Source organism: Glandiceps talaboti, chromosome 5 (genome assembly GCF_964340395.1).
Source record: "Glandiceps talaboti chromosome 5, keGlaTala1.1, whole genome shotgun sequence".
Lineage (NCBI taxonomy): Eukaryota > Metazoa > Hemichordata > Enteropneusta > Spengelidae > Glandiceps > Glandiceps talaboti.
In genome coordinates, this window is record NC_135553.1 from 11,377,623 (window position 1) to 11,645,415 (window position 267,793).

The 267,793-nt window shown below is 35.3% G+C and overlaps 2 protein-coding genes across 2 annotated transcripts; both read left to right on the forward strand.

Moving 5' to 3' along the window:
* The first annotated feature begins 33,785 nt into the window (after positions 1 to 33,785).
* Positions 33,786 to 213,864, forward strand: LOC144435349 (uncharacterized). The gene is made up of 36 exons (XM_078123945.1): positions 33,786 to 33,789; positions 35,173 to 35,451; positions 39,736 to 40,019; positions 40,824 to 40,985; positions 42,273 to 42,308; positions 43,420 to 43,557; positions 44,206 to 44,299; positions 44,868 to 44,947; positions 45,640 to 45,876; positions 47,375 to 47,807; positions 194,325 to 194,420; positions 195,120 to 195,320; positions 195,905 to 195,938; positions 196,969 to 197,113; positions 197,643 to 197,792; positions 198,531 to 198,703; positions 199,097 to 199,277; positions 199,912 to 200,030; positions 200,360 to 200,471; positions 200,692 to 200,931; positions 201,366 to 201,530; positions 202,125 to 202,322; positions 202,893 to 202,972; positions 203,825 to 203,942; positions 204,611 to 204,729; positions 205,402 to 205,531; positions 206,128 to 206,324; positions 206,937 to 207,024; positions 207,255 to 207,456; positions 208,257 to 208,435; positions 209,057 to 209,212; positions 209,767 to 209,909; positions 210,678 to 210,817; positions 211,463 to 211,560; positions 212,665 to 212,848; positions 213,776 to 213,864. Exons 1-36 carry the CDS (start codon positions 33,786 to 33,788, stop codon positions 213,862 to 213,864), a joined length of 5,484 nt encoding a protein of 1,827 aa, XP_077980071.1.
* Positions 213,865 to 249,790: 35,926 nt separating this feature from the next.
* Positions 249,791 to 263,909, forward strand: LOC144435701 (lysosomal alpha-glucosidase-like). Its single transcript, XM_078124308.1, has 17 exons — positions 249,791 to 250,281; positions 251,042 to 251,199; positions 251,866 to 252,034; positions 252,800 to 252,896; positions 253,459 to 253,697; positions 254,096 to 254,227; positions 254,677 to 254,787; positions 255,478 to 255,591; positions 256,002 to 256,086; positions 256,535 to 256,652; positions 256,929 to 257,062; positions 257,792 to 257,943; positions 258,503 to 258,651; positions 259,470 to 259,611; positions 260,165 to 260,387; positions 260,837 to 261,039; positions 261,336 to 263,909. The coding sequence occupies exons 1-17, from the start codon at positions 249,859 to 249,861 to the stop codon at positions 261,399 to 261,401; spliced, it is 2,715 nt and encodes a 904-aa protein (XP_077980434.1). The 5' UTR covers positions 249,791 to 249,858; the 3' UTR covers positions 261,402 to 263,909.
* Positions 263,910 to 267,793: the final 3,884 nt, after the last annotated feature.

Here is a 267,793-nt window from a genome sequence, read left to right on the forward strand (position 1 = left end):
AACATAAACGTATAGCATTGTCAGCCACTAGCAAACTTATTCATTTGTTGCTAAAGCTCAGCAACTGTTTTGAAACCATTTTGTCAGATATAATGACTTACTCATAATATCGTAAACCCTGAACATACTTTGAATCACCTGTTGTTACATGTAGTTTTGTAGCTTTACACATAGTACGGTGCAATAAGTCAAAATAAATTGATTTTGGGGTCCGGACCAAAAAAGATTCGGCACCCAGAAGCAATCGCGATTTAAAACCTTTCACTGTAACACTTATGCATACATCCTACTTCTAATTAACATGTACAGTGTTTTCAGTGCCTAATTGTCAATTGTCCAACCGACACAAAATCTTGACGGCACAGGTAGTGCAGGATGGTGGCCAAAAGGGAAAATTGTACATGTGTGCACATGAATTCATGATTGAATAGAACCAACTTGACGGAGTACCAGCTGGTCCTGTTATTCCAAAAACATGACACATGAGCGTGGAAACTAGTTGATATACAATATAAGTATAACATTTATTGTGGCTCAATATATATTCTGGTTATTGCTATAGACCTGGTGTATCCTTTACAGCATGTAAAAATATATCTTTTTGAGTGGCTGCTCATGCATTACTTCAATCTCTATTTGAAGCAAATATATACGGTGTATTTTCGCTGACTGAGTCTTGTCTGACTACATTTTCCGATTACATAGCTACTGCAGGTGGATTTAGAGGGGATTAATTATTGGTACTATAGAAGTGTAAGACAGATGCTATGTCATAACTCAATATTCGACTATGCAATCTGCATAATAAGTAGTCATGTTAACGGTTTACCATGCAATAATGTCAATAAGGAGCATGCCTTTGTATAATATATAAATCTACGTATATCGACACCCTGGGAATTATCAATAACAATAACTACTTTAAAAACTAAGTTTGCAAATATAATACCCTGGTAGCAATTGACACCATACATTTATTTGAGAGCAGTTTAAAAAAAAACATATTGTAAACATAGAATGGGTGGTTTTCTTAATCTGTTTGGACGTTTACCATAGTTTTTGTACAAAGTTTACATCATTACTCCTTATGCACGGTCTCGTACTTCTTTGGTGACATAAATTGCTTACGTCACGAATATTTGAACAAGGACTTAATAAATATGCAATATGACTTAATAAATTAGCGGTCGTTGAAACTTTGAAAACAATTCCCAAGGACACGCAAATCAATAATGTAGAATTTAATAGTCTCTGAACGTCGGAAGCTTGTCTAAATAGCCCCAGCAGCTGGTCTGAATTGATGACATAGAACTGTGTAAAAGTACTTCATGGATCAATAAGAATGTTTGTATTCAGATTCATAAACGCGTGTGAAGGTATATTGTGAAAGTAATTAATATTGACTGCGATCAATTATTTAAACTTATATAGCTGGTTGAGCCATGTCATAAAAGTTTCAAATATATTGACAGCTCCCTCATACATCAACATCGAACACGCCTTTTATAGACATTAATGTTTGATTGTACAGCCGTTATAAGGACGTGTGGTTTGAACTTTTTGCCTGTTACAAATTACCAGCCGTTGCATCTTAACATCGTAAAGAGAGATACAGCTTGAATGAAATATCTCTGTACATCCTCAAAATTCAACATCACAAGTTAGTAGAGATATGTTATTTTTTGACATATCTGACATTACGAGATTTTATTTTTAAAAAGTTTTTGTTGATTTTCACTCTTGTTATATCACAATATTGCGAATGTGCAGATATGAGTAATAGGATGTAATCGGCATATTCTTCTTTCCCTTCAGGTGAACGTATTCCAATGGCGTACGTAAAATTGACTTGATTATTACACGTAGACTAATTCTGCTCTTGGGAAGAATAACAATATCGATGACCAAACTAGACTGGAATCTCAACAATTGTAGATCATATGACAACCACAAAGACAGCTATGAGTGGACACCATGCTGCTGATATCGGAATCAGGTATTCAGCAATGACAGACAACAGGAAATCCCAGGCTGGTGTGTCTTTCTCAGTTATGTGCCTTATTGTGACGTCTCTAATCCTTGTATTAGGTGTAGTACTCATGGGACTAGCTGCAATCGTACGGAAAGGTCTGGTGGGCAGCACGAGTATTCTATTTCTACTTGGAGTAGTGTTCTTTTTAATTGGGTCTGTTATGTGTTCAGTGAGTATGGTACTGTGCTGTAAAGAAAGGATCCGTGCACGGCCGACTACTGTAGTGATGACAACCCTCTGAAGAATGATATTCAGTTCTTTTATATTCGAATATAAGGTGTATGCGAACAGACATCTACGGAATGTAATCGGCCTGCTGGGAAACCTTTCGAGAAAAGCACATTACATCATCGAGTGCATCATACTCGCCATCGATGTTCACGGTATCATGAAGAGGGAGATATTAAACGTTTCTGAACTGCAAGCGGAATGTTCTGATATCCCTGACTGAAGCATGATGACCAAACTGACAACTCGTGTCCAAAAAAAGGGTAGAATATTTACGCCACATGTTACAAAATTGCGAATATATTTTGGAACTACTATTTACATCGAACTAATTGACTCTGACAAATTCCTTAGTCTAGAAAATTAATATTAATTCCCCTCCAGTGTACTGGATTATTGATGAGTGTCATTATGCATTAATTGCTGTCACATGTCATGATCAATTACCAGGAACCTGTCGGTACGGCTGAACAGGAATGATTACCATAATTCTAGTGTGTAGATAACGTGTATGATTTTTTTTTAAAAGTACATTGAGACATTTACAACAATTGTTATTGAGAGTATCAAAATTACTGGAATGAGAGTGTGTAAACTAATACAAGACATGGATGCCATATCACTGTGACTTTATAATGACACGCTGATATGTGTACTCACGTGGTAAACAAATCATGGAAAGGCAAAATCGATGCTTGAGTTTGACACTACATTCTACATTATAATTTCACTTAAGGGGTAAAATGTGAAACGAGGTATTGAAACTTTATTTTTCGCACGCGATACAACTATAGTCTTCTTCGCATTAAACGCGGGTTGCGTGAATAGCTCTCCGCTTCATTTGTCACTGTCAATGTAGTTGTAACGCTCATACCGGATAGAAGTAAATGAACCTCAGAAAAAAATGTCCCCGCTAGTCAAAGTTTATGAAATATCCCCACACACTGCCATATAAAAGCTGGTCCTTTTGGAAATAATAATACAAATTTAGATGTTTATCATCTTATTTTTAAAGAAATTTACAATGTTCTGTTATTTTCCCTACAGAGTTCACGCAGTCTTAGGTGGTCATAATTGGACACTAAAATATTATATTTTGATATGAAAAACGTGTTGTACAACGACCCTGAATTTGTTACCTGGTTTTAACTGACAATATTTTTGATCTTATTCGAACTATCTAACAAATGAATGTGTAATAATTTTATTTAGATGCAGACTACGCTGAGAAAGTATCAATTAAAAAACGTTCGCCCAACTCAAGTGTTGCTTGCCTATATCTTGGTAACAAATTCTAATTGATAAAGTTGACATATCTTCAAAATACTGTAAATCGTACAAATTGGCTAAAAGTAAGCAGTTGCAGAACAATAAATAAACATCGAATTCCAAGTCAACAATAAATTCCAAAAAAAAAGTATTATTGAAGGCAATATTCCTACTACTGGTAAACATTATGAACTACCTTTGCACGCCAAACTATTTGTAAGTATATAATAAGGGAGAATGCAGAAGACAGTGAATTATATTTACCATGACGTTTGATTATTTGAAATAAAATTACTTTTTATACAAAAATATTTAGCCGTGCTACATGTGTTGATTTCATCAAATAGTACCTCACAAATTAAGCTTGACACCTGTACACATAATTAAAACCATGGTGCACGTTTACGAAGCGGCTTCTACAAGGAATGTCGTGATCTTAGCGCTGTACAGTTATTATCCCTGTCACTGACTGGCATGCATATATTGACACATCGTCCCGATATAATTTCCTCAATTCCCTGGGGAGAATACAATCCATTGTAGCCTCTGTAAGCGTATATATTTACGACATTTACATGGTATACAAACTCTGTCCTGCTGTAGAGTCCTTGATTATACACTTGAATTGTCATGAGCATAACCGCTGTTCAAGCCTACTGCTCAAGCACGGTTGTTTTCAGTAAAACAAAACCCAGCAGCCTTGAGGCTCGACCAAGAAATTGTAGATTCGCCGGCGACTCTAGCCTCAGACCATCATGAAACACATCATGTTGCTTTATTGCACTTTTAGAACAACAGTTACTTTGATATAGGTAATGTGTCATAGCTTGGACGTCATCAACTGTTTGAGGTGCTCAGCTAGGTGGTTATCTGCACTGTCATCCAAGCGTCCGTCAAATTTGTTATTTCTAAACTCTCATTAGTTTTTCGGTGTTTCTTTTTAATTCTCGCTACCTGCAATAGCATTTTCCCTCATGGTATAGAAATAGAACATAAAGATCGGCTTATTCTCCCGCGCGCCTATAGTAATGCAGGTGAAGCACATGGAGCGGAAGCTATGGTGTCGACCAAGAAATTGGCAGTTCGTTCTTTTTTATGATACGCCTGGGCAGTAAACTTCTTTTTCAGGTACCGAGCATTGTTGACCCCGTGGCAAGAACGCTTGTCGTTTTGCTTCGATATTTCATACACACCCTGCTAGTGTTTAGTTTATTCAGAGTTTAATTTATTTTATTTGAAGATGATATCTAACTTCCATTTTCTAAATTTGCTTAGTATTTTCTTCGTGAATTCTATTTCCGAATTATTTCTTCAAAGCCTTTGTCGGGTTGTAATATATATGGATGTTGTGTATGTATGCATAATTGTTTAAAATGACACTGAATTCCGTGACATTTCACGTATTTCATACTTTACACAGTAAATTGTTATAACATTTTCTCTGAAGAAGGTACTGGTTATGTGGTTACCTGTCAACTCTACAGTTAATTAGAACTTTCTTGATATCTGAAAACCAATTGTTGACATTTAAATAATCGTTTTTTGAGACGATTCTGTCTATAATTTACATCTCATCATATAGGCTTTACTGGTCAGATGATTTTCATACGCAAATAGATTTGTTGCTTTCAGTACACAAAGTTTTACAGAAATGGAGACAACACCAAAGTGTACATACATCTGCATGTACAGTCTTTACAACATATTGATGGCATTCTTTTCTTTTAGCGACTTGATCAGGAATGCATCGCGCGTCACCGATTACTCTTTTATTTGACGTTATTTTATAGTACAGTTTTAGAAAATGGCGGACAGAGCAAGCGACGAGTAAATTGTGTGATTGTATATGCTAGATACATTGAACAAGTAAGTAAAATGATAATAATACACATATACAAATGAAGTAATTCTTTTTCATATATTCAGATATGCGTTTACAAATTTTATGTTAACAATTCCACTGAATGCTGTCAAACTTAAAGCGTCCCAGTGGATATATTTGTGTAATTAATTAATTCGCCGACTTACTATTGTAAATTGATATCACGGTTGCAATGGAACGTGTCCTTGAAGATATGTTATCTTGACGCCCCAGTTTCATTGCCAAGAAAATGACAGATCCCACTGACGTTGAAAAATGAAATTAATTGGATAAAGTTCCAAACACACGTAGTTTCAAGGGATTCGGGGTATTAGTAGTCAGTGAACTCCTTAATACGTGACACAAGATGTGTTCTGTGAATTCGATTTCAAGCTATTTCAATTGGTTTCATATTACTGTGCATATCAAATTTACCTTGGGGGACCTTTTAAATCTTTTACTTCAACCCAGCCACACCTTTGTCTATCTTCACAAATGGTATGATAAGCTTATTTCCTGTTGGAAAAAATAATCTGTTCTGGTAAAAAGACATCCTTTACAACTAAGAATCATGTAGTTACTTGTATCCCTTGGCAATTCTGTTTTTAAATGTTGAGAATTGAAAAGACGAATCCTTAAATTATGTATAGGTAAACGTAGTGGCAAACTTTAGGTGCTGTGATTACTAGTAAATCAATCACGCGTGCCATTAATGATATAAGGTAATTGAATGTATTTCTTGTCAAAAGAAATCTCTGAAAAATGATGAAGTTTTGATTATTACTCCAAACCTGCCTCCTTCTTGCTGTCAAAGCTGTGTGTAATGCAAAGACCATAACTCTTACAATTAATACAATATTACCTGTAACACAGCGTTGTTCGACTCATTATGCATCTTATCAACAATTCTATATTATATCGTCTGGCCGGACATCGCTAATTTTCGTCTCCGAGCTCGATAGAAACAATTTTGTTTTTGCATGTGATATCATTATCATTATTTGGAAATCTTACTCTATAAATTGTTGCCGACACCCTACTGCGATAAGTGCATCTCAGACAACGAAAATATAGAATGTAAAAAAAATTTAAGCCATAGATTAGTACGTTTTATGTTGAGCAGGACGACGCTGTGTTTTAGAAGGCATGGTTGTCATAGCAACATATTAATAACAGAGTTTGCTAATATAATTCAATTCAATTCAATAATAAAGAAATTTATTTTAATAATCTTATTCAAAGCTAAAGAGCATTAACCTTGAATGTAGATGAGTCACATGATCACATGGTCACAATGTTAAATAAGCATGAATATTATGAATAAAATTACACTATAACATTATATCGAATTAAGTATTTTGAAAGCAAGTACCCTCATATTTGTTCCAAGGTTCTTTCTAAGGATACTTAAAAGTTACCCGATTTTTCGGTACGTATGTGCTGCTCCTCTCATTAGTTGTGCATAATGAACTCTCTGAAAAAGACGGCATAATAATATGCTGGTTGTATGGCCTTTACACGCAATGTCTTCGAATCACAAACAGAGCTATAGACGACATACATGCTTTGTCTTCACAGAGACATAAAAAACTCACACAGATGTGATCAACTTTGTTTGTTTGTTTGTTTGTTTGTTTATTTGTTCAACACAATTGACAATAAAGAATAGAATACAAAGGTTACCAACGACACCAAGACCCTGTGCTTGGAAAACAGAGTAAAGCCGGAAGACTGCATCACTTACAGTACTATTAAAACAGGAATATTTATCAACGCTATACGTGAAGACAAACAGATACGCTGTTCATTTAAACTGCTGACTCCCATGCCAGAATGCGATTTCCACTAAACAATGAGACAAATTTCAACTCAGCGTTACACGGCAATTGCGTAATGTTTATGATGTCAAATCAAGAATTGTTGTCAAGAGTACAGAGTCGACACAAATACCAGTATTTCCTATATCGACCTTCCCTACGAAAGAAATGTAAATTCTAATTAATATTGTGTTACAGGGATTTGATTTTGGACCGTTGCAGACAATCTATGTCCGTTTATCTTATTCTCTTTTGCTTACTGCTATTACCCTACAAATTGAAATGCTGTAGGTGTAAACGCTAGATATACTCATGAAGGGATTAGAGCTGAGAGGGCCCAAATTCATGTTTTGTGATTGTCACAGTCTTTTAACAATAATTGTATTCTTTATATGCTGAAAGCGAAATAGGTAAAAATGGAATTACAGTTGACTCAGAGTCAAATGGTCTTGAACTTCTTTTCCTTCTAAAAATGGCATATTTCTCAAAACCTCTGATGACATTTTCCAATAGTTTTGCTGTTTGTTCTCATTATCTCACCAAACATTGTCCATAGAGAAGACAGATATTGCCGACAAAAACGTAATTGCAATTTGACTTAGGGTCATGGGGTCCCAGTGCCAAAAATGTGTCTTTGGCCTTTTTATTACAATGGCATTTTCGTAGTTAAACCCTTTTGCCTCTAATCACTCACTTCACATGTAAGTTGTTATTATTGAAAGCTGACGAAGGAATATTATGTTATTTGGCCGGAACAAATTGCATACTATCATCCGGAAATAATATTAATCTGCAGCCGATTAACAGAGATTTAGGTTCACACGTTAATCAAGGATACAGTGTATTTCAATGTATTGTTGACTAAGAATACAAATGAGGAACACCATGCCAGACAACCAAGTGAAGTGTGTATGTGTGTGTGTGTGTGTGTGTGTGTGTGTGTGTGAGACCTAGAGAGAGAATGTATGTATGTATGTATGTATGTATGTATGCATGCATGCATGCATGCATGCATGCATGCATGTATGTATGTATGTATGTATGTATGTATGTATGTATGTATGTATGTATGTATGTATGTATGTATGTATGTATGTAACACTGTATGATACAAAAAACGGGCATAGGTCGGTATTTTGACCTGTGCACGACATAGCATATTAACGTTTATATTTCCCTTTTTCCAATTTATACTGATGTTGGATCAAATCTTTTCCAATTAACTCAACATATTTAGCTCTAAAAATAATCATTATTCCATTTTGCCATTTGTCAAAAACCTTGAATTCATTTGATTGACACTCACGGTTATGTGATTATGTAAATAATAATATGAAAGCAAACATTACTGTTTAATATGAAGTGTTTTGTCCTTGCAGACGATGTCATCAGTTCAGATACATTGTTAGCAATTTATATTTGCCATTAATATCAAACAATTTTACTATATCCACAGTAGGTGTAAACTATATAAGGTTTACGGTGACTCTAACCCAGATTCTACACACAAAAGTTTCAAAGTTTGATGATACGTACCCAAACGTAACACATTTTGAATAACTCGTAATGTGTGTTCGGAATGAAGATAAATTTATAATATTTTACCTCATTTTATATTTTATAATTTGAAATATTAACACCGCATTCTAGTGGAAAAAAACAATGATCATGAATCCACAAGCAAACTATCTTACGGTGTATGTGATAAATATTTGTGTAAAATGGGTTGCATACTCCCTCTATTTTATTACATTTATTGGGAATTTGTAACTATATGCACTAACGTTCTTTTATTTCTGCAGTTCGTGTTAGCTCGTGAAGTCAAGTACACAGGCAGTGTATGAATTGTTAAAGATGGTTACAGATGCTATGTAGTTGCGTTCTGTTATATATATATGCAGTATTGATCAGAACAAGAGGTGCCTAATTAGAAGACCATATGCCAATCACCATTGTTATTCAAAGAGAAAGGCCATCTTTATCTGACTGACCATATACATATCAATACTTGTCAAGGAATTCGACAACCATAACTTGTCGGGCAAATGATCCGTTAGGGATGACATGTGGCCCTGGCACGAGACGTGTGTATAAAACATCAGAGCAAATGACTGTCTGAAAGATGGCGACATTTTATAAGCGATCGACTATGCGTCATGCATACAGTATTACGTTAACATTTACAACATGATATGCAAGCTGGCTGGATCGTTACAATGTAATGAATATCTATTTACCCACGTCTATTATGTAGATTAAGTAAATGAGTGTGTCCATGAAGAATCCTTAATAATGTTATCACGCAAGGCTTTCCAAATTTCAACATGCAAACTTTTCAAAATCATACTGACTTGAAAAGTTTATTTCCAGTAGAAATATGTATTGAAGGAATGTTGAAATGACAATTAATAGATAAATGATAACTTCTCTGGAACTTCACAGTACTGCTTTTGATTTGTAAGTACAAATAAAACTCCGATATTTACTAACATTTTTATTTATCTCATGTTACTTTTCTCCAATGCTATATGATTACCACTAATGGTATCATGCAATGTTTGTTTTGTACAACAAGACTAGAGAGAGTGTGGAGTTTATATTAGGGCTACACAATGTTTCTACGTCACGTACAAGTTTTTTTTTTACGAATTACATATACATTGATAGCGCGAATGGATAACATGATACATTGTGAACACAAACCAAACATTACTGTCTGACAAGATAGGGAAGATTGAAGCTTTAAACTGTTTATTTGTGTTTAGTGTGCGATAAAATATAACCTTTTAAATATGTTACGTTCTTGCTAGCAGTGACTGTCTGTCGTATGTGGAATCCCTAACAAAAAAGAAAGTTTTAAAAAAAATATCGTGTCGCATGTGAAACTCTATACTCTCTCTAGTTGGTTAACATTTGTTCAAAAAATGTATCGCTTTAATGACAATACTAATAAATGTAATCTGTATGGCATAACTGTTAATTAAGTCATAATGTTGATGAAATCGTTATCTGCACAAAACGTGGAACACGTGATCGTGCGTTCCACTGAACAGGATGTTCTAATGATTTTAAATTCCATAATGCAATACGTTCCTGAAGTTGTAATCGTTGCTCTGGTATTCGATCACGTAATTTATTTTAGACTCTGAAATTGTGAAACTGTGACCCATGACTGTAACCTATAGATATATGTTTAGATTACAATTTTGATAACATAACAAATAATGGTGATGCCCGATGAAATGTACACTTATCAGATGTAGACAACTGAGGCCCTAATCAAGGTATTGTTAACACAGCTGTGTGTTACGGTAGACATAGGATATATCCTATGTATATTTAATATGTCTCATTACTTTTGAAATGACTGTCGCAAAAATATGTTTCATTTCCCCTTGTTATTAATGTACTGCATGACAACGTGACTTTCATTCATCCATTTTGGAATCCTACAATGCATCCAGTAGAGATAATAACGTAAACAACAACAACATGATTGTCACATGATCCATTTTTATTGCAATGCTTTAGTGATTATTATTATCAAATCTAATTCCGTTTCATAGAGATGGCTTGTCCTATGATTCCTGTCAGTACGTTTCATAATGCATAAATTGACCCAAAAGAAACATACTATTAAAAGTAATTTCCCTTTTTTTACTTTTAAGATGCTGTGAAAGTAGCCCTTGAGCAGAAAACGCTGGTAGTTAGATAACATCCATTGACATCATTGGTAAACATATTACAATTCATGTATTTTTAAAGTCGCGGTCAACGTAGTCCTTACATGAAATGTCGAAAATATTCAACTTGATGCTTTCTAAATAAAAAGAACATGTAATGGAGATATACATGACAGTGTAGAATAAAGTGCATGCATGAATGCGCAATAAGCAGACAGACAGGATGTAGGAGATATTTACATCATTAGTTCCATCATCTAGGGATGGCGAGACGGAAGTGTATTGATTTGTGCTCAGTTGATAAATAAATAAAGGGATATAGAAATAACCATGTAATTTTACGTCTTCCTGTGACTAGGTAAACATCACATTAAAGCTCAACCAAAATTTGCACATGGCGTTATTGTGATCTTTCTCGTATGGACAAAGAATCCTTGACAGAAGTTACTTCATACATTTTTTCTTTAAAACAATGTCTATAACGCCTAATAACAATAATAATAACATATTGCGCGTACAGTTTATTACTCAGGTGCAATTAATCCACCAAATGGAGTATCAAACTCACATTTATTCGAAAATTGAAATGGTCACACACATATTGAAGTCAGACAGACTGACATAAGGTGGCATGGCATGTTCGTCTAAAGACCTTGTTCATCGAATTGATGACCATAATTGAAAATCAAAAGAATACTTTTTTTTGTTTTTCGCATTACTGGATAGCTGTATTACATTTACCATAGTCGTGAGAGCATTTGGATTCTTTTTGTGGATGTCACCGAAATATTGGTAATATGATATCAGGAGGGAATTTTACGCATTTGGGCATATCAAACTAAGGATTAATATTATTCCAAGTGACTATACACTATCCCAGTAAACCTGTTGAAATGAATGCCATATTATTATTGCACCAGTCTGTAAGTTAACCAAAACTTCTTTTGAGATAAACTGTCCAAAAACGCGGAAGTAGCTAATAATCTAAATCGACAACTCGAACACGTTGGCACCATTACGTTTCCTTAATTGGTTCAAAAAGCTATATATCATACAGAATCGATATTCGATACCGTCTGCCAGACGGTACTCCTTTATACGACGAACAGGTACGTTCGAAGAATGACTAATGTGGTGTATGATCATGGAGATAAATTTGACAGGTATTCACACTATCCGTATCCGTTACCATCAGATACATATCACAAAACAACAATAACATTTCATGCCGCGATTAAAATTGGAATGTCATAAAAATTCCCGGATTTAGAATGAAACGTTTAATAAAAATTCTCAGCTGTCGGATTACGTATACATTTTGGTAACTGTTCTCTTAACAAAGTATTCACACAGCAAAGTACTATTTACTCAAAGCGTACTCGTTGAAGAAAACCCATTATCATTTGCATAGTCATGCTGTTGTTGGTGCTAGTGTGTGGAATTAAGGGAAAGGAAAGGGACTGTTGGTCATAAGGATCGACAGGTAGCAAACGCTGTTCCTCTTTATGGCTAACGGCTGTCCCTTACTGGACGCAGTTTATGGCATATATCTATAGCTACCCCCCCCCCCACACACACACACACATCACATTAACCGATTATGAACTTTACCATTATACAACATTTGATCTTTTGCGGTAATAAAATAAGAGAGTGCAATGAACAGTTTAATGTTCACAATAATTCAATGTATGAAATATGCTCATTTGTATTCAAACAACGAATCGTGTGAATAATACATAACCGATAGCAATTGAATCATTCGCCCTATGAACTTGTGATGTTAACGTTAACACGCAGAGAATGATGCACATATCATGCAAAGGCATTGAACGCGATAGATGACTTCCGGAACGGCATAATTACATACACTATCCTTTAATGAGCAAAACGACAACGTTGTTTCATTCGAAATGGTCAAATTATAATCGTTACATTTAAGGATAGCAGAACAAATGTTTATTTCTGAAAGCATGCATATGACTTACGAAAATAGGTTAGATAGGTCGGATTTAATTTATTTTATTTATATATATTTTTGTTGAGAAATTGCTTAGACCCAAAATAAGATATTCATTCGTCACAATAGTTCTGTAATAGTTTGATGAGGTGTCAAAGAAGTAAATGAAAACAATTATATGTGAAGTAGACGAACATACTATGTAGACTGTGCTGTATAAATTCAACTATATTTTGAAAGACTATTTCTCTAGAATGGGGTTTTAAAACCAATACACCATAGATTCTTTGATAAGAAAATTTACACGGAAATAGAACTTCTAACCATTCTTTATAATAAAAAAATTAGGGTTGGGTTACCGGAAGAACACATTTTTTTTATTTGGCCTAAAGGGTTTATTGTACATGGTTTATTAATGATATAGGATGGTTCATTTATGATATAGGGTCATATGAACTTGTCACAATTGTATGCTGTTATCTTATGATCAGTAACGATCCCATTTCTATAGTATCTATAGTGATAATCAGGGTTAGTTTGTTAACCTAATTATGAATCAATTGTTAGTACTTACTCTACATATTACCGTATGGATATAAACGGAATTAAAGTTTCTATTTGAAGATGGTAAATATACACGAATGTAACATTCTGTGTTGTGTTCGTATGGACCTGTATATATTCTTCAGATTAAAGTGATTGAAATAACACGAAATTATTGTCATTACTGATTTTCTCATTATTTATTTTTGACAGATAGATGTTCAAATTCGATCTTGTTATCTAATAACAGACTAGTGTAGTATAATGTTTTGTGCAGATTCTCCTGTGATGTTGTATCAATCAGAGCCAATGGACAGTAATAATACAACGCCCTGGAACAGACCGAGTCATCGTCGAGTTTTATTATTACATGTAATAAGTAAACGTATGTATCATTCATGATTCACTGTATGTAAAGGTCGCTGGGTAAAACTACTAGTAAAATAATGTCCTTTCCGCCTACACAGTAGTCATTTTTCAGCGGCAATGTAACATGATATGTTTACTTTAAATCACAAACTGTTTGCCCGAAGTCATTCACTTTGAAGACCACGAAATGTATCGATTACGTGCATTCATTGAACATTTCTTTCGCACATTGTACACCTGAAACACTGTTGACAAATTTGTATCTTGGCGATAAATGTAAGTGTTCACTAGTTTTACAACGATCTTCACGCATTGTGTAGTTAAATACAGTGTTAACATACAATATAAATGTGAGACAAAATACCATGTGAATACATATTTTACTTTATTTATTATAGTAAACTACGTCAATAGTTGGTATTGTATGAATAAATGGTTGTCGTTTTAAGATGTACAACGAGTTATGTTTAATTTTCCAACAAAGCTGGGTTTTTGCTTTCGTTTCAAATGAATTTGTAGAAGCAGCATGCAAAAACCTGCAATCGACGAATACTCGTGGTTTGGAGGTTGGAATGATTAGTTAAATGACATATCGGGTATACACAAATGAATGCTTAGTGTAAGAAGTGAGGAAACCCATTTCAAAATTGAAAATATGAAATTGGAATTAAATTTAGGCTGGCAGCTGAATTCATTAAGCATTAGAGAATTGCGAATACCTATATCAATATACAAATATAACACATGAAATGCACCATCTTTAGACTTGAGTTCGCATGCCCACGCCGTGATATATGTCGCATTTTTAAAAGACATGCCACAGTTCATATCTCGTGATATATAGTAGTTTATGTACGTCGTAAACCTTGAGATAACTATATATTGAGATAAACGACTATCCCCCTGTCTAGGTTTACAGTCGGGCGAACATTTCCCAATTAAGTATTCACATTTATGGTTACAAATGACTATATACATCCATCAGTTTGAATTAGCATAATATTTTATCATTGCAGTAATATACTGAGAATGAAATGTCATTTAGCTATAACTAAATTTGTCTCACTCACTTGTTGCTCGCGAAGGGTTGCCAGAATCAATTTTCTATGTTTTTATTCTTATAATACCCTCACCTTTATTACTCTAATTACATTTCTTATAGAGGGCATTTAATGAGAGATTTGCAATTTTCTAAAATGATTTCCTCGTTGAAACGTGAGCATTCTCTCGCTATTGAATTACTAATGTTATGCAGATGAAAGTAGGATAGAAATGGTTTTCTTCTTCATCAATATCGGTGATTCTGTTGCCATGTAACGTAATCAAATACTGCTACAAAATGTTATTAGCCTTATTGTCATATCGAATGAATAGCATAAAATCAGAAACACTAAACTACACAAACACTGATAACTTCACTATTCAATCATAAAACACATTAACGTACCTGAGGAGAGAATTACTTACTCTCAGACGTAGCAGTTGCCACGACGACAATAAATGACTCTTTGTGTTTGTTTGACCGGTTTGACGGTGTTGGTATTCTACGTTTCATGTTTTAACAGCCTTTTTTATATATCACAACTCTCACTAGAACTAGAGAAAGGTATACAGAGCCACACTTCTACAAGCACTGCGTTATCACACTGAGTGCTTTTTTGGATTCATCTATATTATGTCAGGTGGGAGAGTAATTGCTGTGACATTTCAGCGGGAATCGTAAAAAGCCTGCAATCACTGCATTGTGTTTGTTTCGGTTGTAATAAACTGGTTTATGTTATTGACAAGCCGTGGAATTATGGTGTGTGCAGCCGTCGTCAGGGTAACAAGTATCCTGTTGTTATTCCATTAACACTGCCGTGAGAAGTGGGGGAGAGAAAAGACGTGTAGAGTTGGAAGTTGTGCGTATTTAACGTCTGCAGTTCTACGGGATGCTAGATCTCGTAACAAAGTGAGCATCTGTTGATGAGTATGAATACACCTTATGCGGATAACAGCATAGGATTAACTCGAGTAAAGGTCTGACTACCTAACGGAACCCTATGTCTTCAAAAGTCGATACAGACAGACAACTAATTCAGGGTGGGAAAACGCTGAGGAAAATCAGTTCCTTCGAGAGATCGGTAGATAAGAAAAAATCGCTCATTATTTGCACTCTCTTTATCGGTGGAGCATGGATTGTGATCGGAATAACTATTTTCATGGTTGGATATTCGATGAATAACAAGAAACTCCGTCCTTGGAATAGTCCGTGTATAGCAGGTGTTCTGTTGATTGTCATAGGGTGTTTACTTGTGATTATACCGTGTTTTCTTATGGGACTCAAAGAATATTGTGCTAGAAAAATGGAACGAAGGAAAAACATTCGCATTACTTCTCTTCGGAACACGCAAATTACCCCGGCGTTAAAAGTTAACGGCAATGATAACGAATCACCTAAGGAGAGACAAACTATTAAAGCCATGAAGCATAATGGCAAAAGTAATGGCAATGGTCCCACTCAAGTGAAGCGAATTGTGGTGATGCCGAGAAAAAAGAGACAACCTATGATTGAGGTCCAATTTCATCAAGACGGAGCTCCGGCTGAATGCTCAGATCAGACGTAATTATTCGCGGTGTGCTCAAATTACTCGGAGTATATATATCACAAGTTTGCGATGTAATAACGGTCGAAAAATATCCTTGCTGATGGAATGCATCATTAACGTTTGATATGCTCATTAATGAACATACAGTTGAAGACTACACAATTATCGATAATGATTGCACATAGAATATCTAACGTCGTTTATGTTATAAAAGATATATGTGGATCGATGCGTTTGGCAAAGCCTGTGGGGTTGTTTTCTGCCAGCAAACTTCCGGAACAAAAGCTTAATTTTATTATGATATGCTACATGCTATCACCTCACTGCCATTATCACTCAATGGTGATGATGAGCTAAAACCGATGATTGCACGTCTGTGACTAGAAGAGCAAACGTCATTTACGTTATACAAGTTTTATGTGGATCAATGAATTTAGCAAAGCCTGTGGGGTGTTTCTGTCCGCAAACTTAACAGACAACAGCTTAACTTTCTTATGATACGCTGCATGTTACCAGCTCACTGACATTATCACTTCAGTGATGACGATGAGCTGTAAAACTAATGTGACTGTAGTTCTCAATAGACTCAAGTAACGTTCTTGTGTATAATGTACACTGGAGCTAGGGCTAGGAAATACTTTCGATGCCAGAGCAATGTATAGAAAATGTGTACATCTAATGATACCCGAAGAAAGGTAGTCCCATTTCTATACTTTACGTTCAAAATTGGGGAAACTGTTCCATACCAGTGGGGTGGACTTAATAGATAAATAATACAGATGTGCAAATGTTGACTTTGAGCGCAAATAAAGCCATATATTCGACATAAAAGCATTATTTTATACAGAAACGTTGTTTTTTCCTAATTTTTCGAAGGCAAAATGAAATGCAATTGATTGTTTGATTCTCTCTTTTACATAGTGATTATTGTGACGTTGTGATTAGGATTCATAAATATGAATTTATGGTTTTGATTATTTATATATATATATATATATATATATATATATATATATATATATATATATGTATATATATATATATATATATATATGTATATATATATATATATATAGAGAGAGAGAGAGAGAGAGAGAGTTTCATTCTTCTTTCGCGAAGTAGAGCACTCAATCACCTCGTCATCTTTCATTTTTATGTGTGTATATATATATGCATGTACAGTTTTGAAACAGTATTTTTTTAATAAGAGTGCATAAGGCTGTATTTATGATCAAGATGGACGTACACACTCTATGGGATCATTCAGATATTCCATCTAGTTTGCTAGTTTGCTTACAGAATTACACATACGGCGAGGGCACAGTTAATTTCATTTAATAGTTTAAGTTCCTTTTTATAAAAAAAAAACTTTTGTTACGTTGAATCAAAACGCATAATATAGTAATGATGTTATGTTTAAACTGTTAGTAGATCTAATTACGTTTAGTTGTAATATATTTTTCGTCCTTTCATTTTAAGCAATGCAATATGTCACTAATGCATGGATTACAGTGACCTTCAATGTCATCGTTCTAAATGAAAGTACGTACAGTTGTCAACGAGAAATAATGGAAATCATCGGCTTGCCTAAAGCTCAAAAAGATTAATGGATGTATTCTATGTCCTGACACTCATTAATCCCATCAGGTAGTCATTGCAAAGCGTTGTGTGTTTTGTGTCAGGATGCTTCATGTCAGATAAAACATTCTAGCCCTAAAACGTTTGTAACCTTTTAGAGCTCTACATGGTGCCAGGGTATCTAATAATGTCATTAATTTCAAAGTTAATTAAACGGTTGCTTCATTTGATATGTGACATGCCAGTCATGGAAAATTGACACATGTTAAATACACTATTATCATTATCCTGAAGCTTACAAGGTTAACCCTGTTATTTATACAATGAGAAATTGCCACGTTCGAAATTAAGGATGTCAATTTTAGCTTCAATAAGAAAGTCGGTGAATAGCAAATCAAATAAGAACTCGAATTAGCATGCTAACGTATTTGGGTAATGTACAAACTGGAATGTGTACAACATAATGTCCCCATTTTTAATATTTGAAATGATTTGATGCGCTATACAGGTAACTAATACACAGTGGAATTTCGAAAACAAACGAACGTGCATTTAGTACCATTACAGGAGAATTAAAGATGCCTTGGTGTTTAACTCATGATACAGCAGGGTGTTTTTAAGCACGTAGAGACAACTTCAAATGCAACAGAAACAATTATAGAGTTGGTAGAATTAGAAGCAGAAGGCAGTTGATTATCAATTGGAAAGTGAGCAATTGATCAATTGAAGCCATCAAAATCATGCTTCAGCAGAAGCCTGTTTCTACTGCACCGTAAACAAATGGTAATGCTTATCACCTTTCAATGTGATCCTGCTGTGTATGGTGTCTCTATCATTGTTAGTCTGGGGTTGAATTATGTCTATCTTTAGTAGAAAACACCCATTCTCGCAAACCAGTGAACTTATTTTGCTGAAGCAACGAAATATGCGTCTTGGACGGTGCCGTAAAAGAGGTTGTGGTCTGCAACGATGAAAACCGCCATGAGTGAAACACCAAGGCAGCCGTCAGTTTTCCTGTAAGTTTGAAGCTGTCGAATTAACAACCTCTTTCATGAATAAAACTGTCGTCAAGTTTTTTTAGAGTAAGCAGGATATCTATGCAATCAATTCTCGTTAAAAACATTAACACAATTGAAATTAATGTCATATAGCGGAGTTTTGAAACAGATTTCACTCTTTCATCGCTTTGTTTTAAAAATCTATTACCATAAATCACCTTACTTAGGAATTTCCTTTTCGGCACACTGTCATTAGCATTTGCACTTATCACGTTACAAGCGCAACAAACTTTGTCCGGAAATCCTCGTCTGATCTTTTCAGTTGTGATTACTTTCCCTTGATATGATGGACAGTGCCACTTACTGGGAAAAGGTCACCTGATCATTATACAATGCGTTCACAGAATGTCATTTTTAATAGATAAGACATCACGTACTATATTGTTCAAAGGAAATTAAATATTTATAGATGAAAAACTAACATGAGCAAATTAAATTAAATTTGCGGAATTGTGAATAGAAAAAATATTGAAGCTTCTGTATGGTTTGATTAAATAACGCTATGATTAATATCAAAACCTCACACTTGGGGAAAACGGTAACTCCTAACGCGTACCTAAGGGTTAAGGTTGAATTAAGACCCTATGAAGGTTAAACTTATAAATTGATTTCAGAATTACATAATACTTAAAATGTTGTATACATTGATCACGTTCGAGAGAATCGCTTTTCTTTTCGGTTTGCAATCAGATAAATGCATGAAATAGCTACGTTATGAGTGTGAATTGCTGGAAATCGATTGGTAATTATAGTGTTACTATAGAAACGTCTACAATTGTATGCTTTTAATAAGGCTTAATTGATTTATTCGCGTGTAATATATATTTATTAAACATAACTATATAAACACGCAACGAATGAAGGTAAAAATAGAGGCATGCATTGGTGTCTTTATAACCGCATTTAATGGTGTGTTTTTGCACGAACTGGAATTGTTTAAAAATATAATCCCGTTAATGATGTGTTTTTGCACGAACTGGAATTGTTTTAAAAATGAATCCATACCCCAGGTCATTGTAGTCAAATGAGCCTAAATAGAAAACTTGGCTGCCTTTTACATATTTTGTTTTCATTCCCTAAAGAATATCCATCGTTCATTTTGCTTCATAATTAATACCATTAGTTTAATATACTTCATGTATTCTTTTAAGCACATCTTTAGAATCGAGAGAAAGTTTTGTCAAGGTATGCAATACATAAATGCCATATGCCTTACAAAAATCTATATTTTTAGTTCCATCTATCAATTAATTGTACATTTGTCGATTTCAATGCATTAATGATTTGTCAGGACATTACACAAATACTATATCAGCAAAGAGATTCGTTGTTTATAATTTAAACCATACAAATACAGAACCTAGGGGGCAGAATTAAAACCATGTTAATATTTGAAAGGATACATATATCTCAAGCTGTCATAACCTTTTCAGAAAAGCTATATAATTAATGCAGTAGGTAATATTTATGACAGATTTATGGACTTTGCAATCCCATGATAAATCTCTTATGAAGCAAACAAAAGCTATAATACTTCGTAATACATTTTCGGTTGAAAAGCAGTCATCAGCTGTGTTCGCAACGTTTACATTTTTATGATTGCTTTAAAATCTGTTCAATGAATCATATGGTGTGCATGCTAATTACTTAATTACTACGGCAACAAGAAGATTGCTCTATAAATCGTTATTTTTCTCGGCTTTTAAAACATATTATGAGGTTTGTATTAAGCTACATTCATTATATGTCATGCTTTGGTACAGGTTGTTTGTGGAGATCAGCTTTCAATAATTGATGATATTTTAGAAGCAATTGTCGATATATTTCACATTCTCCTTGTTATGGTGTCATGATGGTTGAATGGTTTGACTTGCTGACTTCGAATCTGCAAATTGTCGGTTGCCTGGATGCTGCTTTCTTCTTCAAGTGTGTAAAGCCTTTTAACGAGATTTGATCCACGATTGTGTCTTGATCAATCCAGCTGTATAATCCAGCTGAAAACCTGGTATGATACAAGATGGCTTGTATGCCCCCAAGGGGGTAGTTGAGGAAGCAATGAAGGGTAGTTGTGTCATTAAACACCGTACCCGTGGCAGGGGTAATAATCCTATATCGCACCGTGGGAAGGAGTTGCATAAATGCTATCATATTATTATTGTGTGATGGATATGTAAATTGATACGATGATAAACCATTTCCATCAAATGCAACAAATACACTTATTTATTCATCCATTGTAATTACGAAGGCGGGCCTTATTAAAGTTAAAATTCACTTTGTCTGGAAATTTGTGAGCAGACTAACTGAGGATCTCTTAATGTTCCATTAAGTAAACAGTGTTTTAATGAAAGCAGGCATAATGTGATTTTTATGGTCGTGTCCTTTGTTCTAAAACAGTCTAGTAAAACTTCTTAATTTCAATGTTTTATTACTTCAACCAAAAGAACTAAATAAATGAGAAAGTCTTCATGACTTTACAAAAAGGTCGGTCTTCATGACAATAAGATTAATCACTGTACATGGCAGACTACGTGCAACACCAGCTAATCACTTGGCGAGACTTTGCCATAACAAGATAATGAGCTATTTCTATTCGAATAGGTATCAATACGTGAGCACACACCATCGCATATACATAATGTATCAATGATCTTGCTCTAATTCTCACTTTAAGTCGGTCGCAGTCATATAAAGTGATTTTTAAGTTGTTAAAGGTTCACGTAAAAGTTTGAGTCAGCATCTGACAATGTGTGTTCTCACACGACATAACATACAAGCACACTTCAATTGGCGGAATTACTAGCAATGAGTAATTAATCCTCTTTTTCCGCTCCTATTTTGAGCGGGAAGTTGCCTCTGATTCTGATTGGTTCATTGTCCAACGTGTAGCTTGGATCCGACTTTTTGCAGTAAGCTCCGACTTTGTATCTCGGTCAAAGTCCGTGGTCAAAGTTTGAGCATGGTTATAGCAACGTTTAGGGAATCCCAATGGTAACGTGATATGGTATGGTATGAAGTGATGAAAGCTTTTGATAAATAACGACTGATCTGATGAAGTCGCGTTGTAGGGTGATTCTCATTCCCTGAGAGAAAATATGAGGGTTTTCACAATAAAAAGAACATTCACTTGTTTTAAATATGACTGACTTTTGCATTCTTCTCATAACATTAATTAGTTAACGATTATCGCGATAGAGCAATTATGAGGAAGAATGTTATGATAATAACGTAAACTTTATTCAAATTCGGAAAATTCATTTAAATACGATCACCACTAGCGCAGTACACAGGTGTCCTAGATTTAAAGCTGGATGATATCCGAGTATCTGGGGGAAGCCTTAATGTTCGGTAGGGTCAAACTAAGCGTCACCTTCCTAACGTATATATCCAGTTGATTTTTAACCAAACCCAACAGACGCTGCTTCGAATTCAGGGTGCAATGGTAAGAGAGGCGCACGAGCAAATCATTAAGCCACAGGCAATCCATGCATAATGTCATAATCTTCACAAAACGTCGGAGTAAGCCATAAGTTCAAAGAGAAAGCAACGTAGAAACACCCTTTAGTACCTCAACGCCATAAGTAGCTGCCGGGAATATATATTGTTGGAAAGACATTAAACATTAAATGCCATTTTAATGTTATTACTTTCTGTCAGATACATTACAATATCTATGGTTTGTCTGTAGATTGATTACATAGAATAAACGCCATATTGATGGCATGATAATACGCAAACTACGTGATTCAATTCGTATGTCTGTTTTCCACACTAGACATGTGTTGTTATAAGTGTATCCTGGATGATACCCGTATTAACTATACTGTTGTTCTTTTAAAGGAAGCCACACAGTTTCGAAATAGGTATTTATAAATAACTTTAATTCGTAATTACTATAAAAACAACTAACAAGTTTTCTATGTGTTGCTACCTTAAAACACAATGTGTACCATTATAAGTCATTGCTTTATCTTAATGTTAGTAAAAAAAAAAGGTAGAAATATATGTGTAAATATGTTAATTTTGTGTACATGAAGTTATTTATATAAAAATGGGAATATATTTTAATGACCAGATAACGTCCAGCCTGCACATATGTATATCGCTTCCCCATATATTGAACCATCACCAGGCTTGAATAGGTTGATTATGTGTGTTTACTTGTGATTAATTTTAAAAAGTGATAATTTGTGTTTTACTCATCTTTTGGTGTTTTTTAAAAATATTTCTTTAGTTACAAATAGACTTGGCCTATGTTGTTCCACATCTTTTTCTAAGCAACGAAATTATTGTAAAAATGTTTTATTGATTCAAAATTCAAAATAAATACCACTTTCCTATCTATATAGCCATTTAATATTGGCATGATGGTATATTCATACAAGTGATGGTTGTGAGTTACTCACGGTCATTTGCTGTGTGAAAGGTCACACTGGATGCGTATTACGATATACTAGTATTTTGGACATACATACAGGTATGTTATTCAATGCATTGGTGACCCTAACTCGACTTCGCCGTATAAATAGTATAGTAGAACCCTTGTTTTTCTTTCTTTATTAATTCGCTTGTCATCAGATAAATGGAAAATTAGACAACTTGCTTTCGCAAAATTACGTAGGATACGTGCATCATGACTTGCTCAGGTTTGATTTCTCTTAATCATGTGACAAACATACACAAGTTCACATTTTGAATTATTCCAAACGTATTATACGATAAATTAAATATGCTAACTTTTACCTTTGATAAACAATGTCACCGAAATGAAATTGTTATGGTATCATAGCCGCTTGCACCACATTGTGTATTCTCAGCTGTCCAAAGCAGGCTAGGCTATTCCTTTGCGTCTGCGTACATACCTTAATGATGGCTTTCATTAAACAAACTCAAATTTCATTGTGATGCTCAACATTTACCAAATCCTTCAACAAAATCACGAGAACAAAACAATGTTAAAGATACTATGCCCATATAGGGATAGGGAGATAATAATGCCTTGTTGTGGTGCGAATTACTGCAAGTATCCCTGGTGCATGCAACAGGTGGTTCGTGTTAATAAAGACCCCCTGATTGATGTCTTTTTAAAAAGCAGCATGTTGATCACCGCGATGTCATAAAAAGGTTGTTGGTTTATACGATTGAAATGCAATCGGTTTTAGCGCCCTCGTGCGATGCACGAAATAACTACTTGTTGAGCACATTTGTTGTATCGACAATTCTCTGGAAAGAGTAATCTTTCACCAAACTTATGCAATCGTCTGCATCAGTGAAACAATTTTTTAGTACACACATAATTTACTTTCAAATGTATACATGTGTTTTGAATAAGGGTTGCTACAGTGATCAAGAAGGAACCAAGGCCCATTTTCGGATTTCATTGACATATACTCTGAGTAAAAATCAGGGAGATATGTAAATAAGTAGATAGAATAAGTAAATAGGGCACAGTTTCCAAATGGAATGAGTACACACTTATCTAAGGTCTGCAGTAGGGGATGTGAATTTCGCAATTCATGAATATAATGCAAATGATGATACGCTGACTCTGAATTGGTATCAACGTATTTCAATTTACACTGCGTGGGATAATCTGTAACTAAGACCGATTTTCATCTTGTGTCGTGTCGATTGCGTATGAAATATTATAAAAAATACACATACATACATACATACATACATACATACATACATGCATACATACATACATACATACATACATACATACATACATACATACATACATACATACATACATACATACATACATACATACATACATACATACATACATACATACATACATACATACATACATACATACATACATACATACATACATACATACATACATACATACATACATACATACATACATACATACATAGAAATGCATAAGGAACTAATAAACCAGTCCGTATATATAGCTGTTAAATCCGACGTTTCGAATAAATATTCTTTTTCAAAGGAAAAATTGGCGAGACAGAGAAATGCCAGGTGAAAACCCGAACATTTCTAAATAATACATACATACATACATACATACATACATACATACATACATACATACATACATACATACATACATACATATTATTAAAGGAATATTTCGATGTTGAAAAGTGCGATATCATCAGCGGAATTTTAAAGGGAGGTTTTGGATCAAAAACACGAAGGCCAAATATCATTCCCTAGCAGTCTGTACAAACCATCTGCAGCAGAAGTTCCAAGTAACTGAATAGTTTAAACAATAACGCGAACTAATGAGGGCGCAAGTCAAATACAAACTGAACCAATACAAATCAGTAAATAGGTGACAGGGAGGAAGAACATGATAAAACCTTCCATCTTTCACCACACAAAAAGTCCAATTTACCCACCTTTACCCAACCTGTCCAGGGGTAGTATGAGATGCAGTACAACTTTTGACTGTCTGCAGCCCACAGAGGAGAGATCACTGAGAATAAATCAGGCCATAGGAAGAACTTTGTTTCATACTCACCACAATAACACATCCTCTGCTCAAGATTTACCCGGTGGAAAGACATGGCCAAAGGACATGAAAACTCATTCTGTCGGTTCTATGCTTTGCAGTAATTACTAGTATTTAGCATTCACGTTCATTATGTAAATTTGGACTTTAATGACAATAAATGGCAGAACACTCGTAAGGGATCATGGTGGCCTGGCATGTGTATAAACTTTTCCATGGGTATACTCTCGTTGGTCCAGTTGTGTTTTTCAACGTATCTACTTCGACAACAAGAGGACATAGTTTGAAATTATTGAAGGACAGATCCAGATTGGATATACGTAAATATTTTTTTCGATCAACGTGTCGTAGACATTTGGAACAGTTCACCACAAAGGGTTATTGCTAATTCATCAATTAATCATTTTAAAGCGTGTATTGATAACCACCTCAGAAAAGTAAGGGGTCTTTAATTAAAAGCCTCAATTGCTTCCTACCCCACGTAAATTAATGGTAAATGGTAAAAATGTCCAGGATCGGAGAGACGAATGGACGTAGCACATATGCTGAGTGCTCCAGCTGTCCTGATTGTGTTTGTCTCGGCTTTGGATATAAACCTGCCTGATGTCTACTGAGTACAAGTTATCCCGTGTACAAGTAGAGATATTATAGCAGTTCCTTGTATTAGTTACATTTATCTGCCTGCTGGGTGCAGAGGTTGAAGTAACACTGGTGGAGAAACTTTAAAGCAACACTATGATAAGATGCCATACTGTGTAAATATCACTTACTTACTGTAATCTGTTATTAGGGATATTATATAGAGTTATTTTGGTTTTCTTGCTTTTTTATTATAATTAATAATGCTTGACAATACTTGTACGTGTCAAATGCATTTTCTCTAGAGTTCTATGGAAACTCCAATGTTGATATCAAAGTCACACTTTTGATTCTGGACGTTGATGGCGTGTCTCCTGTCAATGATAGAAATCTTTATTATGATATATTTAAGCATTTTTTCTCAAAAATTTGCAAGGGATGTCTTCATTGAATTCGTCAAGCCAGCCATTATCAGGAAAATGTCTTGTTAATTTAAAATTTATCGGATTTCAGAACTTATACATGAAGGTATTAATGCCAAAAGGGTCTAGTGACGAAAATGACATTTTCGAGAATTCAATGAAAACTATAGTTTCTCATACAAATTGTCCTTTTAGATATTTTTAGCCCTGATCAGCAATAAACATTAGGATTTCAAACAAGCGGACATCTACAACTGAACTGTTAATAAATGTATTATTCAGACAATTACATAAACGAACGCCGCACACCTTTAATACGGATTACTTGTGAAGTGTACACAAGTAATTGCAATTTTCATTATAGTTCCACCTAGTGTTAGAAAAGGGGCGGTTCTTTTGACAATGTGTCTTTTCAAGGACTTTGCTGGCCTTTATCAGACTTAAACACAATTGCATTTAATATATGAAATCATACTTAATAATGACATTGAAATTGAAATATATAAATAATAGTTCCATTATATACTACCTTGAATACGGAAAATGCACTGAACATGTTTACATGTTGAGATGTAAAACTTTATATACATGAGAAAACCTGGGAGACCAAGGTCTTAATGTTAGTTAGGCAAAATAAATTGAAAAAAAAAGGTTGCGTGTTTCCGATAACTCGACCGACCCTAGTGTAAACCTCCTAAACAATCTTTGAACATTTAAAAATGAGAATTCTTTGTTCTCTTGACCTTCATTCACATCGCTGTTTTCTTTCCCCAGTGATGCTTGTACATATTTGATCAAACTATCACGGAGTGGTTATTCTGACCGAAATTTCGTCTGGTTTTGGGTTGAAGCAATATTTTCCAAATAATTAAACAGATGAATCAATATTAAAAAAAATAATAACCCGACCTATTCACCTTATATTCTGAGGCCATGTTATGGGAAACACACAATCATTTTTTTCGCCTAAGCATCTATTATCTCTGGTTTCCTATTTGAGTTTTCGCAACTTCAGACTGCAGTATATGAATATTTGACTTTTGATATGCAACGTGTTATCATTTGTATCAGGCCTACACGTTTTTCACGGAGTGGGTCCAGAAGGAAAGTTTTCGTTAAACTTTTATGAAGCTGTCGAGTTTTGTAAAGTGTACGGTACCAAAATAGCCGCATACGATGAACTGTTTACCGCCTGGGAAGCTGGATTTCATATGTGTAGTGCAGGATTGCTGAAGGATACAAGTGTGAGATTTCCTATGCAGCTTGTTCATCCACAGTGTGGTAACATGATTGGTATCGTTAACTGGGGATATAGACTTAAATCTCAACGTTTTGATGTGTTCTGCTATTCAGGTATGGTGAAGCTACATCAACATCTATGTAATTTATAAACGAATAACTGATGAGTTATGTATTATTTAACGTTCTTATTGCACGACCAAAACATTCTAATTACCTGCGAGTAACGTTTCGCCAGACCTGGTCGACAAGATAGAATAATGAAGAAAAGTTAGTACATATTAGGTAAATTTTGCATATGTACAATTCTGAGTCATTTTGCCAGACATTGCATAAAATCTATTTTGTTCAGTTCCAGAGGTTGTATTAGGAGAATATGAGGATTAGAGTAACACACCACACTCAGGATATCATTAAACAAACATTTTCAAAAGCAGAGTTTCACCATGGTTACGTTTTGTCAAACTGTCTGTTTGTTATGTCATACCGCTTGGTCGCGTGGTGGCGATGAAGTGATTGTAAATATGATGAAGTTGATACTCCCCCTCGTCTCTGTTCATGGTAGATGCCCCTTGTCTTCTGATCTGGATGGATTCTCTGATTTGTCTTGGCAGCTGACTTGTTGTAATCCTTCGAATCTCGTCTCATTGTAGCACGGGTGAAAGTCCTGGCACTGATCTCATCCACCTCTTTATTTCTTGTGTTCTTTCGTGCGAACTCCAAGACTTCTCCCTGCTTCCACACGACTGGCATGGAATCTTGTATATACAATCACCGACCTTACAACTTGTATCACGTTCGGGTTTGTCTTTAGGATGGACTAGGATGTTCCGCAAGGTGGTATATGGTCTCATCGCTGTGTTAATACCATACTGGTTAAATACCCTGGCCAACGTCTCTGCTGATTTCTCCACATATGGAATCACCACCAGACATTTTGTCTTTTCTGTTGAATCTTGACTTCCAAATCTTCTAGGGCTCTCTGTATTGACCATTCTGGATAACTACATCTTTTCAGAACCCTTTTGATGTGTTCATCCTCTTTGATTCCTCGTCACAAGTAATGATGTTCTCTTACTTCTATCTAATAAAGTTCTTATCACTCCCAATTTTTGATGAAGAGGATGGTCGGAAGCAAAGTTCAAGTACTGGTCTGTGAGGGTTTTCTTCATCATATTCATAATCACGTCATCATTGCCACCACGCCACCAAGCGGTATGACATAACAAACAGACAGTCGACCACGTCAGGCGAAACGTTACTTGCAGGTAATTAGAATGTTTTGGTCGACGTACAATGAGAACCGTTATAATACTATGCTTTACCGACCTGATGAATTTTTTCAAGGATAATAAATGCTATGTTTGTCTAGCAATCCCACCCCGTCTCTCTGTGTCTGTCTGTCTGTCTCTCTGTCTCTCTGTCTCTCTCTCTCTCTCCTGTTCTTTTAAAGGGGCAACCTAGATTCGAAATAGGTATTTAATTTGCATTTTAAATTAATAAAGCAAATTTAGTACGTTGTCCTACCTTAAAATCAATTCAAATAATAAGTCCGTGTTTGTAACTAGACTCAATAAAAGCAGAAAACATGTGTAAAACTTGTGTAAACATTTGTTAATTGCATGTGCAGGAAGTGATTTGTAAAGAAACGGAAACAATTTAATTCTGTACTTGTATCTCTCGATTTCAAATATATTGATTCGTCATGTCTATGTTGTTCCAGTTTTCAGAAACCGATGGAACGTCACAACTTTATCGTTGAGTCTAGCATTTGCTTTACAATCAGGAAGGTAGCGATAGCTTAGAGTTAAAATGAATCGAGAGTAATGCCATCGTTCAGGCAACATATATATAGCAGATAATGTGAAGCAATTTATCAGGTTCATTCTGATTGATTAGGAAACAAAGCAAACAAGCACATCTGTTGTCTGCATTGTTAATGGGTGATAAAGTCTTTGTATGTTTTCCAATCAGTGGTTACCTTGTAATAGTTTCACATCGCTCCGAACATAGTGCAAGTGGTAACTAGGTATATACACGTATGGACATAGTATGCAATTGACCACTCTCATAGTCCTGATATGGAGGATCGACACTCAGTTATGTATTTACGTTTAAAACACAATAACATTCGCTAATAAACACTAATTATCACCAAGCAGTGATTCAGCAACCATATTTACATCACTTACATTTTTTAAACTTCTGAAATAATGGACCACAAAACTTGGAGTTTCTGATTGGCACAATGAGCTAGAGTCAATCCTACAAATATCATCATTTCTATCAATACTAATATATTTATTACAACCATTTCTAATACTCAAAATATCAGTCATTGCTTATCTCCTATAGTGACTTTGCCGTCTGTTACGTCAGTTAGTTGTTTAGAATATCTATTTCGGAATTATTTATCTGACCATGGACACTCCTGTTTTGGGGTATTTAGCCATCAAACTTTTAACTTCAAACCTAATACGCAAACATCCTGAAAATAGCACTAATCTTCGATGTCGCATTTCCCCTTTTGATACGTGAGTGATCGATTTCCGCTTATGCTTGTTCCACCTTGCTTGTGAACATAGCTGGACTTGTTTCTTTTAACGTCCAACACTCTAGGCAACAGATATATATTATGCACATAAAAATTCCCCAAAACTGTCATCCAATCTCCGTATACATACCAGCTTCAACAACCATTAAATATGCGACTTGCAATTTAAGGATGGCGTCCCACGGGAAATTAGTTGGCAACATCAGTAATCAATTATTTTAGCTTAGTAAACCCTAATTATTCTAAGGTAGCGGACATCTATTTGAAGGTCACGGCATTGAGAGTTTTCTTCGTTGATTGACATGTTTATCGACTAATGGTAACTTGAGATATACGCAGTCCGTTTCCATTTCACATAAACTTACATTACCCATATTCTTACATTTAGGTATTTTTCATCCTGAAACAACCTAGCGAGAGATCAAAAATTGCCTACCTAGGGGGCCTTATTCCCCAAGACTCCAGTTAAAATCCTCGTTTGCACGGCTATATGTACGTGTGTTCCCAGCTTGTAGCAGATTTCGTTTTGAAATACGATTTGTATCCTTTGAAAGGTTGCTTTTGGTGAGATCATTCCCTTTATTTATTCCTTGCATTTTTGGTTACGCTTTCTTGCAGACACTTTTCATCGGCAAGCCGTTAGTAGCCAATTTTCTGTTCAGTTTTGTGGCGGTAATGTTTTCCCGCCTGTTTCTGGACATTACTTCGTCCAATTCGTTGTTCTGTATTTTTCGATTGAGAACTTTTTAGGTGTTAGGTTGCTTGTTTTTTTTCGGTCAGGGGATACTTATTCGAGTTTTGAAATATAGCTTTTCCCCGTTTGTGACATTTTCAGTGTTCGTATTAGAGATTGCTCGCGCGGACATTGTTTTGTTCGGAACGCTATTTCGAGTGATCGTTTTGAGCAGTGAGCTCGATTTCTCTGCATTTTATTTTCATACTGCCACTTGTTGTGTTTGTTGGTGGTTGTTGTGATCGTGTTTCACTGGCAGAAAATCGATACCACAATTAATTCTACAACTACACTTTTGTATCCCGTAACTAGTGTTGTTTGTCATTTGCTCTGCGTTTATGGAATATTTGTAATTCAATATCGGGCAGTGTTTTAGTATATTGCGAGTTCGTTGTCTAGACTGATTTACGATCTGACTGATTTTCGAATTCTCCTCTGCCTTGATTTGTGTTTATGCTAGCTGTGGTCATGTTTTGCTGACGAGACCTTTGCTCCTTAAACAGTTTATTTTGATAAAGTGCATGGTGTACAGTCTTTGCCGACAAACGGAAGACGGGAACTCAACGTGACGCATAGTTTTTGGGCAATCGCTTCTACGTTTTCATATCTTTCCCTTTCATTGAGTCGATCTTGTTTCAATTAAGATGGCCGATTCCGAAAATTTGTAAGTCTTCGACCAGGGAGAATTTAAGGGGGAAAGGAGGTTCGGCCGCCGTCAGCCCGTTTCTGAAGTTGTGGAGAAAACAGATTCGGTTGTTGAAAAAATGGCGGCACCCACAGAGCACGCTAAACGAACTGTACCTCCGAAGACCATTAAACAGTCAGTTCAAATGGCCAGTAAATAGAAGACATATGTTAAACGTCTATCAAAAGGTCACACTGGTCCGTAGGGATATTTTGCTAGAAAACAGTGTGCTTCCTACATCGAGCAAAGTAACCAGGGAAAGAAAAAAAGATAGTTTTAAAACTCAATGAGTGAATTGATCAATATCACACACAAAATAAGTTATATTGCACCACAAAAATTGATCATTCAATCGATCAATCATTCAACCAAATAATAAATCAATCAATCAATAAATCAACCGATCGATCGATCGATCAATCAATCAGTTACATGCTCGCTGCCCCCTGTGCACAAACTAAACGTACTCAGGCTAATTATAATACCATTAAGCAGCCTTATCAGGGCCGAAAGTCACAGATGTTCCAAATCCAAAACAATTTAAGGAACCCTAAACAATTCATTGCTCTAAACAATCGCGTTACTTTCGTCCTAGTAACCAGTCTAAAGACATTTTTTAGCGAAGGACAGTCTACCCAAAACGGGAAGACTTTTTGACTGCCTAGCTTTTACCCCCAATCCAACTACCCATTCATTCTGCCCCCCCCCCCCCAGTTCTCTACCTGTGGGAGGACGTTTGAAATGTTTTATCAGCCAGTGACAGGACATTACACAGGACAGCTGAGTTTTGTCAGTAGTGGGAGTGGATACAGACTCCCTTTCAAGAATATAGAGTTGGTCCCCCTCTCTCTTCCCCTGCCTTCCAATTTGCGTCTAGATCCAGCAAAGAGGATATTCAGGACTTGTTGGCAAAGAAAGTCATCAGAGTAGTGGAGCCCATACAGGTCAGAGGTTATGTCATTCATCTCTTTGTGGTATCAAAAAGTCAGGGGGTGGAGTCCGATTCTAGACTTAAGTCGGCTAAACAAACATTTAGTGGTTCCAAGCTTAAAACACTGTTTTTCGTATTGCCTTAGCAACAGTACTTAGGCATGGTGAATTATATGCTTTCAGTATACAGAAGGAATTAATATGTGATATTAACTCATCAAGAGCCGTGCTGATGGCGACTGTTGGTTTTTTAGCCTAGAACCAGGTAGCCTCCCAACCACCAAAACCAGTTCATATTAAGACATTAAAACCTTTTGTCGGAGAAGACTCGTCAGATAAATGTTTATGTCCTGTTAGAGCGCTTTGTTGGTATTTAGCCAGAACAACGTTGATCAAAGGATATTGGAAGAGATTATTCATTCCATGCAAAACTAATTCTCCTCTAGATATAAGTAGTCAGTCTCTATCCAGGTGGATAGTACAGACAATTCATTTATGTCATCAGTTAGCTGGTGAAGGTGATGATAAACTAGCTGGTGTCAAGGCTCATGATGTAGGAGCAGTAGCTGTATCATGGCTCTTTTCTCTGGAATAGCTCCCAGGAAATCATGGAATCAGTCCGTTATTGATCTAATAACACTTCCACATCCTTCTACTTGAGAGATAGGGCATCAGAAGTAGATGGTATGTTTCAGCTTGGACCTATTGTTGCAGCACAGAATGTGCTTGGGGGAACTAAGTAATGGATCTTCATGTTCTTCTACAAGCTGGGCACATTCCTAAATTAAGGAGTTTCATTTTAGTTGTGCTTGCCCTGTCTCCTCCTTGTGGTTGTGTTCACGTTTTGCTTTGATATTCTATACCTCAATGTAAGAATGTGGGTACGTTTTTGTGAAATGGAACTGTGGTTTCTTTGAAAACTAAAATTTCATGAACATATACTTAATTTCCATATTCTACTACCCACCACCTCCCCTTTTTACAGGGCAAGGCTTGTAATATGTTTATGGTAGCACACTAGTTAGTGGATTGCTTCGGTTATTTTCAACTGGAGCATTGGGGGAATAGGGCCCGCCCTCCCCCCCGCCCCCACCCCTAAGTAAGCATTTTTTGATCTCTCGCTAGGTTATTTGGGGATAAGGATAAATACCTAAATGTAAGAATATGGGTAAGTATATGTTCATGGAAATTAGTTCCAAAGGAAACTACAGTCACAATTACATATGAAAGGGTTCATTAGTATCGAAAAAAACAACTGAAATATATATAACCAATATACCACTGGCCACTTATTGGACGATATAATGTACCTTTTTTATACTAGTTACTAGTTTACGGATCTCAGTCCCTATACAAGCGATCTTTAATGTACTTTTACTTAGTATTAGCATATAAGTGTTCATTCGATGTTCAAAATCAACCGATAAGGTGACGTGGGGAAAAAACCATCTCTTTTGTTAGTAAAACGACTAATTTTTCTCCGAAGTACTGTTTAAAACTGCTGCATAAATTATTGACGTGTGACTTAATGCAATCTGACTTATTAGCTTTAAGGAGTGTTCACTTTCAACTTTCGGGGTGGGTATTATGTAATTTTCAAATATTGATATTTTATGGGTGGTGGATGGCATAGCAACTGTATCATGATCCATATTTTAATATTAATTATTTTAATTAACTGTTTTATTATTTTAATGAATTGACTAAAATTTCATATTTCAATTACCAATTTAACATTGCTATCACAACTCACCATGCGGTTACATGATTATTATCATTACGGGGGTTGTCACCAGAAGAATACAACTCACTGAAGGATTGAAGTAACGAGTTTCCATCAAAAATTATGTTATGCTATATTAAATTCCATAACGTCATCTCAAGTAGATTATACGTGTAACTTGATACTGTTAAGTTGTTATATTGCTTGTGGTTTGCAATGGTCAATGTTCCACCGAAATATTCTACCATTTGAAAGTTGATGTGATGTTGGCACTAAGAATAGCATACCGATCAATTCTATTTTCCATCCTTTGTTTTTCGAGCTATGTGAATCGAAGTCAAGGTATGTATACATACTAATGCCATGATAATATACGTTCCCTTTATATATATATATAGTACGTCTTCCTATACGCTATAGCTATTCAGTGGTCCATTTTGTATAACAATTTGAACAATGGAATGGAACAAGCAAGGGGATAGAGTTGTTCAATTTAGAAATATAGTCATGAACGGTAAACCCTTTCCATTTTTTAGTCAGAACGGGAATATATTTATGCTTGCATGTTCTTCTCCTATCGACTTAACCTTCACATAATACCTTTATGCAAGAAAAAGAGCTATATGATTTTCGAAATTGGTGTTTAGTCACAATATTGCAACGTAAAACCTGCCTCAACTTTCTTTACATCTAGTGTTTTCAAGCGAAGTTGAACGTGTTCGAACAGCAAATATGCACTGGATACGCTGGTTTTTCTACACCAAACAGCAATGTATCTACCATGCTCAGAATATGAGTCACGCTCACAATCACCATTATTATAATCAGGTCTACAGGTTTTCTATGGAAGGGGTCCAGGAAGATATTTGTTAAACTTTTACGAAGCTGTTGAGTTTTGTAAAGTGTATGGTACCAGAATAGCTACATACGATGAACTGTTTACCGCATGGGAAGCTGGGTTTCAAATGTGTGAACCAGGATGGCTGCAGGATGTAAGTGTGAGATATCCTATGCAAGAGTTTGATCCAATGTGCGGTCGCCGAATTGGTATCGTTAACTGGGGATATAGACTTAAATCTGAAACGTTTGCTGTCTACTGCTATTCAGGTATGGTGAATCATAGACCCTCCACGTGTGTGGAGGGTGTATGGGTGAATCTATAAGAACACTTTCTTTACCAATATGGGATAACTGTACTAAGAATACCTGGCCGAATGTATGCCTTTGTCTGTTGTGCTATCTATGTATCTATATGTATGTATGTATGTATGTATGTATGTATGTATGTATGTATGTATGTATGTATGCATGCATGTATGCATGTATGCATGTATGCATGTACGCATATATGTATGTATGTAGGTATGTATGTATGTATGTATGTATGTATGTAGAAAAAATGCATAATGAATGAGTTATACACTCCGAATAAATAAATACAACCCGACGTTTCGAAATTCTTTATCAATGATATCGAGGCACTATATATAGAGCAGGTAACCACCCGACTATATATCTAAATGTTATGGAATAGAACGACTATCGCTCGCTCGTATTTATCAATTGTAGGTATGCTCAAAATGATTTTGAAAGTACGCGCACCAAAAAGAACGTTAACCCTATAGAACACGCCTGAAAGATAGAATAAACGTCTGGTTAGATATTAAAAACGAATCAAAGTTCTTTATCAAGGATATGAATGCACGATATACAGCAGGTAACCACACGACTATGTATGTATGTATGTATGTATGTATGTATGTATGTATGTAAGGATGAATGGATGGATGGATGCATGCATGCATGCATGTATGGCATTAGGTAGACGTGCGTGTGGAGTCACTAGTCGGGTATTATGAATACGTATAAAGCCACTAGTTAGGCATTGATAAGACATAAATAGTCCTTAGTCAGGCACAGTATGGAGACGTATAGAGTATTGTGGAATTCAGATGTGGATTGTCGTAATCATCAGTTGTGAACTTGTACGGTGTGTAAATGATGCACTTTATACTATATTATTATAAGTCAATGTTCTAGTAGTTCATCTGTGTTTTTGTTGTTACTTTTTTTTCAAGTATTAAAGTTTGAATTTTGAATTTTGTAATAGTCCTTCATTCTCTGTGCAGTTACCTTCAGGACAAGTCTTTTTCTCATGTGGAAGTTTGATGAAACATTGTTACATAATGCATGACTGAGCAGGATGTGATGTGTATTGATAATGTGTGTTTGTTTTGATTCTGACTTCCTGGCATGTCCAATACTCGGACGTCTCGAATCCCTTGGTGACAATTCCTGAAATAAGAGTTATCAAGACCTCAATTATTACCATGTATCTAGTGTCCTGGATCGGGAAGGGTCAACGCAATCGATTGTAAAGTCTCTACTTAGGAATTACTCATGTAATTACATAATAGAGGCGTTAGTTAGGCATTAAGAATACGTATACAGTCACCACGAGTCAAACACTTTCTCTTCTGTGATTCTTTCATGTGTGTTTGTCTCATAACGTCGCAAATAGAGAGTAAAAATTTATTTCCAAAATTAGACTTTCATAAGTATTGAACATGGACTTAGCAAAGCTAATAATGTACATATTCAAAATATTTATGAGATAGTTTGCGCGGAGCCTGCGTGTTATATATGAGATAGTGTGCGCAGAGCCTGCGTGTTATACTATAATATTAGTATTATTGCAGGTAGGGCTAGTGTGAGCTCTGTCGGTAGAGTAATTATTTGGAATAGTTTATACCTGAATACCCGATCAGAAGCAAGACAGTTGCTAGACTATAGTGCATATTATTAATGGGTATTTCAAATATAGTATACTAATAGTTCACATGTTCATTTATGCGTTTCATAACAGTATCGTAATGTAAAGTAAGTGATGAAAAGCAATATAGAAGTAGACAATGGGAATTTGAAAGATGTACAAGACGACACAAGGCAAAAACACAAAATGAAATAGACTAGAAGAGACACATTTTTACCTCCCGTACACGTACACATCATAGTTCTCCTCAGCAACACAAATTTGTTTGTTTTTTAGTTTAATTTTAATAATTGGTGGTTCCCTTCCGGGAGGCGCTCAGTTTACATCTGGTATTGTGCTTAAATAATAAGTCAAAAAAGATGCCTCCATCAAAAAAAAGTATAATGATATGACAATGTAACATGAACATAAAAAGATTGGTATATGCTTGTATCGCAATTGCTGGTCTTGAAATTAATTAATAACACTAGATAAATAAATAAATATTTTGTATAGACAAAAATTCTAGACAACAACCCAAGTCCGTGTTGACATTCCAAAACCCCGTTGCAGAGATATAGCACTCGGCTTCGCAGAGAAGCTGCATTTGGTATGAAGCGGTGAAGTTTTTCCTCGGTTATAGAATAGAAGCATTTTTGTGGTAGGACTGTGACAAGCTCTATCGGTTGTGTTATTCGTGGGATTATTTTATATCACAGCAACACTTTATTAGGACTACGGCAGTTGCTAGACTACGGTGGGCGGTTTGTTTCAATAATTTAATTGGTATGTCTAATAAAATATTAATGGTTTACAAATAAAGTATATGCATGCCTTCATGCGTTTCATGAAAAGGTGATAACAAATCTAAGTAGAACATGTGAGTTTCAAAACACAACACAAAGTAGACACCCTTAAATGAAATACATTAGGCCTATAAAATGTTTTTGGTTCCAGTTACCTGATCCAACCTATTTTTTCAGCTAACCCTAAAAAAAACTGTGCATATTCAAGAATCAAGTAACAAAATCGCGAATATTGTGTAAAGTTTCGCAAGAAATAGTGGATACGGAAACTGACTTCACCTTGAAAAGACAGTATAAAACTGTTTTTCCAATCATATGGCTGTACATCTGATGAGAAGAAACCAATAACACAGAGACCATATGGAAAACAACATAAAATAACACAGAAACCATATGGAAAACAACTCTCTCTCTCTCTCTCTCTCTCTCTCTCTCTCTCTCTCTCTCTCTCTCTCTCTCTCTCTCTCTCTCTCTCTCTCTCTCTCTCTCTCTCTCTCTCTCTCTCTTGATGTAGCTTATAATCTTAATGTTTCATTTGCATATTAAGGATTGTTTCGATAATTTGGCAATATCTTACGTATACAAGCTTCAAATTTCATATGGTTTCATATACTTGTTTTTCCATTTAAATGATACATCGTGTGTTATAGCCATAGCTCAGAATTTTGCATTCAAACGACATGTGTAGAAACAAAAATCTATGATTTTGCCTTTACGGGAGCCATTCAGTTTACATCATTCTGCACTTTATTACATCCGAAGATATAAATAAACTAAACAATTTAATTTTATTTCCTTTTCAACAGATGTTCCAGATGTGTAAGTTCAATAATTTTACTACATAAAGTTAACACTTGTCATCAGTGTTAGTTTTGAAAAAAATGTTCATCATTAATCACAAAAAATGAAATAGTAACTCAACAGTCAATACTAAATTCTGCAAAACAGTTGTTGTTGTCGCTGTTGTTGTTGTTATTATTATTGTTGTTGTTGTTGTTGTTGTTGTGGTGGTGGTGGTGGTGGTGGTGGTGGTGGTGGCAGATGATGAAACATTCAATGTTGTTGTTGATGATGATGATGATGATGATGATGATGATGGTAGTGGTGTTGCTGGTGGTGACAACGACGACGACGGTGATGACGACGACGATCTCATCAGAAATGCGTTACCTCTTTAAAGATGTACTAACAATATTTACATCTCCTTGATCAGGATGGGTCCAACTAACGTCGGACAAATTTTTTTCTCAAATGTACCTCCGACTGGCGGCAATTGTATATTACGACCAGACACAGGTAGTCTATCATGGTTTTACAATGATTCTAATAATACATCACTCTAAATAGCTTATATGATCATGGAACTGTTAGATAAATATGAATTAAAATGGCAAATTCAATAATTCGGTGTAAGATTTGTGATACAATATTAGCTGCAATTCTACAAACCCAATCACTGCTGTGACGAAGTTTACCATGCCACACTGCATAAGCTGTTATGTGTTTATTATACACAGAGTGAATATTAATTATATGTTATATGTTTCTTAACTGGAAAAAAAATAGTAAAACATCTAGTTAAGATTGTAAATTTAAACGAAATACTGCTGCTTTTGCCAGCGACCTGCATTTTCTCTGGCCTGTTAATATAAGCACTTTACCAAATGGGCTAGCGGGGATTAATACCGATCGAGAAGAAAATGATAAATATCAACTACACAGAATATTGAAATTTAAGAATGATAGAAATAATTGCTCAAACACAATTCCAACAAATTTGCATCATGATGTTGTCTGACTATATACAATATCTTTGCTATATTGTCTATACAGGTACTTCGGTATTTCCAAATTATGTGATGACTTGCTCTAATTGGTTTGATGAAAACAACGGTTTGGTAACGCCTCAAGTAGATAGCAACAATAACACTGTGGAACTGACATTTGAAATGGGAACAAACAGCGTGAATGTAGAGATGGAGACTGTATGGAAATTCCTATATTCTTATAACAATTCAACGTCACCACCATTTTATCTGGCTCCTGGTTTAGAAGAGGTTTCTATCAGGATCATCGATGTGTTTGGAATGTTCTCAACATTCGAAGTGAATGTACAGGTATTAAATAATCATTACGCATGCGTAGGAAGTATTCATAAATATCACGAGGGCTGTCAAAAAAGCTATGTAGTCTTCTTTGAGTACGTTGTAAATATGGCCACGTCAGTCCCATTACCAAATTCGTTACATACAACCCACGAAAAAATGCTAGTGCGTTCGTTTCAATGAAGTCAACCAAAGGCTGACTTCATGAAAAGAAAAAGGTACGTGAAAACAACAATACAATTGCTACATCGGCTGGTGCCTTTCATTATGTTCCACAATGTTCACATCAGTCATAAAGTTAATACTCGTACACAATGTTTACAAAATGTAGTGTTCTATCAGTATTATGGGATCAGGGTTCTTGCGATGTTTATGTTTTGATAAACTACCAGAACTATAGTTATATTGTATGTCTTTGCATGAACCTTGTCTCTTTCTTGCTTACCACAAGCTTGAAACACACTGGTGTTTTTTTCGCGGGTTGTACCATAAGTATTAAACTCGTTATTCTTTTATTTACATAGAAGATTAGTACCGAGAGATGAGGAAAGAACATACAAACCAAACACACGGACACTTTGACAGTGAATATATTATGGTTGTTTTGATAGTCATAAACATCTAAATGTGGATGTATTTGACTACATGCAAGTCTATATTCCCTACCTATTTGTCGAACATCAAATTTCATTAATTGCTTTCCAATATATTACACAAACCATGATAATTGATACACATTCAAATAGTTCTTTGTGACATATTATAGGCATTATTTCACAAAACAATCATAATATTACATCGTTTACTGTCTTCTAGGTGAAAGGTCTAGACTTAAGCAGTGTGCAATCAACTCAAGAAGTACTAAGTCATCTACTTCCTGATGGTAATGTTCCTGAGGAAGTTCTAGATATGGAAAATAAACGACTCACTTTTCATAACCTTAACGTTCTATCGGAGATCATCAATTCATTGATGGAGGTAAGCATGCACACGAGCAGCATAGTGGTGTTGGCATATTGGCAAGACAGTCCAGTGGGTATATGCAGATATTGGTTTGAATTGCTGCAATATTATAAAATGTTATCCTAGTTAACTCTGCTACTAAACCACTTTTGCTAGGCGGCCATCTTGAAAGCCGTTGCCATTTTTAATTTCTGCAAATGAAAAGATAGCTGATACCTCCTTTCTTACACAATACTGTGACTTTATGCAATATACTCTTATGTTATCTTTTTTTTAATACACAAAGCTGCCATCTTGAAAATTGCAGCAATATTTGATTTATGCAAATCAGTAGGTCTACCTTCAAACCAAATTTAGTGTAATAGTCGCAAATATTAAAATTACAACAGTTCTTTTATGAAACTACTGTTAAGTAAGCATCATGAATAGCGGACATCTTAAAAATGGTGGCAATTTTGAATGTATTTCAGTTAGTGGCTCCTTATCTATTTTCAAAATTTAGGTCGACCTCTACCTTCACACCGAATTTGGTGCTTTGATCAAAAAGTTATCATTTTTCACATATCCGCTAAACTAGAGGTATTAGGGCTAGGATAAGTAGTTCGGTCTTGGATATACTTTGATAAAAATTTGGATTTTGAACATTTTATTTCTCATCCGAAAAAAACGACTTTACTTTTAATGGCATTTGTTTTATACTCTCTATACAAACATTTCTATAAACAATATCAAGTTGAGAAATGAAAAAATCGTGATGCAGTAACGCATGGCACTAAATTAGATTAGATTTTCAATAAAAGAGCATTTTTCTCACTACATATACTGGCTTTGTATTTCTACGTGGAGACTAACCAAAACAATTTATTTCTGTGACACACTTGCCTTTTTTTTGGCGATAACTTAATGCGGGACTCGTTTGCAGCACGAAGAAAAGAACAGGAAAAGCAAATTAGGAGATTTTGAGATGCCACGTGACATGATATAAGCCAATCAGAAGGATGTAAAAATGTAAATGAGGTGACAATGAGAAGCTAGTCCATACGACATGAAGACCTGTAAGCCAATCACAGAACAGTGTAAATGCCCTCTCCATACTATATGATCTAATACGTTGATCACAGAAGGATATTAGAAATCGATCTTGGAAAATTACAATATTGTTACTGCCACGGTGGTCCTGATATGTGTCTAATTATTGGGGTTAATTTAAATTTCTACGCTGACATTGTCATTCTAAATTTGATTACAACTACACACAGTGTCATCATATGATGAATATCTATGTATTTTTTTCATTCACAGGAAGTGAATAAAGAAAGCAAGGAAGACATTCAACAGGTAATGAAATATATAATAATATTCTTATAATTATTAGCAAGGAGGAGATGCACGTTATTGGGAGATTAAAAAAACTATTTAAGTTTTTCTATAACCGTACGAATAATTCCCGTAAATAATGATGATAACTATCAAAAACTACATGTATTTTCAGAAAGATAATTATGTGAATTTTATCACCGTGTTTTTTTTCACATTGACCTAAGAGTGGTGTGTTTTATGGGTGAAACGCGATTTTTAAATAATCATTTTATTAAATATTCTATATCTTAAGAAGTGTACCTTGACAACATAGTGTCGGATCATGTATTTTCCCACCATCTCTTCGCAGTGCGGAGCGACAATGAAAGGGAGGTAATAGATAACAGATTTAAAATTCATAGCGTTTTCAACCCCAAACCCACCCATTTGACCCGGTGTCACGAACGTAGCAACATTACAATAACAGTCACATATTTTAATCTTCCTGGAACTATACAATTTTAAATAGTTATCACCAATATATATATATATATATATATATATATATATATATATATATATATATATATATATATATATATATATATATATATATATATATATATATATATATATATATATATATATATATATATATAGCATCATTCATTGTACAGGTGATTTAGTCTTGAGCCTGCAAATGCTATTAACCGATGTTTCAGGATTAGTTAGAGTGATCACCAGGTTTCATGTTGAGAGAGACACAAAAAGATAACACATCCCTTGGGCAATGTCTATTCTGTATTTTGTTATATGTTTTATCATTTAACAAAATGGAGAGCACGCACTGTCTAATGGATGTTTGTAATACCTTTATTGTGGTTATCTTAAGATGAAACATTGTAGCAATAAAGTACCCGCGAATAAGATGGCTACACTAGCGGAAGGTTGATAGTACCTCTTCAGGAGCACAACCCAAGGCCTCGATAGCGACGTCAGTTCTATGGAACCTGTAAGATTACTGTTGATCTATCGGCTAGACTGTGGCCATACTTCCTCTGGTAGTGTCTTCAGTTTTCGATTACTGCACATATATACCTCAAGTGAAAATGTCATGGATTATTTTTATGTTGAATTTATTTTTCTTTAGAGCAAGCTTGCTATGGTAGAAACCGTAACGATGTTTTCAACCGGTTTATCTGATCTCGGAGAAACAGAAGTGGTAGCACAGGTTATAGAGAGTCTAACAGAGTTTAAACCTCCCTGTGAAATGACAGCGCAGTTTCGGGTAAGTATTAAGAGCCGTCTGTTAGGACAACTACATACAATCAGAGAGAAACTACCAAAGCAATATCTTAGCAATACCATCGTGTGTAAAGCTGGAGTTGTGATTTGAGTGACCGGCTCAGAATCCGCATCGTCGTATTAAATTCCTCTCATGTCATGTTTTGTGCAAGGTTAAAATCTTGGTTATTCACCCAGTCCCAACCAAACTGTATAATTGGGAACTGCCAAGATAATTATTGTGCTGTGCCGAGGATTAAATCCTACTCGAAGCTGCGTAAGTTAGATACTATTAAGGAGCGTAGGAAGTATGTAAAGGACAATTGTACCGTTACAGATTCTTGCAATGGGTTATAGTTGTGCTGTGCTTTGATGAACAAAATGGTGGAAAGTTTTCCTCTTTTCACATTATTATCATCTGTACGACTTCATTTTGTAGTAATTAACGATTTAAAATAGCTATACGTACATTTTAAGTTCACCAGTCTATATGCTGATATACACGCTTATTAACTCTCGGGTATCAATATAGGTCTTACAATGTATCGCTGTTTATAGCAAAATGTTCATTAAATTGAGTTAAATGAGACTGAAGTGTAATAAAGTTTAACTATTAACATAATTGAATACACGTACCCACCACTGTCTACAGCAACGCGTCACTAGTACCATTACACTCTTAACTTCAACTATGATCAACCAGGCTGAAACAATGACATCAAGTAATGCAGAACGCATAGTAAAAGGTAAGAGGGCAGTATACTTGATGCACTTACAATATCTTTATATTCCCTTCACCAGGGCCAGCGCATGGACAATGAACTGACAAGCATATAGACAGACAATGTATCCAAGTGCAATTTGACTATGTAAACGCAGTGTTATTGAAGATATATATATAATTATTATGACAGACATACTGACAGACAGAAAGACAGACAGACAGACAGACAGACAGACAGACAGACTATACCTCTGGAATAGAACTGATTCTATCCTTATATTATAGGGACCAACTTATAGCTGTTCTCTTTCTAGTCAAAACACAAAATTTAAGTTTTATACTAATGGGACGGTTGAGCGTACGACGAAAAGTGTAAAAAAAATTACCCTACTTCGAAGTGATTATATATATTTCATTATAAGTTCATCTAATTTTGATGTGTGTAATTAGAAAATAGTTTCTAAATCCAGACAAAAAATGTGCTTTTACTTGGAAGACCTGTATTCAAATTATTTGGGAAAGGCTGAAAAAAATGTTATTCTTAGTAAAGCCGTGTCATTAAAGCTCCATCTTTCATGTTTCCGTTGCAGACATGGTAACAGCATCTGCGAATGTTCTTCAATCATCATCATCATCTGTAGACGAAAATGACGAACACTATTCGCAAGAGGTAATTTTACTTTGTGATAAACTTCCATTCACGACATTCACGATCTATAATATTGGTCTGAACTCTATATTTCGAGTAAACTGTCAAATGATGTCTGAAATATACATGAACGATTATATTTTAGTGATTATTATCGCTAACCTCCACCCCCTCTCCCATACCCAACTAAATGTTTCCTGGCACCACTTAATCACAGTCCAATGCTCAGACTACACACCAGGTCAATGTTCAAACTACAGGTGTTAGGGTGATTGAATGGTTTAATTATGATTGAATCAAATGTACACATTGTAATCTAATAAGCACAAAAGTATGAATTCTTGGCAGCTGCTATAAATGACTTTGCAGACTACAAAGTGTTAAAATACAAATAGTTCGAATTCAAAGTCACACGATATGCCTACGACCACCTTTACCTACCGTTTACCCTATATGTGACGTACATGGCCATCATCTTTACCCAGGGGTAGTATGAGACGAAGTACTACTTTGGACAGACTGCAGAACCAGGGGATATCACCATGGATAAATTAAGTCAGAGGTGGAACTTTGTATCCTGCTCACAACATTTACACAGCCAGTGCATAAGTTTAACTGCGATGGAAATATGAGATTAGACGAGTCTTTTCGTACAGTACAGTGAATTATGTACATCCCTACTTTGCTACATTATATTGTATATTCTTTTCCAGGGGAGAATAGATTCTTCTTACAACCTTACAAATGTGATCGACACTATCCTTGATTTAGCTCTATCCTTGCTATCACCTGAAGGTGAATCTATGATCATCCAGACAGACTTCCTTGGTGTTATATTGTTGAAAGGAAACCAGACAGGCATTTTTGGACAAAGTTTTGCTACAAACCATGCAGGCATTACACTCCCACATACTAACGATTCTGATAGTACACATGGAATGTCACTTAAGGTAATTGTTATAAAAGTTGACAAAGATGTGTGACGAATTATTTTTCTTCGTCCATGACAAAGACCACATGAATGGAATTGGCCTTATGAATTGGAAATTATTTTTGTTTTGTCTTTTGATCAAGACTTAATTTCATCAATCACAAGTGCAATAAAATACATATTTTTTTACATATTTTTTTTATTTTGGATTTTAGTAATGAAAACATAGTTACTGTATAATTCCAATTTTATAAAAAAAAAAAAAAAAAAAAAAAAAAGACATTGCAAAAAATAGCCAAAGTCCACTTTTGTAACTTAAGACAATGCAAACAATATTTCAAAAATCGTGTAACAGAGGTTGTTTTTGAAATTCGTGTTAAAGGGGACCTCCACTTTATGGTATAACGGTATATTTATATACGATATGTCTGGAAAGTCATTTCATTATTCACATCACATAATATGTGCTCCGATGCCAAGAATCACCAAATCGAAGCAGTTTTTTCACCTCAGATAGTTCTTTTATAGTCTAGTTCCTATACAGTATCATTACCATTTACACCTCCACTCACAGACTAATCAAAGTCGTTACTATAGAAGTCCTCAGATACATGAGATGCAATTTAACATTCATCCACAGCCACTCATTAACATCATATCTTCGTTAATCAATCACAGAATTTTAACCAATAACATAGTCCTTCATAAGGTTAGTTTTTATTGGAGGAGTTATGTCCAAATATGGTGTATTTGTCAGCTCTTGATGCTACTTATACACTGTTTACGTCACTATTATAGGGCTCACTGATTGGATGAACAACTTTTTGTGCTGATTGAAAGAATTTGACCAGGCATGGTTTAATTATAAACCATGTTGTTATCCAGACTAGTTCTTGTAGTGATATACCATTGCATTATGGGTCTCACCAAACATAAATAGTCACTACATGCACACAATATTCACTACACCTAAAATCTTATTTCCAATTTGACTGACTACATTTGTTGTTGTAGTATGTATCTGAACGAACTAACACCCCCCCCCTCCGAGTCATGAATCTTGTGTATCGAATAAATATGTATGTCTGCTAATATAAGACCCATGATACAATGGTGTTCATTGAAAGAAAAACAGAAGTGAAAAGAGTTTTAATTTCGTTCTTGTAATGGCCTTCTCCTTTTAATTTGTGTTTACCAAGTTTGTTCACAAATCATTTCCTGTACGTACAATTACAATGCTTTTTACAGATTTATCAATTGTTTGCCTTATTTAGCTAGAAACACGTACTTTGGTTTTGTCTTTTGACGTCATTCTTTCACATTGAAAACAAAGACATAGTAAAGTTGTTTTATTAGTAAGAAATCCAGTATGTAAATATCCATAGCTCATCCATATAACCACTATGAAGAGACATTTCGATGACAAGAAATTCTTCATAACTTCTTATGTTGACAAGAGTTGGAGTAGCTTTATTCAAAGATACGTCACTAATTCAATCCCGTATTTTCCTATTTAGGTCTTATCATATCAGAGTAACCCATTTCCAAGGAATGACAACGTTCCGTTCCGAACGTCCCCAGTACTTGTAGCGGAGTTGTTCGATGGTGAACACTCTTCTGTCAAGTTAGACGAGGGTGTTCGATTCACTATAAAGAAGCCTGCCAAAGTGTTTGGGTCAAATGGGAACAAGTTCAATATTTCATCAAAGCTGCCAGCAGTATTTGATGTGAACTATACCAATGTCACAGTCCAAGCTACTACGATGGCGATCACTGTTGACGTCACAAATGTAAATGCTACCTACAGCATGTATATTCAGCCTAATTCGACGACGATGAATGAAACACTACTTGATCAAGAATTCAACTTAAAGGGCGAATTTCCTCAAGTTGCTGTATATGATGGAATTATCACAGGAGATACTCGATTCTTTTTCATTATAAGTGTTGGTAAGCTTTCGCTTGTTTATTAAGGGCAAGGTCAACAAAGTCATATAAACAATAGTTCAATAAATGTAAATCTGTAGGTTTTTTTCATCTGACAACAACAATTTTACGAATCACGTTTTTTTCTGAGTTCAAGGTTTGTACCTCTAAATATAAATATATTTACTAAAGTGTCGTCAAGTTGAAAATCGGAGAACTTTAAATTGAAATGGCGTTCATACATGGCATTGATTAATCCATGTTGGGAACGGGGTCAAAATAATAGATCCTGGAGTAAAACTTTACCACAACCACTTGTGAAAACTTTTCTTATTTTTTGTTTTACTGACTTGCACACAATACTCTTTTTATGCTGTCCTCAAATGTACGTATAATGATGGTCATAGCCACATGTTTTCCAAATACTTGTTACTGTTGATAATACTTTAATTGTTTTGTCAACCATCTATTATGATGATCTAGCAACCATGAAAATGTTAAGTTTCAATAGAAGGATAAAAGAGTATTCACTGTCAAATGGCTTTGTATTTATAATACTGCACACAGATTTGTGATCGTAGCTTGAAGTAATTCGCCTAATAAAGTGAGAAAAGGGTTGGGCGATTGATATCTAACTTCAACAATTACGGGTTTTATAAAAAAAAAGAAAAAAAGAAGATCATTATAATTTTAGTTGATCTGATATGATGATTATATCTGTTCTGCGGACAACTCATTTCGGAATCCTTAACTTGATGGGTGATGTTGTTTTGCTTGGATCACGAGTCGTCAGCTTTATATTTTAGTGCATAACCTTAACCCAGTTCATGTGTGTTCCTTACCTATACCCCTACCTTACCTACAAATGTACATGTCTTAATTTTGTCAAACCTTAATACCTGATTTAGAATACGACAAAAATATAATGGACTTTTTTTCAACAGTTTAAGGTGACACAAGCAAAGTCGATAAGCCTTATTAATTAAGTGATACATTACCCTAGCACACTTTTGGTGTCAATACATTACTATTCTCTTCTGCTATACTTAAAACAGTTAGTTATTTTGTGTGGATTTCTCCAACAACTTTATACATACAATAAATTACGTCATCAGATCGTTTATAAGTTATATCTTAACACCAAGTTTGAGTTCAGTCACAGCTTATGATTACGTATGTTTCAGTGAGTAGAATACTTAGAGTACCATTTACATGTGCAGCAAGACGTACGCTCTCAAAAAGTATCAACTCGGCGTGTGTCCCTTGGAACATATGTAGCCATGGTCCATACATATACGGCCCGATCAGTATCATGTCGAAAATTATTAAAAACTTAGTCAATTCAAGTGACATTCTTCTCGAGGAGTGCTATTTACAGTGTGAGAAACAGTGCACGTGGCTTATCAGCGTTTTAACTAAGACAGCAAATAATCAACAAATGATTTGATTTGATTTGATTTATTTCAGCACAAACAAAACAATTCAGTATACAGAAAACAATTACAGCAGACACTATATACATTATTGCGCTAGGATAACACAGAAAAGTTTAAAAATTATTTCCAATGTTGGTCCCACAATCACATTAACTAATCCGTGTTTTTATGTATTTCTATGGTTGTTAGATGACGATAAAGACATCGATACACATATCATCACCGTAGAAGTGGCTTTCCAAACATGTGGACTTCTGCGTACAGGCCAACAGGACTGGTCTCACTCCGAATGCTTGGTACGAATGTTTCATGGCATTTATTTAATCACATGTACATGATATTACCACCAGAGCCAACACCTATTCCAGTGTCTATATATATATATTAAGCCGCCATTATAATTGTAGTTCCTATTTCTAGCATTATCTTCGTTTTATTGTTCCTTCCAAAGTCACTTCATATGAATATATAAGTAGTATATAGCATGTGGATATGGTGTCTGTGACAAGTGCGCATACACCAATCATCGTTATTTCGTGTAATACTCAGCTACTAGCCCAAATTGCGCGTGCGCACTTGTGTTCATCTCAAACCCTAATATTGCTCTATTAATATTCATCAACAATTTAACCACACCCAGATTGTTACAGTGTGAAGCATTTGTGTCGGTTTTGTCGTTTATATAAACGACTACAAGAAAATGTGGCTACGTGTTTTAATATTTTCGCTTATGAAGAATTTTCTATGAAACATAATTTTGTAACATTACATTGCATTTTGATAACCTCTTGTGTCATTCTCCATTACCTATTTTAAAGGAAAGCGTTTATGTGTGTCTTTAGTAAACTTGTACTGATTATTAATATCAACTTGCGTATGATTTTGGGGAAGATAAAATAGCACCTCCGTAACTTTGATTTATAATAAATAAGCACTTACATACACAGGGAAGCTTGTGCATCCTAGCACTTGGATATGCACGTGTTAGGAAATGGCCGCATCCTAGTGCAACGAAGAAGAGCACAACCATGTACCAGCTGTATGCCTCACAGCCTCATTACAGAGTATATTTTTCCATAGCCCTGGTACAAATTATGAAAAATGTGCCTTTTGCAGGGATGTGCCACGACTGTTCTATTACACACCTCGCACACACTTGTGTATCCTGTAACAGTTATGGTGGATTAGCACTAAGTAGCCAACCTTTTTTTCATATCCGACTAGCATTGCTCACACAGTATGACTGTGGAAAATACCGTTGTTACAGCAATGCTGACATAGCTGGTGCATGGATATGGGAAATGCCTATGATACAGCTATTTATTCTCACATAGCTGGTACATGGCTTTGGGAAAAATCTTGTGTACGTGGATATTGTAAAAACCTACGCTGCTATTTTTACCGTCCATGTTACATTGATATCGATGCTGGCATACCAGTTACACATCTGTCAAGTCTAGGTATGTTATAGTGTGTTGGCCAGAGCTGTTACAGGGAAATTGTACACATATAGCTGGTACAACCCCCGTGGCTCCACTGAGGTGATACAGCTATGTGCACAACTCTGCCCTAGGTATGTGAATGTTACAGGGGTGTGCAAGGTTCCCTATGTAGGGTGATGAATTATTTTGTTTGTGAAGTCTATTGCTAATGAATCCAGTATCATGGGACACCCTGCATCATGTCACTAAATCAGATTTTGTACATCTCACTAAAAAGGAAATACTGTACAATCATGTACAGTGTCGTTTCTTTTCATTTGTACAATGGGTGAGGTTGACGGAGAGATGTGATGATCAAACATCACGTAGTTCAGCTTCATATATCCCCGGGTTGAAAGGGTTGAAGGCAGTACTCGAAATTTAACTAGTGCCCATGTATACAAACCCATGCCACGGACCAATGTACATGATATGCGAGTCATCTGCTGTGGTGATCACATAATACATTTGTGTGGCAGTAAATCTATATTGTACATTACACAATATCCATTTGCGACTGGGCAGTAATTGACGAAGAGTCGTTATCACTCCCTTAATTGGACAGGTCAAGCAATATGGTCATCACTATAGTGACCACCATATACGTTCATAGAGAAAGTTCTTCACGCAATAGAAATTACACGCCAGACCAATCTGATTAAATCATATGTAGTGTACTCCGTGCGATTTATTTTTAGCTCTTACGTTTACTGTTGTTTGTTCATATGTGAGCACACGTTACCTAGGTAATCAAATTGATCACAGATATACACTGAGTAACATTTACCTGTACACAGGGAACCTTGCACACCCCTGTAACATTCACATACGTAGGACAGGGTTGGGCACATAGCTGCATCAGCTCAGTGGAGCCACGGGGGCTGTACCAGCTATGTGTACAATATCCATGTAACAGCTCTGGCCAACACACTAGGTGTAGCACTCCTAGATTTGACAGATGTGTAACTGGTATATCAGTAACAATGTAACATGGATGGTAAAATAGCAATGCAGCATAGGTTTTTATAACACCCGCGTACACAAGCGTTTTCCCACGGCCATGTACCAGCTATGTGCGAATAGCTGTAATGTAGGTATTTCCTATAGCCATGCACCAGCTATGTCAACATTATTGTAACAGTTGTATTTCCCACAGCCATGTACCAGCTGTATGAGCAATGCTAGTGGGATATGAACAAAAGGGTGGCTACATAGTATTAATCCACCATAACTATTACATGGATGTGCACAACTGTGTGCTAGGTTGCTAGGTATGTAGTACACAGCTATGGTATTCGGATGTGCAATGTGCACAGAGGTGGTATTCCACATCCATGCAACAGGCATATTTTTTCACAGCTATGTACCAGGGTTGTGGAAAAACATACTCTGTTACAAGGCTGTGAGGCACACAGCTGGTACATGATTGTGCTCTTCTTCCTAGCAGTAGAATGTGGACACATCCTATCACTAGGATGTGCATAACCTATAGTGTCAGGATGCACATAGTCCCCTCTGTATTCATGACTATTCATCTAAATGAATTGAGGATTACCGAAAACATATGTATGCACGTACGAACAAAAGATTGTGAAAGACAAGTTTCGAAATGGTGTGTTTAGGCAATAGCACGAAATGTATGTGAATTTAATCATGGAATGATTCTGCAGAACATAACATTTATCAATATGCCTTTATTTCCAGGAGTAATGTTCACCTTTAAGCAATGCCTTATCTTTCATCTTGTAGCCTATACCAATGGAAGACCAGGACAAACTTGAATGCAAGTGTGGCAAGTAGAGGAATTTGACGAACTTGACGAAATAGTATCTCCGATTTAACACCACTAACCATGTAAACATTATTCACATTGATGAATATTCGTAACTGATACATGAACGTTACCAATGCGAAGCCTAAAGGTCAGCAATGGCATTTGACTACACTTTAATAACAGCTGTTTTGTTTGACACGTTGTATTTAATCATTCATTTTAATGAAATGTAACTTATACGAGCTATTTACACAATGGAGCTACAATATAGTAACATACGCATTTCCATACACCTTTCTTATGTGATACTTAATATTTCGTTTTAATAATCATAAATGTTGATGATGTGCAACAGAAACAATAGGTTGTACATTATTTAACTATCGACAATATAATCCCATGGCACTCAGACCAGTTTTTATTATTATGTTACCCTGTCATTTAACCATTGTACAAGAAGTTTTATGCAAAGTAAGTTTAACTATTATCAACAGAATGTCATCACTTTCACATAAGTTTTTTTCTTATATGACACTTAATCATCATTTAATATCCGTAGCATAAATGATACGAGATGTTTACAAAATTTAGTGATCAATAGATTTTCACTGCACTTTTGTGACACCTTTCACAATTCAGATGATAGCTTTTATGACAAATGTTACAAGTACAAGGAGTTTGCACTATTTTTACACAGTTACCAACACCATGTTTATCTCTCTCACATATTAAGTTTTCCTTGTGCGACACAACATTTAGCTATTGATGTTGATGAAGTTTTATTCGCACAACAGATATTGCGCGCTAATTTGTGTGGTGTGTTGATGAGAAACATTTTAATAATTGTCTGAATTGAAAGACAATTTTCATAATTTGAAAGAATGAACGTTTTACTAATAATACAATAGACAATTTTCCGGTTCCAAGATGCACTGCGTTAGACGACGTCGCCTCTTTGTTACTCATTACATTTGGTGAAATGGTCGAAAGACATGACCTCTTTAATTGTCAGTGATTTTATAGAACAAAGACCAAATGTCATCAACAACAGAAAAGGACTTTACTGATAAACCCAGGGTACAGCCCCAAGTAGCACCCCTCCTGCACGTACAGAGTACATGTCGTCGCATGGGGAGACGCTCGATGCATCTAGGAACAGGCAACATGTCTTTTCTCCGTAATTATTGAATCAATCACACAGTAGACTACATTATCATTAAAATCAATTGCCTTTAACTTGTTCTTTGCAAATTGTCATTTCAACGACATTGCTTAATTTTAGAAAGTCTGAGAATAAGTGAATGAATGAAAGAATGAATGAATGAACGAACGAACGAATTAATGAATGGTTGAATGAATGAATGAATGAATGAATGAATGAATGAATGAATGAATGAATGAACGAACGAACGAATGACTGGTTAGTTTATTGATTTACTGATTGGTTGATTAATTGATTGGTGAACGAACGAGTTATCAAGTGAACAAGCTAATGAATCAATCAATCAATCAATCAATCAATCAATCAATCAATATTAAGAGTTCCTAGCATTGTTTGCTTCCCAGAACGCCATTTGTAAAGCAGACCTATTTTCGAAGACAAACTTCCCAAATCATTAACAATATTTCCAATGATGTTGTAGGGTATTTGAACGCGACTTTTCAGTATCCACGAAGCATTGAATTTACGATAAATGCAGCCTCATCTTTGTGACACTCTAGTACCATATTTCAACCTGCTTTATACAGCATAAAATATTAACCGCTAGAGCCTAAATTAAAATTTCATACTATATGTTTCATTGTCTGATAGTGTAAAGGGTTTAATCTAGATTGTAGATTAATGTGTTTTCTTTGTATGGTTTTAGTTAAATATCAGTAACAAAGCTTACTACTAAGTGATTCAACAAAAAACTTCAATTTGATTGAATGGAGCTAAAGTGATAGACAGATAGACATATGACGCTATATGATTGCCACATGATTATCATGATTTATTAATAATATCTTAGCGAAAGTTTTAAAAAGTGTATAGCCTGTTATGTTCTCGATCTCTTGTCTAGACAAGTGAGCAATTCATCATTTTAATGAAATCTAAGTTAAATTGGTGACATGATGAAGGAGTGGATTGAAGTGCCAAATACATGTACAGATGAGAAATAATTTAATTTACATGGTCAAAAGCGTGAGTAAATAATTGGTAGACAGACAATATATGTATATAAATAATAATAACAAATTAATAATATTTGTTTTTATATAGCGCTTTTTGTGTGCTCAAAGCGCTTTACAATTATTACCTATGGCACGGATCAATGGTGGCACAACGGTCCTTTATTCTTCCTCGACTCCCCGGGGATCCGCAGCATACAATCTATTGCAACGATTTAAGCGCATAGGATTAAAGTATTCACATTGCAACCTCTATCCTACCTGGTCCCCAATTATACAGCTGGGTGAACTGAGCCACAGCCATGGTTCAAATCTTGCCCAAGGACTTTAGCCACTCAGAAACAAACGGCAGCGATGGGGCTGGAACCAGCAACCTGTAGATTTTAAGCCGGCGTCGCTAACCATTTGCCCGGCCATCCTGACTCCACAATAGATGTATTCGTAGATTTCAAATTACTGTACATCAGCTATTCAAGCATGTGTTTTTGTGGATCTTCATCATCCAAATTGAATTACATTACGTATTCACTTGTAATTGGAATACGAGTTTACTGTTCCATGCATGGTTGACTGTGCTAACTCCAGCCGAGACGATTGTATTGATCTACCAAATACAATATAGCAGTTTAATATCGGTCATTAATGATGCATGTCCTCTTCCATACAACGAGGGCACTTAATCACGAAACATTTTCAAATATTGCAGCAGATGAGTCCAACAATGACAGTTTACCGAGACTACATGGTTCAATTCACTGCATGATCTAGTTCATACACAATTCTACAAATTTCAATGTGTGGTCTTAAGTTTTATCTACGTATTACCCCCCACAAGTGGGGTGGTCGGTCTGACTGACTGACTGACTGACTGACTGACTATTAACTAACTATTTCTGTCTGTCTGTCTGTCTGTCTGTCTGTCTGTGTCCGTCTGTCTATCCATCCGTCCATCTTTCTGCCTGTCCGTGTCACCATTTTCAAGAAAACGGTTGGCTCAATTAATATTTGTTACACACTTTCTCCTTTTTAGGGTTAGGGCTAGAACTTAAAATTTTGGCGAGATCTCTGGAAGGAAATTAATACAAGTGTAAAAAAAATGTTCCAGTAAGTTGACCTCATGATAGATGTTCCTGCAATACCATATGAACACAATTGACCATTGGCGGCGCTGTTCACTGGATACCATTCCAAACAAATTTATTGCATTAGAATTGCAATATACTAAATTTTTGATCAATATTTTCTTATAGAAAAGCATTGTCATGTTTTAATTTTACGTGTGTGGTAACTGTTCACATAAAAATAGTTCAAAGATATCACAAGACTCTGTACCTTAAAGGAGACCATCAGGTAAAATTTGATTTTGTTACGTTGTAATATAGTGTAGTATTGAACGGTGTGTTGAACTTCGAGGCCAAATGAAAAAAAGTTGTTTGGTTCCAGTTACCCGACCCCAACTAGTTTTTTCACGCCGACTCAAAAGCTCCTGATGGCCAAACTATAATAACGTTGCCCATATTTCGAGTTTATACGTTTGTTAAGAAATAATAGATCATTAAAAAATCTGATAGCAGAAGAGATAATATTATCAGCTACAATTGAATAATAATTGGGAAATCGGCTTACAAGATCTAGAGCCAGTATAAGCCTCTCCAAATGTAACATGTACAGTAAATTCTCTTCTCTGTTACCTTAGAACGCAATTAGCATATACTCTTGCGGCCGTGCCTGCTACTTAAAACCTTCAGAATTGATAGTTAATTAGATATCAAAATGTATAATATCCAAATCCTGTTCCATTTGTCTAGATGGCGTTGCCATAGTTTATTTAAAAGGAAATGACACGTTCCACTTTTATATGACAGTTGTATCGAATGAAATGAATTTTGAATTGATTATTTTCGTTATAGAATTTCCTTTAGCTTGTAGTGGACCAGTCAGAAACATATGTAAGCTTTAGATAGAAAACTTGAGAAGAGTACATAATCAAAATTATATTTTTATAAATCATATAAATGATGATGTATGTAATTGCGAATAGTAAATGATATTGAACATGCTTGACTATAAGCAATTACTATAATGGCAACTATGATGTTACTTATGTAAGAATAACTTAACACTTCGAACCTGCTTGAATCACCAAATTATTTCATATGAATTACGTGGACAGGATACAAAGTGAAATTGTGTATCTGTGTATCATAGTTAAATAATATTTGGCTTTTTTTATTCAGAAAAAATATGTTTACAAATAAGAACTCTTATTATGCAAATACTCACGGGGGGGGGACATATTTAATCACCCGAAACAGTATTTCTTTGTGCGCCTAGTTACGTCTACACAACGTCCATTTTGGCGGCCAGGAATACGTTGACAAGAAAACGATGTCAGGAGGAAGTAATAATCTGAAAGTGGCATATTAATGTACGCAATTATGCATATGTGATTTTGCTATAGCTGCATAATAACCAACGTAATTATTATGTCTCCATGGTTTTCACGAAAATAAGTACTCATAATAAGAGGAAATGTAGCAAAAGCTTCCGTAGACTGCTACAAATCGAAGGTATTAATCAAAATGAGTACAAATGCTTTCAATATTATAGTGAAAGGATCCGTACTCGTTTTGTCCTGGCATACATAACTTGATTCACCCGATAATAAAGACTATGTGCTTTTATTTATAATTACTCAATGATTATATTGTTGTACTGGTTATTATATTCCTAGTCGCATGCTTACTACGGAAAACAATATATATATCATAATTCTTGAGCATTTCTTTTTTTTTTGCCATCAAATATTGAAAAGGCATATAAAAGGTTTAATCGAAGGAAAAAGTAAAAGATAAAGAAAATTAATTAAATCAGTTTTCTATCAATTTATATATACAACCTTAACATATCCCTCTTTGTCACTGACATTGCAACAACCTAACTATATATATCTTTAAAAAGTAAGCTTAAGGTTATTGATTGTCGCGTTTCCTATTTGTATACAATTGGTGTACATGGCACCCCTTTTAGAATATGAGAAAGTATGAATTCCAGGACGAAGCAAAGAACACCAGTCTACAAATCATAAAGCCATATAGTCAACCTGCTAATGTCTGGAGCTTGGAGATGACACGATATTATATTTAATGTTCAACCAAGTACAGTCATTCAATGTAACTTTTGAGTTGCATTAAAACACACTGTAATGAGCCATACACTGAAATACTTCGACGATTCCATACACTGTCATGCCCAAACTGCAATGAGGCATGCATCCTTTCATAATGATATCTAACATGAATATTTAATGTTATGATATAACAATTCTCGACACCACTCAGTTTATAGACATGTTTATAGATTTGATTTTCCACGCATTCTAGATTAATGACGTCATTATTCAGCACATGATTACCGTTCAATCCCTTTGTAATAGTAGATTAAAGTTGTTGATGGGTTCGTATAACGTGGCACCCGATAGCAGAAAAGAAGTAATGAATTAAATTGTGATTCTCCTTATCTGTGTATCTGTGGATGAATAGATATAAGGCGACCTCGAGAGACATTATCCATTAGCAGTATATTCCTACATTTTGTTGCAGTACAGGTTGACTGCTTGTTATGCAGCTCTGCCAAGACTTAAGGGGTCGCAGTAGACATCATCTGATCTTCGTGTATCACCACTGGCGTTGAAAACAAATCAACCGATTCTAGAATTAGGTTACGACTGGGCTTTACAGACAACTGGGGAAGGTAAGATCAATTATATATCGATCTAAACATGTAATGACACTGTTATGAAATGCTTGTTATGAACCAAGAGTCTTCATTGAAGCATAGTATTATCTGCACGTGCTTTATGCGACAATCTCAATCTCTTCTTAAATATTAATCGGATTAAAAAAAAAGATGTTAAAACATTTAGGTCCGACAAAGCATATTATTAGATACAAATGCGAACGTAATTGGAATAGTTCAAATATTCCAGTGCAAATGATAACAAACAGTAACTGATTTTAGCTAAAGTGATATGACGATTTCATTGAAGTAGGTAATAATCATATTTGTGTATGACGCCCTCTCTAGTTGGCACGGGCCAATTGCCCAATGAAGTGCATCCATTCGGAGTTTAACAACCCTTTCTCTTAACACTGCCACAAGATGAAAGCAATATAACTTTGAAATGCTTATCTCTTTCTGCGGAACTAACACTTCCTACACTGTGTCCTTTCTCGACTATTGACTATCGTCGCATTTGCCATTCTGTAAAACTTTTGAATGTGACCAGCTGGTAATGTCCAGGAATCACTAGTTAGTAATTTAACTTTGACTAAAGCTTACAATTTTGTGGTCCGGCTGCTTGATTGGGACCTTTGACACGTGGTACATCTTTACTCGTATGTGATTCGATTTGAGACTACGTCAACACCATTTGGACTTTAGAGTTGTCCTGTGAAGCCCTTATCCCTTAGCATTTGACATTTGACCCGAACGTCATGTACACTGGGTTAGGAATATGACCTATACATCTTAAGGGTGATGAAAGCTGACATTTTATTACTGTTTGCAGACTAAAGTGGAAGTCGTTTTATCTTTAAATACTAACAACGTCGGGAATACCTTTCAGCGCCTATAAAGCGAAGCATATCATTGACACAGATGATGAAGCTTAAAGGTAACATTGACTCATATCATCACAAAAACCTTAGCATTATGCTTTCAAACATAATTGCAAGAGATATGTGGAGGAACTTACCTGTCACAAATGATTAATATTGCAATTTATCCTTTTATCACACTGATCCATCCTGCTGCCCAGTCCATTAAGCAGGTTTGCCCTGAAGATACCATAACTCATATCGATGAAGAGCATTACTTGACTGAAATATATTAATGCGTCAGTATTAACCGGTCGTTGACACTGGTACATAAGCAATCGATTGCATTCCACACGTGCCTTACGATCTGAACGTTAGTGTCACATCGGAATCCTCCACAGGTACATTATCTTATAGCTGAAAATGTAATACTGGAATGTTTACTATAAATGATATATTCCTTTCATTGTATATACAGTCATAGATTTCTTTGGTCCAGTAATCTTACAAGATTGATGGACACATTGTTAATTTCAATTCAGAGCGAGAGAGAGAGAGAGAGAGAGGGGGGAGGGAGACAGACAGACACACACACAGACAGACAGACAGACAGACAGACAGACAGACAGACAGACAGACAGACAGACACACACATATCTATGTTCAGCTTACGTGATAGGTTATTTGAACACACTTTGGTGACGTGTCAACAAGACTGCATGTACTTACAATTGAAGTTAGGGGAATATATTTAAGAAAGAGATAGCATTAATTGAGGCGATTTCTTGTGTAATATTGAATACAAATATATACCTACGCATCCAATTTTATGATTAATTTCCATTACTTCATTGGCTCATCTTAATGTTCAATGCTAAATGGATTTTTTGAACTGCACCCAAGCTTGTACATAAAATAACATCGTTGCAGATTCTTAGAATTTGACAACTCCCGACAGACCCTTTAGTATCGAAGCTGAAGAGCTGAATAAAGTGTTGCCATAGCTTTTCAACTCTTTTATTTACTCTACCCGATATCGAAAGAGCCTTTGGAATCTGAATCCCTTTTTTATTTCAAGTTATCTTAATTCAAGCATTCCTCAGGTGTTTACTCGGGATAATTGAATTCTGCCTACATTGTAATCCTTTCCATGCCACGATCCTAGTGCAATTACTGGGCAGGAATACACGTGAGATAAACATCCATTAACCTTTATTTCGCGGCAATTATCTCAATTGAATGCCAATCTCGGATTACCACGAACATAAACTTTACATACCTACATATGTATGGGCGCTTAGAAAATAAAAATGGCTAATATGGGAGCCCAAGCTTCCAACTATAGGGTTTAGCAATTGAGAGCGTTTTGTATAGAAAAAACGACCACTTCAACTAAAATTCAAACTCTGCAAGTATATATAAATCCGACGTCGAATGAGAGAGGACTATCTATCTAGGTTTTGATTAATGACAGGCTGCTATCTTCTCTTAAATTACACATTTTTACGTTTAGCGATACTGGCTTGTTAACGTGAATATAATTGGATGACTATATGAGGTTTGTCCACGGGAGACAAAAGTGACTGTCATACTGCTAACATGGTGCTGTCTATCAAATGCCCAAGAAACTTAAAACATCACAGTAGTAATGTACTATAATGTAATAAGAACATTGTTACATGTCAGTTTCCTATGCATCATTAAAATATACATAACATGACATCTACACAACGATACTACATTCTTTACCGTTATCACGTACTCTATTTTCTTTCAAATTACTGCTAACATTCTGTTAACAATTTTCTAAAAGAATCGCACGGTTACCTTTCGGTAGTGCATAGTTTTCGGCGGTGCACGTGCTTTCAGATGGCATACTGAGACAATTCATAACATCTAAGATGTATATCACTATAGATAAAGCAAGTAAACTTTGAAATGCTTCAAGGTACAAATTCAGGAAATAGATTTGTTGCTCGTGAACATCATTTCCGAAAAAAGACTACATATATATTTATACATCACACATCAAGTTAAATGTACTTTTGTAGATTGTGACCTACATTAAAAGCCAAAGTTATGGGTTGTCGTAATGTTTAATGACAGCATTGATGTCTACAGTTGCTAATATTGTAACTACTATCCAGGGCATACTGAAGTCATTTGTTATTTTCTCTGATGAGGTGAAAGGAACAGTGTCGTTTCACTAAGCATCATTTACCATCTGCAAGTCACAAATCAAGTCATGAATCAGTGATTCAACATGTTTCTAGTGAGGTAACAACATACACTTTTGTCGAACAAAGTTTCACTGTACATTGCATATTGCGAAATTATTACTGGTCTGTGGAATTTGTGAGATTGGTTTCTTTTTTCGAGAAATATATAGGGGAAGAGTTACTGTCATCTACACTTAAAATGAACCAGATGGTGACAGAAAAATGTTATATTGCCAAAGTGAGACGTTCACAGATTACTGCAGCTGTTCATTTCAAGGTCTCCAACGAAACGGGATTAGTCAGTAGAATATAAGGTACCAATATACGAATAAGTGACAATCCATTCTAAGTGAATAACAATAATTACCGTTAACCGTTACAGATACCCAAATAGCTTAACCGAAAGATTTTGAATACAGTATACATATAGAATAGTTAAATTGCAAGTTAAAACTAGAGTGAATAAACAGATTATTAGCTAATGCCCCAACGATGTTTATCTTCAAACTAATGATATCGTTCTACTTGTTAGTTTAATTATATTGCTGACACACTACCTTCATATATGGCAAACATTTAAATGAAAAACTACTGCATGGATATTTTGCAATATTGTTCAATTAAGGGTTCATTCCCCCTGTCAGAACCAACTAACTAATCAATAAACAATAAAGATTTATTGAACTAGTAATGCAAGGTGACAAAACGGCAAAACTCGAGATGGCGATGTTAAAGCATAACACATTGTGTGTTGCACTGGGGCATAGCACAATATGAATATCCTGAGATACATATACTGATAATTTAGTTTCCTTGTTGATACGCTTCGTAAATCAAATTGTTCATGATCATCGCAGCCGAAGTTACGTGTCAGAGTTCATTACATCTCTTCAGTATGTGCCAGCAGGTATCCTGAAAGAAAACGTTGCTATGCTAACTTCCAACAAGGTACATCAATTATATAGTGGATCCCGTTTGCCAGTATAACATTAGATTACAGGAGAAAAGAGCATCGTACTGTAACGTTTCTTTCCACACTCTCGGGAAGGTTTTTTATGTTCAGTTTACACTGGGGACGTTTACTCGAAGACGAGTGTTGTAACAATATAGTGTTCCTTTAAAATATTGAAACGATGACGCATTTGAAAGACATATTGTTATATCAGTATACGTCGAAATGATTTACTTCAGTAATCACCCATACTGATGTTAAGATTCGCACGTCGTTCCCTCTCTAGGTTTCTGTATGTGTCATCCTTAACGAAAACCCGCAATTATTTTAAACTGTGCATAGCATTTCTCGGTTCACTTTTAATACTAGGTTGAGTAGATATACATTATCCTCAACAAATTCCCTGCATTTCAGATTCGGTAACCTTCAAGACCTAGGTCCATGAATATGTGTATATTTCCGTCAACAGGGAATAGATGTAGACATTGTCATCCATCATTCAGTACATTTGATCGTCGAGGCGAAACAAATCCTTGCATGAAAAGACGACTATATTGTTATACCGTCTTCTAGATACATCATGTCATTGTACCTACAAAATGTTCGATGCTAGTGTTATTTAGCTTCTATGGTGCACGTGGTGTCAAGTTGCAAGTGAATGGAGAATCTTTTTTAAATCGCTTGAAGCCCTTGACGCACTTCATCAACAATGAGATGGAGTGAGTTACATTTTATAAGGAAATGAATGTGTCTATGTTACTTCAGCCGATAATACTCGTTTTTTTCAGTGTTTCGGGTGGTTTATGCCAGACATAATTCCGCTCTTGTATGTGTTTTCCGATACATTAAATGAGCATATATACCATTATATACTGCAACTTTTAGCTAACCCATTCTTTGTCAGTGGAGCATTCGCAAAACTCACAATCGTTGTGTTATTTATGACTTGTAAGTCAAATTAGTCGGCTGTGCCTCACATTTACATTTACATTTACATCAGACATTGAGTCAATAGAAATGTTATGTAAAAGTACACGCATGTACTTTTAACTCTTGACCTTTCCTTCGATAAGAAAGTATCATTTGACCTTTTTGATCAACAGTACAGTGAATTTTTACGATCTAGTACGAGCAGTCCAATGGAAATATCCGAGCAGCTGTATATCATACACATATCAATAATCAATTTGACTTCTGTGCTAATTATTACTCCCTCTCAAATAATATAAAGATACTAGATTTGACTTTTTCCTGACTGAAACAGATGCTTCACAGTGAATGTTCACATCTACACATATTGTTTTGTGTGTTATGTCACTGCATGAAGGAACACATCCTGGTGTGTAATTGTGGTAAGTATCGCCTATAGCTAGGTATTGCACATTTAGAAGCAAACACACTTAGTCTGTCTAGATTACATACTGTTTTCTAAATATCAAACAAATGTTCTCATTTCTTGGCCAGACTTATTAGTAAATCATTAACGTTGACGATAGAGTCCAATGGAGATGCTCTGAGAGTTATTGATTATCAGCGACTGTCTGACCTAAGCAACTGCTATTTTACACTAAAGTCCATTCTATAAAATCACGTGAATAAAGACTAAACAAGTCTATCATTTTATTTTAAGGACTTTTTCTTCGATGTGACACTTACCGACTTGTTTAAACTCAAACTACTTTGTGATTTTGTGTAAAAAAAATATCGACAGACGTTTACATGCTCCATTGGGTTCCAATGTAGCTTGAACGCCTATGCATTCCAACTAGTATACAATTCAGTGAATCTGTCACCACTACGATTTTGCTGGCGCCAAGCAAGCTGTCCAGAATATACACATTATTCGTTAGTTATTATCATCAATGATATTTATTTCAGTATGTCCATCCCTTTTTGGAGAATAAGCAATAAAACAGCACGAGTTTCGACGACTATATCTTTCCCTGATATATGAAAACAGAAGTGTAAATGCATCAAAAATATTTCAAAGAACAATTGTTACTCTGTATGTGAGAGTCTACTGGATATCTGAGTAAGCAAACACTGCACTAACTTCATTCCTTGATCGTTTCCCTCTTACTGAACGCTACATTAGCCCTTGTATCGTTACCTGGGGGATTATACTAAATGTCAGATGTTAGACTTTAGAGATTCTCTTCCTTTAAACTATCCTTTCGTCAGTTTAAAATATACCTTCATCAAGATTGTTCACGTATTTATATCATTGAAACTGAGTATAATATGGATCTCTGAATAAGATTTAAAACGTGATTAACACAGATGCCAGTATATTTTTCCTATTAGGTCAATTAGTCGATTTCTGTATGTGACTAAATGCAGATGAATATGCCTAAGTGAATTTCAATTCTGATGCGACAAAAATATGCTTGTCAGTCACAAATTATGTACAATTGACGTTGAAATCAATGACTTAAAACAAAATATAAGATTATATGCAAGAAAATTGCTGTCACCATAGTTATTCATCCTGTCGTTTTGTTCATCAGTTGGTCTTTTTCAAAATCCTTTTGCGCACCTATTCTAGACTAATGTCGCCTGTAATCAATGTATAACCATAAACAAGTAATCTATGTTTTACTTGGCTGTGGTATAACGCACTAGGTTAAGCAGAAACCAAACTAATCTAGATCTGACTTCGCAAGATTTCAAAATAACAGGTAAATCACAGCGGCTATATCAGCTACTTCCTCTGTCATTGTAACGGCTATTTCTTGATCTTTTCACTCGTTGTTGAAAATGAATCCCTTAATTCTGTCGACTCGTCGATAGATATTCTTATGTCTGATGTAATCAATTCATCACTTAATGAACATAGGATCCCAACACCGCAAACTATTAGTTGGCACGTAGCCAAAATTGACATCATTGTTACGTACTGTCTGAAAAGTTCGGCATCTTATTTCATACATTGCAAGTTGACGAAAGGTTTAGACCGACCACGTATACACAGATGTAGTGTTTACGTAACAAACAGTTTCACTGTGTGCGGTTGTTTGAGTCAGTCCTGCCCATACACTCGGTTAACCATCATACTGAAATATTACCGAACAGTTTGAAAGCTGAAAGTCACATCTACCTGTCCTGAGACGAAATTCTCGTTTGTTAAAAAATGTACACACCAAGTTGTTAATAACCCTAACTCAAAGTAAAATCACATTGAAAAACTAAAAAAAAAATTTAACGAAACCATTACATACCTTGCTTTGGGATATTTGTTTGTAATTTTCCCCTTAAAATGATATGCTCTCTGCTGAGGTTACATTCCATTTATTGAGATGGTGGCCAAAGAGTATAATACATCTAATCTTGAGCACGTACGCGGCAGGCAGTAATTTGTCGATTCACCATAAGTTGGCTTTAGAGCAACTTGCATCATTGAAGCATAACTATTATTGTATTAGTGTGTCTATTACCTTACGTGGACTGTATATCAATACGATGAGATTGGGTTCGCATTCTATAGTAAAAGTTGGACTAAATACCTCATGTGCGAATGGTTCAGTTTACATATAGTTATTTTGTGTTTGACTATCAATCACCTAAAAATTGTAGCAAAGTTCACTGATAGATATCTTTCAACGAACGTCATGTGATGTTTTCTAGATTAGGCAAATCTCTCCATGCTGTAATGGAAAAGATGACCTTGGGCAATCCTTGGGCATCTTGACTTCCTGAACCTTAAACAATATGCGAAGTGTGTGTTCTGTCATCGAGAATGGTTGTACAAATTAAATGATCTAAGAGTTGTTTTAAAACAAAATAGCAGACGTATGGTCAAGAAACTATAACGTCGATGCACTTTCACTATAATACACATAACGTTGGAAAACACCTTCGCTGAAATTAAACTAACCAATTCCATGAAGAAAGATTACTGATATGCTAACCTCTTAACTGATATTACGAAGGCAACGGTTGAAATAATCCAGAGGGGTTCAATCATCATTCTGACAGTTTGTAACTCTATTTAGGACTGTATGTTACATTGAGATTTAGTAAATCATAAATGGTATACACTGGAACATTTAAGGTTACAGGTTCAAATATTGATTTGGAAGCGGAATATGTATTCAGTATGTTGCATTTTGAGAATTAGGCTCCATTCTCTCTGGAGCAAATATTTCAATAATACAGCGTCCGATTTTCGAGGTTATTGGAAAACCACTGTCCAGTGTAATAACCTCACTCGATACAAAAGATGTTTGTAGGAAATAATAATCGACATTGTGCATAATTGGCACTGATACTACGTAAGTTGCCAGAGATGCGTGCGATGTCGCTAGACAAACTTATGAAATTGCAGTAATTGTGGATACTCAAATTTCATCAAGATGTTACACTTAAAGATGATTATTTCCGTTGTCCTGGAAACGTAAGACTCCAATGTAAACTACGTTTCATTTCAAGGTTCGATGCCCGTAGCTACGAGAAACATTGTATAAAATATAGCATTACACAACTATTTTAAAATTGTACACTTCAATACCTACCATACATTTAATTGTGAGGCTGTCATTAGCCAAGTAAATGTTTGTGTCTGCCAAAACATCTCTGTATAAGTTAAAGTATAGGTAACATAGCCATACGGTTGTATAGTAATGTATTGACTCGATGTATTAGCATATCATTTCCATTTAAAGTAAATATAACCTTTCTTTAGATGATAGTGCCACAGTCAACATGTTAATATTTGGATGAGGTGTAGTCATTTTGATTGCTCTAGTAATTATATATAAGCACTGTTCATTTCGAATAATAGATAGACAAACAACAATAATGAGCCGTCTGTTAATGCTTCAATTGAGTTTATAAACTACCTTGCCCTGACTGTAATGAACCGTTCTTGCTTACATTTCAGGCACACACATTTCTCGACCTGACTCTGTACATACGCAAATTCGCAGATTTCATCCTCCGTTCACCAGTAATGAAGTCGTTAACCAATGCAAGATGACAGTCCATCTCCTAGATATTGTATGTTGATATTGTTGATGAATTCTTACAATATGGTACCCAATAGCAGAGAGGAAGAAATTGAATTAAATCATGAGTGTCCTTGACATGTGGTGAATATATAAAACAACCTCTGAGAACATTATCCATTGGTGGTACCGCCTCATTTTTCATAGGTTGACAGGTGGACATGCAGTTCTTAGCAAGGTCTAAGAGATCACTGTACGTAGACATCATTTAAATGTGTATGTTATCTTGTATCACCTCTAGCGTTGAATCTAAGATTAGATTAGAACTGGATCTAGAGGCAACTAGTGATGGTAAGATCAATTATATCGATTGACAAACGTCAAGACACTGTTATAAAAGGCCTGTTATGAACCAACAGTCGTATTTTACATGTAGGATTGCGTCATTCAGTTCTCAGAAATTGTTAAACATTTAAACCTGACAAAGCATATTACAGTCTGGTTCAACCATTTGATAGTCTAGTTCTTGATGGCCTTTCAATGTGTAAAACCAATATATTAACGATTTGCCTGAGGGTTATAAAAACTGCACAGTTTAGATCTCAATAACAATTTAGGTTATTTTCTTTACTACTTATTTGCTTGTAATATGATTGTAATATGAACTGATTTGTGCATCAAGCAATTATCTTATATTACCATGGGAAATGTTAGCACCCGCTTGAGTGAAGTGAATGATTTGCGTCTCCAGAGTGATAAGCGCTCATACAAACACCCCTTGTCTAAATCAGGTTGACAAGGTAATCATATCTGTACTGTGCCATACAATCTCAACGGATCAATCAATTCTCGTACGGTAGTTAAAACACAGATTCAAATAAAGTGGACCGTTAGAAAGGGTATTGACCAATAGAAAGCCCCTTATCATGCATATCGTGTAACATGACTCATACACAGTTTTGTAACCCAAATACCTTGAAATAGTTGTCATTATTCTTGGACATGATTGTGTTAATGCAGCTCTTGTAACAATCTTAGTTTGCATATAAAGCAACGTCAATAATTCATCAATAATGGAAATATTGCTTGGCATTTTATAAATGTATTAAGTGGCGGAGTTTGTATACTGGTGTTCTACCTTGTCATGAACAAAGGCAAAGTGATACCTTGCCTAACTATATAAAACAGCTAAAATGTGCACAAACTAGAAAGTGACCTTTACTACTCGAATCTGACGATCAATAATTTCGTATTCCCATGAAAATCACTATCGTTTAACAGACGCTTTAACTACTTTCCGTGAAATCTGGGAAGTGAGACATCGTAAGCATATAGGTTTTACCATACAATTCAACACTGAAGTTTGAGTAAAAATATTGTATTCTTCATTTCTCTTCGGCAGTTTCTTGGGTTACAAGCCAAAAGCAAGTAGGAGAAATGCTTTGAAATCGTACACTCTTTTGGAGTAATGAATCAGAAAGCGATTCTATTCCAGTCTCTATCGTGTATGTGTCGTCCACCAATAACAATAACATCATGAGATGTAAGCAATCAACATAGTTCAATAGATTCCGTTTTGGTATTCTGACTGAGCCAATTAATACACCGAGTTGCAAGAATCAAGACCGTTGTTATTGCTGAGTATACTTTTTTGCGGTGTGTGTGTATGTGGGAAGGGGATATTGATTCTGATCTAAAGAAATGGGTTGTTTCCAATGTTTATGTATTATATCTTTGGATAAATACATATATAAAGAATGAGTTTCTTATCTTGACTTTGATATAGCGGATACAAGATACTGTTATTGTTGATAGGAATTTTGGGTCGGGTAAATCATGATGTATGGGCTTATCTTAGGATACATTTCAATATCATTTGAAATTTTTTTTATCAGCTATACAGTATTTCATTACTATTTACAGACTGAAGTAGGGTTCATTTTATCTTAAAATACTATAATTGTGAATACTTTACAGTGCCTATAAAAGTGACGTTTATCACAGAGACAGATGACGAATCTTAAACTAACATTGACTCACATTATCACAGACGTCTCAGCATAGACTTTAAAACTGAATTACAAGAATTGTGAGAAGTAATGTACCTGTCACAACTGGTCAATGTCGTACTTTATTCTTTTATTGCACTGATTCATCCGGTTGCTGAGTCCATTATTATTCGGTTAACCGGTATTAACCTGTCGTTGACAAATTGCATTGCTCTAAGGGATGTTAATGCCACCTATTACTATCCACACGTGCCACACGAGAATTCTCCAGAAGCCAATTATCGTAAGGGTAAACATATTGCAGTGAAACTTTACTACAAATGATACATCTCATTCGCGTGTATATACAGCCATGTATAGACTTATGTTTTGACTTAGAAATCTAAAAAGTGATTGGATACAATTCACATTAATGTTTACATTCTGTCAATTTCAATTTCCTCATACATCTGCATGCATACTAAAATGCATATATTTGACTTCAGCATTGTTATATGATGTACAAATCCATTAGTAGCCATAACTGAAATGTTCAACTTACTTCAAGTTGATAGATTGTTCGAACTCACTTGGTTACAGTTTCAAGGTGTCGAAGTTAGGGGCAGATTTTTGGGAAATTCATATAAACAATTTCCTCAACATTAGGCTTGAAACGATTTCTTGTGTAAAACTGAATAACAAATTGCAAATGCATCCAATTTTGTGATTAGTTTTCCCATTACTTCATTTGTTCGTCCGGATATTCAAAACTAAATACATCATTTTGAACTGCACGATGCCATTACTCAAGACTACATACATAATACAATAATGCCGGTGATTCTTAGATTTGACATTTACCGATGGACTTATCTGTGAAGCTGATGAGATGATGGAAATTTAAGCACGTATACACAAAGTGTTGCGATCTCATTCTATCTCTTTCATATAGTCGCCCACTATCGAAAGCGCCTCCTGATTTGGAATCCATTTTATTTCAGTTATATTAATTTAACCGTTCTTCAGGTATTTACTCAGTATAATTGAATCATGTCTGCACTGCAATCTATTCATTATCCCAATACCATTAGTAGACAACAAAAGCGCACATCCGAGAAATATCAACTTAACTTTTTTTCGCGGGTAATTATCTCAATTGAATGTCACACTCCCGGACATACTACCACGAATGTAAAATTTACGTGCCTAGGGGGTTTAGACATTAAGATTGGAGCCATGCCCACCTGTAAGCTTTGGAATTAAGACGGGCTAGTATATATGAATACTGGCAAAGACTTACTAAATGTATATGTTCACGTACATCGAATGTGGGTGGAATATATATCAAGGCTTTGATAACAGGTTTTTCCACTATTGTCATGTTCTCGTATTTCTTCCCCATTACGGCTAATATTTTGTTGACAATTTACTGTTTTAAGATAATCATATCGTTACATTTTGATAGCGTACGTTGTCTTTGCTTGATACACGTGGTTTCAATTGGCACACTGAAACAATCCATAAAATGTGCATATGACTAGTATATTAAATTTCAAGTAAGTAAACTCAGATGTACAAAGTGAGGAAAAGAAATATACTGCTGTTTAATATTCAACATCCTTCTTGACCATATCTTCTTGAAACCCTTTACCCGAAACAGTAGGAATTAATGTGTGTTGGCCATGTAAGAGACAAAGATACATTTAACAATTTCTCAACCTTTAAATTTGTCGTAACGACAGGATAGATATCTGGATATATAGGGGCAACGTGCCGGGGGGCAAAATGACAGAGGGCAACGGGCCTGCTTCCTTCTATACAGACATCCGCATTCAAAAGAGGAATTCCATATCAGACATACACGGAGACGATGATAATAACGGTGAAGTGTTATATTGCCAAACTGAGACGTTTGAGATTACTATTCATTCGAAAGTCTTCAACGAGACGGGATTAGTCAGTAGAATATAAACTAACAATGTATCGATAAATGACAGGAATCACAATGGCAAACGTTATAGATACCAAAACAGCCTAACCAAAATATCATCTGTGAAGGAAATGGGTAGATAATGATAATAACTGTGCATGCTAAAACTAGAGTGAATAAACAGATTACCTAATGCCCTTAGGATATCTATCTTCAAAGCAATGCTATTGTAGAATGGTTCAGTTATATTTGGAAATGCTTATGTAACTTTAATAGTTTGACATTTCACAAATCATGATCTGAGACAAGCGTGTGCTATTAGGAATCTGTACATTGACCCCAGTGACCGTTGATTAAGTATGAATCATGAAGTTTGAGGACACTATGTAACTACATCACATCCTAATTCCTAATGACGTATATGTTATTGTTTATCACCACCGACTTCTTAACGAAATATGTCATGTTTTGACGTCAATTTTGCACAAGGAGAAAATGAATATAAGCAGTGACAATTTTGAAATTTCAGAACTCATATCGAGATAGACAGACGCGACGAACGGACCGGACCGTCTGAATGAACGACTTCCAGAACAACTGAAGGACTGTATGTGTTCTGCATTATAATACTTCGAAACTCGTCAATTGAATGATGTCTAATAGTTGACATTGGCGTCTTGGTTTTGAATAATTGGCACGCTTACACATGAGTCGCTTGGTCTGGTAAATGCAGTGAATTGGTACCTAACCTGGGGACATACCAATATCGTCCTGTTTGTTAGTTTTATTACATAACTCGAACACAACCTTCCATGGAATTGCAAACGACGAAATGAAAAAAACCTCTTAAACATATTATATTGCAAACATTTGAGCGTTGTTCAATTCGAGTTTCATTTCTTCACTAATATTTTGCCACTGAACATTTTAAACCCTGTACTCTTTTAATTGAACCTGAAATACATGATGACGAAATGAAAATGCTTGAGTTGGTGTAATGGCCGTAAAATGATGTGTCTAAGGGGTCACAATATGATATGAATATTCGAACTGAGATGCATGACGGTAATTTAGCTTCCTTGTACGTTTCGTACATTCAATCGTTCTCGATCATCGTGACTGAATTCAAGTACCAAAGTTCATTACACTTCATGCATCAGCAGATATCCTTAAAGAAAATGTCACTATGGTAACTTCCTACACAGTAGATAAATTAAATAATGGCTAGTGCTTGCCGTTATAACATTAGCTTATAGGGGAAAAGAGCACCGTACGATTGCTTTCCATCATCTAGAGAACATTCCAGTTTTGTTCAATTTGCTCTGGATAGGTTTACCCCTCGACTTGTCGCAGCTGTTCCCTTAAAAGCGTGAAGATATCACTCGCATTTGAAGACAACGTGTTATATCAGTAGCATACTTTAATAATCATCCACGTGTATAAGAATCCCTTCCCTTTTACGAAACTACCCAGTTGACTATATAATCTTTCAACAAATTCCCTATATTCAAGCTTCGACAATATTCAAGACGGAGGTCGATGGGTTCAAATATTCTTGCATCAACAGGTAAGAGGACACTATCATCCACCATTCATTCATTTATTCATTCATTCATTCATTCATTCATTCATTCATTCATTCATTCATTCATTCATTCATTCATTCATTCATTTGATCGTCGAGACTAATATAAAGTAATCCTTGCATGGAGAGACGTCTATAGCACTATATCCTATATCTGTGATGGCTTGGTCTTCTCGTTTCATTGCTTCATCGATCGCGATTCATTGCTGCCAATACCTTACTGACGTCAACGGTTAACGCCGATGGGTGTTTAAGGGATTTTAAACTGCTACCATTCTGCAATTGAAATATGCACAATTTTCTCACAATCGGGTGCATGTACCAATGTGGATTGCAGTGACCGGAGAATCTCTATTATAACGCATCAAGCCCATAACATTTTATCAACATTGAAATTTAGGAACTTTATAAAATTTCAGAAAATGAATGTGTAGATTACCTCTACCGATAAGACTATCCCTTTTTGGTATCTAGCCGGTTAATGCTCGACGCCGTTCTGTTCATGTATATGTTTTCTGATTTATTAAAGAATAGTCAGCTAATGTTTGAGCATAGGTGTTATTATACACTGCAACCTTCAGCTAACCTAACCTTATCATTATTCGCTAAACTCAAAAGTGGTTGTGTTAACTATAACTAGCAATTCAATTTAGTCTACAATGCTTCACATTTACATCACACATCGAGTCAATGTAAACGTTAAATAGAAGTGCACATGCACTTTTCAACTCTTAACCTTTCCTTAAATAACAATTTATCAAGAGAAAGGTATGACCAAAAGTACAGCGAATTTTACCGCGGTACCTTAATAAGACATGCTCTCTACACCGGATTATGCGTTGTTTTCGACGATGCAAGGTTCTTCACAGAAACATTGTGTTTTTGATCTAGTGCGAGAAGGTCAACAGAAATATCCGAGCAGCTGCATGTGATCCATACATCAATAATCAACTAGAACTCTTCTATATCTTTCATAAATACTTTGAAGCTGTCTCTTCGTGGAATTAAATTTGTTCACACTGATTATTTCTTCCTCTCATATACTATAAAGATATCACACTTGACTTCCGCTTGACTGAAAGAGATATTTAAGTGAATCCTGTTATTGTTTTAGACGTTATACAACCGCATAATGCAACATATCATGGAGTATTTTAAGTAGTTGTGATAAGTATTGCATGTATTTGGTATTGCACATTAAGAGTACACGACGGCTAATAGGAGACATGTTATCCATCGCATATCTGCCAAGGAAGTAGAGAAGATCATAAGATCAATTTTTCTTAGAACTGCATCATTTTATCTATTCACAGCGAAAATACGATAAGGCCTGGTAGATTCATTACGGTGTAATATTGGTAGTATGTTGGGGGTTTCTACAAATGGGTATACCTAACTCATTACAATCTTACGATTTTACTTCTGTTCTTTTGTTTTCTCGTTTCATCGTTTTGTTGTTTGTTTGGTTGGTTGTTTGGTTGGTTGGTTTTGTTACTATCACATTTCATCCCAGAGTTTTATTTGATAATGTAATCCTAATTTATGATGATTATACAGCTGGTAGACAGGAATTGTTTGTACTTTAGATTGTCTCGATGACGCAAAAATTAGTTTTTGTTGCTTTGTGTGTGCCGATGCAATGATAAAGACTGTGTTATGCATATTAATTTGAGTTTGCATATTAGATTGCGAATATATCTATCAAATGTTTTACAACATACTAATGGTGGACTTACGTAACTTTATATTGTTTTCAAAGTTTACACAAGAGGCCACCGAGATCATTGTTTAGACTGTAGTCTCTCATTTAGTTCTCTACTAAGAGTATGCCTCAGATAATAATAAATGGTAGATAGTTGCCATATATGGTAACAGGCCTGCCATTTTCTTTAATTTCATACGAATACACAAATCACAGATATTGTACAGCAATCTATACAATCCAGGGTTTATTTAAAATTTATCAAGATACACCAGTCTGGTACAAACCACTTTGGATGCTCTTGCATATAGGTTTATTTAAATTAGGTGAGTTGAATTGAATTCTTTAAAACAAGTGACGAAAAGCACATGCTCAGAGAGTGAATCAGTCATCAACCACTGTCGAATTATCATATCCGATCTAAACTTGGTATTTTTATACTAATGCCATTTTTTTAATGAGGTGATTAAATACTCTCTGTCTGACTATCACTTGAACACTCGAGGCACTTACTGACTTTTTAAACTTGTTTTATGTAACAAATTTACATGCTCCATTGGGTTTTATTTAGTGCGTTATATTGTTATCAACTTGAAATAGTATAAGGTTCTCAACAGTAAAAGCTATTGAGTATACTTTCTGTAATAATTACCTTTGTTACTTGATTATAGACTACCTTCTTTGTTAACATATGTTAACAGTTAATAGTGACACGAACACAATCTAAAAGGAATTTTCACAAGTTCAGATCAAGATACAAAAGTGAAATATCTCTGAAAACACACTCTTCAAACTCTATCCGTGCTTTCAGTATTGCCTGATTGACTTGCATCCAACCAACTGGTATTCTGTGTACGTTTAGTGTTTTTAGTGTAGTTTTTGCCTGGTCAATCGTAAGTTTAATGGCCGTTTTATTGAACTTATTCTCACTTCTTCTGTGTTCAAGATGTGATGTACTGATACAAGAATATTATTGATGACTACAATTCCTTATGCTCGAAAATGATCCAAACGTTCAAATGATCTTCTTCACTACTAATTGAAATTTGAAATTGTCTTTATCATCACAGATAAAAGTAACGTATGCCTAAAACATGTTATTGACAATTGTATTGCAGTGCAAAGCCGAATATGTAAGTGGACACCTTTATGCAAACGAGGGCAAATAACTGATTCCTTTCCTGGCGTGCGATTCAGCAGGTATAAAACGTTACGTTTTACATAAAGAGTATACCACCCATTAAGATTGCCATCACACGTATCATATTGCAATCGATGCACCAGGTCGTCTCCTCAAGAGACAAGAACATGCACATATGGTTAAAATTATTAGGTTGTGTACCTGCTGCTTATTCCCAAAGCGACTTTAATGGGACTGGACTGAGAAGCCGCTATCTTACTTTTTTGTCACCGTGGGAAAAGCATGCATTAAATGTAGTGGTTCAACGTGGAGAGTCTATAATTGCAATCTCAGGATTTACATTGATTCTTTTATCAAACCTGTGTGTTTGCATTTTAGGAAGGCTGTGCTTCGACGTTTCTGCACTTCGCTTCGACCCATTCATGAATCACAGGAGACCAACTGATAACATACAACAACATGCTACTGTCGTAGGTTCGGTATATATGCAAATCATACTCCAAAAGAATTCGGTACGATTATGAAACAACATTTGATGATTTCTCATTTCGGAAATAAACGTTCTTGTTTTAAGTGGCACAGTCAGCCATTGCCATTGCACAAAATACACAACAACTGATAGACACTAAAACTGATCGTTGAGAAAATCGGTGTCGACAGTGAATATTAATATTATATTATTCAGAAACCGGCCGAGGGGTTTACCAAGAATATTTCAGAGTGAAACAATTCTACAAAATAGAACCAAGAACCAAAGGTAACATCCATGCTAGCTCTTTTAATATGTTCAATTTCGAGGGTTGTGATACTTGTACTGTTTACAGATAAAAAAAAAGTTTATTTCATCATATTGTGTAACCGTGTATACCGAATATAGACTACTCTAATTTTATCCTGCATATGACTTATGTGAATCTATTACAGAGCATGACGTAATTCACACTATCTATCAACACCACAAGGTAATCAAGAATGTTTTTATCAAAGCATGTCTTTTTTCTGTTGAATAACAACAAAAGAGTTATGACGCATGTCAAAGTGGTGACTATAATCTAATCAGCTTAGGATTAAATAAATATACTATTACAACTAATATCTTCCAACTCTACAATTTGACTTCATATTTTAGGTCATGTTTCACACAGCTTTAGACACATTATAGAACTAAGACTAAAATACAATGAACCGAAAACTGTCACAATATGTTTATATATTTTGGTGATCAGTGGCTGTGTTCAGTTCAATTCCCCTGCTACTTATTTTGCCTTCATGAGCTGTCCCTGAGAGCAGTTGTTTTTGTCTCAATAAGAAGTACATTACACAAAACAACACTGGGAAATTAGATAAAAAGTAGGGTACCACCTGGATGTAAAAATAGAGAATGCTTAACGGCGGCCATACTTTATTGCAAATTTTCGGTATATTTCATACCCATATATATATATATATATATATATAACTCGGTGAGTATCAATCTGCTAAGACAGTGCTCTATACCGCAGTGGCAGAGCGCAATAGTTTTGGTAGTACTGGAACTCTTTCTTGGTTGTCACAACCAAGAAAGAGTTCCAGTACTACCAAAACTATATATATATATATAGTTTTGCGCTCTGCCACTGTATGTGGTATAGAGCACTGTCTGAGCAGATTGATAATCACCGAGTTATATATATATAGTTTCCCGTGATTTCAATGTTCATATGTAAGAATGGATGTATTAGTGCACTCTACATATATTATTACACTTTTGATTACTTTCAGTCCAGCACGTTAAACCTTTCTTATTTTCAATCCAGTTGTACCCTGTAGGAAATAGCAGAATACATGCATATGTTTATGTATAATGACACTTTACAGTTACGTCGCTGACAGGAGTATGTTCCTTTGAGAGATAAAATAAACATATAGTGACTACGTTACGCTTTAGGCAAGTCGATTGCACATCCTGAAATATAACAACTCGTATCTGCCTAATCTTGAAGTGCGATCACCTGGTGTGTTGTACCACATGTGTCAAAACGAGCTCGAGCATTGAATGCTTTTGTGGCCGTCAGCTACTTAATTATTGAATTTCGAAGGATGTACAAATTCGTCGCTTGCATCTGGCTTTGACATCGGCTAATTACATGATGCTTTACGGAATGAAGATTTTCACAAACAAAACATTATGGTAGTATATTGAAGACAACAGTTTAGTAGTAGAGTGGGGCTATAGAACGAACAGTGTGAAACACTTTGCAATAAATCTTATTTTAGGAAGAACAGAGCAGTCATTAATTTCTCGGATCATCATAAGTTGGCTATAGAGGAACTTAAATAATCGAAGCTTCAAGTAAACTAATGTTTAATTAATCCTTATATTGTCTTTAAGTGGACATTTAGTGGATATGATGTGGTAAATGGCAGTTCAAAACATTTCGCATTTTATGGCATTATAGTGTCAATATGAGAATATATCGAGCAATATGGTCATCGAATTCAAACCATGCCCTTACGGGAGTGATTCACTTCAGTAACATGTACTTTTATTTTATTGAATGGTCTATCATCTGAATATTACAGCAAATTTTACTGAAAGGCAACATCTTCCGATGAACGTCATATGGTGCTTTCTTGTGTATGTAAATCATTCCACGCTAGTAATGGAAAAGATGACATTAGGTAATAGGACATCTTTGATTTCCTGTACTTAATAATATGCGAAGCATGTATCTATCATCACGAATGGCTGTACAAATGACCTAATTGGTGTTTGAAACCAAACATGATGACATACTGTCAAGGAAAGATGGTGTCGATCCACTTTCCTAATAATACAAAGTAAGGTTGGAAAATGCTTTCACTGCTTATCTGTAAATAATATCAGTATATCGTTATTCTAAGGGTTTTAGTTTGCCTTCAAATGATTAATTAAAAGACTGTACACAGTTAAGGACCAGAATGTGTAACACACAAAGGAGTTCAACTGATAAGTAGAAGTGACAATTAGTCGTTTTCCTAGTAACTGGTACGAACTTAATTTCCATAATTGTCCTAAAACATCCAAAATAGACTGACATACCTTAAAAGTAAGATTATCATTTACGTATTCGTAATTGAAACTGTATATCGCATAATTGATTTATTGCAGAATGTAACAATTAACCTATTATATGGATTCCAAGGTAAAGCAAAGAACCCCTTTCTCTAAATGTTATATCAGAGTAAACATGTTAATGTGTGGAGAAAATGTGGTCAATTCTGTTGCTCTAGTAAGCAACGTTCGTTTTGAATTACTCTGAGAGATAGATAAACAACGGTAATGAGCCTTATGTAAATGATTGAAACATTACATAAACTAGCGCTTGCCCTAACTGCAATGAACCGTACTTCCTTGCCTGCCATAAATAGTTAATGTTCTTCCCTCAACGTGACTCAGTGCACATATGCCAGTTCATATACTTTGATTCTCATCATCGATTCCTGACGTCACCCGTTACGGCTACCGTCAAATCCCTAGTTACAGTAGATTGATGGTCTTGAAAAGAAGAAATTGAATTAAATTCTGATTCTCCTTAGCATGGGACATTAGATGTAAGGCATCCTCCGCAGACATCATCCATTAGTTGTATTATCTCATTTTTACAGGTAAACTTGTTATGCAGCTCTGACAATATCTAAGAGGTCACAGTATACATCACGTGTATGCTATCTTGTATCACCTCTGGCGTTGAACGCAAATCAACCCAGTCTAGGATTAGTTTACGACTATGTTTAGGGGCAGCTAGTAAAAGTAAAATCAATTGCATCGCTCGTCAAATGTCAAGATACTCTTATGAAATGCCTGTTATGAACCAACAGTCGCTTTGGAAGCGTTTACAATCAGTAGGATTGAGACATCCATGCAAGTGATACATGTGAACATCCTTATGCTTACCTTCCATTATTTCTAGATGTAAATATCGATTTTATTACTATATACAAACTGAAGTAGCGGTCATTCTATCTCAACATACATCACTGGGAATATTTGCAGCACCTATAAGAAGTGAAGTTTATCTTCGAGACCGGTGACGAACCTTGAGCCAAACATGGACTCATTGCATGGGGTCTCAGCATAGGATTTCAAACTGGATTACCAGAGACGCGTGAAGGAATTTGCCTGTCACAAATGATCAATGTCGTAATTTATTTTGATTCTTCCAATTGCTCAGTCCATTAAACAAGTTTCCCCTGGAGGTGCTATAACTCATATCGCTGAACATCATATAACATTGACCGAAAGGTATGATGCACCAATGTTAACAGTTCGTAGACACTTGGCATTGCTCTTGGGGATTGTCTTCCTCGCATGTACACGAGTTTGTAACATTGACTTTTGAACAAGTATGTTATAAGTATTTGAATGCAATTTTCTAGGGGTACTGTCAATATAAATTCTACTATGTATGCATGCTTGGCAAATTTAGTATGTTTGACTTGTCTACATTAATTTTGTGATATGGTGTGTACATCCATTAGTAGCCATAAATCAAATTTTCGACTTACTCAATAGATTATTTCAACTCACTTGGACATCATGTCAACGGGAATATACACACTTTAAGATTGAGGGACGACATTTACAAAATTGGTTATATTAATCTTCTCACCGTTATGCCCAAAACGATTCATTGTGTAAAACTGAACACAGCCATCTCCCTACGCATCTAGTTTTCTGATTAGTTTTCTTTGCTCGCAACAAAACTCAGTACTGAGCTCTTCGTTTTGAACCGTGTTTGAACGATACTTGTTACTTAACCCTGTACGTTACACTAAAGATTCTTAACATTTGGCATTTTCCAATGGACTTCCCTGTATTGATGTAGGCTTTAGCTTAATAACAAATGACCCAAAATTAAAACGTCTTCCCCAATCCTCTGTATTTCCATTTATCACATATATTTAATTTATTATATTATTTTAAAGGCACTTCTCATATTTACTCACTATCAGCGTAATTGACGTATCGTCCACTTTTCACAAACTCATTATGAATAGTGGGCAAGTATACACATGTGTGAGAAACGTTCAACTACCTAGTTGAGTTTCGGTTAATTATCTCTCAATTGAATGTTATTTTCTCGGATTACCAACAGTGTACATACAATTTACGTGTCCAATGGCTTTAGAAATTAAGAGCCACTAGTATGGAATCCAGGCCCACCCATTCTGATGAAGATTCAATTCATGTACGTACATTAACTTAATACAACAGCTATCGAACGGAGGATGAATATCAATCGAGGTCCTTGCATTTTCCACATTGTCACAAGTATACTTTTCTTCATCCTGGCTTATTAACGTACACATAATTGGATGTTCCCGAGGTTTTTCAACGGGCGAAAAAAATGGCTGCCACACTGTTGACATGACAATGTCTATCAAATGCCCAAGCAACTCCACATGATTAGTAATGTAAGCTAAAAGAACATTGTTACTTGTCAGTTTCCCCATGCATCATTAACACACCCACAGCACGATTATCTACACTATGAATACCACATTCTCTACTGTTATCACGTACTCGACGTCTTTTTTCAAAACATGGCTGAACTGCGATTAATAGTCTATGGGATTGACAGAATTTTGCAAGTGTACCTTTAAAAAGATGCTTAGAATGACACACTATAACAATCCATAAAACACCATTGAGTATCAATGTCACAAAGTGGTGACTTGTTCAGTATGTCAACCTCGACATTGACTTTAAGGTGACTTGGGTCAAACATGCTTACTTTTGATTTGCGTTTACGTTACATGAATTGTAGCGTTTATCTTCCAATTAAACATCGGAACGAAAAAAAAAGCACAAAACAGAAGAAAATACTCTCAAAATTACAACAAACGCTACAATTATTGAAGCTAGTCCCACAGCTGCGATTTGTCGTAATGACAGGATAGATATGTCTAGGGTTGTTAATAGTTTAACTATTACCCAGGGTATACTAAAAGCACTTGCCATTTCTCTTAGTCAGTTTCCCATACATCATAAAAAATATACTCATAAACATGATCACGTAGACAACTAAATGTCACACAAACTATTACCACGTACTTGAGTGTCTTTCCAATTTCCACCCACACATAATGTAAAGTGTACTTTCATGAACTATTCCCAAAGCTACAAAGTTGGTGTCTAACGTTTTAACTACTATCCAGGGCATCTGAAAATCACTCCTCATTTTTTTGAACGTGGCATTGTGGTTTCATTTATCATCTGTAAATCACGCATCATGTCTTGGAATTCGGTTATTCAGCATCTTTGTGTGAGGTAACAACATGTACTTTTATAGAACAAAATCTCAATGTTGTATATGCGACGTTTTTGGTCCTAGAAATACAAACTCAAGAATTGGTAGTCTGATGTAACAAAGTAAGGCGATTTTAAGTTTAAAAAAGGAAAAAGGAGACAACGTAAATGACTTACTGATTGCATTGTGAGCTGATTAGATATTATTTTGGGTTTATTTATATACAATCTCGATTTATTAAAATCCATGTTTATTCATGTATGCCTTGAGACATGAAACACAGAATGTAAGTCCATTTCATCTTCTCAAAAGTGTATCCATATATTTTCCCTGCATTCACTTACAGCTAGGGTAATGGCTAGAACTGATTGATGATATAGAGAGCACGTGTTTTGTAAAGCTTGGTGATTTAGCTATCAACCCTTATGAGTAATTTGCATAATTACTTAACAAAGAGCACATGTCCCGAGAAGCTTATTGATAATTGTTTTGTTTCAATGATTCATTTGCATAATTAATGAGTTTCGGTAATTCGGCTAAATAGAAGCAAAAATCGAAAACGTTGCCCTTACGGAAGGCATTCGGTTCATACCTGGTTAAAAATAAAATTAAACATTATGCCCCGTGCATATTTTGCTGTTAGTCTAAGTATATAGGGTTACATTTAACTCATTCAAGGTTACTAGTAACAAAAGACATGTGAAACTGCATTAATTATTCAATGTTTTTTAATGTATTCAAACCATCACAGCTACATTTGCATATTCACGGAAAGATGATTTTTAAAGGCTGTGTGCTGATTTTAACGTATGGTCCTCATATTGCCAAGCTTAAACGTTTTCTTGGCGTGGAGCTTCTTTTCCAGCTTATAATGAAGAATCATTAAATAAATTTAATATTCACATTTATGAGACTCATATAAACCAAACAAACATGGTGATAAAGTGACCAACGTTACGTTCGTAACTATTACACGTCACTCAAGTTAAATTCGTTCAATTCTAATCCAAATCACTTGCACTTTTATCAATCTGTAAATGGCGGCCTATATCAAAGGTTTTAAAATCTATGTATTCCGTACGCTCAGTAAGCACCATTGATCGTTATTGGTTATGTAAAGACAGGTGTGATGTGGCGTATATACTTTTTTTCTGGATTATCATTACATATCACAGCACTTGGAAATATTTTCCGGGGGTATTTTAAATTTGATAGCGTCAATTTATATTATATTTCAATGAAATGAGTCGTGATAGTAGTATGGGTAGTTCTTTAAGGCAACCAGGATATCACGTATCTCAGATCCCAAATAAGAGTTTTATTTCTGAGGAAAATGTGCAATATTTCAACTGTCTAAGCTTGATAGTAAACATATCCTAGACTAGTGCTACGTTTAGTACCAAAACATTTCAACAGTCGCCATGGCCAAATTAATTGAAATAAATGGTATGCAAGAGTTTATAATATTATCTCAGCTGCGTTCACAGACACAAGATTTTAATATCATGGCGCCGAGATGTCAGTACGTCTAACCATTTATATTCATAGCGATTCAATCATTTATTTGAAGGTTATCAGTTCTAAAACAACATATCTCCTCTGCATTTATCGTTGTCGCATGACTACAAAGCTTTTGAAGTTCGATACATTGCACGATTTTCAATATTGCACGATTTCTTAGGGTTTTCCACCTTCAAACATATCTACAGCATCTGTGATGTCATCCGAAAAAAATTATTAGTGGAAATTTCATTACTTTTTTGATACTTGGAAAAGACGAAGTTTATTGCTGACAATTCACCATGGCGGAACACAGGCAAACGCTTTTATTTCGTTCAATGACGTGATCGTTATCACAGCTACTTCCATTTCTCGGAAATCCAATTTCCTTCGATATTCAATTATTTAAGCGGATAGATCTCAACCCGACGAGATAAGTGTTGACTACAACCTCACCTGGATTTGCTATGTTAAAATGCCGATCATATCGTTGAAATTTTGTTTAGCATAAACCTTTACTGATGTGGATTAAAATGCAGTTCGTCCATTCTTGTCAACTTTTGTGCTGTTTTTTTGCATGATGACAGGATTACAAAAAACTGTTAGAATAATTCATTTTCAGAGGAAGCAAAGCTGCAGATAAAGAGCGAAACAAATTGTATTGATCCTATTCCCCTAGGCGTGTCTGTCTTGCAGACAAAATATTACAGCCCCCAAGACGATACATTCGTCTGACAGCAATAGTGTGTGCCTTCAATTCGAATTTCTAAAGTTCGCTAGATAGATTATCTTCTCGAAATAACCTGCACAGGAGAAGTGTTGTTGTCACGAAAACTGGGTGTTTTTTCTAAAGTACAAGATGGAGAGGGACCACAATTACTTGAAAAATAAGAAAGAACTAACACACACACACACACACACACACACACACACACACACACACACACACACTGATGACTGGTCGTGGCAAATAAAACTACTCACAATGTTCGACGTAGTCTATTTTGTCTTGTATCGAAGCGCATACACATGGACACACTTTTGGTAATGCAACACACAACTCGTGGATAAGAGTGTCCATTGTTCACGAATAAACAGTTCAGTTCCAGTGATGTAGTACCTAATATTCCCAGCAAAACGCAGAGTTTCAAAGCAGTAACAGAGGTCAAAACTTCCCCATACAGGAATCCAACAGCATACTGCAGCACGTAGTAGGTTTTATCACATATCAAATTCGGAACATCAGCTCCGAGAGCTGTGAAATGGTGTCCCTTTTATACTAGTTTCAAAGCAACTCTATTGCCACACATGATTGGGTGTTCCTAATTGCCACCAGGTGGCCTTCATAGTATTATGCATTTTCACAAAAGTTGTGTATGTACCAGCCAGCCACCTGTCGTAACATATTATAATAGTTTAAATCTTAACTGAAATTGTATGCGAGTAAACATAACTAGTAAACAAATGTGACCGGTCAACCTAAAGTCACTGACCCCGGCCACTAAACTTTACTTCTAAAATCACCACTTGGCGAGAGTTACTTTCATCTACACTCAAAATGAATTAGGGGAAATTTGCACTAGACATACCCGGAGACGATTACAATAATGCTGAATATTTTGAAGTGTTACATGGCCACACTGAGACCCAGGATATTTACAATTTATTCCAAAGTCTCCAACGAGACGGAATTTTCCACGAAAAATCGAGGTTAACATACATAAATGATTAATCGCAGGAGACCAATCTGTTATCAATGAATAGCGAATATTTTCATGTTTATTATCCACAATAGATTAATCGAAAGGTCATTCATACTGCAACTAATTGAAATGATTAAAATTGCACGGTTAATAAGATTTTAGAGAAAAAGAATATCTAATACCCCGAATCTTAGAATCAATCTATATCCCATGTCACTATCGTGTAGACTGCAACTATTGTACTCATTAGTTTAACAGCCTTACTGGTCTTGTAAAAAAGAAGATTTATATTGCTCAAAAAATAACCTGCAAACATGTGAATGATATTCAATTAAGTTTGATTTTCTCTGTCAGAGTCGACCAACAAAATATTAAACAATGTACTGAGATTGATTGAACTAGACATGTCATGATGCTGAAAAGGACAAACTCGAATTGGCGTCGTAAAAATGGTAAAACGATGTGTCGTATAAGGGGTCACAACATGATATGAACATTTCAACTGAGATACATATGATGATATTGTAGCTTCCTTGTTGATACGCTTTGTAAATACAATTGTGCTCGATCATCGCGGCCAAATTCACGTGTCAGAGTTCAGTACACCTCACTGTGCATCAGCAGACATTCTGAAAGAAAATGTTGCTATGGTAACTTCTAACATGGCAGATGAATTAAATGGTGGCTCCTGCTTGCCGGTATAACATTGGATTACAGAAAAGAAGAGAAACTGGAGATGTCTTCCCAAGTCCTGGGGAACGCCCCTTCGTGTTTAATGTGAGCTGGAGAGGCTTAAAAGAAGGCGTGCCGTAATGACAGTGTTCTTTATAATAATATAAAGTGAAGTAATACATCAGTAGCATACGTCGACTGGACTAACATCAATAATCATTCCTATTTAATATGAAGCAAATATAAAGAGTCTTGTATGTTATCCTTTTTTATTTCTGTACGTGACCTCTTTTAAAGAAAACCTGTGTTAATCCTTAAATATCGAATCCTCAACAAATTTATCGACTCGGAGAATCTTTGTGATTGAACAACCTTCAAGGCAGCCCAAAAGTGACGACTGCATATGTACTGCCGTCAACAGGTAAGTGAACATTGTCTTCCATCATGACCACTCAGTTCATATGTTCGTCGAGGAGAAACAATCATTGCATGCAATTATGGCTATTTACCAATTCTTACATCTGTGCCATTCATGTTTCATTATTTAATAAGTGGCAACACTTCTAGAACTATTTTGTGCGCTGATTGTTTTGTGTTGTGCTCCTAAAACTGTCATCATTCTGCGACTGAAACATTTTCAGTTTTAGTTTCTTCAAAATACATATAATGAACATCTAGATACCTATAGCGTGAAAAATAAGATGTTAGTTGACATTCAAGAGCGCAGCTTATCAAAGAGTGACTGTGGAACCTTCCTTCAAATTGCCCAAAGCAATTGACTTGCTTCACATTCGATGAACACAGAAGTGACGTCATAGGAATACAAGTCGATTTAATGAAATGACTGTGAAGTTTACTTTATCCATGATAATACTCCTTTTTTTCGGCGTTTCAGGCAGTTAATGCAATACGTCGTATGTTATCCATTAAGGGAGGGTTACTTTCCTTGGTAAATTAATTTACGGGCATTATATATTGCAACCTTTAGCTGACCTAGCCTCTATTATCAACGGGATCACAAGTCGCAGTGTTAATAATAACTTGCAAGTCAATGCATTATTTTCCGTGAACCTCACCGTTATGCTAAGATAAATGGCATAACATCAAATATGTTTCAAATGTACATAAGAAATTTCGTGTTTAAATGTTTAAATAGAAGTACGTCTACCTTTCAAGTCTTGACCTTCTTTCCTTCCATAACAAAAGCACAATGAATGTTATCCGCAAGTAATAATCCTATATACAACATGCTCTCGCCACAGGCAGGTCTCATGACGATTTGATGTTTTCGATGATGCACGGTTCTTCAAAGAAATACTGTGTTATCATTTAGTGCTAACAACTCAAAATATCCAAGTCAGCTGTATGTAATACACACATCAATAGTCAATAACAAAACCACTATTGTATATCTTTCGGTAATTTTTTTGTCTTTTTCAATCTGGAAACAAGATTACTCGCCTTCATTCCAGTGTATTATTTTTGCTTAGAGAAAATATCTTTTTCAGTGAATGCTCATAATTTACCCATATTGCGCGTTGTGTCACTGCATACAACGTAGCAATATACACAAGCGGTGTTTTAGACTTTAAACAAATATAATAATGTAGTTATCTGGCTTGTGATAAGTATTTCCTGTTGCACCACACGTACAAGAATTCCCTTGTGTTATCGTCAGATTGGTAGATTGAATTACTTGTCCATAATCACTGATTTTGTTAAAATCCCGAAGAGCAGCAGGAGACATTCATGTCTCGCAGGTGTGCTAAGATAATAACTGAGCAGATAACAAGATCAATTCCTTTTGAAATGCATTATTCTATAGCTGTACTGAAACAGGAAACAGTGCGGCATGGCCTTGTTGTTACCTTACGGTGTATTGTCAGCGGTATATTCCGATTCAACAATTCGCTACATCATACTCAACATGACACTTTAACTTGTTTTTGTTGTTTTGGGATCTGTGTTTGTCACAAGATGGTCTAGTCACACACACACACACACACACACACACACACACACACACACACACACACACACACACAACTAAAGGATAGAACGGAGTATTGTATAAAAGACGACAGAGAACAACATATCAATTGAGAATATTTGCCCAAAAATAATTGTACATGAAATGAAACAGAACTTAAGTCACTGATGTACTCGACGTCAGGTTTGTACAAAATACGGAAGCAAAGCTTATGTCGTAGACGCTAAATGTGGAGCTCAAATGACTTTCAGTCAGTCCGTATGGTATTGTATACAATTATCTGCAAGACGAGTCCGTAATCCAATTAATAACTGACAAATTAGTGTCCCGTTAAGAAGGTTGAGTTCCTTTTTGAATGCAATACCCGTCCAGCGTCCAGGTGGCAGCACACATTAGCCAGCCAGCAAGCCAATAGCAAGCAACAAGTTGTATCGACCAGGTTCACCCTTCAAGCCGTGATGTTAGGAGAAGCATGTGACCACTGGTTTAGAGAGTATTTATAGGTACGACGATTGGGTATACACAAACCCCAACAGATGTTTAGCTGTCGACATGTAAATTAGCCAACATGTAAATTAGCACTCTGTCATCACTACAAGATACCAATCATCAAACTTGAGAATCTATTATTCAAAACCATCACAGGTGTGCTTTTCTTGCGTCGTCACTGTCTTCATTTCAGCGATTCATTTTGTGAGTTTTTACACTTTGGCAGAAACGAAGAATTTGGAATACCCCCATTTTACTATTGTATGTGCACAAATTAGTTTTTTGCAAGTTTTCGAATGTTGATTTCATATATAAAAGTCTATGTTATGAATATCACATTGAATTTTGAAAATCATTTGTCAATGTGACATGGAAAAAGGAAAACGATGCTTGTCATGTTCAGCAACGACCACTAAGGATATGTTTCTTGTCAACAAATATGGCCACTCAATGACTTAAATTGGAGAAAGAAAGCGAACACTTATTTTTCTCTAGCACGATTTTTATTGGTATGAAGAGGTAATGGTTAATGAATAGGAATTCTGGGGCTGTTCAGGGACTGTATATTATTTAGTAGCATATTACAGATTTAGAAACGGTCATATTATAATTAGAAAACTGACGACGCAGATTGTTTTTTTTTTTCACGATTTTATAGCATTATCGCTTATTACATATTATTTGATAAATTTAGCATTGCAAATTTCACCATCTTTATTACATATAAGTTGATAAATATAGCATTGCCAATTCCACCATCTGTAATCGTCTTATTTACAGTGATGACGTAATAACCCAATAGACATGTATGTCATATTTCTATTTTAAGGATTAATTTCAAACCTAGACCAACAAATCAAAAATCCAGAGATGTTTGAACTGTTGTGAAGTCTAGACACACGAAGGGAATTTACATGCCACATTGATTTATCGAAAGTTGTTGAAATATCAAACCATACTCGTGGGGGACATCATATAAAAACTTTGCCTACAAAGCTCATAGAGAAGGTCACAAAAGCCATGGGTTAGACTGTAGTCTCATGGAGTTTTCTGATAACAACACAGAGAATTGTCAATGGTTGATATTAGTTACTATGGTAACGTGACAGACCTGCCATTTTCAGCTATTTCATATACATACATGCATCACATCATGTTCAGTATACAACAGTTCATGCAATCCAGGGTTCATTAAATAATATTCAAGATACACTAGTCACAACCATTCTGCAATCCTGCCAATTCACGTATCCTAGAGATTCCTTAAGACACTTGAAGAAAATGAAAGCCGACAGATTCAGTTGTAATCAAAATTGTACTTTCCTGAAACTAGTCTGTGATTATTTAGGGTGTACTTGAATTCTTCGCTTTCTTAATCTATCTAGGTTACATTGGTGTTTCCTAATAAACAAATTACAAAATGTCATATATTTACAAGTTCTTCTACTTCAATTTTTAGTCTGACTAGTTAGGTAAATGATTGATGCTCATGCGAATGTTTTGTCAAGATGTTTGAGCGTTTTCAATGACCGACAACTGTTGAAACGATTACTTCTAACCTAAACGCCTGATATTGTGAAAGCGCATTTGTTAATCAGGGACTAACAGTCATTTTAAAGACTTACTTCAATTCGATGTGACACTTGCCCACTTGTTTAAACTCAAACTACTTTGCGATTTTACGTAAGAAATAGGCAGACGTTCACAAGCCCTATTGGGCTTCAATGTAGCAAACAAACACGGAAGTTCATCCCAACCTAGATCTGCCACCACTACGACATTGTTGTCGCCAAACTATTTCAGAATAGACAATTATGTGTTACTTATTGTCTTCAAAGATATTTATAGAAATGTGCACATTGCTGGAAAATCAGTTCTAAAACACGTTTCAGCGAAAATAATTTCCCTAGGCTAATAGATGAAAACAGAAAACTAAAGGTGGCAAAACTACTTCAAAGAACTGGTACTCTATATATGAGAGTCTACTAGTATATAATTACATAAGAAAGAAGAACTTTCTTATCTTTATCCCTAGAGGGTTTTCTTCCTATAGAGAATGCTCCTTCAGCCCTATCTTAGTACCCTGAGGGGATTATGCTAAACACCAGGTGTTAGACTTTAGAGGGTTTTTTCGTCCCTTTAGAATTTATCTTTAACAAGATTATTTACGTGGTCATAACATTGACGTTGACTAGAATATCCTGAATGAACGTTTTAATAATCACTAGCTTAGTTAATGGAGATGTCGGTTCATATGTGAATATAAATGCAAATTAAATGTTAATAATGCTAGTCAGTCATACATTTTGTACAATCGGGCACTGACATTCTTGATTAAATTGAGTGATTCAAAGCCAAGTATATGATATCATATTACCTGTATAAGAAAAATGCCGTCGTCACCAATTCTCCTCGCAACACTGTTTTCTCCTGCCTTTATCATTTTTTCATTCTTTTCTCGTTGTTGCGACGATATTGAAGTCCATATTGTACTCTAATGTCGCCTGTAATCAATTTATAACATAGCAGGGTAAGCGGAAATCAAACTAATCTGATGTGGCAAGGTTTCAAAATGACGAGTAAATCACAGCTGCTATAAGCTATTTCCCCTAAAACTTCAAACGGCCTTACTTTTGTCAGCTCAACGGCAGACGTGATTCCGTCTGATTTATCAATTCATCACTTAACAAACATGGGTAAGATCCTAATTCCGGAACAGTATTGGTTGTCACGTCGCCAGTAGTGGCATCAATGTAATGTCTGAAATTGCAGCAACTTCGTTTATACATTGAAATGAAAAGTTGATGAAAGGTCTAAACTGACCACGATACAGGGATGTAGTATTTCCTGATCAAATAGCTTCATTGATTGCTCTAGTGTGTGTGTGTGTGTGTGTGTGTGTGTGTGTGTGTGTGTGTGTGTGTGTGTGTGTGTGTGTGTGTGTGTGTGTGTGTGTTAGCACTTCAAATCAGCCCTGCCCATAAACTCAGATAAGCATCATCATAATATTATCGGTTAATTTAATAAGCTCAATCACATTTCCTGGTCTAGTACGAAACCAATTTCGAATACATAATGTTGATATAGCAACGGGTCTTATCTGACAAATTGTATTCAATGTTTTGGACTACAAATGAATATATTAAAGTCTCTATTAAAGCTACACATTTTCATTGTCATATGAACTAGAAATGACTTAATAGTTTCAATGTTAAATATGTTGCATTCATCTTGCTCCTCAAATACTCATCTTACTAAACTATAGATTTCTTCTTCATAACAATTTATCGAGTAAAGCCTGGATAAGAAACTAGACATATCAAACACTGTGCAACAAAAGCACCAGGCGTTAATATTGACACAAGCAAAATCTAAAAGGATTTTTAAAAGGTCAGGTCGTACTTTTAGAATCAGAGATCTTAGAAACACGCCCCTGGAACACAGCCAATGTTGTTAATATTGCCTTTATGTCTTAAGCTTATCCGGTATTCTGTGCACGTTTAGTAGTTTTCCTGGCTTAACAGACTTTTACCCTTTTGCTAGGTTAACGATACGGCAAATGACCTTTTAATGTAAGTTACTTGTGCACGTTCTTAAGTTAAGATCATTTGATACAAATACTTTAATAGTGAAGATGACACTGTCTACAAGTTAATCTTTGCACAGTCTTGTATCGATTCAAGACGAATTTAAATTTGAGATTGTCTTCACTGTATTGACATAAGCAATATATAGAGAATATTGGCATGTACTTGTGTTGAGCACTTGCATCAATAGCAGAACATAACGACCATAACATATTTGAGGATTTCTTATTATTTCGGAAAATAACCTCTTCTTTTAGGTGATACAGTCAGTAATCGAGGTTCCATCGTAAAATGAAGTCATTGCACAAAATACACAAAACATGATACGCACTAAAACTGTCTAAGAGGAAAGCAGTGTTGGCACTGATTATGCACAAAGGTGCCTGGTAACCTAAACTGTAGCATTTTGTAAACAAATATGACTCAAGTAATCATATCAATGTCATAACTGCTTGGGTTCTTAAATCATATTTAAACTTCTGGTGAGGGCTCCTGTAGTACTGTAACTATTTACAAGGAAAACGAAAGGTTATTTCCTCATATCATGTAACAATAAACAGGATGTCGATTTTACCGGAGGGTAACCTTTTTTTCAATTCAATAACCACAGTGGAATTATGACGTATGTCGATACGGCGATTATAGATGTAAGCTGTTCAGGATTCTGGGAATGTACTATGGCACTAATACCTTCCAAATCCACCTTTTAAGCCATATGTTAAACACCAGAGGAGAGATTATAGTAAAAAAAAGATTAAAAGAACAGACCTAAAGAAGGTCACAAGATGTTTATGTACTAGCTTGGTGAAGATTAATTGCCCCCTGTTCTGTTCAAACTCGCTGAAACCAAGTTTGCCTACAATGATTGCCGTTGAGAGGTGTGACATGTCTTCCAGTGTAATGAGCAAAGGAGACCAGCTTGATTATAAGCATCGGTAAGAGTAGCAAGTTGGATAAAAAGTAGTGTAACACCTAAATATTTCATCTACATTAAGCTGTAAATTCCTGTTTAGTACAAGCATAACAATCGAGACAGCCTTCTAAGTATTTGACAGAGCATTGTCCACTGCAACCTACTTACTATAACAACGAAGATGGAACTATATTTAAATAATAAGATCTCATAGAAGAGGTTGAGAGGTGTTCAGCTGAATGTATTTTTAATGTAAAACAGGCTAACGAGGTTTTCCATTTTGATGACCATTTCGTTAACCTCAGTACAAATTGTGGGTGTATGTTTTCTTCCCACATGCATCTTTACCGTGGTAAAAAATATACAGAGCAGCAAATCTCTTCCCACTCATCCCCGACCCATTGGCCCCTCTTAAGCTCTGCCATGGATGTGTTACCTGCTTGACGTCATGACTTTAAAATCAAAGCAGATCAAGTTTCACGTAAAGCTTTGAGCTCATAGCTTTAATTTGACTTTCTATCATGTTTACTGCCTTCATAAAATCGGTTTACAAATGCAAACTTTAATATCTTCCTTTCGATGAACGTCATGTGATGTTTTCTTTTATAGGAAAATCCTTCTATGTCATGGAAAAGATTACATAAAGTATTGGCATATACTTGATTTCCTGTAATTTGAAATATACGCAGTATGTTCCTGTAATCAAGAATGGCAATAGAAATGAAATAAGTGTCTTTCCTTGCCAAATTTACTGACACACGGTCAAATAAAAGATAAATTTAATGCAACTTCACTATAATTTCCGTAAAATAGGGATGCGAATGCTTTTACTGTTATCATTCTAACCAATTTTATGATCCACATTATTCTCGCGAAGGATATTACGGAGGCGAATTTTGAAATAATTCAGTGGGTCTCAATCAATAGTCTGACATTTTCTAAAGATATATTTTATGATAGCATCTTAGATTATACATAATTTGATGTAATTCAATTTACTGTAACTTAATTGGGCTGTATGCAATTACGCTTAATCTTATATTCTTGTAGACCTTAACAATTTGGGTAATAAGACTTGATCATAGAATCGTATTATAACTAAAATAAATACAGGATAAATGTCGATACCTTTTGGACACAATGGCCACTATCTACTCAATGGCCACTAACTACTGTGTATAAAAAGACTTGATATCACTAGCATTTAACCATACATTTATTTTCACGAAGACATTTAATAATACATATCTGAAAGGCCTACTACATGTAGATCTTAATTTCACTAGCTGCAACTGGGATATTTTCTTCATCAAATGATCAATTATATATATTCACTAAAATTGGTCAGTTACTTATAGAAGATATTGAATCTGTTAATTAATGGTCAATATTATCAGTACGTGGTATAGTGGCAAGTTTAGATTTTGAACAAAAGCTCGGTTTTGAAATTTGTCCCCATGTTAAGACTGCACTAGTTCTATATACTTAGAGTGGAGTATCAATGTTAGATCAGAAAATATATTCACTGAAAATCGTACAAATACCAGTAATCAAACATTGTATATGTTAATGAGTGGTCGATATTATCCATAAGCAGTAGAGAAACAGGTTGAAATTGTGATCGCCGCTGAGGGCGCTGATTTTGGATGCGCAGCGAAAATCAATATGATTTGATTTAAGATGGATCGTGTATACAGCTGCAAAGAAAATAAGTTTACCCACAGGTGATTCAAGACTATTCATTGTGTACGATATTTCGAGTTATACGTTATTGGACCTAACACAACATTTTTTTTCAGTTCCAGTCGTAGGCTAATGCAGCGTTAAGTGTTTAGCTTTTCTCTTTATTTATGTATTCAATTTTAATTCATTCTTTAACTGATAGATTGAGAGGTTCATTACTGCATATATATATATATATATATATATATATATATATATATATATATATATATATATATATATATATATATATATATATATATATATGCTCAAAGAGCTTTTACAGTTATTACACCCCTGGCGTAGCAGCACAACGGCCATTTCCCCAGGGAGTATACAACCCATTGCAGCCACTTTAAGCGCATGGGATTAAAGCATTCACATTACCCAATTATCCTACCAGGTCCCCAATTACACAGTTGGGTTGACTGAGGCACAACGGTGGTTCAAATCTTGCCCAATGACTTTAGCTATTCAGAAACAGGGACTCGAACCTGCAGATTCAAAGTCGGTCACTTTAACCATTCGCCCCATCATGTGCATTCACTTCTGCTTTAATTGGTCGGTGGTATAAATAATCACTCCACGTCCTAACATATTCACAACAATAAATTAATTAATAATGCGATAACATCTAATGATTGGCCGTTCATTAATGCATAGAGAATTGGTTATAGCTTATTACATGTAAAGTATGCGCGAGGTCAAAGGTGAGCATCTCGAAGAGTACATTTGAAACTGTATAATTATTAATCGAATGCAGCCTAAAAGGATCATTTAGTACAATTACCTTGTTTTCAGTAACGCATACGAGCAATGGTCGGGCAGTTTTAAAATGTAGAATAAAATCCCATTGTAAATGATTCGTCTTATTATGCTAAAATTGAACACAAGCTATTACGAGAAGTATATGTACTTTATTTCCCTGTTGCAGCTTTATCAGAATGAGCAACCGAACACAGTTTTTGAACACCCATATCGCTGCTAGGAGACAAAACATTCTAGGAGAGTGTCAAGATTATCATAGAGATTACGTTGAATATATTTCACATCAAAATTATCAATCGCAGTTTACAACTTGAAATACGTCTGCTGTTAAAATAATTTAGTTTTAAATGGAAGATATCTTCTTTTTTTGAATCGGTTAAATTTCGTCTCTATGAAACTTAATACATTTAATGCTGCGTTGATGTGATGTACAGATGTCAGACACAATTGCTATATTTTAGTATGTGTTCGCTTTCATAGAACTTACGATATTGCCTGGAACATAAAAGGGTAATATGTCTAATTATTAACTTGGGAAGGGAATATACAGTCAGTATGTTTTATCTTCTGGAACTTTAAAAACATTGAACCTTCTCTTCTGCAGTACAAAGTTAAAGTCCTACCTGTTTTTGGTTTTAGGGGGAAACATGTGTGACGTAACTTATTTCGACCCATAAAGTAACTTATTTGTGATTTACACTTAATAACGGGTTTTGGAGGGGGAAAGTCTCCAGATATTCTCGAAATCTCAATTTAGCATTAGTTTTACATACTCGCAAGTTTAACTGTCTCCACACGTGGATAAAAAGTATTTCTGATCTGTAAAACGGAATGTTTGATTTCAGTGTTCATCAATATTCAATGAAATGTGCCTACAGAGAACAACTCTACGAGAAAAAAGATTTGATCACATTATCTACTGTGAACAAAGTCACGAATGATGTTTTAAAATGCAAATGTCGACAGTAAGGATGACGTTGGTATTGAAAAATAATGCCACAGGAAGATATTAATCAGTAAGTGGCATGTACATGCACGGAATTATGCATAAATGGTTTCGCTATAATTACATAATACCTGGCATAATTCCCCTGTCGCCATGGTTTGCATGAAAATAAGTATGTATAATACGAGGAAATGTAGCAAAAGCTTCCGTAGATTGCTACAAATTGAGGGTATTAATCAAAATGAGTACAAATGCTTTCATAGAAACCCTACTCTGCTGTCCTTGAAGTACACAAATTGATCATCCATGCCAACCAATCAACAGTCTATATTGTACTATCTATAATCACTAGAGATGTCTATGTTCTACGATATATTACAGTCCAATCCTAGGGGCATTCTGACTACTGAGCATGTAATATATGTAATACATCATATTCTCACGATTTTCGTTTCGCTTTCATACGATGAAAAGTATCTTTTGAAGAGTAAAACTTAAATATCATTTCTTAGAGTAACACAGAAAAGCTCAGCTGAAGATCAGAAGTTATAATCATTGGTTTCATGTTTATATCTATATCTATTTCATTTCTATCATACTAAACTAAGATGTTATGAGCACGTCCTTCAATAGGGAACTTGCAATCCAGACTGAGCATGCTCAGGCGCAAAGGACTATGGGATTATCTGTGGTTATCGTAATACCTAATCTGGAGCTACTGATAAAATTAACCTCCCACAATTGTCAGGGTAATTATGAATTGATCATTTATGGTTACAAACTATGTATCAACATTGTTTACAATACTAATTGATTAGTATTTATTATCACATTCCCCATGCTGCAACATTCAACATGGCGGGTTTGCAAGTTCCCTATTCTCCGCAACTCTAATTGTTATTTCTACAATCCTAACAAATCTAAAACTGATATGTCCTAAAAGTAAAGGTTATTGTCTGCATAATATTTTCAGAGTAAATGTTTGTTCTCCAATGTGTACATACTTGGAAATGCAGATCGCCTTCTTGACTCCGTATAGACTGTAATGGTAAAGCAAACAAAACATTTCTCTGAACGCCATAGTCAACCTTGGATGAAATGCCATTTGTATTGCTCTGTTAAGCACCGTTGTTTCGAATAACACTGAGAAACAGAGAAAAACAATAATCAGCCATGGTGATATGCTTCCAACACTAAATAAATTGTCATGCCAGAGCTGTAATGAACCACACTTCCTTTTTAACGATACCTGACATACATATTTAATGTTGCGACACAGTTTCTCAACATGACTCGCTGTACTTAGACAAGTTTATAGATTTGATTCTTCACTCATCGCATCGATTAGCAACGTCGCCAACCAGTGCAAAATCACCTTCCAGTCCCCTAATTATAATAGTAGGTGGATGTTTCTGATGATGAATTCTTACTTTATGGTACCCAATAGCAGAACGGAAGAAATTGACTTAAATAGTAATTCTCCTTATCAGTGGATGAATAGGTATATAACGCATCCTCCGGAGACATTATCCGTTAGCTGTATTGCATCATTCTTTATAGGTTAACTGCTTGTTATATGCAGCTCTGATGAGGTCTACGAGTTTAAAATAGACACAATCTGTGTATTATCTTGCATCACCTTTGGCCTGGACAGCAGATCAACAACGTCAAGGATTAGGTTAAGGTCGAGAGACAACGTGTAAAGGTAGGATTCATCTACAAATGTCAAGACACTTTCATAAAATATATGTTATAACCAACAGTCGTCTTTGAAAGCAATTACAAAGTAGTAGGGTTATGACGTCGTGTATATGAACAACATAAAATCTCTTCTTTATGACGTCATTCAATGAAGAGAAATAATTGTCTTTGAAACTCTACGATCATCATGACATGACCTGGAGAAATGGAAGATTTGGTAAGAGGCTACCATGTACAATTATCATGAAAAGTATATTCTTGTGTCAAATCAAAGAGACATTTATACATAATCGGTTTCTTCCGTAATGAGCTTAAGGTAAGAGAAAAGGTAATGAAGGGAAAGTAATGGGAATGATATTGTATGCAAGACGAGTCGTAATATGAGAGTGAATATAATCAATGTACAAGCGCAGTACACAATATGGGATTGATCCATTTATCTCTATTACAAAATCATTATCTACTTCATAGAGCTTCCTTGGACGAGATAGTCTTACTGCAATACATTGAGTCACGGATCTTCTTTCTTGTCTTAATCACAACTGAAAGGAATTGTCATATTAAATAGCCACGAAAGATGATCATGCCTACTTAAATTCCGTTCATCGAAACTGATCAAGCAGATTATGTGCTATTAATGCATCAACTGCATTCTAATCGTCAAGATATGGGAACGGTGTCATTAAGGGGCGCGTTCCGGAACCGAACGCTCGGCGGACGTTTCAAAACATTTTGTTCTTTGAACACAAGTGTCACAGTTTCTCGCAGGCGACCTATGACGATGGAAGGCGGGAGTGGGGTTATTAGCCATAAACTAAGATCGTGAAATCTTACTTAAGTAACGAACTTAAGTTTTTTGTAGGGTTACGTAGTGCACCTCAGTTTTATTTCAGCAAAACAATCATGGAATTAACCATTTACAATTGGCCATGGTAATTAGAAATACAAAAACTCGTCGACAAAATCGTACGATCTATTATTTGACCAACATTGAATAGGGCAGCATCACTTGTGGTCAGCGTCCGCTGAACATGCCACCATCCCTTCATCGTGTGCATATATGCAATACCATTCCAAGTGGTCTAGAAATAGTGGTCTTGGCCAAACAATGATAAAACAGTTTGCTTCCTGCATGATCTGCTAATTTGTTATTCTCTTTACTTTAACTATAACTAATACAGGGTCTGAATGCTTTCTATTTCACTTCCATAAATTGGTAAAATGCGAAGGCAATATGTCAAAATTACAGGAGAAATTTGACGATTTACCTCTTTACTTTTCAATTGGTACAATCAAAATATTCATGATTTGCCTAAGGGTTGTAGAGACTTTACAGATTATATCTCAGTAACAATTTAGGATTATGTTCTCTACTACTTATCTGTACCGTAGTTGAAACCTACAACGTTGATGTATAGAATTTCGCATGATTTTAGTGGCCCCGAATGATGCGCAAAACCATTACCTTGTGTTAGCAAGGGAAACCCGAGCACCCGCCTGAGCGAAGGAATCATATGTCCAAAACGCTAACTGCACTTAGGAACATTCGTTAATTGAATCGGGATGACAAGGTCATCTTTATCTGTGCCACACAACCTCAAAATAGATCAGCTCTTCTAATCAGTCGATAAATGTTGGGATACATAAAATGTATTTTTGATATTTTAAAATGAATCATGCTGAGTTTTGCAACCTATACATCTGTTAAAAATTGCTTTGCTTATTCTTAGACACAGTTACGCTAATGTAGTCCCTGTATAAATATTAATTCCCATAGAATGTAATTGCAATAGTTCTATGATATTGCATTTCTTTTGAAAATTGCTATTTTATCCCTCTACGACTTTGACATATCACTTTAAGACAATTTATAGGCTGTTAAGCAATGGTTGCGGTATACTGTGATTAAGTGATGAGTATTGTATACTGACTGTGTACATTAAATTTTACTTTTAATGTAAGCATGAAATGCATTGTAAGCCCACTTATTTCAAAATCAGATTTTGTGGTTGGGATACATTGCATGTTTAATGTTATGAAGAGATCTGTTCCATGAGGATGACAAGATAGACAGAAACAACGTAATATTAATTGATACGTACAATCAGTCATTATATGTCAGTACGGTTAATATTAACGCACGGGTGGAGATGCGCAAATGTCAAACTGAAAGCCAAGTTGAAAGTCAACACATTTCCAAATGATTGTTTCTCAATAGTGAATAAAATTGATACCACTAACCTATCCAGATTCCTTAAGATCTCGCTGTGTTCAATGTTGTAATTATGTTTGTTTTAGTCACTGTCTGACAACAAACTTTAATAAACTACTCATGTCGATTTGAATTTATGCTGCCTATTTACCCATTTGTCATATTCTTTGGGGTTTTAGAATGACCATTTCATACATTACTCAAGTGTGTCCAGCGAATTTTCAATCACCTTTTGTTTTGAGAGAGAAGTGACATATAAATCATGTACATGCACGCACGTAGGTCAAAGCAGTCATATCATATGTCTATATAGTTGAAAAATGAGAGGAGAAGAAGAGTTTGCTTGAAATTCTGTGCCGACAGCAATCTATAGAAATTTCATAGAACGTACGATATTTTAATGCATGAACTATTCGCACTTCACTTGAAAGACATTTGAGAGGATGACTGGGTAAATAGTTAGCACATAATCAATATAGGAGTACAACTGCTGTATTCTCCACTTGAATTTGTTTTCAAAGTTTACAAGCCAACAACTTCACAGAAAAATCGTTAACCTTACAGAAGATAATGTTATGGCTAACAGGAATCTTTTGGGTGGGGGTTATCTTCAAATAACTCTCAATTTACATATATCAATTATATAATCATTGCTTTATTATTATTTGTAGACAGAAAGATAATACACTTCATCTTCAAATACTAACTACTAGAATACCTTTCAGCGCCTAAAAGAAGTGAGGCTTGTCTTCTCAGGGACATGCAACGAATCTTAAGCAGACGTGAACTCATCACCGAATCTTATTTAGTATAGGCTTTCAAACTGAATTACAAGACATGTGTGAATTAATTTACCCGTCCAAAAATGATCAATGTCGTAATTTATCTTTTCGTCACATTGATTCATCCTGTTGCCGAGTCCATTAAACAAGTTTCCCCTGAAGGTACTATAACTCATATAGGTGAACAACACTTAACACTGACTAAAATGTACGATGTCAACAGTTTGTTGACACATATTGAATAATGTTGTCCCAAGGGATTGTACAGTCGTGCAATTTATTTCCCACAAGGACATTGTGACCCGATGTTGTATAAGACTGGCATATGTACTACAAATGATGATATCTTCTTTTAGTATACCCATGTCATTGTTTTGCTTGGCTTTGGATAAAGTAATCTAAAGAAAGTTTGAACTCAATTTACATTCGTAAAATTCCGTCAATATAAATATGCATAAATATATTCAATTGATTACATTAACTGTTTAACATTTCTTACCTTATATGCAAATGTATTAGCAATCATAAAGTAAATTTTCAACTTTTAGTTAAATTCACTTGAGCGACTTGTGTCAAAAGAAATACAAATAATCTAATTTTGGGGAATGACATTTCCGAAATTGATAACATTGATTCCCCATCAGGGTTGAACAGATGTATTGTGAAAAACTGAATACAAACGTCTACCTAAGCATCCAATTTCGTGATTAGTTCTCCCATTACTTCATTAGCGCTCCTAGTCAAATCCAATGATGTTGAGGAATGTGTGTGAACGATGCTAAGTAATTATTCAAGATTGTACAAATAACGCTCAAGGTTCTTAGAATATGTCATTTCTCGCCTTGAACAAATGAACCGAGTAAGTTTTTCAACACATATATTTACTGTGGTGTCATTGTATTTCAAACCGTTCATATAATTAAACCGAAATTGAAACCACGCAACCTTCTTAATCCACTTGGCATTAGTTTATCTTGCTTCGAGATTGCTTCAACTATCTACTCAGACTAATTGAATTGGTTCTACATAGCACTCTTTTATACCATCTAATTATAAATATAATCAGTGAACAGAAAGGCCGACGTGAGAGACACATTACATCAATTGCAGATTATATGTCTATTTAACCACTAATGTACAATTTACGTACCAACGAGATTAAAACAAAATAACAGCGACTTGTAAAGTAGCCATGTCAAAGTACATTGACGAAGGTTCAATCCATGTACGTACACTTACTGAGTAAATACATCCGCTATCGAATGATGTGGGAGGAATATCAATGTATGCTTTCAGTAATAACATGTTGCTAAATGTTCTATAATTACTCACTTTTACGTTTTGTAACCATGGCTTGTTAACGTAGATATAGTTGGATGTTGCTAAGGTACATGACAATATCCAAATACCTCTAAATGACTGGTAATGTACACTAGCGTAAATTGATCATCGTTACGTCACAGTTTTCTATGCATAATTACAATATCCGTAATCTGAATGAATGAATGAATGAATGAATTTCCATTATTGTCATTTTCAGTTTACTTAAAAAAATAGAGATACATGTCAAAACCGAAAATGTCCACCGTATAATGAAATGATAGACCGTTACTAAATGTTGAATATAACTGGATCCAAAACTGCCATTTGATTTCAAAGTAATGGTTGCTAGAGCATAAATTGAGAAGCCATAACCGAGGCCATTATTTATTATTTTATGACGAGATTCAAAGTGGTATATGTCGCATCCAAGTACTCTTGCCATATTTCCATTTTCGGGTTTCAAGATAAGATTATTGCCATAATCACAAACTTTAAGGCAGAAATGAGACCATTGTTAACGATGCCTTTGTGACAAATAATACTTAGTCCCTTATAGATGAAACAAGATTCAAAGTCGTAATTATGTCATTTCCACCCATCCACACATAAAGTTAAGTGTACTTTGTGGAATAAAGCTTACATCAAATCCCAAAGCTACGGTTTCTCGTAATGACAGGAGCGATGTCTGGGGTCTTTAAATAATATTTTAACTACTATCCAGGGTATATATAAGTCACTTATCGTTTCCCTGCTAAGTTGAAAGGTACTGCCCAGGGAATAGGAAAGCCACTTGTCATTTCCTCTGATGAGCTGAAAGAGGCGATTAAGTTTAACCAATCATCATTACTCATCACTCAGTTCCAAGTCAAGTCTTGTAATTCAATAATTCAACATTGTTCCCATGAGGTAGCAACATGGCAGTTTTTGTAGAACAAATGTCCAATGTTGCATATCGTGAATTTTATGGGTTGTACAAATTAAATACTGACAAATTCCTAGTCTGTGGCATTAAGTAGGTGATTTTAAGTAATAAATGAAGAATGACACAATGTTTTAATAATTTGCTGATTGTGTTGGTAGCCGATGAGGAATTGTTCCGGGTTATTCTGGAGTCAATTGACATCATTATGTATATCCCCGAACGCGTGGAAAAATGGAACACTCCACACGATTTCTATTCAAACTTAACGGGTTCTATTTGATCATATCACAAATTTCAAACTTCCACATGCTTCAACTACATTTTGTTGCATATTGGATTTCCTATGTATTTAGATTTATAGCAACGATTGTCACCAAATGGTAGTTGATGTCGCCATGGTATTGCCATTCCTGGGATAACACAATTTCACATGGGCTAATCTTTTCATCGCAGCACTCTAGCGTAGATCGCTGATAGTTGCCATAGTATTTGAGTACAAAGAGATGGATAGGGTTTTGTCGGTGCCCCTTTTCATCTTGTGAAGTTCCCAGTATCTAATTAAAGACGTATGTCATTCACATCTGTAAAACATTTACCCTGGGAAATCACCAGAAGTGGAGAAATGACATGACCGCAATGTGTTTGTTGGTTGGAGCTTCACCTCTCCATGTTGCGTTGGAGATTTACAATAGTCATTCAGCTTATTCGGAAATCATCAGACTCATCGCCTCTGCTGTTTACCAATGTAATGTATGTACTGTCCTCTGGGATATCAATAGTGCTATCAAACACCTCTCTCTGCGGCAATGCACCTAAATGTAGGCACGCGTTTTGTTTGGTGTGTTTTTTTTCAGTATAGTGTTTTGTATACTGTTGTGTGTTTGCAACTGTTTCTGACATTACAGAGTCAAGTGAAGTTCAAAGCTATGGAAAATACGACAGCATTTGCAAGATAAAAACATCGTTACCAATGCGAGTAGTAGCGTAAATTTCGGTTGTTACATTATCATTTCTTTAATGCCATGCGTTTCAATATTATAACATATTTCAACAAATAGTACAATCAATTCAATGTAATTTTCGATAGGTGTGATCGAAGAGTATTAAAAACATCTAATACGCGCAGATCTTTGCTCACCTTAGTCGGTCGAAAAACGATTGTTACTTAATTTATCGGGAAAAATCAATCATAATCAACTTTTTATCGACTATCATTAGACGGACGAATCTAAATGAAAACAAATGTGAAGATTGCAACCACATGCAAGGAAATGTACAACATCTGTAACTTTACATCAATTACATAAATGTACAGAGAGCGATATTTCCTGGTAAAGTATCATCAATTATCCATACAACACATACCCTAGGTATAGTCCCGTTTATCACATGTTTCACAAGTTAGTGAGTATACAATCTCTTCTATTTTGCAATATTTTGAATAACCTGCACGTATAGACGTTCATTCTGAAGCAGAAGCACTTGCTTTCTTGCACTCTATTTATCAACCGTCTACTTTATCATACTTCATGACTGTTTTTCATAAGCAAGTAATCTGTAAAAAAAATATATTTATATTACCAATGCGTATGGGAGGAAGCAGTCAAGCAAGATAAACATATAAAGCTTCACATCATTTGAATTGATGGATCATCATTTGTCATAGATGAAAGTGACTTTAACGACCCAGAATGCAAAATTCTTCGAGAACATGATAATGCACTAGAATGTCGTGTCCTTGACAATCCAATAGACAGTATATTACTTTCCGTCTTACACCATGATAATGGCATTCATAAAAAATCAAACCCGAAGATAAGTCCTACTTTACAATTATGACCAAGTAAGGTCATAAAAAGATATGTAAAGTGAAGATATAACAGTATTACATGCATGGCTAAATTGGGATTTTTACGATTCTACTTTTGTCAATCGAACTGTGGTGAAAACCATCAATACAAATTTCAAACTTCACCCTCCCACCATATAAACATTCACATTGCGTATAATTTGAATATTTCGACCCGATGTATGCGCATTCTGATCAGAATGTTATGAGCCAACCACACATCAGGCAGATGACCTTGCGATACCTGTGTGCAAATACCTGTATTGGGACAGTAATTGTATTTTCAAAAAATACACCATTTATATGGTTATCAGGTATTACTTCCCTTGATAGTGTCGGTTTCTGCCATCCTTCATCGTTCACTTCTCCTCTGCCAATCATATATTGTAGCTACTTTGAACACTCCATCTTTCTCCTTCCTCAGTTCATCTCACCTCTCATTTTCAAGATGTACAAATATTTTGACTTAATATCTTGTTTAAATTCTAACGTTCTACAGCTTCTAATTGTTTTTCCTTTTGTATTACAATTTTGCCGTTTGTAACTTGTTTATATGTATTTATTAGTATTTGCACCGCTTGTTTTCTTGTGCTTTGTATATTTAGTATATCTGTTAGTTCTAACTTTACTTTTAAATACTTGGATATGTTAAGTGATAATAACAATGGATTCTGATTTGACTCCAGAGGTTTAATATTGAATATATTCTGACCATGCTTTTAATAAGTAGGAGAACTCAATATATTTGGTACATGAACACATAATTAAGGTAAAACATCATTTTAGAAAAATACTATAATGAGATCAAAATCTTTGGACGTCAATGACCTGGTGACAGGTATAAATATCGACCTCGGCATTCTATTATCAAGAATGATCAAACCCATTCCGGGACCCGTGCATTCAAGTTAATGGCTTTTTTTAATGTTAATGAATACACGAAATGCGACCAGTCAGTTCATTTTTATTTGGAATTTGGTGATTAATTGCTCTCCCCTGAAGACATTCAATTTCCCTCAAAACAAGAGTACTCATTGTTTGAGGTCAATGGCTCGATGACAATGAAATATCAGGTAACTAGAACACATATCAATTCACAACCTAATTTTCTTGTAGCTTCATCATTTGGATCAAATGTTAATAGAGATCACAGTAACAAATTGTGTGAAGATAACATGTAACGCTGTCACAGTGCACGGTATTGATCATATATATATATATATATATATATATATATATATATATATATATATATATATATATATATATATATATATATGTGTGTGTGTGTGTGTGTCTGTGTGTGTCTGTGTGTCTGTGTGTGTGTCTGTGTGTGTGTGTAAATATATATACTATACATTGAATAGATAGATAGATAGATAGACAGACAGACAGACAGACAGACAGACAGACAGACAGGCAGGCAGGCAGGCAGGCAGATAGATAGATAGATAGATAGATAGATAGATAGATAGATAGATAGATAGATAGATAGATAGATAGATAGATAGATATAGATAACTTTTGTGATTTTTTTCTAAAGTATCATAATATTGACTTATTGTACACTGAAAGTGTTGACTCTAAACTGTGTACACGGGGATTGACTATTTAATCCTGGATTGGCGGGTAACCTTTCGTTTGATAGCGTTGAGTGGGATCTCTGCAGCTGTCTTTATTAGAATAAGGGATTAATGGAGGCGGCTTTTACTTCATCGCAAATATTCAAACATTATACTTCAACATCGGATACAACTGATAGATATACAAAGAGGGCCACAACAAGGAATATGGTAAATATGGTGTCATCACACAGGATTTCCCATACGCCAATATGACATCGTCAATATGATAACAAATCTAAACTTGATGGGATGTGAGATTTTAGAAATCCTTATAGGGTAGTAACAACTGAGTGAACTAATTAAAAGTACTATTACCAAGTCTTGTACCAGTGCATAACATATGACGTTTAAAGAAACGTTAAAAAGGATGTAGTGGAATAATAATCACTGAACTTTACTGATACTGTGTGACTGTTGTAGACGCAAGAGTTAAACTTGTCATTGTAAAGTCTTCGGATTTAAAGGCTGGTAATAAGATATGAGTAATCTTGAGGTATAATCATTATTAATTTCAGTAGTAAATGGCCTAAAAATAATCTAGCAAATGGCTGAAATTCATCCAAGAGCAATGAAGCTTGTTCTTCCCTGTTTCCATAAGATGAGTTCAAAAAGTAGAAAGAAAAACGTGATTGCAATATTTAAGCGTATTTCTTGAGACTTATTATCTCCGTAATCTATGGAATATTAAAATAAGTACTCATGATTACGAGTCTTGGATAACTAACATTCATATTAATGGCATGGCTGTCAGCTACGTTCTTGAATTCATAAGTCAGTCAAGTTCAATTCGTTCAATGTCGATCACTTGCTCTCTTGTCGATCTTTCAATGGCGGTCTATCAAATGTTTCCAAAACTATAAATTCTTTATGCACAGTAACCAACATTGATGCAATTGGCTAGGTAAAGACGTCGCACACAGTTGATATGATTTATGCCTTTTAGACTGAAATCGATTCTCTACTATCCCGGTCTTCAGAAATGTGACACTTTCAATTTATGTTGTACTGAAAACATCTAATGGCGATTTCTTTATGAAATGTATCGTAATAATATTTTATTATTTGTTTTAATGTCTGGCCGTGGGTGTTAGCAGCTGAGATTGAACACACCGGCCTCTCAACACCCTTTATATAGTTACACCTGTTAGCATACATTGACAAATCACGAATAAGCATCGATGGCAACTGCATTTGACAAATTTATTCGCATACAGATAGCAGTTATCTGCTAATCTTTGAAAACGCAGATAATTACCCAATCTTCAACCGATAAGCTTATAATTAGGTAGCTCGTATATTCCGGTTGTTGGTGTAATTTGTGGAATTGGTTGCTCGGTCGTTCGGGTCGGTTGATTGCTTGCGTGCTTGTTTGCTTGCTTTCTTGATATAAATTATGGAATTGGTTGTTCCGTTGCGAGGTGTTCTGAGTTCGTTAACTTTTGGATTTATATATAATGAACTCTTAGTTTACGTAGTGAAAACATACAAAAATACTGTACTACATATTTCCATACAAGTAATCATCTGCAGTCTAATCATACCGATGAGTATCGCGGCCTTGTATAAGTGAGCGAAAGACAAACAGAATAGTGTTCAGATGCAAGGATTCGATACATCGGCGCCACTATGTCAGTGTGTATAATGATTCAATCATTTCTGACAAGATTATGAGTTGTTAAGGTAACGAAAATATCCGCTCTCCATTTATCTTCAGTAATGTATCTTGACTACAATTACGAAATCCCAATTTTCTCCACTTTGAACACATTTTCAACACCTCGAAAGCATTCTTTGTAAAAAAAAATGAATTATGAATATTTGCTTCCTTGTGGTGCATGGACATTGTTAGGTTAATTGTAGCATGGTGGAACACGGGTAAATGGTTTTAATTCCATTGCTGTGATGTTATCACGGATTGTACCATTTCTCGGCATTCTATTCGTTCCCTTTGATATGCAATTATTTAAGCAACATGGATATATAGCAATATCTATTATAATGTTAGAAAGTACCAAATACAAACAAAAACTTCAGCTACGGGTTTATAATCAACGATAGCTCATTGTTGACGTATATTAAAAGATTAAGAGGGGTAATTTTACTTCATAATCATATCATGGCTGTCAATTGATTACACAACTTATTGAATTGTTTCCTCAGGGGGAGCAATGCTGGACATAAACTATACAGAACGAAATAAGTTGCATTGAAGATATTCCCCCTGTGTGCCTTCTAGACAAAGTACATTACACTCGACTGAACTCCAAGACTGTGTTCCCCTGACTGCGACGATTTGTGCGTTAGATAAGTATTTCTAACGTTCGTGAGATTGACTGTCTTGTTTCTAAATAACCTGAATGTAAGAAGTGTTAAGGTCATCCGCCCAAAATGAACCTGGAGGAAATTCGCACCAGACATACACGGAGACAATAACATTACTCTTGATGTGTTAAATGGCCAAACTGAGACCCGAGAGATTACAATTCATTTCAAAGTCTCCAACGAGACGGGTTATATAAGTGAATATAAACTAACATGTACGAATAAATCGTGGGAGCCCAATTAAGGTATAACGTGGCTAATAATGATGACCTCCAGAGAAAACATTGCAACGAAAACAGTTAGCTCGATTCTGCAATAAACTTTTGCAGGCTGTTGAATAAGGTTGTATTCTTTGTTGTCATTCCTCAAAAATGTGATTATGCAAACATTATAGCTACGAAAACTCATATTTTTAGAACTTGTGTAACTTTACAAATCAATTGTTATTCAGAAAATATGTTGACAAAAGGAAAATTTGGCTTCATAAGAGAGAAACTGTACCTGAACGTTGGCATTGTGTCTTCAATCTCGTAGGAAATTGCTGGATGCAGTCTTTTTATATAAATGCTTAAATGGCACTTTTAACTTAATGTATATTGTTGCCAATGTCCCGTTTCATGTGCCATCCAGGAATCTCCGTTCCCACTACACATTTGAAATGGCACGTTTTAATTCTACTCAAAGGAAAAACTCATTTTTACCTAGGACCTTCAATTTTATCAACACCTTGCAAACACTGACACATTTTCAAGTCTCAGTACTTTTAGAAAAGATGTCCTAAATGAAATAGTTGATGTGTGAACTTAACGCAATTTCGGTAATTTTTATCTTCTTTTAATTTATTTCATTTCTATTTTTACTATTTTTGTAAATATTGTATGTATTTTAGTCTTTCCAATTTCAGATCTCATTTTGCCATATTTTGAAGATTTTATCATGAAACCCTCAATCCCTTTATAATAGCAAAACCCTAATCATTGCTAACAATCAAAGCAGCGTATATGAAAGTAGTTTAATTCGGCTATTGTACTAAAGCTTTAAAAATGTCGGGTAATAAGGGAAATCAAGCATAACACAGAAAACATCATTTCAAACCAGAGTTAAAGGCAACTACATTTTTTTTTTGCTTTTACTCGGTAGCAAAGGTTACTTTAATCATGAACATCCTCGGGCAACATACACATTTCGCTCCGGTGACGAATTTCCAGCCAAGCATATCCCAAACAACTGGATAGACTGTTCATCTGCTGTTACATAGATAGCTACATATTGACATCAACTTAATTAAGGGGTTTCAATTCGCACAGACAGCCCACTGCGCTTATGAAAAATATTATTGGTCCCGATTTTACAAAAATCTAGATCGAGATCGTGACGGACATCAATACCAGACTTAGAAAAAATTAAAAGCTTTGATCTTACAAAGGTCAACTGGACGATGGTTTTCATAATGGGCCTTCTAGCCTACTCAGGGTGTGCAAACTTTCTGCAATATCAATTGTAATATAAACCCAAACCAAATATCTTTTATCGACCTTCATGGTTACGAAACATTATTGTTTTAGAATTGCGAAAATTGCAGTGCAGTGGTAATTATCATTGATACAAAACAGGTCATTTGTGCAACAAATTTTATTACAGAGTAAATTAAAACTAGATTTAAGAAAAACAATAACTGATAACCGAATAATGTTAATATTTTAACCACCAATCCACATAAAATACACTAGTCACTGTCAGGCGGACTATACTTCATCCAATGACAGGGAAGATATATAATGGGAAAAAAAACAATAAAACATCGATCATGACTCTAGTTAAAACATATTAGTGTTATTCAATTAAGGTTTCATTTCCTCTGTCAGAGTAAACTAACTATTAACATTAATCAATGTACAGATGTTGATTGAACCTGAAATACAGGGTGACGAAATGGCGTCGTTAAAATCGGTAAAACGATGTGCCGCAGGGGGTCACAACATGATATGAATATTCAAACTAAAATACATGCTGACGATTTATCTTCCGCGTTAATACGCTTCGTAAATTCAATTGTTCTCGATCATCGCAGCAGAATCCGGGTGCCAGAGTTCATTACAACTCACTGTGCATCAGCAGACATTCAGAAAGAAAATGTTGCTATGGTAACTTCCGAGAGGGTAGATCAATTAAATGTTGGCTCCTGCTTGCCGGTATAATATTGGATTACAGGGGAAAAGAGCATCGTAGGATTTCTGTTCATGCCCTGGGGAAGGTTCCCATTTGGTTCAATTTGCTCAGGAGAGATGTACAGGAAGACGTATCGTAATGATCGTGTTCCTTTGAACGTGTGAAGTAATACATTGATTTGTGTCAGTAACATACGCCGACTTGACTAACTTCCGTAATCATCACATTTATTGGAAAGCAAATGTAAAGAATCACGCGAGACTTCCCGAGGTTTCAGTACGTGCGTTCTCTGAAGAAAAGCTGCATGCAATTTTTCGTTCCATTGTTTCGTTAAGTTGATCGAATATCGAATCCTCAACAAAGTACTTTGCTATCTTTATAATTGAACAACCTTCAAGACTGAATTGATGGGTGTGTATGTATTACCGTCAACAGGTAAGTACATGTAGATACTGTCATCCGTCACTCAGTACATTTGATCGTCTTCAGAAACCATCCTTGCATAGAGAGACAACTATACTTATTATAACCTGAAGCTGTGCCTTTTTACAAGCTCAGCATTGAATCGGTTGCAATACCTACTGGCAATACCTTATATGCGGATTAGTTTATGTAGGGCTTCTAATACTGTTATCATTCTGCGACATTCACAATCTCCTTCAAACTCCACAGACTGAACTCTTAGATAACTATAGTCAAGCACGATCCTGGCGTATCTTCCGAAGTGTAGGTTTTCAGACAGTGAATTGCACAGTGACTGAGTAACTATGAAATCGCCCCAAGCCAATGACGCACTTCATTTTCGAAGAATAGAGCAGCAGCTTCAAAGTAATATAATTTAATTTAATAAACTGTATAGTTTACGTTACATATAATATTATTTGTTTTCGGTGGTAATGCTTGACGCCGTTTCATTCATGCATCTGTTATCCTATTAAGAAATAGTTACTTTCTATATACGAACACACGCGTCATTATATTGCAACCTTTAGCTGGCCTAGCCTTGATTATTGGAATTACTCAGTAAACTCAAGTCCCACCGTTAATAATGACTTGCAAGTCAATTTAGTTTTTTCAGTGAACTTCGCCTTTTCTCAAAGGTAAATGGCATTAAGTCGACCATGAGTCATTTTTTGAATGTATTTAAATATTCAACTTTTCAACGTTTGACCTTTTTCCGTCTGTCTATGAGAATTGTCATGTGACCTGTTTGAATACGATTCTAAAAGTGCAACGAATTTACAAAACATGCTCTTGCCACAGGCTGATCTCGTGACGATATGTTTACAACGTAGACAGGTTTTTTTTTTTAAAAAACGCCTTTGATTTAGTACACGTAGCTCAATGAAAATATCCGAGCAGCTGTATGTGATACATACTTCAATAATCAATCACAGATCTTCTATTACCTTTCAGAAATGCTTAAAAGCTGTTGCTTCATAGAATAACAACTTTCCAACTGATGGTATTTCTCCTTCTCTGAAACTAACATGTAAAGCTGATAGCCTTGAGTTACATTCCAGTAAATTTGTTTGCCAAAGGGAAAACTCTGTTTCAGTGAATAGTCATTTCACTCATATTTTAGGGTGCTGTTTCACTTCAGAAAATATCACAATCATCCTGGGATGTTTAAAGATACGTCGTTGTGTTGTCGTCCGGGTGTAGATTGAATTACCTCTTCATAAGCAATGACATTTGTAAATCCCCATAGAGTAGAAGGAGACATTTCATGTCTCACAGGTCTGCCAAGACCATAGGGAAGATAACAAGGTAATTATTTTGAAGATTCGTCATTTTATCTTATGTATAGCAAAGCCTACGACATGGCTGGCCTCTAAAGTACGTTACGGTGTAATATATTAGGTATATAGGTCGATTTTTCGACAACTGCTTACGTGATACTCGTAGCAACGTCTAACTTCTTTGGTTTGTTTGTTTCAGTCTTTACTTTTTGATATATGACCGAACGGTCAGCTCGTACGCCTCTTACCTCTCAGTTCGCAGTTTGGGTTCGGACCCGCCAAGCGTTTGATAGGTTTTATTAAAATTTAACCAGGTCTGTATATAAGAAGGGCGATGCTCAGTTTGACCCTGCCGGAACAAAGCAGGTTTTTCCAGGGTACTCCTGCTTCTTCAACACTAGGGCACCAGGGCACTGCTCTTGTTGCGACCATTCAACAAATTTCCGAATTCATTTGGACAAATGAAGATTATTATATGTATTCTGTGTTTTGGTGTTAGATTGACATATGAAATTAAGTTATTTTTAACGGTGATTCAGCATGATTTTTTTTATCTATCATTTAGTCCGGTACATGACAATCAGATAATAACTATGCTTTAAGTAGAGAAAATAAGAATTGATATTCTTCTCCGTTGCCTGAGATTGCAAAACACAACATAAAAGCATTTTTTGTCGTTTCTGGTAAATGAGCAGTGACACCATTTTAAAGTGAACTACATTTAATTTTCAGATTTTTCGTGACTGCTTTTTTAAACTTGATGTCGTAGTAACCCATTATATAACATAGACATACTTGTATTGCATAGTTTCCATCTATTCTAAAAGGATTTATTTGAAAGGATACCTGAACAAATATTTACAAAATCTAGGGTTGTACAAATATTTATAAAATCGAAACACGCGAAGGAAGGGTGCTGTTGCACGTTGTATCGATCTATCAGAGGTTGTTAAAATATCAAACCATACTCGTGGGGGACATCGTATAAAAACTTTGCCTTCAAAGTTTATAGAGAAGGTCACAAAGGCCATGGGTTAGACTGTAGTCTCATGGTGTTCTCTGATAACAACATAGAGAATCGTCAAAGGAAACTTTAGTTGCTATGGTGACGAGACAGACCTGCTATTCTCAGTTATTTCACACACACACACACACACACTATTATTAGTATGCAACAAGTTATGAAATTCAGTGTTCATTTAATAATAATCACAATGCGCTGCTGCAAATCATTCACGAATCCTCTGAATCTACCATTAGAGGGATCCGTAAAACAACCACGACGAAAGGGCAGATCAACATTTTCATCTGTATTCAAAATTGTATTTTCTAGGAACTTGTTTCTGACTATTTAGGGTATGCCTGAATTCCAATTCTCCATATCCACGTTACATTCTAGTTTCTTTAATATCAAACAAATTAGAAAAAGTCAAGCCTCTAAACGTTCTTCTAGCTGACATAATATTCAGACAATTTAGGTAAAAGATTGAATGATTGACGTTGATGTTAATGTTTTGTCAAAATTTTCAACTTTCAATTATCGATGACTGTCAAAATCATGTCTTCAAACACAAACGCCTAATAGTTTAAGCGAGTTTATAAATCACGCGATTGGGGACTAACAGTGTTTCATATTAAAGATTCGTATTCGATGTGACACTTACTAACTTGTTTAAACTCGAACTACTTTGTGATTTTGCGTACGTTTAGGATTCAATGTAAAAAAAATCTGCTTTAAATCCCCATTTGTGTACGGCTCGGTGAATATGCCACCAGTCTGAGTTTTTCTGTCGCCAAACTGCTTAGAAACAGGTATAATCTTTCAAAGCTTTTCTAAACTATCTTCAAAGCTTTTTATAGAAGTTTACTGTGTTCAAAGTCTATACTAAATCAGCGTATGTTTCAGCGATAATAGATTTTCCTGATAGATTAAAACAGAAAAATAAAGGTGACAAAATCATTACTATGCCTGCCTATTACCAGTCTACAAGATGTTACAAAAAGAACACCTTTACCTTCATTCCATGAATGTTTTTTTTCTTATAGCGAATGCTACTTCAACCCTATCTCTGTTGCCTGGGGGACTATACTAAACATCACTCGTCAGACTTTTTGAGATTTCTTTATGAAGTTACTCATTCATCCCTTTAGAATTTACCTTCATCGAGACTGTCCATATGGTTATAATTGAGAGATCTAGTAGAATAATCTAAATAAGTATTTTAATAACCGATAACTTGGTTGATGGAAATGCCAGTATATATGTTTTAACACGCTACGCATTCTATTACTTACATGCATGTGACTGTATATAAATGCAAACCGCATCACGAAAAACCAATGCTTTTGTCAAATTCAATCCTGCTGCAACAGAAATCGCTATATATGCTAATTGTATGCAAATAATATTTTTCAGGCACAAAATATGTACAATCAGATAATTATAATTCACATTTAAGTTGAAAGATACAAAGCTAAAACATAAGCATAATATAATGTATGAATTAAATGTTGTCAGTACATGTTTTTCGCTACATCACAGACTGTTTTCTTCGTTGTTTAAGCCGATAGTTTGAAGTGAAGTGCTTATCCTAGACTAATGTCGCCTGTAATCAATTTATTACTTAGCAGGTTAAGCGGAAACCAAACTAATCTGACGTGTAAAGATTTCAAAATGACAGGTAAATCACAGCTGCTGTAAGTTTTTCTGTCATTCCAACACTCGTTCGGGAAAATGGAGGCTTTAATTTTGTCGACTCCACAGCAGACGTGCTTCCTACTGATGTCATCAATTCACCACTTTACGAACATTGATAGGATCCTAATACAGTATTAGTTGGCGCGTAGCCAACAGCGACATCAATTCGTTGCCTGGAAGTGCTATAGTTTCTTTTATACTTTGACAGTTGATGAAAGACTTGGACCGACAGCCGATAGTGGTCAGCCATACATTAGTCTGAGAGTTACAACGGTAAAAGATTGCATATGTTTTGTCGATTCAATAATTACATTTCTTGATTACCTCCTTTAGTAATATTTGTCACAGAACGCCAGGAGAAGTAAATGGACATATCGAACACTGTGCAATAAGAGCACCAGGTGTTCATATAAATACTAACACGAACGAAACCTAAAGATAATATTTAAAAAGTCAGGTCAAACTGTAAGAGTCAATGATCATTGAATACACGCTTCATACACAGTCAGTACATAGCTAATATTTCCTTTATGCCTTACGCTTACATATCATCCAACTGGTATTCTGTGCACGTTTCATGTATACCTTCGTTTAGTGTACTTTACCCTTTTGTCTGTTTGATCAGTCATTTAATGGTTCTTTAATTCAACCGTTAACGTACGTGTACACGTTCTGTGTCTTAAATGTACTGATACAAGAACTTTAATAAGAGAGGTTACACTGTCTGCAATTGAATCATTGCACAGTCTAGAATCGATCCAAAGGATCCCAAGCTTCAAGAAGAATTAAAATTTGAAATAGTTTTCTGAATAAATGATATAAGCAAGGAGCATTGGTACCTCCTAATATTGATATTTGACCTGCTATATCGAGCTGCAATCGTAATATTGCATACCCGTATGCAAACGAGCAAGAGAGGGTTTGATGTACAGACATCCAAGTAGACGCACTGTCATGATGGGTTGTTTACCAAAATGTGCCGTTGCTGTAAAACAAAACTGTAATAATAACAGTACCCCATGTTTGAGTTATGATCACAGAGTATTCCCAACCACTCGTGAAAATAACACACAGGCGATCATGGTGTTCTATCGACCTTTCTAACAATCCACATTCTTGTTACATATAAAACTATTGATTAATTGATTGTGTCATATTCAATAAATATTAGTAACATTACATAATTATCAATATATGCTATACATTTGTTTCCTTCCTGACAGGTGAGTTTTTCATGAAAATATGCGTTTAATAATCTCATAAATATTCACAGCTATCAACACAAAATTCTGAACATTTGTAAAGTATATCCCAATTTCATTCGCAACAACGTCGTTTCATTTGTTTTTGAAATTCCGTTTTTCTGCAATGTAATTTCCACTCAAGAAACAGGAATATGAATGGAATTCTCAAATTCAATGGTTATAATGGCGCTTCAACAGTAATCATAGTTGTTCAAAAACTATTTTCGCACTAGGAAGCCTTTCTCTAATCAAATAATGTACCCATTAAGGCAACGAAATGAGTTGAAATTACATTGCAGAAAACAAGTCAAGCCAAGGCTAGCCACGTCATGTCATGTCATGTCACGTCATGTCTTTTCCTGTCTTGACTTGACTTGACATCACATCACATGACATCACTTCACACATCACAAGTCTTTGAAAGGTTGAAAGAACATTGTATCCTGTACACCAATCACTTGTCTCAATTGATATGCACAAGACGACCAAACATTAGGATACATATTCTCACAACCTGAGCATGTTTTCAATAAGAAGAATAGGTTAATTAAGGCACGTCATTTTCTCCCTACAGTAGTAACAAGAAACTCCTGAGATCTCTAACGTCTTATAAAACTAATTTGTCAGAAAGTCACCAGTTGGTGTAGATATATCATGATCATCTAGCAATTACTTTGGTTAAGCCCATGCTGAATAGCCCTCAAGACATTCACTCAACAAAAAGGTTCAATTTGTAATGTCAAATGACAGTGTGATGAGTAGACAAGGGAGACCAGCTATGGCATATGCATTGCGAGCGAAAACGTAGCTAGAAGCAAATGTAGATGGTGTATTGAATAATTAATTCATATTACACCATATTATTGAAAACTGCAAGGTTCATTAATCATGCATATACATTTTCACATAGTTATAAACTCATATACACTCTGTAAAGGTTAGTCATTATATCACAATAATATAAACTTAACCTTTGTGAAATGAATGTCATAAAGCAATACACATTGTTGAAATGCATTCGAGGAGTATACTAATCCATTAAGATCAGCATCAAACGGAGTTTAACATAATGCTACAATTGATACACAAGTTCGTCTCGTCCCGAGACAAGAAAGTGCATAAATAACCAAAAAGTAACACACAGTTTACGTGCTGCTTATTTCCAGTACGACATTAATTGCGCTGGTTTGTAGAGCCACTTTCTTGCTTTTTACCATGGAAAAATATATATATTTTAGGAGCATTGTATAATTCAGTTACCGAAACAAGAGAGTCAGTTATAATTATCGAATCAAATCTGTAAATTGCTAGTGATATATTATCAAGCAACGTGTTTGCCTCATAGTAGTGACGTCCTTCTAATGTTCTTCACATTGCTTCGACTTATAAACATGGGAGACGAACTGATAACAATTAAAACATACAATTGTCAGAGTATTGGCATATACTGAGCCAAGATGACCAACAGGATCATACAAAACATTACCTATCGTCTTGGAAATAACATCTCTTGCTTAAGTTGACAGTAAGAATCCTGAGGCCTGAAATAAAGTCATTACACAACATTTTTAAAACATGACATACACTAAAACGGTTCTTAGACCTCATCTCCTCATCGGCCTTTATATAGAACCACAAACCTACATACCTACATAAAGACTGTCACAAGATGTTACATATCTTGGTGAACAGCGAGTATATATATCGAATACTGTTTTTCAATGGTTTTAGTGGCTTTGTGATTTTTTTCTGAAATAGTGAACTTTATACAGCTATGTTCTAACACTTGGATTACTTATCAGTCGGCAAAACATTCTAGTCTATTTTTTCAACGAAGTCATACCGTACAGGAAAAACAATACATATACGAGTTTGTACATAATAACACTTTCCAGTTACCTCACTGGAGGGAGTGCATTCTTTTGAAATAATCAACGTACAATGATTACCTTTTGGGCAAATCAACGGAATCATAACAACTAGTGTCGACCAAACATTGATGTATTTCATCATGTTTGTCAAGCTCGTGATGAATACTTTTTTCACTTGGGAGCTATTCACTATTCAAAGGACACGTAAATGCGATATTGACATTACGTCTGACAACGGTTAATTACTTAATGGCTAACGTAATGAAGATTTTATACAAACAAGTGGTATGCCTGATGTATACTAAATAATTACAGACCTTGATTTGTATGCATTGACATCAAAGCATGGGAGTAGTGAAGTGTGTATTCTAGACGTAGTAGAAATGGCCGCTGTAGTGTGACAGAGTGTACAGTAAATCATATTTTAGAAAGCACCTAAGAGTCATTGATATCTTGATTGCAATAAGTTTGTCTTAGACAAATTTTAATCATGAAAGCATCAAATGAACCAATATTTTATTAATATTTATATTTCCTTTATGTTGGAATTTACAGTTGTGGTGTATGATGTTTCATGAGATGATGCGTTTAGTATAAAACGATTTTAACTCTAAATATAGCGTGGTGAAACGCAAGTCAATTGGCTCGGTTTGATCACTACAAATCGTGTCATTCTACGTCTATGTCCCTCACACATTAAGATGTTTACGAGATTTGCAGGTTTGTAACTTTGAGAATGTTAGCTTTTTTCCCCAGTGTAAGCAATAGTGTGTTCAGCCTCTTATCAACTTTGAACTTACCATTCTATTTCATAATTAACTATTTAAAAGTTAACCACCTCAGAATTCACTAGAACTTTTCTCCTAAGATGTTAATGATTCACTAGCTAGTAATAAATGGTTTAAGGTATGTTATAAAAACATTAATTGCATTTCATAAACAACTGAGTTTGTCGGCAGGAAGCGACTTGCGCCACATCAGGTGGAATCCGCTACTATTTTTACATTGAGTACCCTGCAGTAAAGGTATGACGTTGGCAGTTCATCAATTTAAGATGTCGAATGCGATACAGCCATTAACAGTTTATTTAGACAACCTTGTGACCAGAAAGCCGTTTTATCAGAGGCGGATAATTAAAACTGGCTTTAGAGTATTGGACATCACACTTTGCACACACCAGTACATGACAAAATAACATACAAGAAAGGATCACACGATATTTAAGTCTGTACTGTTACGCAGATGGTTTGAGGTACTTGATATTCCCTACGGGTTGCATCCTGCCGTATTAAGTGCACATGAAGCGAATTTATGTATGTGAAAAGGAGAAGATTTTCCGTCACCTTTAAAGCCAATTTGCATTGTTCACCACTGATAAAACTACGTTCAGATCAAAGAGATCTCTACATAACGGTGATAATGATATTACTGGCTACCTTACTGATTCATTAGCGCTGCCGCCTTCCAACAGATGTACACTATAGGGAACTTGCAATCCAGACTGAGCATGCCCAGACGCATTGGACTATGTGAGTATCTGTTGTTTTTGTAATACCTAATCTGGAGCTATCGATAAAATAGACCTCACACAATGGTCAGGGTGACTATGAATTGATTATTTGTGGTTGCAAACAATGTAACATTGTTGTTTACAATACTATTTGTCTAGTATCTATTATCACATTTCCCATGATGCAATATTCAACATGGTAGGATTACAAGTTCCCTATTGCATAATATAATGGAATTAATTCTGTCGGTCTACCGGGATTGGTGTCAGTGCTGATAAATTATGAAGGTCATAAATAAGACGGGTTATTGTGCGTCTGTATGTCAACAAACTAACATTTAGAATGGACACAATTTGTTTTCACTAAAGTACATCAGACAATGGTTTCAATACTTGGTTAAGAAGTGTTTTAAAAAGGAAGTAATCACATTTCATAATCATATTGGCTATAGGCAGCAATAATATCCCGACAACTCCATTCTTACTGCGATTATACTATGCTGGCTTAACTGTCTGTTAAGTTACTCAAATGTTGATTAAAACATTTATATACGGTCCCCTGTTAATCGTCCTTCAATATTGACATATGGAATGACGCATATCAGACACGCATACAAAGGTACTCTACAAGTTATAACTCTATTAGTCAGTATTTGTCATTTTGTTTGTAGGCATCATGACTAAGGTAACACTGGATTATAAAAAAATAGTATCTTACACTTATGTATGCAATTCGTCTGGATAAAACTATATACATGTAATACCAAGGCTAAATGTGATGGTTGATGTTTAATTTAGAAAGACTGTGTAACTGATGGTATGAAAAGTCTTGGCAAATAGTTAAATATGTTTCCTTAACCCTTTCTGACTGTCAGACACATACCATTCTTCTCCTACCTCAGAGATAAACGAAATCCGAAAATAGACTATGTTACGTGTGGAAAACTATCGTCGCTAAAGCAGGAAATCACATGGAAGACAGAAAAATGACATACATGCAATGTTTTGACATCCTAAGCTAAGCAACAAGTTAGCCATGAGTCATATCTGAATATCAAATTGTTAAACTGTACTTTCAGAAGTTGGAAAGGCTTAGTGGTTTAGACCTACAAGTGTTTCACGACCTTTAGACATGATCCGGATTCCAAAGGTGTTCGAAAATGTGTACCATGTATATACAACAAACGTACCTAATCGAGATGGCATGAATATTTTCGTTCAGATCTAGAACAAGGAAAACAGGGATTGAAACTGGACAGACAAGTACAGTAATGCAATAATCTTTTAGATACTAGTTATCGAAAATGATTGACACATAATTATAACTTATCAAAAGGAAATATAGTATAGATGCAGCCAACATCAGTCTGATGTGCAATTTATGCAAAAATCACAAACGACAATTTATATAAGAAATCGAACTTGTAATCGTTGAATTACAGGATACATCTCCACATTTAGGCGTTACATTAGTATATACCATGTATAGTAGCGACAAGCATTTGCAAGTCCCTAAAAGGTAATATCTGTGATAGAGGTATATTTTGGCATTCCGTCCCTCAGAATATTATGGAAAGATGACATTAAGCAATGATATGTCCTTGTCAGGATTTCCTGTACTTTAAACTATGCACGGTATCCAGTTTTCTGATACAATATCCTCCTAGATCACATTGCGGAGTAAAGTGTTGAAATAACCCAGATGGTTTCAATGATCAGTCTGACGTTTGGTGAAATTAGATTTCAGGATAGTATGTTATATTTAGATTTAATTTAATGTAATTTACATTAATGCAATTCGCTTTAAATTAGTTTGGCTTTATGCAATTTCGTATAATCTTATTTCTTATGAAGCCCAAAACCAATTTGTGCATTGAGACTAGATCATTACATTTTAGTTTAACTGAGTTAGGTACACTTTGTACATAATATGATAACACAAACGATAAAGTGAGATTGTACTATGTCTCCTATATTGAATCACATGCCATGGTAGTCACTTAGGTGAATCTTGAAATGACTGTTTTCAACGAAACAAAAACTAGTAACTGTGTATCATGCCAAGAGGATAGTTGACAAGTCAGTAATATGTACAATGTGTCAATAGATGGAATACATTTAGAACATTTTATAAATATTACATAATGTACGAGCAATAGCATAACGCCATGGAATTACTGAAATCAAATGACTTCATCCTTCCGTCAGGCTGGTATAAATTACATTTTATAGATAGCATACACCATTTGAATCTTATCATATAAACGCAGAGGTGGAGCAAAAAGCGCAATTCTTGTAGGTTTGGTTTGCATGTATGGGCAACTCTTGCATTATGTAGAGATGTCCTCTCTACTTAAGTGGGCTCTTGATGAAACGAAATGAAATGTGTTGACCAAAGGCACTCTAAAACGTGCGCTAGTTGAGAGAACAGATTTAATCATGTGCATCATTACTTCAATCATCATCAATCAGTGAATTTATAAAGCGCCAGTATCCACTACGATGTAGAGTACAGAGGCGCTGTACAGTTAGAATGCTCTGGAAAACAGATATGTCTTTAGGTCCTTTTTGAAAGCGTTAGCTGTTGGCGTTTGTCGTATTTCCAGTAGCAGTGCATTCCATAGATGGGGTGCAGCACGTGAGAATGCACGCCCGCCATACGACAGCAGTTTGTACTTGGGTTCGTGCAATAAACACTTGGCAGTTGATGGGAGTGTCCTGGGATTTGGCTTCAAGTGATTAGGTCAGATATGTAGCTTGGCGATAGTCCATTCAGAGATTAGTAGGTGATCAGTAACAGCTTATATTTGATTCTATCCTGCACTGGTAGCCAGTGGAGCTCTTTAAAGATCGGTGTTATGTGATCATATTTTTTGGCCCGCGTGATGATTCTTGCTGCAGTGTTTTGTGCGTGTTGTAGTGGTTTCAAATGTTCATTAGGTAGGCCATAAAACAATGCATTTCCGTAGCCGAGTTTGGAAGAGAGTATTGCTTGAACCAGTTTCTGACAGGTAGATTTGGTGAGATAATGACGAATGTAGCCAATTTTAGGAGGATGGTGATAGATTGAACGACATGTAGTGGATATGCATCCGCCTAGTTATGACATGTTTTAAAATGTAAAAGTTACAGTGTACCCATGACAGGTTTTAATTTTACGAAAAGAACGTCAGAGAAATGTTAATGTTAAAGCAGCATATACATGTACTCAATTATGCTCAGATGATTGCACTATAATTGCATAATAACCCACAGTTGCCACCATAATAAGTATATATGATACTAGGAAATCTAGTAAAAGCTTCCGTAGATTGCTACAAATTGAGGATATTAATTCTAATGAGTACAGATGCTTTCAAAAGTGTACTGAAAGGAACCATGCTCTTTTGGTTCCGACATACATAAATTGAATGGCCAGATGATAGTATATGTGCTTTTATCTATCATTACTCACGACTTCTATATTGTATGAGTTAATACATTCGTAGCTATATGCTTACTACCGTCCATATATATATATATACAATATAAGTGACTCGATGGATAGATAGTAAAAGTTCGAAGTCGTCCTTACTTCCAATCCCAAGTTGAAATCTTGATAGCGACGTTTCGGTGTGTCTAGCACACCTTTATCAAGCTACAGTACAAGGATGACTAATAAAATAAAACCGACAGCGCTCGTACGAACGACGAAAAGTGTTAAGTGAAAAGTGACGTAATAAAAGGTGTGAAAATAAACGGCAAGATAAAATATGCAAAGTCAGTTATGTATTCCAGATGGTTCGTATTCATTAAGTCCATGGAGATGTAGGGTTCCAGCTCTATTAATCCATAGACTCTCCAGTTGTTTAATTAAGTCTACAGCCGAACCGCGTACAAGACAAAGTATTGTAGCTTTCAGGGCGTTGTCTTTGAGTGAATGTCCTGGTGTCCTGAAGTGTGGAACTACATATGGTGATCTATCAGATTTGTTAGTTCTTATGTTAGAACGATGACCGTTGAGGCGTTTGTGGAATGGTTGAGTGGTTTTACCTATATATTGTACGTTGCATGTCTGGCAAGTGAGGGCATAGATCATATTACTTGATTTGCAGTTAACATAATCTTTGATGGGGAATATTTTACCAGTTGTAGCTAGTAGCCGTGAAATGTTTGGTAGTTTGTATAACGGAGCAACAGGAACATCTTGCAGTGTTACAAGGTTTGCATCCCCATGTAATTTGGTCGGATTTGGCGTGTCTTATTTTGTTTTGATGTAGAATATCAACAATCCACTGTGTGAACATATGTTCAACACTACTGTTTACAATGAAAATAAACCTGTGAATTTGTTTTCATAATTGATTGACGTGTTTTGCTTATGAAGGCAAGACTGTGACTGAGCACAGCAAATTTCAAATAGTAGCTGTCTTTGGAAATCTGTTATTGGTATATCGCCTACAGAGATGAAAGATTCCTCAAAGCTGCCAAGTACTATTTACATCACACAATTTTTTCTGCGTCAGATTTAAGTATTATTTATACACAAGAACTTTGAGCTTTATGAAATGAAAGTAATGGGAATGATACTGTATGTAAAACGAGTCATAATACGAGTCTGAATATAGCGTGTTACTAGCACAGTACAAAATAGTCTACAGTGATTTTACTAATATTGTAAGATCAGTCCATGGCTCACGGCATGTCCTCGATCAACGAATAGCTTTACTTTAAGAAATGAACAGTTTTGAGCAATGTTTCTTAACATATTATTCATGTTGTTTACATGTCAGACGAACTTCAATATTAGTATTAGATGGCTATGAAAAATGACCACCGTGACTACTCCCATTCCACTCATAGAAACTGATCTATTGCAAATATCTAACTTCATTCTTACCGTTGAAACTATGTAGCAGTGCCATGAATGTTTGCTAATTGGCCATGCTCTCCGCTTTCAACAAATACCAATGTAGGGCCTGAATGCTTCCTATTTCACCTATAAGAGGGCAAATTTGAAGATTTATCTTTCAATGTATACAGTCAATATATTAACGATTTCCCTGAGGGTTGTGAAGACTGCAATGTTTAGATCTCGGTAATAACTTTGGATCGGATTGTTGTCTTCACTACTTATCAGCGCCGAAGTTGAAACCTACAAAGTCGGTGTATAGAATTTCTTTGGATTTTGCATGATCGCAGTGGAACTGAATGATGCGTTAAGCTATTATCTTATATTATCAAGGGAAATATACGCACCCACCTGAGTGAAGGAATCGTGTGTCTAAAACGCTAAGCGCTCATAGATAAATTTTCTTTGCTTGAATCAGGATGACAAGGTCATCATATTTGCGCCATAAAATCTCAAAACAGATCAACTTTCATAGTCAGTACACTGATTCAAACAAACGTTCATTATGTAAGGCTTATGTATAAAAATAGCTTTTTTCATGCATATCGTAATATGAATCACATACTTTTGTAACCTACATTTCCTATGAAATTGGTTTTGCTTGCTGTTGGACATGATTGTGTTCTTTTATCTCCTGGAACAATCTTACTTTTCATGGAATATAATTCAATAATACTGAGAGCAGATGTCCATTGGAATTTTATATCTCAACTTTGACTCGTTATTTCTGGAAGAATAGTCTAATCACTGTATGTTGATGGCACACCTTTACAAATACAAATACAAAGCGTTGTATGAGCAAAGTAGAAAAATCATACTTCACATATTAATCTCTTGAATCAATAGTGTATGCTTCTTGCACAAAATGTGTGCTGTAAGGCAGATTCTTTAGCTAGTTTCCTTAAAATTGAGGATTTGGGCATTGTGAAGTGTAGGGAAAATAGGTTTTACCATGGAATTCATGACAGAAATTTGAGTGAAAACACACTATACTTTTAGTTTACAAACCAAAAATATGCAAGGAAGATGTGTTTGGTACACTATTGTTGAGAGATGAGCCATAGCATTATAGTATGTAACTATCAAAGGTCAACTTGACCATTGCTCTACGCAGTACGCTTCTTTTTTTCATGTGGAGAATGGTGGGGCATGCATTGTGATAAAATAATGACAGATTGATTTGACTTGCTTATGTAGTGTAGTGTAGTGTAGTGTTGTGTTGTGTACTACAGTATTAAATGTATGAATTATTTCTCTCTGACAGGTGTGTCCGAGCCTCTGTATACATACATACCAGAAACTTTTATTATTGACAGATTTTCGTTTATCACCTATATATAAGAAGTGAAGCTTATCTTCAAGGCAGGTGATGAATCTTTAGCCAACATGGACGACTCAATGCATAAGGTCGACGCACAAGATTTCAAGCTGAATAAAGTATGACGAGTGAAAGAATTCACTGTCAAATATGATCAATGTTGCAATTCATTTTTAATCACCTTGATTCTTCCAATTGCTCAGCCCATTAAACAGGTTTTCCCTGGAGATGCCATAACTCATATCGCTGAACATCACTTGGCATTGACTGAAAGGTATAATGCACCAATGTTAACAGTTCGTAGACACATAGCATCGCTGTAAGGGATATCAATGTCATTTAATACAATACTCTTCACACGTGCCTTACGACCCTACTGTACAATATCGTTTAAAATTGACAGACCTTTCCAACGGAGAGTCTGTTTGTGCAATTCTCCGAGTTCAGTAAGCATATTATCCTTACAAGTGTACTACATATATTACGAGTCTACTACAATACTATAAGTTTGGGAGAAGACGTTTACAAAATTGACTTCTTTAATCCCATCACTTTCAGGCTTGGTACGATTTACTGTGTACAACTGAATACAAACATGCATCCAATTTTGTGATTAGTTTTCCCATTATTTCATTAGCTCTTCAATATAGGTAAATACATACATATATACTAAATACATAGTGTTTTGAATTATGTGAAAGTTGTTTATTGCTCACGATTGTACATGTAATGCTGGCATTTCGCGATTGACTTACATGTATTGAAATTGATAAGCCCACTGATTATGTAGCCACGTACATGTGCAGAGTTGCTACTGCATTTTAACTGTTCCATATACCTGACCCAAAATCGAAACTACCTTTTGAGTCCCTATTTTACTCCCAATTGTTACTTAATATCGTGTTTTATGAATGCTTGTTATTTACTCCAGATAACTGAATCCTTTCCGCATCATATTCTTTTGAGTACTATTAGTGGTAAGGAATGCACAAGTATGAGAAACGTCAAATTAGCCAGTTTTCCGTAGTTAATTATCTCGATTGAATGCCAGTTTCGTGGATTATTACCAGAGTTCACTTTACGTTCCTGCGGGGGGGTTATAAACTAAAAGCGGCTAGTATACTAACGAAGATTCACTCCATGTACGTACACTTAATAAATACGTCTGCTATCGAATGTGAGAGGAATATCAATCTAGGCTTTGAGTAATAACATGTTGCTCCATGTTCTAAAATTACACAATTATACTGTTTAGCTTGTTAACGTAAATATAGTTGGTCGTTCCTGACGTTTTGTAAGGAGGGACAAACAAATCTGTCACACTGTTGACATGGTAATGTCCATCAAATACTCAAGCAACTCCAAATGAGTAGTAATGTAAGCTAAAAAAGTATCTTGAACAATGTAACTTGTGAGTTTCCTATGCATCATTAAAATATATACCCATAACACGTTCAGCTATACAACGAAATGCCTCATTCTCTAATAGTTCCATGTACTTGAGTGTCTGTCAGAATACGGCAGAGCTTTAGTCGACAATTTACGGGTCTCCCACAATCATATGATTTCATTTTGGAAGTGTATAATTAAGTCAGTGCTTTGAATTATAGTACATCAAAACAAATATTAACATCTACTGAGCATATCAATGACTAAAATAGATATTTTCAAATATTCCAGGTTCGAATTTAGAAAACGACATTAAATTTTGTTGTTCGTTGATATTCGATATCATTTCTGACGAGAGTATCTCTGTTGAGAATTCTTTTCCGAAAAAATTAATAGAAATAATAATTTTTGGCATGATTGACAAGATGCATTTTAATTACATTGTGGATGTTGCCCTTGTGTATAATGTTGGCTTGTAAGGAATACTGCCGAAAACCCAAGATATTATTCGGTATATAAAGCGCAGAAGACATTTGCAGTTCTCAATTACTCTCAGGATTCAGAAGTCGACTTTACAACATTGGTACATTGTTCATGAAACCAAAACACAACATTACTGCATTTTTGTAGAGTCAATATAACAGTTACGGTCGACTCAGTGGTAACACGTACTTTTGACGGACACTCATTACAAATGTCTATTATTGAGGGTAGTTTGAAGATGCACAACACAACACAACAGAAATGGTGAAAGAAGCGTTGAAAAGTGTTGTGACAGCCACCAAGTATATTTGTCATGATCTCTTAGTTTTGTGTGTGTGTGTGTCTCTCTCTCTCTCCATTTGAAAAGCAAAGCCACAGTTATCGTATCCATCTTTATTTGAAATCGACAACGTGTCATTTCTACCCACAAATAACGTTAAGTGCACTTTTGTGGAATATTGCATACATCCAATCCTCAAACTACGATGTTGACATCTGTGGTTCGCTAATGTTTTAACTACTATCCAGGGAATACGAAAGTCATTTCTCTGAAGGGTTTATAGTGGCAATGTGATTTAACTAAGCATCCTTCATCACCTGTAAGTCACGAATCATGTCTTGTAATTCAATGATTCAACATCTCTGAAACATGAAGCACTCTACATGCCGTCTCCCAGGAGTGATGAATTCCCCTTTACATAGCTCAGTAACACCTCGAATTCACACAATTTTACTTACATCTATTCATCGTACCACCTACGGTCACCATTATTTGATATAGTATTTGAATACGAATCTGTCAATACTCCACTTCTGGTCCATACAAAGCTTACCTCGAGAAATCACAAGAATGGGATTTTATGTTTGAATACCTACCTATAGCATACATGGATGTCTTTGTTGAGTATATATAGGCTTTTACAATGTTCCGTGGGGTTTTACCTTTATTCAATGTATAAGAAATATGGTGTACAGTTCGTCGTTGCTAATCTTCACTTACCACCAGTTCGATGTATAATGAGTAGTACGGATTCTTTTCTCCAGGGATTACTCGTGCCATCAAAACACTTTTTCCTACAGCAATATAGTTATATGTAGGCATATGTGAACCTATTCTATTTATTAAGTCTTTAACATCATTCTGTTTGTGACGTTACATGCCCAAGTGAGATTCAAAAACAGGGTAAATTCAATCCAATGTTTTTGGGAGAAAACATAAAGGCTACTATGCCTTTGTCTGACATTATTTTGTATTGATAATATAGCCATTTTCAATCATTACAAGTGCTAACAGTAACGTAACATAGAGTGTGTATTACTTTTAAATTATATCGTAGAATTATTTGAAGACATTTTTTGTGCACAGGCTTATGGGCTTTTGGGCCATTGTGTTCAAGAAGCAGTTGTTTCCCATATTAGTATGTGAATTGTTACAACAGTTTTCATAATCAATTAAATGTGGAACAAAGCTACGGGATATAATGTAAAGTGCCAATTATACGAAATAGCACGACGTTTTACACTTTAACTCAATTATATGCAGTTAGCAAAAAGTCAAATTAGCGATATTTCTAACAAAATGTCATCAAACAATTTCACAACATACATGACATCAATTCTTAATTATCCATTCTCTTTCATTTCATGTTTTAGTTGTCAATGCGTAATGAATGAGAAAGTATCTACAATATGTCAACGTTCTTTAATGGTTGTTAAATGCAAAAACAAATTCATTTGCTTCCATGTACCCTCTATTCGTAAATTGTCTACCTTGTCATTAGTTACGAGTGTTTGTTGTAGACAGATAATTTGTTGAAATCCAATCTATATTCCTCATTCGTGTGGAACGAAGCAGTTAACTATGAAAAATATATAGAGATTGATGTCATGTGAATGATTTTATTACTGATGAATAAAAGTAACGAATCTAACCTAGTTAGGTATCCTCCAGGAATAGTATGATGCACTAGAATATGTTGTCTTATAGACAATAAACATATCCTACTTTTAGTCATCATAATTTCATTCTTTAGAGTGAAGCCCTTACATAAGTCCTAATATGTAAATACAACAAAGTAAGGATATTCAAAACAGAGCTATAAAGGATAGATATTGCTGAACGACTTGGTGTATATATAATGCACTCTTGCCCTTATTTCAGAAGGGAATATCATGGATACTTGCTTAGCTGATGCAACTCACATCGAGTATTAGCAATAGAGAGAAAAGTAGCACATTTTCTAACTTGCAATTTTATTAGATAATCTTCATATTTGACAATCTAACCGGATTACAATCAGAAAGAAAACATAAAATATACATTTCACACCAAATAAATATTATTAAACTCGATATGTAATTAAAATATTACAACCAAGACATGGGCTTTTGCACCTTCTGATCGTGATGTTATCTCCACATCATGCAGATAACAATCAGATCTTCAGGTGAACCCCTTGTATTGGTGCAGAATATTACAAAATACATATCACATTTTGTATTGTTACGGGGTATTATATCCCCTTACTATTTAGTTTCCTTTTCTGTCCTCTTTACCATTAATTTTCTTTCTCAAGACAGCCTTCTTGAATTCTTCTGCACTTTGTATTTGATATTACTCTGGTACATGAGCCTTTGGTTTAAATACTAACTTACTTAAGATAAACTAACCATTGTCACAACATGTTGACACAACAATGATAAGCTATATAATGGACGTTGGTTTAAATCAAGTCTCTGTAGGGAGGCATCGCAGAGTTCCATGTACTTGCAGTGTACCGTTTTGGGACTTCCAGTGTTTACACTATCTTCATCACTTGGTGATTAGAATTGCACAACAGAGGAATTGCTATCACCCACTTGTGTAATCTGTCACATTGAAGAACAATAGATTTAGTTTGCGCCTATCTAAGTAAACCAAAGGCTTGATTACCAGAGTCGTATTTCCCCACTTTCAAGATTTATTGACAAACCTTTTGACTAAAATCATTTTTTTAAATCCTTATAGTAAAGATAGCAAGGAACAACCAAGATGTTAATTGGAATGACAACCTGAAATATAAATCACAGAAGTAACTTCTCCCGTAAATATAACCTTTTGACGAGCTCCATTATTTAAATTCTTCAACAAAGTAATGTCAAGGATCAGGCAAGATGTTAATTGAAGTGTAAATCACAGAATTAAATTCTCTGGATATATAAGTGGGTGAATAAATTGTAAAGACGAAATTGTCAAGTGTGTTAGTTTCTCCTTCGATATTGGCAACTTTATTCAGTGAATATTTCATATGAATACTTGAAAACTTGAAGAAAGTGTTGTATTATTTTGTATAGTTACACATTATAATAACAATAATGTATTTCAATGAATTATTATTATTACATTTATGTAACAGTAGTATGTAACAGTGATATATAAGTACCAAATCAAAAGAAATCGCTAATTATGCAAATGAATCACTACAAATAAAAAGATAAGTGCGCTTTGTTACCATCATTTTATGTATAAAGATTGAAACTTGCATCTTAGGATATTGCCTAATTACCGACAATTCTTAAGTATGCAAATGAATCATTAAGATAACTTCATCAACAAGCTTTATGAAATACTTGCATTGTGTCATCTTGAATGTATGTTTCAGTTATATAAAATTTGAAACTTGCATTCTTGAAATATTGCCGAATAACAGTAAATCGGTAATTATGCATATGATTCATTATACGTAAAAACTACACCAGTAAGCTTTATATGACACGTGCGCCATGTGTTTTTGATGCATGTACAGAATTACATGAAATGTGAAGCTTGCATTCTTCAGGTATAGCTTACTTGATTAGATAAAACCGTGAATTATGAAAATAGTCCATTAAAACAAAAATCTACGTGAAGAATTAATCTTACAGGATACATGCGCCTTGGTATTGCCGATGTGTACCAAATTATATTGAATGTGAGGGTTGCATTCTTAAGATAAATATTCATTAATTATGCAAATCAAACATTAATATTCGTTAAAACATCTTCAGTTCTAGAAATTACCATAAGAAATATATTTAGTTAGTTTCAATAAAATTGAATAATAAAACTTGTACGAAATGTAAAAAGTGAATATTAAGAGCAGAATTTCATGGATATTCCTAAAAAATAACAAATTTTTCTAGGTATGCAGTTACCTCAGCATTTTAGTATCAAAAACGTTCAAACATAAAACTATACTTTCAGTTTAATAGTTTAGGGTTAAAGAATAAGCCAAATATAACCAGTCAGTTTATTTTCATGAAGGCGTTTTATTGACTGATTGCTCTCCCTGAAAACTTCAATTAACACAAAACGAGTTCTTTCCTTGTTCTAGGTCAAAAGCTGAATGAAATATAAGGTAATTACTAAATTCATGAGTAAACTAAACTAAATATCATTTTAAGCTGCCATGACGATAATTAGATAACGTGCCAATGAATAACATAGTAGTAGTACACCCTGTGTTGAAGGTGATACGTAACACTGTATCACTGCGAGGTACAGACCACCACACCACTTCAGATATAGATATAGATATTCCCATTTTGGAATTATGTTCTATAGTAAGTACTATACACTCTGAAATTTCGAGTCTGAATTATGAACAAAGGGATTACTATTAATCTAGGATACCCTTTCGTTTGTTACTTTTAAGTTGGAACTCGACAGCTGTCTGAACTAGAGTAAGGAATCAGTGAAGTCGAATTTTATATTGTATATAACATTTCCACTGTATACTCTAACATTGGATACAACTGATATATAAATACACACACACACACACACACACAGTTATTTTCAAAATGCTGACATTGTGGAGCTATAAGCAATGTATTTACATAGTTATAATCAAGAAACATTTTAACATTTATCTGCATTATCAAATTAAATTAATACATGTACAAAACACATGGTGATAAAGTGAAGGGGATTAGGTTCATAACTTGTACAGTCCCAAACTGAATCACTTGTACACTCTTCTCGATCTGTAAATGGAGGTCTATATCAAATGTTTTCAGATATATACATTCCGTATGCACAATACCAACATTGATTGTAATTGGCTATGTAAAGACAGGTGTGTGTGGTGGTGTATACTGATAACTGGATTATCATTACATCACAAAGCATTTGTAAAATCACGTTTCTTGAATGCTAGCTTTGATAGACAATATCATACAACAAATCGTACCCACAACTAGTCGCATTTGCGTGCCTTTGGCAGCAATACAATATATAGCATCCAGAAAGTTTACGTCGTCGTCAGTTGTATATCAAACGACATCTCAGGCGACTTTTTATTGAATGAGTCGTAATAGCATTTTGATAGTTTGTTTTTGAAGGGAAATGAGGAAGTGGGTGAGTGGATTGGATGGTTTTCTTGGCTGCTTAATTAGCTGACGTAATTTGCGGATATGGTCGATTCAATTATGGACTTCTGTAGTCAAATTATGAAATACTCTATCTATATTTCTGATTAAAATACGCGCTATCTTGACTGTCTAAGCTAAATAAACATTCCTAGTCGTAATTGTACAAGCCTCGCCAATATATATTGTAAAGAATGGCATTCAAGAGTTTTATTTATTTATTTATTTATTTATTTATTTATTTATTAACCATCCGACAGGCATTGCCCAATAACAGGAGGAAAGTTCAGTGTTAATGCAGGAGGAAACCGGAGTATCCAGGGAAAACCTGCGTTGTTCGGTAGAGTCAAACAGAGCGACACACAGCGTGGTACTAGTAAATTTAATCAAACCCAGCCGATACCAGGCGAGTTCAAACCCAGGCTGCAGAGGTAAGAGGCGTACGAGCTAACCGACGTTTAAATCATGTCAGCTGTGTTCACACTTAAGAATTCGATATCATGGCGCCCCGGTGTCACTTTTGTACATCCATTTATATTTATAGCAATTCAATCATTTATTTGAAGATTACCAGTTGATAATATGATGAATATGTCCGTTGTACATCTGTCTCCATCAATGTGTCAAGATCCTAAAGGTTTACGAGTTCGACACATATAATATTTCACAATTTCTTAGGTTTTCCGCATTAATATATGCCCACAGCATCGGTGTCAAGTCAGCCGAAAACTATTTAAATTATACATGAATATATTATTATCATTATTATTATTATATTGATGATACTCGGAAATTGCTAAGTTTATAGCGAGTAAGTCACCATACTAGAATAATGCTTCTATTACGATTGATGTGATCTTTATAATACATCCGTCCGTTTGTCGACATTCTGATATCCTTGCAATCACTTAAGCAGAATGATGAATTGTTTTCCGTTCGAGATTGCAACATGGTGAGGGTTGAGCTATATGGAAATACCGATGGTCTTGCCAAAGCACTTCAGATGTGGATTAAAAGAAACTTGATCATTATTAATCGTTTTTGACTACACGAAAAGTCCTATTTACCCACCCTTACCCAACCTGTGACCCACTTAACCACCATCTCTGTCCAGGGGTACTACGAGACGCAGTATCACTTTTGACTCTCTACAGCACCATGGGGAGAGATCACCGGGGGTAAATTAACTCGAGGTGGAACTTCGTCTCATACTCACCACATTTACACATCCACTGCTCAAGATTTACCCCGGTGGAAAGACATGGTCAAATATGACTTTTCGTATAGTGTTTGCGCTGTCACAACGATTAATGGGGTAGGTTGACATCATTGTCACATACAGGATTGGGAAGCACCTTTCACAATTTCACCTTCATTGAGTTTGGAAGTAATTTCCTTTAGTGTGCCATACAGACAAAAACATGCTATCACTTGACTGACTTCAAAGACGATGTGACAGCGATGATGTGCACGTAAGATTAGATTTCAAGGACCCCAGCGATACAGAAAATATAAATATAAGCTAACAATTAATATACACATAAATCAGAGGATTCCAATCCCTTTTCAATGAATAAAGAGAAATTGCAATGTTAATTATCGTAGATTCTAAATAGCATACAGTCATTTGTACAGTTAATAATTAAATAATCGAAATATAGGGTAAACTAGACTGGGAAATATATACATGTAATACCCCCACAAATACAACATTAAACCCATACAGCATTAAAATAGCAACTTTAGTACACTAAAGTCCTTTTACTTGTCATATAATAATTACTTTCTGCTACCCATAGTGCATAGACAGTGAATCATAGTTACTTGGAAAACACTAATATGGCTCTAATACAAACATTTGAGTGTTGTAATTGTTCTATAAGAAGGTTTCATTTCCTCTCTCAGAGCCAACTAAACTGTACATAATGTACTGAATACATAACGACGAAATAGAAACACTTGCGTTGACGTCGTAAAAAAGAGTAAATCGATGTGTCGCACGATATCACAACATGATATGAACAATCTAACTGAGATAAATGATGATAGTTTGGCCTCCTTGTTAATATGCTTCATAAATTCAACTGTTCTCAATTATCTTCGCTGAATTCATGTGTCAGAGTTCATTACACCTAACTGTGTGTCACTAGATATACTGAAAGAAAATATTGCCATGGTAACCTCCAGAAGAGTACATAAGGAACATTTTGCAATTGATAATATGTATAGACCATTCGTCGATTCGTTCTTACTCATAAGTTGAATATCGAATCCTCAATAAAGTTACTTAGAATATGAACGAACAACTGTCAAGATCTAAATTGGCGAGTGTTTATATACCTCTATCAATAGTTATGTGGACATTGTCATATGTCTCTCAGTACATTTCATCGTCGAGGCAAAAACAATCCTGGCATGGTGAGAAGACTTATAGCATTATGTCTTGTTCACGTTTCAGTTTCATCGTAGCAATACCTTGTGGTTGAAATACTTTTCAGCTGATTGACTTGTGTAGCCCTTCTAAGGCTATCATCATTCTGCGACTGAAAAATTCACATATACACATATTAAGTTTTAGATAACTATTGCTTCTAAAGTAAGATGTTACTGTATTGAAAGAGCCGCTAGTTTATCAACCATGAACAGATAAGTGATTCCCTAGGTATATAATTCAATTTAGTGAGATATGACTCTTTACTGTACTTATACCAATATTATTCTTTGTGTGATCTAGGCAGTTAACTTCGGCCGCCGTGTGTGTGTGTGTGTTAACTATTTAAGGAAGAGTTAGTTTCCTTGGTAAATTACGGCCATACATGTCATTTATATATTGCAACCTTTGGCTGAACTAGCGTTTATCAGTGAGATTACTCAGTAAGTCACAGGGTTAATTGTGACTTACGCGTCAATTTAGTTTTTTTCTGTGAACTTCACCTTTTGCTTAAAGATAAATTATATTAATTCGACTTTATTTCAATTTTGTTTCAGACATTGGGGCTATTTAAATGTGCAGTAGAATTGGTACATGTACTTTGAACTCTTGGCTTTATTTTATTCTATAATAATTGCTCTTGTGACCGTTTTGAATACGATTCTAGAGTTAACTAAAAACCTACTCTCACCACATGTACAGCTCTAGCGGCTCAAAGGAAATGTCTGAGTCAGCTGTGTGTGATACTTACATCAATAATCAATTAGAAATCCCCTCTATCTGTCGGAAACGCTCAAAGGCTGTCGCTTCATAGAACTAAACCTGTCCAAACTGATGATGACTCCCTCTGAGACAGATATAAAGATATTAGACTTGAGTATATTTTGTATATGCCTAGAGGAAAGCTAGGTTTCACGAATACTCCACTCATATTGTATATAATTTTGTGAGTTTTGTCACTACACAAACCAACATAACAGAATATCATTTCCAGTGGTTGTGTTCCCTTTTAATACTGAAACTACGTGAAGTGGTGAAAAGTATAAAGTTAGGTATCTTAACTACATTAATTGATGTATCATCATTACACACATGTCGATAAATGTAGCATTGTCCATTTCACCAGTTTTAATTGCCTTCAGTACTATTATGACGTAATGAAGTATTATGTAACATAAACATACACACACGTCTATATCATATATTCATTCTTAACGAATAATTTCAAACCAACTCTGTACTACGAAATCAGCAACATTGTTGTTCGCGACTTTCGTAAAAATTGAAACCTGCAAGGGAGCTGTAATACGTCGTATCGATTTACCAAAGGTAGTTAAAAGTGCAGACCCAATTCATGGGGACATCCTACAATAATATTGCCTTCAAAGATGATATAAAAGACCACAGAGATCATTAGTGAGACTGTAGTCTCATGGAGTTCTCTGATAACAACATGCGTCAGGGAATTGTCAACGGTAGATACCAGTTCCTATGGTAACAAGACAAGCCTGCCGTTTTCGGTGATTTCATACGAATACACAAATCACAGCTAACACTTTCAGTATGCGACAATTTGTATAATCCAGAGTTCATTAAAATATAATCAAAATACACTGGTCCAAACCACTCTACCATTCTCTATCACGAATAGAGATATTCTCAAAAACACTCGAAGAATGCAAATGAAGAGTTTCATTTGTAATTAAAAATTATTTGTTTACTTGTTTTTTCAGAAGCTGATTTCTGATTAGTTGGGGTATACTTGGCATTCTCGTTCTCTTAATTTGAATTAAATTGTTGTTTCCTAAATATCAAACTAATTAAGAAGTGTTCACGTTTTTCACTTACCAGTCAGACTAGTTTGGTAAATGATTAACATTGATTATACTGTTTCGCCAATATGTTCTGAGAGTTATCAATCATCAACTACTGTGTCGATGAAAGCCTACAGAAGAAATTGGACATAGCAAAACACTAAGGAACAAGAGCACCAGGTGTTAATACTGACAAGTGCAACATCTAGTAGGAATTTTAGAAGGTCATGTCATACTGTAAAAGTTGAAGACCTTCGAAGCATACTCTTTTATCAGAGTCAGTGTTGCTAGTATTGCATTTATGTCTTACGCTAATTACAGCGAACTTGTATGGTATTCACGTATAGTGTATGTCTTACCTTATATTAGCGGACTTTATCTTTTTGCCTGGTTAATCATTTACGTAACAGTTGTTTTATTTAACTTACATGGATTTGTTCTTCATCTGAGATCTACTGATACAAGTATACTAGTACACGAACTTTAATAAGAAAGGTCACACTGTCTGCAATTGCATCATTGCACAGTCTTGTATCGATGCAAATGGTCCTTAAAGACGAATCTAAATTTGAAACTGTCTTCATTATTATGGTCTAAGCAACGTATAGAGAATTTTATCAATTTTTATCATTTTATTTTACCAGTGATCAGCACTTGCACCACACCCATACTTTTGGTATTTGATAGGATATGATAGGGTTGCCCTTACGAAAATAACGTATAGGTTCCTACAGGGTCCTATAGACCTCTTCCTATAGGCGTTCGTGCCCATAGAAGGTATATGTGTCTATAGAGACATATAGGTTCCTATAGGTAAATGGGTCTATAGGCATACGTCTTTAGAGAACTTATAGGATCCTATAGGCCACTTGTCTATAGGCATTCATGTATGTAGGACATTTCTTAGACGAAGGTAACTATAGACAATTAATTTGGTCCTATAGATCAAATTACCTATAATCTTATATGCCTAAAGAGATCATATATGTATGCTCTCGAAGTCTCCAAAAGGGAGTATCTCTGATACAGATGAATATTGACAAGCCGTCCCTCAAAATAATGGAAAAGATGACATTAAACAATGGTATGGGCTTGATTTCCTGTACTTTAAAATGTGCTCAGTATTACCCAGATTTATGTAGGCAAATGTTGAAATAATCCGGATGGTTTCAATCTTTAGTCTGACAATTGATAAAAAGTAGATTTTAGGATAGTGTATCACATTTAGATTTAATTTGATATCCTTGAAATTAATGCAATTTGCTTTAACTTAGTTTGGCTTTATGTAATTACGTTTAATCTTATATTCTTATGAAGCCCAAAATCAATTTGTGCAATTAGACTTGATCACTATATTTTAGTATAACTGAGTTAGCTAAACTTTGAACATATGATAACTCAAATAGTAAAGGGAACTTGTACAATGTCTCCTCTATTAATCGAATCAAGTCGTATGTTATTCACTTAGGCGAGTCTTGAAAGGATTGTGTTCCTCGAAGCAAAACTGGTGACTGTGTAATGCCTAGAAAGCCAGACCAATCAATTAAACATTAAAGCTTTCAATATCTACATTGAATATATAAATAAAAGATTGCCCAAATATCAATATCATTCATAATCATAGCAGTGGTAACATTAATACTTTCGAAGGATCTATCCGTCTCCGATTCATTTTTACAAGTGAACAGTAAAATTCCATACACCATATATATAATTCGATAAAAATACTTGTATGTGTGTTTTCAAAAAAGAAGCTCACTGAGTGCGGAGAGAACAGTTTTAATCAGTGCATCATTACTTATTGTCCTCCTAGTAATACAGAGGATCTTTTAAAATGTCAGTACTATTTTAGTGTAACCTTGACAATCAGGAAGGTTTTTTTACCAAAACACGTCAGGGGATCGAAATATTAATGCGAAAGCGGTATATACTTGTACGCAATTATGCTTATGTGGCTGCTCTATAATTGCATAATAACCCGCGGTTGCAACCAACATTAGTATGTTTAATACGAGGAAATGTAGCAAAAGGTTCCATAGATTGCTACAAATTGAGCAATTGTAATGAGTACGTACATATGCCTTCAGAATTGTATTGAAAGTAACCATACTGTTTGGTCCTAAAATTAATACATATACTTCTCGAGGTTTACGTTTCCCCTTCAGCTTCTTCCAACAGTCATGCCGGGTAGTATAATCGAGCACAAAAGCGTAACATAACGATTCCGAGGAAGGCAAAGAGTAATATGCTTTCAAGATTAAATAAACCGCCATGGCATAATCGCAATCAACCGTACTTCCCTACATAACGATATCTGACAAAAATAAATAGATACATGCAATAATCCGAGAACCGATATCTTGACGTGACTCAGTACATATATGACTTTATGTATGTCATTTTACATTCACCATCGATTGATGACGTCATTAGCTAATGCACGATCACGGTCTCATTCCCAAGTTATAGCAGACTGATTTCGTTAATGTGTTTTTTACGATGTGGTACCCAATAGCAGAAAAGAAGCAATTGAAATGAATTCAATTGTGATTCCCCTTATCAGCGGATGAAGATATAAGGCATCCTTCGCAGTCAATATCAATTAGTTTTATTATCTCATTTTTACAGGTAAACTTGTTATGCAGCTCTGACAAGATCTAAGAGGTCACTGTAGACATCATCTGTATGCTATCTTGTATCACCTCTGCGTTGAAAGAACAGAGTTCAGGATTAGGTTACCAATGTATGTAAAAGAGTTGAATGTAATTGAAATACTATATACAAGCGCAGTGCACAATTCTCTATGTGATTTGTTTAATTTACAACTACTACAAGATCATTGCAGGGCTTATAACGTATCCGTGGATAGGGAATAGTTTTACTTTAAGAAATGGAATGTTTTGAACAACGTTCTTAACATAATATATGTGCTTTGTACAACTCAAACGTGTTTTCTTTCAAATATTTTACGGTTATGATAGATAGTGATGACTACTTACACTACATTCATCAAAGCTTATCTAGCAGATTGTGTGCTATTAATGAGGTATCGGTGTCATTAACGTCTGCTAATCGGCCATGCTCTCACAACAAATATCAATATAGGGTTTGAATGCTTCCTATTTCACCTTCATAAATTGGTCAACTTTAAAGAACATGTCTCAAGATTAGGAAAATGTATCTTTCAATGGGTACAATCAATACATTAACGATTTGCCTAAGGGTTGTGAAGACTGCACAGCTTAGTTCTCAGGTACAGTTTAGGATTATTGTTTTCACTACTTATCTGCCCCAAAGATGAATCCTACAAAGTTGGTGTATAGAATTTCTTTGTATTTCGCATGGTTGTAGTGGAACTGAATGATGCGTTAAGCTATTATCTCATATTACCATGGGAAATCTGAACACCCGCTTGAGTGAAGGAATCATGTGTCTAAAACGCTAAGCGCTCTCAGAATTTTCTTTGCTTTAATCAGGATGACAATGTCATCATACCTTTACTGTGTCATACATTCTCAAAGTAGATCAGCTCGCCATTCAGCAGTGATGCAAATAAAAGTTGATTATGTAAGGGTTATGTACAAAAATTGCTTTTTTCATGCATATCGTAAAATGATACATATACGCTTGTGTAACCTACATTTCCTATGAAATTGCTTCGCTCATTCTTGGACATAATTGGACACAATAATACTGAGAGCAAAGGTCCATTGGAATTTTACATCTCAAGTTTGACTTGTTATTTCCGAAAGAAATTATATAATTATTGCATACCGATGCCTGCCTTTACATAACAAAGACAGACTGATATAAGCAAAATAGTAACACCCTTTTATATATATTAATCAAGTGAATCGATAGTTTGATCTTCCTGTGCAAATTAGGTAGGAATGTGAGGCAAACTCTTTAATTAATTTCCATAAAATCTTAGTGATTGGGGAATTGAGCAGTGTAGGCAAAACATGTTTTACCATGAAATTATAACAGGAATTCGAGTGAAAACTTTTTATACTTTATTAATATACTCGAAAACCATTAGCAGTACGGGGACGGGGTTTTAGCTGTCCGTGTTGGAGCGTGGTGGGGCATGCATTGTGATCAAAAGAACATGTTGATTGTATTTTCTTGTTTAGTCTATCTCATCATTAAGTTCTTTGAGTATTTCTCTGTCTCTGTCTGAGCCCCTGGAAGTGTATACATAACAGCACCTGCAAGGAGTAAAGCTTATCTTCGAGGCAGTTAACGAATCTTAAGGCAACATGGAAGACTCATTGCTTAAGGTATTCCCATAAGATGTCAAGCTTAATTCACCTGCCACAAACGATCAATATCGCAATATCTTTTTAATCACCTTGATTCTTTCAGTTGCCCACTCCATTAAACAGATTTTCCCTGGAGTTGCTACAACTGATATCAGTGAACATCACTTGGCAGTGAATGAAAAGTATAATGTACCAAAGATAACAGGTCATCGACGCATTGCATTGCCTTAAGGGATGTGAATGCCATCTAGTAATCTTCACAAGTGCCTTACGACCCTATTGTATCACATGGGGGTTACACAAACCTAAATTATAGAAATTTCTGTCATATAACACTTAAACCTTCAAATTATACTACAAAGTATCTTCCTTGCGTATATCTAATGTACAGACTTACATTTTGATAGACAAGAATTCTAAAAAGTGTTTGAACACAATTGACACTCGTTAGATGATATGCTGTCAATGTCAATTCTCGCAAAATACATGCACGAAAACTTCATTTATGTTGACTTATCACAATTACTATCTGGTATGAAATCTATTAGTGGTTAGAACTCAAATGTTCAGCTTACTTGGTCGATTATTTGAACTCGTTTCGCCGACTTGTCAATATCAATAAACGTACCTTAAGTTTCGGTGAAGACACTCATGAAACTTAAATTATTAATCCCCTCACCATCAGACTTGAAAGGATTTCTTGTGTAATACTCAATACGAGCTTCTAACTACGCATTCAATTTTGCGATTAGCTTTCCCATTACTTCATTAGACGGTAGTGAAATCCAATACTGAATGCATCGTTTTGAATCAAGATTGTACACGTAATCCAACTAAAGATTGTCAGAATCTGGCATTGTCGATTGACACGTGTATGTATTGAAGTTGAAGAACCCAATGATCGTTTAGCCATGTAAAAGTACAGTGATGCTATTCCATTTAACTCTTCCATGATATATTTGAACTAAAATCGAAACGACATTTTGAATCCCTATTTTATTCCCAATGGTTATTTATTATCTTGCTTTAAGAATGCTGATATTTACTCTGGATAATTGAATCGTTACCGCAACGTATTCTTTCCACGATTTCAGTACTGTTAGTTGGCAGCAATGCACATGTGAGAGAAACGTCAAATTAGCTAGTTTTCCGCAGTTAATTATCTCGATTGAATGTCATTTTCTAGGATTGTTACTAGAGTTCAATTTACATGCATATGATATCGTATCTACAATATGTCAACGTTCTTTAATGGTTTTTAAATTTGCTTCCTTGCACTCTATTCATGAATCGCCTACCTTTGTCATGCTGTATGAGTGTTTGTGTGGAATGAACCTGTCAATTATGAAAAATATACATATACAGAGCTTTATATCGTATGAAATTGTTGATTTATTAGTGATGAATAAACTTAGTCAGGTTAGATAAAAGTAACGAATCTAACCTTGCTAGATATCCTTCAAGAACATTATCATGCACTAGAATAAGTTTCCTCATGTAAACTCAAAAGATATCCTGCTTTCAGACTTTCAACCATCGTAATTTCATTCTTTAGATTGAATCACTTAGGTAAGACCTAATATGTAAAGATAAAGTAAGGTTATTGAAAACAGAGGTAATGTAAAGTACTTATGTTGTTGCACGCCTCGATATATACATGCAGTCATGCAATTCAGTTGTTTCTGATGGGATAATCGCAGATACTTGCATAACAGGTGCAACTAGTACTGACCACTGGTAATATACAAGAAAAAGTAGTATCTCGTCTAAATTGCAATTTTACAAGGTAATTCAAACTCAAGCTTTGGAATGCAACCAGGTGACAGTCATAAAATAAAAATATAATTATACAATTCCCACCATATACACGTTCACTATGTAATGAAAATATTACAACCCCCTATATAGATGCTTGCATCTACGGAAAAGGACGTTATCTTCACTCTTCGCGTCATGCAGATACCATCGGATCCTCATGTACAAAGGTTCGCATTGCTGCAGTAATATATATACAAAAACATATCATATTTGTATTGTATTGTTATGAAGCATTACTTTCCTTACTATGCGGTTTCCTTTCTCCTCTCTTTACCATAATTTGATTTCTCGAAACAGCCTCCTTCAACACTTTCACCTTTGATATTTCCTCCACTTTAGAGTTATTGACAAGTAATTTGATTGACTCCATTGTTCAACTTCTTAAAGTATAGTGATATCAAGGATCAATCAAGATGTTAATTGAAATGAAAACTATTCATATAAATCACGGAATAAACTTCACCGGGTATATAAGTGGGGGAATAAATTGTGAAGACGAATTTTAAAGCGTGTCATGGTTCTCAATTAGGTAATTTACATTAACAATTTTATTCAGTGAATACTTAATATTAAATGTTTGAGAGTGCTTGAAGAAAGTGTTGTACTACTACCTACCCAGAGACGAAATGATGAATTGATTTCCATTCGCGCTTGCAACATTCCCAGGGCTTTGCCATGTGGAAATGATGGCATAGGTGAAACACTGAAACTACGGATGTGGCTTAAGCAAAACTTGTCCATTATGAATGGCTATGTGCTGTTAGAACGATTACAAAAATAAATTGAGAAAGTGTACATTATTTTCTCATACAACACTAAGAAATTCTGTTCCATAATAATCAACTTCACTGTGGTGGGAAGTAATGGCGCAGATAGATTACACTGAAGGTATTCCCTTCTGTGTGCCATATAGACAAAAAACGTTATATCAATCAGCTGACTTCAAAGACAGTGTCCTCTCTGACAACGATGATATGTACGTTTGATTAGCCTAGTTAAAGTTCATGAGATTGACTCTCTTCTTTTGAAATAACCTGTATGTAGCGAGTGTTACAGTCATCTACACTCAACATTAGCTTAGAGGAATCTCGCACTATACATACACCGAGACGGTGACAATATCAGTGACGTGTTATTTTCAATTTGCCAAACTGAGACGCTAAAGATTTGTTTGTTAAGGGTTTGACAAGGAAATAGAGAGATATATATAAGCTAACAATGTAGGAATAAAACACAGGAGTCCAATCCATCCTCAATGAATAAAAATACATCAATAACCGAGGGAATTCGCATCCTAGACATACAAGCAGATGATGACAATAATGGTGGTGTTATATGGCCAAACTTAGCAGCTGAAGAATCCATTTTAAGATTATTTTAGTAAACTATAATCTTTTCACATTTAGTCTTATAATATTACTAGTGTGCTACCCTCAATACAATGATAGAAGGGAAAACAGTCTATCTAACATGACTCTAATACAAACATTTGAGTGTTGCAATTGTTGAATTATTAGTTTTTCTTTTCTCTGTCATAGCCAACTAACTAAACATTAAACAATGTACTGAGATTGATTGAACCAGAAATCAGACAATCGTGATGACGGAATTGAAATAGCTGAGTTGACGTCGTAAGAAATGGTCAAATGATGTATCGTAAGGAGTCATAGCATGATGTGAATATTCTAGCTGAGATACATGATGATAACTTAGCGTCCTTGTAAATATGATTTGTAAATTCAATACCTCAATGTTTGTCAGCAGATATGCTAAAAAATAATATTGCCATGGTAACATCCATCAGGGAAGATCAATTCAATGTTGGCTCCTGCTTGCCGGTAAAGCACTAGCATCGTGTGATTCTTTTACACGCTCGAAAGGCAAGATGTTTAGTTGTTCAATTCGCACTGGAGAGGTTTTAACAAAGTGTTGAAAGTAAACGTGTGAAGTTATGATCTTCATGTGAAATACATCGTGTTAATAGCTCGCGCAGCGGCTCAATGACTAGTACGCATGCGCGTCGTATATACTATGCGAAAAAAAATGGTTGTTCTCCCAGGGATGCATTGCGGCGCGCAGTGACTACGCATGCGCCTTCCATATACTACGTGCAATACGTGCATCCCCCACGCGCTACCGTATCGTCAATATATGCCTATAGGCGACATAACATCACCATGCATTTCAATATTGTAACAGTAGGTCTGTTGGCGCGATTATCGTAACATTGTAACGAGCATCGTGGCATCGCTGTACCACTAGGAGAAATTGTTACACTATTTGGAAGTTTGAGGCACGGCGGTACTGATACGGACCACTGATGACATAGCACAGTTGAATTTCCGGGTTGTGGAAGTGTGGTTTTGACGTTTATATTGTCGATAATTGATTTTTTTTACATGTTCTAAAAAGAATAACTGCTTTCCTATGTTTGTTGGTACAGTAACATTCCTAAATCATCGAGTTGAATTCAGAAATCGTGATGTTCGGCAACATGTCAACAAAATATTTGTCCAGAGACCAACGTTGGTTGAGGGTCTATGATAAGTTGGCTGATTGAAAATGAACAATATTAATCTAATGGCTATGATGGTTTTTGAAACCAACAACTGCATGGAGTGTTGACTTTCTTTACTTCTCGTCTATATCAGAGAATTAGATGATGTCATTCAATAAAATAAATTTTGATGGTCAATACCCCTGGGAAATGACCCAAATCAAGTGCCAACCCTGGCCCAGGCAGCCGGTCACAAATGAATCTATCCTGCGCGAGCTTATGGGCTTTGCCTAGTTATGATATTATCGACAGGAATAACGTCAGTATAATCATCTAGGTTTATTCGAACGCAAAATGTAAATAATCGCGTGAAATTTCCTCAGGTTTCTGTTACAATACAAATATCATCTTGAAAGCGAATTTTGCACTTTATACTTTGTGTAAACCATTTCTGGATTCGTTGTTACTCCTACAAGGCCTAAAAAGACATTCTTTTGTTCCGGCTGCCCGACCCCACCTAGTGTTTTACGCCGACCATAAACTTCATTTTACCTATTCGAGAAACAATAATAAAATCGCGAAGATTGTGAAGTCTCAAAAGAAGTGGATGTCGAAACGGACATCAACTTAAAAACTTCTTCCAATCTGTAATCTGATGGGAAGAAACCATAACTTAGAAAACAACGGAAAACATAACTACCTGAGCTAGACACTCACATATGAAATACATAACAAAAAATCTATATACCCCACCTATTCTAACACTGACCGTAATCTGAGCCACACAATTGCTTTTGTTAGGCTTAAGTCGAATATCGAATCCTCAACAATTTCACTTAGTAGCTTTATGATTGAACGATATTCAAGACGCCTATTGGTTTCTGCTGGGCTTCTAAAACTATTTTCTTCAAAGTAAACAATGATCTTTTATAGAACTATATTGCCCAAAGTAAGATATTAGTTTATCTCCTCGACTACATCTTTTTAAATAGTAAAGAGCAGTGCCTTCATAGAAATACAGTTGACGTTAATGAAATGATTCTGTAGTTTACTTTTACTGATAGAAGTCTTTGTCTTTGTTTTCGGTGATCAAGGCAGTTAATGCCCGACGCCGTATGTGTCATCCATTAAGGAAGAATTGATTTCCTGGGCAAATTAATGTACGAGCATACGTGTTATTTATATTCTGTAACCTTTAGCTGAACTATCATTATATCAGTGGGATCACTCAATAAACTCACAAGTCGTAGGGTTAATTATGACTTGCGAGTCAATTTAGTTTTATTTCTGTGAACTTCACCTTTACTTAAAAAATAAATGATATTAAGTCGACTATATTTCATATTTATATCAGAAATTGGGTCAATTTTAATGTTCAGTAGAATTGGTATATGTACTTTAAACTCTTGACCTTGTTTCGTTCTATAATAATTGCTCTTGTGACCGTTTTGAATACAATTCTATAGTTAACTAAAAATATACTCTCACCACATATGTACAGCTGATCAGCACTAGCAGCTCAAAGGACATGTCTGAGTCAGCTGTGTGTGATACTTACATCAATAATCAATTAGAAATCCTCTATATCTGTCGGAAACGTTCAAAGGCTGTCGCTTCATAGAACTAAACATATCCAAACTGATGACTCCCCCTGAGACAGACATTAAAATGGACTACATTCAAGTGTCATGTTTATTTACCTAGCGGAAAGATAGGTTTCATAAATATTTCACTCATATTTACCCATATCATTTTGCTGGTTTTGTCACTACATAGAGTGACATGATGACCACTATCATTGCGTGTTAAAGAATACCATGATGTATTTATCGGGTCTGTGATTGGTCTAGTATTGCACATAAGACTTCAAGGTAATTAACATACAGAAACCTCCACTTGTTATCGTCAGAGGACGGGGGTGGGGGTTAGATGGAATTGCCTGTTCCTAATCAATTTTCATATTATCATACCGCAGTAGGAGGCATTTTATGTCTCGTAGGTCTGCCAAGGAAGAGATGATATATAGTTATGACAACAGTTACGTTATAACATTGGTGGTATTTGGCGATTTCAACAAGTGCCTTTATCATACTCATAGAAACGTGACAAATGTAATAGGTGCGTTTATTTATTTATTTGTTTGTTTGTTTGTCTGTTTGTTTGATTCTATCTTTCTTTCTTTCTTTCTTTCTTTCTGTTTTTGTTTTGTTTGTTGTTGTTGTTTTGTTTTTTTTTGGGGGGGGGGTTTCGTTCCTTGTCTGATCCTACTGTTGTCGATGTCATTTTCCTCATTGCAGTTTATTTCTTTGATAATGCTGTCATTTTTATAAGGTGGTAAATAGGGACAATTTAAAAGCCTGAAAATCCATACTTTTACATATCTATATACACATTTGTATTTTTTTAAATTTGTATATTTGACTATGTCGGTCCCTATACAACGTTTATAATATGTATATTATATTCCTATTTGAAATGCATTTGTAATGTTATTGATAACATTAAGCATCAAAATGTACTTGTCGCAGGAAATTACCTTACTACTCAGTGTCTGTCATTGAAATAAATACGTTCTTTCTGCCTTCCATAAATACATAGGTACAAGTTTCACCAATTGAATTGTGTACATAGAGTACCAAGTACTTGAATAGTGACCTCATTTTAATGTGAACTGGATTTGATTTTCTAAATATTTGATGACTGTGATTATGCAAATAAGTGTCGTTCTTCTGACGTCTGTAATTTAATTTGAAATGTTCAAGATATAAAGGCATTTTTTGTAAACGTTCGGTTCTGGTGAGTCACTCATGATTTTTACATCACAACAAAATCGTACGATTGACACGAAAAACCAGTGTTCTGTGACTCTTGTCGGAGTGATCCAGCACTGCCTAATAGGAATATGCAGATAGATGAACAGTAAAAATTATGACTCTTATTACCTTCAGATAAACAGTACTTCTTCTTTATTTAATACATTTTCATATATGTTAACTCACATTGGACCACTGTCAGGACAATGAATGTGAAACAAGTTTCAATTTGGCATTTCTTGGCAATCGCATGAATTTTATGTGATATGAAATCATGGCATCACTCTCCAGAATCCAAAGCTATGAAAATGCCTTCATTTTCCTATTGAAACTACACGGAATGAACAGAGCCATAAAGTTAGATATCTTAACTAGATTAATTGATGTGTGTTGTATTATCATTACACACATGTCGTTAAATGTAGCATTGTCAATTTCACCAGCTGTAATACCCTTTAATATTGTTATGATGTAATAATGTTTTATCCAACATAAACATACGCATCTGTGTATTTCATGTATGAATTATTGTCGAATAATTTCAAATCAACCCTGTACTACTGAATCGACAACACCCAGGGTTGTTTGAACTTTTGTAAAATCGAAACACGCGGAGGGTGGGCATGGGAGGGGGGCTGTTATATGTCGTATTGATTTATCAAACGTAACGTTGTTAAAATCTCATCGTACTCGTGGGGGACATTGTATAATAATATTGCCTTCAAAGTTTATAGAAAAGGCCACAAAGATCATTAGTGAGATTGTAGTCTCATGGAGTTCTCTCATAACAACATGCGTCAGAAAATTTTTAACGGTAATATTAGTTTCCATGGTAACGAGACATGCCTGCCATTTTCGTTCATACGAATAACTAAATCACAGCTAGCATATTCATTATGCAACGTTATGCAAGCCAGACTTCATTAAAATAATAAAGATACACTTGTCCAAACCACTTTGCTATTCTCTTTTGCTTATAGAATGATTCTGAAAAGCAAATTAACAGTTTAATTTGTATTCAAATTATTTCTTCTTTTTCTGTTCTGGAACTAGAGTTCTAATTATTTAGGGTATACTTCAATTTCTCATTCCTTAATTTAGATTGACTTGCTGTTTCCTAAATATCAAAGAAAATCTGTCCTCTACCTTACTTGTTAATCAGAATATTTTGGTCAATTATTTAGTACGTTCATGGAACTGTTTTGTCAATATGTTCTTAGATATTATTCCCCGATTATTTTTTTTCTTCGTTCAGCCAAGGAACATACGAGTGACTTAAGAGGCCATTGTCAATATGAAGCGCTAGACGAGTAGTAACAATCCTTGGGTCACGAGTATTTTCCAGCTGAATGAAGAAAAATGTTGGGGAATAATATGATTATACCATCGCCAGTAATAAAGAACGACAATTGGGGAAACTACTGATAATTTTGACTCATATTTCGAACACAGCAGAACCAATGACGTAGACACGTGTGTTGTCGTGACGTAGAACGACAAGAGTATATATTCCATATTGTTTGTTGAACCTGGTTCGCGCATGATATAATGAGTTATTAATCATTAACGACTGTCAAAATTATTAATATTTCTCATCTGAATGCCTGATATTTTGTAATCGAATTCTATAAATAAGTAGAATAAGAACTAAACGTCTGACCGTCATTTTGAAAATTCTTTTTCAATGTGACACTTACCGACTCGTTTAAACTCAATTTACTTCTTGATTTTGTGAATAAAAACCTACATATATTTACATTTACGTGCTCCATTGGGTTCCAATGTAGCAAATACGACTGTACATCACTACTTGAGTATGGCTGAGTGAACCTGCCATCATCACTCCGGATTTTGTTGTCGCCAAGCTGTTTTAGAACAGTCACGTTATTTCATATTGTTACTTACTATCTTCAATGGTGTTAGTAGAAATGTATGCAATGTTGGAGAATCAACACTAAAACAGCGTACTCGTCAGCGGCAATAACTTTCTTTGGTACTTGAAAACAGAAAACTTTAAAGAACAACACGGCATTGTGCGTGAGGGTCTACTTGATGTTACAGGAAAGAGAACAGTCTTATCTTCATCCCTTTGGCATTTCCTTGGTATAGTCAATGCTACTCTACTCTTATATTTGTTGCCTGAGGGGGAATTATACGAAGCACCAGATGTTAGTCTTTCTTCTCCTTTTTTGAACCACTCTTTCATCCTTAAGAATTTACCTGTATCAAGACTGTTCAAGTGTTTATAACATCAATGCTGAGTGTAATATCCTGAGTAAACGTTTTAGTGGCCATAATATTTGGGTGTTGGGGGTGTAATATTCTTATCAATGTAAAAGAGGCCATTTTCTTTCTTACATATGTGCATAAATAGATGACAAATACCCTCGTCAATTTCAATCCAGATGCAAGAAAAAGTTAATATATGCATATGCCGAATAAATGTTATGCTATCAATGTTTGCCAGCTGTTGGCACAGCTTTGTCCTCATAACACTTTTCTTTTACTTTCTTAACTCCTTGCTATGACGACATGTGTTCCAATAGTAAGGTCCGGGGGTTTTCATTAATTATATGTTGTTTCAGACCAAAACTGGTGCTTTTTAATAGAATCCCCCCCCCCTCCTCACAATAGAATTATAGGGTAGGTGTTTACCTGTTCGTATGTACCCTCCCAATGAAGAATATCTGTCCTCCCTCCCCACTGGATTTCAACTTGCCCGCCAGCCCACTGTCCACCCAATATTATGAATGATTTACCTACTCCCAATCAAGAAAACATTTTTGCTTTCCACTATGCCAACATTCATTTGACGTACACAATGTGTGTGCCCTTCCCCCTACAACTCCATGATTTACCACTGTCTCAAAATTAGGATTTCACACCACAATTCTTAGTTGTTTGTTCCGGCCCCTCCCGCTAACGATTGAAAATAAATTGCCCACCCACCGCAAAATTGCGTAAGAACAGCTTTCCGCAAAAAGAGCTTCGTTGACTGCACCTGAATAGTGTGAAGCGAGGTGCTTATTCTAGACTAATGTCGCCTGTAATCAATATATTGCTTGGCCGGTTAAGCAGAAACCAAACTAATTTGACGTGGCAAGATTTCAAAATGTCAGGTAAATCACAGCTGCTGTAAGCTATTTCCCCTAAATTGCAAATGTTATTTCTTGTTCATTTTACTCGTCAGTGTAATAGTGGACTTAATTTTGTCGACTCAACAGAAGATCAGACATGCTGTCATATGATGACACCAGTTCATCATTTGACGAAACATATAGATATGATCCTAATATTGCCATGGTATTAGTTGGCGTATAGCCAATAATATACTTCTGCAAATTGCGATTCCTTCTTTTCAATAAAGAGTTCATGAATGTTTAGAGCGACCACGATATACGAAATGATGTATACTTTCCTAATCAAGCAGCTTCATGGTGTGCTATAGAGTATAGTAGCGCTTGAAATCAGCCATGCTAATACACTCGAATGGACATAATAGTGATACGGCTGGATAGTTTCGTAAGCTCAAAGTCACATTATCTTTCCTCGGACTAAACCACTCTCTCTCTTTTGACGAATATATAGTGTTGATAGATCAACCATCATCCTTAACAACAGAATTTATTTAATTTGTTTGAACAATATATTTTGAATTGTTCTATTTGATACGCTGCATCAAAGGTTTTCATAATATATAATACCGTCGGGTTCAGTCAATCCGATAAAAATCTGATGTTGTGAATACCGCGCGATTTTTAGTTTACCTTTGTTTCCTATTGTCGTTTGCTCTTTTTTGTCCGTGAGTGAACATCTTCTTGTTCCTACATCTGACACAATACCATAGTAGTTCAAGTTAAAACACGTGCGTACGCGTAGCCTATCAAAATCTGCCTTTCAGTTAACCACCAACATAGTAAAAATAGCATCGTTATATGCGCCATATGCGCTAGAACTCTGTCAGAAGGATACGATCGCAGGTAAACTGAAACTCATAACTTGGTAATTATAAGGGGTGAAGTGTTGTCATTTATTAAGATAAGGGCTATTGAATCGAAGAAAGGGCATAGTGTCTTTATTCAGTCAAAGCAGATATTGAATATTCAGTCAGAAGAAAAGACTTCAGGGAAATAGAAACATTTAGCAAACGCGGTGTTTTTTTTATAAAAATCAAATCTAATCAAATTATTATTCTAACATGAACGTATAACTTTTTACGCACCATTCAGTAAGTTTACAGGAATGTTTTGTTTATAAAATACATGAATAGATGTGCAAGTATGCTATAATCATTGCATTAGATTGTACCGATATTTTGTGATTGTTGCAACCATTCATGTTTACAATTGTTTTTGAAATGGTCCATATTAAGGACACTATTACAGTATATGAGCATTTCATGGGAAGCAAACTGTTTGAACTTCTTCGGTAGATATATATGGCATCTGTCTTATTGACCGTTTGTTTTTACATGAAATGGACATCTGTCAGCCATACAAATGACATAGGCGCCATTAACCATAGACGACGATATTTGGTCTTGCTTTTACCAAAAAGTCACCAATAATTACTTTTCTTGATTATATACTTCTTACTTTATAAACATGTGTCGATGAAATCCTACAGAAGAAATTGGACATGGCAAATAATAAGCAACAAAAGGGCACCAGGTGTTAATATTGAGACGAAACAAAGTCTAATGGGGATTTTTTAAAAAGGTCAGGTCACACTATAAAAGTCAAAGATCTTTGAAACACGCTCAAACATTCAGTTTGCATTGCATATATGTCTTAAGCTTACAGAACATCAAACTTGTATGATATTCACCTTTAATGTACTTCTTACCTAAAAGCAGACGTCATCTCTTTGCAAGGCCCGGTTAATCATTCGCATAAAGGTTGTGTAATTTACGTTACATGTTCTGTGTCTGAGATCAACTGATACCATTACATGTCACTGAACTTTAATAAGAGAGGTCATCCTGTCTACAGTTGCATCATTGCACAGTCTTGTATCGATCCAAATGGTCCTTCAAGAAGAATTTAAATTTGGGACTGTTTTTATTCTCGTGATATAATTATAAGCAAGGTATAGAGAATATTGTCATATACCAGCGATTAATACCTGCATCGATAACCACGTCTATACTTTTGGTATTTGGACTGCAGTGCAATGCCAAAAACTTCACTGCATACCTTTATGGAAATAGGCACGAGATATTTCCATCTACATAAAATGAGGTGAACCTATACTTTGAGGACGTTTCGGATAAACATATTTGATACATGTAGTAACGGGAAATCCCTGACATGTAATTGCCATTGTGCACACGCTAAGGATATTTGCAGAATTTCTGCAGAGAACACCAGAAATTCTCATTCAGTAATAATTTGGTTAAACCCATGCTGAAAGCCCTCAAGACATACACGCCAAAACAGTCAATTTATGTCAGTGTGTTGAGCAGACAAATGAAACGAGCGAAAGTGATGCTAGCAAAACATGCAAGCAATGTGTTGAATAATTCATATTAACCCTTTCCTGTGAAACAAAAAGTGTGACTTATTGATCACGTATAACATAAACATTATCCTATCAATATTAATACTTTGTGAACTGATTTCACACTCTTAAGGTGGGGTGATACAGTACATAAAAATAGAATTAGCCTTCTGTGAAATAAATATTTTCGTATCCTGAGGATCTGATTCAGCGACATGTTCCAATCAATACATGAGTTCGTCGCACCCAGAGATAAGGGAATACGTAGATTACTAAATGTATTACTTGCTGCTTATTCCCAAAGGGACTTTAATGGGACTGGATTGTGAAGCCACTTTCTTCCTTTTTTTTACCAAGGGAAAAACCTAGATGTAGCAGTGTTGTATAAGTATGCTCCTAAATTGACCAACAAGAGAGTTATCGATTGAAATCTCTGGATTTATATTATATTTGATCAAACTATTTGTCTGCGTTTTAGTAGTGACGTCCTTTGAAAAGTCGCGTCAACACATTAATAGCATAGGAGACGAACTGATAACATCAAAAAACATACAACTGTCGAACATTTGGTGTGTAGGCATATCATACCGTGGCAAAAGGTGTCGGAAACGAGCATAGCAAAACATTTGAGAATTTTTTCGTTCGGTACTAATCTCTCTCGATTGAAGTGTAGCACTGAGATCCAAAACATTTAGTTACACAAATTCCAAAACGTGATACACACTAAAACCGATCACATACGTGTCGACACTGTAGTATACAAATGGCTGGGTATGTAAGCATATTCAGAATGTTTGATGCACAACACACTTTGTACTAACCTTGTAAAAGCTCAACAAGGTGACATGGTTCAAAATGTTACGTAATACCATCTTATTTTAATATGCAACAAGATTTACTACAAAGAATCGTAAAGTTACGTAATCTTCCCCTTGAAAATCCTCAATTTCGACAGTTGTAGTTATTTATACTGTTACTATTAAATTACAGGGAAAAGTGTTACATGTATTTCAATCTATTCTGCCAGAATCGATGCTTATTATAGTCATATCGCATGATGTAAGTTCTTTACGCAGGATGACGTAAATCACAGTACAATATCTATCAGTAATACAAGGTGCCAATGAACGATTTTGCCGGATTTTAGCTGACTGTGGAATTATGACGCATGTTGATATATGGCGATTACAGTTGTAATCTGCTTAGGATTAACGAATATACTCTTACACTAATACGCCCCAAATCCATAATTTCAGGCCATATTTACCAGATGTTTGGACAGATAATACTAATAATAAGATTACAAAATACAAGAACTAAAGTCTGTCACAAGATGGTTTACATATCTTGTTGTAATCCCCAGCGACTGCGTTTTCATCAGGAACTGCCCGTGGGGGAAATTGTATTCGTCTAAATGACAAATGCAAGGCACAAAACAGTACAATAATGGGAAATCAGAGAGAAAAAGTGGGTCAACACCATGTTCAGCACATTTCCTGTGCACACATCGTTTTCCTTGATTTCAATAGTGGAATTATGACTTTTTTGTGAAACAATTATCTGTGAAGTATAGTTATAACACAGTGTTTCTATATTACCTTCAGTGTTTGGCTTAGATCATATCACATATGGTGTGGCTTATTGACCCATAGACTAGTGACCTCAGTTTGTATACAGGGGGCACTTGCCGTGTTCTATTTTATCTAGGGCAAAAGTCATCTAGTACGGAAGTCTTTGGACCATATGGGAAGAATATGTGCCAGAGAATATGATGCCTTATAAAAAAAACTTATCCTTGGGAGGCAGTTGCTACCTAACAGCCCTCAGGGTAATATATGTTACTAGTACAGTGCTCTCATAGCCAGGCAATATGTGTATTATATGTTCTTCCACTTGTAATGAATTTCATTCCGGCAAGACATCCTATTCTAGTTACTTTCAACCAAGTTGTACCCTTCAGAAATAAAAAATACATGCGTGGATTCGTGTTTAATAACACATTACTGTTACCTCGCTGAAAGGAGTGGGTTCTTTTGAAAACATAAACGTGTAATGATTATGTGAACCTTTGGGCAAATCAAGTAAATCCTGAAATGGAACAAACGACAACAAATAATGTTAACATGCTGTGCCGTCTTTGTCAAGCGATTAATGAATGTTGTTTTGCAACTGCGAGCAATTCATTATCCAAAGTGATTGCGTTATCCAAATTAGCCTTGACGTTGGCTAACCAGGTTTATGTAATGAAGATTTGTCGCAAATATGTGGTATTCCTAATGTATATTAAGTAATCAAGGTCATCATTTGTATGCAGTGACAACAAAGCAGGGGAGTCGTGCAGTATATATTCAAGACGAGAGTTTATTAGAGTTGCCGCTATACAACGATTACTGTGAAATACTTTTGTAATAAATCATATTTCAGGAGGCACATAACAGTCATTAATTTTGCGAATTACCATAAGTTGGCTTTAGGGAAACTTAAATCATCGAAGCATCAAGTGAACTAATATGTTATTTTAATCGTTATATTGCCTATAAGTGGGCATATACCTGATGTGATTTATGATGATATTGCTGTGATAAACGATAGTTCAAAGCAGTTTGCATTTTATGGCATGGTATAAAATGTGTTTTCAGCAAAGTACATGCTTTCTACCTTCCATTTTATAGCACGGCTGATAGCACGGCTAATAGTAGGTTTTAGTTAACAGGTGTCGCATCTACACAACTACAAGTTCGTTACATATGTCAATATATTTTCGTTCTATGAATTGTTTTAAGTTAAAGTAGCAATGGTCACAAATAATTAATAATTTCCTAACAGTATAACTTAAGACTTAATATACTCTATTTGGGTTTTGATGCGTTACCTCCGTATGTGTTTAAGTATATCATGTCCATGTATATATGACACATCATGAGAAGATCATGAGACCAGGGACTCGACTGAGTCCGAAAGCGTATGAACAACTACAAAACTGTATCCAGAGTTATTAAGTTCAAAGTGAATTTGTACTCAAGTCACCGGGGTAGATGAGTCTGCATACTTACATATTAGTTACAATATCAGATCATTCTAAAAATCTTGGCGGCGAACATTCACAAATTTAAGTCTGACTTAAATTCAGACCTATGCATTTGATTACTTTTTTTTTAAATGGAAAAGTAATGTTAAGACTGAGGATGACATCCCTTTATAGAATTTTCCAAGTCGAAGTCACGTTTTATTCCAATTACTTGTTTTAAAATTTTATATATGTGAAGGAAAATTCGACAAGAATTTTTATTTCCATAGTACTTCAAAAACATCGCAGGTGGTGAGCAAATGGGCCAATACAATGGACAAAGTGTTCTTTTAGTAGATATGTTGTATTGTTATTCGGCATCAGTAGGGTGGAAACAATGAAGTCTGGGTATCAATTTCACTGACGAGTGAATTGCGTTAATTGGGGTCACATGACACTCTTTACTTGACACCTAGACTGTGTAATTTATTTCTGGGCGTCTGTGTAATTGATCATAAGCCTAAATCTCTTAATGGTGCACTATACAGAATGATGGATATTACCGTGCTAAGTTTCTATGACCCCCATTTGTTGAGTGCAAACCACTCTGTGATAATCATACTTAAATAAACCAGTTAAGTAATTATAAAAACAAACCGAGTAAAGTCAAACTTCACCTGTTTTCTTCAACTTCTATAATGATTTGCAACGACGCAGCACTTTTCATTATGAGAACTTATTATTTTTTATGATTACTGACATATATCCGAACTCGAGTATCATAATAAATGTGTGTGGTACCTCTTTGTCACTGTCCAGGTTGCGTCACTCCCATAGTGAACACAGTACAGTGTTCTCATACGGTCAGAAACCAATGCACAAATTATGCATGATACTTTATTTATCTTACAACGAAAATTTGAAAATGAGCACCCATCAGGGCCATCTGATTCATCGTCCCTAAACGATGTACTCAACATGCCATTCCCTTTATTAAAGGTAAGCAGCTCGATAATTCACGCGCAAATTATCGCTGAGGTGAAATAATATGCTTACGAATTACTTAAACGTATGTTTAGAATATGGTATTTCAGTAACAACTCAATATCTAATTTTTTAAAAGCATTTTGTCAGAAAGTGACGTGCGCCACATCAGGTGAAATCTGATACTAACTTTACACTGAGTACCCAGGTATGACGTTGTGAGCATGTGTCTATTCAAATAATCATCTATGTGTGATACATCAGTGGTGTGTCCGACTACCTTCTGAGCAGGAACGGCCTAGTTTAACATTGACCTTCCGTCGATGATATCCAACTGTATCATCTGCTGCCACTTCTCATTTTCCCACGTTAACGTTGGTAGTATTGCAAGGAACTGCTTCGCTCTGTTTATACACTAACAATGCAACTAGTTTCCTGTGTGCATTAAACGAACGTGGTTGACGAATGTGTAGCCGATCCGACTCTTTGTAGAAACTTGGACTCATGTTGAGATCTTGGCAAGATGCTGTAGGAAGTGTTCATCTTTCATTCAACGGTAGGTAGGTTCAATACAATAATGTTATAACCGTCACACTTTTCTTGCATCGCATATGATATATCTTTTTACTGGTAAAAGTTTGACATAATCAAATGCACACGGTACTTTATATTTATTAGCTCACTTCGCATCTTTTCTCGTGGTCAAGTCGTAATTTTTATAAACCGTAAATTTTGATACACCAAAATAACAGAACAACATTTCTGTTGTAAAGGTTACTCTGAGCCTATCTTTCATCTTTTACACTTTAAATGAGTTTGCGTCATAAAATAAACGAGTCTAGGCATAAGTGATAACACTTTTCCAAACCTGATGGGCTTTTGAATCCATATGGCATATATAGTATAGTGTAGTATTTTCGTATAACACAAAGGAGAGCGTATTGAGCGCTCATCCTTTGTTTGGTATATTGGCCACGCTTTCTGATGCAACTCTGTTTGTTAAAAAGACCATCTTTTTCCAATAGTACATTGTTGATAGAGCTGTAAAAAAGCAATATGAAAATATTCTATACTTTTCTTAAGGTTTAAAGTGCCTACTGTATGTTTTTAAATGTTATAATTGTCTTCAGTGAGCAATATTGAAAGTGTCTACCTCTCCTGAAATCCAGCAATGAAGGATCATTTTTACCTGAAGTACATTTTAGTAACGGACCGAAAACAAATATATTTTTAATGATCACACTACATGTACGGTAATTATGTATGTATGTATGTATGTATGTATGTATGTATGTATACTATGTATGTATGTGTGTATGTATGTGTGTATGTATGTATGTATTCATTTCCGAACTTGTTTATTACCAAACATACAGAATACTTAAGCAAGGGGTTTACACAATTGACCATCTTTTAGTTTCTTGTCAACCAGTGATTTGCTGTCTATTTCTGTTTAGAAGATGCAGTAATGTTCTGTTCTGTGGATCGTCATAAAATGTTGCCACTTTGTCATCTCCCGATATCTAATGTGATACATCTGGCTACCAAAATGGAGCATTAGCACTGGCGTCTTCAAGCTATGCATCATTGCTTAATCGACATTAATATCCCTTTTTACCACGTCGTCATATTTGACCCTGCTATATAATCACCCAGATTGTCTGTGCAGATAGCTGTTGAGATTGATAATTAAGATGTTGTTTTGTTATGTGTCTGTACGTCAACGAACAAACCTCCAACCTCCAACCTCAAACACTTGGCATGTGAATCATGTTCCCACGTCATCAGACAATGGTGTAATTCGGTTTAATTTTTTATGAAAGTGTGCTAATCACCTGAGAACAAATGTCACTCATATCCTTCACCGTCCCTTGAGTTACCTCAGCATGATATTCCATACTTCACTACAATGAATTAGCTACATCCCTAATAGGAAAACGGTAGATCGTGTTGTTTTTCCGAGTTATATTCCATCAAAATCGTCCATACAGCGGCACAATTTCTCCTTGGTTTTCAGCTCAATTAAGATTGATCTTCAATGATGATTAGATACCAAATAAAGGTAATTTGAGTGGAAATACAATATGCCCCAGGTGGTGTTCAGTCCCACGTGATAGACGGACCGCGTTCAGTCGTCCAGTCCCATCATATCTACCTTCAAGCTACACGTTTCATTTGAAGATTCATGACTGTGATATCACGACTATTTCATCGACATTCATGATCAGAAGTAAATTCGTTCAAAAGCGATGTAGTTATCGCTTTCGTGATATTTTAGTGCGAGGATAACAATTGAGACCCAGGGACACTATTCTAAGTGTTTAACAAGACGTTTTCCACTGCAGCGTACTTACTATAGCAGCGAAGATGGAACTATATTTAGATAATAAGATTTCATGTATACGTAATTGGAAGTTGTTCAGCTAAATACATTTTCAATGTAAACCAGGATTGGTGAGGAAGATGTTAACGAGAATGAATTAGCCGTGTTGTTGGCCATCTTGTTAACCGCAGTACAAATATACGACGTCTACATTTTCTTCCAACATGCACCTATCCAAGGTACAAATATACAAAGAGCAAATCTCTCCCCATTAACTCCTACATATGTCTAACAAGTTCTACCGTACCCCTGTCACATCTTTAACGTAATGACTTTGAAATTAACGATCCCTTTTTTTCCTGCTATGCACCGAGCTCGAACAACCTTACATTTGTGAATCAGCATCTAGGTCATATTTTGACTTTCTATCTGGCTTATTACTGCCTTCAGAAATTTATGAATAGTATAATAATGTATTCGTCTATTTTTTTCAATTATTGACTCGAGAAAACAAAAGCACAAAATGCTCAAGGTAAGACATAAATGTTGCAAAGTATAAACATTGTAATCTTGTATGTCAGTACCTTCTGGTACTCAAATACTCTACTTTTCACATCATCTAATACCTGGCCGATTCATTATAGTATAATATCCCGTTTTAATCGAAGTGTAACAAATAATAATCTAGCCATGATTCTGGCAGTTTGAACCTATTAGTCAAATCACAAAGAATGACGACATAAATCACAAAGAATGACGACATATATAATCCTTATGCTCAGTCAATTGAGTGTATTTACTAGTTTTGTTTTAACACTGGGGTAGCTGCAGTGTATCATCCATACGTTAGGATTTCGATAGTTGTTCCTAGGATTACCATACAAATTGACAATTTCAAGGATCCATTATTTTTGCATGTGTATATTTGCATTGCAACTGTGTGAAACATGCCCATTCAATAGTGGGTGTATTAGCCTAATCTGTTCTCGCTGAAAATTTTTTCCAATGGATAGAGCTGTTATTTAACGGATTGGTCCCTTCAATTCCTGTTATTATATACATTTACCAATATACATGGCAGAGGCACTACGTGACGTAGTAACCAGCGTCTATTCAATCATGTGGTTTCCACTTCTCAACAACATATACCTGATGTGATGAATGCATAAAATGGAACATTTCTTGTAACCAAGGAAACTATTTCCAACCTTAATCAATGACACATAGCCTTTACAGATAAGTATGCTGTTTGGATTAGACGAGATATCAAGTTATATAAGACTGGCTAAAAGGTTTTATGTTAGGAAAAGTACAATGAAGATAGTTAATAATTAGTGGTCGATATTATCCATGAGTATTACAGAAACAGGTTGAAATCGTGAATATCTTTGAGAGTGTAGATTTTTGGGTGCGGACCAAAATTCAATTTGATTTGATCTATCGTGTATACAACTATATTTCCCTACAGGTGATGCAGTACTTTTCACGGTGTACGATATTACAAGTACGTTATTGCATCCAAAAAAAAACATTTTCAAAAAAACATTCCAGTTGCGGCTCGTGCAGCTTTAATGTTTAGTTTGCGTGTGACTGACCTTTTTGTCCACAGACCTTGATAGCATCTTTCCCCTACAACGTAAAGTTAGTAACAAAATAGGCTAGAAGTTACGTTTGACGTGCATAAATGGATTGTTGTTATCCCTAAAAGAATGACTTCTTACAAAACACGTTATGCATGCATGTGACATTTCTGACTTTCTGGACTGTTAAAAAAAGACTACCGCGAGTCCTCCAAACATCAAATGGTTCAACTGCTACTTCGTAAATTTCGCTTTATACGGAATACATACAAATAGGGAACCCCTTTGGATGGACATTGTTACACGTTTTTTTAAATAAATATAAATAACTCTGTCTTCATCGTTTGATATTTAAAAGCGTCAGATATGCCATCTATAGAGGTGGGTAAATCCCAAACGGCCATTGATTTATATCTTGAGGGCCACTTTACAAAGAAAAATCGAAAATGATAAAAGGTAAATTTTCGATTCGCTACTAACAAATTACTTCGACGTCTTAACCAGTTTTAAGAACTTTCTGAAGGTATGAAAGCGTATTCGATCCGAACACCTTGAGCAACGTCTCCCTTTCTATGTTTCTAAAACTATAGATATTACTGTTTATATCATTAATCAAAGCGCCTCTGCCCACTAAACCTTTCAATTTTCCGCTTTTACAACACGTCTTTTGTTGTCAAAATATCACATTTACGTCAAAATCCCTTTCCAACAGTTTCAGATTAAAGTAAAGTATGCGAAAGATTCAAGCATCGTAAATCAAAACACATTTATGGCCATGACACTGTCGAATGTTCCTACAGCATAAAATAGCAAAATCGCCCTGTCTATCCCAATCGCCATAACATGAAACTTTACTCAAATTTCCACGCAAAACATTAACTGAATATCAAGAGTATTAACAGTACAGGTCCTGTTACATGTTTTTTACTGTTATGAGATGCTCAAAATATCCACCCTAGGCGCAAGAAGATTAGCATAATAGTCTGTATTATTAGCTTGTTCAAATTGGATAGAGAGGCGCCAGATACGATGTTGCTGATGGCAAAATTAGACCTCTGTGGCCTTCTCTTTCTGAATTTGCTTTAATCTGTAGATATTTAACAGAGAAAATAAGAACGCTGCCAAGGATACTGCATGTACGTTGTCTTGTCCACCGTGTCAATTGTTCCAAAACGTAACAGCTATGAACGAAGCACGAATGCCTTAATTACACCAATATGCGCCTGATCTGTAACTATCTTCGCAATCTGATTGGTTGAGAGAACTGCTGCAGACATCCCGCTGTATGTTGTTAACGTACTTATCCTCTGGTAGAAGTTGTTCTTTGTAAAGAAAAGAATGAAAACTTGTTTGGCGTTTTTCATCAAGATTCAAGAGCGAAAGTGTGTGTGTGAGTAATACCTATACAGTATCGCTGCTATGAACACCATCTCAAGTATGACCAGATCTAAAATGAATTCGATAAAGGCAAAGTCTTTAGATTTTCGTTACTGCACACAATGATTGTTGGAATGCAACAGAACATAGGCGAGTAGATATGTTTGAAGTATATACCAAATTTAATTGAATATGAAGATATAGCCTAATCAATAAAAATTGTTACTTATGTAAATGACTTATTAAAACTAAAAGCTATGTCACCAAGCTTTTCAGAACATATGCAATTAACTATGTTAAAGTATGTACCAAATTATATTGAATTGGAAAAATGCATTCTTAGATATAGGCTAATTACTGAAAATCTTTCATTATACAAATGACTCATTAAAACTAAGATTTACAGCAATAAGCTTTATGAGACATGTGCACCCCTGTATCATAAATGAATCTACCAAATTATGTAGAACTTTAAGCTTGTACTCTTCATATATAGCCTCATTACTGAAAATCGTTAATTATACAAATGACTCATTAAAAGTGAAAGACATCAACACAGTTCTCATGACGTGTGCTATATTTTGTTTGAAGAATGTTCCAACTTATATATAAAATTTGTCACTTTTTTATCATCGATTTATATATTATTGTACTTATTGAAATGAAAAAACTGATTTCACACTCTTCATCAGTCACAAACAGCAAGTAGGATATCGATTTGATCTTGATTATTATCTTCAATCTCCATGTAAGTGAACGATGGTCCTCTTTATTCTAGTCCTATCATGATGAAGAATAGTGGTGGTATAACCCAAACGTTCATATGCACACTTGGTGACATATTGTGCAGGGCATTATGTTATAATTTTTTGACGAGTCGCCTTCATAGATGTCATTTTTACCTTCAGTAGGGGAAGGTTTTATACTAGGAATGAAAAGTCTGTATGTGCGTGTCTGTCTGTCTGTCTGTCTGTCTGTCTGTCTTTCTGTCTGTCTGTGTCATCGTTTTCTCAAAACCAGCTGGCTCAATTGAAACGAAATTCAGTGCACATGTTTTTTAGGGTTATGGCTAGAACTGACTAGGTTTTGGTAAACATAATTGCATATTTAAAGGTTTTCGGTAATTATGATATATCTTTAAAAGGCACACTTCAAAATCAATATAATTTGGTACATACATTGATTATAACAAAGTGCATGTATCGTATAAAATGTGATAATATAGCTTTCACTTCTAATGAGTCATTGACTTAAATAATGATTTTCAGTAATTAGATGGATATATTTGAAGATTGCAAGAGTCAGGTTCTATATCTTTTGGTACATATATTCATGATACAAGGGGGCACATGTCTTATGAGGCTTATTGATGTAACTCTTAGTTTTAATGAGTCATTTGCATAATTATCTATTTTTAGTAATTAGGCTAAATCTTTAAAACAAATTCTTTAATTCAATTTGGTACATACTTCAAACATAACTAATATGCGTTCTGTTGCATTCCAACATTTGTTGTGTGTAGCAACGAAAATCTAAAGACTTATTAAATCCAGATTAAATCATTTTAATTCATAAAACAATTTTATCATGGCTTCCTACTTGAAAAATTAATGTCAAACAACATATGCCAAGTCCTTGTTTGTATCTCAATATACTGTGGTCAACATTGTTTCCCGTTGATTTTTTTCAAGTGTGAAGCCATGATAAAATTGTTTTATAAATTAAAAATAATAAATACCCACTCCTCATCCATATGGTCACTTTAAGAACGGCAACGTCAATGGTGATATCATTTGCGGAGCCAAAAGTTATCTGCAGTGGTTAAGTACAATATACAATGGGAGGTAATTCTTTAGATCAATAGGTAGCCGCTGGCGTGCTGATACACAGGAAAAGAAATGAACCCTACAAGGGCAAGTAACAGATACTGCCAAGAGATAAGCTATCCTCTCTTTGGGGAGAAGACCTTGAAAATGTTACTGCTGGATAGGGACACTACACACAATGTTTGTGGAGTATTCTCTGTGTTACAACCGCTCCGAGGCTCTGCTATTTAATGGTATTGTACATTTGTAAAATCATTCACACATAATGAATAAATTAAATAAATTATGTGATAAATTACATCAGTTGAATAACAAATTCAGATTGAAAAGCTTTATCAGTCATCGGTAGCTTGAAGTGTTCTCCTTGTAGTTCTACGATCGATTGAATTGCTTCCACTATGACATACAACTTCCTCCACTTGAATTCATCACTGTTATAAATGTGTTAAACCAAAATTGATGTGTTTATCCTACGAAAAGGCTTTTCTTTTCGATGACCTCAATTTGGCCATTTACGCAACCACAAAATAATAATCCCACAGTCCTTTACATCTGAATATGCTCACTTCACCACGAGTCAGTTGGCTTATTTGAAAGTGATTCAGATGTCTGTCTGTCTGTGTATATATATATATATATATATATATATATATATATATATATATATATATATATATATATATATATATATATATATATATATATATATATATATACGCACACACACACACACACACACACACACACACAATTCAAGGTAACGCAGGCGTGCTAATACACACACAAAATTAACTGCACAAGGCCATATCTAGTTATTTTCTCTTGCTGTCCCATTGCCACTCTGTCGTCAGCTGTATTTGTTTACCTGTGCTTTATTGATCGTACTTATAATCACACGGGTATAAAACAAACAGTGATAACAGAAAGTCTTTATATTAGAAAAGAAATTTGTGCCAGATTAAAGAAGGTTAGCGAATGATACACGTTATCCAGTATACTGTATAATTATGATATAAGAGAATCAAAAGGTCGTGATATCTGGCGATTGTGTGTGTCTTTCTGTAATGAGAACACACGGGATGTGTACCAGACACCTTAATATTTGATTAACCATCATATTTCATTTATAGTGGATAAACGTTACGAGTTGATCTTACCTTTCTTTCAGAAAACCAATAAAAATGTCACCCCTGTAGTTAAATTATTGTTTATGGGGAGAGGTTGTTTGTTTTTTTCCTTTAACAATAATGTTGTGCAAGAATTTATTTCTCTCTTGGTACTATATATGGAAGAAAAACAAATTTGCTATCCTTGTTTTCATAAATACATTAAGAGAACGGGGGTTCAGTAGTGCTATCAGAATGATAAATAGTCAGGAATGTTATTCCAGGAAAGGCTTGGTGCGGGAGCTAAATGCATGTATTAACTCTATAGAAATGACCTTAGGTCTAAAGCAAACATAACCCAAGGCGAACAAGGAAACAGTATCCTTAACTAATAAATAGCTATTGTGTTAAGACCATAGCACATAATTTCGAAAGGGTTCCAGGGTTCTTTCCAGTACTTACATGTCCTGACTGAATTTACATTTATGAGTTTTTACTATATCTAATATGTTCCTTGTTTCTATCTTATTCATTAGATATGGCAGCATCGGCAGTAATATTTTAAGTTGTTATTTTGATGTAAATATTTTAACATGATGGTAAATATAAATGCACCGGATACTAAATTACCCATAAAATAATCCCGAACAGACCAGGAAGGTCATGTGTTAGCTTGATGATTGTGCAATCATCGTCAAGGATACGTGGTGTAGTCTGTAGCATAGGTCCCAATATTCGCTTAAAGCAGAGGACAAAATGCATTGATATAATAAAGTAAACGTCATTAATAATCTAATCTGGGTCGCCACAGAGTGAAAGCATTGGTTAAGTAATCATGAAGGGGCTCAGTAACTACGACTGTAGTAATACTCAAATCCGTTGCAGTCAACAAATTATATATGTCATACTGTCATTTTGTTCCATATAAATTCATGATGAGAACTCTACCAGTTAGTAGACATAATGCAAAGATGCTTCAGTACCTCAAATAACATAAGACTATTTCAATATAAATTCACTATATTTGATAAAAACTTGGATGTTAAACGAGATCAGATGTGTTGGTTTTATTCACTTTCAACTATCCCTACGGAGATGGCATTGATTAGAATGTATGCGGAAATGACGCACAGGCCTTGATGACGAACTTCCGTTAACCGAGATATTGTTGACTGCTTTTATTGCTATACACTTACTATAACAATAGAAAACACTGGACAACAATAAAAAGGTTGCTAGCAAGGTCTATACGTCACCTCTGCCTAAGTTCTGATCGATGCCAGCTCAATACTAGTATACTGATAAGTGAAAGTGAACGAAACCAACGCATTTCCTCTCATTTGACTTCCAAGTGTTTATTATACATTGTGAATTTACAAGGGTATCATTTTCCTGTAAAGGTTCACGTTAAAGGATGTAGTGATACATAAGATTGTGTTGTACCCGAAAGCGTAGCTGGGTTATTATCGAGCTTATAGATTATATACAGTGTTATGTGGAATATTCAATACCTTTATTAATGATTAACAACTCTTGTTATCATTATTAATCATAGATAAGGTGTTTTTTCTGCAGGTCCCATTCCATTCAACAAGGAAAGATGACATTTTGCTTGAAGTAATTACTCAAAACTTAAATTATGAAAGTCATAAATGTTTTATCAAATTCTAGATAAGCACACACCATAAAGATTATTGCATAGCACATAGATACTGGCAATTTTAAATCGCTGTAAGTCACCATGATGGATGTCTGTGCAATACAACTTGGGAAGTAATCCTAGAAATCTGATATTTAATCTATCGAAAGTATGAAAGGTTATTTTGATGTGAGTCATTGTGTACGAATTCAACGTTGTAGTTGAAACTCTGAATGGACAGGAGCTAGTATACTGCTCTGTGAATAGACTTGTGTGTGCGAGCTCCGTGTAACTACTCGGCTTAATTGAGTGTATCGGGTAAATTCTAGTCATAAAATGACCACTAGCATTCTTATCATAAACATACCCACGTTGTTCAGTTGGTATCCAGCTGGGTAATTACGGTCAGGTTGTAATCATATCTGTGTACACATGCTATTTCAAGATTTGACAGTTGGGAACTTTCACATTGTATATACAAAATTGAATATTTCTTTACTGATCCCACGAACATTAGACTCACTCTTATTTCAGTGATCTTACAGATTTGTCATGATTTTATAATAACTTGGACCAAGTAGCTAGGAGTTAAGCAAATGTCATAATCCCACTTTTACAACACACTTTTAATGGTTACATAAGACTAGATATTCACTGTCACAGAGCTGTCTGTTGACCACCTTATATCTGAAACAGGTTTTTTATAAGAAGTGGTCTTCTGTTGCTTTGGCAACATCAAGTCACGTTTTATGACTAATGTCTACCCAATACAATCAATTTAGTCTGACAAGTAAGGCAAAACCTCCCACACACCAGCCTGTCCAGAGCTGTAGTAGTGACCGTTTCGCGACGAATCATGTTTCTCAAATACACGAAAAAACATTTCACCCACGCATGCGTATCAGCCAACATTTGAGCTTTGAATGACATTGTACATATACTTAGACAACGTTATGTCGTCGTAAGGTATACGGAGTCTAACGCAAGGAAACATTTCGAATTGTTTGATCGTACTTGTAAGTCAAACCCTTCGTTATACAATTTTATTTGTAATGATGTTAATTCCATTGATTTTGTGTTTTAGGGCAAGCGCCTAGAATCCCCCCCCCCCCCTTACACAAATTGGCTAAATCATTGATAGCTTAGAAATGCATTACGCACGGTGGTCCGCGCTTGGAAACACAATTACAATATGTTGCATTGTTGGTGTATATATTTTCAGATATATGTGTTGCGTATTTCATATCTCAGTTTTGCTATGATATATTTACCACTTTCGTGAGTAAAGTTGATAAATGTATTGTTCACATATACACACACACACACACAAAGGGAAAGAAAAAGAAGGAGACAGTCGATTACACATTATCTTTTGGCGGAGAAAAACTCAATTATAGTTTGAGTATACGTCTTTTGAACTTAACAGTTTTTTTGCCTCGCAGCCATTAGGGTATGTACAAGAAAAAGGTGAATGGCAGCTGTGAATAATTGATGAATATCTCAGAACTCTGGCACCAGTAAATTTGTTTCAAACATAAGCCTGCAACACGTAAACTTATAGCTCATCTACGAAAAAAAACGTTCGCATGGACATGAAACCGATCAACGAGATACTATACTGGTCATCGTGAAATATTGCTGTTGCAGCTGCTAATATTATTCTAGTAATACTGACAGATTCCAAGTGTCAGATTCAGTAATTTACGATACAATGAGTTATTTTTCATCACGAGAATACCTTAATAAGTATGATGTTCGAAAGGTACCTGTAAACCCCCGCCGAGAGACATTTCTATCATCTGTTGTAGCGACATCTATTTTAGCTCCGGGGATTTTTATTCCTTTGAGACCAGGTGTTGCTTCAATCTATATCAATCTAATTTGAAAAGTTATTCCCATACCATTTCCGTTATCATTTACATTGATACTATCATAATTATTTGATGTACTTGGTGTGCCTAAATACACTCACGGAGGTGGTATTAATCTTACTGTCTAGCTGTCTGTCCGTACCTGTTCAATCTCACATTTTGTAAATGAAGACATGTTGCCTCTATAATGAATGCAAAGGACATTGTAAGAGTACACCCTCTGGGATTTCCTTGAATTGGAGGAGATAGCTAGCGAATGCTGTAGTAGTGTTGTCTGACCTATTATATGCTTCATAAATTTGCAGAAACCCCTTCATGGTATTGTGAAGTGTGCAAAGTATATCTAATAAGACAACTTGTGAGTATAGTGTAAAAGAAATTTTGAAACGTATAATAGTGGCCTGTGAGTGGACATCATCTTTACGTATTAATAAAACTTACGTCATTAATGTATTCTCAATGGTGACGTCACAGTATGATCTGTTATTATTTATTTATCTATCTACCCATCTATGAAACAAAGCCGACAGAGACTTAAGTGGCGATATAATAGATTTATATTTTCTATCAGAAATGAAAGATTAACATCCAAAATGGTCCAGATAGTGGAAGGTATAGTAGGAGGACTACTACGCTCTATGTATGTAACACAAGGTAAAACCTTGTAAAATGTGTCTCAATGATTCATAGTTGAATCATGTACATTTGTATGATTACATGTAATATGATTTAAAATGAAATAGATATAAAGTCCATTTCTGTAATCCTATCTCACCCCTGACTGTTTCAACTCAAGTGTCAGTGTTACAGATTCATACAGTTATTGTTTTCAGTAAAATCGTATATAAATAATCGAATGTGTTAGTAGGATAACGTGAAGCAGGCAGTGGGGTTTTTTTCGAGTCGATAATAAACTCTCCGTGGGAGCTACAAGTACATGTATACACTTGCGACACTGTTTTAAAAATAGACACGTGTATTGCCATCCGTACATACTGTCCTTCAAGTGGCAAATTCTGTTCAGCTATGCACATAGTTGAGATATTCTGCATGATGTTTTTTTACAGTCATTGAAGAAATGTTTGTTTTCGTATTCGTCAAATTTAGGGTAAAGTTCAAATATTCAGTTCATTGTTGATAATCATATAGTTGTAATGCTTTCGGATGACCAATCCCATGTCATTGTTAATTAATATATTTTTAGGAAAAGAATAAAATATTGTTGGAGGAGCCAGAAAACAAAGATATTATATATCATTCAAGTACCCGTTTATGGGTTTTCATAGTGCTTCGTATTTTTTAGTAGAATAACGCCTTGAACTTTAATCGCAATGTTCTAATCACACTCTCGATATGTACTCAGGGGAATGTATAACATAGTTGTATTATCAAGAGATTCAAACCTAATTTTCACGGTTTAATGGTGATTATTGATACATGCATTGCCTGGCCTTGACTATCTTCTGTTAGGGCATACATCCAGGACATAAACTACTTTCATTAAAATAACCCCAACGGAAGGTCTCGTGAAAGCTTAGGTTGTAAGGATACGGCAATCGTCTTATGAGGTTGGGTTTTCCATGCTGGGTCAAATGTGATGGCTGGGCAGAATTGCTTAGTATTGGCAGTTTGTCTTTGAAATGATTTGACCGTTTGTTATTATCTATTCAGCTCTGCGGTAATGTGACTCGTTAATTTCGTTGCTTTTTTTAATTTTCATTGCTCTATTTCTCAAAATAAAAACTGTTTGAATATTTTGAGTGACATTCTCATGTCTGTAATCGTATTACAATTATTATGATGTGCGACTTAATCAAACGATTACCAGAATTCTCATTTCCTAGCATATATCAGTCGGATAAACTAGATAAGAACGGTAAATATGAATCTGAATACCCATAAATCTTCTGTTTAGCTCACCTCGGTCTTTTTATTTGTGACAGGAATGTCAGCTATAAAGATTACGATGCAAAGTTGGTCATTATACACAAATTGCGAACATAAAAAAGAAATGTACGAATAGAGGTCTTTTGTCCCCTCTCTACTGACTGAGAACTAAGTAGCCTTTCTAAGGATATGCAATCACTATAGAAACAAAACTAAGTCCATTCTTGTCAGATGGTAAATGGTGTACGAATTGATTGCCTATTTGGAAAAGGAGCTATGTTCTGCAAAGAAGAATTGTAGGTGGAGCGCCAAGTAGACTAGGCTATCACAAAAACTCATGTCTATCAAGACAGAGTTGAAAAACATTCACGGGTCATGACAAACTGTAGGAAAACATTACATCCCCCGCATAAACTTTAGATGTAGCAAGTTTCTTTTACGACTAAATGACTATTCATTGGCAAGAAACTTCTCTGATATTTGATGATGTGACCGTTTCGCTACCTTTATTCGGCGGTCATTCTTCAGTTCGGTAGATTACAAACAGAATGGCTAAAAGACTATTCTTATAAGTGACATTTTTGTCACAAATAAAAAAGACTAGAGCAAGCTGAAATGAGGGTTTCTGTCTTTTCATATTGTTATTTACCGATCTTATCTCGCACTAAAATAGGCCCGAACATTGACGATGTTAGGTAAACAAATATGTTGTGCCGACAAGCGGGCAATGACAAGTGCAAGGGCACAACGTCGAACATTTCTACTCATAGCATATACAACATGGGGTGTATTAAGCTGCAGATACTATAATATCACGGTCGTAAACTAAATAGTCGTTTTTTACTGCATGTTTCCTCTCCATGGACCCAAGAATACAAGGTAAAGCTTAATACCTGTGACTGAGCATTACGTACAATAGCTGCGGAAAGCAAACACAGCAATAAAAGAAAATCAATAACCGGTATTAAATATCACTTTCTCCAGAATTTGCTTAATAAATCCCACAGAATTGCCTTTCCCTAAATAAACCCGTGAATGTTTGTTCCTTTGTATTTCACTCCTGCTTGATATTTGGAACTCTGTGGAACATGCATATGCTAAATCAACTACTTAGTGTAAAAATAAAATTGTATGGTTCCTGTTACATTCATTTTTAACTAGGTAGGGTAGGTAGATTTAAAAAAAAAAAATAATTTATATGTGAGTGTCTAGTTCAGGTAGTTATGTATATATGGTCTCTGTTTTATTGGCTTCTTCTCATCATCAGATTTACAGCCATTACAGATTTGAAGAACAGCTTCATATTGTCTTTTTCAGTTGACGTCTGTTTTCGCATCCACTATTTCTTCACAATTTTCTTATTTTTTTCTCGAATATGTAAAAAACAGTTTAGGGTCGGCGTGAAAAACTAGGTGGGGTAGGGTAACCGGAACCAACAACTTTTTTATTTGGCCTTAACAGGGTGCGGGTGATATCTGCTAACATCATATGGCATTTATTCCTACTTAACGAGCACCAAATTGTAAATATTTTACAAGTTCTTGTTTGCATACCGACATAAAGTCTTTCATAATATATCAGGGTATTCAAACTATATAGCTCTTCATTCTTCATCACGAAGAAAACATCAAAGTCCTGCTTCTTTTAGTTATCGACAGACAGACAGACAGACAGACAGACAGACAGACAGACAGACAGACAGACAGACAGACAGACAGACAGATAGATATAAAGGCAGGAGAGAGATGGAGAAAGACCAGAAGTCACGTACTCTTCTTCTGAACTACACTGGTATAAATAAAACATGACGATTTGGTCTCAAGAAAGGAAAATCATCAATGGGTTGAGCAATGTAGGTCCCACATGGTTAAATGCAAGCTGGGGGACATAATACTTTGATCATATTTCGCTCTGTGTTTTATTGCAATATCATTCATGTCTTCTGATAGTTATTATCCGCGTTAAAGGCATAACTCCCTGGTGCCTGGCACCCTATTTTGCATCTGACTGACTGTATGTTTTGGAGGTGGCGAACATGTGGTGACTCACTGGCAAGTAATCACCAAAATATTAACATTCCCTATCTGGGTTGTTCACCTGCAAATATCGCATATTTGAATAATCCTGAGAGACACACAATCTGAACAGCTGTTTGCAGGAGAATTTGTCTCAGTTTGAAAGTTTTTTACATTCTATGATACAAACTGATTCATATATTCAACTAATTAATGTATCAAGTTACAATCCTACGACATTCACAAACGATGTGTGCATGATTCATGACCTGTGTGTTTCCCAGAGTACAGAAAAAAGCTGAAAGGTCAAAGCCAATCATTTGGCAAGTTGAGTTTGTTGTTTAACTTAATACTAGACAATAGCATTTTACAGCTGAACACAGCAGGAATGTATGGAAGTGTGCCTTACAACCTGAATTATCGTAAACAAATCTCTCGTACTGTATTCAGCAGCAGGCAAGTAACACATCAACCTCAACTTGTGATATAATCAGCTTTGATGACGAATGTTTATATCACATACAGCCTTTACGGCGATTTCTCCCTTTTTGTACTATATATATTACAATGTAAGTACGTTCCATGATGATGAGACACAAAAAGACGCAAAGTAGAAACATATCCCCCAACGTATGGTGCCATCAGTTTAATTAATCAGCTTACAATCAAGAAAGGATAACACATGGTAATATACCTTCAAATGCATAAATTATTCATCATTCTTACAACTCGTAGAGTAAATATGACAACAGCCCTTCTTAATGATTATATACAAATGCTAGCTGCACTAGCTGCAACGTTTACGTTTTTGAAACGGTATTTGTTAGATATGATAATTTGCTCGTAATAATATACACATTGAACAGTATTGAATCATCTGTAGGTAAACGCATACGTGTAGTTGCTCACATAATGGTAAAGAAAATCCAGATTTTCAGGTCCCCACCCTAAAGTAAGCACCGCCGCCCCTCCCACGCGATCACGATTTCAACTTGTTGCTGTACTAATTATCGACAAAACCAACTTGTAATTGGCATGTGCGATGTCTAATTATTGGCATTTGAACAATATATTGAATATATTGGTAGTTGTCAAATCGAACAATAGCACTCTCGACCGTTACTACTTTAAAGATAAAAGTTCAGAATTGGTTTACTAGCTGCATGTTGGGTGACACAGCACGACAAACAATCCATTTGATTGTTTTGTTTTTCTTTTATATTGGAATTGAATCATTCCAACTTATGCGGTCAGTGTAATGTGAATTTATTTAACGCTATAAAAAAAATCATGTATTAAGCTGAATAGACCTGTTAAATGGTAATTGATGATTGCAACGGGTGATTCAAGTGCAATTACTGTTAAGGAGAATGCATCAAAAGTCTTAATATTGATTATATAACACGCGCAAGCCACTTTGAACAGAAAATATGAGATTTATACCCTTGGCGTTCTACGTCATGAACAACGTGCATCTACTTCATTGTTCTGTGATGGACGAAATATATGAGTCAGGACTTACACATAAGCACCGTTATTTCCTCCAGGTATTCTTAAGAACGTCTAATTTTACTAAATTGCCAAGTATATAATGCTTCCCAGTTGTCAGTCATCGATCTGAGAGTATACTTTACCGTTCTCATATATCACTACGTGTCAAGTAGTTTGACGACGTGGAGTGAAATACGCAGCACATCACAAAAAATATATCTTCAACATACGACTTAAGTTTCTGAAAGGCTGCTGTGTCGTAGTGTTTGATCGAGAACAAACTGACAATCTTATCCTAGACGTGCTAATATCTGAAGAATGGGTGCATATTTCCGGTTCCAAGATGCATTGCGCGAGAGCACGTCGCTTATTTTGTTATATTTAGTCTTGTTTTGTCTTTATTATGTTTGAAATAACATTTTCACCTTGAAATGACGGAAGAACAAGTTGACCTCTTTGATTATGAATGATTTTATAAAACAAAGACTAAACACCATCAATGACAGAGAAGGATTTTACGGGTGAACGGCCAGAGAACAACCAACCAACCCCCAACCCCCCTCCCCCACCACCACCCCCTGAGTAGCGAGTGCAAACCCCTCAACGCGTACACAATACATGGCATTGCGGAGAGACGCGCAGTGCATATTGGAACCGGCAACAGGTTTATTGCTGTACTATTAAACTGACGGTTTTTAAGGCAGTGACTTCATAATATCGAATGGCTGACTCCATTTAATTGTTTGAATTTCTAGAGATTTAGGAGGATATGTATGTATTGGATTACCGCTTATTAAAGCAATATGTCAAAAGGAACAATTTTCGTACCTTTGATGCTGTGTATGTTGACTGGGTGAACTCGTGTTTTTTACAAATCAGATATAAACCTAATGTAATCTTGAGTTAATAATTAAGTTAAAACTTATTGTTTTGTATGCATTATTGAAAATGCAAATTTATAGTGTGCACATGTGATATAGAATTATCAAAACTAATTGGGCTTTTTATTTTCAAAGCTCTTTGTATTTCTTATGTGGCAATTTGAAAGTGATGAGTTCTTCTCTATACGAAAGAAAATTCTCATTTAAAAAAAATAGTGTATGCATGTGTGGTTGTTCTAGTACCTCCTGTCCACGCTCCAAGGAAAATACATTTTCTGTCTGTTTGAATAAAGCCTCGTAGTTCGTGATAGATGTAGTACAGCTGTAGTGTAGTGCGTAATTAGCCATCTAAGTTCAAGATAGTTAACATTATAAAACAACTCAGCCACTTCAGACACAAATTTCTGTGGTACAATATTTCACGCCGCTATGTGTGGCACGTAGAATGAAATCATATGGTCGGCAGATGTAAATACAATTAGAAGAATGTTTCAATACCATGCATTATTAGCCTGAAGGTGGTCAAGCGAAAGAATTAATTGATTTGATCTGCCTGACTTCTTCGAAATGAATCAATAGACATCCTTAACAGGAATCGCCTACCTCTTTGCAATGCCTAGCATGTTGTACATGGTTGCTAGGCGAGACTGAACAAATAAAAAAGTATTCACTGATCACTCTTTGTCGCAAAACCCACATCAAAGACATTCCCAAGAATGTCTAACGCTGATCATGTTGGGTTTCGGTAAAAGGAGAGAGAAAAATCGTTACTGGTGTGTTTGTGGTAACAGTATAGCATGATACTCCCTGTGTTCTTTTATGCTTCAAAGCTAGAGCCGTGAATTGTACGTCTGTCTCCATTTGCTAATACTCTCCTAACAGAAGGTATAGACTTACTGAAATCAGAACACCTTATCAATGCGTTTGTAGGCTATTGTGGACTTTAAATTGTCTATGATAATAGCTCTCCGCTGCTTGATAATTTACCCTTAGTATCAAAAGTGTGAGTTGGACATGCAAATATTTTCCATCGACGAAATGAAGCCTTTATTTGCATATGAAAAGGAAATGTGGCAACGTACATGTATGGATTCGGAAGAGTGGCAACGTACAGACAAGCGCTCCACGCAGTGGACATCAATGATCAAACTCTGACGAACGCCATACATGATGTTCCAATGAAATATATTTCAATGTCTACTAGTGTAAGGCTTGAATTGCATGTACTCTTTTTAAAAAGCAATGTTCGATGAAAACAAAACCTATGATTGTACATGTATTGATGTAGGCATACTCTGATGATGAGGACTTTTCTTACTATATAGGAAGAAGAAGGGACCAATTTATTTAGAAAACGGAAAATAACGTGACCTTGTTTGTGTACATTGTTTTGGCCAAAGTGCATTTTGCATGGTAAATTCAAAACATGTATGCCACTCACACACCTCACTGTGAGTATCGATAAACATGAATTTGGAATGGAGATTGTTACACTGCTGCAATGTGATGGGACACCTCACTGTCCTACAAGCACCTTCTCTATACACACACACACCACTAAACATACAGTATGCGAGGTATTATAATCTGTGCGTATATATATCACTAGGGGTGCTACATTCGATGCATAGTAAACTATAAATAATGATACATTTTCGCTTTCCTTGTCATACTGGGACGGATTAGTCATATTGGGACTGATTAAGTTAGGGTTTTACCGTTTTAATCATTTTCCTAAATCCGTGTTCGTTTGCTAGACACTATTAAGACGTCTGAAATCACCCCGGCCTTTGAAACAATTACACTTTGTGGAAAGGTCAGACCGTGAAATGGATTATATGTATCCGTGTAATTCCTTACACGTAGGCCAACCATATCTATTTCTTTGATCTATCGCTAGGTACCGAGGTACCATATTTGAAGAAAATTTCGGAATTTAACAAAAAAAGTCAGCGCCAGTCTTATTTTTTAATCTGTATTCACTGAAAAAATGTGATTCTATTATTGACTTTAAAAATTAAGTTTTCAAAGTAACAAAAAGCGCACAAAAAATAATACATTTCTAGTTGCGAAAGGTTCATCGCCAGTAGTGTGAATACACATTTTCGTATTTCTCTGTAGAATTCAAACTTAGTTATCGTTGCAGTTCCATTAAATGGAGATAAATTACGTTACCTTTCATTGAATTCACAACTATTTCGATTGCTTTGAAGTGTCCTAGAACACATATTCCCTCATTACTTGTAAATTTCTATTGCCACTGTATTTTAATAGGTATATTTATTGGTCGAGATGACTATGGGAGTCCTTTAGGGAAATACAAGATGGATACTGGGAGCTGAAATTGGAGGTGTTGACCCCAATCCTTGTTCTTGTTTATTAATTTCCTGGCATACGCTTGAGTTGACTAATTTCAATAAGGTCACCATAAGGGCCCAACATTTTATGCTGCCTGGTTATTAGGTACTTTATTTTCAACGCTGATAGTTACAAGCCATGCATTTGACTTTTGGTGTACAAATCCCAGTGCCACTATTTAGTGTATGTGTGAGTGTGAACGCAAAAAATATGTACAGTTAGATATAAGCTTTAGATCTGTTGATTGGAAGCACACACACGCTCACACACGCGCGAGCGCGCACGCGTGCACGCACACACACATGTATGTGTGCATGTATGTGTGTGTATACATTTACATGTATGTATGTATATCGTGTATGTATGTATGTGTTGTGTGTGTGGATGTATGTGTGTGTACGTATGTATGTATGTATGTATGTGTGTGTGTGTGTGTGTGGATGAGTGTACGTACGTACGTACGTATGATGTGTATGTGAGTATGTATGTATGTATGTATGTTTGTTTGTTTGTTTGTAAGTGCTTTATGTGCTATATGAGTGTGTAATTTACTGTTAATGTACACTAATTATTTTTTTCAATTGGCGCCTAGTAAAACACCACTAGTGCAATTATGTTTATGTATGTGTCTCCTGTGTTTATCTATCCAGCCACCTACTCGACAGTTCTTATCAATGCTGTGATGAATGGGAGTCCCTATTAATATATAATGTCTATCCAATTCAATGACCGTTATAGGTTCGCTTGATTACCACGACAACCTTTATTTTGATGTGTATAGAATCGTTTATTCCCTCATCAGACATATAGAAAATTTTCAGACAGGATTGGACAATTTTAAATTATGTGATCTCTGTTGCCAGGGCGTTTACATTGTTGTATGTATTAAGCGTACATATATAACAGTCAGGTAGCATTAGCAATACAATTAATAAGACCAGAATTTAATGATACTCAAAATATTCATTTATCGCAGTGTCGTGCGTTGATGGGCAAGTCCTCACTAAAGAATGGGATGAATTCTGGTTGGTCACGGTTGAATGTGTGTAGGATTGTGTCTTCTTACTTGACAATTTACGAAGAACCTAATGTATCTGCATCTAAGCTGGAGGGCATTTAATGTTCTTGATTAGTTCAGGGAATTTCATTCCTGACTAGGGACCAGAGAACTACGTAACAGCCGACTCGTGGGCAGAATCGGGCTTTGTGCTACTGATCCTATGGTTTTTGATTGGTAATCGTACAATTAGACCATACAAGACGATTGTTGACATCGGTTTGTATGTTCACTGCCAATACAGCAAACAGTACGGATGTACGGACACAAAGTCGAGTGAGTAATTAGTATTTGATGTGTGTTGCTGTGGACGTGTTATCTGTAAACTAGTTCAATTGACTGCCAAAACCTTATGGATATCGTGAAATCGCCTATATAGAGAATATGGTAGGTGCTTCATTATCTACTGTTCGCCCATAAATAACAGGCTTTTTGATTTCGAAGTGCCTCGTGTTCGTCTTGCCAAAATAAGATGACCTTCAGAGGAATCCTGAGCTATGTCATCAACCAGGGATATGTATTATCAGATGCAAGCAAAGTGGCGTTTATATAATATCATATTGCAAGTATATTAACCATGTAATCTTGACTTCAATTCGTGAGATTGTCTTCTCAAATATCACGGAAATTATAGAAAGTCATGAGTTGAGCTTTGCTTATATGATAAACAAGAAGAAACACTTTCTCGCGTATTTTGGTTGCTGAGAATTTTTGGTGTCGGTATACAAGCAAACCGAGAAGATTGGGTGTGTTTTAAAATACTAGTAACGAGTTTTATTTCATTTCCAAATTGTCACCAATTTCGATATTAAAGACGACCTTCAAATGAACAAAAACGTGTATATTAAAATTACAGCTGTCGTTATATACTATACATGTAACACCCAAGCGAAGAACTATTGCATATAAAAAAACGAAGACTTTGCTCTCTCTTTTTAATGACAACTTTGAATAGGTTTACATTCTGCAAACTCATTTTGTGTTTTATGACATTCATATGTTGACATAGTAATATTTTGTAACTAGTACCAACATTTGGAAATGCTAATTTTATATCATTGACACAATTTGTAAAACCCAGACCCATGCAATTAATGGATAATTGCTAAGGTCTTGGCAACAATTGCAACTTCAAAAGGTAACGCACTCTAAAAATGAAATAAACCACTTGGTTTTACGAAAGAACCTTATGTTAGCGTTATTGAAGGTGACTTCCCATCATGTAAAATGCTTAGGTTATTGTTATTAATCCAGGCAGTATATTTTCTAATTCCACCTTTCTATGATGACCAGATGCATATTATAGCTGAAGACAACCCAGGCAATCCAATTTCATTTTTTGAATGTCACGATTATATAATAGCGAGTTAAACGTTGTTGCTAGCTAGCGGCGTACCACCGACTGAGCCTTTCCGTAAAATATGATTGAAGAGTACGTTTATTTTTTGGCGCTCATTTTTAATCGAAAAGTGCAATGATCCTTGCGAGTCGTCCTTTGCACAATTTGTTTTATTTGTTCGCGACTTGTTCTCTTTTATATAGCCCTGTCTAATGAAGGAAAGATTAAATATTAAACAGAAAATCTCAAACAGAGATTTCTCAAGTGTACCGTTTTGGGGTTTGTCGTTCATCTTGAATTGTTAATTGCATACCCACACTAGGTATTCCATGCTCGTCCTTACACTAGGGAAGCGTTTGCGGATTTAAAATAGGCCCAAGGGTCCAATGTGAAAATACCAACTGCGTTGAACATCGTTAATATTACTGACGGCTATACTCAATGGTACCATTTATATCGACGGCTATTCGCGCGACTGTAATAATCTAACGATTCTTCATTTTGTGAGAAATAGATCGGACTTGCGAATGCAAAATCGTATATTTCAAAGACTAAATCAAATTGATGATGATGTATGAGTTACAGTTTTGGCTAGTCTATAACCAACACAACCATGCAGAGTCAATGATTTAGCCTAGGGTAATTTCGAGGTAGTCAAAGAATATGGTATCGATGTAAAGGGTAGTCGACGTTTAAGGTAACAGTTTTAAATGGGATTATGCCTGCGAGCCCGTATGGTATATATACGTGCTTGCTAATCTAGTAGGACGTGCAAGCGAAGCTAACAATAAAGTTAGATTCGTCTCACAGGCTTACAGTTCCTAGGCTTGATTCAATTTAGCATGTATTGCTTTACTTCATTGCGAAATTAAGAGATTCTGAGTGGAAAATATATCCTCGCTATCAAGAAAATCAGGCTTGGTATACATTGCCATGCATACCTCATCACGCATACTTCTAAATCGTTAGAGGTAGTGACCAATGCGATGATAAATATAGAATTACTGCTGTTTTTTCAGTGACTATTACATAAATGCTTTCAACGTCAAAGCTAATTCTTATCATATCATTAAATATATTGGTCATCGAAATCGTTAGCTTACTAAGTATGTTATTTTTTTAAGTTAAAGGAGAACAAAATGTGTCGTGTCATAGTTACATACAGGATACCCCATGACCTGACGACAATTTTAAGAATTATGAAAAGTTTTATTAGACTTTGAAAGATTAAAAACAATATACTATATATTGGTACGAAAGGAGAGAACATTACGTTTTCTATTCGGAAATTTTAGGTTTTCCATCGAAATTCAAAATGAATGTTGATAAAGTCCTATCTCATGGCATATCATGTCGGTCAGACTAAATTATTTATCGACTACTCAGCTTACTAGTATCCAGGTTCGGAAAAGTACAAGAAGCCAAGGCACAACACGTATTATAAGATAGCGTCGCATGACTCGAAATTGTACTGTTATTTTTTTGAAAAACGGCAGGTCGTCTTAGACTTTTGAAGGATAAAACCGGTCTCCTTATCTACTATTACGGTTTTTATCCCGAATATTAAGATATTCCGTCGGGGTTCCAAAGACTATATTGTATTTTTCATACCTTAGGTATAATATCACTGAGATAATACCGATCTGGAATAGAGATGTGTCGGCCTTTTTCTAATCAGTGTTCAGAATATAAGTACAACTGTTACCCTCCTAGCTGATTAACGCTGGAAATGAATACCTGTAACGTTTGCATTGAATATTGCTGTGCAGGAAAATACAAATCTGATACTGTGCAGCCATATATAATATAATAACGTGGACGATGCTTATCTTCAGCAAAGTCTATCGAGTCAAATGCTTCACTTCGCTTTCAGCAACCAGCTGAACGTCAAACCTTAAGCCTGAGCAGATGCAGATTATAGAATAGTACATGTAATTAGAGTCATGTATTTTATGCTGAGAACATTTCAAGGACATTGCAAATCTCATAGGACACATGATTATGAAATAAAACGTATGAATATTGAAAATTCTACATATAATCGAAAATGAATAAGTCATGTTTTATATACATATAGCTATATCAAACTGAGCGATTTTACATACTGAGAGTTGTAACGTTTGTTCTGGAGGTGTAGATAAACTATACAGCTCTACATAATGTAGAGTCCACGTTGTTAAAATGGTCGTTGTCGATGGTAGCAAACGCTTTGATTAGTTTGTTTGGCTTTTGATGTTAACGACACAGCATTACTTCGATAACTTTCACTTCTTAGATAACGAACTGAGCAGTGACATTTAAGAATTACATTTTACTATCGGGGAAGACATTTATCATGCAACACATAATGGTTTCGATTACACTAACAAGAACGATGAAAGCAAGGGTGTGCAAGCTACGTACAACCAGCAATAATCTTTGAAAAAATCATTGTGGTGTCATTTCTTATGCAATACATGTATGAAATATGTCTAGCTATACATAGCAAACGCCATAATACACTTTACAATCAAATGAAGGTCACCTTTCCTTTTACAACTCATTTCTCGTGCTTCACATCTAGGTACCCAGTAGCCATTGTGTACATGAGCTCTCCAAGACTGCTTGTAAATGCATGTATCTTACAAATGTTTTACTCTGTAATCAACCTACTTAATTTGACTGCATCTCTTATCGCTGTGTAATAAAGGAAACACTTCGTGGGCGTGATGGGTTTAGCAGGCCTGGCGTCTTGCAATAAGGCTTTCGGAGATTTGCGATATTTTTGAATGTACAAAATCATGAGTATACTTTCTGAAAATTGTTATGCATTGCCCGAATACCCCATGATTATTACGTCAGAATGTGACAGAGAGTAGAGCATGAAAATGTATGTTTTTGATGTGGAAATACACGTCGCTGGTTAAATTATGAGATTTCAACATAAACGATGAGTAAGGGAGCCTTAAGTAATTACAAGAGGGAGGGCCAGGGGAAGTCAAGCTCCACCTTGCTATAGTCCATTATGCTAAAAAGTGGCCCTCCTTCAATTTCCTTTCTCTAAGATATGACCTTCCCCTTTTAAAATATATCAATTTTTTTAAAAAAAACAGCATTTTAAAGTGGCCATATGGATGAGGATTGAGAATTTATTTTGGATTTTTAATTTACAAAACAGTTTTATCATGGCTTCCTATTTGAAAAATCGATGTGAAACAACATAGACAAAGTCTGTGTTTGTAGCACAATTCCTTGCAAAAAGCTTAAAAGTGTATAAAAAGTTTGTTATTGTACGTACAGTGTACAATAACAAAGATTTTACATATTTATCAATCTTTTGCAAATTATTGAGTTACAACGAAGTATTCGGGATATGTTGTTTCAGATTTATTTTTCAATGATATGCCATGATATTACTTTACAATGGTGGCAGTGATGAGATGTGGTAGCAGTTGCATTTGGAACTGATGGCAAAGGTAGGATCATGCCAAAATCAAAACGTAATGAAAAGTTAGATAAAAAATGAGTCAATTTAAAAGTAAAATGTGACCTTCCATGACCCTCCCCCGAAGACCGATTTGTAAAAAGTGATGACTTACATATCTTGCAGTGTATATTATGGGGGACAAGTACACTGTTTACACTATCTTGATTACAAGGGGATTATATCCACACAACAAAGATACTGTGACAGTTATCATCCCCTTGTGTAATCGAAAACATGAACAAACATACGTTTAGTTTATTTCCGTCTCAGTAAGCCGAAAGCTCAGTTTCCCCAGTAGTATTTTAAGTTCCTTGTAATGTGATGATTGTATTACAAACTGGAATGGACACAATATAAGCAATTGCCCAATAAAGGTTGTCGAAAAAAACACGCGCAAAAATAAATGACTGCGATAGTGGATTTATATATTTTGAACAAGATGATATTAAAGTTATTGACATTTTTTCTATGGAAATCGACTTAAGACAATAAGAACTGTTGATTGATGATATTAAGTTTTGTTGAGTATAAGAGCACCACTACTAAGTGGCCAAAGTGTTCATCAAGAGATTATATGTGTGGCTGTCTTCGCAATTAGTCAACCTGTAAAGGGGAGTGGATGACTGTAAAGATATATGACATTAACGAATTAGTATACAGAGTACCTGCCTATCAAATGGCATTAATGTTGAAGTCACTTTGCCGTTAATAGAAGTAATACATTAAAATGCCATTATATATAGACCGAATAAAGAGGCTAAATGGATTTGTTCTTTAACTCTTGTATCAAATTGACAGCAACAAACAAAATTGGTTTTTGATTTATTTTTGTAACTTATTATTGGACATTTTCACTTTGCATATTATATTAAACTCGAAATATTATACAAAACCTTTTTGGTGTGCGATACGGGCGAAATTGAAATAAATATAACGCATGGTTAGCATATATTGAAATGTCACGATCTGAGTCACAGTGGACACTAAGTGAATTAAATTATACATAATAAACGTTTCTTGCCATCTGTATGAAAATGGATCGGAAAGAGATGAACAAACATGACAACTAAGGATTGGTAAAAAATTGAACAGTTGAATAAATCAGTGAAAGATAATACAAATGAAATAAAAAAGCAAGAAATATAATTGCGATAACATTTCAATAGATTAACACATAACAACATGAATTAACATTAACATTAACATTAACATTAACATTAACATTAAAAAGATAAAAACAACAGCGGCATTAAAAAAAATCTAAAAACTAAAACAAACTGTAAATGATCGTAGGACTGGTTTAAAATGCGAATCGCAGATGGATAAAAGCTCTTTCGAAAAGCTGATTTCGTGTTGATACTCATATTATACCACCTACCCGAAGGCAGCAGTTCAAAAAACGAATGTGCCAGATGGCTGGCATCCTTAATGATGGATGTTCTTTTACGAATGGATCTGAAATGATAGATTGATTGTAATGATGGGGATTTTCACCCAACAATTCTCTGTGCTACTAAGTAGAGATATCTGACAGCCTTAGTTTATAATATATGATCAGTTGGAGAGAGAAAAATATCAGAAGAATGCAATGTATCGTTGACAACAGATTGAAAATAAGAATTAGGCATTTTAGTGGTTTTTGATTTTTACTTCTGAAAAAAAAACAGTAGTTGCTAGCTGATAACAGTAGATAATGAACATAATTTAAGCTTGTCACGTTTTTCTAACGTGTAGCCGATGTGTTTTATGATGAGGGGAACGACTACATGGTATCATCGAGTCTGATTTGCAGCATGTTTACCAACTCTTGTTTCTTAATATATCCTTTAATTTTTGCTATAATGTTGAGATACTTACCTGTTGACAGGTTGACAATGAGTAGATTTACAGTACATTTCGTGCAATTACTGCTGAATATTATTTTAGTATTAATTACCGTACTATGTTGTTACGTTATTTCTTAAAAACAAAGGAGACACTTAAGAGACACTCAAACCTCCAACCGCAAGGGCGAGACCTATGACGTCCAAACCGCTATCAACTCGGACTGCTTTTTTAAGATGGTTTCGCCTCATATATCATAATTGACATATGTAAATTTTAACACCGTATGATTGACAGTTATTTTGCATCTATCTCCTTGGAAACACATGCTTAATTTAAATCAGAATGATTAATGTGAAGTTAGGGACGGGATCAGTCTGTTTTGTTTTTTGTCATTAGAACTATGATGGGTCATTCACATTGCTTTTTACCCATCATGAGATCAGAGTCAATCTGTGAATAAACTCCCCCCCCCCCATAAAAATGAACAGTCCCTAATATCGAGCGATAATGAAGAACACAAACTCAATATATGCTTTGCAATATTGTCTGATTTACACGTTATACGTTGTGTCATCTACATCAAATCCACACTGCTGTATATAGAATAACAATATACTATAATAACCGTATGCTGTGTATCTATTCATGCATCAAAATACTGTTTTCCGGTTTGTTCATTTTCATTCCTTCCACATAATTTTATCGCCTGTGTCTAGTCGGGTGTATTGTACATCCTATATAAACTAAACGCTGCAAAAATAATGATCGCGGATCCTCGTTACAAGATTGGGTCAACTAGATAGATTGTTCATTATTCAACGGGTCCACAAATCAGGGACAATTTGGTTTCATTTGAAGCCTACCCTGGAAGTTCAGTTTCTATAATGCCAAATGTAAAAGACTCATTTCCTCAGTGTAAACTACATATTCTGTTCCTTCATCGTAATTGCGTTATTTTTATGAAATTGACTCGGCAGAACATAGGTATACGCAAACAATGTATTGATCGACGCACGCATCTTTAACATGATTTGCCAATGGACATTTATTTGTGAACGTTTTGACTGAGTTTATCTCATCGTATGATATGCATTTGAAAAATCCAAACGTTATTTCCGGAGTACCCTAACTTAATGAAAATCAATATTGTCAATTTCAGCATGTCAGTTTCAGTCAGATACAATTACAGGTAATACAATCATTCGTTGGTATCCCTATTACTTATGACATCGTCGTATTACAGGAAATGTGGTGTTTATTTCAGAACTATTTGTGTGTGGTGACAGAGAAGAGATAAACAACTATATAGATTCCTAGCAGAATAAAAATAACATTTTTGTGACGCCACTGATCAAATTTTGTCATGCCATGTTTGTTACTACTACGGAAGTCTAGCTACAGGCAAACAAAGATAGACATAAAACTAAAACCATTGTGATTGCATGTGGTAGATTGTACAAGCACAAATAGGTGATGGCGCGATGCCTTGGTTTTGTAGATATATTCACCTTGTTAGCAAGGTAGTATTAATACTGAATGTGGTTACATGATTGGGTTCAATGCGCAGGCGCCACTTAGGGAAAACTTGCTATCAGAGACGCCATTATACCTTTAACATCAGCCACAGTGTCTATTGATAGCTTATCAACATGTTGCAACAATAGTTTTTGGTTTGTATTTATCTTGGTATGCCTATAGCTTGATTTATGTAGTAGTATTGTATTATATTCTTGATTCGGAATGCAGTCATTCGTAATCTCCTAATCTCTTGTACTGTTTCCTTCACTTCACAGATGCCTAGCATGACAACACGTGGACTGATGATACATTGATACAAATGGCAGACGACACCAAGGATATTATATCTCAAGAAATGGAGACTGACAATTTTGATGATGAAATACTGACGGAGGAAGGAACAGACTCCCAACAGTCGGATCGTCGGAGACGGCGGAGACGACGCCGTCGAAAGAGTCGCCATGCATACCTGACAAAACTGACTCCCTTCGAACTGAAAATAATGTACGGTGTAATGTGTTTAATATTAGCAGCGTCATCTTTTTTACCTGCGTTCATTTTTCTAGGTGTAGGTTCGGCTATGTCGCCTGTTAGCGTTGATGGAATAAACGTCTTTCTTGTCGTCGGGGGCGTTTTTCTGTGCATAGGAGGTGTAAGCGGTGGAATTGGTGCTTTGCTCTGTTGGCGTGCAAAGTTAGATTCTCGACGTCCCGGAGGGTGTACGTGCGAAGAAAAGAACACTATTTGTAGATGCAAAGCTTCATATGAACCAATCGCAACTGTGTGACTGTGTACCGTGGTCTTTAATAAGAACTGCTTATTAAATGGAATTTATACTGTGACGGTTATTGGAATTCTTTTGTTTTTACACAGACCTGTGAATCTTGATACTGCAATGCAATGATTATAAGCCTGCTAAGAAGACTATAAGCCCGGGCAAGACATTTTGGTAAAATCGTATACCATTCCGAACTGATAACACATGACTGTCTAGATGTTTAATTGGAGAACAGTTATAATGTGATAACACAGGTAGTGCACAGGTAGTTCAAGACGTATTGTACAACTCAAACAGCGGGATATCACTACTCGCTTACGATGAGACGGAAATACTTACCTGGAGAAATTCACTATAAATTCTACACAACTAGCGCACTTAATATCTCGAACAAAAGCGATACGATACTAATCCTCGTTTACGATGAGTCGGAAATACTTACATGAGGAAATCCAGTAAAAATTGTATACAACTTGTGCGTCTGATATCTCTCACAAACGCCATACGAGTGTTATATGTATGCTCATTATGTTGCACGATCGATGCCACTCGGTAACGTCACCTACGAGCCCTGTCGCAGGCCTGAAAAATACATAACACTTCCAGCAATCCAGTTTTGAAAATATATGGATTTTTTAACACTTTCCTATAAGTACACATCTTTTTATTGATGTAATCAAGTCAATGGCAGTGTTTCATTCATATGATCCAACTTGTTATGGACAGATGTCCGAAGGAGTAATCTTGATATATAAGACGATTTTTAAGAAATTCATATTTCGTTCACGGATTTTAGCACAACAAGCTTACATCGCAAATATGATTTAATCCAGAAAGATGGAAAGAATAAGGAGTAACCATTCTCTCTGCTAATGTATTTATAGCAGGCATACAGACCATATACATATATCTGTATGATCATAACAATTTAGGTGGTTATTACTGACTTGTAAGATGTCGACTTAGGGAGTGTGACGTGACGTGCGTCATAGCTGTCAACGTCAGCACACTGAGTCCAACAATGGTTAAGAGCTCGACGACGTGTAGTCTTTGAAAAATGGACATGACTTGACAAATGAAATTCATTGTAAATCCTACTTTAGCTTCATCGAATGTAAGCTTGAAAAATTACTAGCAATGAATAGTAGTGGCACTATCAAAGGAAAAAATCACGACGGATTTGAAGTGTTTGTTCATGTAATGATTTTCCCTTCAGACATTGATCAAAGCAGGGTTGATGGAAGTCCTATCCCTGTCAACTGATAATCTGTTGGTAAAACTTTGGCTTGTATAAAACGATCTATTGACTCTACGGTTTATACCAGCTTAAGTGGTATTAAAAAGTAGGATCTGTAATAGATTACATGGTAGTTAAAACTGGTAAGGGAATTATGTGATATTTCAAGAAAATTTACTCGGTGTAATTTGTTTTGTTTTGGATCTATGCCAAAATCGGAACGAAACCGTTCTTCTCGGAAGTCCAGTGTTGATGATAATTGGTAAGCAATACTACTGAACGAAGGCTACTTTTCTTTCTCTAAAGTGATTTTGACATTTAAATGGATGGGTTCCTTTCGATTATCCATACACTTAAGACCTCTTTTCTTCGCTGAGAGACTCAATGTGGCCGTGGAAGAAATGTATCGCCACAGCATGGTACAAAACGTACGTGCTCGTAAGTATCTGGGAGTGTTTGGAACCACGACGGTGTTACATTGATATCGTCAAGACAGTATTGCCTTTTCTTGAAAAAAAATGTATTTACACTAATTTGGCTATTTATGTTGGAAATGTTAAACACCACTTCGTGATACCCATGTATGTAACAAATACATTCCACGTGAAAGACGGGTTCAACTAGATACCTGCAGTTCGATATCAGCTTAGTTGAGGGCGCCCTAACGTTGGATAAAAGTTCTTTTTATTCAAGAGTAGGCACATTCGGAAGGCGCGTGGAGACATTAAAGGGGCACAGTCCGTAACGTTGTGGTTTTTGGTGTCTAATTGTGTTGCATATTGAAATATTATTTATATTATTACCAAACATGCAGAATCATGTTCAGTAACTGTAGATGTCTCATCGTACATGATATCAAAATTACACTGATATATTTTCGGGGCACCAATAAATTTGAAGAAGTATAAACAAAATCTGGATTTTTATGCCTCTTTGTTTGTTTATATTCTACCTATGTTATCCATATTTTGCACTGATTTAAATTTGCTTCTCGATATTGTTTTACTAGGCATTGTGTATTTTCACTTCATACACTGCCTTTATATTAGACGACAATTTATTCAGTTAATCTAAGACAGGCTGTGCCTCGTGCTGTAGGCGAACTTATTGGTACAGTTCGTGCAAGTCACAGTGTATATACAGGCGATTCACGATGGGCATGCAGTTTCGCTGAGATGAGATATTAAGTTCAGTGATTCTTAAGATAAACATACTAAAGATAGCAGGCCCTAGAATGATCCCCCATTGTTGAAGTGTCTGGACAATGTGAAGTTGTTGGATAATTATTTTAACTCTTTAAACATTAGAATCTACCAAATATTATTACAAGCATAGTAGTCTGCGTACTGCACATGTTAAAATCGTTCACAATATACAGAGTAGATATTGTGTGATGTATTTAATGTAGTCACCTTGACATAAAACTGTGTATATCGAGTCCCATTGAACTCGATACCTTGTCTAATTCAAACTGCATGCTCGTGCTGATTACCTGGTACTATTACTACAGAATGGCACTTCTCGAATATGGGAACACAATCTTACATCAGGTATCATGACTTTAACCACAGTAATTTCCTTCCTAGCGTAGATATAGTTTAGGTCCTAATGTTATAAATTAAGTGTGAGTCAAACGCGGCCAAGCTGCGAGTCGCCTATGTACAGAATTTGATTACAAAGTCTATTGAATTCCCTTGTGGTAACAGATTGTGTCTGATTGTGGTAATTGGGACACTTCAATACAATCCATATTAAAATGTAATGATATATTAATGTTCCGAGACAGTAATCTCGGTAAATATAACCATTTCCAATGATATGAATGTGTCAGAAATATTATTATTAAAGAAAATTATCCATCTGTACACTGTGTTTTCTTGTAGATACTTTATACATGTGCGAGTAAATGACATAATTGATGGTGTATTTGATGTTGATGGGGATTTTGTGAGTATGTTTTTTTTTCAAGTTGGACGTTAGTGGCGCTATCACACTTTGGACATTTTACGCTGCCAATTTAAAGACCAAGCTAAAAACATTTCCGTTGACAGGAGTATAGTAGAAAACACAACTCGTGAAGCAGTTGATAGAAGGAGTAGAAAACACAACTTGGGGAGCAGTTGATAGAAGGAGTAGAAAACACAACTTGTGAAGCACCTTACAATACAATCAAATCACAGTTTGCTGGGCTGTTGTTTGAGAGCCAACCAAATTACAAGTAAAGTTCAACAATAAATCACCAACCAGTTAAGATTCAGTTTGGGAAAGAAACCATCAAGCGCCACCCCATCCCCCCAGGGTGTTGTTATGCAACAAGAATTACATAATCTTATGTTTTCCTATATTATGTACGTGAAATGGTCACCTTAGAGACACCCAATGTTTATATGCTAACTAAACCAGCGCCCCTGTGGGTCTACCGTTGTTTGGTGTGGTTAAAGTTAAACGACAAAGTTACATAATCTTATTACACGTAAAATTATTAGTGTGCGGAGAAGGCGACATGACTGATGCACAGGGGCGTGTAATATTTCATAGATTGTTGTTTTCCAGGTCTACAGACTAAATATAACAACCTTTTGATTAATATATATTCCTACGTGAAAGGGGAAGAGACATAGAGATTGATACATTTGTAGCAGCAAGATTCGTACGATATTTTCCTGAGGATTGGTGGTGTGTCCGCACCCTTATCAACCAATTGCAACATTGTATCATCCGACAATCTCGAGCTACAGAAGTGAGCCACCAACGTTCATGTTGGCACGATATCATAATTTCTTGAACTCGCACATCATATGCATTACACATAATTCTACCACTACAATTAGGAAAGACTGGTGTTTTTTAATGGCATTTTTGTTATTTTAGACATTCACAATCTTAGCGTTATTGCATATGTATTGTGCATGCCATGGTTCACCTCACGCGACTTCTTTTCGCGGCGATGTATGATGACGTCATTCGCTCTAGATCTCCTCATATCGTGACATCGAGGTGTTTGTATGACATGACTGTGGACATTTTTCAAATGTTGTGGAGTCGTACGTATAAAGTAGGATATTTTCAAACAATAGTGGTCCTGGGCTACCCTGTGGCAGATATCTTCAGTTTCTGAAAACAATATCGGCCTGATTATGGTTTTTAATTCAAAGTTCAACTTCATGTCGACGTGCGCACTTGCAGTTGTCGTCTGCTTCTTTTCTGTTGCCTCAAGCTTAAAGGGTGAGTTAAACTTCACACGTCGTGTCAAACGTTGATATGGAAAATCCTCTTTATGGTGATGACGATGGTGGTGATGATGATAGTTATTGTATTGGAAGTCCCACAACTCTTATGAATTTTTTTATAAATAACATTCAATCTCTGTGTCGCTGAAGAGATGTCGACTCGGTGACTGGAATCTGGATGTCACGTGCAAACGGAAAATCGACTTGTTGTATGTATAGCGCGAGTAGTTTTGTACTTCGAGCAGTATTCATCCCCAAACCAGTCCAATCTTAGATGATAATTTAAGCCACTAGTTGTAAAAGTATGGTTTTGTAAACAGGTTATCACTTTTCTCCCCTCCCACTCCACCACCACCGTAATGCACAGTAATATTAAATTATATTTATTTGTCAATGCACTTCCAGTTTCACGTACATGTATCGAGGTAAACTATAATGTTTGGTATCTGTGCTTTTTATCATTCCGGGGATTTCGCTAAAAACAACAACAAATGTTATGGATGGGGATCTCCGCAATGATAAAACTCAACACCACAATTATTTCAGCACTACAGTAAAGGCAGTGCACAACAATCAAGTGTCTTTCTTATTTGCACATACAGGAGGCATTCAGATTGGTTAAAATTAGAAAAGCTTGCAATGCAGTAATGTCAGTTTATCATAAAACAATGCATTTCTGATCATTTAGATTCAGGAGTGGCATCTGGACCAGAGAGTTCCCCAGAACCAGACCTACCACAAGACCCTGATGATGAGAGTAATAGTAGAGATCTTCCAAAACCAGGTAACTTTGGTATTGGGTAAAATTCTTGGCCCTCCCTACCCCTGATGGTAAATTGAGTAGTTGAAGCTTAGTATCAATGCACCTGTTATTCGGGTTATCTATCTCTTTGGATATCAGGCTTGAACATAAATTGACAAAATTATATTTTCAGGTTGGTAAGAATTTTTCGCTTCACAGTTTTGAACACATAGTGCAGTCAGTGTATGTAGTCACAACATTTCAATTTGATAACTCATTCATGATAAAAGAATTCTCATGGACACTGCAGACGCAATACAAAAACATAACTACAGACAGGTTTCTAAGTCTTGATTTGAAATGATAAACACGGTTTCAGGTCAGCACGTGCATCACTTAAATACCCTCATGTTGGCCTATTTTGTGTGTGTTTGCCCAGCCCAAGCAGTCAGCAGATCCATGGGGAAACACAAAAATAAACTTCCCTACTTCAGTGAAGACAACTGCGAAGCCAATCATGAACAAGCAAATGACATCTCCACATACACACTTGCTCTAATTAAGTACTAAATAAAAAGAACAAACAGTAACTGCCATAAATAGTAAATTGAGTGACAGGTTTGTTGAGAATAAAAAAAAAAATTAAGATCCGCATTGTTGCACCATTTTAGAAAAACTGTCCTGACCAGAAACAATTCTTTCTCTTTTTTTGGCCCAATGTTGACATTTTCTCTCTTCCAGAATCCACACCTCCACCATCTCAAATTTGGTCAGATGAATCTTGGAAGGAGTTATTACTTTTCTATAGGAATGGTACTTTTCATGTTCCACAAAATTACACTTTTCCACTGGGCATCAGTCCAGGAGACCTGGAAAATGTGCAGCTTGCTAACAACTATGATCTAATGTTTGATAACCATGAATGGCATGACGCTGCAGTAGGTAAAGACAGATTCTCTCAACTTGTTATAAACTAACCTTTAGAACTCTAGTAACAGAAGAGTGAATCATGGTCCATATACCAGAATGATATCAGTATACCACAATTTTGTTCAGAAACTCAGGTGGAAATGTCAAGGAACTCACATAGATTTCACCGACTTATTGACACTAAAAACAATCTTATTTTTTGCTAAAGTGTGACAAACACTATTCTTTTCTTATTCTATTCTATTCTTGGTTCCTGAAGTCATTTCATGATTGTAGATCACATGAATTTTGCTTGATTATCAAGAAACACCAAATTAAAATTCTTTTCACCTCTAGTCTAGTCTAGTAATGGTACACTGTTGCCGCATGGGTCTCAGCAGACATGAATATATATTAGATGAACACTGCATATTCATGACTATCTGAAGGTTATTGACACGAATATTCAAATTTTGGTAACCACAAACCAATGACATAAATATGCGTCATTGTTACGTAGAACAACCGGGGTTTAAACCCATATTTTTTGTTTGAATTTGATAAACCTGGTTTGTGTGTGGTATGATGCTTATAATATATTTGTATTTTATCACCAGATGATGGGATCCATGACATGATGTCTGACGAAATGTAAGTAAACATTTCATCTTCCATTACTTGTATCATAATTCATGCTGTAATCTGATAATCCTTGATTAATTTAGTACATACGAATTAAGAGATGATGTTTTTTAACCCATTAACCCTATTACCTCAGACAGACTCATTGCAATATAAGATAGTAATTATAGTACACGTAGTATGTTTTGTTCTGTACTGTTCTGTTCTGTTGTCTGTGTCTAATGTGTAACAGGGTTCTAGACTAGGGATAGTCTAATGTGAACGTCACATGTTTCCTGAATGAAACCCAACTGGTGCACTTGCAGGACATCTCTTAAATTCTTAAGACTTGTCTTGAACGTGTTCCACATGACACAACTGCTTCTGCTACGTTTAAAAAGATGTACTCTCATATCCAACATTTAAAAGTGCTTGGAGAACCTGAAGTAGAAATGGGGGTCTGTAATTGACCATGATTGTCAATAGTCATTACCATACGTTTTAGAGAAATAAATTTTAAAGCTGCACTAGCTGTAACAAGAGCATATTTTTTGCATAAGACAACCATCGATATATTCACAGAAAATTGTTAAACTACCAATTGTACTTGTTACTTACAGATCTATTTTATTCATGAGTAGTAAAGTAACAGGTTGAAGTCATAATTTAATTTGTTGGGTGCTGATTTTAGAGTGTAGACCAAAAAAATCCATTTGATAGGATGTGTAATGTACCGTATACATGTAGAGTGACACATATACTTTTACCAACAGGTGATTCAGTACTGTTCAGGGTGTACAATATTACAGTATATCTAGCCAACAGTTTCAAAAGTGGTCCATTTGCAACTAGTCTAGCATAACAGAATATTGAATCTGGTTGGTTGATGATGAGGCAACAGACTTGTAACAAAAATGTAAAAATTAAAAATCAAAGAATCTACCAAGCATTCGACTCTACAAATAGTAAATACAACACACTCTAATTTATTGTTGGCCAATATTACAACATGGGAAGATTGATGAATGCTTGATACAAATTTATTCTATTTATCTTGCAGGCTGCATGGAATGTTGGCAAACTTACCAGAAGGTCTCAGAGCTAAATTAGAATTAACAGGTCTATTGCCAAATCTGGATGAGATATCACATTTAAGTTTTGAAGAAATGATTGCATTGCCAGAAAGCATTGTAAAAAGACTAAATGTAAGGCTTAGCACTTTCTTTTATCTGTGTTCCATTCTGCATACAAATATAATTGAAATTATAAAACCTGAAACAAAAGGTCAAAACAAGTCTTACTATTAACACAGCTACATTTCAATGTCTAGCTCAATAAAAATCTCACTAACACCGCTAGAATTTTTTATCTGACTCAATAAACATCATCACATCGAACAGTGCTACACTTCATCAACAGGAATTTTTGTCAAGCAAGACAATAAAGTGTAGCACTGTTAATAAGCCTTTTGTTGAGCCAGATGATGTTTTGTTTCAGGTTTTGTGATTTTCATTGTACTACTACAGTATACTCGGTTGAAAAAAACTTTCAAACTACAAAAGGAGATCCTTGAAAAATAGACAATGTATAGTTTCTTCTCGTACCATAGATTTTATACAATTTCAGTGTTCTCTATGATTTAAAGCTGAAGGTGTTGCTGTCCGCTGGTGTGAAAAAAATTCATTTTATCTTCTTTTAATTATAAAAGATCTCATTTTGTCTTTTTTTTTCAAGCATGACTTCATAGAACGTGTATCAGCTGAGGAGGCAATTGCGCTGTTAATGTTTGCTGGAGAAAGCTCAGAGGCTATATACCACTTATTTGGTTATTTCTCAACAGCTGTGTTTGAAGAAACCTTAATTCTTGCTGAGGAGATTATTCAGGTAAGACCACAAAGTAATATACAACAGTGGCAATAAAAAACAACAACCTAACTTTAATAGTCATTGAAATAGGTTTAATTTCGTTATTTGAACAATTTTTGACAATTTGTCATCAATCACACAGGGGTTTCCTAAGCTCAGATGGAATGCTGGTCAGTAATCAATATCCATTAGGCAAGTCAATATCAAAATATGCTCATTGTTGACTACAAACTTGAAAGCATCACTGTAATTTCTGAAGTATTGAAGTAATGGAAAACAATACCTTGTAATAAGGGACGATTGCACGGTGTCACACAAGCTGAATAAACGAACTCCATTCATTTAGAGGGGAGGGGGTCTGGAATCAGTGTGACTGCTGATTTTATTTTCACACTTCTAACCAAATTTAGAAAACTTTCATACCTTCAACGATAACAGGTTCTGTATTTATCATTGAGATATTGATACTGTAAGTTGATTCAAATTTACTGCTAATGTGATATACAGTGATTGGTTTCCACTAATATCTTAATATGTTTACTTTGTTTTTATAGTGCATCAATCGTAGTAATGTGACCACTACAATTTTCACCATGGTTTACATCCCCGAGTTTACATCATATTTAAAACATGATGATGTCACACTTGTGAACGTTCGTTTAGGGGAGGGTTTTTTTTTTTAGTGAATGAAGTTTGTTTCTTGAGCTTGTATGACATTGTGCGATCGTCCCTAACTCAAGTGTGATTAAATTTCAGGAAAGAGGACCGCCACCTAAAGAGTATAATTATGCTGTGGTATCTGCTTTTGAAAGACACTTTGGAAGACCTAGAACATGGGATGCAGCTGACATTGACCTCCTCCTGCCATTTATAAATGGTCTCAATCCAGAAATTATCAAAAGTTTGAACAGAGAAGCATTTAATGAAATGTAAGTCTAATGTTAATAATTGTTATTAATTTTAAATCATTTTATTAGTCATCTGATAATTTCATAACATGTGCAAAATTATGAACAAAAAAGAAAAGTGGATGGTCTTAAACTCGGCTACACTCAAGTGTAGTACTGATAACAGAGCGTCCCTGGTCAGCAAATAAATTTCCATGTGTAAAAATATTTAATACACTTGAGAGTATGATAAACATGTAATTTTTCAATGGAAATGCTTGTGAAAATAAATGTTAATTTATAATACATGCAGATTCCATCTACAACTCAGACATTAAACTTGATTTGAAACTATTCTGTATTGATTTCACTACATTTGATTTGATGGCAAAGTCATTTCAAAGTTCTTTCAAAATGTTTTCATATTTTTTCCAGAATGAGTACTATTGAATCTGGTGAATTTGAGCCTGAAGGACCAAATCGTCGTGCTACCATACATGCTGCAATGAGACACTGGGGAAGAGTACCATATTGGGATGCAGAAAAGCTTTTAATGTTTGGTGATTTGACAAAAGATATGACTCCAAATGAACTCAGACAAATCAGTCCTGCAATAGTAAGTAACAATAAATTATTAATATGTTAGATGGCTGTTCAACAAATTAGAAGAATACAACATGATAATATCATAATCAATAACCACAATGAATTATGTCACATGTTTTTAAGCCTAATAGTTTAAATTTGCTCTTCTCAATCCTGTTCAGACACATTGTAAAATGTAAGTATTACATAATTAACTTGTGTACTTGTTCAGAATGCCATTTACTGTATTCAGTGACACGTGTTTTCACTGTACTTTTTATATCTCTGTGTGGCATGGTATTTGCACCGCAGTGTACGACTGAAAACATTAGTTGTATATCTCTATGCAAATGAGCATGCAAGTGTTCCATGTAGACAAAATCACATGAAGGTGCAGCCATATTTTTTAACTTCTTCTTTAAAATTTGCCGTTTTAGATAAACTATGTAATAATAACAAATACCAGACAGTGCTGATACTTGGGGTACTTCTTCCCAGTCTTATGGTGTTTTCTGGTACACATGTAACTTTGCTCTCTAAAGTTACAACTGCAGAGAATACCTCAAGTAGCGCACCTTGTAAATATCCAGAGTATGCAACATTCAATTTGACAACTATACCCGGTTATCTTTGTAGCACTGATATAATTTTGTTGTTCTGTGTAGATAATGGATATTCTTCCAATGATAAGCCAGCATGACTTTCAGCATGCCAGGGGAAGAGTTCTTATGGATGTTGTCTTAGAATCCCCAGAGTGGGAATGGTCTGCTGAACAAGTGAAAGGGTAAGTCTCAAATACCATGTTTCAAATTTTGACCCTTAACTACCTTGTTTTGCATTTTGAGCCTTAAATGCTGACATTGTTGGGTGTACTCAAATGTTATTCCTGATACAATAACTGTATTGGTCCTGATCCAAAGACATCATTGAAACTCTTGATTTGATTTAAAGAGTTTGTTTGAATTGTACTTAGCATCTAGCAGGGAAAATTAGTTTTTGTCTAGTCTTGATAACATTCACCACATCCACACTTCTTCAATTCACTGTTGACACTTTTTGCAACTACGGTCATTCTGTGTTCACCTTAATTCCTCTTATGATATTTACTTTCAGTCTTGGAAATCTAACAAAGTTTCTTCATGGGAATGAGATTCGCAATCTGCCATCTTCAGTGATTGCTGAGGCAGGTGACAATCTTGTTGAATCAGTGGAAGGCAGAGGATCTGTAAGTCAGTTTTGAATTATTAAGTATCAAAGACAAATATTTAATGCCAATGCTAAGTACTGATCTTCTAAGAGATAGCCTTGAAGATTAACTCCAGGAATTGGTTTTTGCTCCGTTTTCACAAGATTTCAGACATCCTAAGGAAACATGTATTTTGATTCCTGTTTTCCTGAATATTATAGCTGACAATGCTGGTGTATTTTTATTTCTCTTTTAATAGCAAGTTAGAAATCTTGCTGCCAAGGTAGCAGAGTCACTAGGTAACGTTAGGGATTGGAAGAGTGAGGACATCAAGAAACTTGGTCGAGCTGCCAGTGGACTTAAAGTGACAGATCTAAGAGAGCTACCACCCAGAGAAGTAGCTAAAGCTGTGACTAAATTAGCTCAGAGTGACTTCAGTAAACGACAAAGACATGTGATAATGGAGAGGTTTAAAGAAGGGAGAAATGAGACAGAGAAGGTAGTCATAATCACTAAATCAGATGTATTTTAGAAAGAACATGAAGTGGAGAATGATTTCTACATGTCAACTAGGTGTTTTTTTTCTGGATAAAGACAGGACAAGAATAGCTAAATTATGTATAGGATATAATCATTGTTTTTGCTATTAGGTTAAGGAACCCCGAAAACAGATAGGGGAAATATGGTAAAACATGCACAGTTTCCAGTGAATTACACCATAATTTTGGTGGGGAACCCTGGTATAATGACAGGGAAACTCAGGTAGATTTTACATGCTTACCTCCCTTAACAAAAACACAGATAATCATAATTTTATAAAGATAGAGTTTGACTGGTATCTGATAAAATAACAAAGATATAGAACTGCATGAACAGCCTCATTTGTATGTAAACCATATTTGTATGTAAACCATGACTTATTATTTGTTGAAGCCCATATCTGCAAAGGAAGTGAAACAACTTGGTAACTTAGTGGCTGGACTGAAGACTTCAGATTTCAAGAAGATGAATGCTGAAGATATACAGGAGTCTTTATCTACTCTTAGGGAAGCTTCACAAAAGATGGGGAGAACCCAAAAGTTTGAAATCATTAACAAGGTATTTGAGTCATTTCCTTGTTAATTTTGTTTTGTGTTGTCATTTCTTTTAGAAGAGAACCAGTACATCGGTATTCACATGCACTTTTCTTTAAAATGTTACAAGTATATGCAATCACTAAATCATGATACACCATAAACTGTCCTTATACCATGACTGTGACTTACATAACTGTGACCTCTTAGACATCTGCTAAAACTGTGCTGAACTTTACAAGATTGTACCCTTACTATATTTATATTATGTCCTAGTGCAAAGCTCTCTGACCGGAAGTAGATGTTCTACCTTTGGCTAATTTGTCATTGTAAATCATGGCAGTTGTTCGATCCACACATGTGCATGCCTTGGGGTCCTACCCTACAAAAGTCCAGCAAGTAACCTACTAGGGATGTTCAAATAATACTTTGTTTGTAATCAGAAGGAATTTTTCCCCAAGTGAAATCAAGTATCATGTAATATAAAATAAATTTAACATAGTGGTAATGACTTGGTAGAGACAGCCTATGTAGTGATGACGAGATGACTTGTGTTTGGCGACCACTAAATCCAGGCATGCATATCATGAACTTTAAATGTTTTTGGGTTTTTTTTTAGCTGAAACACAGTAAAGGTGGTGTTGCTGAGAAGATAGTTGAAATGGGGAGCCTAGCAAGAGAAATACCTTTGAAGTCACTGGAGAATGTGTCCATGGCAAATATGGGATGGGACATGACTGACGATGAAGGAAATATGACAAACTCAGATGAACCTCCTGTATCTGGTGCTGGCAAAATTCCATGGAGTCGGGGCCAGGTATGTTAAACACCAGCAAGTATTCCCAGAAATAGTTATCCAAACAGCTAGGGTATCACAAGGAAAAGATATATCCCCAAAATGGATTTGTTGATACAGCTGTGGTGTAGATATAGACTATTACAGTGGTTTAAATAACTTGAAATTTGTTTTGTCAGGAATTTCATGAGATGAATGTATTTGTTGGACATGTGTAGTTTGCATAACCAGCTTTACTGGTTAGTGTGTATTACAATATTGATCCAGACATACAGACACCGAATCATCAAATCAGGCAAAGAAAATCTTGTCATTATGTTTCATCAGTTGTATTGATTCTTTTATATATAACATAGCAAAGAGCTTTAGAAATGCACATATTTTTTAATACACTAACTGACTGGCTCAGAACATTAGGATTTTAACTTTTTAAATGGCAAATGTGGAAAATTGTATTGTTAAGTTATGCAGGTGAAGTTCAGCATGATGCTTTGAGTTTGTGTTCCCTTTCTTCAAATTGTTTGTTACATTGTGATATTTCCACCAAATGAATGTCTTTTGAGAGTACTGATTGCATTTCTTTATTCTTAGAGTATGAAGTTGTTTAGAGAGGTGGTCAAGAAAGACATGTATGAGGGAGGACTTGAGACAGTATCTGCTGATGATATTAGGTGAGAATAGTATTTCAGTTATCAAAACACAGAAGAGTTGAGCTATTAAGTTAAAAAAACAAAACTTGCTGAGGTGTGAAACTATTAATGAAAGATTCCAGCCATGTTTGTACTTATTTACTGCTAGCTTTGCTATTTGGGACACTGTGGATTGGTGTTTTTGGCAAAACCTCAGGAGAAAACAATTTTATTTGAGTTAAATATTCCACACTTACATGGAATGGATGGTGCTGTCTTTAAATTGATCAAAGTTCAATGACCAGTACTTTTAATATTTATCATACCAAATATGCTGCAGTTTTCATATTACCACTCACTGTCTCTAATTGATAAAACCACGCAGAAACCAATCAGAAACTGCACATAGTACTTTTAAGATAGCAAGATTAAATGAATACAGCTTCTTGCAACATGTTGTCCAGAAATGAAATGAACTAATGTGCTACCATGTACACATCAAATGCAGATATCAAATTTTTGACACCCATATGTCTGTGCCTAATTGCAGTACGTTTAATTGGTTGATTTTGTTCACACTAAATGAAGCATGAAATTGCAATCAAGTTATCTTGAAAGTGTGGCACACACAGTTTCTTATTGGTTTCTGCATGGTTAAATCAAACAGCCAGTGAACAGTAATCAGCAATGTTCTGTAATTTAAGCGAAACTAATTGTGTTCCTTCAATGCAATTTATAGTTTTGCAATACAGTATTAAACATACCATTAATGTACTTGGATGTATGTTCAGTGTCACTAATACGTCTCAGTGACACAAAATCAAGATACTCATAAAGACATTCTTTGAGTCATGACTTTTTTTTTTAATTTTTTGGTCCTGATGTTGTCTTTAGTTTTATGGGAACTCTTGCATTGGGCATGACTTGTAAGGACATTGATGGATTGTTCGATGACAGTATTTTATCTATAGCCAGTTCTATGATGAAGCAGTCAGGTTGGACAGATAGACAGGTAGGGACAGCCTGCATCCCTCACTCCCCCTCCTCCCCCACACAATAAGTGTTGCCAGACTTAAAAAGTAGGATGTTACCTTTTGAGATACTAAAAGTAAAGTTATTCTATCAGTGATTTTATAACATTATTTTATTTATTGAATAATAATTATTTTGACTATACTACATAGTTCTCAGTGTTTGTCACCCAAGAAATCTAGTGAGTGCCATTCATCATGGGTCCAGTGTTAATTGTTAATGCAGGAGGAAACCAGAATATCCACAGAAAACTGCTGCTGTTCTGTAAAGTCAAATAGAATGACTCTCTCCTTGCTTACAGTGTGGCAAATTTAAGTAAACCAAACTCGAAACCAAACCACAGTGGGGGCCAGGCCATCAACTGTCATTACTTGTCTATATTGTTACATTTATATGCATTGTATAGCATGAAAGGTTGCAATAGCCAAGCTTACTTACAACCAGTAAGCTGTGTATACAAAGTCTGATTTGATTTGACAAGTATTATGAAAATAAAATAAAGAAAATGCACTGCAGAGATAGACTGACAAATGCATTCTCATTGTCCTAGAATCACCATTTGAAATTGGGAGTAGTGCATTTATACATTTATTTAACACTTTATTTTGTTATCCATTGACATTTACATTCCTTTTTTTTATCAAACAGCTGTCTTGTTTGGCAGATAAAATTCGCAGATCAATGACAAAGGACAATCAGAACTTTACAGCTACTTTCACAGATAGTGATGTTGTGCTTCTGACTGGTCAGTTACTGAAGAAATTCTCGTGAGTATATAATATACCGGTATATACATACATCCACACACACACACACACACACACACAGACACACACATACACACATATAATCACTCCGTTGTTTTTCATATTTAGAGAATGCATTGTATACAGTGGGTCACTAGGTTTTGTGTTCCACTTCATATTTCATAACATACACAAAAATTTCAACAAATTACTGTTGTAAGATTTTTGGAGTAATATTATTATTAGTTAGGAATAAAGTCAGAAATATTAATCTTGATATCCTGCAGTAAAGTAGAAAAAGAAAGTTAGAAAGTATTAGCGAAATAATAATATCGATAGTCATAGTCAATTTTTTTATGTGCAGATATCCCTACCTCAGACTAGATCTCCTTGTTCCAACCAAAGGTGGGAGGATTTGTTACACAAAGGAGGGGAAAAGTTTAGGACCCTTGTTCATGTACTTTGAACTTAAATTTCAGGAGATAGAGTTTCAGGTTGAGACCTCTTGTAGGTTGTCTAAATCAGGCGTCAGTACTGGTCGCTTGTGGACATCAAGTCCCGATTCTTCAAGTTAGGAGGATTTATCATGCCTATGTGAGCATAAATGAGCATAAGTCTTAAGAGAAGTACTTATTTAGTTATAGCCAGATTGTGAGTATTTTTTCAAATGACCAAAATTATTTTGATGTACAGGTTAGAAGAGATATCAAACATACCAGCTGAAGAGAGAGAGATAGCTTATACCAGTATAGGTCAGGAGAAGTTAGATGATGTAAAAGCAGAGAAAAGAAGGAAGTTAGCAAGTCAGGTGTTGCTGGATAGGGTAGGCATGAAATTAGACTAGTGGGGAATATAAAGAAATAATTTATTGTTGGTGCAATGTTTCATCTAAATCTGTAATATACATTTGTGGTGTATGTCTAAACATGCACTGACTCAGGCAGGTATGTGTTTTTAATAGATTGTCATAGGACCACTAATCTCCTGTATTTCCATATCAATTATTACAGTACAGTCTGTTACATGTATCAGTGTTTGATAAGTAGTAATATTTGATGGAAGGACATTTGAAAGTTATGTTTGCTATGCTAATGTAGCTGATTTTCAAGATTCATGTATGTGTCAAACTGAGTCTGTATGGAGGATTCAGGATGAGCGTGCAGTTTCAATGAGATGAGACTTTAAGTTCAGTGATGCTGGCTACAAAATTTGTTAAGATAGACACAACAAAGATAGCAGAGATTGACCTCTCACTGTGAAAGTGTTTCGTTGTGTGGTCACTGTAAAATTAGGTATTTGAATGTAACATGTACACTCTACCAAGTCCAATAGTAGTAGTGGCAAGTGCATGCTGAACTTGGTATCTCATCTCACTGAAACTAAATGCTCATCCTGAATCCCCGGTGATTTCTTTATTAGGGGAAGGACACAGTTGACACTGAGATTGACAGTGAGGACATGGATGTGTTGGGTTGTATGATGTGTGACCTACAGCCTACAGATCTAGAGAGATTGACCAGTGATGCTTTCAGCAATGTGTTATATGATATGCAGACATGTTGCTTGTCCACAGAACAGAGAGACACTGCCAGGCAACATATAGAAAATAATCTAGGGTAAGTCTATATTTACGTGGACTGATCTTTGGTTAATTTTATTCAGTTGACTGCCATATTACTTCATTTTCCATGTCTCTATAGGGGTTAAGCCAAGAAACAAAAAAATACACTTTACATTCTAAAATATGTAATACTTATATGGTGGAACAGGCAAACCAGTTGTTTGCATTCCTTTGGGTTGGAAAGTTTCAAGAGTGCCATTTAAGCACCATTGACAAAGAGATAAAAACACTTCAAACTGTTGATGGCAAGGACATGTACATAACTTTAAAAACAAAAGTCACTGGTATAAAGGAACTATAGAGGGCAGCAGATATTTAAGCATAACTCTCTTTATAATCAGCATAAAAACAAAAGAATCATAACGGTCATCAATGGAGTATCATTACAATTTAACAACTAGGCACTATTCCCAAAGTTCTCCATAGTTAATTTTTTTTATCAAACTGATATCAAGGTATTGCTGGAGGAGTACAAAATTCACATTTGAATCAGGATCAGAGTTGTATTGTGTTCTGTTCAAAAGATTACTGCAGGCGGAACCCTCTTATTTGTTTATTTTCTTTCAAAATTCTAATCTTTTGTAATTATTTGATTCACTTTGTGCAGAGAGACTAGTACATGGCAGAGTACTGATATTGTAAGTGTTGGAACTTTGATGACCACCTTTGGCAATGAAACTGCAAACATTGATCAGGTATGTCTAGACACGCACTTTCATTGGCATTATTTAATACTTTAAAATATACAATGATGATTTTGATTACTACATTTACCAAAGATGACACAGGAATTGTAAACATATAAAAATTGTCATATATATCATATGTCTAATGTCACAATAGGCAGTTTTAAAAATACATGTGCCTGGCAAAGAATGATAAAAACCAAAATGAAATGCTAAATCTGTTATTCACTTTTTGATAGACTGAGTTTGCAGTTGTTGCAGAGGAGATCATGGCCGAGTTTGCTGGGTTTAGAGATAGTACAGAAGAATGTGCCAGAGAATTGAAAGAATTAGATGAGACAACTGGTGATGATGCTGAAGCATTCAGGAGTGTGGCTATCTCTGCTAAACATGCACTAGTGGAAGATGCTCAGAGTCAGTCACCTGCTAGGAAGAAAAGAGGTGTGTGTGTCTTTTGATAGTAGTAGGTGGATGAAATGTCTGAAATGGCTTCGGCTAGTGAGAATATTTTCAATCAACATGCTATCAACTAGCAGCAAACTAAGATAGATACAAACTAAAAGTATTGCTGTTGCATGATGTAGATTACACGAGTGGGTGATACATAGCAATGCCTTGGTCTTGTGGACATAATCATATGTAAACACTGGATATGGTTGAATGTGCTGCCATAAGGAAAACTTGCTTCCAGCAATGCCACCCTACTGTGAGAGTAATTACATAAATGGTCATTGATAGCTCTTATCAACATGTTGCAATGATAATAGTTATAGTGTGCATTAGTATCTGTGTTACATAATTTGCTGATTGACGTTTGATTTTCCATTATTGTAATTCTTGGTAAGGAAGACCATGATTTTCATTGTCAGCTACAAAAAGTTTGACCTTTAATTGAAATGTAATGAATGACAAGTTCGACTATACCAAATTTCCCATTATACCCAAGGCTCTATATTCAAACAAACATCCATTTCAAATTGAAAGGAAAAACACAAGGATTTGAAAACCAGTGTTTTGTATGTTGATATACACAATTTAATGTCTAACTTTTAGAAAATCAAGTGGGGAAATGTGAAAAGAAAGTTGGCTTACATTACATAGTACTATTTTGAAATCAAGTCTTGCATGCACTGCCCAGCACCCTCAGTGCCATGGTGTGTGTCCTATCCACTAGTGTGGTATTCTAAGGAAATAAAAGTTACTTTTGTGACTGACTAATGACTACTTTTTACAAATTACAGCAACGTACTCCCCTACTTGTGATGAGATTGAAATTCTTGGAGAAGGCAATGTTGCCTGGACTATTGAAGAACTGACTGCTATGGATACTGTAGAGTTTGACAATTGTGCAGAAACTTTAGGCCAAGTAGAGAGTTTTAGTGGGGAACAGCTAGACGCACTGCTTGAGAAAGCCAAGGAAGTAAGCACTAAATGTAAAAAAAAAACCTGTCTTTGGTTACTGTTTCCAACTCTGGTTTCTTACCAATTTACTACCTAACATATGCTTTGATTTGTGCCCACAGTGGTAAACTTGTGCAAAACATGGCCAGTAATATGTTAATGTGTGCACACATTGACCAGTTCTGGGAGTCTTCTGTCCCAGTTACTGTACAATTAATTTAAAGCTGTGCTTGCTACAACTGGCACATATTTTGAAACTGTTTTGTATAATGACTTAAGTCATAATAGCGTACACCCTGAACAGGATTGAATCATCTGTGAGTAATAAAAATTTTTGTAGCAATACATATATGGTGCAATATATCTTATCAAATTGATTTTGGATGTACACACAAAAATCAACACCATAATGAATTACATTTTGATAATACTTTACTATCTACAGATAACATAGACCTCTAATTAACATGTACAATATCTAATTATTGGTATTTTGATAATTTTCAGTGAATATATTGTTGGTTGTCTGATTGAAAAAACTAATACCCCGGTTACAGCTCATGCATGAGGTTTAATACTTGATATACCCCCAGGTAGTACTGTAGTCACAATTCTTGCAACCACTATTTTATGTTTCTAGAGTTGGGGACCAGCAAACGATATGATACCTACTGAAATACAACAATTAGGAAGGATTGCCAGCAGATTTAGTGTCAGTGAGATAATGCAACTGAATCTAACTGACAATGATGCAGTCTATAGCATTGCTATCTATGATGACTGGACACCAGAACAGGTAAAGTATGCCTAGTTCATTCATTCCAAAGTCTTTTCTTGATATATATTCTTTTGCAAATGAGTCGGACAATGAAACAAAGTTTGGTTATACATGATAATTTATTTGCTAAAACTTTCAAATGTTTGGGCCCTTCACAGGAGATCTTTCTCAGGGAGGTAAAAGGAATATGGTGAACTCAGAAAATGTGAAAAGGGATAAACTAAAATGAGCTGTACAAAAATGCTACCTAGAAAATGATGAAAAGAGAGTTTGAAATGGTTAGAATAAAGAATGGAGATGGTAAAAACAAAAGCCAGGTTTAAAAAAATTAGATACAGAAATAAAAACTGTTCAAAACATACATTAGAAACTAAATGGGTTGAAGACAGTCTCCTAATGATGAATGGCAAAATATTGGTCTACTTAGTTCCAAATAGTGGCAGTTTCAAGAAATGATAGATGGTGATTTACTTATTTCAAGTATCTTGTGTTTTGAAATTTGTCTTCAGAATGTTCAAATTTGTGAAGACTATAATGTATATCTGTGATTAACATTGTCTCTTTTCGTACAGCTAACAGCAGCATTTGAAAGTTATCTTGCCCTGAATGGTGGTTCAACAGATTCATTTGATGGAGCAATTCTTGTGGCATTAGCAAACTTTGTTTGTGGTATGTCAGCTGCCCATATTTCATCACTGCCAAGTAGTAGTTATGGGTATGTAAAACTTTGTTTTATTATTTCGGTCTACCTTATAACTTTTTCTGTGGTGGGGTAAAGATGGCTGCAAATTTCAAAAATGTTTTTTAAAAAAACCAAAGAGAATAAGTCAAGTTTTTGAATACACATGCAGTACTTTTTGTAATGATATGTACCTTCTCTATTTTTATTTTTTTTTGGTTCCGGTCTCTTTCATGATTGTAACACACCTCCATGCAATTATCCAGCAACTTATGACCATTCAGAAAGGTTCTCATTTACTGGCCACATTGGAGATATCATCACTTCATATACAATCATGTATTAAAAGGACTATAAATTGCTATATATAACAAATCACTTTGGACTGTTGTTACCGATCAAATTCACTGTGTTGTATGCCATGCGGGAGGAGGGGGATGCTAAATAGTTCACAATGATATAGCGAGTCTTCAAAGGGAGTTAGGTGAAGAACATCAGAATCACTAACCATTGATGATACAAGATGGTTATAGTCAATGGGCCTCCAGGTGAAAAACAATTTTTTTTATTTAAGTCAAAATGATATAAAGTTAATAAACTAGGTTTTTATTGAGAGTTATGACATAGTAAGGGATAGGGCCAAGGAAAAGTTTGATCTGTGACAAATTGTCATGCACCAGTGGTGCATCCTCAGAGAGCACACTAACTATTGCAATGATCTTTATACTATACTACAATAAGAAAAGTTACTGAAAATGCTTACAATTGAAAATGAAAGTTTTATATTTGTATTCTTTACAACAGTGAAGCTGCAGCTAGTGTTGGTGAGTTATTGAACTGCGACACTACTCGGTGGACTGCATTCAAGTCACATGCTGTGAGTGAATATGGAGAAATCAGTAGTTGGCAACCTGAGGTCTTTGCAGAAATTGGCTCAGTTATTGGTAAGATTTACTATTATGATAATGGTGCTTTAGTTCCAGTGATGTATAATGATTAACAATGCATCTATAATCCAGTTACTCAAATGCCATACTGTTCAATTTCAAATCAGTTGTTGATAAAGCAGTGATGATTCATCTCTCACACCAAATGATCAGTAAAGTTTCACATACTCTGTGTCTGATATGTGTCGTACAGGAATTTGTGTTGGTACATTTTAAACATGTTGAACACTGTAAGAGGCATCGTCGTGTCAGTGCAGTATGGTTGTATCTGCAATACAATTGTACAACAGCTACGACCTTACTGCACTGACATGACGGCATATGCTTTTAAGTTTAGCATGAATAGTAAATTTTTTTTTAAAGTATCTCAGGCAAAATATGTTTTCATCTCTCAGATTTATGTACATATATACATTTCGAAATCTTGCCAATTGTGTGGTAAATTGGAAATCAACAAATCCTATTATCGAATTATTCAATTGTCACTTAGATATTATAAATTTTGTATTAAACATATTTTTATGAAACAGTGATGTGGAGTGCAAACAACAATGAATCTAAGACTGAGTCTGTCATAAAGCAGATCTTGGACAGTTCAGTTGTTATGATATTGTATTTTCTTTTTGTCCTGTTTATATTCAGCTGGTTTCACAGCATCAGAACTAGGTAGTCTAAGTAACATAACTCTTGCTGGTGTCAAACCACATGCTGTGAGTCTTATAGACCCAGAGACATTTGCTGTGAGTATGATTTATTTGAATTCCTCAAGGACGAGACTGTCAACCCCAAATCAATTACATGATCTGGGGTGGTATAGAGAGGTGTAGTGAATAGTAGAAATGGAACTATGCATGAAGTTTCCTGGATTTTTTTATTATATTACAATAAATTTTATAAAAACAAACGTTTTCATAGTTTGACCACATGATGGCATCCTTTTCCCACAATCCTGAAACTTGGTTGACAGGTACTCAGTAGGCAATGAAGTTATCGTTGGAATTTTGATGACATTTAAGCAGATTTTTGGAAAAATTTGGAAATGTAATACCTTTACCATACATTGTTAATTTAGAAAACTGATTTTCAGTAACATGATGAAAAGATATTTCAAGTTCTCCAGAAACTTTAAAATTTGAAGACATTTCCTTTAATAGCAGAAATATTAATAACTTTTAGTGTAATTTGTGTTATAAATAATGTTATTATTAAATCTTGTACAGTAATGCTCACTTTTGATAAACACTCGTTTACTTATCATTTGTTCACCAAATCTCAGAAAAAATTAGTCATTTTCAGTGTTTTTCGTAATTGTTAAAATAGACCTTTTCAAGTGGACCTTTATGAATTCTACATCTTAGTATAATGTAGATGTACATTGTATAATACATACTCTATGTCAAAATATCACAAAATAGAAATAGTTGCTAAAAGATAATTAGATGTGGGGTGGGGGGGGGGTATTCCCCACTATTTTTCTTCATTCAGCTGACAACCCTTAAGTCACAAGTATTTTCTGCCTGAATGAAGAAAAATATTGGAGAATAACATAATCATACCAGTGCCAGTAACATCAATGAAAAAATAATGGCAATTTTAAATATTGTGACGTAGAACGACCAGGGTATAAATTCCATATTTTTTTTCCAACCTAGCCTGTATGTGCATGATATAATCACATGAAGGACAGACTTCATAATCAAAGACTTGGCATGTATTCCCAGCTACCCCCCTACTCTGTTGTAAACCATTACCTTGACACGTTGTAATTACATGTATCCATATTTATTTCAAAATATACAATGAAGTACAAGTGTTTGAAAGTTTGTTTATGGTTCCTCCATCAGAATGCTTTCAGCGTCTACTTATTGAGATCATTTGACCAGCAACAAGCAGAAGCTGTCACTGAAGAACAGAGGGCAGCATTGTCATCAGATCAGTCAGATGCTTTGTATTATGCAGAGTATGGCAGTACCTCATCAGAGCCTACCAGATCTCCTGATTCTGATAACAAAGTTACAGGAGGAGCAGGTACGAGTTGATTTACAGTTTTTAACACCTGTGAAGTGTGTCCATTTTGATCTAGGATGCGTGTTCTATACGCATAGCATCACCGTAATGTGATTCGAAGGCAACCTACGCATTCTACACGTAGCAGATGTTGCTACGTCAAAATGGCGGTCTACATGTGTTAAGTTTTTCGGCTATTAAATGTCATATCTTTTATATCAGAGTTCGGAAACATAACTGTAAACTGATCGTTCAGTTTTTCATTTGAGTAGTTGCAGGAAAAAAGGCAAAAATACTGACAAGTACTGACATGTTTGGAAAACAAAGTCATGCATTTGGCCTTTTGGACAGAAGATGTCAATGCGCGTGTGCACATTCCACTGTCTTTCATGTTTGTGTTCTGAATGTGTAACTAATCACAGCTTTGTACATGTCATTATGTATACACATGCACGATAATACTCCCGTACACTTTCTAATTTGTATCTAAACCTCTCTAGTGTGTGACCTTCTCCTTAGCTATACTTGTGAAAAAATGTTCATTCGTTCTGCATTCTCATTTTTTCGCCAAAATCGGTCATAGTTTAGCAATGATCTCCCAGAATAAAGTAACAAGTGCACCATAGCCATGTGATTTCAAAGCACCCTCTTAATGTAATGAAGCTCATACTCAAACCATTTCATTTTATGCTTTAATGATATCAAGACAGCCTACAGATCCATGCAAGCTTCTCCCTTCCCCTAGTCTCCACCAGACAACTACAGCTGTTACAATTTCTGAACCCTCTTGTGAAAACATTCTCGGGAGAACACTGATATGTGTTAATTTAATTTGGCATACCACTTTGTGTTTTGGGGGATCCTTTCACATTTTTTTTATTTTTATTAATTTATTTTGCACCACATCTCCTGAAGTAATTCCCAATCCTTTATTACTTTCTTTTCCAGGGGAAGTGACATCTCAAGTTGATACAGTCAAGCTATTTATTGCTGTCATTGTGATTCAAACCACACTGGACATCATTCTCAGGCTGTAAGGACAGAGATATTTAAATTATTGATGCCAGTATATATTAGAATAAGTTAATTTACAAATTGAATTTATATATGTGTTCAAGTTTATCTATACAGTCCAATCGATTGACTATTATAACACAATTCCTGATCTCTCTTTTATTGTAAATATAGCTTTTGGTCATTTTCTTCGTATTTTATCATGCTAATTCTATGCAGTTAGTTATACACTGATGTAGCACTTATTCTACATTTTAAAAAGAAAATCTTTTTGAAATAAACAATCTTTGTTGTTATCATTAGTAAACACATCTGCGAGTGTGTCTGTGTGTAATCTCCAAAAGTGATCAATTAGTGACAAAGCATCCTTGGCAAACTCTCCATTTCATTCTCTTTTGAACTTCATATTTTGACCCTAGGGAATTACCCAAAGTTTTCATACGAAACACTGGTTCTTTTGTGATTGTGATAAATTATAAGCCTTGTATGTGCCAGAAGTATTGCCAAAGTTTGAGGGGCATAGTCAATAATATCTGAATGTTTTGTTAGTGGGGTGGGCATTATTTTGTCACATGTGAAGAATTACTTATCCTTGTAACTGAAAGTTTAGTGGTTGTTGAGCATTGAGAAACAAGCAAACATGGTGCATCATTTCCAGTCCCCCAATCTTGGTAGGAGTGGTGATCACAGTATTGTCTTAAACTCTATACATTTGGGTCAAGCTACCAATGATATTAATTGCTTCTATAAAACTCAAAAACTGCATAATAATGATGCTTATTGTCAGACAATGAAACACTTCCACAGTGAGTGGCCAATCTCTGCTTTCTTTATTTTGTTTACCTAAACATAAAACATTTGTGGCTAGTCTCACTGAACTTGTTATAATGTTATTATTACATATGTACCATACTAGTGATATTTTCACTACAGTGCAATACCGAAAACATTATTGCATACCTGCATGCAAATGAGGAAATCATTTGCTACACACGTAATCGCGCTGTATGATTTTATGGAAATTTACCATTTCAGATAAACATAACAGAACCCCATATGCCTTGGGTTATTTACACTTGTGCTTGCAGTGTTTTCTGCTGCACCTTCACTTGTTATGCTCGTTAAATTAAAAGTAACAAGAAGTTGGTAAGGAAATATAATTGTTGTCTTAAAATAAAATATTGTTTGAAATATAAAATATGGATTTTCGTTATGGATAGATTGCACTGTTTTCATCTAGGAAGTCCAACTTTGACCTATCACCTGAAAGAGAAAAATGAGAAAAGTAAAACAATATTTGATAATTTGGAAATTGACAAGCTGCACAACTGGTGTATGTCATATTAATATGCCCACTGTTACTACCAATAGGGTTGCAGTCAATGAAACGGAACTACTTGACTTTATCACCAAATCACTCGTTAGACCTGATTTGCATATTGCTATTATAAAATATCACATCCCAACCAACATGCCAAATGAATGGCGATCAGTGTTGCAGTTTTTTTTTACTCTGTTGTTTATTACACACATACATACAGACAAACACTTTACCATGACACTTTACCACTACTAAACCTCAGTGCATTTGTGCTTGTAAAGTCCAGGCCAAAATCCTTACTTCTGATGTTAGCAAGAATAGACTTAAATGTGAAAATACAAAATTGAAACTCAAACTTCACATTGAATAATCAAACATCTGTAGCAATACCACAACTGTGTACCTTGTTTGTGTAAATCCATCCTAAACTAGTCTTGTAATAAGACCTCCAATCTGTGCTAGGAAGTTTGCCCAGCAAAAGCTGAGTAATACAGTACTTCTGGTGTGAAGGCAAGCCCTCGACAGCCCCTTTGAAGTTATGCAACCTGTAGTTGCTCTCCAACTTGCTGCCTGAGGGTCTAGCAATTAGAATAATCCAAAACTTGAAAAATAAGAAATATCAATGATGAATGGTATCTCATGGCATACAATGATCGCACTCACCTTTGATGACAGCTTTCATGATCTTTGACATAGTCTGGGGCAACATAGATGATTCTATGTGTGCTGCAGCTGCTACAAATAGACTGTCCCCAATACTGAAACTGTGTGCAGACTTAACACCTGGAATCTCTATTGTGAAGGATAGCTCAAATTTACTGGCAGCTGCCCACTGATAGACATATAGTTGGTTGTTGTTGTCTATGGCTAGTAGTTGGATGGTTGCTGGAAGGACAGGAAATCAAGTGTCACTTGGTTGATGTTTACAATCAAGTGTCACTTGGTTGATGTTATTTTTACAATCAAGTGTCACTTGGGTGATGTTATATCACAGGGCGCAGCGAGCTTGTAATTGATCGATCGCTCGCTCGCTCGATTGATTGATTGATTGATTATTTAGTTGAATGATTGATCGATTGAATGATCAATTTCTGTGTAACTTATTTTGTGTGTGATATTGATCAATTAACTCACTGAGTTTTAAAACTATTTCTTTTTCTTGCCCTGGTTACTTTGCTCTCAGTCTGAGGATGTATGTAATTCTCTTTTCTTTATTGACTAAATAAAGACACCTTGTCCATTCTTCTCATCTTATCTAAATTAAAACACTCCTAATCTTATAATTGCCGAGAGATCACTTACATTAACAGTTTGCTTTATCTCTCATCTGCTGGGAGATTATCACACTGGACAAACACTTGATCACGCATAAACTAGTTTATAAACATACTAGTAAGTGAATTCACAAAATGTCCTTTCCTTTGAAATTCTGATCATCAAAGACAATTTGACAATATACGTGATGAAACTTACAACCAGCTTCTAGCACTTCCAAGTCAATAACATTAGGAAGCTCAATCCTCTGTACAAGATACCAGCTGTTATCTGCTATTGAGAAGATTCTGATATCTGCACCCTCAGTGGCCATCACATTTATACTAGACAAGGCAACATATGGCTGTTCATTGATGGTGAAACTGACCACATCACTGGCTCCATAGGTCTTCTCTCCAGTTACCATTGGAACTTCAGCATCAAACTGATAGTACAAATACAAAATGTATTTATTTAGAAAACTCAAAACACTGCGGTAGTTATACACTATGAGGGTATTGATCAGTCAAAAGAAAATTGAAATGATATAGTAATGGCAAAATGTATAGGTCTGACCTGTATTTTATGGCATTTTAAAATGTGGGAAACAGAGTAGCAAGTTGCTGCTACACAAAACCACTACAGTTGGGTGGCACTAGGCTGTACTCCTTGACAGGAATCTGTCAACATCTTACAAAATGTAATGAACTGCACAGTGTTCAGATGGTTGCTATAGTATGCGTGGAAAGGTTTGCATCCTGGATGACTTCAAATCTCAGTCCAAATCTACACAATTCTGCTACTAAAATAATATATTATTTTTCTTTATCGTAATCTTACCATTTCAGTTTGTGGATTCCACACGTGTACCGTGGCATCTACATCTCTGGTACTAAGACTCCTGTCATAGCTGTTGGCAAATGCCAAAAACTTTGTTGAATTACTATCACCAAATGCCACAGCTTTGGCTCCCTTGGTACCAAGACGTTGATGTTCTGTAAAAGTTCCCGTACTTGGCTGGTATCTGAATATCTGGGATTCTTGGTTGTCAGCATCTGTATATAAACCATAGAAACACTTTCCATTTTATTGAAACTCTTTTTTGTCGTAACATCCAACTTTATCATCTTGTAACTACAATTAATATTAATAACTCCCTAAAGTGTTATTGCTGTCACATAAAAGTCATGAATATTCATTGTTAAACTAATACATATGTATGTCTGCTAAGTCCCATGAAGCAACAGCAAATCACTATGACAATGTGAAATAGATTCATTTTAATTGGTGTTTCTTGGTTATCATATGAAATTTATGTGATGTGAAATCACGACATATGACTTCAGAACCTAAAGTTTATGAAGTTTCCCTCGTTTCCTGGAGTGGTGTTCCCCTTTGAGAAAATAGTCAACAAAATTAAACAATGGTTTTTGAATTGCTCAAAGTTATCAATGAATGAATGAATGAATGAATGAATGAATATGACCAAAATGTAATCACCATGACAACTCACCTGTCTCATCATCACCATTAGCAACAGCAAGATAGACTACATCATCAATGGTAAACAATACAGAATCCTGGGCATTGGAAGTTGTTAGATTCTGACTTTTATCAGGATTATCAAAGTTTATTATTTCTGTTATTTCATTGGTTCCTGAAAACCTACAAGTAAATAGAAAAGTACATTTCTAGGTGTGAACCGGGAAATACATCATTGTATGGGCATTTGTACATAATGATCCAAGGTAATATTCCAATGAGAAAAAGTGCTAATATCATAATCTGCAAATTCATGTAATATCTGAACTAATATTTACATTTAGTGAATAATTCACATAATGGGAAATGTATCATTATTGAATTTTTTTGAATGAGCATCTTCATCAAGTTAGACTGCCAAATTTGACAGCATCTCAGCATCTTCGAAAAATAGTAATTCATACAAAGAACTACTTTCTCTCATGTATTGCCTGTGGCAGTGTGCCCTTTTAGCCACTCGCTGACACACAATTTCTAGTGACACACCAAAATTTGGTGTTCCCCTATCTCTTACTATGTGGCGACTCACAAGAAATCCCAGTTTTTCACATTTTGACTCATGACAATAAAATTTGACTATTATTAGAGGGCACATAGGCCTGTAGGCAGTATAAGCTCCACCTGTCCAGCAAGTATCACAGATGTTTCTATCTGAAAGAATGGTAAGGTTGCATTACTAGTCTTATAATATATTGAAGTACATTATAAGCAACCTAAACATGACATATGATTCATACAGTTCAGCCATTACCTTAGACCACATTTTTTTGTGAATTCAACACATGTACTACAAACTGAGATACCTACCCACAGTTGGTATTCTGAAGACTGTGAGTGACCACCAGTATGGTTTCACTAGCTACAGTGTACCCTTTGATGCTGGTGGCTGCAGGAAGTTCATTGTTCACAGGCCAACATGCCCTGTTTTCTTTGGGACACATGAAAACAAGTCCATGGGTGCACCTGGGTTTCTGTGCTGTATAGATTTCAGTCAGAATGAGAAGGACTCCTTCGTGGTACTCCACACTGTGGAAACGGTGGGCTCCCATCGTGTACAGGTCTTGGGCGTCAACAAAGTGGCTCAACATCACAGCTTGACCTGCACAACAAATGTTAAATGCCCAGTTCAGATTGGGATAAGTATGTAGGGATAAAAACACTTGTCTGGCAGAGCTAAAGAAAAAGTTGGTTCTCAACAAAAGAATAATTCTATGTAATCTTTACGCCTCCACTGATAAAATAACACTGGAGAAAACTACAAACTATTCTCACTTTAAAATGAATGAAACAAAATGGGTGTCACAGTAAAAATTTCAAATAGCAGTCAAGATGGTATTTCAATTAGTCATTTTAGAATCCAATATGGCCACCAAATACTTTGTTGATTCCTTGATAAATTCAAAGATCGACGGTTTCCTTGAAAACAAGACAATGAGACCAAAATTCTCTTATTATTCAAAAGGACAAGAGACAAGCTTTCATGCTGCAAAGTTTGGAGAGAATTAAACTTTGATTTTCAGATTAAATGTATCCTGGAGTCACCTTCTACCTTACAACAATCCCTGTAGTAATAGATAATCTAAATAGAACAAGCAAGAAAGTAGATTTATTCTCATGTACATTTATAGTAATGCATGTCACATAGAGCGGTAGTCATGGTGTCGACCAAGCAACAAATGATTATTTTCATGACATGTTTAGTAAAATTTAGACCAAAATATTCATCATCATATACCTAGAATCACTTCAAATGTAATTCAAGCATGTGCGTCAAACCTGGACAATATTTTTCTGTATCACACCCTGGCAAACTGTCTCCAAAATGGCAAGTACTCTTGTATATATCCATTCACCCAGTGATTTAGCTTTGATTTTTTTTTCTCAGCATCTTTACGTTTTTGGCAGAAAAAATTATGTTTCACTATCAATTATGTGATTATGTGATTCAAATGATGTTTGCATACATAGGGTCCATGATAACACCTGTCTGTAAAGGTTCATCGTCTACACTCTGTAATCACCTACATGTATTATGGTGTATAGCTTGTGGTAAACTTTCAATTCGATCTTTCAGCTAGACAAAATTTGGTTTCAGGTATAATGAGAGTTTGACCGACACGTTTAACAAAGACAAATTTGTGTGAAAACTGATAAAGGATGTCCCTACCTGCAGTAGTAGTTGTCAGATTATAAAGAGGTTCGCATTGACCACGTAGAGTTTCATTCATAGCAGCAGCATCTTTGTACAGTGATTGAAATGTCTCATTGACATATTTCTCCATTTCTGATAAGTCTATCACATCATCTATGTATTCATCCAGGATAAGATCACCTTGTATAATGACATCATTCTCAAAAATCTAAAAGTGAAAAACAAAGTAGGAAAATAATGACCATCATCGATGCATAGAAACCGTGATACAGATATGAAGAGTGTCATTCAGTTTGACTCTAACGAACAATGCGCGTCTTCTCCGGGTACTCTGGTTTCCTCCTGTATTCACACTGAACCTGTGAGGGATGGCCCTCACTGGACTTCTTGGGAGACAAGAACTATCTAGTGTAACTAAAGATTATTATTATTAAAGATTATTTATTTATGATATTCATTCAGAAAATTAAATACCTGGTAGTACATTTTCATATAGCCTTTTCAATAAGAGCTCAGTGTACTGCATAGAATCGATGTACTTATTGCTATCATCATGAAATATGACAAGTAAACATGGTCTACACATGCCTTGTGTCCTGAGATGACAAAGTCATCCAACCTATTGACTGCATGTTGTACAAGTCATGAAATACGACAAGTAAACAGTCTACACATACCTTGTCTTGTGACAAGACAAAGTCATCCAACCCATTGACTGCATGTTGTACAAGTCATGAAATATGACAAGTAAACAGTCTACACATACCTTGTGTCCTGAGATGACAAAGTCATCCACCCCACTGACTGCGCATTGTAGGGACAAGCCATGAAATATGATCTTTTAAAGTAAACATATCATATTAATATATCCTATGCATACCTTGTGTCCTGAGATGTCAAAGTCATCTTCCGCATTGACTGCGTTTTGTACAAACCATTCCAAATCTAGGTTGTTAATCTCATCACTGAGCAAGTTAACCCAAAATTTAAGATCAGTGGTAAAAGTCTTTTTGCCAGTTATTGTCTGGATTGTTTGCAATGTCACTATATCATTCTCGATATCAATACCATTCAGTGTTCCATATAGATTTACATTTCCTGAAAAGACAGAGTAAAACATGTTTCAGTTTAAAACTGGTATAGGTAACAAATATGGTGGGGGGAGGGGGGACATCAAAGTTTGGCAATAAAATTAACAATTTTCAAAACTGAAAGTATACATGTATTACTTTGATGTCCAAATCACAAGTTTTCATAATTTGATTTGTACTCTTTATTTATATGCAGCTAAGACCACTCTTAAAAGAAAATTCCAGTCAAACTTATTTTGTCCTTTAGTACATTTATATTGATTATTGCCATCGTCTCAAATATGATTTTAAGTGATAAAATAGCACCTTTGGTAACTTAACTTGCTCTTGCATGTGTTCTGCTAAATCTTGTCAAGAAGCCCTATTACATATACATTTGTTTGGCCATTATTTTGGACATATCCTGCAAAAGTTTGTGGGAAAATGTTGCAGGAAATGACATCACATTTACCATGATCTCTTTGCCTTTGCTCTCAAGACAAATATGTAATGGTGCTAATTCCATTGTTCATCCATTTATTAATTGTTTATGAATAATCAATAACAGCCAGGCAGTTACAAAATCATCCAGTCAATTGTTTTAAGCAAACATCATCATCACAACTATGAGATTCTGCATTTACTGACAAACTTATATGGATAAGGATTTGGTATTTATTTCAGATTTTTAATTTATAAAACATTGTACCATGGTTTCCTACTTGAAAAATCAATATAAAAGAACATTGACTAAGTCTGTATTTGTAACTCAATACATTGCAATATAAAAAGTTTGTTATTTATAGGTACAATAACAAACATTTTACACATTTATTATGCTCTTGCAACTTATTGATTTACAATCAATTTTATATTTTATATTTTATATTTGTATTGTTTCACATTGATTTTTCAAGTACAAATGTAGGAAGCCATGATAAAATTGTTTTATAAATTAAAACTCCAAATAAATAACAAATCCTCATCCATATGGCCACTTTTAAAGGCAATGAAAGTGTACAATTTTACTAGGTACCTGTTACCCTAACATCGTCATTGAATGTAAAGTAACCAGTGATCGTCTCTTCCTGTGATAAATGGACTGTGTTGTATGTAAATGTAGTCACATTGACACCATCTACTAAACCGACTCGTAGATTACTTATAATAACTGGTACATCAAAGGTGTTCAGTCCATATATCATCTGTATTCTGTCAGTTAAAACCACGTCTTCAGAGAGATCTACGCCATCAATCGTTCCTGTGACAAGTAAAATATAAAATACATATTACATGAAATGGAGGATATTGTTGTTCTACTGACATGGGGTACCCCATTCTCTACCTGGTTTTTCTTGCATTGTTAGCCCTAAAGTTGTTAACATAGTTTGAGGAAAATATGATAACTGTATAAAAATATGAAAAATTCAAATATAACACAAAGAAGAGATGCCATAAGTATCAAAAAAATGAAAAAACAATAATTGACACCATGGTGTTATGGCCTCCTGACCCTTTTGTCCAAAGTCATAAAGAGAAGCGAGTCACATATATATTAATAATTATTGTTACACTTCAAGATATTTTTGTTAATATCAGTGGCAAATTGGGATACACTGTCAGATGTAAACATTTTTTCTAGCAATCTGACAGTCAAATATTGTTTCATTACAATGTAAATTCTTCCTATCAAACTATGAGGTGATTTTAGATATTATGAATAATTATCACATTTACCAGTGATTATGTGCATCGATATCCACACATACTAGCGGTGCAGTCCAATACCGAAAATATTATGCATACCTGTATACCAATGATATGCAAATGAACAATGATACCTACAAAACTACATGATCACATGGTGTGATGTTTATGAAAGTTGGTTGTTTTGATAAACATAACAAAACACCATGAAATGAGTGCCAGTGCGAGTACTCTAGGGTAAAGCACTCATGCTTGCAGTGTTTTCTGTTGCACTTCCCCAGGCAAGAGACAGAGAGAACACCACAAGCACTTGTGCCAATACTCACAAGTATGCCAAACTTGCACTCAAGCATCATGGGTTTCCTTTCATATGACTTTGACCACGTAACACACTCATAGAGCACCTATGAAACTGCCATTCTAGAGACTATCAGTTTTTTTTATATCCTAATGTTGGACTATGGTATAATGACTATTCTGAATCAGGAAAGAAATCTGTCACTGTATTTTTGAAAATAGTTGCATTTTGGGGACTGTATTCATGAAAATGTTTGCTTGATACACGTTGAAAATGTTGAGGCACTGACCCGGGATTGAAAATTAACCTTTTAACAATTCTTTAGTCATAACTTACCCTCTATGACCAGATCTTTGTCAAATGTGACATCTCCATAGAAAGTGACATCACCAGTGATAGTTTGGTTCTTTGATTTCAATACCATATCATCCACAAATCTAGCAAGATGTATCCCATGGACAGTGACACTTGCCATCATGTTAGTCACATCAACATTCTTGGTGAACTTAACACCTTCTGTATGGCTGAAGGTTTTATTACTGCTGAGTAACTGTAAAACATCAAATATATAACACATGAATTTCACTTTTTAGCCTAGTAGTTTTCACTAAAGATATAGAGCCCTGTAATTTGTTGACATGACTTTTGTGCTCTGAAAGTTAGAGTATTTAGGAATCCTATAGTAGGAGAGTAGACTTTTGGTAAGCACAGCTGGTATTATTTTTGTTAATGTATATGATAGCAAGGGCAATATCACAATTTATTGCCTGCCCCTGGGATGGTGGTCATGACTGTGATATTAATGCTGCCCTCAGACCACTAAAAAGATTTGTAGTGGTCTGAGTGCTGCCCAAAGCGAAGGCTAGGGTATTATTCAATATTAGTCAAGACTACTAGCCTGAGGGTAGGCAGTGAATATATCATCAGTGAGGTGGAATAATACAATACATCATTTAATTTATTTATTTATTTAAGACAATGAAACAGTATACAATGGGACATCAACTAAAGTCATTACACACACTGTGACACATGCGCACAAACACATGACTTGTGCACATTCTTGGCACCATCTACATTATCTATTAACTAGATGGGTGGGTAGGGACAAGGCTACTGGATCACTAATCAGGAGTCAAGGTCAATACTTAAAAAAACCCTTGCATGGAAAATTTCAATTTGTGTGGTTTCTATACATACCTGTGTACCTGTGATTGTGACAGCATCTACATAAATGTATTGCAATGACACTCCATTGACAGTGTTTTCAAATGTGACATCGCCATTGACTTGTACATCAGATACAAACTTTGTGTCAGCATAGATGGTGACAGGATCATCCTGACCTGAAGCAGCTTCACTTGCAAAATCTGTCAGCAAAATTACATGGAAAACATCATTATTTTATCTTTCAATATTTGGAAAGAATGTAATGTTAGCTAAACACTAGTTAATCCTGGCATGGACCTGTAATGGCACAATGGCCCTTTATACCTCCTCAACATTAACTCCCTGGGGAGCATAGTCCATTGCAGCCTTCATCAGCACATTTTGAATTAAAACATTCACATTGCAACCTCTATCCTACCATGTCCCTAATTATATAGCTGGGTTGACTGAGACACAATCTTAGTTCAAATCTTGCCCAAAATTTTGGCCACTCAGAAACAAATGGCAGTGGCGAGGCTCGAACCCGCCACCTATATTCCAAGCCAGCCACTCTAACCATTTGACCATCATGATACGTACCACAGTGTAGTAGATAAATAACACAGAGCCATGGACAATCTACTGTGTTTCCCAGAAGTATTAACATCTATAGCAACAGTCACTATCATGAAATTGTGTTAATTTTAATATTAACCATGGCAACAATGTTCTTACCTGAAACGTCAATACCACTAACATTCCCTTCAATGCCTACATCACCTTCAATTACGAGTAGGTTGAATCTTTTCTTGCCATACACAACTTGTTCCTCTGTGCTGTTTAGTTTTAGGGCTAAAGAGCTCAGCTGATTTATGTAAAAAACAAAACAATATATTGGTGCAAATTGGCAAAACCTATGTCTCAGGTTTGCTTCCAAGAATTGAAAATAGACAGGAGCATCAAATTGATATTTTTAGAGCTACAGCGCGAGCATGACTGAGAGGAGATAACAACTTCAATGCATGAGACTGGCTGTAAGGTTTCATGTTAAGATAAACACAATAGAAATAGCAGAGATTGACCTGATCCCTGTGAAAGTGATTGCCTTTTGGTCTAAAATAGAGGTCTGGTTTTTTCAAGCTGAAGAATCTAAAATGGGGTCAACTCTACATTATGATCAAAATTACCTGAACTAAAATTTGGTCCATTTTCCTTTACCAAATCATAACTGCTATTAATTGCCTCCAAAATGCTACCGCCTGAGGGAAATAATTCAAGAGTGATAACTTTGTTTTGTGGATCCACCATTTATGTAATATAGAACAAACATTTTGGTCTAAACTTTAGATCTACTATTAAAAATCTGTAACGGTGTAAAAATGGAGTATTGATTTTTGGTCAAAATGGGTCTAAAATGGGTCTAAAATGGAGTCTGGGGTTGGCCACACACCCATACTAGAGCTAGCCACTGGTACTAACCCAGGGATGTCTAGCCTTCAAAGAAATATATTACATATTACCTCTACTACTTCAACACCATTCACTAAACCCCATACACCAATATCATCAGATATATGGAAATCAGTCACAAATTTAACATCCACTGTGAATACTTCATCCCCATCAATTGTTGCCATGACAGCAGGATCAACTCCATCAAGAGTGAAGCTGGGTTTGATGGTTAGATGTCCTGAGGAAAAGAAAACTCAAAATTTATACCTTTGTAATCAGTACATCCAAAGGAGAATGCCCCATTTATATAATGCCATTTTCATATGAAAATATAATTCATTTTGTTGTGTTTGCACCTAAATGCAATGTTACAGATCTCCAAGTTACTAGAGAAAATTGAACAGTAAGAGGGACCTTAAAGAGAATTCATTCTCCATATGAACACTAATAACACAAGACATGCATTCAGATCTGGAGCTTGTCCCTTAAATCTTTCTTTCAAAGGAGGTTTGCTGCCCTCGCTCCAACTCCCAAAGCAATTCAGAAATAGCACTCCTAGTGGCCAAACTATGCAATCTTTTGTTTTTCTGATAACATGTCACAATATGAAAAGAGATTATTTTGATTAAAATCATTCACTAACCTAGTGTAATATCTTGTGTAAATATCTTAAAACCAGTGATTTCTTGAGGGATTGATTTGGAAAGGCAGAATTCCTGACAGTCAGACATGTCAAAGTTGTTGATCATTCCATCCACCAGAAGATCTCCAGTTACTTTCACTTGAGGTCTGAAAACATACATGTATGTACAATAAGTAAACATGCATGTATTTTACATTAAGTAAAAGACAAGCTATCAATTACAGGAGAAATGAAAATGCCTTAGTGTTTCACTAGTGCGGTAGGATGTTTTTAATATACATAGAGACAACTTCAAATGCAAAAGAAATAATTATAGAGGTGCTGAGCACAGTGGGGATGTAGAAGTAGTCACGTTGCCATGTTGATTATCAGTTTGAAAGTAAACAATTGAACCCATTAGAATCATCAAGTCCATGTGTAATTTTGTCAGCAGAAGTATATTTCTACGGCACAGCAAAAGAATAGCAATGCTTTATCACTTTTCAGTGTAATTGGGTAAAAAGAATCCTGCTGTGTGTGTTGTATTTCTGTTATAGTTAGTTCAGAATTGAATTGTGTTTATCTTTCACCATGAGTGAAACACACCAAGACAACATCATTTCTCCTGTAAAAATCACACACACACATTTATAGTGAGGTTTAAGTTTCAAGAGCAGCACAAGTATATACAAACAGCAAAACAAAGTCAATTTGGTCACACATCTTTCAAACAATGACCTTCCAGTAATCTAACAGGCCTAAGACACAGCCCTCCAATACTACCGATAATCCATCATTCTTTAGAAGTGATAATGTTACAAACATCAAGTCAAATATGAAAATAAAGATTTATAATAATACATAAAAAATGGAAACATTGATAAAAGTTGCACCTTCCGTGGCTAGAAAATAATCTTGCCTGACTCTGTTCAAAATCCTACCCTGTGAATGTCTTCAGTCCATGAATAACACCATCAGTGTAAATTAAAATAACCTCCAGACTGTCTTCATACAGGTCATGACCATTGACCTGACCTGACACAGTGATGTCATCATGAAAGGTCACCACATCCAGGAATGTCTTCTCACCTATAGGATTTCAAGTAAAGGCCAATGATTCAAGGACTTTAGTTATTCAGTAACAAACAGAAGTGGCAAGGCTCAAAACAGTAACTTGTAAGTTGTATACTCCAAGCTGGCCACTCTCACCATTGGACAATTATGATGCCATAATTTCTATTCATCTCATACAAAGCAGCAGACCATTGACATTGTAATGTTTAAATCTAATTGTTAAATTATGCTAACCATACTTCTCAGTAGTAGTTTGTATATCACCAAATGTAAGAGCTCTATCAAAGTCTACAGTAGTCTGAATAGCACTCCTTGTGTCCAAACTATATAATCTTTTGTCTTTTTCCTAACTGGAATGTGAAGTCTGTCAAATCATGCTGACATAAATAACTTACCAGTAATAGTTTGTGTATCACCAAGTGTAACAGCTCTGTCAAAGTCTGTTGTATTCACACCATCCACAGTACCATCCACAACCAAATTATCAAGCACTGTGTCAACAAAATCAAAAATTTACATGATCAGCTACAAATGGTTGGTATGATTACAGCTGAAGTTATACTTGAAACTAAGAATAAAATAATCCAGACAAAAGATAGAAAAACACTTCCAATAGTCCTGGTATATCTTGACAATACTGCCAATGGCAATGTGCACAACTGAAATCTAACATCTGACGTACACTTGCCGGGAGAGAAACACACTTCAAACATGAAAACACCCCTACAGGATAATGGAACATCCCAATATGAACTTCATCAAGTGATTATGTTTACATTATATTCAAGTTAAAAACCACTGATCTTGTCACCACCTTCATTTGAACAATCTTCCATCTACATGCCCTTTTTATAAGCAAAGTTCATACCAAATACCAAGACAATCAGTCTGTTGTTTTTTTAATTACTTGAAGTGGTTCACATCCACACACCCACACATGCATAGTACTGACACACAGACATACCACCATGCCCATAGTACTACTGAACCTCAATTCAGTTGTGCCAAAAGATTATGTACATCATTTGTATATGGACTGGAATAGGTTGGGATGAGGGATAGCCAAAAATGATTATCAACCTTAAACTTAATAAATATTGAAATTAAAAAATCTGAAACTAAAAATTAAATCACAATTTACAAATGTACCGGGAAGAAGGGAGCTAAGGCCTCATCAGCAGGCAATATATTGTTTGATCTCTTTGCTAGGATGTCTGAGGATAGGGATAATAAGAAAGACTTGATTGCAGAACTTTACCTGTCAAAGTGTCAGTAAATGACTTGTGTCCAGTGATGTTGGTTTCTTTGTTGTTTAGAACTGCATCACTATAGAGCTGGCTGATGTCAACTGTGTTTACTCCACCATCCAGTTCAATAGAGTCGGAATAGAGATCACTTAGTATGGTGACTGGACTTGTGAATGCTTTCTTGCCTGTACAGATGAAATAACACTGTGTAAAACTAACAACAGTCCATCATCCCAATAGTGAGGCTTGGATAGCCTATAATTATTTGGGGAATAAGGGAAGTCATGAAAACTTGTTTCGAAAGTTTGAATCTGATCAATTTTCCTTCCTTATTTTATTTTACTTTTTTGTTTTCAACACCTGGTAAGGACTAAACCAATTGAATTCCATCATGATGAATCCTGATGGGCAATCTTAATTAATCATCTACCTTCATTCTCACAAGACTTAAAATGTAAATTAAAACCATTTTTCAGTCTTCTATTTGTAGAATTTTTCTTACATACCCGTGACATGTACAGTACCATCTAATGTAACCAGTTCCTCTGAGATGTCCAAACCATTGACTCTACCAATGATATTTACATCTCCATCAACACTCAGTCCTGAAGTAAACTCAATATCACCATGAATAGTTTGGTCTCCAACTTTCTTCAAGGACTTCAAAAGTGAAAAAAAAAGAGAGACAACAGAGAAAAAGAAAATGTTATATGGTGGTCTAAGAAAGTATATTCTGTATAGTGTATATAATATGGGTCTCGGGGTACAGATAGAAATCTGAGTTTAAATGGGACATTGACTCTATGTTACTTACTTGGCTATCAAGTGCTGATATATCCACGCCATCAATAGTGATACCATCAGTTACAGTAACATCTGTATTTATGATAAGATCTTGACTGAAAGTCTTGACACCTTCAAGACAGAGAAACACAATCTCAGTAAACAAATTTCATGTGATGTATATAGTATAGACAACCTTACTGAAATATATATATATATATATGTATGTATATGGTGTTGCGATCATCAGACTGTATTTATATATATATATATATATATATATATATATATTTCTTTTCTGCTGAAATAAATTTCAATTTAATTCAATCCAATTAAAGAGAAGGTTCAAGTCATCATAACTACATATGTACCAATATTTCACACATCTATTGACTTGACATTTATATTCTCCTTTGTACAGTTACAATTAGAGGCAAGCTCCTACACATTGCTACCCATTAATATCGCTGCCATCATGACCACACTTGGTCTCTGATTGGTTGCTCGCGGCGACTAGGTTGCATATAAACAAGATGACATCATTTAATAATGTAAATATACATAAAATATACATAAAAATAATGGTACAAGTTTAGGGTGTAAATAAATATACAAAATGTAGCTTTACCCTATGGTGAAGAGGAAAGCTGTACATACCTTTGACATTTGTATCAGAAACTATTGAGATGAAATCTGACAAAGTATCATAGCCATCAATTGTACCATCAACAACCAGACTATGGGTCAATGTGAAATTACCATATAGGATAAATGGCTCTAAAATCACCTGGTCAGATGACTTTGTAAGAACATCTTCAGCAGTGGCGCTTAGATCAATTCCATTCACTTCACCAACATACACATTTCCTTCAACTGGAAAATAGCAGATTGGATTAATTTGCATAAATAGCTATATTCATACAGTTTAGTATGTTTACTCAAGAGGAATTGGCATTCCAGGATATAAATGACATTTTTGTAATCATTGGGTTCTGGAGTGTTATTTCCTGATTTTATATGACTTATATTATGTGGGATTGCTAAGATATGCATTAATTAAACTTGTTTCTCATTCATTATTCAGTGGAGGTCCTTGCTATGGACATACGTTGTCTCATGGTAGTCAGGAGGCATGCACATGAAATAGGTGGTAAAAAGGTAAAATCTACCCACTCCGCCACTATAAGAGTACACTTTGGTTATATAATTATGTATATTATGCTACCAACAGCATGATGAATCAATAATCATCAACTGGCATACATGACTTTTAGACCTTCCCAATGGTACATTGGAGAGTTTGGACAGTTGAAATAAAAAGAGACATATCCCCAGACATCTCAGTTTTTAAAAATCTAATCACAAATTTTGAAGTCATCATGTAGTAGGTGTTAATATTTTGGAAATTTGTTTAAATTTGTGTAACAATCAATCATTTATTTACAGACAATTTATAAAATTAACTAGACAGTAACTGTCAAAGGCATTGAACAAACAAACACCAAAAAGGGTTTTAAAAAAGGTATGTAAGAGCTAAAAACAGACTATGGTCAGATCACAATTCTCGATATTTTACCTTATACTAGATCTAGTATGAGGTAAAATGTTCAAGGGTGACGCTGAAACAAGATTGACTTCATCTTGCTTACATAAGTAACAGTGCATGACTTATGTAGTGCATGGAACAGAAGTACCAGTGTCAGCCAAGAATTCAAATGATGGCCATTTTTAAGGTACATCTAGGTGGTAAAATTATGCGAAAATTGTTCTATATGTCTTAAAATTAATGAGTACAACACCTGTGATGTTATTACGGAATGTCTTGACACCAAACACTGTCTTGGGTTCTGTCACTTTCATCACAATATCGTCAAACTTATCAAGATCTACACCGTCTACGGTTGCTCTGTCCAACATCTTTATATCACCAGAAACGGAGAAACCATTTACAAATGTCTTGACACCTGTCAGAGAAAAGAAAATGTGCCATCAATAAAGTAATGTAAGTGTTAAGAATTTTGTGTTAAGATCTACTGTTGCACTTGTCTTACATGGTTATAATACCAGAGATGAAGAACCTCTTCAAAAAAATGTATTCAATACCTGTCCATGCAAAGACATACCATCAAGAAAGTACTTTAACAACATTAAGACATTTTTTTATATTTGTTAAGATCTACTGTTACACTGTTCAGCACAGAGACAGAGAAAAACAGATAGTTATTTACTAGTATCTCTGAAAAGCAACGTTGAAATCACAGTTTAAGCTATAAAAACAAATCAGTTTTACCTGTAATTTTCTGATCACCCTTTACCAGTACAGCTTCACTAGATAAATCAATTCCATTGACACTGTCTGATATCACATTTTGGGTAAAATCAGTGGTTCCTGTAATTGTCACACTACCATCGATGTTCTGAGCTGTTGTCAGGGTAACAAGATCTTCAGAGATATCTACTCCATTGATAGTAGTCGTGGTAACATCACCAGTAACATGTACAGCCTTCATGAACTCTTTCCTGCCTGAAATATACAAGATGAAAGTAATAAATTTGGTTTTAAATTGGCTCTTTCTGAGTTCATGTGTTTTTGAGACTTAATTTTTGCTGTACATTAAAATATATCTGTTGTATTCTAATTACTCAGAAGCACAATATTTAAATTGGCGATATGGATAAAATTTGGTATTTATTTTAGGTTTTTATTCAAAAAACAACTTTCTTATGTTTTCCTACTTGAAAAACCAATGTGAACCAACATGTACCAAGTCCTTGTTTGTAACTTAATACACTGCAAACAATTTAGAACATGTGAAATATTTGTTGCTGCACAGACAATAACAAATTTTTTTTACACACGCTGTGGCTTTTTGCATTTTGGTTTTCCTTATCTCTTAGTTACTGTGTGACTCACAAGAAAAGAGTTTTCATCATTTTGACAAGAAACAAAAATTCTGTTTCTCATTAGAAGGCACACTAAATTTACATTATACTATAAATAAACAATAAACGCCTGTAATACAACTGTTAATTTTTTCTCCTCCCTCCTTGTGAGGAAGAGGGAGGTGGTTGCTTGAGAAAAGCGAATGCAAAAGACAAGCAGAGAAGATGTGAAATATAGTAAATAAAGCAAATTAAGGTGGAGATGCACAAAGGGAAGATTTTAAGGGTGACATATTTTCAAGTAATTGTTTCCCAACAATGAATAAAGTTTACACCATCAACCCAAATATTTTCTGAAAGGTTTTCTCTCCTCTTAAATGCTATTGTATTTTCTATTGTCTTTGACTGAAAGTGAGAGTTTGTTTAAGGTATGAATAGACGTGTCTTGATTATCTCAGGCGCCAATATGAATGCCTCAGAAGAGACCACTTGTCACCCGATTTTCCATTTCTTTGGTGTTTTAATTAGATTGGGGTGTACACAAAATTACAAGTTCCTAAAACTTAAACAAATGAAAATGGAAGCAAACCATTTGAACTAACTAAGTCTGCTATTAACATTTGCCATAAACGTTAGGAAATGATGTTTTTTTCAAAGTACACAGCAGTACTAGTCTAAGACTGAACAATTCTGACCTACACTTTTCTAATCTAATCTAATAATCTTTATTTATACTGGATAGTTCTTTAAGCATATAAACACTTGTCTCCCAAGAAGTCCAGTGAGGGCCATCCCTCATTAGGTCAGTGTTAATGCAGGAGGAAACCGGAGTACCCGGGGAACACCTGCGTTGTTCGGTAGAGTCAAACTGAACGACACTCTTCTTACTTACAGCGTGGTAAATTTAATCGAACCCTGAATGGGGTTTGAACCCCGACCGCAGTGGTAAGAGACAAGTGGTTTAACCACTCAGCCACAGACAACCCGACTTTTGACAATAGTCTGTAACTGAATAGCAGCACCAAGTGACCAATGTTCATATTAACGTTTTATCTTTCCAAAACCGGTATATACCAGCAACACATTACCTGCAATTGACTGAGATCCTGATTTCATGACAACTTCCCTTCCCAAGGCTTCTATATTGACACCATTGATGTTACCAGTCACTATCAGGTCATTCTTTGCAATGACATCATCTTGAAATGTAATAGAACTAGATATACTGCTGGGATCAGTAAGACTAACTACTTTAGACTTCCATTCAGAAGGATCAACCTGGAATACATGGACAAAATACATTTATTGATTCAGAACAAAAACCAAGAACCTTTTCAGCTAACCTTTTCACACCTCTGGTTACTCAATACTTCCAGCAAATTTGGATTTTCATTATGATCTATCAGATCCAGTTAGACATTGAAGAAGGACAATAAAATGTAACAGTCAGGTGGAAAGGGATGAGAAGACCATTCACAATGGCTGATCTTTCAATCCACCTGACTCTACCTACATTACGGTGTATTGTATTCAGTACATAGATTCCAACTTGTCATCCCCTTACCGTATCTATTTCAATACCATCAGCCAGGGTAACATCACCATCTACATTCACATCACTGTTAATAAACTTCTTGGTTGTTATAGTTTGTTCTCCAGATTTTGTAACTAGTTGGTCTGACACTGAGATATCGTTTAAAGTGTTGACTTCAATACTTTTAGAGAAAGTAACATCTTGTGTGAATGTCTTGCTGCCTGTGATAGTCTGGTTTCTGGACACATGAAGGACATTCTCTGAAATCATAAATCGGAATTAGATACTGGAATGACATAGTGCTAGTATTAGAGTAAAAGGATGAACACTTTGTCACAGACTGTGCAACTTTGAAATGTCTCCATTTATGGATACATTTAAATATGAAGGTTGTATCCACAAGAATCTGACAAAATTGTGATGGGTGATACATCATACTGGTAACATGGGTAGTTATGAAAATAAGGTACACATTCATATACTATACCTACTTCTCACCTAGACCAGCAGGGTCGTAGCCTGACCAAATTGCCAAGGGGGGCAGAACTCTTGCATTTAAAATTTAGAAAAGTACTAATTTATATAAATTTGCATGCTATTTACATAATATATATTTTAGCATACGCAATTAATTATCATATGTAAGGTCAGAAAAAATAAAAAATGCTGGTCAACGGGTAACCTAACCCATCACATTGGATAAGTAGGTCGATTTCATTTTTTCACCCATAATGCCCATCACTAGAAAAAAATATATGGGTAGGTTGAACAGCTTTTTCATTTTTTTCTGGCCTAATTTTTTCTGCCCCCCCCCCCCCCTTGCCCCCCCTTATCCTTAATTTTGAAAAAAAAATGTGAAGCCCGCATGAGGATATAATGCCCATCACTAGAAAAAAATATATGGGTAGGTTGAACAGCTTTTTCATTTTTTCTGGGCTAATTTTTTTTACTACCACAACTATACTTGACTTCACTTGACAAGGCTGTCCAACTCCAGAGGGTGTAAAGGTCTATTTAACAATAACTTCTACTATACCTGGTATTCTGATATCATTCACTGTACCCTGTACAACAAGATTGGAATTCAGTGTCAGTCCATCATGGAATGTAATCTTTCCTGTAATCACATTTCTATCAGCGATACTGACTTTGTTCATGTCCAGATCGACAACATCAAGACCATTGATCAAACCATCAGATGTTGTTAGCTCTGTAACATTGAGGTTATCAATGTCTACAGATTGCTCCATTACAATACTTCCTGCAACATCAAAATACTTAGATTACATGGGAGAATATTTCATGTACATATAAATACACATTACAGGGAAGCAAAGGCGAGGCATGATTTTATCTTAGCTGCATTTCTTATGTTCAGGGAGTCCAAAAACATCATATTAACCTGCACTGTGTGATCTCTTTAAAATAGTTTGTTTTGATTTAGAAGAGGCCTGCTATATGTTAGTGAGGCATTATGGGAAGTAAACACAGGAGCTTCACCTCTTAAGGTTTGAGACCACACAAAAAACTAGAAAAAATTACAAAATTTACGTTTTGGGGGAAATGACTTCCAACCATCTCAGCTATCATTGTATGAAATGCAATTGCATGTAACCCTTTCTCAATCATGGAACGAATAAAAAACCAAAACAAATGCAGTGGTTTTTACAACTATTTGCTCATGTCATTATAATATAGCGGAAAGTGTCAATTACTTGACAGCTTATTAGCATACATTTGATAAAATGTGTCAAGTACTAGTCAATTTATTTACATAAACTTGAGTTGCATACTGGGTACAGTGTATCACAAGTACGAGTAACTGATGAAGTGCTATTATCAAAATGTGTCGTAAAAGAAGAGGACGTCCTTCAAGTTCCAGAGTAAAAAAGATGGCGAATAATTGTAAAGGACGAGCTTGAAAAATCTGACCAAGGCTCGTACTATCGCCAAGAAGAGTTGTTACATTCGGGGTCAGATCTTTGCACACCAACGCAGAACATCGGCATTTCGAAAAGGAAAAATACCTGAGGAAAAAACGGAGAACAAAGAAGAAGTAACAGATTACAGAGGATCAATTCGCTTTATCGATCTAGATATCATTTCTGAACGACTCCGTAAACGAACAGTATGTGGCTGGTGTAAAACGGGTATAATTCTAAACCTCGGTGAGAATCCCGAAACGAGAATGGGATGGGGCTCGTATCTGGAGCTCTCCCAAGTGTGATGCCCCATCTGACCCGTTCCCGCCGTCGTCAACAAAGAATGAGAGGTTTTTTGAAATAAACCGGAAATGAGTTATCGTGGGTAGGTGTACTGGAAAAGGTCGCCGTGGTCTGGCAAAATTTGCCAGTTTCATGGGATTACCTCCTCCAGTCATCGTTTTCCGAACACACCAAAGTCTTAGCAGATGCGGCCAATAAGGCACTGCTAACTGAACTTGATGATGCGGCTAAGGAGTCGAAGAAACGAAGGACGATTGAAGAAGCTTTTTAATAGGAGAAAGTGAAGATGAAGCAACAAATGTAACCGTGTCTGTAGATGGCTCTTGGTCCTCACGAGGATTTGTCGCCAAAAATGGTGATGTTTCTGCAATATCACTCGACACCGGTAAGTAACATAAGTTGTCGTTTAACATACATTGTGTATCACCCGGGTATTTATCAACATATGTCTGGCCGTCGTTATTGTAGTTGAATAGGACTGGCACCCCCGGGAGTACGTCCTCTAACCGGGGGCGCCACTGTCAACAGCGCCACCGGAGCAGCCGAGACCAGTGTGCAAGAAGACTTCTGATGATCAAGACGTATTATATTGTTACAGAGTGTATTATCCTTATTATTTGTTCCTACTCTTCGTGGAAGACCAATACCAGACGTTTTACGGTAAGCTGGTTCTCTACACTATGATTATTTACACGTTTTTATTTTTGCATAAAAATGTTACATTGTTTTGAATTTCCTTTGTTAATCAACGTGTGAAAAAAAATGAATAATATGTCCCACTTCGTTTACACTTCGCCTTTCATGTCTGCAGCTTCATTTATATTTGGAAAGTAGCGGAAGTCAAACGTGTGTTCATCCCATAGTCATAGCTTGGAGGAATTATACTGACAGGAGAAACAGCCAAGCCACTTCAAAAGTTTGATCACGGCCGCCACCATTGACCTTAGCGATTAAGCTTATGAGGTGATAATCGCTCGACAACTCCAGCTGTGCTGAGCTTTCGGAACTTCGGTAGTTCCGATTACACTTCGGCAATTTCCGTCATGCAGATTCCCCGTATTTTGCTATCCATTTCGAGGTTGGTCATGTTGGTTACTATAGGCATGCTTAGATATAGTCTTGCTGCTAGACGTTCAGGCTTTCTTTCGATGCTAAAACTATAAGCGAACGAAGTTCGCATGTGAGGGCTTGCCCGATTCATGTTGGTATGTGCAAGCAGACAAGTGTCAATTTCTATCCCTGACAGCCAAGATTGGGATCATAGCTTTACACATTAGTCGTCATCCATTCTGAAAAATCCATCACGGCAATGTTTTTTAGTAATTTCTTCTATTATTTTTTCAGGAAAGAGTTCCACCAAGCAACCTAAAGTTTCTAGGGTTAGGCCCACTGAGGATAAAGAAAACCAAAACCAGCCAAAGAATGAAGAAACAAAAAAGGTGAGGTCGAAAAGAAAGAAAAAGGTTTGTATTTATTTTTCAATTTTATGTACATTTCAGTTATAAATATGAGACATAATCAAAGTAAAGCTTGTACATATCATAATTCTACTGAATTTAAATGAAAGTACATCATTTTAAACAAAAAAATTATCTAATTGTACATTTATTCTCATTTCAGAAATGAAACCATTACTTGCTAAAGAAGAAGTTGAAAAAGAAGCGTTTGAAGTTATGAAAGCCAGTATCCAAGGACTTGAGAAAGTGATGCTGCACAGTTGGATTCTCAGCTGAATAAGGACATTGCAACTTTGGAACAGTCACTGCAAGTGCAAGATTCAAACCAAATGGATCAGTGGAGCAAATTTTCCAATGAATTTTTGCATTTAATATGGCCAGCAATAGACCGTATAAGTTCCAGCTACAAACCCGAGTGTCAGGAGCAAATGTGCACATTGTACCACACCATGTGCATTGACGGTGAAGTTGATAAGTTATTCAGTGCATTTCTTGGCCACATTGGTGTTGTACTGCAGAGGGAGATATTTGTCCAACAATTCTTGATGGAAGAATTTTTGAAAACAGTTGTAGAGAAAAGGCACATGGGGGCAAAAACTCTGTTTAACGTGAATAGTGAGTTACTTACAAATATTGCAGATGGAGAACATTTTTGAATCTGAGGAGCAAGTTCTAAGGTTTACAGCAGGTTATGTATCAAGAAAACTTGTACGCAGATACAGGAAAATTTCCAATAAAGATGAAGCAAATGAACTGATATCAAGCCTTGATGAATGGAAAGTAGATAACTATTCCAGAAGTGGATACTTTTCTGAGTTACACTCGGCAACTTGTAGATCTCAGCAACAGGGGTGGACTCTTTGTGATAAAAGATTATGTGTACCAGTTTTTTTAAAGAGGTTGAACTCTTGGTGAACCCAGTATTGAAATTGAAAAACGTTGGCATGTTGGCTGGTAGAAACTTGAAAACAAAGATCGAGGATATGCTTCACAACAGCTTGCGAGTTCAAACCACATGGAATGGACTTACACAAAGTATGGACAGAAAATTGTCTGAAACAGTGAAAGGCTGTTTGATGATGTTATAACTTGTTGGGTGTACCTTAGGATTAAAGCATTAAATTTGTAAGACAGTGCATACATGTTTGTGAAACAGAAAAAGGAAAGGGCATCCAAGAGAGAGGAGAAGGGCATCCAAGAGAGAGAAGGGCCTGCGCAAGCAACTCAAGAAAACTACAACCACATCCAGCTAAATCTTTCAATTCTGTCCATTATTGTCAATGGGATGATTTAGGTCCATCTTACTTGTAGACACTTGTACATTATTCGATCCTGTCAGTGTAATTCCACCAAGGTGTTACCAATGACAATGTACTGACATCCACATGTAAAATTTTATTCAAATATAGCATACACACCAGTAAATAACAGATATGTACAACAGTTATCAGCGCGAAGGAATACTTGCTTCATGACTTATAGTATATTGGTTGACTTGCAAATTCTCACTCTTAGATCACTTGTGAAACAATGTACAATGTATCTTATAATAAATGTAATAGTATGAATTTCATGTAAACTGACCTGTTGCTGAACTTTGTGTGATCAATAAAATGTCAGTCAGTTCATTTAAAAATTATGTAAATTAATAGAATTTTTTCTCTGATTAAAATCTGATGTGTCTTTATTTACCTACATATATCCATAGTTTTGTGTTGTCTGTTTTGTTCCAGTTGATTGCTACCTCCCCACATTTGACCCCATGTAATAGATAACCCAGTGTCCTGTTTGTGAGATTTAACATGTTTCTTCCTTCAGAGTCAGTATAATTCCTCCAAGGTCATAGTTAGCTGCAAACTGTTTGTCGTATTGAAAACGTTTGTCACGTACAATTTACAACACAAAAATGACACTTTAACAGGGACATTGAAAAGGTTTGTTTCATTGTGTTAGGAGCATGTTCATATTCGATCGTCGTCTCTCACTGTTTCACTGTTTCGATCATCGTCTTTCGCCTTAGTACTCGAGTTTATCTCAGAGCACTGAGTTTACACAAAACAAAAGACGAAACTTTTCCAAGTCAGCAAGTATTTGTTTTAATGCCACAGATTATAAGGTGAAAGTGATGGCATTTTTCTAAAATAGGTGATTTTTAGTTTGACACTTTGAGATGTCATCATTACCCAATTAGCCGTGTACGTCATGCACGGCAAAATTTCCCCAAGGGTTTCCTCAATAACACATACGAACTGTCGGAACTAATGACACAAACAAGTTTTTACATTTTTCATATGTACAAGTACTTTCACAATATACACCGACAAAGTACAAACACCTTTAAAAATCTTAAAACTCAGCTCTTAGATGTCGGCAATTATAGTACAAATGTCGTTAGGTTTATTACTAATGTCGACAATTTTAATTACATTTGTCGTTCATAGACGTTCTATATCCCCAACTAAACTGTTTGCTGATGATACCAAGATTTATACAAGATCTGACAAGGACAGTGATCCATCAACACTTCAACTGGATTTATGTGCACTCCAACAATGGTCTGATACTTGGTTGTTGAAATTCCATCAACAAAAATGTAAAGTTTTGCAATTGGGACGCCAAACTCAACCATGTACATACACCATGGGAACTAAAGATGACCCTGTTGTATTGGACACCATTACAGAGGAGAAAGACCTAGGAGTCATCGTTGACAACAAACTAATCTTTGACCAACACATAAACAAGATGGTACAAACTGCAAACCGCCTAGTTGGAATAGTACGAAGAACTTTCAAATCTCTAGACCAGGACACGTTTATTTTTCTCTACCGTGGACTAATCAGACCCCACCTTGAATATGCCCATGCAATCTGGACACCACACAAATCAAGTCAAATCAACACCATCGAATCAGTACAAAGAAGAGCTACAAAATCGATCCCAGGAATGAAAGATTTATCATACCCAGACAGACTAAAAGCCCTGAAGTTGCCCAGTTTAACTTACAGATGTGTTCGCGGCGACATGATTGAAGTCTACAAATATACACATGGTTTCTACAAAACTCAATCTCCTTTCAGTCATAGTAAACCCTACAACTCGTGGACACTCTTTCAAGTTGAAGAAACCAAAATCACCATCACTAGATATCCGCCGATACTTTTTCACTTATAGAGTCTTTCAACCTTGGAACAATTTGTCTGAAGATGTTGTGAATGCGCCGACCATTGACTGTTTCAAATCAAGACTTGATAATTACTGGAAAGCAGCACCATTTTTGTATGACTTTACCATTGACTCTTACTTCAGAAACTACCGCCGTGGAAACTTCGCACTGAATTGACACTTGCATTTCACCAATTGGAACTTTGAACAGGTCGCTGACCTTTATCAAAAATTTTATTAAAAACGTTTGACATGCTTGGTTATGTCGATTTTTATTCTAGTTCTACCGAATATCGTTTAGGGGGAAACTTTTACATGCTAGGATCAACACACATTTTATTGCAAAATCATGGATAATAATCATTATCTTTTGAGATCAAATACCTTGGGCTTAAAAAAAAACACATTCTAATATGTTAGTACCTAACTGAACATAGTTAAAATGTTTTGTGTGGGTTGATGTATCATATCACTCCCTGGAATGTTGACAACCGTATTTTTATCACTCTTTCTCTTTCTAGGAAAAATTCTAGATATCCACCATGCATGCAAATATTGTAAACTATGCCAGCAAGCCGAACGTCAAATGGACGATGAGGAGTTTGAAGAATGGTATATGGATCATATGCTAGATTGCCAGAAAAACCATGAAGGTTCATCAAAGAGCATGGAGGAAGAGGGGCGCTTGTGGTATTTAGTCGATCAATTGAGAAACACGATCTCAGGTTAGTTTCAATGTATTAATTCAAATGACCTGTGAAATAAGTGTTCAAAATAACATCTTACACTCTTTGAAAACATCCTCATCTTTTCAAATATTTTTATTCAACCCTACAAAAATAAGCCTCTGTTCAAGTGAATGATTGAATTTGAATGATAAACCAGAAAAGCTAGAATAGTCCATTATAAATTCATCATGTATCGTTTCTACATACAGATATACAACTTTCATCGGTGACGGTGATAGTTCCGCATACAGAGCCGTCAAGAATACGTACTCAAATGAGGGCTACACTGTGAAGAAAGAAGAATGTGTCGGCCATATACAAACTGTCTTAGCATTGTTTGGCCAGCCAAGGGTTCAAACAGTGTGAAGTCTTTATTTTCTATTTTATCTTTCTTTCTATTCTAATTTCTAAGGCATTCAAACTGTTGTAAAAGTAAAATTAACAATGTACTTTTCTCTTTGGTAGTTTCTTTTTTTCTGCCAGATTGCATCAAAAGTCCATATCATTTTATATATGAACATTTCAACAATGCAAGAGAACACCATCAACTTGGATTTAGACTAAGAATTCACACCACCTTTAGATTATTTTGCAAAGTATTGCATACACCTGCAAAAAATGATTAAAAGTCATGTGTTTCGTCTTTGAAGTTGGATAGCCACAAACGTATTGGAAGTCCTGTATTCTAGTCATCTCCTCTTTCAGGTAGACTTAGTATGATGTCAACAACTTCATAAGAATGCCAGAAATCCAGTATTTTTATCCTTTCTGGTCTTTCAGATAATGTGTTGCCAGTAACAACATACAAATCATTATAAATTGCACGTTTGACAGCATCACCAATACACACACACACACTTTTCTTTTCTTTGTTCTTTTTCTCGACAACCAACCCAGCAGCATTTTCAAGGTATTACAATATGAAACATAGAAAGTTTCACCCTCATTTTGAATCCAATTGTTTTTCCTTACCTGTGATCAGCTGGTCATTTGAAGTCGCCATTACTACAAAGTCAGATTCACCATCTACTCTCTGTAATTCACTGTCAAGGTTAGTCAGATTGTTCTGAAGATCACGTTTACTGACAACTGGCAACTCTGGATCTAAATCGTATCGGTTGTCCACTTCTAGAGTCATATTTCTTGTTTGAAATATTCTCTCTGATGTCACGTTACCTGGATAATGATAAGTTTTTATATATCACTAACCCCACAGTGCTCACGCTTTCCCCATTCTTGTGGATGCCAACCACTGCTGATCTCATGAATTATAACCTAAGCTTCCACTCAAAAAATATTTGGCGTGGAAAGTCAAAAGTGATCTTGTAAAACTCCATTACACTTTAGAACTATATTCTCTTTTGGCCTTCATTTTCTCACAATTTTTTATACAATTTTAATCTATCACTCTGATAATTGGAATGAGGCATATTCAAGTTCTCCAATCCTACCTTGGAATACAATTGAAGAATGGATTTCCTGATCTTGACTTAGACTGACCCTATCCCCAAGTCTCTTTAGTAACATTTCAATAGATGACATCTGAGTTCTTAGCTTTTCTGTCACCTCCATGAAGCATTTCAAAATGGGATCCATCCCAGCAGGTGGACCTAAAATATACCAATGTTAAGCAATTACACATATCTTGACCTTCAACTCAAGACAGGATTGGGCACAATCATATTTAAACACCCATCTTCTTTAGAAAGAAGTTGAGACATATATGTAAATTTTAGCTGATATTCATATGTACTCTATGATATGCCACATTTGTGCTAGGTTTGATTGAAATCAGATATTGCACATCAAAGAAATTATATATTACAGAAGATGGACAAACAGATAGATTGCACCATTGAACATATTTCAACATCCAGTTATACATTTCAACGAGCTGATGTTCAATGGCAAAAACAACACACTGCATTAAGTAAATATTCATTCAATAAAATTTCCAGATATTTTTTCCCAAGTTTTCATCATCAAACCACTCCAATTTCATGACATATTTTGTAGTCCATCAGGCAGACTGTCTATTGTTTGATACCTAGCAACAGAAGGTTGACTTAAATTTAGGAATATTCTCAACAAATTTTGATTATGCAAGTCATGTTTTAAAGAAGGTGTAATCGTTGAAGCAAAGAAAATCTCCAACATATTTTGGATTATTATATGAGAAGTTTTCAGATTTAATCATTTTAAATGGTTTCTGTTTCAAAGACCTTCTTTTTATAATTGTCTATGTCTTTATTATGAAGTAGACACTGCAGTTTCTCACTGTGAGAGTAAGATAACTTGCGTTGTACTGTGTTGTAATTAGTCTAGTTCCTGATGGACTGTATTCCATACTACGTTAACTTCACACTTATACCATCTAGTCAAGCCTGTGACTCTCGCACAGAATTCTCTGCTCCCAACTACAGTGTTCATATAAACATCATGACATCGTTGCATCCTCACATGATTTTAGTTTAAACAGACTGCAGGTGGAGTCCTGGTTGGACATTAGACATCATCAAAACAGCTGTATCAAATGAATATTAATGAGCGATGACAACAGCCTGTCAACTTGTGATGGATTACTACTGACATGCACCGTTTGCGCTTCACTCACCATGGAGTGGAATCACAATTAATGCCTTGAGTGATGGGCTTGAATAGGCAGTATAAGTGTGAAGTTAACGTAGCACAGAATACGGTCTGTCAGGAACTAGACTATGTTGTAATTAGACTATGTTGTAATGCGCTGTGCTGTGATGTGTTATGATGTGCTGCACTGTTCAGTACTGTAAATATTACATTGTATCATTATTGTATTCCTGAAGCCAATAAATACTATAATAATAATTGAGATGTTCCCAGAAATTATCAGAGAGAACAATTGATAAATACTCACGAGATTCAGTTTCAAATTGAAGTTCGAAGACATCATGTCCAGTTGTAGTTTCATTTTCATGGTAGTCATTACCCACAGCAAAATAAGTTTTGTGACCAATAGTAAATGTTGCCAAATCTCTAGGTGTAGGGTATTCATGCTTTGACATGTCAGGCCATGGATTCAATCCTTGTATTCTAGTTGGGATAAAATAACCCTCCTCATTTGTTGCCATGACAACGGTTCCAACCTCATTCTGTATTTAAAAATACCATTCTAGTTAACCTAGGTTGACTAAATTTATGAATGTTATAGGTTTTCAAATGCATTCATCTAAGCATAGACATCATGTGGATGACCCTTTCTAACAAACTTTGGGTCCAATCACATTATGGGTTTTGTAACACCTTACAAGATTGGTTGGGTCAATTGGTTCTTTAAATTTAATAAGGACATTGAAAAAAGTATGTGTGTGCATATGTTAGTAATGCTTTCAATTCTTGGTACCTGTAGCGACCCTTACAAGACCCCTGTATACAGTGGATAAGAGTCTTTTTAATAGCATTTACCTCTTGCTAGAGGGTCAAACTAGAACCAGAAAGCCAGCTCACTGTCACATGTGCCCACAGTAATGCAAGACATTGTGTTGAACAGAATCACAGCATCAATCAAGAAATCGAATAACTGATCACTTTCATGTCAAGCATTATTAGTAAAATTTTATTTCTTGTAACAATATTTCTCTTAGAAATGACACAAAGTCAAAAAAAAAGACACTGTATAAAATGGTGTTCATGACACCTTGGTATTTTGATCAGATCTTGAAAGGCAAAAACACATACTTACAGCAGCATTTGCAACAACAAGAAGTACTTCTCCATTGGGCAAGGGAACACTTCTTATCTTGGTGGCACCATGTGTTTCAAATCTTTGGTATTCAGTAAAATATTTTCCTGTGAGGGAAGGTAGTTTGTAAATTTATAAATTAATGCAATATTTAAAGCTGGAGTTAATATCTAAGAGGGTGTCAGTAAATTATATTTTCATAATTCATAAGAGTCACCTCATTTTTCAAACTATGAAACTTTGAATAGAGAGAGAGCAAAACCATAAACTGATGTCCATCGAACTTCATAATCACTAATTCATTTGTTACATGATCAACAGAAAAGTACCATTTTCTATTTACAGTAAATTACACAAGGCTTCCAAGCTTATTCCCATTTGAAACGTAAAAACTCATTCAGAATTATCCATGCAGCAATTAGGCAAAAACTATTATAATATCTTCCTTGTTCATATTACCCGGATTCTGAACCAAATCATGAGCACAAAAAGGTTCAATATCCCAGTTACCTACTTTTCAGCCATTTTTTAATGTAGTGTCAAACAAGGATGTACCAGATTATAGGAAAAATGAGAATTAAACTTTTCTTTGTTCTTTCCAAATGTCATACAACTAACAACAAAGTGGTTGTCTGAGACCAAATGCATGGCTGGCCATACAAAATGAAGTCAACAAAGTAGGTGTTGAAGAAATTAATAAATTCCTAACACAACAGAAAGCAGAAGACTTAATTCATCTTGGAACTGGAAAATAACTATAAGTTAATAAGATAAGAATTTAGCTGACTATGTAGAAATTACAGAAAAGGCTAATTAAGTAGAATTTAGAATGGCTGACCTGTCCACCAGTAGATAATAGATTCTGTGTCCGAGTATTGTACACCATCTCTCACTTCTAAATTATTAGCCACAGCTAAATAGTGGTTCCCATTCACTTCATAGTATTCAATGTCTATGGCGCCAGTTGATTCTAATGTCTGCAGTAAGATCAGTCCACCAGCTGCCATGAATGAACAATTAAAAGTTACACACATGCCACTCTTTTAAATGCAGTTAAGTTTGACATGAAAAGGACAAATAACTAGCACTCTGACAAACTGACAGACAGAGACAGACACACACACACACACACACTTGTACACAGACACACACTGGAAGACAAACAATTTGGCATGCAGACTGTACTTACAGATATCATACTGGTAGACTGGACAGCCAACACTATAATCACCATCATTATCAATGTACTGTGCTACAGCAAAATATGGTGTACCAGATATTGTAAATGTAGACAAATCTGCCGCTCCATAGGTGTTTACTGATGTTACATGATCAAAGTGGTTGCCAAGCCATTCATATACACTAGAATCAAAGAGATGCATTGTTGTAGCAATTTCCAGACAACTACATTGCATCAAATACAACTTTTGTGAATCTCATCTTAATAGTGTGAAACACATACTAATAGCATCAGCTGGACGTAATCACTGCACTTTTACTGCCCCCTTCTGAATAATGTTATTACGCACACCGACTTTTTCTTCTCATTTTAGTAACCTACTCACTGACAGTGACACAGTGACAGACTTGTCATTTTAAGGTGCATCAATGAGAAACAGGGTTATCCGAGTTCAATTTCTTTTTCTGGCACAAAAATTTGGAATGACATCCCTCTCAATATAAAAAGTATTAACTCTTTATATATCATTTCAAACAAACAAATCTTCAAGCAACATCTACTGGAGTAGTATAATGAGTATAACTGATCAACTGTATATTTGTAATTTTAATCGTGTGTACATAATACATTATATATTTTGAGTCATATTGAGTACCTTGCTGTGAATTTCTGTATATTAATATGTGAGTGGACAGGCTCAGACTAGCTGTAAGCTATTTCCTGACTCCCCATTTACGTACTGTTATATATTTATTTGGGGTAAAGAAACTGATTACAATATAAAAAATGTAAACTTACTCTAACTCAGTTTGATAGTGAGCATATAATTCTGTCTGTTCATTGACAACTGCAAGGAATGTTGTATCCATGTAGAACATAAATTTGAAGTCGGTGGCAGCACTGGTGTGAATACCTTGGACATACTGGAATGCTTCATTAGCTGTTGGATCAAATTTATAGATGTTGGATTTCATATCAACGTGTCCAGCATCATCCTGTTTCTGAGCTACAGCCAAGTAAAGTGCACCATTGATGTGGAAGGATTTGATATCGGAAACACCCGTAGTCTCTAGCTTCACGTTGATATCCAGGAAAGTATTCGTGGAGTTGTCATATTGGAAGACGGTGGACATGGTAGTGAAACTCGTGCCATCAGCTGTCTGTCGTGCCCCAACCATTAGATAATCTATGTTATTATGTGTGAAGTGTTCAATTGTTGAGACATGTTTTATATTAAATGAACTAACAGGCTGAACGTCATCTAGCACCCAGTTGGACACAGCTGCCTCTGTAAGAAAACAGATATTATGGAAAGTGAATAAATGTAATTACTGGGACTGGCCAAGTTTGTGAGCAGAACATCTTGCACGCAACACCAAGGTACCATGAAAACTTTATGGTACTTTAAGATTTGAGATTAACCTGAATACGTGACGTACAATGATAATATGGCTGAAAGAGTTGAGCTTGCAGCTGCAGCAGGAGGAGTAAGTCAGGACTCGAATCTGACACACTGTCGCTAATCCCTTGGACAATGTCAGATTCAAGTCCAGACTTTTACAGTAGGCGTTATAATTACCCTTTTAAGTATCTTATCTTATCTTAATAGAACCAAATATCAAATTACAAACATTTCAAACTGATCGCAGACAAAAAATATTCAAAACTTGCACTTTATGAAACCAAATTTTTAATAATAATAATGTACTGCACATATCAGGAATATTATATATATATATATATATATATATATATATATATATATATATATATATATATATATATATATATATATATATATATATATATATATATATATATATATATATAGGAAGTCAGTGGTAAGATTTATCCGTAGCAATGCTCGATAAGTCTGCATGCAGAGCGGAGTTTATGTTGAGAGTAGAAGAAAATCAAGTCGGGTTTTTCGTCTCTACAAGCCTGTTTCGTGAGTAAATCACTCGTCAGGAGATGTTGATGTATATATATATAATTGTAGCGTTTGATTCGGGTTAAACTTCGGAACAAAAACCCTCAAAATCACATCAAACGCTACAATTATTGCAGCTATGGTGAAATGAACTGTCCTTACCATGTGAAGATCTTCTCTCCCTGTGCCTGTGACCTTCAAATGACCTATGTAATTCAGACTTGAAAGTGCCAATATTGTGTTCAAGTTGACTGCTTAGAAGTGTCTTGGTCACTCTAGACTGTAAGATAGGGAGGTACAGATCTGATGTACTGCCATGTGTGATGTCAAATTCCAGTAAAATTAACAATAATGCCAAGGCGTGGTGACACTTAACAATTTCCATCTAGAATGATAAAAGAGAAAATACAAGAACATAACAAAAACACTATAAAAGAAGATCTTGGGTAAAATCAAAATTGAGGGAAAAATCCTGTATCAATATATTGTAACTTTCTATAGAATGAATATCCTGAAACTCATTGATGATCCCGACTGTAGTGCTCATGGAAGAAGGGAGGGAGAAGGCAGGGAGAGGGGGAGGTGTTGGCATATAATGCCAGTGTCAAAAGTAGATGTAGGTCAATTTTTTCTCTGAATAATTAAGAGGCCAATTCCATTTATAACTTAGGAGTCTTTTATGCATTTAATCTATCATGTACCTCCCCCCACCCCACCCACCCACCCCTATATACTCTAGATCTTGTTGGGGACCCTCCAAGATCTGTGCACAAACCCTTTCTTTCATCCTTGTCGATAGCGTTAAGTTCTCTCAAAGAAAGGCTTCGATTAGAGCTTTTAACAGAATATACATGTATGTATGTCATGGAGCACTGCAGTCCTCTATTACATATAGAGGGCGATAGTGATAAAGGGACTGCATGGAGGAACTGGAAGATTCTACCTACATTCTATATACATATTCAACAAAACTTACCTTCAACTTCAGGCTGAACCCCGCTATAAATGTTTAAACCGAAGTGACAAAACTGTGGCAGCAAGGGAAAGTGTCAGAAATACTGGCTGCAAATTAAATGGACACACAAACCAAGAATGAAAACTGAGCAAATGACAACTCATGTATACCAGTACCACATGTCAAGTCACAAGTGCACAGTACAGAGACCGATGTGTCTTCTGTAGGTTACGTGGCAAACTGAAACGTCCACCTGGGCTCCCTCTGCATTTTATAGTTAAACAATGCATAACCACCTGTACCACATAGAAACACTGACCAATGAACAACGTTATCCGTAATTTTATATCATGCAAACAAACAGCAGACGACGACAATCGTATCTCCCACCACGTGGTGGCGCTGTTCAGACAAAATTATGACCTTCGATGACCTCCAGTCACATGCTTGTCTTGTGAGGTCATTCACAGCGACTAGACTAGACGTCGACTGTACAACAACTTCACAAGTTACAGACACGGTGTGTGACCCAAAAAATACACGCCGTTGAACGTTGGCTGCTGCTTACATGATAACGAGAGTCATGGCGAGCACGTACATATATGTACTCGTTTTTACTGTGTTACTGAGCAACATAGAATTTACCACATCACAACAATGCAGTTTCGACGATAAACTCAGATTCGACTGTGATCCTGAAGGGCAAATTTCCCAGCAGACGTGCGAATCTAGGGGTTGTTGTTGGAAAGCTCCCAAAGGATTGAGAAATGCTACCATCCCACGTCGTGTTGGAAGCAAACTTCCTCCCCTAGATATCCCATACTGCTACTATCCCAGTGATTTTCCCACCTACAGCTTGAGTAATTTGAAGGAAACGGAGTACGGTTACACAGCTGATTTGAAACGAACAACCAAAAGTTATTACCCTAATGACATTATGCATCTGAAAATTGATGTTTACTACGAAACTGAAACTAGAGTACATTTCAAGGTGAGTAACACATTACTACAATCTGCCACTATAGGCAATGAAAACATGACAGCCATTGGGATACATTATGTGTATATTTCTATATATTATATATATAAATATACAAATATATATATAATAATATACATACATACATACATACATACATACATACATACATACATACATACATACATACAGACAGACAGACAGACAGACACTTTCATTAGGCACACGGTATGTATTTTAATGAAATTATTCAGATAAATCCATCCATTGATATGTTCAGCCCTGCTGTCTGTGTCTTTTTTAAATGACATTACTTGATTCCTAGCACTGTTTTAGATTGATGCTGTTAATCTTTATTTTTCAGTCGCTGCATTTGATGTATTTTACACAAAAAGTTTAGTTATTCTTTGCTTTTGTCTTGTTTTTCAAGAGTACTTATTATTACCCGAGTTTTTGATGTTTGTTGTGTATATTTGTAAAATGGGACTCATCACAGGTTTATTCAGTGTTTACCTCAACCTCAATCAGCTTTTACATTAATTATCTTGATTACAGGGTCACCTTTTGTATCCACATAACTAAGGCACTACAACCACCCACTAGTTTGAGTTTGAGTTTGTGTCTATCATAGTTTGACTATATAGCTTGATTTCCTTAATAGAATCATACGAGAGTCTCAAATTCTAACCCAAGCAAAAGGTCATATAATCATTTCCTTTTCATAGAAATATTAATCCTTTGTAAAATTTGTAAATACCATTTTACTTTACAGATTTATGATCCAAACAACCAACGATACGAAGTTCCAATTGAAACTCCAAAAGTTACAAAGAAAGTGTCACAACCCAATTATGAGGTTGATTTACAGCAAGAACCATTCAGTATTAGAGTTGCTAGATTTGACCCTGGTCAAGGAATGAATGAAACATTGTAAGTACATATCCAGGCAATCCTCCATCAGTAAGTTTTTAACTCAAAGAAAACCTTATCATTGTGTTTTTTCTAAAGTGTACTTTAAAGTGGCCATATGGTTGAAAGATAGGTATTTATTTGGATTTTACTTTTACTAAAATAACTTTTTTTTTACCAAGTTTTTCTTCTTCAAAAAATACTCTGAAAGAAAATTGACGAAATCTGTGTGTGTAATAAGTCAATAATTAAAAATGCATTAAAAGTTTGTTAGAATGGTTTCCTAATTGAAGAAAATAATGTGAAAAACAAAATAGACCAAGACCAATAGGCCACCAACAACCCTTGCAGATGGAGTAAGTCTGGATTTTAAATCTGACATTGTCCAAATCAACATCACTGTAGGATGAGACAAGGAAGATCAAAACACAAAACTGTTTATCTGCATGCTATCAGTTTCTGCATTTTTTTGTGTGTGTAATTGGTAGCAAAAGATATAGTGTGAGATATAAAAAAAAACATTGTGTTGCCAAATTGAAACTCTCTAAATTGGTAGTAACAGTGCATTCACATGATTTTGTATATATGGAATTCACATACTATGATATTTTCAGTACAAACGTAGGTCAAATAATCACTTTATGTGACATTTTTCATATATCAGTTTATTGTGTTCTCTTTCACCAGATTCAATACCAACATTAGCCGATCCTTCATATACACTGATCAATTTATTCAGCTGTCTTCATTTCTACCAACACCATACATTTATGGACTAGGAGAGCATAGAGGGAGTTTTCTACACGATATCAATTGGTCTAGGTATACAATGTGGGCTAGAGATAAACCACCAGTGGTAAGTTTGTAAATCTACTAAAGGTGGTGAAAAATATGCCAATGGGTGAAATAGTCAACAGGATACTGCAGTATACTGTTTTATAATTGCAAACAATTTATTTTTGTGACTAGTGCAAATGCAAGAAAAACATGAAATTTTGGCATAGCAAACATATGATATTGCCACAGTCATAGAGTATGTATTAATAGATATGTATTTTAATATATTTAGATTGTTTTTATCAGTTGATCACCAGTTTAAAATTTTGCATGATGACACATCTTGGTTTGTTAAGAATGGGTTTAAGTTTTCTTGAACAAACAAAAGGCAAAAATCCTAAGAATTTTAGTACACCTTTAGCAAACCTCACTGTATGGGCATGAAGCCCATATGAATAACATTAACCAGAAGGGCGGTAAAAGTGCAGTGATTACTTCCAGCTGATGTTATTAGTATGGGCTTCACACTTTTAAGATGAGATTCACAATAGGTACATACCATGACATACATTATATATGTTGACACCGATAGAGTAAGTATAAAAGGTACAATGTGGTCTAAATTAAACATACATCCAACAGAATGTAGAAAATAATGTCAGAATACTGTCAAATTATAATCATTTTTGCGACTTGATGTTTCAGTTTGTCAATTTCTTACAGATTCAACAAATTGGAAAAATATGCAAATAAACTGTAGAAGACAAAGCATTCCATTATAAATCCAACTCAATTTGATCTCTATAAATTCATGTAGTTTTTTTCCATTGGATCTTTATAACAGGAGAATGCCAACCTGTATGGTTCCCATCCATTCTACCTAGCTGTAGAACCCAATGGTTATTCACATGGTGTCTTCCTTCTCAATAGTAATGCCATGGGTAAGTATGTCATGCTATGTTGTGTTGTGTTGTGTTGTGTTGTGTTGTGTTGTGTTGTGTTGTGTTGTGTTGTGCTGTGTTGTGCTATGTTGTGCTGTGCTGTGTTGTGCTGTGCTGTGCTGTGCTGTGTTGTGTTGTGCTGTGCTGTGCTGTGCTGTGTTGTGTTGTGTTGTGCTGAGTTGTGCTGTGTTGTGCTGTGCTGTGCTGTGTTGTGCTGTGTTGTGTTGTGCTGTGCTGTGTTGTGTTGTGTTGTGCTGAGTTGTGCTGTGTTGTGCTGTGCTGTGCTGTGTTGTGTTGTGCTGTGTTGCGCTGTGTTGTGCTGTGTTGTGCTGTGCTGTGCTGTGTTGTGCTGTGTTGCGCTGTGTTGTGCTGTGTTGTGCTGTGCTGTGCTGTGTTGTGCTGTGTTGTGTGGCAGTGTGATTGTTTTATAATGAATTGTACATGTATTGCGCTGTGTTGTAACATGTTCCTGTAATCTTCTAGTAGCTTTCTGACAATGAAACTTCCAAATTTCAAAGTTGTAAAACTGTTAGTAAACAGTGATATTTTCTTTCACTTGTAGATGTAATCTTACAACCAACCCCTGCCATCACATACAGAACTATAGGTGGAATCTTAGATTTCTATGTCTTCCTTGGACCAACTCCAGACCAAGTCATACAACAGTACACTGAGGTTATTGGCCGGGCTTACATGCCACCATATTGGAGTTTAGGCTATCATCTGTGTAGATGGGGATATAAATCTGCAAACAGAACAATGCAAGTTGTACAGAGTATGAGAAAAGCTGGAATACCACAGGTACGACAGTTAGATATTATTCACAATATTTTCCTTTATTCAGCCAAGGAAATTACAAGTGACCTAAGGGGCCTTTGTTACTGTTAGTCACTAGAAGAGTATAATGACAAACCCTTAGGTCATGAGTATTTTCCAGCTCAATGAAGTAAAATATTGGAAAATAATATAAACACCCTCCTCAAGCGCAATTTATGAAAAAATCAGAAAAAATAACGACAATTTTAAAAGTTGTGACTCATAACATTGCAGAACTACTGACATAAACAAGGGTTGTCTTTACATAGAACAAACCATCGTATACTACATAATACATGATATTTCTGTTCAAAGACTATGACTTGTGCTTAGTATAACTTCAATTATCACAGGTTTAATTTGTTTTCCATGTTGTTTTTCAGGATACTCAATGGAATGATATAGATTACATGGATAAACACCTTGACTGGCAGTTAGATCCAGCCACATTCTCAAACTTGCCGGATGTCATCAAAGACATTCATGCTCATGGTCAACATTATATGAATCTTGTGGTGAGTGCATCATCATTGTTGTTGTTGTTGTTGTTGTTGTTATTGTTGTTGTTGTTGTTGTTGTTGTTGTTGTTGTTACCATGGTAACCAATGGACAATGCATCCTGTGGTCAGTAAATCAATTTTGAATGTTTGACTCATATTTCAAACACAACAAAACCAATGACATAGACATGCATTGTCGTGACATAGAACAACCAGAGTATATATTCCATATTTAGTGTTGAACCTGGTTCATGCATGGAATAATATGTAATGTATATGTATTTTTGTGCAGTGTCTTGTACAAAGACTTGTTTAACTTGAAAAGTCATCCAACTTTCATATTAATTACTGTACTACAGAATAATTATTAACAACCCTTATGATTTAAACTATGGTTTGAAATAAATGCAACCATATTCATTGTTCACAGATTTATCATATGTGTATCATGTTTCATCTCACAGGATCCAGGCATTAGTAATACGCAACCTAAGGGGTCCTATGCAACCTATGATGAGGGTGTCTCAATGGGTGTTTTCATAGCATTTGAAAATGGCACCCTTGTGAGAGGCAGGGTAAGGTGTTTTCTATTTTAATATCAATTTGAAACTACTTTTTTGTCATTTTGCTGCGTGAAATTGTTACAAGTGATTAGCCAGTTAGTTTACAAATCACTTCCTGTATGTTCAATGACAAATTTTTTATACATAAATTACATTTTTTGCAATGTATTGAATTACAAAGAAGGACTTGGACTATGTTGTTTCACACTATCTTTTTAAGCAGTTAATGAAATGGGTGTTAAAATGAACTTTATGGGTTCCTATAACTTAAAATATCAGAAATAGAAGAATAAGAACTATTAATAACTGAATGATTCTTGTGTCTACTTCTGACCATAAATATGATGTTGAATGGCGCCCCCAGTGGCCAAACTATACAATCTTTTGTCTTTCTAATAACCTGACTTTGATTGTTTTTTAAATTACTATTAATGAAAATTCAGACAGCTGGCATACTGAAGTCTGGAAACTGATGACAATCCTTGGTACCTGCAATAGTATTTTACCTCATGCTAGAGGGTCAAAATAAAATAAGAAAGTCGACTAATTCTCACACACACCTATAGTAATGCATGTAGAGTGGAAGTTATGGTGCCAACCAACAAATCGAATATTCATTATTTTTATAATGCACCTAGGGAGCAATAGTTAGTAACAGAGAATTGTGCATTCAATGATGTTATATATTCAAAATCCATACAGGTATGGCCTGGAGAGACAGTATGGCCAGACTTTACAAAGCCAGTGACGCAACAGTGGTGGCAGAAACAAGCCCAGAGATATCATGACCAAGTAGCCTTTGATGGAATGTGGATTGTAAGTAGTTATCAGAGCACGTACAGTCCACGTTTTCCTGACATGTACAGCTTTTATTTTTACTGTTTAAGCAGAAATCTTAACAAAATTGTTGATTTTACTCGCCGTAGTGTGTAGGAACTGTGAAATACATGTACACTTGTTGGTGTTACTCTGATAGTCTTTGCTGATGAGTTGGGGGGGGTCTCATGGTTGAGAGTGTATGGCTAACATGAAAAAATGCCTAACACACAGACGCCAACAAATTAAACCCCTTTGAGTGGTACATATCTTTATCCACCCCTACATCAAAATGAAAGGTATATGTATATAAGTACCTGTTTATACCAAACTGGTGATGGTACTTACCTAATTAAAGAAGTAGTGAATATGTTGGTAGTGAATCTCACTTCTTGGTATATTCCTCACAGGACATGAATGAACCTTCTAATTTTGTTGATGGTTCACAAGATGGTTGCCCCGACAACAAGTATGAGAATCCACCATATGTTCCAGGTAAAAAAAACATATGTCAATTTGTTGTAAAGATAATATACACTTCTTGATTGATTGATTTGTTGGTTGGTTGGTTGGTTGGTTGGTTGAGTGAGTGAGTGAGTGAGTGAGTGAGTGAGTGAGTGAGTGAGTGAGTGAGTGAGTGAGTGAGTGAGTGAGTGAGTGAGTGAGTGAGTGAGTGAGTGAGTGAGTGAGTGAGTGAGTGAGTGAGTGAGTGAGTGAGAGTGAGTGAGTGAGTGAGTGAGTGAGTGAGTGAGTGAGTGAGTGAGTGAGTGAGTGAGTGAGTGAGTGAGTGAGTGAGTGAGTGAGTGAGTGAGTGAGTGAGTGAGTGAGTGAGTGAGTGAGTGAGTGAGTGAGTGAGTGAGTGAGTGAGTGAGTGAGTGAGTGAGTGAGAGTGAGTGAGTGAGTGCTGTGAAATACTGAACTGGTATTATTTTATTCTACACAGATGTTATTGAGGACAAGCTATATGCTAAGACTCTATGTATGTCAGCCCAACAACACTGGTCATCACATTACAATGTACATAGTTTATATGGACTCTCAGAAATGATAGCTACACATGAGTAAGTTGAAACTGTTAGTATCAATAGACAGACAGACAGACAGACAGACAGACAGACAGACAGACAGACAGACAGACAGACAGACAGACAGACAGACAGGTCCTGCCATCACAATGTACAGTTTATATGGACTCTCTGAAATGATAGCTTCATATTAAAGTTGATACTGCTAATAGACAAACAGACAGACAAACAGACAGACAGACAGACAGACAGACAGACAGACAGACAGATATACCATAGATAATTACCACAGTGACTATTTCATTATTATAGAGCACTTGTTAACATCAGAGGTACAAGACCATTGATTATATCCAGATCAACATTCCCAAGTTCTGGTAAATATGGCGGCCATTGGCTTGGAGATAACAACAGTAGATGGAAAGACATTTACTATTCCATCCCAGGTACATTTTAATATAATTCAGTGCAAATTACAGTGTTGTGTATCATGAATTGGAGACGGTCATTTTGTTTAACAATGTCATCAGGGGGTTGCCATCCTAAATATTGTAGTGATTATAGTTATAAAAATGTTATAGTTCAGTTTGTCCAGCCATGAGGACACTAATTGCAATTTTTTTCTGTGGCTGAAAGCTGAGGCAAGTAGTTGCTGAATAATGGACAAGGCATAATATGACATCTTACAGTGTCTGAATATACGGCCAGGCAATAATGTTTATAACACTTCACATTCTTAGACATTTAATACAATTGATCATGTTCTGCTAAGCTTCCACATAGTATATTTTGACAACAGAAATAAATCTGCATCAGATTTCTTCTCGATATCCAAGCATTTTGCCATGTTATTCACAGAAGGATGAAAACACTCCTTTCAAACACCCAATTATTTCTTTTTCTGTGTGAATACAAAATCTTACCATTTTGTGAGGTAACTCAAGAGTTTCAACTTACTACAAATTATGATGTCATAGCACATGGCTACTACTAGTGCCCCAAGTCAATTAGAAAGCAAATAGTGTTCACTCTATGGATATTTATAATGTAGGTCACTTCTGGAGACTAGTCTGTACCATGTGACATAATCTAAGCCAATCACTGAAGGGTATAAAGAAGTAATGTAATATAATTACTGTTTAAATATTAATTCTTGTATATGTTCTCTAATTTAGGTATTCTGAACTTTAATATGTTTGGTATTCCTTTGGTTGGTGCTGATATTTGTGGTTTTGGTGAAAACACAACTGAACAACTTTGTCAAAGATGGCATCAACTTGGAGCTTTTTATCCCTTTTCAAGAAATCACAATACACTTGGAGCCATAGTAAGTGTACTTGTGTCATGATATCTCAAGTGATTTAATGCACTAATCAAATCTCATGCATTTATATACAAGTACCTAGTAATAATGTTAGTATATAAATTCTTTACCTCACTTTACTCAAAACAAACACTTCACAATTATTAACCTAGCATGGACCTATAACAGTACAGCAACCCAAGTATAATTTCTCAACTCCCCGGGGAGCATATGATCCATTGCAGCTTCTGTACGCACATAGGATTAATTAAAGCATTCAATCCTAACATTCCTATCAGGTCCCCAAATTATACATCTGGGTTGACTAAGGCACAATCATGATTCAAATCTTGCCCAACATCTTTAACCATTCAGAAACAAACAGCAGTGATGTGGCTCATATGGCAACTTGCAGGTTTAAGACCAGCCATTCTAACCATTCAACCATCATAACTAGAAACACAGTCCTTCAGAGATATATCATAAGTCTAGAGTTTTACTTACTTCAGATTTTTTTGTATGTACAATGTACTGAAAAATTTGGTATTATTAAGTATCAATTTGAAATTGCTCTTACTTGCAGGACCAAGATCCAACAGTATTCAGTGAAGCTATGCAAGCATCAACACGTAATATACTCTTAGTAAGATACTCCCTTCTACCATACCTGTATACATTATTTCATAAAAACCATGTCTCAGGAACAACTATAGCAAGACCTTTGATGTTTGAGTAAGTACTCTTTGGTTTTAAGTCATGTATGCGTGCACACAAACAAGCACACAAAGTTATCTGCACACACATACTGTTTTCACACAGTCATATTGCATACACATGCTATAAGGTGTATCATACAAAGTTATATCATACACACATATCACACACAAACTAGATTATATAATTCACCTTTTCAGTTACCGATATATCACACATACAAGAGATAGTGATCTGGTGGCAAATACAGGCTTTCTGTCAGGTGATTGTACACTGCAACGATGTACATGTATGTCAGTGTCACAAACTATGGAACCCTGAAACTCTATAACAATAAGATTTATGCCCAATTGAAAGATCAGAAAGTTGACCAAAATTGTACGACCACGCTAAACATTTGTTTCAATGTAATTATACTCCTACTGTCCATTACACATAATTCAGTCAGAAGTCGGCTCTCTTTGCATTTGCAAAGATAGACATGGTTACCTATATACGACTTTATTCTCTCTCTCTCTCTCTCTCTCTCTCTCTCTCTCTCTCTCTCTCTCTCTCTCTCTCTCTCTCTCTCTCTCTCTCTCTCTCTCTCTCTCTCTCTCTCTCTCTCTCTCTCTCTCTCTCTCTCTCTCTCTCTCTCTCTCTCTCTCTCTCTCTCTCCCTCCCTCCCTCCCTCCCTCCCTCCCTCCCTCCCTCCCTCCCTCCCTCCCTCCCTCCCTCCCTCCCTCCCTCCCTCCCTCCCTCCCTCCCTCCCTCCCTCCCTCCCTCCCTCCCTCCCTCCCTCTCTGTATTCTCACTGTATTCTCTCTCTCTCTCTCTCTCTCTCTCTCTCTCTACAGATTCAACATGGACAAGACTACATATTCTCTAGACAGACAGTTTCTATGGGGAGCAGCTCTGATGATATCTCCAGTACTAGATCAAGATACAGTTACTGTCAATGCTTACTTTCCAGATGACACCTGGTATGACTTCTACACAGTGAGTATGAAATAAATTCCATCATTGTATAGTAAGTCATTATACCGCGGAGTAATCATAATAAAGAATTTGAACTGAAAGCTCTGCTAGCTGTAACTGGAGTAGAATCTTTTCAATCAGACAAATGACAATATATGCACTGAAAATTATTAAATGCAATAATTATACATAGTAAAAGTTAATTAGAAGTGATTTCTATTCAAAAGTGGTACAGTTTACTAGCAGGTTGAAATCATGATTGTGTGCATGTGCGTGTATGTGTCGGGGGGGGGGGTTTGATTTTAGGGTGCAAACCCAAAAATCACTTTTGATTAGATTTATTTTTACAGTACCATATCATGTGCATAACTACGCTAATATGTTTACTTATACATAATTCCGTACTGATCAGGGATTACGATATTATGACTAAGTCATTAAATCTAACAGAACAGTTCCAAAATATTTTAGTCCAGTTGCAGCTAATGATGCTTGAACTTGAAGCTACAGAATTTGTCAGTCTTGATTGCTAAAACACAAATTGTACAATTTTGGTGTAATGTGTGTTTTCCAGGGGGCCAGAGTGACGAGTCAGTCCACTCAAGGGAAGTACATCAAACTTGATGCACCAATGGATAAATTAAATTTACACGTCAGAGGTGGTCACATCCTACCACTACAAGAACCTAACACTACAACAACAGAAAGCAGGAAAAACAAATTTATACTACTAGTGGCTCTTTCTCTGGATGGTGTAGCAAATGGTGAACTATTCTGGGATGATGGTGAAACAATTGGTAAGAACATAGTCACAGTCTGGTCATTTTAGCAGCTAATTCATTGTCTTTTTTTATTAGTATTGTTCCAAACACAAAATTGAAAATTGTAACCTGTCTGAAATTTTTCAACTGTACACGTCAGTCAAAAGATCAATCCACTGATTTAGAACATTTAAACCTTTTGCACCTGTTAATCTAACAGGGGTCACAGATGACTTTCAAGAAGTTTGTCTCACCTTCTGCCTCTGTTTTCGATAGCTACATGCCAGGATTTTCAGAAAGACAGGTGTATTTAAAATTCTGTAGAATGTGATGATGTATTCCTTTGTTCTTGAGTCATAACATATATTTTATGGTGATTGTTGCAAGACTCTCCATTTACTAAAACCTGGTCTGGTGTTACTTTTACAATCACTCTATGTCTAGGATTTTAGGATTTTCAATCACACACATCATATCTTTTTCAGGTACGTTTGAGAAGGGAACATATATCAGCATAAAGTTTTCAGCAGTTGGAAACAAAATCACATCCCAAATAGTCAAGAATGGCTACCCAGATGCTAATAAGATGCTGCTTGGATCTGTGAATGTGTTTGGTGTACCTAAAAATCCCAGTAGTGTCATAGCAAATGGAAAGGCAGCTTCATTCACCTATAACTCTCAAAACCAGGTGAGAATATCAGTATTAAAATTAGTGAGACCAAAGATTCGTGGGGCTAATGTACCCTCTACTAAGAGGGCAGCCATCATTATTTGTTTTCTGCAGGGATCTGAGGGAAGGAGAGTCACTCAAAAAATAAAAAGTTACAAGTAGGTTTTCATAGCATGGGACCCCAAGGCATGCATGTATGAATCGCACAACTGCCATGTTTTAAAAGTGACCTGGTAAGTTTTGTTTCTAATGCACAGTGATTGACTCTGTAAAATTCTGTTTTGATTACATCTTTGTTCTCTTGTTGGTTGCAGGTTCTGAGTATTCAACAGATGTCACTGTCTATGAAGATACCAGTTAATATTTCATGGAAGTACTGATTGATAGTCCTGTGATCACACCAGTGGCAGCATCAATGTAATAACAGTACTGTGTTAAATACCATGCTAAATATTGTAAACCTGAAACATTTCGATAGCAACTTAGTTTTCTCTTATTTTACTGGAAAACAAAAACACAAAATAAGCAGTGGCTAAAATTGTGTTCTTGTATATAAACACAGTGCCCCAGGCTTAGAAATGTGTAACATTAGTTTTTGGAAACTAGCTGAAGATTGTAAAATCACAACATTTTTGAGCGGCAAAAATATCTAGGTTTAATTATATTAAAATATTATTGCCCAATATTATTTCTTAGTTCAGTCTAACCTAAGGGGCCTTGTCTTTCTAGTCAAAGTTGAAAAGTGACAAAACTCTTAGGTCTTTGAGACCCAACATTTTATTTATTTTTAATGTTAATTTCTAAAATGTGTTATTATTATTCAGAAATGTCATTTTCAACCAGTAACAGGTGTTGATATTCTGTAAACTTCACAACAACAACAAATTGACGTTGTTTTGTAGGTTTGACATAGTACTATCAGTGGTGACCAAATATGACATGAACTCCTAAGAGATAAAACTTCGATGATAATAACAGAAGAATTTTATTGCCGAATAAATTAACATGAATTGTCATAGTGATGTTACTGAATGTTGTACAGATGCAGTCAGATATTGCTTAGACTCAATATAGGACGAGTAGAGGCTGATTTGCTTTCTTTTCTATGCAGATGCTGCTATAATCAGAAGTTTACTTGCATTGGTGTACACACAGAAGTGGTATTTACACTGCATGCATATGATATGTGATTACACACATTATGATTTTACCAAACTGTTTCAGATAAATATATGTACTACCTGGTAATAACAGAACCCATACAATGTGAGTGCCAATGTGGGTACTCTGGGATACTTGCACTGATACTTGCAGTGTCTACTGCAGCACTTCTACTTGCGTACAGCCAGAGTTGAACACTGCAAGCGCTTGTGCAAATACCCTGAGTGTACCACACTTGCACTCAAGCATGAACTATGATGGTGGAGCTATAACCTGGTGCAAGCATTTTGTCATTTATTTTGTTAATTTTTCTTATGATGAAGTAATCATAGTCAGTGAAATATTTCAAGTGGATTATTTACCTCAGGATTTATGCCAATCTTACTTATGAATACAAGGTTAAAATTTAATATGCAAATGAGATTACTCTACAGCATTACAAATATCAAAATAAAAACTAATTCCAGTAAATGTATGATTTGAAATATTGAGATTTGTTTTGTGTGCAAAGTGACTACTTTTGTATACTGTTTTTAAAAACTGAATTTAAAAGATGCTTACTCAAGAATTCACATCTCAAAGAAGGTATCATTTGACCAAATGTTTTGGGGTTTTTTTAAAGTGTTCTACATCAGATAGTATGATAGATTTCATAACACATCATTTTGTTTCATAAAACATGGCACATGATATGTATGCGAGACTTTTTAAATTTTGAAAATCTTCAGGTGGGAGGTCCTATGATGTCACCAACAAATGTTTTCTTGGAGTGTAATATTTCTATAATTTGTTTCTGTATTCAATAATTAGCACACATACAGCACATTGCAGGCTACTGTTCACTGGCTTTCTTTCATGTAACCATGCAGAAACCAATAAAGATGGCACATGCTACACTTTAAGATAGCAAGATTGCATGAATATAGTTTCTTGCTACATTTTGTGTAAATGAAATGAACTAACGTGCCACCATACAGACATCAAACCATTGGCATCCACATGTGTGTGTACGTGTCTAGTCAATTCAGACTAAATGTAGTAACTAATTGCAATCTTGCTATCTTAAAGTGTAGAATATGCAATTCCCTTTTGTTTCTGTGTGGTCAAACAGAACCTATGAACAGTAACCTGCCATGTGCTGTATGTATGCTGGGAATGTGAGATATCTTTTTCATTTCTTAGTCTTGCCATAGGTAAGAAACATGATTTTTGCAGAAGTTTGAAATAAAATGGTCCAAATATACTTAATGTTGGTTGAGGAACTTTATGACTAAGTTTTTACTGGTCTGTCTTGGTTTGTTTTGTGTCAGCCCAGAATCAAATCATTTGGGGATTTTGATAACAACTCCACTCACGCATAGCATTCCCCAATGCTTTAATGAAGCTTTGGCCGTAAAACTGAGGCCAATTTTCATTAGGTTTTCACATTTGCATGTTGTGAGATGTCATTAATAGTATCACCATGTGATTAACGAATGAGAGGTGTGAAGTAGTACCAAACTTGGTTACCATATCGTGAACATCACCATGTCTAACGTTAGGTTTGAATACCCAACTATTACTAGGGAAATGATGGGTGTGAGGGGGAGGCGATAGTCAAAATCCGCACACATTTTGACTCTAGGCTAGTTTTGTTTATAAGTGACACTGTGTCTGCATGGATGTATATTTATATTAGAGAGGGTGAAACGTGAATCAGTTTCCAAATTTTAGTGGAAATTCAAATAAAAATAAAGTGGCATCTAAAATGCTAGAAAAGTTTCGTGGTTTTTTTTCTATAGCCATGATGGAGGTAAGAAAGATTTGAAATGCCTCTCATGACATTACTCATGACAATGTATATGGTTCAATACACAAGCTGTTATCAGTAACAGTCAACTGTAACATTGTGCTCACATGAGAGAACCATTCGTCATTTGTGGTAAAACCTTATGGTCAGTATTATGTTACCATGGTAAAAAGTCAGCTATGCTAATTAATTAGAGACACAGTCCTGGTTCAGTCATGTTATGTCCTAAAATCAACTGAAGGACATACACGTTCAATAATGACTTTATACTGGGGATTCTGTATGCAAATCAGAAGAATTATAACACCATTAGTAAACTGTACAACATTTTCACTTTTATTATAGATTTAAGTTTCACAGACATTTCTACAGCTTGGTACGTTTCATATTTTCAGAAAAAGTACAAGAAAAAAAACAGTCATCACAAAAAGTTCATTAAAAGTTTTACAAAAAATAATTTTTTACAATCGACCATTCAAAATAAAAAGTTCCGGACTCCACAATATTCGTCTGGTCACTGATGGTGAAAGATTAGTCCACACTAGCGGCTCTACATTTTACTCATTATATCATAGGCCTGTCCATTTGGTTGTGTCAGCCAGTTACCACCATCAGCCACTACAACACTGCCAGTTATGTAGGAACTAGCACCGCTTGCAAGGAAGAGCGCCGAGTCACCAATGTCTCGCCGTGTTCCCATTCTTCTAAGGGGAATAATGCTACTCACTTTCTCCATGTGGGATAACATTGGTCCAGCTGGTGATGAAATAAAGGGAAACTATAGATAGAGAGCTAAAAGTGTAGCAGTCTTCCAATTCACACACGTGCACTTCAGAGTGCCCTGTGGATGCCGGAAAGCTTAGTCAGTACATATGAAGGATGCGATTTTTCCTTCTTTTTTGGCATTTGTTTATTTTGTTTTTGAGCAGAAATTGACATGTCATTTGATTGATGACACCCCCCTAGATTATTAGTGGTTACAAACAATGTAACAATATTGTTTACAATAGTGATTGATTCATATTTCCCATGATGCAACATTCAAGATATTCAAAATGGCGGGTTTGCAAGTACTCTATTGGCATTTCCTCATATTTAAAGCCTAAAACATGAACTGAGAAGGAAATCACTGATATTTTTTAACTTGTCTATATTTGGAATTTCAGAAATGACAGAAACATACATTTCCATCATTTTCATTTTTCTCATTTGTGTAACTTAGTATTGTGAACAGATCTGCACAACAAAACTGTACCACTTCATCTAAAGCACTACTAAAGTTAATAAATTCACTGTTGCCACTATCAGCATATATCTACATAGGCAATGTAACTAACACCATTACAACACCCCAAAAAATACTAGTACATTATTAAACCACTAAGCCCACCACCATCACCACCACCACCACCACCAACACCCTAAAATAACCAGTATATAACTAATACGACCACCATCACCACCATTAACACCCAAAAATCACTACACTGTCAATATGACCGTCGCCATCACAAACACCCCAAAATCACCAGTATATAACCAATATGACCATCACCCCAAGATCACCTCTACATTGTTGATATGATGACCACCACCACTAACACCCAAAATATACAATTAGTTAATATAAACACCATCACCATTACTGTTATCGTCACTCTTAACACTATCAGAAAAATACAATGCTTCTCATTCATCCTTACAGAATACATTCTGTGTACTTCTAGTTTAAACACTACTGTTTGGTAGCCATAATACGCAGTAATAACGACAAAGCAGTTTACAAAGAAATGAATGATTGAAACAGAAAGTGTATGAGATATCTTTGTCATGAATGGGTACTTGAAGGTCTTGGCATTTGACAATGTAATTACCATAGCTGTAGTGATGTCATGAGTTGAACAGAATGGAAATGATATGAACATGGTTTCCGAAGTGAAAAAAACCTGTGAAAAACAATGCATAGGATATGAGTAGGAGTTTAACAGTCTTCAAATACAACTGGAGTATAACACATAAAGATGTTTCCTTACAAAACCAGTAAGAAATATTTATCATAAAGGATATCAAAGTAAAAGAACAAAAGAAGGATACATTTATATATATATATATATATATATATATATATATATATATATATATATATATATATATATATATATATATATATATATATATATATATATATATATATATATATATATATATATATATATATATATATATATATATATATATATATATATATATATATATATATATATATATATATATATATATATATATATATATATATATATATATATATATATATATATATATATATATATATATATATATATATATATAACTCGGTGAGTATCAATCTGCTAAGACAGTGCTCTATACCGCAGTGGCAGAGCGTAATAGTTTTGGTAGTACTGGAACTCTTTCTTGGTTGTAACTCGGAGTTTCACGCGTGAAACTCCGAGTTACAACCAAGAAAGAGTTCCAGTACTACCAAAACTATATATATATATATATATATCTATCTATCTATCTATCTATCTATCTATCTATCTATCTATCTATCTATCTATCTATCTATCTATCTATCTATCTATCTATCTATCTATCTATCTATCTATCTATCTATCTATCTATCTATCTATCTATCTATCTATCTATATATATATATATATATATATATATATATATATATATATATATATATATATATATATATATATATATATATATATATATATATATATATAATTGACTGGATGTAAATAAAACCACATAAAAGTGCTCAATACGGGTAGTAGAGCGAATTATATACAGGTTTTGAAAATTTGAACCAAATTATATGCTATAGACCCTACAGAACTGTTTCGTGAGGTGCGTAGTCCTCACTCATCAGGGGTAGATTATATATATATAATCATTGGGTTAAAATGAAATTATGTCATAAAATGTAAAAGTTTGAAAATATAAAATATTTAGAGTAACAAATAATCTGAGTGGTACAAATCATTAACTAACCATCATTGTGATCGGATATATAATTAGATATGATATGATATTATGTATCATATATCATATATCATATCATATCATATCATGTGATATGATACATAATATGAAATATGAAGTGATATATGTGATATGCTACTATATACATGGTGTGTGAGTGTGTCACAGTGTGATATAAATGATATAAATGATATGATATGATATGTGATATGATATGATATGATATATGACACACGATACATAATGTGATGTGATTTTTGATGTGACAGGCTATAAAATTCCCATTTCTTTGTAGCACCATTCATAATTCATGAAATTTGGAGCTATTCACCATTAATATTGATAACACAATAATTGTATTAAGCAGTGAATTACTACTTGTAGATACATTATACTCAATTATTCAAATATCACTGACACTATGGAATACATTACAAATTAATATCATTAACTTTATTTTCTGAAAATTAGTCTCATGATTATCCTAAAAAAAATATTTGACACATTACAGAGGAGGTAAATTTGATACTACTAAACTTCTAAGTATTTGGGGGAAATCAAAATCTAAAAGTCAAATTTCATTTATTGCACATATCACCATAATGATAACTGATATAGTGAGTAATTGTGTACCTATACTAACAAGGAAATGTTAGTATGGTATATTGTGTGTTACTAGTGTTATTTTAGACACTGAAATACATCGCTAAGAGCATCCTTATAATCCCTTACCTTATGACTGTAAGGTATATACTGTAGAATTTAATAATTTTGTGGAAAGGGTGAGAAGAGCGCCCTCAATGGCTG

Bases quoted from the DNA above. Each gene is read 5' to 3' on its own strand.
- LOC144435701 (XM_078124308.1), top strand. From the start codon at position 249,859: ATGATAACGAGAGTCATGGCGAGCACGTACATATATGTACTCGTTTTT. The intron at 256,087-256,534 runs GTAAAAAAAACA...TATTCTACACAG, and splicing joins GAATCCACCATATGTTCCAG to ATGTTATTGAGGACAAGCTA. The intron at 257,063-257,791 runs GTACATTTTAAT...TCTCTAATTTAG, and splicing joins CATTTACTATTCCATCCCAG to GTATTCTGAACTTTAATATG.
- LOC144435349 (XM_078123945.1), top strand. The intron at 42,309-43,419 runs GTAATGAAATAT...ATTTTTCTTTAG, and splicing joins GCAAGGAAGACATTCAACAG to AGCAAGCTTGCTATGGTAGA. The intron at 198,704-199,096 runs GTAAGTCTAATG...TATTTTTTCCAG, and splicing joins AGAGAAGCATTTAATGAAAT to AATGAGTACTATTGAATCTG.